The sequence below is a fragment of the Pantherophis guttatus genome, chromosome 6, assembly GCF_059756535.1.
Source record: "Pantherophis guttatus breed Tessera chromosome 6, ASM5975653v1, whole genome shotgun sequence".
Lineage (NCBI taxonomy): Eukaryota > Metazoa > Chordata > Lepidosauria > Squamata > Colubridae > Pantherophis > Pantherophis guttatus.
In genome coordinates this window covers 80,721,934-81,003,739 of record NC_142068.1, presented here as the reverse complement: position 1 = coordinate 81,003,739, position 281,806 = coordinate 80,721,934, and the positions used below count along the sequence as shown (strand labels likewise).

General features: G+C 39.8%; 7 protein-coding genes and 1 long non-coding RNA gene across 30 annotated transcripts; 3 read left to right on the top strand and 5 right to left on the bottom strand.

Moving 5' to 3' along the window:
* The first annotated feature begins 11,948 nt into the window (after positions 1-11,948).
* Positions 11,949-102,257, top strand: MYPN (myopalladin). 3 transcript variants are annotated; one of them, XM_034438668.3, is made up of 22 exons: positions 11,949-12,014; positions 13,801-13,858; positions 46,913-47,776; positions 53,848-54,023; positions 56,077-56,128; positions 60,449-60,599; positions 62,753-62,824; positions 63,501-63,642; positions 65,303-65,326; positions 69,625-69,741; positions 73,964-74,333; positions 76,088-76,699; positions 78,779-78,923; positions 86,719-86,811; positions 91,354-91,575; positions 93,646-93,795; positions 94,090-94,172; positions 94,413-94,539; positions 95,107-95,314; positions 96,395-96,560; positions 97,292-97,425; positions 100,582-102,257. In XM_034438668.3, the coding sequence occupies exons 3-22, from the start codon at positions 46,914-46,916 to the stop codon at positions 100,749-100,751; spliced, it is 4,077 nt and encodes a 1,358-aa protein (XP_034294559.2). In that variant the 5' UTR covers positions 11,949-12,014; positions 13,801-13,858; position 46,913; the 3' UTR covers positions 100,752-102,257. The 3 variants fall into 3 exon arrangements, with proteins under 3 accessions (XP_034294559.2, XP_034294558.2, XP_034294561.2); XM_034438667.3 differs by lacking the exons at positions 11,949-12,014; positions 13,801-13,858 and adding an exon at positions 30,162-30,420; XM_034438670.3 differs by lacking the exons at positions 11,949-12,014; positions 13,801-13,858; positions 86,719-86,811 and adding an exon at positions 30,162-30,420.
* Positions 102,258-110,505: 8,248 nt separating this feature from the next.
* ATOH7 (atonal bHLH transcription factor 7) lies at positions 110,506-112,547 on the bottom strand. Its single transcript, XM_034438690.3, has one exon. The coding sequence runs from the start codon at positions 111,826-111,828 to the stop codon at positions 111,397-111,399; it is 432 nt and encodes a 143-aa protein (XP_034294581.2). The 5' UTR covers positions 111,829-112,547; the 3' UTR covers positions 110,506-111,396.
* A 16,811-nt stretch (positions 112,548-129,358) lies between these two features.
* PBLD (phenazine biosynthesis like protein domain containing) lies at positions 129,359-144,956 on the bottom strand. 2 transcript variants are annotated; one of them, XM_034438688.3, is made up of 9 exons: positions 144,818-144,956; positions 139,977-140,076; positions 136,837-136,932; positions 136,638-136,747; positions 136,515-136,544; positions 135,006-135,094; positions 133,852-134,030; positions 131,172-131,234; positions 129,359-129,502 (listed from the first exon to the last, which is right to left on the bottom strand). In XM_034438688.3, exons 1-9 carry the CDS (start codon positions 144,899-144,901, stop codon positions 129,390-129,392), a joined length of 864 nt encoding a protein of 287 aa, XP_034294579.2. In that variant the 5' UTR covers positions 144,902-144,956; the 3' UTR covers positions 129,359-129,389. The 2 variants fall into 2 exon arrangements, with proteins under 2 accessions (XP_034294579.2, XP_034294580.2); XM_034438689.2 differs by lacking the exon at positions 144,818-144,956 and adding an exon at positions 141,055-141,109.
* A 3,502-nt stretch (positions 144,957-148,458) lies between these two features.
* HNRNPH3 (heterogeneous nuclear ribonucleoprotein H3) lies at positions 148,459-162,390 on the top strand. 16 transcript variants are annotated; one of them, XM_034438662.3, is made up of 10 exons: positions 148,461-148,669; positions 156,936-157,054; positions 157,533-157,671; positions 158,189-158,373; positions 158,713-158,799; positions 159,055-159,170; positions 160,485-160,620; positions 160,727-160,807; positions 160,888-160,977; positions 161,192-162,390. In XM_034438662.3, exons 2-10 carry the CDS (start codon positions 156,940-156,942, stop codon positions 161,266-161,268), a joined length of 1,026 nt encoding a protein of 341 aa, XP_034294553.1. In that variant the 5' UTR covers positions 148,461-148,669; positions 156,936-156,939; the 3' UTR covers positions 161,269-162,390. The 16 variants fall into 16 exon arrangements, with proteins under 16 accessions (XP_087728375.1, XP_034294553.1, XP_034294554.1 ...); XM_034438663.3 differs by having other exon boundaries at positions 148,470-148,669; positions 158,189-158,328; XM_087872248.1 differs by having other exon boundaries at positions 148,474-148,571; positions 158,189-158,328.
* Positions 162,391-163,901: 1,511 nt separating this feature from the next.
* Positions 163,902-202,575, bottom strand: RUFY2 (RUN and FYVE domain containing 2). Of its 2 annotated transcripts, XM_034438660.3 has the most exons (18): positions 202,301-202,575; positions 199,059-199,232; positions 196,584-196,701; positions 194,443-194,544; positions 191,854-191,977; positions 190,996-191,057; positions 188,143-188,208; positions 187,046-187,115; positions 185,575-185,676; positions 183,422-183,538; positions 182,005-182,172; positions 180,218-180,315; positions 174,456-174,575; positions 172,387-172,516; positions 170,925-171,019; positions 168,873-168,921; positions 168,190-168,267; positions 163,902-167,399 (listed from the first exon to the last, which is right to left on the bottom strand). In XM_034438660.3, exons 1-18 carry the CDS (start codon positions 202,401-202,403, stop codon positions 167,256-167,258), a joined length of 1,920 nt encoding a protein of 639 aa, XP_034294551.1. In that variant the 5' UTR covers positions 202,404-202,575; the 3' UTR covers positions 163,902-167,255. The 2 variants fall into 2 exon arrangements, with proteins under 2 accessions (XP_034294551.1, XP_034294552.1); XM_034438661.3 differs by lacking the exons at positions 163,902-167,399; positions 168,190-168,267; positions 168,873-168,921; ... (1 more) ...; positions 172,387-172,516; positions 174,456-174,575 and adding an exon at positions 177,134-177,346.
* LOC117678009 (uncharacterized) lies at positions 202,467-225,029 on the top strand. Its single transcript, XR_004594878.2, has 2 exons — positions 202,467-202,601; positions 224,832-225,029. It is a non-coding gene; the product is annotated as an uncharacterized LOC117678009 (long non-coding RNA).
* Positions 206,108-234,902, bottom strand: DNA2 (DNA replication helicase/nuclease 2). Of its 2 annotated transcripts, XM_087872241.1 has the most exons (21): positions 234,555-234,902; positions 233,378-233,548; positions 232,161-232,344; positions 230,854-230,996; positions 229,624-229,746; positions 228,546-228,759; positions 227,867-227,984; positions 226,317-226,479; positions 225,940-226,131; positions 225,546-225,776; positions 225,026-225,142; positions 224,825-224,934; positions 221,633-221,742; positions 217,441-217,665; positions 215,410-215,603; positions 215,236-215,325; positions 214,959-215,148; positions 213,913-214,002; positions 210,855-211,037; positions 209,259-209,405; positions 206,108-207,024 (listed from the first exon to the last, which is right to left on the bottom strand). In XM_087872241.1, exons 1-21 carry the CDS (start codon positions 234,647-234,649, stop codon positions 206,998-207,000), a joined length of 3,117 nt encoding a protein of 1,038 aa, XP_087728367.1. In that variant the 5' UTR covers positions 234,650-234,902; the 3' UTR covers positions 206,108-206,997. The 2 variants fall into 2 exon arrangements, with proteins under 2 accessions (XP_087728367.1, XP_087728368.1); XM_087872242.1 differs by lacking the exon at positions 210,855-211,037.
* A 5,372-nt stretch (positions 234,903-240,274) lies between these two features.
* On the bottom strand, positions 240,275-263,443 carry SLC25A16 (solute carrier family 25 member 16). Of its 3 annotated transcripts, none has more exons than XM_060682235.2 (9): positions 263,349-263,443; positions 258,522-258,614; positions 256,791-256,924; positions 255,406-255,469; positions 252,595-252,716; positions 249,012-249,078; positions 246,900-247,062; positions 245,069-245,137; positions 240,275-242,444 (listed from the first exon to the last, which is right to left on the bottom strand). In XM_060682235.2, the coding sequence occupies exons 3-9, from the start codon at positions 256,851-256,853 to the stop codon at positions 242,288-242,290; spliced, it is 705 nt and encodes a 234-aa protein (XP_060538218.1). In that variant the 5' UTR covers positions 256,854-256,924; positions 258,522-258,614; positions 263,349-263,443; the 3' UTR covers positions 240,275-242,287. The 3 variants fall into 3 exon arrangements, with proteins under 3 accessions (XP_060538218.1, XP_034294546.2, XP_087728383.1); XM_034438655.3 differs by lacking the exon at positions 263,349-263,443 and adding an exon at positions 261,646-261,955; XM_087872257.1 differs by lacking the exon at positions 263,349-263,443 and adding an exon at positions 261,646-261,907 and having other exon boundaries at positions 256,805-256,924.
* Positions 263,444-281,806: the final 18,363 nt, after the last annotated feature.

The following is a 281,806-nucleotide window of genomic DNA, read 5'->3' as shown; positions in this document are numbered from 1 at the left end:
ATTAGTCATCTTGAGCATTTCTTTATTTACTCAATTGGCCACTTAGGCCCCCTGGCCCTGGAAAGTAGGAGTCTATCCAGATCAACATAAATTAAGACTGAGATAGTACCATGCTCTTAGATGGCACAAGAAAAAAAAACAGGGAGAAGATTAATATGGGTTCAGGTCAAATGGCAGGGACATATGTTTGACAAATACCAGATACATTACAGGCCTAATAACAGAATATGTTTGTTACAGGAGATACAAATATAAAGGCATAATATATGTGATACAAATACAAAGGCATATGTGTATTACAAGAACCTAATGGTTACAGAATCTAGTATACCAGTATATCATATCCTAGCATTATTTATTATATCCTTATTATTGTTTCCCTTCACAAGCAATAAACATCTCTACATAACAAGGTGTTAAAAGTTATTTCTCAAACTTGGCCATCTAAGCTGTGTGGATTTCAACTCCCGGAATTCTCCAGCCAGCCAACTTAATAAGGTGGCCAAGTTTGAGAAAGGTTTGCATTAGATGGAAACGGTATCTTGCAAGTGTGGGGGGAGGGGGGGAATTAAAGGAAAGTTTGGGAGGAAGGGAAGGAGATAGAGGGGGTGCAAGGAAGGATTGGCAGGGGCTTGCCTAGAAAAAAGGGGAAAAAGGCAGGGGAGGGATAGGGGAGGCTTCTTTGTGGCAAGCCTGAGGAAGAAAGGGGGATAGGATAAGGGAGGCTTCTGTGTGGCAAGCTTGAGGAAGAAAGGGGGGATAGCATAGGACAGGCTTCTGTGGGGCAAGCCTGAGGGAGAAAGGGGGATAGGAGAGGCTTCTGGGGGGCAAGCCTGAGGGAGAAAGGGGGATAGGAGAGGAGAGGCTTCTATGGGACAAGCCTGAGGGAGAAAGGGGGATAAGAGAGGAGAGGCTTCTGGGGGGCAAGCCTGAGGGAGAAAGGGGGATAGGAGAGGCTTCTGGGGGGCAAGCCTGAGGGAGAAAGGGGGATAGGAGAGGAGAGGCTTCTATGGGACAAGCCTGAGGGAGAAAGGGGGATAAGAGAGGAGAGGCTTCTGGGGGGCAAGCCTGAGGGAGAAAGGGGGATAGGAGAGGCTTCTGGGGGGCAAGCCTGAGGGAGAAAGGGGGATAGGAGAGGAGAGGCTTCTATGGGACAAGCCTGAGGGAGAAAGGGGGATAAGAGAGGAGAGGCTTCTGGGGGGCAAGCCTGAGGGAGAAAGGGGGATAGGAGAGGCTTCTGGGGGGCAAGCCTGAGGGAGAAAGGGGGATAGGAGAGGAGAGGCTTCTATGGGACAAGCCTGAGGGAGAAAGGGGGAGAGGAGAGGAGAGGCTTCTGGGGGGCAAGCCTGAGGGAGAAAGGGGGAGAGGAGAAGCTTCTGGGGGGCAAGCCTGAGAGAGAAAGGGGGATAGGAGAGGAGAGGCTTCTATGGGACAAGCCTGAGGGAGAAAGGGGGATAAGAGAGGAGAGGCTTCTGGGGGGCAAGCCTGAGGGAGAAAGGGGGAGAGGAGAGGAGAGGCTTCTGTGGGGACAAGCCTGAGGGAGAAAGGGGGACAGGAGAGGAGAGGCTTCTGTGGGGCAAACCTGAGGGAGAAAGGGGGACAGGAGAGGAGAGGCTTCTGTGGGGACAAGCCTGAGGGAGAAAGGGGGACAGGAGAGGAGAGGCTTCTGTGGGGCAAACCTGAGGGAGAAAGGGGGACAGGAGAGGAGAGGCTTCTGTGGGGCAAGCCTGAGGGAGAAAGGGGGATAGGATAGGAGAGGCTTCTGTATGGCAAGCCTGAGGGAGAAAAGGGGACAGGATAGGAGAGGCCTCTGTGGGGCAAGCAGAGGAATCCACAAAGAAGCAGAAGCGGTGGAAGGAGAGCTCAGCAGGCAATTCAAGAGAGGGAGAGAGGACAGAGACGAAGAAGGACTGACCAGCCACATGAATACCATCTCATCACATGACCCGCCGGCTGGGAAAAGACTGACCATCATCCCACCACATGCCTGCTGAGAGAAGGCTGACCACCATGACCCTACATGACCCAGGCCAGTAGAGGTGCCTGAGCGAGGGACCAGTGTGGACTGGTGGCCATACCAAAAAAGGGCTAGGAGAACCCGGACTCCAGTGGCCTTTTTGGGGGAGCGCTACACAAACATAAGTTGTAAGCTAGAAACATTATTTTGAAGAGATGTGCCCTTCCAATAATCAACCTATCTATTGGTAATCCTACTCCTGTGTATTGGATATGGGGGCTCACCACAGGGCATCATAATAGTAAGAACAACTGCTTCTCACTGAAGTATAACTGGAATCTTCAGATGTCTTAAACTGAGTGGGAATCATTTGGACTAGCATAAAGCACCCTAAAGGCTTCTCTTTCTTAAGTGTGCATCAGGGAAACATATTCGGGTAACAGTCAGTGCACTTTATACATTTGCCAATTGAGTTCTTTCCCTGAGTTAATATAGGCTAAGAGAAATCTGCTTACACCCTTGGCACGATAATGTGTTGATAGTCAGTTGTAGAGGTAGACCTCGACTTAACAACTACAATTGAGCCCAAAATTTCTGTTGCTAAGCAAGACATTTTTTAAGTGAATTGTGCCCCATTTTATAACTTTTCTCTCCACAGTTGTTAAGCGAATCACTGCAGTTCTTAAGTTAGTAACATGGTTGTTAAGTGAATCTGACTTCCCCATTGACTTTTCTTGTCAGAAGAAAAATGATCACATGGCTCCAAGACACTGCAACTGTCATAAATATGAATCAGTTGCCAAGGGTCTGAATTTTGTTCATGTGACCATAGGGATGCTACAATGATTTTAAGTGAAAAATGATCATGGCACTTTTTTCAGTGTCATTGTAACTTTGAACCATCACTAAATGAACTGTTGTAAATCAAGGATTACATGTAGTAAAATGTTATATATTCTTATTTTTAAATAAGTTTTGTTGAAGCCCAAATATAGCCAGCATACAGCCCAAATCTGCAAAGATGAAGTCAGGCTCAAAATGAAGTAAGACTTGCAACAAATGGCAAAAAAAAAATTTTTTTAATGATCTTTATTAGTTATTTACAAATTAAAAAACATATAATTATCAAATCAATATAAGTTATATATATATAGACAACACAACACATAAAGACAACTACAAGGAAGGACTAACGGTGAATCATAACGATCCCCCAGATATCTATTCATAGTTACATCCCAGTAAATCTTTTTGTTCAGATAATATTGACTGTTTTAAATACCAAACGCTATCTAATTATAAACAAATATATATTTAATACTGTATTGTTTACTTTATATTTGTCCTTTTCTTTAGCCATATATACCAGGGTTCCCAGTTACTGTAGTATATGGATTCTTTTTTCTCTCTTAGGATATATGTTAGTTTGTCCAATTCGGCACAATTCAATATCTTATTTATTATAAATTGATCTGATTGTGTATTTGCATTTTTCCATTGCTGGGCAAGTGCCATCCTTGCTGCTGTTGTAATATGGATGAATAAGTGCCAATCTTGTTTGCCCACGTCTTTTAGTTTAATTCCAAGTAAGTAAGAATCTGGAATTAGAGGGAAGCTTGCACCTGTTATCTCGTTCAACCATTTTGAATCTTTTCCCAAAACTTCCTAATCTGAGGACAGGTCCACCACTGGTGGAAAAAAGTACCCCTGGCCAAATTACACTTCCAACATTTGTTCGATGCTCCAGGGAACATTTTAGCTATCCTAGCTGGTGGGAGGTACCACCTATAAATCATTTTGTAAAAGTTTTCTTTAAATGCCGCTGATAATGTCAATTTCATTGATCTATTCCATATTCCCTGCCATTCCTCAAGTTGCATCAGTCTTCCTAAGTTTTTCCCCCAGGCAATCATCGTATCTTTCACTATCTCCTCGGCTAAATACCTTGATAGTAAAAGATTATAGGTCTTAGATATGAATTTTGTTTCAACACCCAGAAGAAGTCTATCCAACGGTTGTGTCGTTTGGTAAATACCATATTCTTGTTTGTCTTTACAGAATCTAGCTTGAATTTGAGCGTATGACCACCAGTCTATGTCTATTCCTTTTAATTGAAGTTCCTTTCTTGATATTAAATTCCCTCCTCCATCCATCAGGATATTGTAGGTCCAATTTCTTTTTATATTATAAAGAGTTGGGTAGGTTGCCATCTCCAATGGGACAACCCATTTAGGAACTTGGGTATAAGTTTGTTTCTTCACCTTTTCCCATACTTTTATTAAAATTCTTCTAATATAATGGTTATTAAAATATTTAGATTGTTTCCCTTGTGCCCACAAAGCTGAGTGCCAGCCTTGGTGAAGATCAAATCCTTCAACCGTTAATATGCATTTTCTCGAAAGGGATACCCAGTCTCTTATCCAAAGAAGGGACGAGGCTTGGTAATATAACTCCCAATTTGGGAGCCCCAAGCCCCCCCTCGTTTTGTGCTCCTGTAGCATTTTTCTTTTAATTCGTGTTTTTTTCCCTTGCCAAATAAATTTGCTTATTATCTGATCCAATTTCCTAAAAAAAAAAATTTATCCAAATTTACAGGAGCTGTTTGGAATAGAAAAATCCACCGTGGGAGTATATGGGCTTTAATTGCGGCAACCCTGCCCAAAAGTGAAAGCTGTATATTCTTCCATCTATCTAGGTCCTCTACTGTATCAGCCAATAGTTTAGAGTAATTAGTTTCTTTAATATTAGAGCATTTGTTTGTCAGCCAAATCCCTAGATATTTTACCTTCTTAGTAAATTTAAGTCCCATGACTTCCTGCACCTTATTTTTTTGATCCTCTATTAAGTTTTTGGATATCATTTTAATTTTACCTTCGATAATTTTTAATCCTGCTATTTCTCCATATTCTTCAATTCTCCTTAGCAATATTGGACCTGAGGTTAGGGGGTCTTCCAAGATAAATACAAGATCATCAGCGAAAGCTTGAAGCTTGTATTCTTCTCCCCTAATCCTCAGGCCTCTAATATCCTTGTCTTGCCTGATTATGTTGAGAAGTGGTTCCAAAGTTAAAACGAATAATAACAGTGAGAGAGGGCAACCCTGTCTTAATATCTTTGGATATTTTAATCTCATCAGAGATTGTACCATTGAGTAGCAACCTGGCCGACTGTTTAGTATATATAGCCTGAATTGCATTTATAAATTTAGAGCCAAATTCCATAAATTTTAATTGCTGTATAATGAAATTCCAATTGACCCTATCGAAGGCTTTTGGGGCGTCTATGAATACCGTTGCCATACCTTTGTCTGAATACCTTTCATAGTACTCCATTACATTTAAAATTACTCTTACATTATCTCGAAGTTGTCTATGCGGTAGACAGCCATTTTGATCCTGGTGGATGAAGTGGGAAAGAAATATTTTAAGTCTTTCTGCTAGGACTGTCGTAAAGATCTTGTAATCGACATTTAAGAGTGAAATTGACCTGTAGTTCTGAATTAGTGATCGGTCAGAGTCGGGCTTTGGAATCAACGAAATATAAACTTCCCTCCAAGATTGGGTATCTTGGCATCTGTTAAGGCCTCGTAAAATACATCCTTTAGCTGCGAACTCAGCAGGTCAATCATACCTTTGTATAATTCACTTGGGAGCCCATCAGGCCCAGGGGTCTTTCCCCCCGCTTGCTTCTTAATAGCTCTTTCAATTTCACCCATGGTAATCTCTTTATTTAAAATGTGGTTAAATGAGTCGGGGATCAGTTCCAATTGAAGTCTGGAGATATTCCCCAAGTTATTTTCTTGATATCTTTCTTCTCCGTATAAGGAGCCGTAAAATTCCTGGGCTATTTTTACTTTTTGATCCCTATTAACTGCCAAATTTCCATTTTTATCCTGTAAGTATTCTATTTTTCTTGCTTCTGCCTCTTTCTTTAATCTATAATTTAACCAGCTTTATTCGCATGTTCAAACTGTCTTTATCTGCTTTTCCTAATTTTGTCTGCCAACTCCTTTTGGTCTATTAATGAAATCTTGTGCCTAATTAAATCTATTTTCTCTTTGGATTTAAGATTTCGTGGATCTAATCACAACATCCCTTCCATTTTTCCTAACTCTGACAGGAGCTCCACCCTCTTTGACCTTTCTTCTTTCCACTTGCGGGCTAAGTATTTTATTGCCAATCCTCGCACTACGGCCTTAGCAGTGTCCCAAGTATTTTGTAAAGAAGTGTCCTCTCTTTTATTTTCCATAAAAAAGAATTGTAATTCCATTTTTATCATGTTAGCAAAGTCCTCGTCCTTCATTAATTCAGCTCTCATGGACCATCTCGCTCATTTTTTTTTTTACCTCTGCCCATTTGATTATTATAGGATGGTGGTCCGCCCATACATTCGTACCTATCTCCAATTCTTTAATCATTTCTTTAATCTCTGATGTTGACCAAAACATGTCAATCCGTGACTACGACCGATGCATGGGGGAGAAGTAAGTGTATTGTTTTTCTTTAGGATGTAAATCTCGCCATACATCTGACAGTCCTACTTCAGTTGCCAATTTGTCCCAAGTTTTTGGTAGTGTTTTTCTCTGTCCTTTTGCATATTTTTGGGATCCCTTCTCTGGTTCATAATCCTTACCTACGTCGGAGATTGCATTAAAATCTCCCAAAATACATACATTTTCATAATCAAGATTAGCTATCTGCTTATACAATTTTTTTTAAAAAAAATTTGATCAGTATTGGCATAGATAATTACTAGTAGAGCCAGTTTTAGACCTATTTTAATCTCCAAACACAATATTCTTCCCTCTTCATCTGCGTATAATTGTTGAGTCACTAATCCTTTACGGTCATACACCGCAATACCTCGTTTTTTCTGGTTGGCCAGGGATACATACAATTTCCCAAGTTTGGGACAAAAGAGCAGGAGCGCAAAAATAATTTTTAAAAAAAATTTCTTTCAACCTATAAAAGACAAAAAAGAATCAATTCACTAATGGGAAAAGATGGCAAAGAGGTGACAGGCAGCAGGGAGAAAGCAGAGCTGCTTAATTCTTTCTTTGTATCTGTCTTCACACATATATACGCACACACAAAAATAGCTCAACCTACCAAAAACAGAACTATAGAAGACTAGGAATTCAAATTAAAATAGGCAAGAATATGGTAACAACACCTGTCCACTCTAGACTTCAGATCACCAGGAGTTGATGGATTACATCAGTGGTGAAATTCAAATTTTTTTACTACCGGTTCTTTGGGTGTGGCTTGGTGGGCATGGCAGAGGAAGGATACTGCAAAATCTCCATTCCTACCCCACTCCAGGGGAAGGATACTGGAAAATCCCCATTCCCTTCCCACTCCTGGGGGAAGGATATTGCAAAATATCCATTCCCACCCCACTCTGAGGCCAGCCAGAGGTGGCATTTGCCTGTTCTCCGAACTACTCAAAATTTCCGCTATCAGTTTTCCAGAACCTGTCAGAACCTGCTGAATTTCACACCTGGATTACATCCCAGGGTTCTGAAGGAGGCAGCAGACATGATCGCAGAACTATTGACTCATATCTTTCAAAGATCCTGGAGCATTGGGGAACTACCGTACCAGAGGACTTGAAAAGAGCTGATATGGTTCCCATCTTCAAAAAAAAGGGGGGCGGGGGAGGAAACTGATCCAGGCAACTACTTACCAATCAGTCTGACATCAATACCTAAGAAGTTCCTGGAAAAGAATTAAGCAACAGATCTGCAAATACCTAGAAGCAAGCAAAGTTATAACCAGAAGCTAAATAGATAAAAAATAGATGATGCCAGACAAATCTTATTTCATTCTTTGACAATGGGACTAAATTAGTGGACCAGCAAAATGCAGGAAACACAGTATACTTGGATTTCAGTAAAGCATTTGACAAAGTAGATCACAACCTACTTCTTATTAAGCTAGTAAAATGTGGGATAGACAGCATCACAGCTAGATGGATTTGTAACTGGCTGACAAATCAGCATTCAACATTAGTCCTTAATGTACTATCTACATGGAGGGAAGTAAACAGTGAGGTACCCCAAGGTTCTGTTCTAGGCCCAGTACTCTTCAATATCTTCCTAAACTATTTAGATGAGGGAATAGAATGAGAACTCATCAAATTTGCAGATAACACTAAGTTGGCAGAATTAGTCAATACCCCAGAATATAGGCTCAAGATTCAGATGGATTTTGCCACACTTGAACACTGGGCCCTATCTAATGAGAAAAAAACCCTAAAGTTTTACACATACACAAGAAAATATACAGGTACAGATTAGGTGAAACTTGACTCAATAGTAGTAACTGCGGGAGGGATCTTGGAGTCCTAGTGGACAACCACTTAAATATGAGCCAGCAATATGCTGCAGCTGTCAAAAAAGCCAATGCAATCCTAGGCTGCATTAACAGGGATAGAATCAAAATTACGTGAAGTGTTAATATTGCTTTATGAGGCATTAGTAAGACCACACTTGGAATACAGCATCCAATTTTGGTCACCACAATATAAAAAAGATATTGAGAATCTGGAAACTGCAGAGAAGAGCACCAAAAAAAAATGATTAGGGAAGTAGAGGCTAAAAACATATAAAGAACAGTTGCAGGAATTGGATATGGCTACTCTAGTGAAAAGAAGGATTAGGGATGACAGGAGAGCAGTGTTTCAATATTTGAGAGGCTATCACAAAGACAAGGGTGTCAACTTATTTTCCAAAGCACCAGAAGACAAGACAAGAAGCAATGGATGGAAACTAATCAAGGAGAGAAGCAGCCTAGAACTAAGGAGAAATTTCTTGATCATGAGAACAATAAACCAGTGGAACAGCTTATCTTCAGAAGTTGTGGGTGCTTCATTACTGGAGGCTTATAAGAAGAGATGGCAGCCACTTGTCCAGAATTGTAAAGGATCTCCTGCTTGAGCAGGGATTGGACTAGATCTCCAAGGTCCCTTCCAACTCTGTTTTTCTGATAGCAGATTCCTCTCCTTTTTATATTGTGGTTCTAATATGAGCAATAGATACATGCAGCAAGTGTTCTGTTAGAAGAATGATGTAACCTACTTTCCACCTATGTTTTTGTAAGAGTTTGTTTTAATACTCACTTGCTATTGTTTTTAATTCTGTAACTGATGAAACATATTTAAGGGTTGATTTTATTGCAGCAGTAGCCTAATCTGTAAACAGATAGATAGGTAACTTCCGCTATCACCTCAAGAACCTTTTTCGTAGCCATGCCATACCTCTTTTTGGCAATTTCTGTGACCCTTGCTGAAAATATTCCTTAATAAAGGGTTGCAGTCTATTCACAGAAGGAAGTATCTACAGTATTATTCTTTTATCATAGTTTCTCATACTATGAAGCCAAAGTTTTAGCCCCAGCCTTATTTTTTAGGCATTATAATGTGACATACTGTATTTCAATTATTTAATTACTTAATATAAGTCAAAATATAATACGTGTACATTTCTGTCCACAGATTCATGGCAGTGAACATAGCTTTCCTTCCTCTATTTTTAGCAATAGCAACACTGTGAAATAGGTAGGGCTGCAAAGAAGCAACTTACTACGCAGTAAGTCACCCAGTGAGATTCCTAAGGGTAGATGTGAATACAATTTATTTTTCATTTTTAAGGGCCAATACATTGTGATAACATTCTTTGTAACCGACAAAATTGCTTACCATTTCCTTTCATTTTCAGATTTAATTCTCAAAATCATATTTCAGAAATATTATAAACTTGAGTTAGAGATATAGATATAGTGGTAATCCTCGACTTACAATAATTCATTTAGTGATTGTTTGAAATTATAACCGTACTGAAAAAAGTAACTTATGACTGTTTTTCACACTTACGATCATTGAACTTTTTCTGACACATTTTCTGACATGGAGGAAGTAGATAAATATCTATGGATAAATGTCTATGACTGAGAATCTCCATAGACATTTATTTATTTCCTCCATGTCAGAAAATGTGTCAGAAAAAACTCAACTTGAGTTTGGTTCCTGGGAACTACAGGGACACAAGCAGCAATACACAAAAGCGATTTATTCCTGATTTCTTCAGAAATATTTTTCACCTTCCCAATCTGGTCCACAGTCATGGAATTCCCTAGAGCAGGGCTGTCAAACTCGTGGCCCGCGAGCCAGATGCATCATGCACTGGCCACGCTCACATCCAGTTTAGCGACGGGGGGAGTCGCAATATGTCACGTGATGACGCTGAGTTTGACACCCCTACCCTAGAGCAGTGTCCATCAACCTTGTCAACTATAAGATATGTGAACTTCAACTCCCAGAATTCCATAGCTGACTGGGGAAATCTGGGAGTTGAAGTTAAAAGTTGCTAATGTTGACAAACACTGCCCTAGAGGTCTGTCATCCAAATACTAATTAAGCCCAATTCTGCTTAACTTTGAAAGCCAGGTGAGGTTGCCTAGTGCTGCCACTTGCTGAAAAACCTATAATTATTATAAAAATAATTATATTTTTGAATGCAAGATGCTAAACATGATTTTTATAAGCAAATGTATATGCAATGCATGTATTTCTAAATAAATCATTTGAAGTTGTAAAGATTTTATATGGATTTTCCCCCATGCCTGATATATATGCTTAATTTTGCTGTTGTTTGCTTATTTTGGTCATAGAGGTGCTACTTTTAGTGCACTGGTCCCTGGATCCAGATTCTTCCCCTGCCCTCTTGCCTACCTTCAAAACTTGGTTCTCTCTCCAAGATTTAGCTGAGGTTGTTTGGGCATGTCCCTTTTAGATGGAGTGATGCAATGATAGCTTCTGTTTTTTTGTTTTTTGTTGTTGTTCCCTTCCTATCCTTGTACTTTTATATAATATTTGTTTTATTCATAATGTTGTCTTTTAATCTTGTGAAACCACCCAAATTGATTTGGACAGTTTGGAAATTTGACGAATAAGTACACTTCCTTAAACACACATAAATATAAACACAGAGATATACAGAGTACAGGCATGGCTTATACAGGTGGTCCTTGACTTACCACCACAATTGAGCCCAAAATTTATGTTGCTAAGCAAGGCAGTTGATAAGTGAGTTTTGCCCCATTTTATGGGGCAAAAGTCATTTTATGGACTTTCTTGCCATGGTCATTAAGTGAATCATAGTAGTTGTTAAGTTAGTAACACGGTTGTTAAGTGAATCTGGCTTCCCTATTCACATTGCTTATCAGAAGGTCACAAAAGGAGACCTTGGGATACTGCAACTGTCATAAATTGACGCAGTTGTCAAATGTCCAAATTTTGATCACGTGACCACAGGGATGCTGCAAGTGTGAAAAACAACAAAATCACTTTTTTCAATGCTGTTGTAATTTTGAACGGTCAGTAAACAAATGGTTGTAAGTCAAGGACTTCCTGTAATGCATAAGACCATATCAGGACCATCTGGGAGTTTGATCAAATGTTCAACAATACAGTGGTCACAATCCTAACATTGTGGTCCCCATCTTGAATTTCTGACCATACTGTGAGGACACCCCTGAAGGAGGATCAAACTACCCTGTTTCCCCCAAAATAAGACATCCCCTGATAATAAGCCCAAGCACTTATTTCAGGGTTCAGAAAAATATAAGACAGGGTCTTATTTTGGGGGGAACACGGTATGGCCATCTAGTTAGTATGAAAGTAAAAATATTGAAACTGGGCATGAAGTCTCTACAAAGACCAAAGAAGTCCCCTTATTTCCTGACCATTTCCCTCTAGGGCAGATGACAAGTACTGTATGCTTAGGCGTATTTCTACAAACTATCAAGCGCCGCCCAATGGCAGAGCAAGGTGGGGCCCCAGATCTTCTGAAAAACAGCAGTGCCAATGCTACCGGTTTGGAAAGGACACCTTATCTTTTCACGGCCCTGTGATGAAGTAACCTAAAATTAGCCTCCTTACTAGTTTGTCAAAACTGCATGCCAGGAAGCATGCTGTTTGCCGAGAGGAATTGCAAAGAGGTAGCGTGGAGGAAAGATCTGGAACAGGCTCACGCGCAGGCAGATCCCGCCACTTCACGGTGAGCTCAGCTGACTTCTGTTCAGATTTCCAGAATTTATCATTTAGGTGTAAGGTGGTGTGATCTGGGACGGAGGAAAGGGAAGCTCTTCTAGTGAAAGCAGAAACTGAGGAGAGGGTCTTTTGAGGTGGGAAAGGCAACTAGGCATCCCAGAAAAAGGGGAAATGGAAGTATCAGATTTGCTGTAATGGGCAGACAAGCGAGAGAATGGTCCAAACCCAACGGTGTTGTGCCCATAGTGGGCAAGAACAGGTGATATAAAAAGAAGGAAATAATTTCATCTAAAAACAAAGGCAGAAAAATTAAGTTGGTTTAGGTCAATTAAAGCTACATTAATTTGATAGGCCACTTAATTATTAATTGAGTATCCTCAACTCTAACCTCACATTTCTTTTCTTAGTTTTAATCTTACTTCCCTCAACCTGGTTCCCTTCAAATGAATTGGGTTGGGCAGCAATATGAGTCAATTATTCCCAGGCAATGCTGTCATTGTTTGGAGATGATCCACATAGTAATTCTGCATATCTAGTGGGCATCAGGTTGGCAATCTAAATCTGTGATCTTTTAACAGCGGCGATAGAAAGATGAAATGGATCTTTGTTCTAATGGGCACTGCTTTCATTTGATAGATTTAGATGTAGGTCATGCTTGTTCCCTCTCTCAAGTAGGGTGTCTATGCAGAATTTCAGATAATTTAGAAAACTCTTTGTATGTAATTAGTTTCTTTAAAGACCAGCAACTTCTCAAATGTCACTGTTTGAACAGATGCTTAGTTATGTAAAACCTAGAACTTGCCCTTTCTTTTCTACAGATAATTTTTTATATGCCTCCCCCCCAATCTTCTTTTTTGAAAATTTCTTGAGAATCAAAGTAGGATGGGGGGACTGTTTGGATGACAGTGAAGGTAGATTGTAGAATAATAGGGTTGGAAGAGACCTTGGAAGTCTTGCGGTCCAGCTCCCTACTCAAGAAGGAGACTCTATATTATTCTGGACAAATGGCTTTCTAGTAGATGGTTAGGTTAGGAAATCCCTGATGGAAGGAAGAAATGCTTTTATATGGAGGTGGAGGGAAAAATCAGATGATTTATTAAAAGATGAGAGGATAGTGTAGGGCTACCATCCCTAATTTTACACCTCCAGGCAGGGGTGAAATCCAGCAGATTCAAACAGGTTCTGGAGAACCGGTAGCGGAAATTTTGAATAGTTCAGAGAACCGGCAAATACCACCTCTGGCTGGCCCCAGAAGAGGTTGGGAATGGAGATTTTGCAATATCCTTCCCCTGCCACGCCCACCGAACCAGTAGGAAAAATTTTTGAATTTCACCCCTGCCTCCAGGGTTATTAGACTACAATTCCCATCATCAGTGTGCTGTTGTAGGAGACACCAGTGTCAGGAAAGTTGGACAACAGTTGAACAGCTAGATAATGAAGCAGAGAGTCTAGCCACCTAAATTATTTACTTTTTAAAGCTTTAAAGTTATAATGGAAGAAAGGACATCCTTTAACTCAGAGTCATCAACCAAAGTAATACATCGTGAGTTCTTCCTACATACATTATATTATTTGAGTTCTGTATCATACTATTCTGATGTTCACCGAGAAACCAGCATTTTCCTGCGCAGTTTCTAAATGCTGATTGTATAGAAAATTGTGTTTTTTCATCATGTGACTATAACTAACAGTCTGGGAAGCTCACTTATATATTTGAAGTAATAAAGTTATAACCATTATCAAAATAAACAGGATTCACTTTTTTTGTATGTATTTTGTGTCCTCAAATCCAGGACGGAGTGTTAACCAACCCAACATCTTATTTCTCGGTTGACCAACAGTGGAAAACCGGTGAGTGCTTATAAATTATTTTACCTCTATGGAAGGAAATAGCAGAATAGCAAGCGTCCTTTGAATGTGCCAAAGTACAAAATACCACATTTTCTCAGGGGTTGGGTTAATGTTATCTGAATTGCACAAGATATTAATTTTCTTTGAATATATCTTGCCTAAAAACAAAATCTCAGATCTTTGACTGGCAATTGTTTTGAAACAAATGAACAGAAGACAAGAAAGCACATGTACAGTAGGTCCATTCTCTGCCTCTATGTTTTCAGAATTCCATTTGCCCAAATCTTCCAATTATATTGGAAGCATCATTGTTTTGGTGGGCTTTTGAGAGCCCAATTATGTTGGGGGAACAGATTCTTATGCATCCTTTGTTGACTCAACCACACTTCAAATAGCCTATCAAATAAAGATGTGGTAGCCCATCAAGTTGTTGTTAGTCGCAAAGTCATGTCCAACCCATCGCAACCCTATGGACAATGTTCCTCCAGGTTTTCCTGTCTTCTACATACCCCAGAGTCCATTTAAGCCTATCAAGAGTGTGAGTCTATTAGTGAAGAAAGATGCAGGATCAGGACAATTTGGAAGGGGAGGGTAATAGCATTATAAGAAGAAAGATGCATTACAATTCACTCGTATTGGACCTCATGAGTAGTCCACACCATTAGTTCCTCACCAATATCCATAACCTGAAATCTTGAAATCTCCAGGACACTGAATCACCCATTAGAAAAACATTCATGCATTTTTGATCTGCATACTTTGGAAAGCATGGAAGGGATATCTAATCTGAATTTGTTTCCTGAAATGAGTTTGGATCTTTTCTCATATTTTAAAGCACAGGTCTGTCTTCATGTAATACAAAAATGTGTCAGATGATCTGGCCTAGACACTTCATAGGTATTTATATTCTATGCACAAAGAAATATGTCTTTTGACATTATCAATAAAAAGGTATCATATATGCTCAAACGTGGCAGGCATCCAAATAGAAGATGTTCCTAAACTAGAGTGTATCCTATAATGTTCTGAATAACATAAACATTTCTGTATCACAAACAGCGCTATCAAATGGAGAGCCCGAATTGATCATGAAAAAAAAGATACTTTTGGCAACCATCAAAACACTATCAGTTATAGCATCTACATCTTAAAATGCATTGACATTTCAGAACAGAACAGAATAACAGAGTTGGAAGGGACCATGTAGGTCATCTAGTCCAACCCCCAGCCCAAGCAGGAGACGTACACCATTTCTGACAGATGGCAGTCCAATCTCTTCTTAAAACCCTCCAGTGATGAAGCTCTCACAACTTCTGAAGGCAAACTGTTCCATTGGTTGATTATTCTCACTGTCAGTAAATTTCTCCTTATTTCTAGGTTGAATCTCTCCTTGGTCAGTTTCCATCCATTATTCTTTGTCTGGCCTTTAGGTGCTTTGGAAAATAGCTTGACCTCTTCCTCTCTATGACAGCCCCTCAAGTATTGGAACACTGCTATCATGTCTCCTCTGGTCCTTCTCTTCACTAGACTTAGTCATGCACAGTTCCTGTAACCATTCTTCATATGTTTTAGCCTCCAGTCCCCTAATCATCCTGGTTGCTCTTCTCTGCACTTTTTCTAGAGTCTCAACATCTTTTTTTATAGTGTGGTGACCAAAACTGGATGCAGTATTCTAGGTGTGGTCTTACTAAGGCTTTTTAGAGTGGTATTAGTGTCTCACGTGATCTTGATTGAATCCTTCTGTTAATGCAATTTAGGATTGCATTGGCTTTTTTGGCTGCCATTGCACACTGTTGGCTCATATTTAACTGGTTGTCCACTAAGACTCCAAGATCCCTCTCACACCTATTAAGCCTGGTTTCACCCAAACTATATGTGTATTTTTGGTTTTTCTTGACTAAGTGTAAGACTTTACTTTTCTCTACATTTAATTTCATTTTGTTAGTTAAGGCCCAGTGTTCAAGTCTGTCAAGATCCATCTGGATCTTGAGCTTAACATCTGGGGTGTTGGCTATTCCTGCCAGCTTAGTATCATCTGCAAATTTGATATGTTCCCCTTCTATTCCGTCATCTAAGGCGTTTATGAAGATATTGAACAGTACTGGGCCTAAGACGAAACCTTGTGGTACCCCACTGCTTCCTTCCTTCCATGTAGACGTAGTATCGTTAAGGACTACTCATTGAGTATGGTTTGTCAGCCGTACTGTCACTGCTTACTTCCCTCCATATCAATGTAGTACTGTAAGGGACTACTTATTGAGTACAGTTTGTCAGCTGTATATTAATAAGGAAGACTATTTCACAATACGTGGTGGCAGGGCAATTTCATGCTTTCTTCTCGAAAGCATATTATTTCACAAGAAATTAAACTAGGAGTGGAATGGGGTCCTAAGGCAAAGATCCATGCACAAGAAGAATATGTTTAATTGGGTATCAGTGTTGGAAAAGATGCTAGGCTGTTTCTTAGGCCATAATGTTCAGCAGAAAGCTCACACTGAAAGAATTACGAAAGGGCATATGGCAAAATTATTGACCAACACTGTGAGTCTTGCAGAAGCAAACGACAGAGATTTAAGAGTACTCCTAAGAATTCTAAGTGAATTATAAACAATTTCACAACTTTTCCTAGAACTGAGTCTTTATTTTGGTGGTCTTTTAGGAAAATATGGATTAGGGATGGGGAAGTGGAAATGGAATCTTTTCCCACGATCCTTTGGATTCCTTCAATAACTAATCACACAGGTTCAGTGCTTTTATTTCCATTATAGTTTTAGATGCAAATTGACCTTTTTTTGTATTCTTGTGGGCATCAATATCTATCCCATTAAGCTTAGATGATCATCTGCTGGTGGTCTATTCTTGAAATGAATAAAAAGCTCCTCTTTAAGGTAACTATTTAGCACCATATATTCCAATTGATCCCAAATTATTATTCTCCAGTATCCTGGGATTTATAGTCCCCATGACTGGAGAGCCCAAGATTGGAGAAGGCATATCCTTTGTAAGGATGCATCCCTGTTGAGATAGCTAACAATAATCTCAGGTTCTAGTAATGCACAATAACAGAAGACAATAGCAATGAAGAAAAATTGGAGATTGTCTTTATTAAGTTCATTACTGCGGCATTTGTACCAACAAAGCATACAAAGGGAAACTTCTGCTGTATCTTTCACATGCAGTGCCTTTTCTCTGTAAACTCCTCCCAACAGATTTTAGTGTAAGAAGAAGTAATCTGAACAAAAGAACTATTGGCCACCACCTGGTGCTTTTATAAAAAGAAATCAAAAGAAGTATTCAGCCACATGAAAGATGTGAATGCATGCAAGTGTCACCATGGGTAGCTAACAATAGAAAGACATCGTATGAGCTCAAAACCAGCAGTCTAACAAACTAAAATGCTTCCTATTTTTTTTCTTGTAATACAAATACTACAATTGAAATAGTTGAACGTCTTCCACTTTAAAATAACAAACTCAACAATTCCCCCGCTAAAGAGGAGTGTATAAATGGTACGCTAAATATTTAAAAATAATTTCTCCGAATAGCTTACATTCATAGAATAATGCCCATAATCAACATAGAATAATGATGAATCGGAACCTAATAGTGAGAGGTTTACTGCATATACATTTGTTCAACTAAAAATGATAATAAAAGTTATCTATCTATCTATCTATCTATCTATCTATCTATCTATCTATCTATCTATCTATCGTCTGTCTGTCTATCTTATTCTTCCAACCCAGGTTTTTTTTTCACTTTCCTTCACACAATCTTAGTAGCTTTTGTTCTCTTTTGCACTATTCCCAAATTATTACTACTTTTCATACACACAAAAGAACCCTTGATCAAACAGTGGAATTATATTTTCAAAGCAATATTGTTTCTATTAATGGGAAGTGGTAAATAATATTAAATATGGTAATCTGTATTTACAAAAAAAAAAAAAAAGAATTCTGACAGCATCATAAAAATTGCAAAGACTTACCCAAACATCTATTTGTTTGTTTTCTTGATTCATTCTAAGATTCTGGAGTCCAGTTTGCTCTAATGTTCTTCCTTGTTGGACAAAAGAAATTAGGCACGCCTTAGTGGGAGGAAAGGAACTTTCATAGCTTTACACTTACTCTTTTTTTCCTGCTAACTACCAGTAGTCTTAAAATGTTTGCATTAACACACACTTTATCACAGGAGACTGTATTTTAAATGCTGTGACTTACCTTGTTTTGCCCAATGACTGTGAGTCAGCCGATACTTTAGACATTAGGAAATCAATTTGACTCATGAAGCTAATTAAAAGGCACAAACAGGAATCTTTCTTAACTTCACAAGCTTGTACATATACTTTCCAGTCTTAGTCCATGAAAGAAGTATGCATCTTTTAAAGGGTTAATATAGCGATGGAGCAAGATTCTGTCGCAACATGATCATTTCTTCAAAGAACTTGGGGAAGAGAAGAGGAAGAAAGGAAAAACAAGGAAATGAAAGATACATGAAGGTCTGATTTGGGGGACCACTTTCTGGCTGAGGAACCTTGGACCACCATTGGTGGTCAACCCTAGCAGAATCATCAGTTCAAGCTTGAAGATACTGCTGTGCTGAAAGAGCTTTTCTTCCTTCTGAATTAGTTTTGCTTGCCCTCAGTAACACCAACCAGGAGGTTCTATGGTGTGTGTGTGTGTGTCAAAAAAGCTGAGTCCACAACCATGCCTCTTTTTAACATGCATGCTGCACATAATTAATAAATTATTACTTTAGTAATTTGAGCACACAATTATAGATCCAATCTGGACATGTAGACTCAACCAAGGAACATATCTAGCAATCTTAGTACAGTATGAAGAAAGAGTAGAAGCAACAGCAACAACCAGAACCAGAACAATAGATTCCGGGGGAGGGGGATGGCGTCAACACAAGAATTGATATAGGTTGTGGTATTCATTACAAAGCAAAATGTTGGTAGACTTTTGGGAAATATATTAGGATTCTCAAGAATACAACTTGCAGGCAATGATTTTGCCCTGGATACTCTACAGAAATAAAAATTGGACTTTGAAGAAGCAAGATAAAAAGAATACTGGTGGGTTTGAATGTTGATGTTGGAGAAGATCAGTAAGCGTACCACGGATAGCCAAGGAAACAAAGAAATGGATCAACAAACAAATCAACCCAAAGTTTTCATGTGAGGCACAAATGACAGAAATTACGCTTTGCTTACTTAGATCTAAGCTCTCATCTAAGATGAAAGGAAAACAAAGAAGAAAACCAGTAGTAAGATGGATGGACTTGATTACAGCAGCAATGGGTGAACTATTCAGGAAGAGCTGAAGGGTCAGGTTGTGGACATATCTCTTGAGGAAAGTCTATTCATGTGGTTACTAACAGTCAGCACCAATTTGATGGCACGTAATCACTTACTCAGTCCTAGAAACCCTACTTTTAAGTCACCAATATTTCAATTCTCAGTCTTTTTCTAATATATATCATATCATATTAATATGTTATGTTCTATATACTCTGTGTGTGTGTGTAATTTCCCTTTGGCATCCCTTTTTGAAACTTGTCTTTTTTATTTTCATTTCAATACACTCTTTATTTTAGCCTTGTTTTATTATAACAATACTATGAAATGCAAGTCTGAGAAGCTGATGCTTTTCAAGGACAGCTTTGGTGAGTCTAGGGATTGAAAAGAAATGTATGCATAAGGTAACAATTCTGCTTAACAATTTTAATATATGAACTATATTAACCCATGTTGAGGTCTAAAGAACAAAATAGGATTTGAGACATGTTCATAGAACCCATTGGAAACATCTTCTAGGTTTATCTGGCCTTGCAGCCCCTTTAAGATGTTCTCGTTAGATGCTATACACCTGCCTGCATTTCCCTGAATTTTATTTTGCCCTTCAAATCTCTGCACAGGTCTAATTTTAACTGGCTTTAGGTTGTTTCAAGCATTTCATAGATCTGCCTTGAATTTCCTGGGACTGCTATCTGATTTTTATCATGACACTGTTATGTACATATCAGTGATGAGACAGGTGTAATTTAGATATCAGTGCAGGAAAAAACAAGGCAGGCATTTGGAGCAGCACCTCCCTCTAGCAATAACTTTGTCTGGTCTCTGTCTGAGTTGGTACTGATGGCCATAAACCACATTTATTATTCATTTACCAAGCGTGATGAAACCAACAATTCATGTAGACTTGAGGAAAGTAAAATTCAAAAACTATTTCTGCACAGAAGGGCTCCTCAGCTAACAGTTACAGTAAACTTCAGCAAAAAAAAGGCATAGGCACACTAAATCGGGTTTACCTCAAGCTTTTTATACTTTTTTTACAAAGAAGCCCCACATTGCAATCTCACTCATTGGTTATTTACCACTTCCTCAGTGTGGGATACACACACACACACTCACATATTCTCCAGAACATTCTTAGCACGATCAGCATGAACTGTGAATTGCTTATTTTAATATTTAGGGTTTGGGTTTTTAGTATGCTAATGACCTCCAGACCCTACCTGGATTTATGCCCATAGCTGTAAGCTATATGTCACCTTAGTCTTAGTAATGGGCCCCTTGCAACACTAAAAAATTATTTTCAGACCACATCTTTCCATTAAAGCAATGCCTCCTCTATGTGGTCTCTGCCTTCACTAGTTTCTAGCAAGCATCAAAGGTGATTCTTAACTGTGGTTTAGCTTCTGCTGGCAAGCTTCCATTTATCTAATCTAAGTTATTGCCTTACTGAATCTTTACAAAAAGCTTCTGTTTAAGCCAGGATTGCCCAAGCTTGGCAACTTTAAGACTTGCAGACATCAACTCCCAGAATTCCCCATCCACCCAGCCATTGTCCACAAGTCTTAAAGCTGCCAAAGTTGAATACTCCAGTTTAAGCTTTTATGAAGCATTTTAAAGCATAGTTCAACCTGAGAGTCTTTATTAAATAAATAAATATTAAATATTAAAATAACTGGCCCTCACTAACCAGGCCTTCACCGGACCAAGGTTAACGCACCTGGCCTTCAGTACTAGTTTAACCAGGAAGTCAATAGCATAACTAATAAGCTCTCCTACCTCCAAAACTGGTTAAATTGCTTCTAACCCAACATGAGCTTATGTATGCATATATTGCATGCATGTACTGTATCTATATTGGAAAAATGGCTTAATTTAGCTGCTGAGATTACAGAGGTTAGTCAGTCTGAAATCCCCAACATTTGCAGTAAACCTGCACCAGGAATGTGTCCAACCGTACCTGGCTGCATTTGGCTGCTGCCAGCTGTTCTCAAAATATTAATCAAAGTAGTTGGGAAACCTCAAGAAATCTGAGGCATGTTGATAAAATGGCAGACACAGTAGGTAGGTAGACCAGACCAGGAAATCAACTCCACAAGGATGTTTAAACTACTTTTATTAAAATAGGCTATAATAACAAAAATTTTGCAAGTCTGATGAGTTATATTTCCTCCGCCTCCTTATAATTATGGAGTTAGGGAGTCATCTTCAGGTGCTTCCTAAAGTTATCTTGTTATTCTGGGCATAAATAATGCGTTAGCCCCCTCTTCTTAATGTATTTCTGTCAAGGTCACCTATCTTACTCTTGACAATGGCAATTCTCTTCTATTTTAGTGCCAAGAAAACCTCATGGTCAAATCCATGACGTCACCAGGAGTCAGGGGAGACCTCACTGCTTTTCCTTATCAACAGAAGGAAAGATACAGCTCACACTCTTGGCAAGGGACCAGTAAAGCAGGAGAATGTAACATTTTCCAGTATGACAACTATGCTTGGCTTTGGGGTAATATGCCAGGGGACATTCTTTAGAAAGTAGAGAAGGCCAGGACAAAGTGGGAGGGCTGAGCTGGACAAAAGGAAATGCTCTGCTTGTATTCAACAATTGTATTCTTATATCACATTAGAAGTTACAATTTGGTTGTGACTTCTGGAGGGAGTTGACAGAGGGAATTAAGATTTTTTAGTGGCCCTGAGACTCAGATTAGTTACAGAGTGCTAGATCAGGAGGGATCACCTTGGATTCAAGGTTTTAGCAGGCTATGGTGTTAAGTGACCTGGGCCAGCACTAGGTTTTAGCCTATTCTTCACAAGTCAATCTTAACCAGGGGTGTCAACCTCAATTTCATTGAGGGCCACATCAGGGTTGTGTTTGACCTGAGGGGTGCTGGGGGTGTGGCCAGGGTGGGCATGGCTAGGTCAATGTCACTCATTGAGGTTCCATTTTCAGCAACAACGGCCTCCTGCAGCCCTCTGCCAGTGAAAAAGGAGCTCGGGGAGCCCATGTGTGGCCCGACTAGGTTCCGTTTTTGGCCACAACGGCCTCCTGCAGCCCTCTGCCAGCAAAAACAGAGCTCATGGCCTCCCCGTTTTCGCTGGCAGAAGACTACAGGAGGCTGTTGCAGCTGAAAACGGAATCCGGACTGGCCCCGCATAGCTCTCCCAAGTTCTGTTTTCGCTGGCAGAGGTGCCGCAGGCATTAGCTGTTTCCAGGGCGGGCCCACGGGCCATATCTAAGCAATCTGCGGGCCGGATCTGGTTCCCGGGCCTTGAGTTTGACACCCCTGCTCTAAAGGAAAAAAGAGAATGGATAAATATTTATCTCTATCCAAGTATCCATTTTCTTTTTTCCTGCCTTCTGGTACTATGGACTACAACAATAACATGATACCTACAAATACTGGTGCCTGCCTTGATAGGACTACAAATTGGATACAAATGAGAAGCAACATGTCCCAGGAGATATATGAAACTTCGTTTGACTCATTAGTTGATCTTGGGCAACTCCTCGAAGAACAACCTGCAACCACCAACTAGCAGAGGAGCTTTTGTTTAGAAAGCGGATTAAATATTTCTATAGCATGCTTTTTCAAAGAGGTCACTTTGCATATAAATGACTGCAATGTAAGCTCAGAGCAAAGAAATGATTCACCAACTTGGCAGAAGAATATGAGAATTCCAGATGGATGAGAGGAGAAAGTTGAACTGCTGAGATCATAGAACTTTGAATCAATGAGTTTGAGAAATTCTTAGCAAGATTTCTGGAAGCAGCACCTAAGATGGTCAAAGTTATTTAAATGAAAATACTGTATATGTAATATATCACAGGCTATATTAACTACACATATTATGGATGTTTTGAATTAGGTTATATATTATACAAATATTTCTATATTTTCCTACCTTTTTTCTTAAATACCCCCCCCCCAAATATCTGCTAAGGAAGAAGACAGAAAAAATCTGCCCCATACAGGCACATCAGTAAGGAGAGAGGCTAAAAAAGTCATGATGGTGACTATTGCCGATGTCCCAGCATGGTGACCTTTTAAGTAATAGCTCTATGAGTATTGTATCTAGAAGCATCTTGAAGAATGAATTATATGAGATTTGTGATAGGTAGAGGAGAAAGCTAAATTTTATAATCTTATCTCTCCTAACTTCATACTACTATCCATGAGGGCAATGCAGTGATATTAACTAGCTCTGATGATGTTACCTAATTTGGGTAATAAAACATCTGCAAGGAAACAACCAAGCTCAGAGAGCATCAAGGACCCCTCATTTCAACCTTCAGCTACAAATATTCTCCTTTATCCAATATCAATTTTATAATATTAATCAAAAATGATGCTTGAGTTTCTTCAACAATTGATAAATTGATCCCGTTATATCTTAAACATAGATGTATATTAGCGTGTTATCTAGCCATACATATCATCTTTAGTAGATTAGATTAACAGAGTTGGAAGGGACCTTGTAGGTCATCTAGTCCAACCCCCAGCCCAAGCAGGAGACCCTACACCATTTCTGACAAATGGCAGTCCAATCTCTTCTTGAAAGCCTCCAGTGATGAAGCTCCCACAAGTTCCGAAGGCAACTTCTGTTCCATTGATTGATAGTTCTCACTCAGAAAATTTCTTCTTACTTCTAGGTTGAATCTCTCCTTGATCAGTTTCCATCCATTATTCCTTGTCTGGCCTTCAGGTGCCTTGGAAAATAGTTTGACCCCCTCCTCCTCAAGTATTGAAAGACTGCTATCATGTCTCCTCTGGTCCTTCTCTTCACTAGACTAGCCATGCCCAGTTCCTGTAATCATTCTTCATATGTTTTAGTCTCTTTTAAATCTTTTAAACTTTTCTGTCATATACAGTACATAATTGAGAAAGCTCTACACTGAAACGGGGAAACTAAATTTTAGTGAGCATTAAAATCACGAAAGGCAAAATAGCAATGCTTTTTCTATGAGCTTTGCATTATGAAACTTAAAAGAACTAGGCTTCATCTGTTTAGGATTTTAAATGTCTATGTTCATTGCTTATTAATAAAATTTAATATTTTTTCTCTTAAGATGTGAAAGAGTAATGTTTGTGATATTTACAAGTATGCCTAAAATTGTTTCGATGATTTCATCATTAACAAGTTTTGAATAGACCAGCAGAAAGGTAATATTTAAAGCATCAGACAAGTAATTATCAGTGGTTCAGCTGTCTACAAGGCCTGACAATGATTTACTAACATATGGGTAGATGAAATATATATTCCAAAAAAGGGTTGTAGACATGGTCATTTTGTAAGTTTCTTTGTCCTGTTGAGATGATGAGTTTATAAGTTGGAGGTAAAATTTATCTTTGCAACCCTTCTTCTATCTATCAAACTGAAGTAAGTATCTGGAAAGTAAAAAGAATTAGTCTGAAGTTATTTTCTGTGGTAAGATAATTATAATAGGATTTTTTTTGCATGTTGCAATACATGATTGGGAACAATAGAGGGAGCATAACAAGCAATCAGAATTTTTTTCAAATGTGTTACACTAACAAAAGAGCCATTGCATTTTAATTTAAAAGAAAATAGCAGTAATTAATTACGTAACTACTAGCTTCTTCATCCAAAAGTTATCAGTCTCAGAAAGCCAGAAGGATTTCATTCAAAGCAACAGCAAAGAAATATAAATAATGTATAATAACACAACTATCTGTGTGGCTATTCCTCCCCCCTCCCTTCTCTCTTTTTATCCTAAAGCTAACATCCTGTTGGCTGGGGAATTCTGGGAGTTGAAGTCCACATATCTCAAAGCAACTAAGGCTGAGAAACGATCTAGAGCAGGAGTGTCAAACTCATGTGGTGACAGCGTCGTCACATGACGTATCGGGACTTTTTTCCCCTTCGCTAAACTGGGCATGGGCGTGGCCAGCGTGTGACGCATCCGGCCCATGGGCTGAGAATTTGACAGCCCTGACCTAGAGCATTACATGTTGCCAGAGAAATGAATCAGAATGTTTCTGGGAGAAAAATGGGACATTTAGGGAACCTAAAATATTTAATGGGGAATTTTCAACGTTCTTAATAAATATGCTAGAGCTTTTTCTCCAAAATATGGGAATCCAGACTTTTACTTTTAGAGACCATTTGGCTCATTTGGCTGAGTAGTGTCCCAAATTCCTGCCATTATGTCCCCACTAAATACATGTTCTTATTCATGCATATGGAGACACCAAATAAAATTCACAGGTACTGTCTAAAGATGTTGAAAATAGAAGTGACTTCATTTAACATTACTGGAAAGAATGTTCCACCTAGTTCCAGGAATGGCATATGAGTCAAATGGTATAATTAATAAAATAGAAATTGAAGGTCTCTCCTCTTCCTAAGAAGAGTGCAAGCATGAAGCCTATTTTTTTTCCTTTTCAGAGAAATGCAAATCATAGGTTATCGTGTTAGCCAGTTACATAAAATACAATGCATTTCACAGCATCATAATTTTATTATGCCATCAGCTTTCATGTAACATGTGACTGCTTCATTAGATAAGGAGGTGTCAGTTACATTTCTCAAGAGCCTAAAGACAGATCTGTATTTGCATACAGCTCAAAATATTCATCAGCTTTGTTTTAGCAACCTAGAATCTCAGCCTTTAATATAAAGATAAGTATAAATATTGTTGATGAAGGGAAACAAGCTTAAAAGAGACCATGTTACCCAAAACAAAAAACTTGTATGGACTTAAGATACATTTGTATGATCAGATCCTCTAAAAATACCTAGCTGCTGAAAATTTCGTTTGGATTTCAGGCAAAGTTTGATTAGTGGGCATGTTGACAATCAGAATGCTGGCTCATGCATGAGGCAATCTATGCTATGATTGGTTGCTATGGGTATAAAGGGGGAGTTTCTCCCTTTCCCCCTTTTTTCTTCTGTGTGCCGTTAGATTTACTTCACGATGTTCTTGTGTTCCTAACTATCTTGTATGCTGTAAATCTAAATGTTAGTCGTGAATGCGACTGCTTGAGGGCTTCTGGATTGGAGCTGAAAGGCGAACGGAAGCAGAATGCCCCCTCCCACATGTTGGGGTAATAGATGAGAGCACAGCCATGCTTTTCCAACTAAATTGTAGACATAGGCTTGGCAGGGTCATTTGAAAGAGGGTAGGGGTTTTTCAGAAGTCAAAATGGTAAGCGTACCACACAACAGAATGGTCCAAGAAGAAAGAAGGTTAAAAACTGGCAAATGTCATATGTGTTGTTTTGAGTCCATTTTTGTCTCCTGGGGACTACCTGGACTAGTCCCTGCAGTTTTCTGGGCAAGCTTTTTTCGGAAATGGTTTGCCATTGCCTCCATCCTATGGCTGAGAGAGAGTGACTGGCCAACCACTCAGCTAACTTTGTGCCTAAACAGTCTCCCATCTGATGCCTTAACCTGTTTGTTTGTTTGTTTGTTTGTTTGTTTGTTTGTTTGTTTGTTTGTTGATTGATTGATTGGATTTGTATGCCGCCCTTCTCCCGAAGGACTCAGGGCGGCTCACAACAATAAGAAACAGAAAATTCAAAAGTTAAAAGACAAATTAAAGCAGAATATCCAATAAATAAGGTTAAACGTGGGAATACAAATTCAAATTTAAGATTTAAGAATTTTAAAAGCTACAAAATCAGTTTAGAGTCAACCCAGGCCCGCCCGTTGGAAAGCCAGGTCTTCAAGGTCCGGCGGAAAGTTTGGAGGTCGGGGATTATCTGGAGCTCCAGGGGTAACGTATTCCAGAGGTTAGGGGCTCCCACAGAGAAGGCTCTCCCCCTAGGGGTCACCAGTCAACATTGTCTAGCCGAAGGTACCCTGAGGAGGCCAACTCTGTGGGAGCAAACCGGGCGATGGAAGGCTACTGGTGGCAGGAGGTGGTCTCGCAAGTACTCTGGTCCTAGGCCATGTAGGGCTTTAAATGTGATCACCAGCATCTTGAATTGCACTCAGAAGACAACCGGGAACCAATGCAGACCGCAAAGGAGTGGTGTGACATGGGAGTACCGAGGAACCACTATACCAAATTGGCTGTCCACGTCACAATAACTTTGAATTCAATGTCAATCCCTCTCTAACAAAACATTCACTCCAAGTGTTCTAAGAAGCAACAAGTAAAAAGATCTGCTGCGGATTTTTGATAAAAGGTATTTTTGGATTGCGTCAGTAGAAAATTATCTTCCTGCAATATATGAAGGTGATGTGCTTCTGTCTGTTCACCAAGACACGTCTGGCAAGGCAGTGCTATGTTAAATCCATAATCCCCCAAATGGTAGGACATAGCCCAAGCATATGTCCTGACTTGTCTTCCTCTCTTGACATTGTTTTGATCTGGCCAAATTGATCCAGAAGAGATGTGGTGCCTATACTATTAAATGATGTAGCTTTATTACATTTCTTACATACAGGATAAACAAAATCACTCTCTGAGCCTTTGAAGTAAATGGTTCAGTATCAAATGTACATTCATAAAGGATAAGTGCTAAATAGTCCATGGTGTTTATAGGGCCATTGATTAATAGGGCAATCAGAAACTTCCTCTTTAAGGTCAGCATGGTTAAACATGCAAATTGAGAAGAAGCAAGGAATGAGATTGAAAAATGGCTGCTCAATGTTGAATCACACCCTGAGATGTCCTGAATAGGAAAGAAAAATAATAAAGGCTGTAATGAGAGCAGTGGTGAAATCTGAACCGGTTTGCTATCGGTTCGCTGGCCGCGCATGAGCGTTGTGTGCCAACCCGTGCTGCGTACATGCTCATGAGTGCTGCGTGCCAAACGCACGCTGTGCATACATGCGCAGTGTGCATCAAACATGTGCTGCGTGTGCGTGCATGCACAGTACACACCAAAAGGAGGCTTGGGAAGGTAAGAACAGCAGTGAGAGGGGATCAGCTGTGCCGCGCGATTTAGATTCACTAGAAAGCAAGATTTCCTGTTTCAGCACAGCTGATCGTCAGAAATATTAGTTCGAAGGAACCAGTAGCTTTTTATCACTACCAGATCACCCGAACCGGTAGTTTTATCACTACTGGTTTGCTCGAACCAGTGCAAACCGGTAGCAATTCACCACTGAATGAGAGGTATAACTTTGACGTCAAAGTAGGTATTGTTTTTCTGCCTTGGAAACAGAAGACAAGCAGATTGTCAGATGAATTTTCAAGGGATATATAAGCAACCAAGCCTTCCTCTGAAGATGTGCATCCTTTGGACCACACAAGAAAGAAACTTGGAAGCTTTTCTTACTTGTATATAACCAATACGCCATGGATTTATGTTGGTGTTTTTTCCCCCTCCTCTTGAGACAAGTTGTGCCACATATTCAATTTGTCACAATTCACTAATCATTCTGGGGCTAGAACCAGCCAGCACCTACTGGCCATGTTAGTTTGGTGTTGACATACCTTTTTTCTAGTACAGTCTTCTTTGACCAGTGAGAGGGTCCGGGCCTTTCAGATCCGGGTCTCCCTCTTGTAGCAATAGCAATAGCCTTTATATACCACTTCATAGTGCTTTATGGCACTCTCTAAGCGGTTTTACAGAGTCACCATATTGCCCCCAACGATCTGGGTCCTCATTTTATCAACCTCAGAAGGATGAAAGGCTGAGTCAACCTTGAGCTGGTGAGGATCAAACTCCTGGCAGTGAGCTGAATTAGCCTCCCATACTGCATTCTAATCACTGCGCCACCACAGCTCCTATGTTTCTGAGTTGCTCTCCAGCTTAGAGACTAAATGGGCCTAAAGTGCCAAAGGCATCAGGGATAGGAACAGTACACTGGAACAGGAGAAAAAATGCCAGTTCTTTATATACTACTTCCAGTTCTTTATGTACCCAGTGCAACCCACACCATGCTTGTTGGCTGTTGCTTGGGCTGATTATGGAGACAGCTTTAACGTTCTTGGAGGTTAGTGCTTAATCAGCTTTTAAAACCTTTTCAGTATGAACTCATACCTAAGTGCATAGTTGACCCATCCTCCATTCCATGTTGGGGAGAGTGATTGGTGGATGTTTTCCTAATGGCTTGTGATATTCAGTAGGAAGTGAGAAAGGGAAAGCTAAGGGAATCCACAAATCCCAGCCCTACATGTTGTAAAGAAGGACAGTATCTATGGTCAATATTATTCTGGTGGCAGGTTTGGGATATTTGTTGAGGGCAGTATATATTATGGCAATAGAGTTTTCCGCCACTGGTCAATGTGGATGAAGCGTTAATATTTCAGAATGTTGTGAGCAGCCCAATGCTGTGTAATTTAGGGTTATGAAGCTTAAAAGTCCTAAATTCCTCCAAACTCCACTGGTTATCTTCCAGATGTTTCAGCATACAAAATGCCAGGATTCCAACCAATATGGTGTTTGTGCTAAAGAGAAGCACTGGGTTGGAAAAGGCTAATTGAAACCATCTGAGCTTTGAAAATACTCTTAGAAAGTAATCTGATAGTAAAGTTAGGTTTCACATATAATTTGAGTGAACTAGAGAGGAGGAGGAGGAGAAAAGAAAGAAGAAGAAGAAGGAGGAAGAGGAAGAGGAGGAGGAGGAGGAGGAGGAAGAAGAGGAGGAGGAGGAAGAGGAAGAGGAAGAAGAAGAAGAAGAAGAAGAAGAAGAAGAAGAAGAAGAAGAAGAAGAAGAAGAAGAAGAAGAAGAAGAAGAAGAGGAGGAGGAGGAGGAGGAGGAGGAGGAGGAGGAGGAGGAGGAGGAGGAGGAGGAGGAGGAGGAGGAGGAGCTAAATAAAGGTATTGTCTACTTTTCAAATAAAACCACTTGATTTGACATGACTCTGCATTAAACCATACCAAACTCAGTTTGTATTTTCTCATGAATGAGTCTTGCCAAGAATGCTGAAGCATCAAGGGAAAATATTCCAGGTTGGGGGGCAGGGGGGGAAGAGAGAGAAAATGTTCAAATCTCCCACCGCCACAGCAGTGAAATCCTTTTGCTCGATATTACCCTGTCCAATGAAGAGAAATGTTTCACAGGCACATGGTTTGTACGTCTCAAAATAACTTGGGACCTGCAAAGTGACAAATGCTATTGCTTCAGTCGTGACAGGTTGTCCAGCTTCTTACAGCTATCTTCCCTCAAAAACATAAAGTTAACTTTTATTTTCTGACTGATGGAGTTAATTATTTGAAGTTATTTCAGTGCCAAAGAACCTGAAGAAGCACCATCACTTTGGTTACTTTAATCTCTTACTTAGGAATCATTGTCACTGTGCCAGAGTGCCAGAGTTGGATTTCAACATCTGGAGGAATTAGAAAAGGTAACCTATTTGATTTTCAAAAGTGGACGGTGTTTTGATGAAATGGCGCATGTGCCCAGAGGGTTGGTGGGATCCATAATATGTCATGTTGCTAATAATTGTAGATATATTACCCAGAGTCAAACTAGATTAAAATAGAAACAAGAATCTTCAGAATATGAAAAACTTGTTTCTTCATATGTGTTGAAAGGAGTTGTTCCAAATTCTCCCCCTCAAATTCCCATGTATGCTTGTTTGGTTATTTTGAGCAGAATGCTGATTTGTAGAAATGGCACAGATGTTAAAATCCGTTTCTCCGCCTGTGATTTTTAACATAGTTGAAATTGTTGTTTCATCATCCCTAATTAAGAAACCTCACAGATCATTTATCTTATTTCCACTAAATCCTGATTAATATGACTTCTTATTTAAAATCTAATGTGTGTGAGTTTACATGGGAGTGAAATGGGGGGGGGAGAGAGAGGGAGAGAGAAAGAATGTGTCATGTAAAATGATATGGCTGGCTATATTTAGTGTCTAGAGATCTGCTCTGTGGATTAATGTACACAACAGCTGAAGGAATAGTCTTGCTCGAAGAACATTACTCTCTCAACCCTCACCGTCCCCTCTCTCTTTCTCTCTCTCTGGAAAAAAAAATGTTTTTGACTGTCAGTGGCAAATGTTTGGCATGCAATTTTAAACAGCGAGCAAAGCAGCGTCATGAATTGAGAGAAGATCATATAGGAACTTTATTAGATTAGGTTTCCAGATCTCTTATTGGACACTTAACATAGAAAAATCTTCTTTGTGAAGTTCTTCTTATGTTTAGATAAAATCAATTTTAAAAAATTTAAAATCCTAGATTTATAAAGCAAAACTGAGGAAACGAACTATGTAGATTATGTAAAAGCCTTATACAAACTGAAAAGTGTAGACCAGGAATGGCCAACCTTGGCAACTTGTGGATTTCAACTTTCAGAATTCCCCAGCCAGTTATGGTGTAGATTATGAATGTAACCCTCAACAAAAATATTCATATCTGAAAAGTTCTAAACTGTGATTGTTAAATTGTTGAAGATGCATTTCTGAAACCATATTCTGGTATGTCTTCTTGAAAGATGATGCTGGAATAATTAAAGAATTGCAGTTCAATTTTTTGAGGCATCAATTTTCTATAATAAGTAATATGCCTTTGAAATATTATTTACAGCTTATTTCATCTGAAATATTATACTTAGGCTTCAAACCAATAATGGAAATTAGTAGCAATGACTCAGCTTAAATTGTAGCATTTCACTATAGGTATATTTGTCACTGTGATGATGATGATGATGATGATGATGATGATGATGATGATGATGATGATTTCAATCTTCAATTTGATTCACAGTCTGGAACTCATAAAAACTTAACTTTGTTAAGTTTTTGTTTGTTAACAAAAACTTAACAAAGACCCAAGAGCTATTAAGACAATAGGGTGGTTTTTTGCAAAGTCAGGATATTCAGGTCTAATAAGTTCCAAATTTCCATGTCTCTAGGCAGCCCTTTGGGTATTGCTCCAAGGGCTCCTATTATTTTTGGTACAACCATTGTACCAAATTGATTTCTTCCTCCGTAGTCACTCAACTTCAATTTGCAACAGTTTCACAGAATCTTGACATGCTATTTTTTAAGAACTTTTGTCAATTTGGCGTTCCTGGTAATTTTTGCTGTATTCGAACCCAAACTTTTGGCAAAACTTCCCATGTATGATGATGATGATGACGACGACGATGTAGAATAGAATAGAATAGAATAGAATAGAATAGAATAGAATAGAATAGAATAGAATAGAATAGAATAGAATAGAATAGAATAACAGAGTTGTAAGGGACCTTGGACTTCTAGTCCAACCCCCTGCTTAGGCAGGAAACCCTATACCACTTCAGACAAATGGTTATCTAAAACTTCCAGTGTTAGAGCATTGACAACTTCTGGAAGCAAGTTGTTCCACTGATTAATTGTTCTATCTGTCAGGCAATTTCTCCTTAGTTCTAAATTGCTTCTGTCCTTGATTAGTTTTCACCTATTGCTTCTTGTTCTGTGCTCAGGTGCTTTGGAGAATAGGTTGACCCCCTCTTCTTTCTGGCATCCCCTGAGGTATCAGAACACTGCTATCATGTCACTCCTAGTCCTTCTGTTCATAAGACTAGACATATCCAGTTCCAGCAACCATTTTTTATATGTTTTATCCTCGAGTCCCCTAATCATCTTTGTTGCTCTTCTCTGTACTCTTTCTAGAGTGTAGAATACTACTACTACTACTATTATCTTTATTCATTAAATATGAAACTCAGTCAACTGAATATTCAAAAATGCATCACAAATACCATTGACTGGTGCTAATGGTTGATATGGGTTGCTGCCAGCGTCCTAGGTATCAACCAAGTACCTTCTTAAGATGTACGATGTTGTTGTTGTTGTTATTATTATTATTATTATTATTGGTTAATCTTTAGTGAGATTCACAGCCTTTGAGGCTGATTAATAGCTCAGCAGCTTGAGTCCTAACCAAGGGCCTAGGAACTGTTGTTGTTGTTGTTGTTGTTGTTATTATTATTATTATTATTATTATTATTATTATTATTAAATATCCAAACAGAAGAGATTATGTCTTAATGCCCCCCACCCACTAGGCTATCAATATTTTGTGACATTTAAGCCAGAGATAGTATATTCTAAACTATCTATGGATTTGTGATTATATTATGAAGCACTGTACTTCAAGTAATTATTCAACATATCAAAGTGGTTAATGATTCAATACCAGTAATCCCAGAATTAGTACAAACAGAAGTCACCTTTTGCTTCAGTTTGGAGAACAACTGAAATTCTAGAAATCATCTCTTCCCAAATAATTATATTAAATCAGTAAATTATTTCTTTTACTGTAAAAAACCTCGAACAGAAATTTTCTATGCTTAGAATATATTCAAAACTGCAGCTGAGCTATGAAGGAAAGTCCAATATTTCTTTCAATTACTCTAGCATTTTTGATATCTTCTCATTTCTAGCCAAGGCTTCTTTTTGATTTAAGAATGTCCTTATCAACACGTAAGACAGGAAGGCCACCAGACTTATATTAAATATTGCTTGATATTGCTAGATTCTCTTTTCCACTGTCCAGACATTGGAGTAAATTGTGCCCTTATATCTGTTCCACTATTAATCCTATCTGATATGTGCTGCTACGTGCATGGTTACAACAGAACAGCATGTAGCAGACAGTTTAATAATGCAAAATATGAGACAGAAATTGCCCTGCACTGGATGTAGTAGATCCAACTGTACAGAACTTCCTGAAGCTTCTAAGAAATGCAGCTGCAATGGAATACCCCATGGCTAACATCTGAGGTCAGTGAGAAACTGATTTCAAACCCAGAAGCTGCAAGGTTTTTTTTAGAATTGGTGGCATTATTTGATCTGGATAATTTGGGCTTAGTTCCATACCTGACTTCCAGGGTTATAGGAGTACCCGTAGGGTATGGTTCCATACCTGAATTCCAGGGCAGATCTTTATAGGAGTATCCATAGGGTATGGTTAGAAATGGTCAAGATAACAGCACTGCACCCTTTAAAAACTGGCAGAACTTCAATTGCACCATTGCAGCCACCATCTTGAGTTTGTTTTTACTAAAATCCTGTGGACATTCTTGTACATTCAGCAGGACATTAACTCATTTTCTTTAATTTCTTGAAAATAAAAACATTTATCTACTGTATCACGTCAAAGTCACTTTTTCCACACTTGTGATTTTAATATATGTCAGCCTCTTCTAATGGCAAACCCAGAACCCAATTTATTTGTTTTAAACCACAAGGTCAGCTTTACATATATTTCAATATACAGATCCATAACATAACGTAGTCGTTGATAGAGCTTCATTTTTAATGTTAAGTAGGAACGTTCAGTGCCCAATCTCCAAATTTGTTCTAGAAACCAGTGCAGTCTGAAACTTAACTCTTTACATGCATGCCAGCTGGAAAAAAATAGCAACATTCACCATGTGCAGTATGCTATTCTGTTCCATTCCTATAGTTAGCCATCATGCCTTTGGAGAATTGGACGTAGAACTTGATTCTTTCTCTCTTATTCTGCCTTCCAAAACTTAGGGCACTTCCTCCCACCTCCCCTACATTCTCCTCATCTCTTCCTATGCCAGAACAAACATCTTTAGTTGTTTCAGTCGTGATATTTTCTATTTCCTTCTGATAGAATTTCTGTCATAGCATCCTTTACTAATGGTGTAGTTGCTGAACAGGTCAGAGCTGGGATCCGTCTGGCTTTGCTTTAGGATAAAGTCTACTTGCTCAGTAAGCATTTCAGCTTCAGATGAAGGAGAGACAAGACACCTGCATTCATTTATCCACATAATGCAAGATCAGTCTAATCCAAACTGTTTTCTCAAGCTTTACACAGGTTCTAGATGCTTCTTTGAAGAACTGTTGGACTTTTGTTTTAAAAAACATGACTAATCTTCTCTTGAGAAAGTGCTAGTCCCAGGCTATGGAAGTGGTCAATTTAAAATGGGAAAGAGAGACAACTTCTGTCAGCTATTTCAGCCAATTAGAGGCTTTCTAATTCTTCTGCCCACAAGTAGTTTTACCTACAGTAGCTACAGTTTTATTCTTTTGTTGGGACAGGCAGCATTTTACCTGCTCCAAGAAGTACTTCCAGGTGCTATCAGCTGCAGCCGCATTCACTGCCAGCTCCCTTGTAGCACTAGCTGAGGATGGAGTTTGCTCATTATCTCATTATTCTCTCCTATTTTGCCCTGTTCCTCTTCTGTTCTTCTCACTTCCACGGGCACATCACAAGCTTAGAGAAGGGTGCAGGATGAAATAGAAGGGAGCTCTGTACCACTTTTCTTCCTGCTTTCCTCTTCATCCTTCTGGGCCACTGAACTTTCAGCTCACCTTTTTGTCAACACCAAAAGACCATTGGGCCAGGATTCAGAAATAGTACAACTAACAGATCACAGGCAGGAAGCACCCCTATACCTTTGGCCTGTTAGTTAGACAAGTTGATGGGTGTCTAAACCCATCATCCCAAGGACCCACCTTCACTCACGTATCCCTGCCACACCCTACATTAGAATGATGGGTGTTTTCTTGACACAAGGCGAGGGATGGTATGAGATAAAATGAAACTTAAGAATCCACTGACGACTTCTAGTGTAAGCCATCTTAAAACTGAAAGGATGGCACCACTTACCAGCCTCACTGTTGGGGGCAGAATAGATCTTGGCCAACAAGATAGCAAATGTCATGCCAACATTCATTTTATTTATTTATTAAATTTACATGCTGCCCATAACACTATCGAGAGTGACTATGCTCAACATACTTTTCTGCTGGGATAAGAACTGGGAAATTGTGCTTCAACATGTCTGTCTTTCTTTCTGTGCTTATTCACCTCTGATCCTGTCCCAATTGAGAACTTATTTATTTATTTTATTTTTATTTTATTTATTTTTTCAAACATGTACGAGATAACAGGTATAAGTATAAACATGAATATGAACACAGGAAATGGATACGAATAAATGGGGACAGTAGGACTGGGATGGTAGTCACGTTGATGCGCTTATGCACGCCCCTTACAGACCACTTAGGAATGGGGTGAGGTCAACAGTAGACAGTCTAAGGTTAAAGTTTTGGGGGTTTGGGGAAGAAACCACAGAGTCTGGTAGCGCATTCCAAGCATTGACCACTCTGTTGCTGAAGTTGTATTTTCTGCAATCGAGTTTGGAGCGGTTTACCTTAAGTTTGTATCTATTGTCTGCTCGTGTATTATTGTGGTTGAAGCTGAAGTAGTCATTGACAGGTAGGACGTTGTAGCAGACAATTTTGTGTACTACACTTAGGTCAGACCATAGGTGGCATAGTTCTAAGCAATGGTGGGATTCAGCCAGTTCCCACCACTTCGGGAGAACCGGTTGTTAACTTTCTGAGCAGTTTGATGAACTGGTTGTTAGAAGAAATCATTAGGGCAGAGAACCGGTTGTTAAATTAAATCCCACCACTGGTTCTAAGTTGTCCAAGCCCAAAATTTCAAGCCTGGTGGCATAATGTATTCTGTTGTGAGCAGAGGAATGGAGTATTCTTCTCATGAAATACCTCAATATTCAATACTTTCATATTGTCTCAACTATAGCTCAAAAAGCTAGGGCCTAGCTATCTTTGAGACCGCCTGCTACTACCGACGACCTCCCATCAACCCGTGCACTCCCACAGAGAGGGCCTCCTCGGGGTGCCATCAGCCAAACAGTGCAGGCTGGTGACTCCCAGGGGGAGGGCCTTCTCTGTGGGGGCACCCACCATCTGGAATCAGTTGCCCCCAGAGATAAGGAGAATCCAAGACCTCAGTGCCTTCCGCCGTGCCCTTAAAACCCATTTTTTCCAGCAAGCCGGGCTGGCTTAAGAAGAAATTTTTTAAATGTTTTAATTGGTAGTGTTTTTTAATTGGGACAAATTTATATATCTTTTAATTGTTTTTAATATTTGTACTGCATGTTTTTAATTCTGGCTGTACACCGCCCTGAGTCCTCAGGGAGAAGGGCGGTATAGAAATTGGAAATAAATAAATAAATAAATAAAAAATAAAAACAGGGCATACATTAACTGTGAATTATCATATAATGAATCATTGAGGGACATCGGCATCTCATACCTAAATTGTTTGCAGCCATTTTTAAAGAGAGGAACCATAAGGTTCATTATGCAGACTAAAAAATACATGTGCCTTCTTATATTGTATGGTTTTATTGTTGCTGTGCAGTATCTTAGGGCAATGCCAGTAAGTTTTGTAAGTTTTTTTTAGAGATAGACACATTTCCAAATCTGTATAACACACGGATATTTTTTAAAATAAGAGCAATAAGGGATCTTTTATAATTACATCAGTATTCTGAAAAATATTGAAATCTTCTTTTGTACTTAATCGAAGAGGAAAAATATCTGATAATTTTAGAGCATCACCTAACAGTGCTTTCAAAATCATAGAAAGACTCAATTAGTATATTTTGCTCAGTTGATCAATATAAATAATAATGAAAGCATGTAGATAGAAAGGATTTAAACCATTAGTATGCAATACTTTGATAAGGTCTGTTGAAACTACAACTAAAATTTCAATTACTTCTCCTGTTCCATTAAAGGGAGTATTAAGCCTGTCCTTAATACTATGTCAGTTAATTTTTTAAAATCACAAGTAGTTTGGAAATAAATAGGGAGTCAGTAAGAATTAAGAATAAATCATATCAAGCCAATGTATTGTAATTTAATATACTATTTAGTGATTATATCTAAGAAAGAAATTGACAGCAAACATCTAGGCAACTAAAATGTCAAATTATTTTCAACATGCCAAAATCCATATTACAATAGTTTTATTGGTAAAGCAATGCAATGCAATGCAATGCAATGCAATTAAGCAATGCAATTGTCAAGTGAGATATCACGTGACCATGACGGACATGCTGCCTCTTGTCTACTGCAGTCATTAAGCAGGATATCACATGACCACAACTTATGACTTTACTGCTGGCTTCTGTATTGAATCTGCTTCTTGGAAGCTGGGTATGAAGCTTGCAAATGGTGGTCATGGGATTGTAGGGTGCTTACAGAGTCACTGTAAAAGCCTTCCAGGTGCAAAATCACTAAACAAGGCAGTTGTTAAGCAAGGACTACTTGTAATGGATCAACCACAGAATCTGCAGTTACATATAGTGCACCAATCAATAATGTGTGATCTAAAACTGTTACTGTGGAGAAACAAATTTTGCTTTACCATCCATTTTACAAAATTGTGCTTCTATTGGTAAGCAAAAAGAACAAGATTGTGGTTATGGGGAAAAGAAGAGAGAGAAAACTAGACACTGTATCTTTATATTAACAAGTAGAAATACTTTGAGATAATGTTCGAAATTAAATAAAATCTAAGAGTTGGGAAATCATGTGGCTTTACTTAAGAGCTGGAGATGTGCCCTTAAACAGTGAGACCCCATTTTAAGTCAATATATGCCAAACATGCTTCATTTTGTATTCTCCAAAGCAAGTAACAAAGGATAGGTAGCCATATCTAGAAATTCAAAATATGGCTACCTAGTTTTATCCACCTACAGTATCCAGATTTATGTATCGATTTGAATGGAGTATAGATTTGAATGGAGAAATTACCTGTTATCTGTTATTTTTGTCAGGCATGGAAGATCAAGTCCACATATGAAGGTACAATTAAATTGATTTACTGCTATTCATGCCTATGCACAGGAATAATATCAACTAATGATTAGCACCTGCTAAGAGTTAGATAAGGATCCACAGATTTCAAGAGGGGTGGGACTCAGGGGTGGGTTCTACTTACCTTTATTACCGGTTCACAACGGGGCCGCGCACACACCCTCGCTTTGCTTGCGTGCTCAGAATCTTCCTGATGACATTGGGGTCGGTCGGTGGAACCTCCCACTGGTTTTACTACCAGTTCTATAGAACCAGTTCAAACTGGGGGCAACCCACCACTGGTGGGACTTAGTCCACTTGTGGCTATCTAGAAATGCTATGCAGATCCCTCCTTTAACTCCTACCCCAGATTCTGCCACTCCTTCTCCTACAATTATAGGATATTCTTTAACCAGCCTTTTATAAATTGGGATTATAACTCCAAAAATTCCTAGCTAAAATGGGCAGCATATCTTGAAGACCTTGTGCTGAGAAAAATGCTTTACTTCAAGGATGAATACGCCTTTAATACAAATAAAGCATTTGTAATCTTTGAAGTTCAGTTTGGGCTCTTGTTTCTCTTTTTGTTATCCACTCAAATTGAGCACCCATAATAATTAAGTAGTCTTAAAAGCACAGTTGGCTGGAGAATTCTGGGAACTGAAGTCCACCAGTCTTAAAGCTGCCAAGTTTGGGGACTCCTGGCTAAGAATATTTGATTGATGGAGGAGAGTTAAGAAGAGCTCTTTCTTATATAGTAAACAGGAGGAATTGAATGGCTTAACTTGCATGTTTGTTGCTCATCCTTTATTTATAAAAATGTAATTGGTTAAGAATTGCATAAAATATTAGCATTCAGTTATTAATTGGTCTAGGTCTAGGCAGAGCTTGGGTTATTCTCTGAAAATCAACTGGATGATGTACCTGTATCTTGAAACAGAGTGATTATTTAGAGGATCAGAGTGCTATTAAATAGAATGTTGACTAAAGAGTCAACAAAATATTGCCTAAAATCAAATATATACTATTAGAAAAGGATTAATGCCTGGAGTATAATTCTGGGTAAAGAGATTTAGGAGTTTTAATTGTTCACAAATGAGCCAGAAACATTTTGGTCTCAGTGAGAGACTTGGTTTGGGATGATTAGCAAATTCATCACAAGTAGAAGGTGATACCAGCTAATAATGCCTTACTTTGAAAGGACAGTGTTGCTCGTTCTACTGGTAACTTCAGCCAGAGAATTTATATTGAAGCGCATCTCACTAAAATCCTTTAAATAAAAGCATGGCTTCAAACAAAGCCCTGTAACCTTTCCACCTAGCATCTTCCAGATGCCTTTGATTGCAATCTCATTACTCCACTATGGGGGATAAGAACTATAGCCCATCTACATCTGAAGGTCATTGACTTGGCAAAGGCAGGCAGAAGAATATTCCACAGCAATCCTCAGTATATTCTTCCACTCATGTGAGGTATTGGCAAGTGCTCCTTAGTATTTTGCATGAATTAAATTTCATGCAAATTTGGGAGAGCACAGTCCCCATGCCTACCTTCCAACTGTTATGGCTGGCCTAGAAGTACAGTAAAAGAAAACATAACACAGGCCAAAAATTATTCTGAGATACTAGCTTGTCTCTCCTACCTAAAAATACTTCCAATTAAAATTTTATTTATTTAGTAATTTAATTATTAAAATATATGTGGCCCATCTCCCCTACAAGGTGACTCTTTAAATTATAAATCTATTGTTGCAAATTTTGAAATTTTGACAGATTCTCAATGAGTGTAATCAATTAAGGATATAACATCCTTGTGGGATCATCCCAACAAGAGAATTAGATGAACCTTGCGGATTTTCTAGTTCTAATTTCTCCTTCCATAGTTGCCAAATAGATACTTCTATGAAGCCCACAAGTGAACATAATTAAAATACCATTCTACCTGTTGGCAATCTCAGACTCCTCCTTTTGACTAGAAATGATTTATTATGCAGTGTCAAATTATTTTCGGCTTCAAACTACCACTTTGATAAATTTCCTCCATAATAATCTTTCTTTGATTTTGTCTTCCAATGGAGCACTCACTGCCACTGTAATAGAGTCCATCACCTTTCTGCTGGTCTTATTTCTTTCCTTCCACATTTACTAGCATTTGGGTCTTTTCCAGAGAACTGTGTCTTCAGATAATAGTTGATATTAGGAATCTTCCTACGATTGCACCATCAACTGCACTGATTCTGGTGTTTCAATACAGCCTCCATGCCACAACCAAGAGAGTCACATTTTATTATCTGACTGCTAACTAATTATTTTTTAACTAAAGACACAACAAAACATTACTTTCAGCATCATTTGAAAATAGCAAAGAAATATTTGATAATGTGGTATATGATGCCCCTGAATGGTCCCTATAAAACTGATAGTTTTAGCATTAGAATAAACAAAATTCTTTTCAATATACAAAAATAACATAATTTTCTATTAAAGGAATGTATCACGTGATACATTCCTTTACGTGTATCACCCCAGTTTCTGGATATGCTTTAGTAGTGAAAAGAATAGCTAAAACATCACCCTTTATAGCCGTACTTCTCAAATGCAGGCATTGACTTTGATTCAGATTGATGGTATGATCCACGATCCCAGACAGATCATGGTAGAATAGCTCAGCTGATTTACAATCTGGCTCACTGCCAGCTCTGATGCACAGAGCTTGGAGGGGGGGCGGTTCCCGCTCCTAGGAATTCCCTTCGCTATGTTCCCTGGCTCCTGGGCTTTTCCTCCCTACAGGTGCTAAGCCACGATGACTGCAGAATGTTTGCCCACCAGGCATCCTAAATAGAGGAGAGAACTGGCTTTTATGTTCATGGTGTCCTACTCTTCTGTTTTCGATCACAAATGCTCATGCACCAAAGGGAGGATGGAGACATAAGCTCAGTGTTTGTCAACTTTAGCACACATTAAGATGTGTGGACTTCAACTCCAAGAATTCCCCAGCCAGCCATGCTTGCTGGTCAACTTGAAGGAGAGTTTTTCTAAATCTACATCCACAGTTCGCAGGTGGGGTCAAGTCAAATAAGGGCTGTAGAGAAATGGATGAAAAGAATTAGTAATAATAGGCTGGCTCTATAGAAAAGTCCTTGGAAGGTTCGCAGTTATGGAAGCCCTTATGATTGAATGATTTAAAAGTTCTTGAGATATTTACATTTATCTGCCTAGTCAAACTTTGATTTTAATAACCCAAGCTTTGATTAGTGAGAATGGTTGATTTTTATTTATTACTCAAAGGTAATTGTAATTATTATTATTCTCTTTTCTACTGTATGTAATCAAATTTTACTCGGTATTGGATACATCTATTTAATGTGAAGGATCAATTTCATTCTAGGGATTAAGCCCTGATTAAAGTTATATCAAACGCGAATCATCACTTTGTAAATTCATTTATAATTTTTACATTTTCCAAAGTGTTACTGTTTAAATTCTAGAAGGCCCAAATGTATTCATAATTATTGGTTTCATCATTAGAATGGATGATGGTTAATTAACTAGTTTTTTAAAATGGTGAACAATCCTAGTATTATTTGTCCTAGACTGGTGTTGAATTTTTTGTTTGTTTTTTTTAAAGTCTTTGGATGTGTTTGGGCCAATTATTTCATTGTCCAATCACCCTCACAAAATTTTAAGAAGGCTTAGACTGGAGGAGAGAGCTCCCCCCAGAGATACCGAGGATCCCGGATCTGCGCACTTTCCGCCGTGCTCTTAAGACTCTCCTATTCCAGCAAGCCAGCCTGGCCTAATTTTCTCTCCTGTTTTAAAATTCTTTTAAATTGAAATTTTAATCTGTTTTAAATTATTGGGATTTTTTAATTGTCTTGGGCTAAATTATTTAATCTGGTTTTAATTATGTCTTTTAACTTTTGTATCTATGTATTTTATTTTGTGCCTGTTCACCGCCCTGAGTCCTTCGGGAGTAGGGCGGTATACAAATCTAATAAACAAACAAACAAACAAACAACCGGGAAAGTAATGAGTATACATGCATAGAGTTATCAAGGTTTATTGCATAAGGTCTATTAGCTTTTACAAAAATAATATAGATGAATAATATCAGTAGCTTAGAAGAAAAACAGATTTAGTTCATGTACTTACTTTTAAAAATTTTCTGTATGAAATTAACATTCAGCATGTCTGTAGAAGATCCCAAAGGTGCTTTTTCAAGAGGCAACTGGACTTTCTGGTTTTTCTTTGAAGAGGTTTCACTTCTCATCCAAGAAGCTTATTCAGCTCTGACTGGATGATGGGGAATGAAAGGATGTCTACTCCTTGCAGACAGCTTGTCATTTGCATTCTTTTTGAATGCAATTCTTTGGATGCTTCTCACCCAAGAAGCTTCTTTTGAGAAGCAAAACATCTTCAAAGAAAAATCAGTAAGTCCAGTTGCCTCTTCAAAAACCACCTTCGGGACAACCATGACTTGGATGACTGAGAATCTCCATAAACATCTGTAGAGGATCATAAAAAGTCAAGCTGGCACCCAGGACCACCTGATCAAAGTCCTGCCCATGTAAAAATGCCACTTTGACTTGTTTGGCCATCTCCAGTGATCATTCCTGCATTCATTCTTAACTTTCACTGCACTGTGGGTTTAAATACTGGTCAAAGATTCATTTCCAATCTCAAGAGCTGGCACAGCTAATAATATGTCTTAGAAACTCCAAATTTATAGAGAGAGAGACTGTTTTTTTTTTTCAAAGCCCATGGGACAACATCAGGAAATGGTGGCGCTTGCAGAATACAATAAACGCTCATCAAGGGTACAAGTAGACTATAGGAGTGCACAGATCTAAATCAACTTACAACAATAAATGTTGACAGCCACATTATTTTTTAAAATTGTGGAAAATTCCTTGTGCATTAAGGCTCTGCTCTTGTAAAGTTACAGGTAATCCTTAACTTACAACCATTTGTTTAGCGACTGTTCAAAGCTACCGAAGCACTGAAAAATATGCCCTACAACCAGTCCTCACTCTTAAAACCATCACAGTATCCCAACAGTCAGGTGATCAAAATTTGGTCACTTGCCAACCAGTCCTCACACAGCCATTGAAGCAACCATTGCAGCATTCCTATAGTCATGTGATCAAAATTTGATCACTTGGCAATCCGCATATATTTACAACGGTTACAGCATCCCAGGGTCATGTGATTACCTTTTGGAACCTTCCCAGTCAGCTTCCAAAAAGCAAAGTCATTGGTGAGAGCCTTCATTTAACGACTATACGATTCACTTAATAACTGCAGTGATTTGTTTAACTGTGGCAAAAAAAAGGTTGTAAAATTGGGCACAAATCACTTAACAATCACCTTGGCCAGCAACAGAAATTCTGGTCTCAATTGTATTTATAAGTGAAGACTACCTGTTGTAATGTTGAAAAACAAACTATATTCTGCAGCACTGTAACCTCTATCAAGATATACTGTATGTAAAGAGCTACTAATGCCTCGTCTAACCTCACTTTCATTTTTATGTTCAGTTTTTATTAATGCATAATGACCACAAAGTGACTCTTGAAAACTTTATTTTCGTAGCTTGAATATTGCTGATAACAAGATAGGGCAAGCATGACTGTACAATATATTTTTCATCCTGTAGGCCTCATTTTATTTTTTATGTTCTATTTTATAACTCTATTCTGTAAATTTATTCAATAAGCCTTATTTACCCTGGATCATGGATCTGTAATGAATTACAGATTTGTTTGAGCTTCCATCATTAAAACAGAGCAGATCTTCACCTCTCTTAGGTGAATCCTAACTTTTATTGTTTGCTTTTTTAACAAATATCAAGTCAGCTGTGCTTGCTGTTACTTATGAAAATTTTGCCTATCACACTTGTGACGTTTTTTCCCCCATTTTCCAAGCTTGGCTGATGTAGCACCTGGCTAATGACCTGGACTAGGTTTGCAAGCTAAGCAAGGAGAGACAAGTTACAGATATGACCACGAGAGAGTTGCAGGGCTGGAGCATAGACTGAGAAATTGAAAAACATGCTTCTGAAAAAGAGGCCATCACCATCAGAAGTGGGATTCACATAATTTACATACTGGTTTGCCCAGCACTGAAAATATGAGCATGCACGCCTCCTCCTGGCCTTCTGCGCATGTGCTTTGCCTTCCGCACGTGTGCTTTGCCTCCCGCACATGCGCCCAGCCTCAATAGGACAGCATAGAGCTGGGGCGGGGGCGGGGGGCAGGGGGGCGGGCCCACCCGCAATTTCCGCTACCGGTTCACTTGAACCGGTCCAAACCAGCTAAATACCACCTCTGATCACCATGCATGATGGTATCCTGGCATTCATTTCTAGTTTCACCTGAGGGAAACTTCTTGTTTTTTTATATCCCATGTGTCCAAACTATTTCTTGCTTTCCATAAAAATAAATGGCCTCATCATCCCAGGCCAAAAATATCTAGTAAATGAGGTCAGGTTCTGATAATTGTGGACATGATTTTGCTTGAAGAAATGGCAGAATGCTTTAGGAAGATTTCCAGATTTTGACAGGAAATTGGCAGTGGTATTTTAATGGTGAGTTTTTTGGAAAACGTCAAGGAGTAGCATCAGAGAAAGGGTCAAAAAAGGCAAGATGGTGGCTACTATCGTGTGATCATAGTCCTGTCCTTTTTTACATGTGTTTCTAATCATATGAGTTAGGTCCACCATCTTGCCTTTTTTTCACCCCTCCCCATAGACACCCTTGAAAGCATCGTAGTCTCTGTTCTGTATACATTTGGGCCTCTGTGCACATATTTTGGCTATGCTACATCAGTTTCACCAAAGAATATGGTCATGAGAGCAACAAAGTAAATATTTTTTAAAATGCAGAAAATTAACTATTTAAGACAATTTAACTATTTAAGTTACATATAATAGTTATATCTCCAGCTGCAAATTATGGCAAAAACTCAAATGACACCTGGTCTCTGTTTTAAACAGAGGTATATTTGTTTGCCCAAAATCAGTAACTACGGTAATTTAACTGACTTTGTGACTAAGTTAAGCAGTGTCCTTAAATGTCAGTGTGGAGTGTGGAGTCATCCACTGTTCATCCTAAGATTAGATATGGTGAAGAGGTCACCAGGAACAGCCTGTGTTGATGAGTAGGAGTGAACTCAGCTGTGTGTGCTTCACAGTGTCTCTAGGATCCATTAAGTAGCATAAGATATTATCTCATTTCAATTCTGGTAATAAGACTCAGTGCTAAAATGGATTCATCCAGTCTTGAATGGTCCATATTTATTCTAAATCAGATCTTCCTGACATTTTCTATCCCAACTTCTATCTCAAATATATACAATTTTGAGATTCAGTGAGAGCCAAAATATACTGTAAAGTGAACTACTCACATAGAAAGCAATGAAAGAGATGATAGGGCACAATTCCAAAGAGAAAATTTCTTCAGACATTCTAATGTTCAGGGATTTCCAATCTTTTTATAAAAGCAGGGATGATCAACCAATCAATTCCTGGGTAATTTTGCTAGAATTTCTCATCCCCCTCAAACTGTCATTAGGGCATGGCAAAATACTGAATTCAAGCTACATTTTTTTTAATTATGAGCATCTGTTTATAAAAAGATATTTGTATGACATATATGCATTCAAGTATGACCACTTGCTGCTAGGAATAGTCATATGGTTACTGCAGAATCTTAATTTGGGAGGGCAAAATAGTATTATTATACATATAGTAAATCAAGCCCAGCTCTCAGTTTAAAAGAATATCAGATGTACGGCAAATAAATGCCTCTTTCTGAAGTACAGTAACTCCAAGCAAACAATACAGGACTAGATGGATGAAGGACGGATAAGGTAAATGAATGAATAAACGGGACAAATTCTAATAGAGAATGGTTGAGAATACCATTTTGTGCAGCAAAATTTACTTTAAGCCTTTAAGAAAGTGAGAGTACTTCCAAATAATAGAGATGCTAGCCTTATCAGATCACAATTAAATCTGGAGCAAAAGAGGAATTATATACAATATCTGTTGATCAATTTCAGTAGAACAGTTTCCTTAGCCTGATAGCTCCAGTTTGTTGGATATAACTTAATTCTCGAGGGGGGGGGGGTTGATAAAAGTTGTTGGTTGGGGAAAGCTATAGTAAAAACACCTCTGTCCATTTCTTTAACTCAGTATTAGAAAAATATGTATTTTATGAGGTTATAGTCCTATTTGTACTCTTTGTTAACAGCATGCAAGACAATACTTCTGAATCTTCAACGTCAATAACTCAACTTCTGAGAGAGAGCTATTTAGCTGAAAACAGCCATCAAGGTAATAGTGAAAGGAGTAGATCAGAATCTTCTCTGCATTCTGTCCATTCTGGGAGTACTTCCAGGGCTTCTGATGAGGTAACTGGCCAGGATGAACTTCCAGATCTTTCTGCCTTTTTGAGCCAAGAAGAGCTAGATGAGAGCGTGAATTTGGCCAGACAAGCTATCAATCAAGAACCACCTGAGAACAGCCAAGAAGAAGAGCAGCAGATCCACGTGTTCTTACCCTCCGAGTTGAAAAACTCTGAAAATATTATTTCAAAGAAGAAGCAGTTCCCATCTACGGCTTCACCAACTTCAGGCAACCATCCAAAGAAGCAGCAGCCATTTGGATCAGAGACAGAATCGAAGAAAGAGTTGCTCAACAAGGCTGCCGATTTTATTGAGGAGCTTTCTTCTCTTTTCAAAGCACACAGTTCAAAAAAAATCAGGCCCAGGACATGCAAAAACTACAGGAGCAAACTTGACTCTAAACACAAGGCCAACCAAGACAATTCATCTGAAAACAGGGAAAGGCCTTGTGTTCCAATATCTCAAGAATCAGATCAAATCCAGCCTTCACTGGAAAATCCAGCTTATCCTCAACAGGCAGATGTGGAAGTGGTCCATACATTAGAAAATCCAGAATTAAGCACAGATACATCAGTTGCACCTTTTTATTCTGAGGAGCCAATAGGTCAACCGCCACATTTTACTCAGAAACTGAAAAGCAGAGAAGTCTCTGAAGGAACCAAAGTGCAGTTGGACTGCATTGTAGTAGGAATACCAACACCTGAAATCAGGTAAACATGTCCCTATTTTATTTATGTACTGAAAATAAATCTTCGTGGAATGGGCGACTGTAGTTAAGTACCTTCACTATTTGGTCAGTTCTCTACTAGGACCCACCATTGCTCATAGACAATTTTGTTTCAGTACTTATTCCTTTTAGGATTATTAGAAATGAAGAATCACTTATGAACTACATCTCCCTTAGTGCTGTGTCCACGTTCTGCAAACTTTCAGGCAAAACACTTTCATTCACGTTTGTTTTTAAGGTGGTGGTGGGCAGACCACAGAGTTACATGACTTATATTTCCCCAACATGCTGAGAACATTCTGTGAAAATTCAGTGGCAAAATGGCTATTTTTCAACTTTGTGATGTTCTTTTTCAACCAAAACAGTGCAAAGAAAAGAGAGTGGAAGGCAAATATTAAGCCCTCTCCAAATCCCCCGAATCTGAAATTATACAGCAGAAATTCACCCATTTTGCATCTAAATTTTCTTGGCATATGTAACCCACTTTGAAATCATTTGGGTTGTTTACATTGGAAGTGGAAGCAGTTTGCCTTGCAACAACTTCCCTCTCTCCATTCCCATTTTAAAAACCTTCCAGTAAAAGGGGAAATGCTTGCAAGTGTTCTCCCATCCTTCCAAGGGCACCCATAAGACAAAATTTGATTTTTAAAAAATCAAGATGTTTATTGTGACTACTGTACTTGATCATCAACCCCTTTGTTGGTCATTGTAGATGCAATACATGTAAAAAGGAAATGGGGCTTTAATTGTGTGGCTGCTATCCTGACTTTTAATACACATACACAAAAATACACACACACAAAAATACACACACACACCAACTCTTACACACACAAATTGTAGGAACCCATGAAATCTCTGCATTGTCCATGTCACTGCTGGTCACATCTTTGCTTTCATCTTTGGGACTCAATCTGCAAAAGGCTCAGATCAGCTTAATGATGTATCCCAAGCACAAATTGTTGTATATTATTTACAATTTTCCCATTTTTTGCCATTGCTCCTTCTACTCTTATTTTAAGAGGGAAACACTGGATTTATGGTTTTTAGTAAAGCACCAGGAACACTGCAATTCTTGAAAAGGGATCCTGTGACATTATTATTGAATTTTCACAAATTAAAATTCTCAACAAAAAAAATCAATTACACCATAAATCCTCAAAGGTCATGGTTTTCCTTGTGCATACTGCAATGTATACCCAGTTACTAATATTTAGTAGAAAATATATACCCTGTTAATTATGTTCATTTTTAGTAATTTAGTAAAAAATTAATCCTCTTTTGATGCCTCCTCAAACAAGTTGATGGAGTGACATTCAAGAAAAAAATGACTGTGGTGTTTGATAACAGATACTGTATATTCAGTGGAGTAAAACAATGGATGAGAGAACTGTTTCAAAAATGGACAATATAGGTCTTTAGCTAAATCAAACGACTTTCTAAAAACTATGCTTCTTTTCTGTGGTAAGACTGCATTCTTGCAATGTGTAATGTAACTAGAAACCAAAAAATGATTTCTAACTAAACATTAAAGATCATATACTTCAGACATTAGCACTCTTAGTCATTGCATCATCTTATTGATCTGGCATGCTGGGGAAGGCGTATACTCAGTGGCGGAGAGAGTTTGAAATCTTTGCATTGTATATACTGTATATGGCATTCCAGGTGTAACACTTGTGATACAATGTCATGCTTGAGAACAACTTCTTGACATGTTGGACAGTTGCCATAGTCTTTCCCAACATGGCATTTTCCAGATGTTTTGATTCCCAATAGCAATATTGGTTGAGAATTCTGGTAAAATTAGCATTCCATCTGGAAGATACCAGATTATGGACAGTGCTATAATAAAGTACCGTATGTGGACCAACATTTTGATTATGCGTAAGTTAAATTTATCCATTGATGGAACCTACTATTAGCAGAGTTGTTAGATGCCACAAGCATTTTCTCTGTTAACCACAAATTACCCCAGGTACCTAATCACATTGACTTAATTATTTTCCAAGTCCGACATATGACATCAGTAAGATAAAAGACTAACCAAAACTTTAGCTGCATTTACACAAGGGAGGATACACAGATTAATGCACCCTGTCAAAGTGGCATATTATCATCTCTGATTCATTACGACTATGCGGTTTTTGTTTCATGTGAGAAATGCTTATGTATAGATCAAAAACAAGCACAGCATTCTGATCATAGCAAGTTTCCCACTTCTTGTGAATGGTGCTAATTATGACTGAGCAAAAACATTGTCCATTGTAGATAAGAATATTGGGTAGAGATCCAGGATCCTCTCACCAAGAAAGTCCCCAAAAGAAAATGGGGGAAAGGAATTAACAAATGAATAAAACTTTTTACAGAAATGTTACAGGTGGAGATCCCAAAGAAGTCCGTTGAAAAGAAGGTTAAGGGTAAAACAATAGCTTCATGCCACAGTAGAGAGATACATACCAAAATGGTTGCTGTGATTTTATGATCAAAACTCTACATCTTTTTGTGTTGTTACAGTTGCCGCGCTTTGATCATGGAGTTTTCTTTCTTTGTTTGAATTTGTAAGCTACCCATTTCCAATGGATTTGGGATACCCTCTTGATTTTTTTACTCCCCTTGAAGACCTTTCCAATCTGTGGGGTTTTTTTTTCAAAGCATGGCTCCATGGTTGCCAGCTAATAACAGAAGAAGAAATGAGGTGGGAGAGAGAACAGAAAGAAGGAAGGGAACAAGACCATGTCCATTAATTTATTTAAACAAATAATTCTCTCCTCCGATCAGTATGCCAGAGGGAGGGAGGGAGGGAGGAGGGAAGGAAGGAAGGAAGGAAGGAAGGAAGGAAGGAAGGACAATTCATTTCTAAATGGATGAAGATGGGAAAGCTTAAAAGAGTATTTTTACCGGTCTCTCCTAACCCTAACAACATATCCTATGCTACTCTGCCAAACTGTAAGATTTATTTTTAAATATATTAAGTAGTTGGATAAATAGATTTTGTTGTGCAGGGTTATAGACTGAAATCTATTCTAATATAAAAATGTTCCATTTTGCTCATTAAAATCTATAGTTTATGGATTTATTCTCAAATATGCATACAGCTGTCCTACAGCATTTATCTATCTATATTATAGAGAGGGAAGTAAAATTGCTACTGTCTTTAACTTTATTAAATTTATTTTATCTGAAATTATCTTAAGACAATATCTAAGTTGAACAGAGGGGATAAAGAGGGAAATCAACTAATGCTTAAAAAGTAGGCAATATATGGGTATTTGTTTTATCAGCTAGGTATTTGAAAACGGCTGTATGTTATGCATTCTTGAATAGATGCTTGAGATTTCCTTGCATGAGTGCATCCAAGTGAATACAGTTTTCCCTTGTTTCATTATCCATGAATAAAAGCTTGAAAATGGGGAGCCATGTGAATTTCCCCTTAATTTTACATGGAGCTACTAGCATTCTCCAGTTCACTTACAATAGAAATTGTTGCACAGTCCAGAAAGCACAAAAGAATATAGAAATTGTCTTACCTGTTCAAGTACTCCTCTTATAAAGTATCTTGGTTCCAAAAGGGATTAACCAGATACTTCCAATATGCCCACAAACAGCGCAGGGAGTGAAAAGTACCTTTATTGCATTTTCAACAACTTGTATTTTCTGTCATACAGTACTGCTTCTAAACTCAAAAGTTCCACTGAAGTTGAATAACTGTTGTTAAATCATCCACCATTGCTTTAACCTTAAAGTAGGAACTTAGAGCCTTTCTTATGTTCCAGGCTGCACTTCTCTCGATTAGCTAAAATGGCTGATAGCAATAGGAATTGTAGTTAAAAGTATCTAGATGATATTGTAATGTTTGCATATGGTCCAAGAGTTTTTTTTTTTTTTTAATTTGATTTATATGCCGCCCTTCTCCGGAGACTCAGGGCGGCTTACAATGTGCTAAGCAATAGCCTTCATCCTTTGGTATATTTATACAAAATCAGCTTATTGCCCCCACAATCTGAGTCCTCAATTTACCTACCTTAGAAAGGATGGAAGGCTGAGTCAACCTTGAGCCTGGCGAGATTCGAACCTGCAGTAATTGCAGGCAGCTGGTCTTAATAACAGGGTGCTTTAGACCACTGTACTACCAAGGCTCTTTTTTATTATTAACTTCAATAATAAGTTATTGATATTATTAACTTTAATATTAAGTATTAAGTTATTAATATTAATATTAATATTAAGTTATTAACTTCTCTGAGCTTACTTTCTGGTTTGGAGCCTTCTTAGGGGGGAAGGGAGGGAATTTCTAAATTATTCAGAGCAATAAACAATAGTATATCAACAAGACATGAGCACCATAAGCAAAAGAAAAGAAAAAAAACCCCTAAGAGCAAAAGATCACATCCTCTCATAAAGCTTAGGTAAATTCCCCAGAAATCAGGGGTTTATGTTTCTTTGTTTTATTTAGAAGTGCTTTTAATCTCCTAAGGGTATATTAAATGCCTAAATTCATTCATTGCATTAGATCATAACCTTTTGGTGTCGTTCATAAAAATCATTAAGCTAAAAACCATGATTAACATGCCATAAAAGTGAGATTCACAGATCACCATCATCTAAAAGCAAATATGTTTTTGTATGTTTTCACACCTGAGGGTAAAGCCATTCTTGACCCCCACATGTATGACCATTTAGATTTAATAGATACTGGATTCAAATATTTCCACTCCCATAGAGGCAGTGATGGAACAGGTATACCACTATTTGTTCAACTTCCTAAACATGCAAATAAATCTCAGTTTAAGGCAATTGGAAATAATGATTGCACATTATATCATCTGCTTTTAGCATTTATTGGTTGTTTTATCTTGAAGTGGACAGTTAATGGATCAATGCACAATTAAACTAAAAAAAAAAACCTAATAATTTAGTTTCATCTAAATGTGCAGCAGGGGAATCAAAATCAGTGTCAAATTGGAAAAAACGTTTCCCCCAGTTTTTAAACTTCAGTGTAGAGTTTTTAAAAACTGCATGGATGAATCATTCAACCAGATTTCATGCAGAAGGTATCTCAGATGTTATATTATTTTGACCATAGTTTTCATAAACAGAAAAATTCAGTAAACAATGCTGAAATACTTATATTCTACATAGATCTCAGTGTTACATGCTATTCCAGCATGTGAAATATAGTTGAATTACTCTAATATATTTTACATGTAGGTAATCATAATGAACACGTGCAAAATACAGCCATAGAATATGTATGTGACCATATATATACATATTCTATGGGTATATATGCTCAATGTATATATATATATATATTTGTTTGTTTGTTTATTTATTTATTTATTGGTTCGATTTATATGCCGCCCTTCTCCGGAGACTCAGGGTGGCTTACAGTGCATTAAGCAATAGCCTTCATACGTTTGTATATATCTGCTTAGTAGGGCTTTTGCCCCCTCCCCCTAAGTGGTGTTCTTTTTTATACAAAGTCAGCTTATTGCCCCCACAATCCGGGTCCTCATTTTACCTACCTCGAAAGGATGGAAGGCTGAGTCAACCTTGAGCCTGGTGAGATTTGAACTTGCAGTAATTGCAGGCAGCTGGTGCTACTTAATAGCACTTTAGTCTGCTGTGCCACCAAGGCTCCTTAAGGATAAAGTTTGAATCCATCTTTCTTGGAAGGCTACATAAATGTTTCCCACTCGATCCGCTAATACTAGAACTGTTTCTGAGAAATAGTAATGGATCTACAGTATGATTATTCTCTTGAATTTCATGCCATTTTTGCATCTGTAAACTTGAATCACTAGTTCCAACAAACTAACTACTAGTAGACCCTGGTTCCACCTTGCATTGTTCAACAAATACGTCTGTAATTTGGAACATAGTGCAGCTCAGTTTTTAACTACAGCTAAATCAACAGGTTATTTACCCTTTTGTTTTAGTTTCATTTAAGTGGAAAGTCTGCTTAGGATGATTAGTAAATTGTTGTTATTGTTGTCATATGTCTTCCCATTCATCTGTCAAGGGGTGACAAATGATTGCCTTGTTTTGCAGGTGGTATTGTGAAGGGAAAGAGCTTGAAAATTCACCATATATTCAGATCATCCAATCTGGAGAGCTGCATTCACTAATTATTGTTGAAGCTTTTGAGGAAGACACTGGGCGCTACTCCTGCTTTGCATCCAACATCTATGGGACAGACTCAACATCTGCAGAGATTTATGTAGAAGGTAATAGTAGAAGCTTGAAACTGAACTAGGGAAAGCAGCGTATAGAACCATGATGGCGAACCTATGGCACGGGTGCCACAGGTGGCACGCGGAGCCATATCTGTGGGCACGTGAGAATTGCCCTACTCAGCTCCAGTGCGCATACACACGCCGGCCAGCTAATTTTCGGGCCTTCCTGGCCCACATGAAGTTGGGAAATGGGCTGTTTCCAGCCTCCGGAGGGTCTCCGGGGGGGAGGGAAGGCCGTTTTTGCCCTCCCCAGGCTCCAAGAAAGCCTCTGGAGCCTGGGGAGGGCAAAAAAATGGGCCTACCAGGCCCACCGGGCCATCATGTGCCAAAAGTGGGGGTAGCGTGGGGGAGTGTCACACACGCATGCGTGGGGGGTGGGGCACATTGAATTATGGGTATGGGCACACACGTGCGTGACCCCGCCGCATGATCCCTGTTTTTGGCACGCAATGGCAAAAAGGTTAGCCATCACTGGTATAGAACTTGTGTTATATATATTTTTGCTGCTTTCTTAATTCAAATGAAGTCCTGAGATATGAAAACAGGTTTTCCAAGATTTAAAAAGTAATGCTTACTCTTATTTATAATGCGCATGAAACCACTAATTTTAAAGGATAATGATAATAGTCATCTGCTCTTGAAGAAATCAAAATGTCTTCCTACTGTCTCTCCAACTGCCAATGGCCATATCTCAGTATACAAATAAAGCAACAACTGTATTTTTATTTTTATTTTTATTTATTATTTACATTTTTATACCGCCCTTCTCCCGAGGGACTCAGGGCGGTGTACAACCATACTAAAACATGTATATCTATAAAATTTAAAAAACAATTTAAAACAGATTAAATGATTTGGCCCTATATTAAAAACTAAAACACCCATTAAAATCCAGCCCAGCCTGTTGAAACAGTAGAGTCTTAAGGGCACGGCGAAAGGTACGTAGGTATTACAGACCTCAACAGATCTGAAACTGGTCCTTCGATCCTTAAGATCTTTCTGTCAGGGGCTGTAATAAGACTAATATTATGAATTTTGCAACAACAACAAAAAAGAACCAGAATTCAGACTTGGCTTATTAATGGGCAGAATTTGAATGAAGTAACATGTTTCAGTATCTGGGGACTATATGCATATGTATATATACATACTGTCAGCCAGCTTTGCAGAGTTCTTTGCAGTGTTTTGGGTGGAATTTGGAAGAAATTAAAACTAGTAGCCATTACTTGTGTGATACAACAATCTCTTTATGGAATTGTGCTTTTCATTCATGCCAGAAGCAAACATAAATATTCTATAGGTGTGTGTGTATACACACACACAAACATACATATTTATCTGTAAAGCATATACCTATTACCTAATTTACCTAATTAATCATGGAATATCCAGTTTTGAGGATATTGCCTGATCTTTTTTACGCTCTGTTTTAAGCAACAAACTTCATATCCGAATCTGTTCCCAAATAGTTTTAAAATATTACTCTTAGGAGTCTGAATATCAGGGAAGATGTGATGTCTTTGCATTATGATATATTCATAAAATTATATAATTTATGTAAGTTGCAACATAATCGGTGCAGTTGTATGATGACAACACGATGAACATGATGTTATGTGGCTTCTACTTAACAACTACACCGAGGAGTGAAATTTTCTATTACAACTGATGCTTAGTTTTACTCCAGTTTCCCGGTAGATTTTCCCAGCAGTGACTGAAAAAAGTAGTTATATTTTTCAGTGGAATGAAAAGAATAAGGGTGCCAATTGTCATCCATCCAAAAATACTATAGCAAAACCAGCATCACAGGGCTTTGTATATCCTTATAAGAAATCTGTCTCCCAAAGGGGACACAATTCTTATAGGGACATAATTGCTAAGGAAAGATTCCAAAGATATTAGGATCCAGTCCCATAAATCAAATTTGTTGCACTAAATCATTGTGATATCAACAACAAACATCAAACAGGCAGTCTACATTGCACTCAGATAAGTAAATTAATAAATATGGTGCCCCATGGAAGTAATCTTTGCTTTCCCACAGGGGCCTCGTCTTCAGAATCTGAAAGTGACAACAGCAAAGAAGAAATGGATCGGTAAGTATGGTGTGAATTTGGGTCACTCGTGGACACTTCTATTCTTGGATTAGATTTCCCAACTTGTTACATTTCTTTTAAAAACAATTGCAGGGAATTGGGGTGACCGGGAATTGAATCAGAAGAGTGGGAATAAACTTCTCTCCCATCTCATTTTCCCAATCTATGTCATCTGTTTCAAAATGCTAGTTACATGAATCGGTATGTGTTATTGATCAGGCAAAAAGCAACTAGTGGATCAATTTTATTTGGAAAATGATGCAGCAGGTTCTTTGGAAATCTCTCTGATGACTTAATATATGTTTTTATGTAGGTATTACAGAAAACAATACCAAAGAGATTAGCCATTGTCTTCTTCTGAGATCTCTTTTTAACTTTCCCACCTAATCAGAAGCCCTGTAATTTACTGCTTAGCTTCCAAATAGATAAAAGTTGACTAGATGTCATCACCAGTGAAACAACAAAATCAAAGCCTGTATAGTAACAATTCCCATCTCCCTCACCTCCCTTTGAAACTAACTTGGAAAACTAAGGCTATAGAGTTGTTCAGAGGTAGATGGTATACAAGTTTAATAGATGCTGCTGCTGTTGATGATGATGATGATGATTAACAGAAAATTCTGTACCCAAGGCTCTGTCTTAGGCCCAGTATACTTCAATATCTTTATCAATGATTTAGAGAAGGAGATAGAAGGGGAACTCATCAAATTTGCAGATGATACCAAGCTGGCAGGAATAGCCAATACTCTAGAACAGTGATGGCTAACCTTTTCCAGACCGAGTGCCCAAAGCGCATGCACGTGTGCATGCCCGAACCCCCCAAATGCAATGTGTGTGTGGCCCTGTGCATGCGCTCCACCCCCATGCATGTGCACACTACCCACACACACCCCACCCTCTGCGTATGCACACGGCCCCCCACATGCCCCACCCCCATGTGTACATGTCCCCCACGCACACGACCCACCCCACGCACACGACCTGCCCCCTGCACTTGCGCAGCAGAGACCCGAAGACCACCTGGCTGGCGGGAGGCTTGCGCGCATGCGTGATGGAGCTGAACTGGGAGGGGCGGCTGGCATGTCCACAGAGAGGGTGCTGCGTGCCACCTCTGGCATCCGTGCCATAGGTTCGCCATCATGGCTCTAGAAGATACTCAAGATACAGAAGGATCTTGACAGACTTGAACATTGAGCCCTGTCTAACAAAATATCGTGGCAACGAAAACTGGATGCAATATTCCAAGTGTGGTCTTACCAAGGCACTATAAAATGGTATTAACATTTCACATGATCTTGACTCTATCACTCTATTAATGTAGCCTAGGATTGCATTGGCCTTTTTGGCAGCTGCAGCACATTGCTGGCTCATATTTAAGTGGTTGTCCACTAGAACTCCAAGATTCTCTTGCAGTTACTACTGTTGAGGCAGGTACCACCTATGCTATACCTGTGCATTTGGTTTTTCTTGGCTACATGTAGCCAAGAAAAACCAAATGCACAGGTATAGCATAGGTGGTACCTGCCTCAACAGTAGTAACTGCAAGAGAATCTTGGAGTTCTAGTGGACAACCACTTAAATATGAGCCAGCAATGTGCTGCAGCTGCCAAAAAGGCCAATGCAATCCTAGGCTACATTAATAGAGTGATAGAGTCAAGATCATGTGAAATGTTAATACCATTTTATAGTGCCTTGGTAAGACCACACTTGGAATATTGCATCCAGTTTTCGTTGCCACGATATAGAGACTCTAGAAAGAGTGCAGAGAAGAGCAACAAAGATGGTTAGGGAAGTGAGGATAAACATACAAAGAATGGTTGCAGGAATTGAGTAAGTCTAGTCCAGTGACGGCTAACCTTTTTGCTGTCGCGTGCCAAAAATGGGGGGAGCGCGGGGGGTTTGGTGGGCGGGCGTGCCCACACCCATAATTCAATGCACCCCGCACATGCGCGCGTGACCCCTCCGCTCCCTCAGCTTTTGGCAAGTGATGGAACAGTGGGCCCAGAGGCTTTCTAGGAGCCTGGGGAGGGCAAAAACTGCCTTCCCGACCCCACTGGGAGGTCCTCCGGAGGCTGGAAATAGCCCGTTTCCTGACATTCAGTGGGCCCGAAAGGGCTGAAAATCAGGTGGCCGGCGCACGTATGCGTGTTGGAGCTCAGCTAGGGCAACGCTTGTGTGCCCACAGATAAGGCTCCATGTGCCACCTGTGGCACGCGTGCCATAGGTTCGCCATCACGGGTCTAGTCTAACGAAGTGAACGACTGGGGTGATATGATAGCAGTATTCCAATTTTTAAAGTCACAAACGCTTTAGGATGCCACAAAGAAGAGGGGGGTCAATCTATTCTCCAAAGCACCTAAAGGCAGGAGAAGAAGCAATGGATGGAAACTAATCAAGGAGAGAAGCAACCTAGAACTAAGGAGAAATTTCCTGACAATGAGAACAATTAATCAGTGGAATGACTTGCAGGTGCTCCAATACTGGAGGTTTTTAAGAAGAGATTGGGCAACCAGAGGGTTGGACTAGAAGACCTCCAAGGTCCCTTCAAACTTTGTTATTTTGTTATTTATACAAACTGCAAACTATAATTTCACAGGAAATTCAGTTCAGATTGGTATGTAATTGATATTTGTCTTGAATAGACTCCAATTATGACTTCTCCAATTGCGGTAACTTGAAAATATAAGCAATCATTACATTATTATTTTCAGGTTTATGGAGACGAGGTTTTCCTGGCCCTTCTGTCCAACATTTGAAACAGTTTTTTTTTTTTTTTCATTCCAGCAAATTCATAAGATACAAGCCTTCAAAAGGCCGGCCAAGTAGAAATGTGTCTTTCTCAAACTTCACTGAAGTCACAAGAAGAAACTGAGGTCTCTTGCTTTCCACTAAAGGGAATGTTAATAGACTACTTTTGAGAACTTTTGTTCTCAAACTTTTGTTCTCAAAAGGATAGGATTAGAAAGGATTAGGTCTCAATTAACTAGAGTTTCCCTTTCTTGCTGCTAAAGATCCACCTGTCACTAGATAAACTTCAATATTCTTCATATAACGAAAACGAGTATTATGTTTGCCAAAAATGTGACAAGTCTTGCCAATGAGAAAATCTGATCTCTGCAGCTGTCTGTTCAGTCACTGCTATGTGATATTTCCCCATTCCTATTTCCAGACTGTAAGAATGACTTAGCCAGTGAAGATCCATTCTCATCTCTTGAGCTCCCTCTTTTAATGGGTCTCCTTTTTAATTCTCAATACCTGAACATAGCCATCTCTAAAGGTAAAGGTAAAGGTTCCCCTCGCACATATGTGCTAATCGTTCCCGACTCTAAGGGGTGGTGCTCATCTCCGTTTCAAAGCCAAACAGCCAGCGCTGTCTGAAGATGCCTCCATGGTCATGTGGCCAACATTATTAAACACCAAAGGCGCATGGAACGCTGTTATCTTCCCACCAAAGGTGGTCCCTATTTTTCTACTTGCATTTTTTACGTGCTTTCGAACTCCTAGGTCGGCAGAAGCTGGGACAAGTCACGGGAGCTCACCCCGTTAAGCGGCACTAGGGATTCAAACCACTGAACTCCCGACCTTTCGATCGACAAGCTCAGTGTCTTAACCACTGAGCCACCACGTCCCTTTAGCCATCTCTATATTCACATATATTCTGATCATTGCAAAGAACCACTCATGCAGATTAACAATAATGGAAAATATGGAGGACTTTTATTAGTTTGTGGACCACTAGGAGGCCTAGCACTAGCACCTGCTAGTAATTTCTGAGCATTTGAAGCAACACTCAAAATCTTTGGTCTTTCTAAAATTATTGACGTTCTAGTGTTTAGATTAGTACATTGAGGGGAGTTCCTTAAAATCCCTGGGCCGGACTGGGAAGTTGAGGAAAAAATCCCAGGAAACAGCAACAGCAAACCATTGCCATAATGCTTCTGAGGAGACCTGAATGTCATGACTGGAGCTGAATCCAGTTCAAGGGCATCTTTACATTTAACTCCCTCAGGAGCAGATGGAATATCCCATTTTTTACCTCTGAACTAGAGGAAAAATTGTTCACCATTCCTGTTTCCCACACAGAGCAAGGAATTAAACCACAGAACGTCCTTAGAATATTTAGTAAAGACAAAAGGGAGGAGACACACTTTGGGACAAGGATGCTTTGAGAAGCTTTAAAGTTTGTATGACAGAACTTCCCAATCAATCAAGGTAGTTTTTTAAATCACTCAAAATCAATGGATAAAGGTAGTTTCGGCCTTCACAAATTCATTGTTGTTTTCTTTTTTTGTCAATTAGCCTTTTTAAAATTTTTCCCAGGTACCAAAACCAGACTAAGACCTCACCCGCTGCACCTCCTCCTGCTCCCCTTCCTCCTGCTCCTCTTCTTGCTAATTCTTCTGCAACCCATCAAGAAGCCATTCAACCACAACCTTTGATGAAACATCCTGTCTCAGTTCCTGTGTATGAGGTAAAAAAAAATTATTATGATGCTTCCTCCAAGGGGACAAATTGCTGCTAGCTTTGTATAGTTGTGGTGCTGTCATCCAGTCTGCTCCAAGGTGCTATTTTCTGAATGACATTCAGTCATTTGAGAATGGATTGCAAGATTCAGAATTCCAAACCAGCACATTCCATTGATGGTTTTGACCAAGAATTCTGGGATGGGCAGTCACTGGTACTTGGGGAGTATCCCATGGAGGAAACCAATTGTAGGTTAACATACATAAAAGACACCATGTTACAGAAGCAGCTGTTCTATAGACTGGGATTAATTTGCATTTTATCCTTAATCTTTGGTTTTCAGTTGAAGCAGTAACGCAATTTTATTTTCATCCTGGTATGAAAAATGGGAGAATGTAAATCAAAATAAAGTAACCAGACCAAAATAAATTATTTGGGGAAATAAGAATATAATTTATTATGAAAAGAAAGCTGGTTATTACAAATATAATTCTACTTTATTCAGAAGGGTTAGAGAAGCAATTCTAGACCCTTTGCATTTTTATCTTACTAAAAAACTACGAACTCACAGCTGATGCAGCTTTATGTCGCCCTTAATTGTTCCAGTTATGAAGTAGCATTCTGTCTCTTCTCCAATTGAGTCTTTGCTGTATGGTCCAGTATATTTCACTGACATCCTTCTGGGAGCTTTTAATGACCAAGATTTTCTAAACCAGGGGTGTCAAACTCTAGGTCCTAGGGCTGGATCCGGCCCGCAGGATGCTTAGATCTGGCCTGAGGGGCCACCCTGGAAACAGCAAAGGATTGGCCCACAGTGCCTCTACCAGAGAAAATGGAGCTCGGGGGGGCATGTGCTCTGTTTTCACTGGCAGAGGACTGCAGGAGGCCATCATGGCCAAAAATGGAGCCCGGTGGGGGCATCCATTCCCCTCCTGAGCTCCGTTTTGCTGGCAGAGGGCTAGCAAAACAAACTACTAGCAAAAGTGGCATTTGATCACAAGGCAAAGAAGCATTGAGAAATTCTTCCTCTGGAGACCATGGATCACCCGAGCCCTGCCCAGGCCACCACAGATGCCCCCAACACAAATGACGTCAAGCTGGCCATGCCCACCCTGGCCACGCCCACCCACCGACCCTGCCTCCCCCCCCCCTGAGGTCAAACACAACCCTAATGCATCCCTCAATGAAATTGAGTTTGACACTCCTGTTCTAAAGGATCTTTGGAGAATGAACATGTTTTTTTTTAATTAAAAGCTGCTATGAGTTCTGTTATTGCTTTGGGTTTTAATGTTTCTTTATTCTGTGAATGTCTTCACTTATTTTAGTATATTGTAAATAACTTGAGTCATGGACATTGAGCACCGTGCAATGATGACAAGGAGTCTTTTCATGTATTAGTGCTGCTTTGACAATTTAGTTCTCTCTCTTCACTGCCCATATTTTAGAATTCTTGAAATGGTTTACATTTGAAAACTTATTTTAAAAAATAATAATAGCAGTAACAGTATTTTAAAACTATTTTAGGGAACAGTGTTCCAGATTAGGATTGTTTTAATAAAGAAAGAATGGGATGGAAATAACAATATAAAACAAATATTTTTGTGAATAATAAATGGTTCACACTTCAGCTTTTTTAAAGGTTCCATGTTAAATTGTGGGGCAATGGGTGGCCAAGGGTTTGAGCCAGATGTTGTCAATGTTTATCTAAGGAGAGCCAGTTTGGTTAAGGCACCAAAATAGAAACAGGAGGCTATGAGTTCAAGTCCCTCCTTAGCCATGAAAGCTAGCTGGGTGACTTTGGCTAATCACTCTCTCTTAGCCCAACCTACCTCATGAGGTTGTTGTGGGGAAAATAGGAAGAGGAATGTGTGTTGGATCTGTTCATTGCCTTGAGTTATTTGTAAAAATAATAAAAGCAGCAAACAAACAAATGAACAAACAAATTCATGTTTCCTTCTAACATGTTTGCACATTATAATGGGTTAGGGTCTATATCTGCTAAATTTTAATCTCATGCTTACAGATGTTCTCTTTCAAAGTCTACACAGTTTTAAAAATATTTTTTTCCTATAGTTCTCTCCATTCATCAGCTTTTGAAGAAGCAAAAATGTTGCACCTATATTATATGCCTTAACATTTGTTTCTTTGTTTCACTACTAGAATCAGAGCCCTACTAATTATTTACAAGGACTGGACGGAAGACCCCTAATAGCAGCTCCTGTGTTCACCAAGGTGATTTGCTTGAATGAGCTCTTCTCATAATGGGAAACAAGTACTGTAGATGTGATGAATCCAATCCTCAGGCAATCATTATCCAATCCTAAAATACCTTTCAAAGTTCAGCGATTACAACATCAGCATGAGTGTCCTAAAATTGCTTCTTTTACATCAGTACATTTTAAGCACACCTATCTGAAAATATTAGATACTTTTGCTGTACAAATTAAGGAAGTTTTCCAGATGACAATCTCCAATCTTTTAATAGCAACATTAGTGAAGATAAAATTGATAGTAGATTCCAATTCAATTAGAAAGCACCAGATTAGGAAAAGATGTTGTAGCATATATTGTACTTTAAAACTTCTGTCCTGCTACTTTCCATTGACAGCTTTAACAGGTAAGTAACACACTGCCAATCTGGGTTACTATAGAAAGATAGGCAGGGATTCCTCTGGTCAGTACTTGGGTGGGACTATGTTTGAAATCTTGGGCTGTAAATTAAAGTAGGAAAGTGAGCAATGGGTCCCTATTCCTGCCAAAACCAATGGCAAATCATGACAAGAAAATTGCATAGATGTATCCATTCAGTGACCAGAACCAAGTTCACCCAAAGCTGACTTCCCTTTATTCACACCTGTGTAATAATCTTAAAAATCTTAAAATACCATAATGTCTGTTTTTGTTTTAGATGCTACAAAATATATCCGCCTCTGAGGGTCAGCTGGTCGTGTTTGAATGTCGGGTAAAAGGAGCTCCTTCTCCAAAAGTGGAGTGGTACAGAGAAGGCACATTGATAGAAGATTCTCCAGACTTTAGAATATTACAGAAAAGTACGTTTTTTAGTTTTTATGGACTACAGGTAGTCCTACAGGTCCTCAAGTCCTCACAATTGAGCCCAAAATTTCTGTTGTTAAGTGAGACATTTGTTAAGTGAATCTTGCCCCATTTTACAATCTTTCTGGCCTCAGTTGTTAAGTGAAACATTTCAGTTGTTAAACTAGTAACATGGTCATTAAGTGAATCTGGCTTCCCCATTGACTTTGCAACAAAAAGTGATCACATGACCTTGGGACACAGCAACGGTCATAAATATGAAACGGTTGCCAAGCATCTGAATTTTAATCACATGATCATGGGGATGCTGGAAAGGTCATAACTGTGAAAAATGGTCATGTCACTTTTTTCAGTGCTGTTGTAACTTTGAACAGTTGCTAAATGAACAGTTGTAAGTCAAGGACTACCTGTACTGTAGCATTAAAGAGGTTTTTTTTTGTTGCATGTGACTGACAAGCAAATGTTTGTAAATAAATTCTGTGAAAACAGCATTTTTAAAGTACCATTATCTCATGCACTATAGAAATAATAGTAATAATTGGGACTGCTATTGTTCTCAAAGCACATCAGACACACTCATGTTAATATTGACTCCATGTTACAGAACAAAGTGATAAAGCAGGGAGAAAAATGATTTGAAGAAGCCTCAAACCTTCATATCTGATTGTACCATATGAACAATACAATTGCTTGGATTGTATACAGAAACTGATACAACTGAGAGAATTTAGTTTTTGAAGCTTAGTTCACTTTTCCAAAGCTATACCCAGTCCAGCATAGACTTTCATGGACAATATTCTGTACAGAAGGAGCAAATAACTTTTTGGTGAATTGGCAATTTTCTGGATTGTTACCCTTTTGCCCACCTAGGATAAAACATTTAAACTCTGCCCCTAAATCTTGAAGCAAGTTCAGATTTGGGTTTCACCAATAGAGAAAAAAAAATGAAATTAAAATATTGTGGCTATAACTAACGTATGTATATTTTGGCATATCATAGTAAAGATAGTGAAACAGGAGCTCATAATTAACGATCAGCAATTAACAGCAGCGTATTGTAGAATATAGTGCCTTGTTGTGGAGAATACCACACTACAGTATACAACAAGGCATAATCCTAGACCACTACAAATTCATACAAGCCAATGTTATTAGTAATAACCAACTTCTTCAAAGACCAAAGCATTCTTATGGGGTGGATGGCTTGGAATCTAGGTTGTGACTTGTGAGCGAGGTCTTTGGACAGAGTGAGGAGGAATAGACTAGACTAGACTAGACTAGACTAGACTAGACTAGACTAGAATAGAATAGAATAGAATAGAATAGAATAGAATAGAATAGAATAGAATAGAATAGAATAGAATAGAATACAAATTCCTTGTGTGTCCAGTCACACTTGGCCAATAAAGAATTCTGTTTATTCTATTCTATTCTATTCTATTCTATTCTACTCTACTCTACTCTACTCTACTCTACTCTACTCTACTCTACTCTACTCTACTCTACTCTATTCTATCCATCTATCTGGATTTAAAGAAGCTTCAGCGATACAAATTACTCCAAAAAAATATAATTTTTCGTGAAAAACTTTGAAAGAACACGATGTGTGTTAAAATAAATACAGAATTAAGTAATGTTGTATTTCTTTTTTATTAGAACCTCGCTCCATGGCTGAGCCAGGTAAGTATATTTATCCCAGTGCACCTGCTTACTAAATTACTTCACTCTTACAGAAGTGTTGCTGTGATTAAAAATAAGCAAGCAATGTTTTTTTTTTAAATGTATTATTGTAGTTCCTGCTTCACACACACTGAGCTATCCTAGTCAATATGTCCCATACACATAAAGCAAAGAGATTACATTGTTCAAGGAGGCTATATTAGAAAAGCTGTGTGATTCTGTTCCAAACATATAAAAAGGGACAGGACTTCAGCCACACAGTTGCAGTGGTCACCTTGATTGCTTTGACGATACCTGCAGATATCCATGGACATGAGCATCTTCCATAACATGAGACTAAATTATTTATAAGTATATTGAAATCTGGAAGAAGTCTGCTTCTTAAGTTTGCCATTAGATATAGGAGACAAGGCCACAGCTCTTTTCTCTGACTTAAAATTCTTTACTACAACAAGTAAGTGTTATGAATTGTGAAATATTCCATTCAACTTCATCTGAATACAAAATAGAGAATAACAAGGTTGGAAGGGAACTTGGAGGTCTTCTAGTCCAATCCACAGTTACCCTGAGTCTATTCTGCCCAGAGTTACCCTGTGGTAAGATGGGTGGCCAATAAATGGGTTAAGATGGGTGATAAATAAATAAGCCTCCTGCCCAAGCAGGAGATCCTATATCACCTTGATCACCTGAAAATCAGCTGGCCAGCGGGAGGCGCATGGGCATGCGCGGTAGAGCTAACCTGGACATCGGCTCACGTGCCTGCAGAGATGGCTCCGCGTGCTACCTGTGGCCTGCATGCCATAGGTTCGCCATCACGGCCCTATATCATTCCAGAAAAATGGTTGTCCAATCACTTCTTAAAAACCTCCAGTGATGAAGCACTCGCTGTCAACTTGCAAAGCTTTCAAGTTGCCATGAGCAGGAGGGAGGGAGAACTGAAGTGAATTCCATACATTCTTTCTGACCGCAATCAGAAGGAGGGTGTTAGGTTTCACAGCCAGCCAGAGTGGTTAATTGGAGAATGTGATTTATGACATAGCCAGAGAGGAAGGGAGAGACAGGGTCATAGGGGAACGTAAATCTACATAGGATCAGTCCTGACTGTCTGTCAAGTTTCCGAAAGATGCCCTAATTAATTCATGAGCCATGATCCAAACTTCAAAGGAAATATAGTCATTTATTAGGAGCACCATTCTGGCAATACCGGGATGCAGTCAGGACTGATCCTGCGTAGATTTACGTTCCCCTATGACCCTGTCTCTCCCCTCCTCTCTGGCCATGTCATAAATCACATTCTCCAATTAACCACTTTGGCTGGCTGTGAAACCTAACACCCTCCTTCTGATTGCGGTCAGAAAGAACGTATGGAATTCACTTCAGTTCTCCCTCCCTCCTGCTCAAGGCAACTTGAAAGCTTTGCACGTTGACACTCGCAACTTCAGGATGCAAGTCATTCCACTGGTTAATTGTTCTCACCGTCAGAAAACGTCTCCTTAATTCTAGGTTAGATCTCCTTTTGATAAGTTTCCATTCATTTGTTCTGGTCCTGGTTTGGAGAATATGTTCACACACACACACACACACACATAGACACACATGTACACACTGTGAAAAAAGCAAGAAGTGCCACAAATAACAACAGAATCATCTACATACCTACTCTGAAAAAGTCCCACTGATTTTAATAGGACTCATTTCCAGGTCACTCTAAATAAAATTCTAAGTCAAGAATACAGCATTATGCTTTCATTTGCTAATGAGGCCCACTTAATTAAAAGGAGCCTATTCTCTGTTAGGTCGGAATATCATTAGCACTGAAAGCTTGGAAAAATGACTAACACTGACCCTGAAGATATTCAAGGGATGGAATTATGCTTCCATTCTCCATCTTTACTAGATGGTCCTTATTTCAAAACTGGGACTTCTGCTCTTTTCCAGCCTTGATGTGAATGAAACAGACCTTATCATGTCCCTTACTTTCTTGGAAGTCAAATGTACACCAGATGATGTTGGATTGTACTATATTTATCCAACTTGCCAGTGGAAGTGTATTGTCACACCTCAACCTGTGCCAATTTTTTTTTCTCTTAACCCTCAGTGCTCCACATTGCTCTCACTCGTGAAATATGAGAGAATCGCTTCAGGCATCCCAGCTCCGAAACTGGAGAAGGCCACGTCAGGCATTCTCGCTCCAAAGGGGAACCCTGACTGCGACTATTTTTTCAGTGACTTCAGGACCAAAACAGTGGATCTGAGTCAGTGATGGATGAAAGGGCACAAGAACCTCATCCAGGGACTGTGGAGTAGCGACACTGTGATTAAGGCACACTAAGTGTGTCCTATAAATGGCTTTGGAGGAACAAAAACATATTTGTCTGTACCTTTCATGAGAGAGCTTTTTGTGGCCTGGCATGAACAGCCAGTTCCTCACAAGCTGATGGTCTGCCCACTTGCCAGAATGTTGAGGGGACTCATCCTTAGGGTTACAATTTCCCTTTCCTTCTAAAGTGCATGGGTTGCCCTTTCTCTGAGCAGTTGAGCAGATTTGGTTCTTGTGGAACTCAAAACCCTTAGTGGTGGTGGTGGAGTCTATAGGGCCATTATGGCGAACCTATGGCGCGGGTGCCATAGGTGGCATGCGGAGCCATATCTGTGGCCACACAAGCATTGCCCTAACTCAACTCCAGCGTGTGTGCGCGTGCCAGCCAGCTGATTTTTGGCCTTCTGGGCCCACCGGAAGTCAGGAAATGGGCTGTTTCTGGCCTCTGGAGGGCCTCCGGAGGGGTGGGGGAGGCCGTTTTCACCCTCTCCAGGCACCAAGAAAGCCTCTGGAGCCTGGGGAGGGCGAAAAACGGGCCTTCTGGGCTTACTGGAAGTTGTGAAATGGGCCATTTCCGGCCTCTGGAGGGCCTCGGGGTGGTGGTGGGGGGCAGCAGTTTTCACCCTCTCCAGGCTCCAAGAATGCCTCTGGAACCTGGGAAGGGCAAAAAATGGGCCTACCGGGCCCACCAGCAACCTTTTTGCCGTTGTGTGCCAAAAGCAGGGGGAGCGTGGGTGGGATGTGGGGGGGGGCATTGAGTTATGGGTATGGGCACGCATGCATGTGACCCCCCCGTGCTCCCCCGCTTTTGGCACACAACGGCAAAAAGGTTAGCCATCACTGCTATAGGGTGTGGTCAAAAAAGTCCAGATGATGGCCACAATGGTCCAAATAAAACTCCTCCCGTTTTTATGTGCGTCATCATCAGGGCCACCATCTGAATTGTTTGGCCTCACCCCATGAGTGCCCCTATTTAGCGAGACACAATGTAGTGGTCATCCTCTTTGGCAAATGTGTAAAACTTAGAGTGGTTCTTTTCTCTACAAAATTCTCACCAAGTTAGTCAAATCTACCAAAGGGATAGGGTTACAAAAATTCTAGCAACTAAATTACATTCAGTTTGGAGCCAATATCTCCCAATAAACAGGAGAACAACATAGGTAGGAGAATTTTTTTTTTATTTTACTTTGTTTCTCACAGCTTCTCTATGAACTGGAGAAAAGTTGTTAATGAAGAATATCCCCTGTTGATATGGTGATATCCAGAATCATAATCACTTGGGGAAATAACTCATACAATAATTTTAAATATTTCTACTTGTGGTCACTGCTTGATGATAACAAGGAAAATCCTTAATCTTTGTTCATACTTAAGAGTCACCCAGATATTGCTTTATTTAAACATATTTGTATTTCAGTGATTGCTTGACATCTATATGTCATCTGCAGATGCTATATACTAAATAAATAAAAAACCTAGGTATGTGCTCCTCGGAGCCGATAGCTTTCATAGTATCATACTAAGAAAGAGAGGCGAGATTTGTTGTGCAGGTCTTTAATCCCGCGTGTTTTTTTAACTTCAAATCCTAGTTTATCTTCGAATCAGTTAGAGAAGTTATTCAAGGGGAAAAAATTGGCAATTCTGCCAGTCTGTCAATCTTTTTCAAAACTGTATCCCAGTGAAAGATAGAAATCTCCTGTCTGTTTTCTCTATAATCACGAATGAGTTGCACTGAGCAGGAGTGACTGTCCCAAAGTCATCCAGCTGATTTCATGCCTAAAACAGGACTTGAATTCACAATTTCTGATTTCTAATCCAGCACTAAACTGCATCTTTTTGTCTCAGTTGCTAAATAACGTTAGCAGTTTTGGGTTCTATGCATTTTAGAGAATCATGCAATGTTTTGATGAGATCATGCTATGATATGGTCATTTCATACTTTATGAAAAAGCGCTAACTTTCTTACCATGGTTTCCAGAGGAGATCTGCACTTTGGTCATCGCTGAAGTCTTTTCAGAAGATTCGGGAAGTTTTACATGCACGGCGAGCAATAAATATGGGACCGTCTCCAGCTCAGCTCATCTAATTGTTAAAGGTAAGACTTTAATTTAAGCAACTTAATCAGAGAGACATTAGTTTTATTATGGTTTTTTTATTGTTGCATTGTTTTATTTTAATGGTTTTAAAAGCAGCCTTAGTCTATTATGGCACAGATCCTAGTTACCCGAGAGACAACCTTTCCTTGTTTTCACACATTCTGACATCCCGGGGTCATTTAAGGACCCATCTCTTCAGCAATGCTATCTGATGGACCCAGGAACAACAACATGGGCAGGTTTTCTTTCTCATATCATCTGGCCCCTGGAACAACATCCCCACAGATGTTCAACCATCCCCAATACCCTTTAAACAGGCCTTGAACACCTGGCTTTTCCATCAGATCCTGGGTTGGGATGCATCTCATCCTTATATATGGGATGCATAAGAGTGTCATGGCGCTCCCATGTAACACCTCTCCTGCGTGAGCTGCACTGGCTCTCGGTGGTCCTCCGGGTGCGATTCAAGGTGTTGATGACCACCTTTAGAACGCTCCATGGCTTAGGGCCGGGATATTTACGGGACCACCTTCTGCCACCAAGAGCCTCCCACCGGCCAGTACGCTCCCACAGAGAGGGGTTCCTCCGGGTGCCGTCGGCCAAACAATGCCGACTGGCGGCCCCCAGGGGGAGAGCTTTCTCTGTGGGAGCACCTGCCCTCTGGAACGAGCTCCCCCCGGAGATACGGATGATTCCAGACTTACATACTTTCCGTCGGGCCCTCAAAACCTTTTTATTTCATCAAGTCAGACTGGCATAATCTCTCCAATTGTGTATTTTAATTTGGATTTTTAATGGGGGATTTTAACTGTCAGACCAAATTGTTTAATTCATTTTTAAATTGTTTTTATATTTTGTATTCAATGTTTTTTACTTCTGGCTGTTCACCGCCCTGAGTCCTTCGGGAGAAGGGCGGTATATAAATTTAAATATTAAATTAAATTAAATTAAATTAAATCCTAGGCTCAGCTATTTTGGGTTAGTTTAAGGTATATATGTCTGTTCCCCCTGTTATGATTTTTAAAATGTATTATGGGTTTCTTTTTAAATTTGTGCAGTAGCCAGGATCACCGCTGATTTGGGCAGCTTCTGAAATATAAATAAATATTTAACATCCTTGTTTCATTGTTTTATTATATTTTTTATCATTTTAAATGTAGTTTAAAGGAAGGGAAGGAGGGAGGAAGTTTTAGATTTCAAAAGAACTTTAGTCAACCAGATATGACTTTCTGATTATTTATTTTTGTCATTTTGGTTCATTCTGATTAGAAGTTATTTAGTGGAACTTTTATTACAAATTACCAATTATAGTCCAACAAGAGTTAATTGATTGCAGTAGGCTAAAATAAAGGAAACAGACAGAGAAGAATATTTGTTTCAGTGAAAGTTCAGATTTTAGGCCAGGTGAAATTTACAATTTAGACTCTGTCTAAAAATAAAGACTACAAACTGACTCTTGAGTTCTCCCTTCACGCTAAGTCATTGTTTATCAAATCATGTTTACATGCTGTGCTAAACTACCAAATCATTTTTTAAAATAAATCAAAAAGTCTGGAACTTAAATAACCAAATCAACACCAAACACACCATCCTGTGACTTAGTGTGAATCAAATTACTAAGTCATTAGTATGTGTTGCCAATATCAAATCATCCCTGACATTCTGGGATATAGAAACAGGCCTCTCTCACTGCCTGCCTTCCCATTTGAGAAAAGGGTGATCATAACTCAGATTTCAGTAAACCTTTCCAGAACTGTGGAAACTGGTTTGCAGAAAGAGGTTTGTGCAAATAGGGAAGAAATTGCAGCAGTACGAAACAGCAGTACGAAACAAAAGAAAATAGGTCAACACTAAACCAATTGATTAAAACATTTGTCATTATCCATATTTCCATGGAGTTCCTTTGTCTTTTTTGTCTTTTGGAGAGAGAATAAGGATGCACCTATTTTTCTGTCAATTAGGATAAACAACTTTGATTTATGTTTCACTCTTTTTCCCAGATAGCGTCAACAGGATTAGGGAGCTACAGAGAGATTAACTAACTATAGATGCTCTCCGTCTATTGTTTCCAACAACGATGCCACTTTCTAAGGAGTCAGAGTATTTCAGTTCTCACTGATTATTCAATTTGTATCCATCTTCTGATCTAATTTATATATTTGGGTCACAGATGGCACTGGAGAGAGAAAAAACAAGTGGAGGGGAAAAATGTTCCCCAACCACAATCTGTCAAAACAGTCTCTCCATCAGCAGCAATTAGAGGTACCTGCTAAACTGTTTTCTCCAATTAAAAAATTGCCTCCTCCATTTGGAGAGGGAAAAAAAATGTATGTGAAAAATGCAAATAAACCATAGTTACTTTTAGAAAAAAACTTTTAGAAAATTGCATACAAATGCTTTAAATTTAGGAAAAGTTGCAATCAATCAATGGGTATGCATGATATAATGGATAATTTTTCAAAAAATATTTATTTATTTATTTATTTATTTATTTATTTATTTATTTATTTATTTATTTATTTATTTCAACTTGTATACCACCCTTCTCCCCTAGGGGACTCAGGGCAGTGAACAGCCAAACTTAAAATAATACAAAAGTTAAGAAAAAACTAAAAATAAATTAAATCATCAGCATTTCCAATTTAAAATCCCAGATCTGCAAAATCGAAAAGTTCCCAATTTAAAACCCAGAATCAATAAAATCGAAAGTTTAAAAAACCCCATTAAAACCATTTTAAGCTAGGCCAGCTTGCTGGAATAAGTAAGTCTTCAGGGCCTTTTGGAAAGCGTGGAGGTCCGGGATCAGTCATATTCTAGGAGGTAGCTCATTCCACAGATTGGGTGCCCCCACAGAGAAGGCTCTCCCCTGGGGGCCGCCAGCCGACATTGCTTGGCCGACGGCACCCTGAGGAGGCCCTCTTTGTGCGAGCGTACTGGCCGGTGGGAGGTAGTCGCTAGCAGCAGGCGGTCTCGCAGGTATCCCAGCCCTATGCCATGGAGCGCTTTAAAGGTGAGAACCAACACCTATAAAACGGCCAAATAAAAATTGACAATATCAATACGGGTTTCCTCTATATTGATCTAGGGGCAACAACACATGTTAAAAAAAAAAAGATGGGACTTCAGTCACGCCATCACAGATGTCATCTTGACTTTTTTTCTCCTCTGTGGATTCCCTTGGATCAATTCAATATTCCTAATCTGTGCCCAAAATGTACATTTCTATCACCCAACAATATTTAGTTTCTTCTATTGCTATTGATATATTTAAGCATGATAATATAAGCATAATCAGGCAGTTCTTGGGGCCCCCAGGATAGCCCATGTTACATGCTGTTCTGCAAATTGCACCGGCTGCCAATCTGCTTCTGAGTCCAATTCAAGGTGTTGGTTATCACCTTTAAAGCCCTTCAGGACATAGGTCCAGGCTATCTGAGAAACCGGCTCACCCCAATGGAATCAGACTGCCCCACCTGTGCTGGCAGAAGGGGCATGCTTGCAGACCCTTTCAGCCAAGGAATTTTGGCTGGGGAAGTCCAGAAGAGCCTTTCCTAGCGTGGATCAAAAGGCCTTGAAGACGTGACTGCCAACTAACCTGGGTCCCTAATGGGGATGTGGCATGTTGGAGGTGGCTAATGGAGTAGATAACACCCCACCTCCTCTGTATGTGCACTTTGCTCCTTCCTTCTCCAACCTGCTGTCAAGTTTCGAGGTCGTCTCAAATAAATTGCATTTCAAACAAAGTCTTTGAAGAAAAACTCCTATTTATTAAGCACGACATTTCTACACCCGACTCCATCGAAGCCAACACTGACTTCCAGACCCAAAACCCTCCCTTTCCGTTCCCCACTCCCCTGCATTCATTGGCCATCTTCCAAGTCATTCTACCCCTAATCTACTCCAGCTCAAAGGAATTTCCCCCCTCCCATCCCATCTCCTAGGGGATATTATCTCCAGGGAAAATAAGTAGGTGAAAAGTCAAACGTCCTTTTCCAGACGCCTCCGCTTCTCCTTCTTATGTCAGCACTAGAGTAAATGCTGCTTGAAGTGCTGACACCTGCTTAGTTTTATCTTAATTGAATTTTTTTAATTTAAGATCTTTATTTATTGTTTTAATGTTCTATACTGCATGTTATTCAATGTCTGTAAGCTGCCTAGAATCGCCTTTGGCAAGATGGGCAGCATACAATTTTGATAAATAAATAATAAATTCTGTTGTAGGGCCTGTGGACCAGACAAGTAATGCTGCTCTTCATACCATAAGTTCTCTCAATTTAGTGGCTTCTGAACACCAGCCTTCAGCGTCTACCCCTTCATTTTCATTGGTGGATAACCCTCCAAAACCTAAATTGGAAAGTGTTCTGGTAAATCACAATGAGCCCCGGTCAAGTTCCAAAATTGGCCTTCGTGTGCACTTTAAACTCCCTGAAGATGAGAAGGGAAGTGAAACATCATCAGAAGATGGAAGCGGACTTAAAAATCAAGCCAGACCAAACAGTTTTCCAAATAAAATCAATGGACAGGCTTTTAAGCTTCAGGAGCCCTCTTCACCCTCCAAAGAGCCACCACCTCTCCTGGCTAAACCTAAACTGTAAGTAAGAAAATACTGGTTGGAACATATTCAGTGCTGGAGAACACATCCCACTATAAGTTCAATTTATCTTTTCTTGCTTCATACAATTAATACAGCATTGGACACCTGGGGTGAGGAGGGGTAGATTATTGCTCTTTGTTTCCTAACTTCTTCAATATCTTTGTACATTTGAAGCCAATCAGAACACAGAGTAATAGAGAAGTTACTTGTGAATAAATACTTATGTGAAGTTTCCGAAAGATGCCCTAATTAATTCATGAGCCATGAGCCGAACTTCAAAAGAAATACAGTCATTTATTAGGAGCACCATTTCGGCAATATTCGGATGCAGTTAGAACTAATCCCACGTAGATTTATGTTCCCCTATGACCCTGTCTCTCCCCTCCTCTCTGGCCATGTCATAAATCACATTCTCCAATTAACCACTTTGGCTGGCTGTGAAATCCAACACCCTCCTTCTGATTGCGGTCAGGAAGAATGTATGGAATGCACTTCAGTTAGGGAAATCAATCAGCTCTATCAATTCTCCCTCCCTCCTGCTCGTGGCAACTTGAAAGCTTTGCAAGTTGACAACTTAAGCATCAAGCTTGCAGAAAGTGAAATATGTTGTCAATCTGGAAATATTATTTTGCTATAGAACAACGATGTCCAACCTTGGCAACTTTAAAACCCGTGGACTTCAACTCTCAGAATTTCTCAGAGTTGAAGCCCATGGGTCTTAAAGTTCTCAGGGTTGCACATCCCTGGTATAGAACAATATTAGGTCTCCAGATTCTTTGGTAATACCTGAAGAATAAAGGATATCTACAAAGGATGCTAGCTAGGATGCTTCTGGTGAAGTTTTCTTGTGACTGCCTCTAAGGGGTTTAATGAGATGGGTAAAGGGAAGACAAAAAAAATCAGTTGAGTGGTTGTGGCTGTGTGATCATCCTTTTATTGATGTGTCATTTGCAACACACATAAAGAAGGACAGGCTTTGATAACCTGTCCTTCTTTATGTGTGGGCCTGGTGGCTCAGCAGACTAAAAGCATTGTGATTAACACCAGCTGTCTGCAATTACTGTAAGTTTGAATCTCACCAGGCTCAAGGTTGACTCAGCCTTCCATCCTTTCTAAGGTAGGTAAAATGAGGACCCAGTTTGTGGGGGCAATAAGCTGACTTTGTATAAATATACAAAAGTATGAAGGCTATTGCTTAACGCATTGTAAGCCGCCCTGAGTCTCCAGAGAAGGGCGGCATATAAATCAAATTTTAAAAAAAACAAACACAGTCATGGCTGCCAACTTGACTCTTTTGACACCTCCACCCCCAGTAGATGTCCCTGCTTATCTCACTCACAAAAAAATATTGTGAGATTCAGATTACGATGTTCCCTATGTTCTTCCATTGCCTTTCCCACATTTTTACATTCTTACTATTGAAATTCTATGAAGGGGCAGAAGAAAAGACAAAATAGGTATTCCGTGTCTTTTGATTAATAGAGTTTCTGGCTGGAAAAAAAAAATGAAAAGTATTTCATTAGAAGGAATTGATAAGATCCCTGTAGGTGGAAAAATAACCTGTTTGTAATAAATGGGATTTGGATTTTGGATCGTTTGCTGTGCCTTTTTCCAGTTCTTACTTGCTCTAAAAAAGGCTTTGAAATGCAAGGCAAAATGTATAATTTCGATCTGGTTTAAAAAGTAGAGCCTAAAGCCTGTTCAAGCACCCTGTAATATAAATTGCATCTATTTTTATTTTTTGGATACAGGGATGCCACCCAGTTAAAACAACTACACAATCAGGTGTTGTTTGAGCAACAGCAAATCCATCAACCATCTCACCCAGTTCCACCAGAGTCATTATTCAATACTGGCCCAGGAAAATCTGCTACTTTGCCCATTCAGCATCAGCACCAGAAGCAACCTGCATCAGCTACACACAAGCAGAACAAGGTTCCTTCTACACAGACGTTCACATATACCCGACCTAAACAGTTCCTGGCATCTCAAAACACCTCAGCAGCTAGTAGCCCTTCTAGCTCCTCTGTGTCTTCTTTCAGCAACGTACCTCAAGGAACCCAGAAAACAACGAAGAAGGAAAACCTCTTAGTATCTCCTCCACCCGCCCAATCGAGATCTCCAGGAAGGTTGACAAACCAAATGGAGCAGCTTCTTCCAAGTCCCAGAGAACATGTGTTGCCACCACTTCTGCTCTCTGTGTCTAACATGAATCAGTTCCAGCCCCAAAATGTGCTTCCTACACCTCTGTCTCCTACTGGTCGGATTCAGAATCCCGTAGCTTTCCTGAGTGCTGTTCTACCTGCGCTTCCTTCTACACCCCCAACAAATGCCATGGGTCTGCCTAAATGTGCACCTGCTATGTAAGTAATGCAAACTTTGAATGATCAGTCAGTAAAAATATGCTGATCTGGCTATCTGTTCACTCAGCAAGTTAAAGCAGCCCTCCTCTCCTCCTCCTTCTCTGTCTTCTCCTTCTCCCTTCCATTCTTCTCTCAGATTACTGTTTTACTTATTTTTCTTTTTTTTTAATTGAAAAGTTTTACCCCCAAAAAATACAAAAATTTTCTTCCCCCCATGTTCCCCCCACCCTTTCCCCCCCTCATCCCATCCTCCCCCCCCAGACTTCCCAGAGCAAAATACAAGGTATTTCATTTAATCAATCATAAAATAGATTAATCTACTTATCGTCAAAGTACTAACTCCCCCCATGAAACCTTAACTCCACTATAGATAACCTAATACTTCTAATACTAACATTCATTCATAAGATATTTGATATTTTCTTGTCTGATACTTATTTTGAATATAATCAATCCATCTTCTCCATTCCGATACGTATCTTTCTTGCATGTGATCCTTCAAGTACGCTGAGATTTTCGCCATTTCCGCTAGGTTTGTTACTTTCAATATCCACTCTTCAATAGTAGACAAAGAGTCCTTCTTCCAATATTGAGCTACCAACAGCCTAGCTGCTGATATTAAGTTCAAAATCAATTTAGTCTCTGATACTGTGCAGTCTGTAATTATACCCAATAGAAACAATTGAGGAGTAAATTTCAACCTTCTTTTCAGAATGTTCTGCATCCCCCACCAAATTTTATTTTTCTTAATATCTTAGGATCATCTTTGTTCCCTGAAATTGGTTTGACAAGACAGGATATTATATTTTAAAATGTGTAGTTGCAATAGTGTGATTTCATTATTTATAATTAAAGTCATAGGAGTTCTAGTCCCACAATATTTAGAGCAGGGGTCTCCAACCTTGGCAACTTTAAGACTGGTGGACTTCAACTCCCAGAGCAAAGCTGGCCGAGGAATTCCGGGAGTTGAAGTCCACAAGTCTTAAAGTTGCCAAGATTGGAGACCCCTGATTTAGAGGGTTTAGTCTAATTTAATATATTGAAAGATGGCTTTTAAAAACTGGTCGCCATGATACGAAAAAGATGCTGAGACTTCAGAAAGTGTGTATAGAAGAGAAACAAAGATGACAAGGGGTGTAGAAGCTCAATCATATGATGAACTGTTGAGGGAGTTCAGTATACCTAGCCTAGTGAAGAGAAGGATTGGAGGGACAAGTCTTCTAGTACTTGAGGTGCCGTTAGAGAAAAGGGGGGATTGACTGATTCTCCAAAGCACCAGAGAGGGCAAGACAAGATTTAATGGGTGGAAGCTTGTTAAAGAGAGATCAACCCTGGAAGTAAGGAGAAATTTACTGACAGTGAGAACAATTAATCAGTGGGAAAGCTTGCATTCTGGAGCTGTGGGTACTCCATTGCTGGAGGTTTTCAAAAGTAGCCTGGACAACCATTTGACTGAGATGGTATAAGGTCTTCTGCCTTGAGCAGGAGGTTGAACTAAGTGACCTCTGAGGTTCCTTCCAACGCTATGATTCTGTGTTCTATGTTTTAAAAGTCCATGCTTCAAATCCATGAGGAGGATTCCATGATACATCAACACAACCTCTCTAATAAAGCCATATGGCCTTTTATATAGCCATAAAAAGCAACAAAAAATCAAGTCTGTGTAGCAATAATGATAGCAGACATTTGTTTTAGTATAATATTGTATTGCCTTTGTTCTAGTATAATATTGTATTGTTCTAGGCATTTGTTCTAGTATAATATTGTATTGATAGGTTTTTCTAGTACGCCTAGATTCTGTTTCTATTCTATTTGTATTGCTAGTGTAAATTTCTTCAGCATTTGTAAACTAGATTGTATATGAATTCCAAGCTCCAAATAGTGGAAGCCACTTTTTTTAACAAAAAGCAATATGGAAAAGGAGATCTATAAAGACTCAGATATCACAGGATTCAGAGACCGTCCGAGATAGTGAGTCAGCTTCCAGCACTTTCAAGTCTTCTTGTTTTTGTCCCTCGGAATAGCTGATGGATTAATTCAGTGCTTAAGCAGGTGTTAAACCGAGTCTCAATTTCACAGGGGAAGCCATGGAATGCTGAAGAAAAATCTCAACCCTTTGCAGTCATCAACAGAGGATGCCATGAAAGATCACAAAGCCGCCGTTATGAAAGGTTTAGAGAAACGGCTGCATTTATGGAATGACGAATCTTTCCACAGTCAACAGGTCAGTTTGCCGGCTAAACTGTTAAAATGTGTGTGTCCCTGAAATGTCAAAAACCTGGGGCTGTTACACCTGGAAAAAGGAAGCCTCTCTGGTAGTGTGGCATTCAATGGGCAAAAGGTGTTGATTGCATCAAATGTTGGTTATCACCTTTAAAGCGCTCCATGGCATAGGGCCTAGCTATCTTCGAGACCGCCTGCTGCCACCGACGACCTCCCATTGACCCGTGCGCTCCCACAGAGAGGGCCTCCTCAGGGTGCCATCAGCCAATCAATGTAGGCTGGTGACCCCCAGGGGGAGGGCCTTCTCTGTGGGGGCACCCACCCTCTGAAATCAGTTGCCCCCAGAGATAAGGAGAATCCATGACCTCAGTGCCTTCCACCGTGCCCTTAAAACCTTCTTTTTCCAACAAGCCGGGCTGGCCTAATTCTTTTTAAGTGTTTTTAATTGTTTTGTTTATCGTTTTAATTAATGGGGCCAAATCTATATATATATATTTAACTGTATTTTAATATTTGTATTTGATGTTTTTATTTGGCTGTTCACCGCCCTGAGTCCTCAGGGAGAAGGGCGGTATACAAATTCAAAATAAAATAATAAATAAATAAATAAAATGGACCCACTGGGCAGAAAAAAGAGGTAAAATTCCATCCAAGACATACACTCCCACACCCTGTTCCAAAGTCCCAAACTTGGGGACTGATCCAAGATCAGTCATGTGATCATACAAAGTGTATGTGAATGTTTCTTGCTTATAATCACTATTTATAGGATATCACGATTTGTCTAAAACAGGGATGTCCTATGGACTTCAACTTCCAGAATTCCCCAGCCAGCATGGTCTTAAAATTGCCAAGGTTGGACACCCCTGGTCTAAAGCATACATATTTGTCAATGATTAATAGTTGTTTATACCAGAGCTGTAAATAGCATGGTTTCAATTATATTGGAATCAGCCGTTTCTCCCTCCTGATGGGGAGGGGACTTAGGTTGACTTGGAGGTGAATCTTTAATTCTGAATGATACATACTCAATCACTAAGTACTCCAATGACTTCCAATCGAGAAAATTCTCTCACATTGCAAAGGTGAAGGTCCTGTCTCAGTGCCTGGAGGTTCTTACATTCTGGATGGTGAGCGCTGTAGGATCAGGCTTAATCCCGGCAAGATAGAATGATTATGGGGTCCATTTTGGTTATCTTCTATCTTTGATTGTAGATTAGATTGCATCATCCTGCATGGGTTTAGTTTGTAACTTGCAGGCCCTCATGAGCTCATGGTTCCTTAGCTATGGCTAAGAGGCCCTTTGCACAATTGCATCTGGTGCGACAGTTATGATTTGCCTTTGTTTGGGAGGCCCTGCTCACAGTCACTCCTGTCTTAATCACCTCTTGTCTGGGCATTTGCAATGCACAACTCCAACTGATCCAAAATGCGGCAGCACAAGTAGAGATGGGAACTCCAGCTTTTCCTATATAAGCTTTGAGAGTTGCATAAGTTACCAGTTTTCTTCCGAGTGCCATTCAAGAGGTTGGTTGTCACCTTTAAAATCCTACATAGCTTACAATCTGACTATCTGTGTGTCTACCTTCTCTTGGTGACTTCTCCTCACCCTGTAAAATGAGGAATGGTGGGATCTCTCCAAGTTCCTCCTCTTCAGGAGTGTCATCTTCAGGTACCTTTGTCAGTAGAGCTACCACTTTCTCAGTAGAGTATCACCTGATCAATTTTGCAGAAAGCCATTAAAACTCACAAATTCCAAGAAATATTGGGAAACAGATTTGTTGTGGCTTGTTGTGATTCGTATTAAAAGGAATCCTCCTGATACAGATTTCTGTGTCCTATTGCTGTTCCACTGGGACAAGGTCTGCTGCTGATCCTTGTGGCATTGATTACTACTTCAATTTTCTAATGGAAGAATATAAATATCTCAGAATCCTGTTTGGAGTGACATAAATTGCAGTAAACAAAAAACCATGCTTAATATGGAATGCGTCGACAATATACATCAACAAGAGATCATACTGTACATTATTAAGACAAGATTATATTGATATTTGACTGCTGTTACCAGCACAATCCATTGTACTGAGTCATATATGGCTTGAGTCAGATAGGCTGTGGCCTATCTTGCGAGGTTGTTGAAGACATCACTGTTTCTCCCATTAGTTTTCTTTTTAATTAACAACAAGCAATAGTGCTAAGCTTATTCTTTGGGAGGAAATAAACCACCAGTTTTTCCCAGAATATCTCTAGATCAGGACCCAGAGGCATTCTGGCAAAATGAAAGCAGCAGCTGGGACACCTGTCCTTAGTAAGGGTCTTCTCTGGACGGAGGGCTGCCAGCTGTCCCTGCTGCAACTGCCAAAGAAGAACCAGAGGAAGATTGAAAAGAGTATCAGAAGGTAGAACAGTGCACCTGCTCCAGTCCATCACTGATCTTGTATACAAGATCTTGTTTCTTTATTTCTGTAATTAATATATTTTGTTAGACGAGGAATACAAAACTAGAAGTGGCTTGGAAGCACATTCCTCAGCTCCAAACAGTACTACCAGGTATTTTTTTGGAAACTCTAGTAGAAGGTATCACCAAGGAAAGGAGAATATGGAACCTCAGGGTATCAGCCTCACAAGATAGACCAGAGCAGGAAATCAAATCCCCAGAAAGACTAAAACTATTTTTGTTGAGATGGGCTATAATAATAGAATCTTGCAAGTCTGAGCATCCTATACCTCTTCTTCCTTCTTATAGTCCGGTAAATTATGGCAATACCAGTCTGAGGCACTTATGACATTCTGGTTTAGCTCCTTTCCACCTAGCTCCTACGTATCTTCATCAGAGATGGTATTCAGCCAGTTCGGACTGGTTCACCCGAACTGGTAGCGGAAATCGTGGGTGGGCCCGGCCACCCGCCCTGGCTCTATGCTATCCTATTTAGGCACATTTTTGAGGCCGGGTGCATTCATGGTAGGCACATGCGCCAGCCAAGTGCATGTATGGAAGGCCATGCGCATGCGTAGACGGGCGCGCGCACATTTGCGAACCGGTAGGGAAAGTAAGTGAATACCATCCCTGATCTCCATCAAGGTCATCTTACTTATTCTCTACATTGAAGCCCCCACAGCCATTTCAAGAGCAACTTTGCCCAAGCTTGCTTAAATCTGAAGGCAAATTGCCTCCTCCTTAAGGTGCAAAATATAAGCTACTGTACATTATAGCTAAAGTAGACACATTACTGTATTTTTTTTAAAAAAAAAACCTACTCGATTCAGCCTTGTGATTGTCTGCATCCTCTTGGTGACCTCCTCATCCAAATTTAAAGAGTGACATTGGGCTACCCAAAGTTTGCCTATTTCTGGTCCAACGACGCCGAAGACTAATATATTTCTTCGAACAGGCCAGTGTCGTCGTGTTCATTTAATATCTCAACAATCCTATTGTTTTTTTTTTATTTATTTGACCTTATGTCTTTCATAAAATTCAGAAATGGAAAAGAAAGAACTAGGCTTCCAATGTGCAGAGGGATACTCTTCATTTTGGCAGGCTTGCACAGTGGGCAATTTTGTCTTTCCTAATCGAACTCTAAATTCGGCATGGCAGCCACTTCCTTTACCAAATAATCTACCGGTAGCAAACAGAGGCCAGATCCATAGATGGGTCCAAGGACAGGGTCAAAAATGTCAAGATGACAACACGTATTTTAAAATGGGGCTGCCCTATTTATACAGCCACCATTTTGATTCTTTTAATACACACATGAATACACCAGAGAGCTGGCTGGCAGATTGAGAAATAAATATATAAAAATCCAGACTGGAATCACCCCAAACAGTATAGGTCTTTTCCCCTTCACACCCCCTTTGTGACTTCAATTCAGCTGTGAAAAAGCCAAAAGGAAAAAAAAAGAAATGCTGAGGCTACAGTAGCCTCACTTTCCCATCTCTGTCTGGAAGTAAAACATCTCTGTCTGTCTGGAAGTAAAACTGAAAGTTTTATTCAGGACTTCTCAGCATGTACAGGTAGCAATAAAAGACCTGGCATGGCAAGGCAAAAACTTGTTAATTAGAATAGAATTGAATAGCATCCCAATGGTATAATTCTACTTTAGCATGCTGGGTCAACCTAGCTGGAGACTTAACTTTTTAATGTAATTATAGCTAAGTCACTTTGCAACTGACCAGTATTTTGGCAGAGATGAGATCTCAGACTCTTAGACTTACTATTTTATTGAATCTGGAACTGAGCTGTCTTCCTGCAAATAGATCCCAGGGCCAAGTGGAGTAAAACAAGCCAAATTAAACTGAGTAAATACAACCACATGACAGATTGTGAAATAGTTCCATGAATACCTTTGGTATGATTAAAGAGATGTTTTTCACTTTACTTTATATGTGGAGTCCCACATACCAGTGTTGTCAACATTGTGATACTTGTAGATGGTCTTCAACTCTCCATATCTACCTACATACCAGAATGAAAGGAACCCTATAGAAATGAACATTAGCAACACCACAACTAATAAGTGTTTGAGTCTCTTCCTTTGGATTGAGCTACTTAATCATTTCTAGTTAATCAGAGGCACATGGCATATTTGAACAGATGGCAGAAACAAGGGTGCTAAAGTTCGTACTTGCTGAAGGAAATAGTAAGATAAATTGCTGAAAAGATGATAAAATATCACCCGGTTTTTGCATTAGTGATATGGCTCCTTTAGAAGCCTCCCTCATTCTGCATTCACCAAGCGAGCAGATGAGAGCACAAGCTATTTACATACAGTGGGGCTGGTTGTATAAGTTCACAAGGGTGTATTCCTGTTGGAAGAATTGTCCATCTGGGTTCAGTTCCAAGTGGGGAAAAAGACACTGGATTCATGGAAGTTGCTTGGAAAGAAGGTTTATTGATGAACAGGATCACATGCCTTGGAGATCTTGGGTGAAAAAAAGGGAGGAGATGCTGAGAGTGCCTGGGCTTTGCACCCTCTCTTGGGCTTTGAATTTGAGCTTGTGTTCTGATTGGTTGTCAGACTCCCATGGGGCCACGCAAGGGAAACTTTATAGGTTGTCTTTTGAGTCCCAGGCTTGGTTGACTCTTGCTGGGTGATGATGTAATGAAAGGGCTTTGGGCAATTCCTACTATGGCTCTGCCTCTGCCTGAAGGAGGTAGATCTTTGTTATGCAGAATAGACTGGTCCAGGCCTTAATGGCCCATTGACAAAGGTGGGGGGGGCTGTGTTTCTGCCTCCCTTTTAGGGAAAATATTCTGCCCTTTTAATATTTCCTAAAATATCTCATTTTCCTAGGAGAGGGGTGGGTGCTAACTTCCTGCATGCCTATGCACGCTTACTTGGATTCAGCTCAAGTAATTAAATCCAGTGGGATTGTCTTTAGAGGGCAGAAGCACCAGGTTACAACTTTATCGCCATTCTGATGGACTGATTATTATTCTCATCATAGTTTCAAGCAAACGTTCAAAGGCAATTCCACACTAGTAACTTACTCTGCTATATACAGATAGTTCTCATCTTATGACCGCAATTGGGGTCAGAATTTCCACTGCTAATCAAGGTGATTATTAAATGAGTCATGCCCAATTTTATGACTTTTTTTTTTGCCACAGTTGTTAAATTACTGCAGCTAAGTGAATGATACAATTGGTAAACAAATCTAGGTTTTCCCCATTGAACTTTGTTTGTTGAGCTGGGAAGGTCGCAAATGGCAATCACATTATCCCAGAATGCTGTAACCATCATACAGTCATGCCAGTTGCTGCACGCTTGAATTTTTATCATGTGTCCGTGGGGATGCTGCAGCAGTCATAAGTGTGAGCATCAGTCATATGTCACTTTAATTCTTTAATTTCCCTAGCAGTGACTGAGTGATGCTATAATATAAGATGTCATAAACCATTAATTTGAAAATAGTCTATGTATCTTTCTCACTTCCCCTTTTATTAAAAGAAGCCCATCTAGGCTTGCATCAGAAAATTAACCAGTTTCAGACCTGGGAAATGGGAAACTTTAGAAAATTCCAGGATTGTAGGAAAGACTGGGAAACTTAAAATAATACCAGAAAAGACATCCAGTCCTTCCATGTTGCTGTCAAGGAAACTACATGGACATTCCTAAGCCATTATAAGGAGAGAGCCTGATTTGAAACTTAGTTTTACTTTTTCTTTGCATTGTTGAGTAAGGTAATGGCCACTGAAGCAAATGCGATTCTACCAGGGAAAATTATTTCTTTACAATAGTAAATGCCAAGAGGAAGATGAACGCCTCAGCATGTTGCACATCATAATAGGAATCGTTGACAAAGACATTAAACGATCAGAAGACATTAAATGATCTGGCACATCTGGATATGGAATCCTTGCTAGTCCAAAATTGTTCAGTTAAGAAAATTGAGCGATGATATTTTTGCCCCTATCTGAAGCATTGGTCTATTGAAGGGAATGGATAGATAATAATGAAATTCTGCAATGGTTTTAATATGCTTACTATAAGGGAGTTGTTTTTAAAATACTAGTGGGAAAGAAGATTCTATCCAGACGCTATCTGAGATATTATCTGGGAAACACACAGGTTATGAAAAACCAAACTTTGCAAATCTCAAGCAAGGTGGAACAATGATGGTGGAGAATCTTACTTTTGGCAAAAAGAGAAGGACAATTTGTGAAGGACGGAGGATACAAAGGTTGGGAAAAAGGCAGTAGTGAACAGTTAGGTATAAACTGAAAAAAACATGCAAAATATGCTTTGTCACTCCCGTTATTAATCTACTTTAAAAACACAGATAGCTGGATATTGTTTATATTAGACTGCAATTTTTCTAATATTTTGCAATCTTGATATATTTCCAAATTTTGATTGTGATCCTATAGTTTCCCCCAGAAGAAGTCATTGAACTGGAAAGATCTGGGATCTATTTTCAGTTTTTGGAAAATGTGCAGTCCTATTTTTTAAAGTGTGTGTTTGTATAAAAGTGTATATATAAATACAGGGATTTTACAATTACAAATTGTAATGTGTAATTATAATTGGAAGACCTGTAGGACCACATTAGATATAGATCTTCAGGGAGAAAATTTGTCTATGTGGCTGCTAAGAGTCAGCAACAACTTGATGGTACATAAAAAAAAATTTAAAAAGCAAAATTATATCATATCTTTTATGGGAGCATATGGGAGCAAACAGATCATGTTTATTTATAGTGCATGTATTATTTATTTTCAGTTACAGCTCTTATTTTTAAAATATTTGATAATATCTCATGTTTAATAATACAAATAGCCAAAAAAATAGCAATAGCATTTGGACTTATATACCGCTTCATAGTGCTTTACAGCCCTCTCTAAGCAGTTTATTGAATCACCATATTGCCCCCAACAATCTGGGTTCGTATTTTACCAATCATGGAAGGATGGAAGTCTGAGTCAACCTTGAGCCGATGAGAATTGAACTGCTGGCAGTCAGCAGAATTAGCCTGCAATACTGCATTCTAACCACTGCGCCACCATGGCTCTCATAGCAGCCCACAGTTGCCTACCAAGGATGTGTATCCATGTGTTTGTATGCACATACACGAACATTTGCACATATATAATATGCAACCTGTAAAATATACTATGCTACCTCAGTTAAAACTTAAATAAATTATACTATCTAGTAGCAATTAAATCCTAAATTTGCTTTTACCTCTGAAGCTACCTTCTGTTCTTCATTCTTTCAATAAAATAATGCCCATAAATGTCATCATAACTTTTTCCTCATGCAATTTTCCTCATTCCTCGTTCCCTCCGCCAGAAAACAGCCTATGATGAAAATCTGGCTCACGGGCTACAGGGACCCAGCCCTCATTCCCCAACTTTCAACTTTACCGCTGAGGAAGTATCCCAGGTACAGCCTTCCTTTCCAACACATGTGTGCCTCATATGTACAGTACATATGTTCAGTAGAATGCAAAGCCTGAAATTTAACTTCTGCCATTGAAACGAGGTTGGGTATTTCTTACATTAAAATGAGCTGTGATTATGCTTGATTATTCATGGTAAGTATTTTAACAGCAGCCAAAGGTGTTAATTACAAGAAATCTGGGTTCAAAGCAAAGGTATTCCATAAACTACAAAAAAGGTTCAAATTCTAAAACCCTGTTGGAACATGGTTTAGTGTGTTTGCATTCTGACCAGAGGGCATTCAAGCAGCTGATGAATTAACTGTTGTTTAACTGTTAATGTTGTTAACTCAAGATTTACAATCCATTACATTCTAAAGTTAAGTAACATTTCCATATTTTATTTTGATGCATTTTCAATTTACATATTTTCAGTTTGCAGCCTTCACTGCAATTAAGAATCCCCACCCTGTATCAGTTCTATAGACTATTCTTTTGACATTTTCTACAGAGCAAAAATGTTCTAATTCCTTGACATAAAGTCTATATATTACAGAAATCATTGTATGAGCATTATAACTGCCCGGGTTTCTTGCATTTTGCAAGGTAGCCTTCTGATCTGCTGCCATGTATATCATCTGTTTATATTATTCTCAAGTCCTTACGGTGACGGTACTGAAGCTAAAATATGTCAGGGTCTCTGAAACTAAAAATCAGAGCTGTCTAGCTAGAGGATATGATAAAAAGTAAGGATAGTAGCCACAATGGTGTGATCAAAGTCTACCTGTTTTTATGTGTATTTTATGTATGATATACATAAAAAAGCAGGTAAAGCTTTGATCACACTGCTGTCCCTGCCATGTTGACATTTATGACCGTGCTCTACAGGCAGCCCTGTGTAAAATTATTAGCACCAAAAGGTTGTGGAGACTAGATTTCTGAGAGATGAAAGACAACCCTGGTTTAGGCTGGCATTAAATTTAAGGATAATGGAGGTTTACCTCAGAAGGCAATAATAATGTTTTCAATAGCCGTATTTACTATTTACTGGTTTTGCTCAAAATTGTTACTATGGATAAATGTATTTGATTGCCCGAGACCAGCACTTTTCCTTTCCTAGTTTTAAAGACCTTTCATAACAACAAAGAGAAGTGACTAACTGAGATAAGAATTGGTCCATTTTGTAAAGCAATCTGCTGAGGTATCCTTTGTGAAAGACAAAATTAAACAAGGTGAAATCTTATAAGCCTGGAGTTTGTCTGCCAATTGGGGAGCAGCCATGGAGCAGAGCTAACCCAATAATCTTGAAAGTAATAGGACTCCCACCTAGCAGCTGGACTTCTGGCTGCATTTTTACGGTTGTGTCATCTTATGGTTACAGTTCCTTTTAAAGGGCAATTTAACAGTCAGAACAGGTCAGGGGTGGGCTGCTGGGGGTTTGCAGGGGTTCGGGAGAACCTCTAGCTAAGATTCTGTGCAGTTCAGAGAACCCCCAAATCCCACTCCTGGCTGGCCCCGCCCACCCTGCTCCTCCCCTCCCAGGAGTCCCCACATGGCCTGTTTTGTATGCAGGTAAGTGTAGGACGTGTGCAGAGGCTCAGGGAGGGTGAAAAATGGGCCTACCTGAAGTTCAGGAAGGCCAGAAACAGGCCTGTTTCCGGCCTCCAGAGGGCCTCCGGAACCTGGGGAGGCTGTTTATGCCCTTCTGGAGGCTCAAAGAAAACCTCCGAAGCCCAGGGAGGGCAAAAATGCCCCACCGCCGTGTTGCAGGAGACCGCCCACCATGGCCACGCCCACCCAGCAACCGGGCAGAGAACCCCTTGCTAAAATATTTGAAGCCCACCCCTGGAATAGGTGCAATAAGAAAGATCTGGAAATAGGCTTTTCCTCAGCGAAAGAATATGATTCTTTTTTTCTCCAGGACTTTTTTCCCATCAGTTCTGCCTCACCTCCCATCATAAAGGGTCCTTCTAGATTGGTGAAGTGTACAAAGAATGTCTGACTAACTTTACTAATACCCCTTCTGTGTTCTTGGGCTATTCTCTTCCTTGTCTGAAGAGCAACCAAAAGAAGCAAAAAACAGAAGGCTAAGGATGACAAGCTCATCCCACGTTGTGAGAATGAGGAGGATGGGTATGTGAGGATAAATATGGACTCTGCCAAGATGACTTCAGAAAGGAGTGCTTTAGGGATGAAAATTTTGGTGGGGTGGAAGTGCCTTATGATTTCCCCATCAGACAAACAGCTTTTTGGGAGGGAGGGATTTCAGTTAAGAAAACTTTCATGGACATAGTTGAACGTGAATCTCCTTGTTCTAGGATCCTGATTAAATTGAGAAGTGGGGATGGACAACTCTCATATATCCAGTGGGGAGATTTCCAATTAGTGGAAGAGCTTTTCTTGGACAGTTGGACACTTACATTCGTTCTTGTTCATTTTTATCTTCTTTTCAAAATTCTTAGTTAAAAAAAACAGAAAAAGTAAGAGCTATTGAGACCAGAGATCCATTTAGTACAATCCCTCACTTCCACAAGCTTTAAAAAATTATAATGAATCAGGCATCTTCAGTTCATTTTCTTTTACTGGAACCAAAGGTAGACAGACATTCAACTCCTTATCTCAACATTCAATAGAGCAAAGTTGAAGTCAATCAAGAGTAAGAAAAATAAAAACAAGTCGGTAAAAGTATATTTGAAAATATTTAATTTGCCATCTTAAGTGTCTTGAACATGGAAATGCTGGGAAGTGAAGTCTACATATCTTGAAGTTGCTGAGGTTGAAAAACACCGAATTAATCAAACAGGAAATTATAAAATAATTTATGTTCATGGTAAACATTCAGTTTGCCTATTCTATTTTGAGCAGATTATTGCTTTATTTGTATATGTATTGTTCTTGTTATTATGCTTGAGTGAAGTTGCTTGTTGTTGTTATTTTCCACTTATAGGATCTTTGTGACCTTGGACAAAAAACAACCCTTTTATATGTTTCTAAAAACATCAGTGTTTGCACTGAAATCTGTGTAAATAGTGATGTAATTATTTCATTGTTGCTCACAATTAAATATTCCTTTAAATATATCATCTATTGCTTTGAAAGAAGGACATTATTTTATAAGTCATTTAAGTTCCTTGAATTCCTCTTTTGCAATATTGATGTTTCTTCAGCCTGATAATTCTACTGTGTTTCTTCCTTTAGTGAAAAAAAACAACAAAAATAATGATGTCTATTTTCTTTCAATCAGGATCCTGTTTTGAATTGTTGTTATCAAGTAAACTGATTAAAGGGCAGAACATAATAAATTCACACTTTTTTATACTTCTGATATGAGTTTGTTCTGAAATAAGGAGAATTGCTTTTTGGTCTCGAGAGATGTTCCAAAATGCTGGAGGCTGCAAAAGCCACCTTACACATTCTGTGAGGGGATCATGGGTTTTAAGAAATAAAACTATAGTATAGCCATTTTAGAATTTACATTCCACATTTCATGAGTTTTCATTTTCAAAATGGTGAGAGACTATATTTCCAGCAAATTTAATCCACGGGTGTTTTTTGGATTGCAAAAAGTAGCCACATGTTGCCCGACTGGAGACCTCTTAAATGATGGTGGGTGAGTCCCACAGTCATCTGCAAATCTTTATCTAGGCTACTACTGCAGAAATAGTGTTGCCTATTGGCAAGACCTTTTTTATTGGATGCGGTGGCTCAGTGGGTAAGACACTGAGCTTCTCGATTGAAAGGTTGGCAGTTCAGCGGTTCAAATCCCTAGTGCCGTGTAACAGGGTGAGCTCCCGTTAGTTGTCCCAGCTCCTGCCAACCTAGCAGTTCAAAAGCACATAAAAATGTAAGTAGAAAAACAGAGACCACCTTTGGTAGGAAGGTAACAGCGTTCCATGCACCTTTGGCATTTAGTCATGCTGGCCACATGACTACGGAGACATCTTCAGATAGCGCTGGCTCTTCGGCTTTGAAACAGAGATGAGCACCACTCCCTAGTGTCGGGAACAACTAGCACATATGTGCAAGGGGAACCTTTACCTTTACCTTATTGGCAAGAAAAGAAGGCACAATCTCTTCCTCTCTCTAAAATGAAGTGTCAGTTGATTGTTGGATTATAATCTTGCATCTAGAAGCATCCCTATTTAAAAGCCTAATCTGAAATTATCCCTAGACCAGAGGAAGTAGAGAAGCAGCAGTGTCAGGGAACAGAATTCCTCCTCCTTCCCCCTTCCTAATCCCACCCTTCATACTGTGAGAGATAGAGAGCAGAGCCAAATGTAGTTATGTTTATTCTCTGATGGAATTCTATGACAAACATTTAAGGAGGGGATTCCTCCTATCGTTTGGAGCACAAACAAATAGAGTAAGAGATTTTCCACTTAGCCCCACACTATTTATTTTTATGATTGAATCTCTAATCATTTGAATCTTTTTATGATTGTTTTTGGCCATATAGGAGTCATTACTTGGGGAAAAAAGTATATACTAAGAAATATTTATTAGGCTCCAGTGAGATATATAGACTTGATTCAACTATTATTTTGCAGGAATATAAAATTTCCAATTTTGAGCAGAGATTAATGAATGAAATAGAGTTTCGGCTTGAACGTACTCCCGTGGATGAATCAGATGATGAGATCCAACATGACGAGATCCCTACCGGCAAATGCATTGCTCCAATTTTTGACAAGAGACTCAAGCATTTCCGTGTCCCGGAAGGATATCCAGCTACATTCACTTGCAAAATTGTTGGAATCCCCGTACCCAAGGTAGGGCCTCCGAACAGCAGAACACGAATACTTCTCAGCAATTTCTTATGCCAGTTGCTTTGATCTACTCCTATATAAAGAACTTTGACCCCATGGCATTTTAGATTAGATTAGATTAGATTAGATTAGATTAGATTAGATTAGATTAGATTAGATTAGATTAGATTAGATTAGATTAGATTAACAGAGTTGGAAGGGACCTTGTAGGTTATCTAGTCCAAATTTGAATTTGCGGAAAGCAAGGAAAGGTTGCTGTGAATACGCACACCCCCAATTCCCTATTTTGGAGGGTTGGGGGCCATGTAGATAAGCAGGGGAGATTGAAGAAGACTTAAGAAGCAAAAACTCTTGTTCATTGGTGGATCAGTCATTTCTGTGAACAGAAACAGATTTTGTTTGCAGAAAGCCTATGTCTCTAAATATTCAAAAAGGATACAGTGCTACAGAAGCCATGACAATTTCTAATTCCTATTAAATGGTAAGATCTTGCCTCTTATGTTGAACCATTGTGTTTTAGGAGAGCTAATACAAATTGGCCTCTGTGTTTTACTTCCACTTCACTTTTGTGCTTCATGGAAGAGCAGGAGGCATGTTACCATGTGTAGATCAGAGGTGGGTTTCAGCAGGTTTTGACCAGTTCTGGAGAACCGGTAGCGGAAATTTTGAGTAGTTCAGAGAACCGGTAGTAAAAATTCTGACTGGCCCCGCCCCCATTTATTCTCTGCCTCCCGAGTCCAAGCTGATTGGGGATTATGCAATAATCTTCCCCTGGATTGGGGAGGGAATGGAGATTTTACAGTATCCTTCCCCTGCTACGCCCACCAAGCCACGCCCACCAAGCCATGCCATGCCTACCAAGCCACACCCACAGAACCGGTAGTAAAAAAATTTGAAACCCACCACTGGTGTAGATCCTTTTTAATCGCACACTAGAAGAAATACGATGCTCATCAGCCATTGCCCAGATACGCAGTGGGAAACACTTCCCCAATTCAGTGGCCTTCCAACTCCCATTATCTCTCAACAGGCATGAGTTTTGTCCAGGGGTGGGCTTCAAAAATTTTAGCAAGGGGTTCTCTGCCCGGTTGCTGGGTGAGCATGGCCGTGGTGGCCCCCTGCACCACAGTGGGGTGTGTGTGTGTGTTCTTGCCCTTCCCCAGGCTCCGGAGGTTTCCTCGAGCCTCCAGGAGTGCAAAAACAGCCTCCACAGGCTCCAGAGGCCCTCTGGAGGCTAGAAACGGGCCTTCCCGAACTTCCTGGAGGCCCGTTTTTCATCCTCCCTGAGCCTCCGCATGTGCCCTACACTTACCTGCATCCAAAATGGGCCACATGGGGACTCCTGGGAGGGGAGGGGAGAGGTGGGCAGGGCCAGCCAGGAATGGGATTTGGGGGTTCTCCAAACTGCACAGAATCTTAGCTAGAGGTTCTCCTGAACCCCTGCGAACCCCCAACAGCGAACCCCTGGTTTTGTCTATAATTTCTGTAAGTCATTGAATCTGAAATCAAACAAACTTGGAGGTTACCATGATGGTAAGAGGAGCCTTAGGGATTTTTTCAATCAATAATTACAAGAGGAGGGATTGCCCATTATTCAGTTGCCCAACCTTCCAGAGAGTTGCAAGATCCCACTCAGTGACTGGTGACATCACCTAGATGGGAAACCTTCTGGAAAACTGTGCTTTTTCTACCAGGATTTAGAGATGGGGATGGGAGAAGGTCTCTGAAAGTCCAACTTGTTCCATTTCCCATCCTTAAAGCTACTCTCAAACATGGGACAAGGAGATCAGAGAGTTCTGTGGGTGGCACAAATAAAAGGTCATATATAGCTCTGATTTATGGACTACATTGCCCCTTGGTTTCAGAGAATGGTGTCTCTTATGCAGCTAGTTTATTCCAAAATTTAAACTTGAATTGAGAATCTATTTGCTGCATTATTTCATGCAGTCTTTTTACTCTCAAATAAATCATCACAATGAATTCAATGAGATTTTCTTCCAAGCCGATATACGTACATAGAATTATAGTCATAAATACAAGACTATAATAGATCTTTCTTTAAAAATCCCCCAGGTATACTGGTTTAAGGATGGCAAACAAATTTCGAAGAAGAATGGACATTTCAAAATGATTCGAGATGAGGATGGCACTTGTTCTTTACATATTGAAGCTACTACAAACGATGATGATGGAAACTATACATTCATGGCTGCAAATCCTCAGGTACAAATTCCTATATACACATTGTTTAAACTTAAGAGGATGAAGACAGACACATACATTTTGAAAGTTCATTTTAATGATTGATTGATTGCTATCAGTTGATTTTGAATCTTGGCAACAATGACAATAACTGCAGTACAAGATTTATAGTTCTAAAAGTATAATAAGATTTTTGTCTTATTTCTTTAAAAAAAATCAGCCTTATGTATCACAAATGTGATCTAGCAATGAAGAATGACCAATGCATGGTGAATGAACAAATAACATTTTTTTCTCTCTTGCATGTTCTGGCAGGGAAGAATCAGCTGCTCTGGTCGTTTGATGGTTCAGACTCCTACACTACGGAGTAGATTATCAACACCTATCCAGTCTCACAGGTAAAAAAATAAAATTAAAAAAGGATCTGATGCTAAAATATAGATTATGAGGTAAGCATGAGTTTTACTGATGCTAAAATATAGATTATGAGGTAAGCATGAGTTTTACTTGGCAAATTCCTGTTGTGGGTTTGGAAATCCTTAATTTCTAAACAATGAAATTCAGAAGACTATGTTTTCTTAGCTAAAAGCTCTTTTTTCTGCTCACCTATCCAATATTCTGATGTGTTTGAAATGCAGGGGAAGGTCCCGTGTATCAGAAAGAGATCGGGAACCTCTGCAGGAACGTTTTTTCCGGCCATATTTCCTGCAGGCACCTGGGGACATGGTAGCCCATGAAGGCCGGCTTTGCAGACTCGATTGCAAGGTATTGGGGTCGAGGGGGCTTTCTTTATTCATCAGCATAGGTGGTGCAAGGGATGCACTAGTAATTGTGTGTTATTATTTGCATTACTATTTGCTCATATTCCCTAAGAACACACACACAACCAGGTAGCTTTTATTTGAGACAAATTAAGGAAAGTGATTGGTGGATTAACAACAAATGTCAGACACTGCTATGAAAAACATCCATTGGTAACTGTCATTAACATGGGTTCCAGGTGTTAGATGGTGCATGTGCTTATTTTGATTTTATTGTTTAACATTTAATGTAGGCTTTGAATTGTGTTTTTCTTTGATATCCAGTTTGCACATCACAGGGAGCATGCTTGTTCGGTACATTTGTATCCGAGCCAACAATTGTTTAATAAACCATGATTAATTTAGGCTTATACAACCAATTATGGTTCACCATAATCTTTGATGCAGGCCTGTAACGTGTTTTCTTTTCCCTGGTTTTCTTACATCATTTGTTCTACAAGAACAATGAATTTGGGATAGATGTCAGTAATATGAAACTTTGCTTGCTTATGACTATTTTCTCCTCCGTTAGGTAAGTGGCTTACCACCACCAGAACTGATGTGGCTTCGGAATGGCAAGCCTGTATTACCAGATGTCACTCACAAAATGCTGGTCAGAGAAAATGGAGTACATTCTTTACTTATTGATCCTCTCAGACAAAATGATGCTGGAATCTACACCTGCGTAGCCACCAACAAAACAGGACAAAATTCCTTCAGCTTGGAACTGTCTGTTGTAGGTAAGTCTTTACTAGATGTTCTTCTTCATCCATCCTGAACATTAGACCATTTGTGTACTTCGTTAACTAAAACCCCTGTGGCTGAAAATTGAATCATATGAAAATGTTCATTATCTTAATGAATTGTGTACCATGAATGGTGAGCTTGATTGAATTCAAGAGCCAGAGCTTCTTCGCAGTGGATTGGATGTCATTGGCCAAACCCTGAATCTTTATGTCATTATGTTTACACTGAGTAAACTGGATGTCCTTATTTGAAATTGTTGTGGCCCGCCAGGAGATCTGGCAGCAGATTCGGACAATGAGGAGGTTGGGGAGGAACATGGGCCAGTCCTGGAGACTGGGGAAGACTCTGACGAGTGCTCTGCATCGGAGGCAGAGATGGGGCCAGGGCAATCCAACAGTTGTCAGCTGCCTTTGGAGTCGGACATCAGTGAGGCAGAAGAACAGCTGGAGCCTGTTCCCAGTGTGTGCATGTGCAGAGCTGCCAGGAGAAGGGAACAGCTAAGGAACAAGGGTCGACTCAGGAATAAAGCCACAGGTGGACAGTGAATGGCCCCTCCCATAAGGAATAAAGAGGAGCGAAAGGGGAGGGGAGTTTGCAGGAGACAATTAGTTCAATTCATTAGAGTGAAGATCTGTTCCTGACTTCTTGCCAAGTATTGTCTGCTACAGAGTGACGTATGGAAGATATCGGCCTGGCAGCTTTCCAAGCCTGATAAAGGTTTGTAGTTGTGAAATCTCTTGAAAGACTGTTGGCCGGGACTTTGCTGGAGAGGAATTCCCTTTAAACTAAATAAAATAGGTTTTATTAGGACGAGGAGTCTGCTTCGTACTTTTGGGAAGCCTAGGTCAGAACAGAAATGTTGGGTTTGGTCAATCATGGACAACATATGAAAAAATGGGTGGGGCCTTTATTATATACTTACAGCCATCCTGGGTTTTTTAACACACACACACATTCTCATAGTGCAGACACACAGAAGTTTTTAGAGTCATCCAGAAACCGTTTTGAACAATTTCAATCATTTTAAGGTCAAAATAAATCAATAAATCCGTCTTTTCTTTCTTTTTCTTCAGAAAAGGAAGTTAAAAAAGCCCCAGTGATACTAGAGAGACTACAGAACTGTGGGGTGCCAGAAGGACATCCTGTCCGATTAGAATGTAGAGTAATTGGAATGCCACCCCCAATATTTTTCTGGAAGAAGGACAATGAAACCATACCTCCCCACAGGGAGAGGATGAGGTGAGCATGGGTTTTTGGGAAACTGCTTTTTGATTGTCTAAAAATGTGAGATTTTATTGCCGCAAAGTTTTAATTTATTTTGCACTGAACATGTAGCACCTTTTAGCATGCATAACTCTTGAAAGAGTTCTCAACCAACTTCTGAAACATTTAAATATGGTTCTCTGTAGCCTGTGTCTCTTCCTACAAAGAACAATTAAAATGCTTTCAGGGCATGTACTGCATATAGTAGTAAATATTCCTTTATCTAGGAAAAAATACCTCTGCTGAAATGCAGAATCCCCAAGAGCAGGTAGAACTTTTATGCATTATTACAGACCAACTGTAAAGTCCCACTGGAGACACATTATAGGAGGATAAAAATCAAGTATGCAAGATTTTTTAAACTATGGAGGATTATGAAGTTTTAAATTATATCAATGTTATTTAAAATTACTGCAGTTATTGACTGCACACAATGAACAAACTTGTTTGAAACGAGAATTTGGTCAAATAGTTCAAGAGTCCTTGAGATCTTCTATGGCAGAACTCCAAGGTGATTGATCACGAAGCAAGTCCTTCTCTGCATAAACACACACATGCACACAAAAATTAAGAGGGAGAAAGTGGAAGAGGGAGGGAGGAACAGGGAGGGAGTATAAATATCATGTTTCTGTTGTTTCCTTGAATGATTTCACTAAAATCCTCCAGTATGTCACAAATGACACTGAAATCATTTTATTTCTTCTTAGTATGCACCAAGATGCTACAGGATATGTTTGCCTTTTGATTCAGCCTGCCAAAAAAGTAGATGCTGGTTGGTACACTTTGTCTGCGAAAAATGAAGCCGGTATTGTCTCTTGCACTGCTAGACTTGACATATACGGTAAGTGGCCAAAACTTTAGGGATACAGTAAATGAACAAAATATATGTTATATGTGTGATCAGATTTATTATTTATTTATTTATTAGTTCGATTTATATGACGCCCTTTTCCGGAGACTCAGGGCGGCTTACAATGCATTAAGCAATAGCCTTCATACTTTTGTATATACCTGCTTAGCAGGGCTTTCGGCCCCCCCTAAGCGGTGTTTTTTTTATACAAAGTCAGCTTATTGCCCCCACAATCCGGGTCCTCATTTTACCTACCTTCGAAAAGATGGAAGGCTGAGTCAACCTTGAGCCTGGTGAGATTTGAACTTGCAGTAATTGCAGGCAGCTGGCAATTAAGTGCTACTTTAACAGCACTTAGTCCACTGCGCCACCAGGCTCTTCCAGATCAGTCTCAATTCTGTATTTGTCATCTCTCCTGTCTTCCCATCATGACACGTTTTTTTCTTTTCAATGCTCTCTTTATTGGACTTTACTTTTTCTCACCATTAGGAAATTTCTCCTTAGTTCTAGGTTGCTTCTCTCCTTGACCAGTTTCCATCCATTGTTTCTTGTCTTGCCTTCTGGTGCTTTGGAAAATAGGTTGAACCTCTCATCTTTATGGTAGCTCCTCAAATATTATATCTGCTATCATATCTCCCCTAGTCCTTCTTTTCACTAGATTAGACATACTGAATTCCTACAACCATTTTTCGTAGGTTTTAGCCTCCAGTCCCCTAATCATCCTTGTTGCTCTTCATTAGAATTAAATTAGGTATTGTTAGATATTTAATCTAATCCTTTAGAATTAGATTAGATATTTAGATTAGATATTGTATAACTTACTTGGTTGATTTGCTCAGGAGAGATCATGAATCCCCTTCTAGCTGAGTTGTGATCCTGAGATTTGGGCCAGGTCTCTGGAGATTTGTAAGTGATCGTGGATAACAAAGTGAAGATTTTCAGGCAGCAGAGTCTTAAATAGCTCTAATAAAACCTGACACTCAGTTGAATTCTTATATTAACAGTTCCTTATTTGGAACTACATAGAACTTGCCTAATTTTTTAAAAAAATGTTTGCTCAGTTTTATTGTATTTATTTCAATTTAGAAAGCTCACTGATACGGTAATAACAAAGAAACCAATGCAATCCTACAGCTGCATTCATAAGATTGATGACATTTTGTAAAAGGTACTAAAGTACAACTTTCAGAGTTTTGCCCCACTAACTGCAAGTATTCTGGGACGCATGTCTTGGATTGCAAACTCTTTCATTGGGGCTACATACAAAATAGTTGCCTCTAAATTTCTTGAAACTGCTGAGGCAGCTGGGCCGGTCCTTAGAGAGAAGAGGCAGAAGCTAGTCATAATTCAAGAATAATCAATTTGACTCTGTAGGGAGTTATTTAAAAATAGCAGCAAGGAAGGAAAATGCCAGACCACAAACCAGATGAGATCCATTGCACCTTTGGGTCAGGTCTATCACCAGCCTTCCCTGCCCTTCTTGAACCTTTCCTCTTTCTGGTGGCAGTCAGGCTGGAGAAAGAATTCCATTTGCAAATGGAGGTTCTTCCCCTAAGTACACAAAACATTTATTCCAGAAATTCTCGCTCACTAAAAGTAGCACTTGACCTTTAAAAATGTTCCCCAGTTCCTGAAAAAGGTATATCTTTGACCTACAGTTAATGTTATTCCTTAGCAATAGCAATAGCATTTAGGCTTATGTACCACTAGGTGGTTTACAGTGTCAACATATTTCCCCCAATAATCTATATCTTCATTTTACCAATCTCTAAAGGATGGAAAACTGAGTCAGCAAATACTATGGAAGCATCATACAGTGATTCTGTGTTCGCTTGATTACTACTTTTTTGCTTACTGCTCATCATTCATGATAGCATCATAAAATCATAGGGCTGGAAGAGAACTTGGAGGTCTTCTAGTCTAACCCCCTGCCCAAGGCAGAAGTCCTTATGCCATTCTGGACAAATAGCTGTCCAATCTTTTCTTGAAAATCTCTAGTAATGGAGCACCTACAACTTTGAGAAACAAGCTGTCCCATTGATTAATTGTTCTCACTGTCAGGAAATTCCTCCTTGGTTCATGAAACATGAAATACGACAACAAAACCATTAAAAAATGAATACCATACAGTGAAATTCTTTGTAGCAGTCAGGAGCAAAGGTATTAGGAGGAACCAAAATTCTAGAAGAAGAAGTGTTCTTTAAGAGTTTATGAAATTGAACAGAGAAGATGCAATAATTGAAGGCAAGATGTTCCACACTGTTAGGACCATCAATGGGAGAAACCTTGCTTAGATAATAACCCTGAGGACTCAGCCCTCCATAGGCCAGCTAGTGCGTGCCAAGAGAGATGTTGAAATAAATTTTTAGGCTCAAAAGCATTTAGGGCATTAGAGGTTGATAGTAATAGGACTAGATGACCTACCAGGTTCCTCCCAACTCTGTTAATCTAATCTAATATATTAAAATAGTATTGGAAATTTCACATTATTCCAGCTACCTAAAGTTCTTGGAGCAACTTCAAGGGCATTTAGCACATGGTTCTATAATCTGCCTTAGGCTTCTCACATACAAACTACGGATAAATCTTTTTACAGACTTCATTTTTCTTCTTCTTCTTGTGCCATATCCGTCATCGTACATTGGCGATCAGGTTGGCAATCCTATTTTTGTCAACAGCCACATGAAAAAGTGCTGCTGAGTTTTGTCCAAACCAGTCCCTTAGGTTTTGAAGCCATGATGTTCTTCTTCTGCCTGGACCTCGTTTGCCTTCAATCTTTCCCTGGAGGATTAAGTGAAGGATGCCATATTTTTCTGGGTGTCGCATCACATGTCCAAAATATTCTAACTTTCGCTTTTGATGATTTCCCTTTGCTTTCCCAGGTGGCTTATCACCTCCTCATTAGTGATTTTGTTAACCCAGCTTATACATAACAGCCGTCTACAAATCCACATTTCAAATGCTTCTAGTTTCTTCAAGTGGTTTTCTGTCAGAGACCAACTCTTTACTCTGTAGAGCAGGATAGAAAAGATGTAACATCTGACAAGATTTTCAGTCTTATATATAACAACCTTTATTTAAAACCTAAAAGAGATGCTCAGTAGTCATATCCCACATTCATGCCTTTTTTTTTTTTTTTTGCTCCAGCTCAGTGGCATCACCAGATATCTCAGCCAATCAAGTTTCGCTCAAGCAGCACACGGTATGCACACCTCATGGGACAAGGACTCGACATTTTCTCTGCTTTCTCCACTGTTGAGAATCCAGCACGCTTTTCATCTCCTTCCCAGCCTGTGGTAGAAAGTGAAGAACTGTAAGAAAAAAAGGTTCAAATTCTCCCTGAAAGTAAAGAAATACTAGAACTGTGAAAAGGAACGGAAGGAGACATGCTGAAACGTTGAAGGTTTACAGCTAATATAATTGATAAACGGTAAAGATATTGAGAGCCAAGATTTCGATGTGGCATCATACCATGCAGCTGTTGTGGTATAGAATATACTGCGACAAATTTTGTGCTGTGTTACTTTTGTTCCACGGGTTATGAAGAAAAGTGACCTTGTTTTCAGCTGTTAAAAAAGTAAAAAAAAAGATGTGCCCATTTTCCTGCTAAGATTTTACGGCAGTTAAACAGGCACTTGGTTAAGATTTGGATAGCTGTCTGAAAGGTACCAAGAAGGACATTTACAGTGATGGTAATCATTCTGAGGAAGGAGAAACCAAATACAGGGGCATCTGGAAAGGGAAAGAGGCTCGAAAAAGTCAAGATGGCAGTTTCCACCACTCTTCCATGACACCATCTTACTTTTTGGATCCCCTACATACACCCCTAAGTCCCTGGTTTTGAATACAGTATTGGCTGGTAGTCACAAAACACAGATCCAATACAAAAAAAATAAATAAAACTGTGACTGATCAGTTTGCTAAGAATTCATACAAATGAAATAATTAGCCAACCCAAAACTAGATAAGTGTAACATTTCAGATAGAAACTGCTTCTAAACAATAGAAATTTTTTAAAGTGTGACTCTTATACTCATGAATCTTGCACCCAAAGAGGGCTCTTAATATTAGTGTTAAGGTGCCCTGTTGTTAGGCTGCAGGCATACGCTTACCTTAAAGTAAGTCCACTCAACTATAAGAGCCTTACTTCTGAGGAATATGTATAGGATCATACTGCAATTAGCTATAAAACAGCTTATGTACCACAAAGCCCATATTATAGTCATCCCACAAGCTCCCAATGGTATATACATTTTGAAGCATGCTTATTTTTTTTTCCATATTTAGAAATCAATATTTGAACAAAAACAAAAATGCCTTGCATGTTGTTTTTGTTTCTTTGGTCTTTAGATAGGATTTTTTCCTATCTTCAGAATTCTACATAACTTGCATATATACATACCTATTATCAAAATGGATTAGGATATTCCCTTTAAATTATAGCCTTCTTGCAGACATGGTTGGGTCTAGATAATTGCATTTTTTTCCTTGGAAATAATCCTATTCCTTTACAACAACCTCACCTCTATTTTTCCCCATTTTGAGCATCCAGAGGTCGCTGTACCGAGAATAAAATTCTTCCATAGATGACACTAATTAAACAAAAAGGAATTATCATTTAGTCCAAACTTAACAATCAAACTTCATTCACCTTGGATATTGATTGACCTCCCATATTTAAAACAAATAATTCAAAGAGGCCATAAAGCAAAGAGATTTTGTTAGCACATGATATAAATCAGTACATGCAATTAACCAGTTTTATTGCATTCTGCTTTTAGTCAATATTCTAAATGAAAACCCATTAAAGTTTGAAATGCATATTAGCATTGTTATGCTTAAACTACAACTCAGATATACGATGCTAATTTCACTGTGAAAGAATACATTTATTTCTATCAGACTTGCCAAAGAACTTTATAATACTGGGTATTATTAGCAGTGAATAGTTATTGGCTATATATTTTAAACAAAGTCTCAATTCTCTGAAAAACTACAACTAAATTGAAATCCAGCTCAGGATTAAAATATTTTGAACTTTGCACTAGTACTAGGAATTCACTGGCATTAATTACGGCATTTTATAATCCAATCCTTCCACAATAGCCAAACCTATTTTCTTTTTGGGAGTGTTTCTGGGTGAGACAGAAAAGGAGATTTTCTAGGAAACTGTAGTCACCATACATTCAGAAAGGGGAAACCTGGTTTAAATAGTTTTTCTCACTAGTGTCTTCCATGTGTTTGGGCTACAGCATGCTGAAATTTATAATCCTCAAGTAGCTGGAGAATTCCAGTTTGGAGAAATCATCATATGAGGTATTATGTGCCTTAAAAAGAAATTTGAATTAAGAGCAGTGACCTCATCAAAATAATACAAGTAGACTTCAACAAATGACCACACATGGGACCAGTACATCTGTTGCTAAGTGATGCTGTCATTAAATAAGTCAACCCTGATTTTATGACCTTTTTGCCACAGTTGTTAAGTGAATCACAATTGTCATTAAGCAAATACAGCTTTTCCCATTGACTTTGGTTGTTGGAAGCCCCCTGCGAAGTCACAAATGGCATTTACATGACATCAAGATGCTGCAACTGGCATAAATTCTTGCCGGTTACCAAATGCCCAAACTTTCATTACATGTCCCCAGGAACAACTGTGATGATCGTAAGTGCAAGGGCTGCCATAAGACAATTTTTTCAGCACCATCATAATTTTGAATGGTCATGAAGCACATGGTCATAGGTCGAGGACTACTTGTATGAGATTTCCGATAATTGTTGACCCTGGGAATAATATTTCCGTGACTTCTGTCATTTCTTCCTAATTATCAGAGGTTAGTGTCTTGTTCCTAAGAAGACCTAGTGCCCAGGAAAGCATCTTCTCTGCTTTGTTATAAATGAAGCCGGAATCTAAATCTCTATTACTCAACCTTGGCAATTTGAAGAGGTGTGCATGTCAATTTCCAGAATTCGATAACCAGCATGCTGGCTGGGGAATTCTGGGAGTTGACATCCACCCCTCTTCAAGTTGCCAAGGTTGAGTAATACAGCTCTAAATTAATGTGTGATTGCCATGAGATCAAACTGTTTCATTAAAATCCCAAATACTCTTATAGAGGCAACTGAATCTTCCCAACTGAGCAGAACATGAGAAGGTCCTTCTAAATTTTGATCAAGAGAACAGTACCTTCTTCCAAACAGGGTTGTAAAATCACTTTGGACAGTTCATATTATAAAGAAAAATTGAAGACATCCCTTAAGTATTAAAAGAAATGCTGTTCTTGTATCCAGGTAGCTTAAACAGAAATATGATGGCAGAGGAAATAGAAAGCATTATGTGACAACAATAATGTATCTCAGCAGCATAGGGATTCACTGAAGTCATGCAACTTCCCAAAATTTTGTAAAAAATAGTCTACTTTCATATGGAAAATGTTCCAGGAGAAAAATTGAGTATGCCTGAAGAATCAGATATAAATGAATGAATATCACTGATTAGGTAAATGTAATTGTCATGTATTGATGTACATTTGTGAAAACGTATGTATCAGTGGTGAAATTCAATTTTTTTTACTACCGGTTCTGTGGGCGTGGCTTGGTGGGCTGGTTTGGCTTGGTGGGCGTGGCTTGGTGGGCATGACAGGAGAAGGATACTGCAAAATCTCCATTCCCACCCCACTCCAGGGGAAGGATACTGCAAAATTCCCATTCCCTCCCCACTCCTGGGAGACGGATATTGCAAAATCTCCATTTCCACCCCACTCTGGGACCAGCCAGAGAAGGTATTTGCCAGTTCTCCAAACTACTGAAAATTTCCACTACCAGTTCTCTGAACTACTGAAAATTTCCACTACCGGTTCTCCAGAACCTGTCAGAACCTGCTGGATTTCACCCCTGATATATATCTCCTGTAGTACAGGGAATATGTGTGTGTGCTTTCAGATTAAATGACTGAAACTATTCAGAAAAACATGGACATTTTCCCAATAGCAATTCCTTGCCATTTGATCAGTGCTGGACCCAGTGCAATTTAGCCAAGACAAACTTTAATTCAGTAGCTTATTTGGCATATAGAAAGTAACCCTTCCTTGATATGTGTAACTGATATCAAATCAACTGAGTGGGTAGATTTATGTGAAAAAAAAAGGCCATTGTGGCTATTGAATATTGCTGAAAGACAACATCTTTCAGAATTTCCAGACTTTTCTTCTTGCAGAAGACAGTTTCATTTCTCTTTTTTTATTTATTTCATAAACTAGAACGTAAACTTTGCACTAGAAACAAGTTCTTTCGTTTTATGCAGCCAAAGTCATTCCTACAAATTTCCACAAGGAAAGAAAGCTCACGGAAGCGAAATAAATCTATTTTCTTTTGAAATCCTTGCTGACTTAATAAAGATGCTGAGTGTGCTTCCAAACCAGGGAAGCTAGAATAAATGGGCATCGACCCCTGGAAGAATATTCACTATCATAATCAAATCATCTCTTTCATAAGCCATTCAGTCTGCTTCAAAGAGCTGGAGCACTATAGAACAGGATGAAGGAGAAAGAGGAGGCAGAGACAAGAAATGCATGGGTTGAATGAAAGTGCATTCAGGATTGGATGGCGCCCAATAGCTTCTACAAAACGGTGTTTCTCAACCATGGTAACTTTAAGACAGATGGACTTCAACTCCCAGAGTTCCTCAACCAGTCATGCTGGATGGGGAATTCTAGGAGTTGAAGTCTACACGTCTTAAAGTTGTGAAAACCTGCTGAAGAGCATGTCCACATTTATTTTATTTATTTATTTTATTTATTATTCATATTTCTATGCCGCCCACTCTCCGAGGACTCTGGGCGGCTTACACTAAAGACAGTATACTAAATAGCATATTGCCCCGAACAATCTGGGTCCTCGTTTTACCCACCTCGGAAGGATGGAAGGCTGAGTCAACCTTGAGCCGGTGAGATTTGATCCGCTGATCTGCTGAACTAGCAGTCGGCTGAAGTAGCTGCAGTACTGCACTCTAACCACTGCACCACCTCGGCTCATTCTTCTATTAATATATTTATTGGGATTCTGGTTTCTTTTCTGAACCTGCTAAATTCCAATAAAAGATTAGAGAATCCAAAGGACTCTAAAAACAACTGTTTTGCATAAGAGGATACTACAAAGCAAAGAAAATGCTTTTGTGTTTTGAGATTATTTCACATGCAGTATACCAACCCCAAACTTTAGATATCCTTTTTCAGTGAAACCATGCAGTATCGCTGTGAAAGCACAACTTCAGAAATGTAACAAGGAGGATATTCTGTGGAAATATTAGTGAAAATTTGAAAAATGGATTCACCACAAATAATACTGGGCAGTCACTTGGAATTTTCATGTTTCTCATATAAGTCAGCAAAGCACAAATATAAATGATAGCACCATTGTCTTCCTATTTCTGATGTAAAAATATTTTAAAAAAAAAATAGATCAATTGATCCACTGCTTTGTTGTAAACTCTTGATTTGTGTCATAGAAAGCCACAGTATAATATATATAGGGAACTGTTGTAAAATTCACAGCAAGCACTGTTCTGTGGGGAAAAAATGACTTCACCTACCCACTTTAATCAATATCTGAATTAATATAGCAGGAAAATCAAATGAAACTTCCTACCTGTTAAATGAAGTATGTATTGCACAACTCAATGGCCTTACATTCTACCCATATGACGTTGTTATTTTTCCATTAAAATGGGTTTTTAATCCTCGTAATATATAAGGTACATATCTTTGATGGAAAGAGGGATGGGAATGAACGGTATGTTCTAAAGTATATTTTAAATGCATATAAAGAAAAATGCCAAACTGTTCAGCAAATGTGTTTTTCCTCATCCATTGAATAAATGCTTCAGAGTCGCATTATACAAATATCTCTTTGCCTGTGTCCCTGGGGAACTGTTATCCAAAATATTACAGAGCCAAAGGCTTTTTCCAGGTTGTCTTTAGAGTGCAAGTCATGATAACAGATGACATCTATTGAAGCTGGCACGGAACACCTGTGTCCTCCCTTAATGAGGGTGACTCACACCCCAAAAATAGTTTCCATGTGAAGATCTGAAGACAATCCTGTTGTCCTCAAGGCCACATGCCTGGATTTGCTACAGAATGTGCATTTGGAGAAATTCTGCGAGGAAGTCTCATCATTGCCGCCTTGAAGAAGAAGAGCTGCACCCAAACACAAAAGCATATACCCTATTTTTCTGTGTATAAGATGACATTTTTCCTTAAAAATATTTACCTAAAAATAGAGGAGCGTCTTATATACGGGGGACCGAGAGGAGAACTGCGGTTGCAAAACTGCCAATAACTTATCTCCACAAACTAGTCTCAGGAGCGAAACTTCCAATTGCTTAAAATATTGATTCCTGAATTTTGGGTAAGAAAAATGGGGGAGGGGGTTGTCCTATACATGGGGGCGTCTTATAGATGGAAAAATACAGTGCTCTGTCTGTCTTGTCTGCTGCTGTCCTTAGCAAACCAGTAACTCCGCCTTCCTTTTTCCCAACAACATACAGTATGAGGAATTATCTCTTCATTACCTTGGCTCTGTCCAAGGTACTCTTTTATCTTGTACAGAGCAGCCAAAGCTTAAATCAGTTTCCTGATGTAATTTCATAGTAAATTTAAGCATTCCCTTGAGTCTAGCACAACAACTGGTAACAATATGAATGCACCCCAAATAAGTTTTGGAGCAATAGCACAGAAGTGTTGTGTGATTTCCTACTCCAGAGATGATTTTCTGTTCCTTGCTGTAACCTGTAGCCCTGGAATTTCGTGGTGGCCTCACCCATCCTTGTAGTTACAGGAGCAACTTTTCTGAGCTTCAGAGTCCAAATATAGTCAGTTTAAGTACATCTGCTTTAAATAAACATTTGCCATTAGAGAAATAAATTTGTCTGTTTTTTTCATCAAAGTGCTAAAAGCACCATATCAGAACTTTTCCTGCTCTTTACTTGCAACTCATCTCACTACTGTCGCTGACAAAAATACATGCTATGTTTAAGATGATTAAATGCAGTTGATCTGCTTGCAGTCTGAAATTCTTCCTCTGTTCCTGGCAAATATAAATCACACAAGGAGGTCCATTTCCTGACTTTCATAATCCAGATTCTACAAGCAGCTGAGAGGGCCCAGAAGGGATGAAACTGTTTGCTTTGTGTTTAGTCCTGGCTGGGATGAAGGAGAGGATTAAATATTATTCCTGTAACTTTAAGAACAATTGCATTGTTCTGTCTCTAGCAACAGGAAGCAGTGGATGATCGGTACTTTTGAAGGGGTTTGAGAATTTTCAGGGGGACTGGCATCAATGCAAGTGAGTGAGAAACTCAGGGCAACAGAGCCAAACATCTTCACTGAACTTGGATTTGGGCACAACAGCCAGTTGAAATTAAAGCTGAGTTTTCAGATGAGAAGAAGCATTTGGAAGAACAAGTTGCTAACTTGGATTGCTTCAGACCAGATGTCTAGAGTGGTGGAATAAGTTACCCCTCAAACACACATGAGCTACCAATTGCCTTTGCTACCAATTCTATAATATTTCCCATACATACAATCTATGTGAACTGCCTAAAGCAGGAGTCAGCAAACTGCAGCTCTGGAGCCATATGTGGCTCTTTCACCCCTCTGCTGTGGCTCTTTGTCATTCAAAATATGCATCACAACTGGCAATGTGCAACACCTGCCGGCACGCGATTTATTGAGCTTTTCAACCCCCGGTAGGCCAACCATGGATAAATGCAAGAAAAGAAAAGTTTCAGAAGAAAAACAGAATGTTTAATTCAACTACATATGCTAGTTTTGTGGCCGCTCAAGAAATAGTCAAGCATAGGAAGGGTATTGTGGCTCCCGGTGTTTTCTTTTCTATGGAAAACGGGTCCAAATGGCTCTTTGAGTGTTTAAGGTTGCAGACCCCTGGCCTAAAGTATCCTAAAGTAATAGCAAGTTGGATTGACCTGCGTGGTGACAAGGTAGAAATCAGATAGGAACGTGTGGCCATGAAATCACACTCTTCTATATTCAGTGACCAGATCTCAAAGATATAGCAGTATGCTGACCTTGTGGGAAGAGATAAGAGACAAGAAGGTCACACACATGGGTTTATAAACAACATTCTTATATCTTCTGTAATTTACACTGTGCTCGCCTCTCTTCGTCTTGTCTTTGTAATGGGTATATAAACTGTGGTTCTGCTTTTGTTCATGGCGGCTCAGCAAGCTGCTCGTGGTTTAATGAGAGACCAATATGCACTGTCGTTATTTGCATGTTTATTCAATCTACGTTGTATCTTTAAACTGATTTGGTTGGTTTAGGTAAGGCCCAAGATGGTGGCACGCGTAGACGCTGCGGTTTTGAGCTCCTGGTGTTACAGTGGAGTGAGTATGGATTGCACCAGTAGAGGCTAAACCAATTTCGTTGTGTACATGATGTACAAGGACAATAAAGGCTATTATTATTTAGCTGAGCCTAAATTGAAGTCCTCCTGCATGACAGACTATTCTATAAAGCAGGGGTGGGGAACTATGGCAATTTTACAACCTGTGGACTTCGATTCCCAGAATTCCTGAGCCAGAATGGCTCAGCATGGCTGGCTCAAGAATTCTGGGTGTCGAAGTCCACGGGTCTTAAAGGTGCCACAGTTGCCCACCCCTGCTATAAAGTGATGTGTTGGTCATAATCTGTTATGGCCCGCCAGCGGCCTGCAAGGATCATGGCTGATCCCGACAACAAGGAGGCTGGTGTGGTGTCGCGCCAGCAGCCTGCACAGCCGGCGCTCACGTTGGACAGTGAGGAGGCTGAAGAGGATATGGTTGCAGAGGCAGAGACTCAGCCAGGGCCTTCAGAACCTCCAGAGGCTCCTTCAAGTGGAGAGAGCGAAGTGGAGGAGCCTCTCCTCAATGCTCGAGCACGCAGGGCTGCCAAAAGGCAGGAGTGGCTACTCAGGAGGAGGAGGTCTCCTCGAGAGTAAGGCTTGAGGATAATTGGCCATTCCCTTAGCCTATTTAAATCACAAGCTGTTAGTAAGTTTCTTGCTGGAAACAACTTGTAATTATCATCAGAGCATTTTTGGAAGTCTTATCATATCTTGTTTTCTGGGCTGGTTGCCAACCTTTGCCGGACTTTGGTTTATTCTTGCTACTTAATAAATTTGATAAGGGCCGTTGGTGTGTGTTAATATCCTCGGGAATCCGGAGCTGGGGCAGAATATAACCAGGGCTATGATGCCAAATACGATCGTGCTTCAAGTGAAATGGATTCTCACTGTGGTTTTGAAATGTGTGTGCTCTACCACTTCGCTAGCTTCTTCTCTTAAAATGTTTAAATATTTTTTTAGCCTTTTGGTAATGTCCGTGGATGGCAAGAGAGAACTGTCTTTTTTTCCCCCCATATTCCTTCAGGCAGAAATATACCCAACACACTGCACAAGCTAAAATCCATGAAATCAATTTCTTGCTGGCTCAGATGGCCATGGAAATCCGCCAGGCATGTGGTTATTTGGCTTTAAAGGGACATGGGAAAAGAATCCCCAAGCTGAGCTTGTCTACTAGCAAAAATGCTTATTTTAATCAGCAACAAGACAGAAGTGACTTGTCTGGAAATCCTCAATGGCCACTCCCAATGCTTGTGATTCAATTGACCTGATCATAGAGCTACAGACAGCCAACCAATAAAGCAAAGGAATGATCCACTTTGCAGATATCCCTGACAAGAATTAAATTCAGATTTAAGTCTCTTTTCCTCTGAGAATACAGCAATTTCTACTCCAATATCCATCCACAACAACAGTCCTATCAGTTGGGTTAAGAGTGATTATTTAAAAATCACCTGGTTAATTTCCATGAATGAGGATGGATTTCAGTTTGCGTCACCCAAGTCTTCGTCCACAGCTTTAATCATTTACAACCATAATGCTTCCAAAATAATTAGTGCATTCCTTTTTTATGTATGTTATCCATCTAAAGGAATGGACAGAACTTTTCCTCTGGTAGAGCATACCTAGCTCCCAAGATCGGATGCCCACCACTTTTAATAACAGACGTTTTATATGTGAAAAAATGTGTTTATTTATATTTTACAAAACTTTTTACACTGTAAAAGAAATGAAACAATATAAAAAAAAATCAGCCTTATTATGAATTACAAATTGTAAAATTTTATTTTCACGCAAGCATCTTATATCATCCTGTAACATTGTTTAAACTTCATAGCAGCATACAGAATATTTAAACACGCTAAAGACTATAGCTGAAATTAGTTTCATTCTAGGTTTACACTCTGAGAAATTGCAAGTTGTAAGGTAAGTGAAACTTGCAGAGTTTGGTTTAGAAGAACCTATAAAGACAAACTTACAAAGTTTAAGGAAGTTACTTCTTTGAGGACTAAAGAATATCATTTCTATTTTCCGTTATATAATATACCATTAATGAGGAAACAAAATAAAATACACTGTCAATTTAAGAATTAATGGAGATTTGAATATCTAATCATTCTGATTAAATAGTCAATTACATTCTCCAATAGCCAAATTTGTCCATGCATGCCATATATAAAACTGGATTAATTTTGTTGTTGCTGTTATTGTTACTATTAATCCTGCTTTGTTTTCTTCAACATATCATTGTGAAAACAGAAGGCATGGTAGGTCAGACACATATAACTACCCCCCAAAAAATTGCATAACGTCAAAAGGATGCAACCTGAAGATATTGTACATATTTCACAGGTAACCAATAGGAAGGGGGAAAATTATCTCCTCCAACAGGCAGCCGATGAATTAGATCGATTTGTTCCAAAGATGAAATCAAATGAGATCAAGAGTACCACAACTGGTGATTTACCTGATGCAGCTGTTCAAATTCTCGTTGCCAAGTTTTACAAGAGTGAGAAAACGAGCCTGTCCCAGATCCACGGTCGATCTAGTTGATAAAACTTAGAAGTGATCAGGTTGGAAGTGGAAAAGTCTGGGAGCGTAGGGCTCGGTCTCCACAGCCGTCTTCTGACCCGTGCAAGCATGGAAATGCTCCTCCTGAAAGTTAATCCAGCCTTTCTGTGCGCTGAACCTCTCGGCTTCAGACAGGATCCGTGTCAGGGCCATGATGTAACTGAGCGCCATCTGAAGAGTCTCGTACTTGGAGAGCTTTTTGTCTTGCCCCCACTGGGGGACCACTTTGCGGAGGTGGTCAAAGGCCATGTTGAGCCCCTGCATTCTTCTCCTTTCCCTGGCGTTGGCGGCCAGCCTGCGCTTGGCAGAGTTCTCCAGCCTTTCAGAGCTGCCTTTCTCTGCGCAGCCTGCCTCACTGCTGCAGGGGAAGCCAGCATCTGCATTGGGAGTCTCCTTGGGGTTTGGTTTGCAGGGTTTCATGGGGGAAGCTTTTGCTGAAGCGATTTAAAAAAAAAAAAGCTGCTTGCAATAGGTCTTCAAGAGAAAATACTTTCCTCGACTTCAAGAGGATGGACTTATTGTGAAAAGCACCATCTTCCCCAAATTACATATCATTCAATAGGTATGAAGTGGCCCCTGTTTTGGACAAACCAAGAGCGAAACCTGGCGTTCCCCCCCACATTTGCTTGGATCTTGAATCTCTTTCTTCATTTCCTCTCATTTTGAAAAGAAGCAAGCGGCATCTTCGCCTTCAAAGGTTCCAACTTAAAACGGGAAGAAAATTTACAGCGCGTGCCAAGAGCTCACTGTATGTCAAAGAGTTTTGGTGCACCTCTGTCCCAAAGGGTTACTGCTTATGAAGGCAAGGCCAGGTAGGAGAAAGTTCTACCAGAAATCTTCCAGAGCAATCATCTCAGATCCGTCGTGGTGACCTAAAGCAAAGCTCTGTTGCTTCCTCCTGGGCTCTGAGCCCAAGTCACAAGTCAGGGAAGTCTTTATAGCAGCAGGAGAAGGAGCTGAACAGGTTGTAGCAAGTGGGAGGGTGGCCCTCTGCTCCTCTCCCAGCACCTTGCTACCCTGGGAACAGGATGCACACATGCGCATGTCCAGGAAAATCCTGACATTGCAATCTGGGTCTCCCAAAGCCTGGCCTGTCTGACTTGACAACTTGCCATCTGGAGCAGCGTCTGGCCTGACCCCACAAGAATCGCCACAACTAAGCAAAGGTCTATTTTTTTTCTCCCCCCAACGAATCAGCTTCTGCAGCTCAGCAAAAAGCTTTCCTGACACATCGCTGGGTTGCTCACTTGCCATAAGGTGCTGGGGGAAGGGGGTGGGTGGGTCGGAGAAGGGGCTATTATGTGTGAACCCAAGAGGACATAAGAGAGGCAGAAAACAAAACAAACATTAGAATCTGGAGATTCTCACAACTCACTTGGTACAGCAGAGAGAGAAGATAAGTTGAGTTTTTACTTCCAAAGAATAGCTGAACAGTAGTTTTAAGGAATATACACTGCTCAAAAAAATAAAGGGAACACAAGCAGAAGACATCCAAGATCTGAATGAATGAAATAGCCTTTTTAAATACTTCGTTCGTTACATACAGTAGTTTTGTGTTCCCTTTAGTTGTTTGAGCAGTGTATAAACTACTGTATGTAAAGAACAAAGTATTTAATAAGGCTATTTCATTCATTCAGATCTCGGATGTCTTCTTCTTGTGTTCCCTTTATTTTTTTGAGCAGTATATTTTTGTGGTATTGCGAAAGCATGTAAAAGAGATTTGTCAGCCTGCTTTCCAAATAGTAGACAAATACTATCACAGATAGATATTGACTGCAAAAAGCAGGTGATTTTCTAAATAAGAAACAGAAAATATTACTTTCTTCTTTCACAGCTTATATTGGTCTTCTTAATAAGGCATTTTTTTTCATCTTTTTTTTCTTTCCCACTTGAAAATGTGATGTAAGTTTAAGGTGAAAGAATATAATTTCCAGACTAATTAAATTATTACTGAGTATTTGTTTGCAAGTCATGTTTTCGTTCAGTTTTGTAACACGGCATTTTGATCTAAAACTGTGGGTCAATTGTTCCGGTTATGACTCCAAAACATCACGTGATTGCAAACAGTTGATTAAACCTTCACAATGACAATGAATGGAGTCGAATAACCTGAAAACAATAGGATTCAATTGAACATTAGTGATCTGCAGCATGACAGATGTTGAGCCCAGCCTGTTAGCCGCAGTTATTCCACTCTTTATATTCTGCTTCCTAAATGGGCTTGTTAATGGGAAGAGAAGGCTGAGCATCTCCAAATTTCAGCAGCATTTTTCCCACTTATGAATGGCACTGCCCTTGTTCCCACAAGATAATTCACATGTTCCTTTTTATCTTTATTTGCCTTCCATCCGGTCAAAAAAACTGCTTCTAGGTTCCATATTATTTTCTCAGTGAGATCTGTAGCTGTGGCTGGGCACGTTGGTTATGTGTAAAAGGAAAGACATAAAGCTGTTGATTTTTGTGAAGCTTCAAACTGGTGTTTCAATGCCAGTCAATCTTCCGTGTTTCCATTTGAATCAATATTGTGAACTAATCAAACTGTACTTAACTCTTTCCTTTGTTTGAATCAGTTTTCAAGCCATGCTATTTCTGAAGAAATGCAGAACGCCAGAGTTAGAAGGGACCTTGGAGGTCTTCTAATCCAACCCCTGATCAAACAGGAGACCTTGGCTGTCCAATATCTTCTTAAAAACCTCCAGCGATGGAGCACTCACAATTTCTCGAGGCAAGCCATTCCATTGATTAATTGTTCTGTCAGGAAATTTCTCCTTATTTTTAGGTTGGATTTCTCTCTCTTTTTTTTTAATTTGATTTATATGCCGCCTTCTCCGGAGACTCAGGGCGGCTTACAATGCGTTAAGCAACAGCCTTCATACTTTTGTATATTTTATACAAAGTCAGCTTATTGCCCCCACAAACTGGGTCCTCATTTCACCTACCTTAGAAAGGATGGAAGGCTGAGTCAACCTTGAGCCTTGGAGAGATTCGAACCAGCAGAAATTGCAGGCAGCTGTGTTAATAACAGGGTGCACTAAACCACTGTACTATCAAGGCTCTTTGATAAGCTTCCCTCTGTTATTTCTTATCCTGCCTTCAGGTGCTTTTGAGAATAGGTTAACCCCCTCTTCTTTGTGGCAGTCCTTAGATATTGGAAGACTGTTATCATGGCATCCTTAGCCCCTCTCTTCGTTACACTAAACATACCAATTCCTGCAACCGTTCATCATATGTTTTCGCCTCCGGTCCTGTAATCATCTTTGTTGCTCTTCTCTGAACCCTTTCTAGAGTCTCAACATATTTTTATATTGCAGCAACCAAAACTGGATGCAATATCCTTATAATATTTTCATGGAAACTCTGCACAGGCTGAATTACTGGATCAAATCCTAGCTTATTGGCAATTGGAAGTGTTGAGAAGATAGGCGATGAAGTTATCATTGTGATTATTAACCACAAATAAATGGAACAATCTATTAGTTAACATAGATTTTAATTATCATAGAAAGAGACTTAAGGAAGCCAAGGGAGAAGAGGAGAATTTGTGCTTCAAGGACTGATCAGAATATTGAAATTGAAACACTACTCCAATTTACACTAGCTATAAATGCTGGAATTTGAACTTCAATACGTTTGGCAAGCATCAGGTTGAAAAACATGGTGCCATGGGGGAGTCCACTTGTCCATGTGCCTGGATAACAATCCCACAAAATGCCTGTATTTACTGTCAAGGAAAGTGTTAAGGTACAGGAAGGTTGTAGATCAGAACTCAGTGGGTACTTTGGACTAGTTACTTCGCACACATCTTGTTATTGTTGTATAAACAAAATGAAGGGAAATCTACCTTGATTTTACTGTAATCCTAACAGTGGGGGAGGGGGGAGGATAGAATAAGAGAAGAAGAAGCTACAGAAATTAATTAAATAAGTAAGTAAATAAATAAATAAAATTGCAATTCCCAAGTATTCTGCTAATATACTATAATACACGTTTTAAAGGAGAGAGCTACTCACGTGGGAAAATGAAGATCCTAATCACAATAGCTGGTGAGAAATACAGAATTAAAACATGGTAAATTTAGAATTGGTATGCAAGCAAATATGCGAGAAAGCTTGGCTATTTTAAGTTCCTAAACAATAATTCCAAGGCACACTTAAGGGCTGGGAAATGATGGCATTCTACTATAATTAGAACCAAGTCTTTGCCAAGCATTCAAGGATTCTACAGAATAACCCTCCAGCTGAGCCTGTAACGTTATTCATGTTCACTCCAACTCATTACAGGAGTTAACAAAATTTTATTTATTACAAGATTTATGCCCTACAACAGCACTCCCAAACCTTTCTGGCTCTGTGGACTGGCAGCGGTGACGGCAACAGTGCAGAGGGAGAGAGGGGATGGTATTGTGGCCCGCCAGATTTGGATGATGAAGAAGTTGGGGAAGAACTTGGGCCAGTTTTGGAGCCTGGGGAAGGCTCTGATGGATGCTCACTGTTGGACACAGAGATAGAGCCAGGGCCGTCCGGCATTTCGCAGCCACCAGAGAGGGAATCAGAGATGAGTGAGGAGGAAGAACAGCTGGGGCCTGTTCCAGATGCACGTATGTGCAGAGTAGATAGAAGAGGTGAACAACAGAGGACAAGTAGTCAACTCGGGAAGCAAAACAAACGTGGATGCTGAATGGCTCCTCCCTGGCTGGGGAATAAATAGGAGGAAAGGGGAGTGGTGGTCGTAGCAGACAACCGTTCGCATTTCTGGAGATTTTGCTCATTGTGTTTCATGCAACAAAGTCTGCCTTGCCAGAACTGAGGTTTGTCTATTTAAACTGACTTCATTTGCAGCCTTTCTGCTGGGAGCTCACGGCCTTGCAATTATCGTAACAAGCTGATAAAGGCCTATTGCTTCAGTTAACTCCTTGCAAGGACTCTTGCCTGGACTTTGTGGGTGAATGCAGTTAATTCACAAGGTGTAAATAAAGAGGGGTTTTCTTTGCTGGGAGTCTGTTTCTTTCTTCTGTAAAGGCTGGGTCAGAACAGATGGTTTTATGTGCATAAACCAGTGTTAGGATTCAGCCGATTCTGTCCAGATCGCGCGAACCGGTAGCGGCGACTGTGAGAGACTCCGCCCACCCGCCCAGACATAATGCGTGACTATTGCACGCTCACATTTGTGAACTGGTAGGGAAGGTAAGTTAATCCCACTTCTGGCGTATACCCACCATTTGTGCAAATGGAACTTCTCGCATTGGTGCGCTCACCCACAACTTGTGCGATCCTGTTTCAATGGACTGCAGACCAATACCGAGCCAGAGACTGGAGGTTGGAGACCCCTGCCCTACAGTACATACAGTACAGTGAGAAGTGCCTACAATGGTAAGCCTATTAAGCAACACCCCTTCCACTTTAATAAAGATGGCAAGCACCTGCGAGAAAGGCTAAAACAAAGAAAGCAAGATACAATAAATGCAGATGTGAAACATGCCCAGGTAGACTCGAATGCTGTGTTTGATGGCACAAATGTGCTTATTGATCCCAAAAACAGGCTCTGCACCTGTGGGAAAAAAATGCACGATGACGACGACGATTATGATGATTATATTTTTGTCCCATCTTTATTTTGTACAGTTCAAGGCAATACATCCAATGCTCCATCCTCTACTTTCTGCGTAACATCCCTATAAGGTGAGTTGAGATGAGAGAAAGTAATTGATTTCATTATCATTTCTGTAAATTGCATCCAGGGAATCTCTTACAGTGCAGTATATATTGACTTACTTTGTTCCAAATGTTTCAAATGAGAAGATGGTGCTTTATCAGATTTTTACTTCCAGTTCTCAGTACATCTGCTTGACACACTTTAAAGCAGGGGTCTCCAACCTTGGCAACTTTAAGCCTGGCGGACTTCAACTCCCAGAATTCCCCAGCCTGAGAGTTGAAGTCCGCCAGGCTTAAAGTTGCCAAGGTTGGAGACCCCTGCTATAAAGAATATTTGGTGGTCAACAAAATATAATTGCTCTTCCCTCCCTCCATTTCCTTATTTCATCACCTCCCGCCTGGACTATTGCAATGCTCTCTACATGGGGCTCCCCTTGAGGAGCACTCGGAGGCTCCAACTGGCGCAGAGTGCGGCCGCGCGGGTGGTTATGGGAGCGACGTGGCGTTCCCATGTAACACCTCTCCTGCGTGAGCTGCACTGGCTCCCGGTGGTCTTCCGGGTGTGCTTCAAGGTTTTGGTTATCACCTTTAGAGCGCTCCATGGCTTAGGACCTGGTTATTTACGGGACCGCCTGCTACCACCAATAGCCTCCCACCGGCCGGTACGCTCTCATAGAAAGGGGCTCCTCCGGGTGCCGTCGGCCAAACAATGTCGACTGGCAACCCCCGTGGGGAGAGCCTTCTCTGTGGGGGCACCTACTATCTGGAATGAGCTCCCCCCGGAGATACGGAGGATCCCGGATCTGCGCACCTTCCGTCGCGCTCTCAAGACTTTTTTATTCCATCAAGCTGGCCTGGCCTAAATCTTTCCCCTTTAAAATGTAAATTTTAATTTGTTTTTAAAATTATTGGGTGTTTTAAATTTGTCTCGGCCAAATTGTTTAATTTGGTTTTATTTTGTTTTTAAATTTTGTATTTATGTGTTTTATTCTGTGGCTGTTCACCACCCTGAGTCCTCCGGGAGTAGGGTGGTATATAAATCCAATAAATGAAATAAATGAAATGAAATGAAATTTGCGAGAAACTAGATTTGATTTCTGCATAGTAGCAGCCATGAACTGAAATCCATCACAAGGACCTAGACTGGGCAGGTGTTTTTATCAGCCCCAGTTTTCCCTCCAGTTACTGGACCTCCTGATTCATGTAAAAACTAAAATTCACCTATGAATTAAGAGTTTAGCATTATACGCAATGCCCTGGCCCGATGCCTGGCTTGTCATTCAGGAACACGTGATCATAAAGAGTATTGTGCTGGCATATGACACAGACCTATTATTTTTTAATTCCAATTTATCTCCTTGTGCAAACAGGCATAAAATTACAACCTTCCTCCCAGCATGTCTTATTGATTTCCAATTGGCACAGTATGCCAGATGTTGTTTGGTTGTTGGCTTTGACCTCCACTAGTGACACGGAGAGCTTTCCGGCTTGGTCGCTTAGGGTTTTCTCAGCAGGGAAGCCCCACCTTTGGCTGGAAGCGTCTAAGTGGGTCCCATATGTCGGGTGGTGGGAGGGCCCGGCTGATGGGAATTAACTCTGAAGGGGCTTCCAGTGTTATGGCTTGAGATGGCCCAGAAGGTATTATAAATGCCTCCAATCTAATTAAATATTTTTGCCCTCTTCTGATGAACAAAAGAAAACAAAGACAAGGAAAGAAGGGAGGGAGGGAGGGAGGGAGGGAGGTGCCCCATTTGCAAAAAGTTAGATAAAGATGACCGTGAAGTCAAAAAGGCATGTTTAGTAAACTTCTAATGGACCAAACCAGTTGTCTAAATAATAGATTGCTTTATGAATTACACAATTGGTCCATCTTTGAGCTATTTCATTTGCAGACAAGCTGTATAAGTGGACATGTAATGTTTACTTGACTTTCAGCAGCAGAACAGCAGCAGCAGCAGCAGCAGCAACAACAACAACAACAACAACAACAACAACAACAACAACAACAATAATAATAATAATAATAATAATAATAATAATAATAATAATCCTGAGTATCCTGACTTTGCAAAAAATCACCCTACTTGGAACTGCCTATATACTCAGATGCTATCTGAAAAGCTCTTAGTTCCTTGGTTAGGACTTGAACTGTTAAGTTTTTATCAGTCCCAGACTGTGAATCGAATTGAAAATTAAATCTTAAATAATAATAGAAATAAAGACTTGTCCACTGAATTGAGAGATGCTGGCATTTTGTTGTTGAGAAATTAATGCAGCCTTTCTTAACGCAGCATTATTTTCAATATTTTTCCTTTGCATTCAAACACAATCGCAGCACTTCAGCCCAAGTTAAAAGCTTTAAAGCAGTTCTGGTGAGTGCAGGTGCTTAATTTCCTCCTATGGAAAACACTCAAATTTCTTTATTGTAGTTTCTATAATCTTAGATTAAATTTTGTATGATTGTTTTGTTTTTAATGGTTTTACTTGGTCTGGTTCGGAACAATACAACACTTTCTGCACTGAGCACCTGTTTAATTCTGCCTCGATTAAACATAGTTTCTTTAACATAATTTAAAATTCTGCGTGAAATTGCTATAAGGGAAACAGATAGTTAATTCGATGATTGGAACAATATTCCACTGGACTCTATAAGGACCAACGTAGCTAATTAAGAACAACCTGGTACTACCGGTGAATTCACAAGAACGCATGTAAAACATACAATGACTTGAACTCAGATTAAAACCTTACCGTTAAGATGGCATTACTTTTTTTAAAAAATGAAATTGCGTGGAACTTTATTCAAGCTTTTACTTTCAGATAAAACAGGATCTGCAGCAAATATTGAAATGTATCCAAACCACCAGCCCGAATGCTTTTCTTTAATCAGCTGCCACCCAATTTCTCCACTGACTATTTGGGGGACTCTCTGGTTTTGTCTTTTAACATAACTGGACATACACAGTGGATCTGATTTGGTTAGGGTTAAGGTTAGGGTTAGGGTTAGGGTTAGGGTTAGGGTTAGGGTTAGGGTTAGGGTTAGGGTTAGGGTTAGGGTTAGGGTTAGGGTTAGGGTTAGGGTTAGAGTTAGAGTTAATTTTGGGTTAGGGTTAGGGTTAGGCCTCAATGAATTTGGAAAGAAAGATGGACATTGCCAATCAATTCGGAGCGCTTGTGTATGTTCAGGAGGGCACTTACTTTTCGTGTCTGGCTTTTCTGGATTTCCTGGTAAAGTAGATGGGAAAACCCCATTGGCCGGAAAATCCACTTAGGGTTACGGTTTGGGTTAGGGTTAGGGTTATGCCACCATGAATTTGGACAGAAAAATGGACATTGCCAATGTTCTCAGAGCACATGACTATGTTTAGAAGGGCACTTACTTTTCACATCTGGCTTTTCTGGATTTCCTGGTCAAGTACATGGGAAAATACCATTGGTGGGAAAATCCACTTAGGGTTAGAGTTAGGCCTTCATGAATTCAGACAGAAATATGGACATTGCCAATGAATTCGGAGCACATGCGTATGTTTAGGAGGGCACTTACATTTCTTGTCCGGCCTATCTGCATTTCCTGGTAAAATACATGGGAAAATCCCACTGACGGGAAAATCCACAGTTGATCTCATCTGGTGCTCCTCCCTGGTTTCCTGTTACAGGAAGTGCTCATTCTTGAAATACGTCCCTTCCTTAGCGAAATCTTTTCAATATCTTGAAAAGTTTGGAAGAGTTTAAAAAACTGGAAAGTAAAATCCCTAATTAATTATCTTTCTGGTTTGCAGCCGTATAGGAAGATTGCAGCGCACTTGCACAGAATGCTGGTTGCTTCCTGAAGCATCACTTGATTTAAGATTAATGAAGAGCTGTTGAGGTCAGGCTTACAAATGTAAAACCATCTGCAGCCTCTCCTGGGGTTTAGGACCTGCCGCAGAGTAGTTTTATAAAAAAACAGGTGCTCATTTGAATTTTTTTTATTATTATTTTTTTTGCTGAAAAACTAACTGTCTCAAAAATTATCCTTGGCTAATTATCAGCATTATTGGATGGATCCTTATTGGTATTTTAATTGTGTTATTTTGTTTTAAAAGGACACACGTGAGAGTGTAGGTAGAACTACCTACACAGATACTTATCTTGCTGGCTGTGGATGATGGGAAGTGTAGTCAAACATACCTGAAGTGTGCTACCTTGGAGATGGTTAGGTTAGCCCAGACATGTTTGTTGAGAGAAAGAGAGGGAGACAGACAGAGAGAGCGAGGTGATGGATGAATAGACAGTAGGTAGGTAGGTAGGTAGGTAGGTAGGTTGACTTTTTGATTCTTTTTTGAATGGTATGTACATGTTGTTTATCTCACTGTGCCTGTTGATGGCAGATTTGTCTGAGTGCCAAGCTTCCAGGAATTTGGCAACATTTTTGGAGTTGGCTTGGTCTAGGATGCTCACCATTTCCAGTTGAAATTACAGTTAAGTCTGACCATGTGATGTGAAATTAAGCAGTTTTCATCATGTCTTCTGGTTGATAGTTGGTGTTTATGGATACACTGTCCTAGTCTTCTGCAGAGAGGGGATAGATGGGGAACTCATTTGTAGATGACACCAAGCTGGCAGGAATAGCCAACACTCCAGAAGTTAAGCTCAAGATACAGAAGGATCTTGATAGACTTGAACATTGGGCGCTATCTAACAAAATGAAATTCAATGGTGAAAAAAATAAGGTTCTACATTTAGATAAGAAAAACAAGATGCACAGGTACAGTATATGTGGTACCTTGCTCAATAGTGGTAACTGTGAGAGGGATCTTGGAGTCCTAGTGGACAACCATTTAAATATGAGCCAGCAGTGTGCAGCAGCTGCCAAAAAAGCCAACCCAGTTCTAGGCTGCATAAACAGAAGCAGGGGTGAAATACTACCGGTTCGCTTCAGTTCGGGCAAACCGGTAGTTTAAAAAGCTACCAGTTCAATTGGCTAACTATCGGTTACCTAACTATTGGTTTTACCAAACTGGTAGCTTTTTAAACGCACAGTGCATGCAGCGCACGCTTGAACAATTAATCAGTGGAACAACTTGACACCAGAAGTTGTGGATGCTCCAACACTGGACATTTTTAAGAAGATGTTGGATAGCCATTTGCCTGAAGTGGTGTAGGGCTTCCTGCCTAAGCAGGGGGTTGGGCTAGAAGACTTCCAAGGTCCCTTCTAACTCTGTTATTCTATTCTACTAGAGGAGAAACAGGAATTATCTACAGCATATAGTATAAGGACTGTAATAGCCTTATTAGACTTCTATAAACTGTCCTACATAGTGGCTGTCACACTGTATGTTGTAGATGCACAATCCACAACTCAAAACCTGCACTAGGAACAAAGCCTCATCTTCAAAGATTTGCAGAACCCTTGTAGGGATGTCAATCACTAGGGGGAATGCTGTTTTGGAGGGTAGGCACCCCAACAGAGAAAACACACTTCTGGGATCCCCCTAGGTGACATGATTTAAACAAGGAGATCCAAGTGCCCCCATTCTACCTGATTTCACTGGATAGGCACAGGGTTGGGCTGCTGGGGGTTTTCAGAGGTTCAGGAGAACCCCCAAACCCCACTCTTGGCTGGCCCCACCCACCCCACTCCACCCCTCCCAGGCATTCCCACGCGGCCTGTTTTGGATGCAGGTTAGTGCAGGGCACGCATGGAGGCTCAGGGAGGGTGAAAAACGGGTCTATCGGTGTCACTGTGTTATGTGTTTGTCAGCCGAGCGTCCATTCTGAGCGTTACGGTAGCCTGCCAGAGAACTTTATCACGTATCTATAGCAACAGAGATAACACTAGTCTTGCGAAATTTTGAGCTACTGCGCATGTTCAGGAAGGCCGGAAACAGGGCCTGGGAAGCCGTTTTCACCCTCCCGAAGGCTTGAGGAAGGCCTCCGGAGCCTGGGGAGGGCAAAAATGCCCCCCTGCCATGGTGCAGGAGGCCGACTAGGCCACGCCCACCATGGCCATGCCCACCCAGCAACCAGGCAGATAACCCCTTGCTAAAATTTTTGAAGTCCACCCCTGGATAGGCAGAAATTATTGGAGACAGGCAGTCCTTCAAATAACCAAGTCCTGTGCTGTGCAAGGCTTTTTAGGTGGCAATACTTTAAATGCTGATTTGCTTTGGTAGATTGTTATGATTCTTTTCTTCCTACATGTTTGAAAGACTCTATTCATTATTTTTGTTTTCTTCCATTCAATCATGTCAGATTCTCAAAGACTGCCTGGATAAGTTCCCGCAGTTTTTTCTGGCAAGTTTTTTCAGAAATGATTTGCCGTTGCCTCCTTAGATACAGATGCAGATTAACAGAGTTGGAAGGGACCGTGTAGGTCATCTAGTCCAACCCCCCACCCAAACAGGAGACCCTACACCATTTCTGACAGATGGCAGTCCAGTCTCTTTTTGAAAGCCTCCAGTGATGAAGCTCCCACAACTTCCAAAGGCAACTTCTGGGTTGATTGTTCTCACTGTCAGAAAATTTCTCCTTATTTTCAGGTTGCATCTTTCCTTGTCCTTCCTAGGGCTGAGAGATAGTGACTGGCCCAAGATTATCCAGCTGGCTTTGTGCCTAAATCAGGATTAGAATTCATTATCTCTCAATTTCTATTTAGGAAGTTAGCACCCACCCCTTTCCTGGAAGAGTGAAATATTTTAGGAAATATGAAAAAGGCAGAATATTATATTTCCCTGGATGAGAAATGGATAAGCATGTTTTGAAGCAGCTCCCCTTCCTGCCCACACCCTTTGTCAATGGGCCATTAAGGCCTGGGCTAGTCTATTCTACATAACAAGTTCTACCTCCTTCAGGCAGAGCCATAGTAGGAATTGCCAAAGATCCAACAAAGATAGGATTAGCCTTCTACCCATCTAGCAACAGAAACTCACCACATGGCACCTGGGAAGATTACATCAGCCATCAAGGCTAGCTAAGACCCCCACCCCCTGGGAGTCTGACAACCAATCAGGATACTCTTTCGGGGCCCCAAAAAATGCAAAGCCAGAGAGAGCATAAAAACCCGAGGATTTACTGTATCTGCCCTTTTCTGTTCAGGAACTCAAGCCATGTGATCCTGTCCACCATTAAACCAACTTTCCAAGCAGTCTCCATGTTTCCAGTGTCTGTTTCCCCACTTGGAGCAGAACCCAAAAGGATGTTTCTTCCAACATCTAGCCTGATGCCTTAACCACTACACCAGACTGGTTCCTATTGTTTTCATTATTTAGCATTTTTCTATCCCTATTCCCTTACTTCATATAGAGGTCAAATTGATATCCACAAATTTTATTTATGTGTTTATTAAATTGATAAGTCACCCTTCCCCAATAAAGTAACTCTGGGATTTTCCAAATGCTCTCCCACCTACTCATTAAATGTGACTGCCACTGATACACTGAAACCATAAATATTTCTTAGCTTATCGATCAAGGATGCTGCTATGGTAGCAATTAATAATTTGTAAAAAAAAAAAAAATCAGCTTCCCTGTGCTTTAATGGATGAGAAATGTGTGTGTGTTCAGAATTAAGGGCTGCTGCTGCTTTATAATAAGATTTCCTATAGTTGCATTGACATGTGGAAAAAAAAGAGCTGGCAGATCATCAGTAGATTGAAGTCCAGAGTTGCGATAATTCATCCCTTTAAAACAAGTCTCAGAAATTACTTTGTTTCTCATTTTGGTTTTTCTTATCCAAGCCAAGTAGTGGTATTCAATTTTTTTTTACTACCGGTTCTGTGGGCGGGGCATGGTGGGCGGGGCAGGGCTTGGTGGGTGTGGTGTGGTTTGGTGGGCGTGGCAGGGGAAGGATACTGTAAAATCCTCATTTCCACCCCACTCCAGGGGAAGGATACTGTAAAACCCCCATTCCCTCCCCACCCTGCTAACCTGCTTTTCAGCTCCATTCTCCTGTGCAGGGCAACAAAAGAAGATCCAGCTGACCAGTTGAGACTCCGATCAGCTGTGACTCAGGAGGCAGCCAATAGATGGGGGCGGGGTCAACCAAAGGTGGTATTTACTGGTTCTCCGAACTACTCAAAATTTCTGCTACCGGTTCTCCAGAGAACCGGCTGAATACCACCTCTGATCCAAGCTTTCTAACTTTTGCATCATCAAAATATGGACAAAATATACACCTTGGTTGCAGTTATGTTTTCTCATTGGTGAAAGCTGGCGGTGCGGGGGGGAGGTTCTGGGGAAGAGTTCAAGGCATTGTAAGAACTCTTGGCAAATAACATGCTTGACTTGTTGGGTCAATATATATATTTTTTTTTATTTGATTTATATGCCGCCCTTCTCCGGAGACTCAGGGCGGCTTACAAGGCATTAAGCAATAGCCTTCATTCTTTTGTATATTTTATACAAAGTCAGCTTATTGCCCCCACAAACTGGGTCCTCATTTCACCTACCTTAGAAAGGATGGAAGGCTGAGTCAACCTTGAGCCTTGGAGAGATTCGAACCAGCAGAAATTGCAGGCAGCTGTGTTAATAACAGGGTGCACTAAACCACTGTACTATCAAGGCATATTGTAATATGTTCTGAAGAATAAAGTTTCACAGCTCAGAAAACAAGACTTTTCTATTCTTGCCATTCTCAGCAGCTAAGAACTCATTCTGCGTAGGTTGCATGTTTAATTAGCAGTCCTTCGGTAAGTGTCTGCAATTAGCACCACAATGATTAATAAAAGAACCTCTTTAAAGCTCCATTTAGCCAGCAGAAATGCAAAATCAGGAATAACTAATGCATCATTAATAAATCATGTCAGATTAGCTAATCTGTTGATTACAAACACACTTAGAGCTCAGATTCCCACCTGTGTTGGGCATCCCTTGCCCCCACCCACCCACCCACCCCAGACCTCTGCTGCCTGCAACAGAATTTGAGATAACAAAGAAATAAATTATGCCAAAATAAAAATTTGCACTAGGAAGGTGAGAAAAATCTACATTCAACAGAAAGTAAGTTGGTTTCATGATGAAAATTGTGATGGGAAAGTAATTATGAGGCCTGGGGGATTATTTATTCCCTTAGGAAATAAAATGCTACCACCTATTTGTTAGGTTTGGACAAATGAACACAATAATTGCCTTCTTTAATGCAGCCCCAGGAATCCTACACACTTTTCACATAGGTAAATTATATGCAGAAACACACAGCCTCCAACAGTGATTAATTTTACTAGCCACAAACTCTCGGGGATTCGGTTTTCCCTCTCCAATTCCTCCAAAGCAGATCTGCTCCAGGAGTGCTATTCAGCAGGTTCTGACAGGTTCGGGAGAACTGGTAGCGGAATTTTTGAGTAGTTCGAAGAACTGGCAAAAACCACCTCTGACCATTTTTGAGATATGGCAGTCTTGAAGGATATGGGCTGTTTCCTTGGTGTTGGGTGATAGGCACGGATGAAATCCAGCAGGCTTTGACAGGTTCTGGAGAACTGGCAGCGGAAATTTTGAGCAGTTCGGAGAATCGGTAGTGGAAATTTTGAGTAGTTCGGACAACCAGCAAATACCACCTCTGGCTAGTCCCAGAGTGGGGTGGGGATGGAGATTTTGCAATATCCTTCCCCCAGGAGTGCGGAGGGAATGGGGATTTTGCAATATTCTTCCCCTGGAGTGGGGTGGGAATGGAGATTTTGCAGTATCCTTCCCCTGCCACGCCCACCAAGCCACACCCACAGAACCGGTAGTAAAAAAAAATTGAATTCCACCACTGATCTGCTCCTTGTCTTCACCACCATCAACTAATAAGGACAAGCTGAGACAAGGATATTTTCAGGGTCTGGTCAAGATGGCAGCTACAATGGTTCAACTGAAGCTCCACCTCTTCCATATATAAAAAAAAAACAGGTAACACTTCAGTCAGTCAGGCATCATGGCCATCATTTTTATTTTTTAGACCACATCTTCTGACCTCACCTGAGTTAGACACTCAGAAAGTCAAACAGTGCTCCATCCAGTTGACAAATAGGACGGAAAAAGACACCATTGATTCAGTTCTGTCCTCTAACATCTGCAGGTCCTGCAGTCAAAATAAATAAATAATCCCTTCTTCACTTCCACATCACACAAAAAGGAAATTAAAAAAAACGGGCTAAGATACCATCCTAGTGTTGGAAGAAATATCCATCTGGTTCAGTTCCAAGCCGGGTGGGATTCAGCCGATTCGGATCAGTTCGGGTGAACCGGTTGTTATGATTTTGGGCAGTGTGGAGAACCTGTAAAATTGACAACTGGCTAGCCTGGCCCACCCCACCCCACTATATATTACCTTCCCTTCGCCACATGGTCCAGCTAATCTCCGTGTCTTTCTCTCCTTGTCATACAATAGAAGTCTTAAAAACGTTCCTTTCCACTATTGGTCGATCAGCCAATAGTTCAACATATCTATCACAAGATGGCAGCAACGTGTCAGCATTGTTCACCTTTCTTCATTCAAAACAGCTTCCCACATGCATCAACATGCCTGCACAGCATATCTGGAGATGGGGGAAAAAGGGAAAACACCACTTCCAGAGCAGAAGCCCTAAAGTCTTTCTAAAGTGGGTGGGCTAAGGCAAACAGATGTTTCATGCAATCTTGTCCTCTAAAAACAGTGGTCATTGGATGAGAACGTGTGGGGTTTTTTCCCCCCCAGAAGCAGAGCAGAGAAACACACACAGATACGATAATTGAACTGAAAGCAAGCAAGCAGAGAATTCAAAGACAGAATGAACAAAGTGGAACTATAAAACAAACCCCGTGGAATACTCACAAACCAAGGGAAGAAGTAAGAACGATGACTTCTGTATAATCCAAAAAGTGCAATTTAACCAAATAAGAAATATCAGATTGAAATGCAGTATTCTCAAATCCTAACGAACTCAAAAAAGGCGCACTAATAGCAATGACTGACAGTTTTCTTGAGCCATCAGCAGGTCACGGACAATCCATGGTGGATTTCAAAATTTTTTACTACCGGTTCTGTGGGCGTGGCTTAGTGGGCGTGGCAGGGGAAGGATACTGTAAAATCTCCATTCCCACCCCACTCCAGGGGAAGGGTACTGCAAAATCCCCATTTCCTCCCGATCAGATGGGACTCGGGAGGCAGAGAATAGATGGGGGCGGGGCCAGTCAAAGGTGGCACTTACCGGTTCTCAGAACTACTCAAAATTTCCGCTACCGGTTCTCCAGAACTGGTCAGAACCTGCTGAAACCCACCTCTGAATCCAACCCATACAATGCCCAGGTTGCATTTAATAATCATGGACAAAAATGATAGAGAAGACCTGGACAAAACTAGAACAAACTGAACAACACAACAAAGTATTGTTGTTTTTTTAATGATAAAGATCGGGATATTTTAGAATCTGGAAAAATACCTACTGAAAGAGAATAACTTAATATAGTAGCCTACTAACAAGAACAGAGAAGAAAGAAAAGATGCGTAAAGAAAAGAAGGCTAGAGAAAGTTAGCCCCCATCCTCTCCTAGAAGAATGAAATATTCTAGGAAATATTAAAAAGGCAGAATATTATACCTTCCTGGATGAGAAAAGGAGAAACATGCTCTTGGAAAGCAGCCCCCACCTTTGCTAATAGCCCCAGAAAGGCTGGGCCAGCTTATCTACAACACAAAAGACATTCACCCTCAGGACATAATAGAATCAGCCCTCTACCCATCTCACCACATGGCATCTGGGAAGATTACATCACCCAGCAAGATTCAACCAAGCGTAGGACTCAAGACAACCTACAAAGGTACCCCTACATAGCCCCAAGTGATGGGTTGCTACCGGTTCACAGTGGATCGGTTGAACGGGTAGTGGTGGCAGCAGGAGGCTCTGCCCACTCACCCAGACACCTCTGCACATGTACAGAAGCTTCTGCACATGTGCAGAAGCACTACCCGCACACGAGCAAACAGATAGCGATGGGATTTGGAGTCTTGTGTCTAGTTGTTCTGGTGTGCAGTGCTCTACAGCATCGTTTTGAGGGTAGGAGTTTGAAACAATTTATGTCCAGGATGCGAGGGACCTGTAAATATTTTCACAGTCCTCTTTTTGACTGGTGCAGTATACAGGTCCTCAATGGAAGACAGGTTGGTAGTAAATGGATAACTTTGGACAGGTTGGATCACTTTCTCTTAGCCCTAAGAAGCCAATGGCAACCTACTTCTGAAAATGTGGCCAAGAAAACTTATCCATGTAATTGCCAGAATCAAGACTGATTTGAATGCCCGACAATAATATTCAATGTAAAACACAAATCCATATCAGCAGTGGGTCCAAACAAACAGAAGCATGTAATTATTGAGCGTTTAATTTTAATTATTTTTCAAAGAGCCAAAAAACCCTCTAACACAAAGCATGCTTGTCCACCAATGTCTACTCTTCCATCTTGCCGGAGCAAAATCTTCAACTCTCCTCCACGACTGGAGCACTGAAATGCTAAATGACAGAATTAGTTTAGGTAGACAGGAAATATGCTTCTCTTTCTATCCAAATTAACAATGCAGACTTGCTGATCACTGCTGAAGAGCAGATAGATAAAGAGAATTGAACACAATTACCTACAATACAAACACAAGCCAGACTGGAAAAGATGAAATAGCTAAACAATTTTAACTACCGTATTTTTCAGAGTATAAGACGCACCTTTTCCCCCCCTAAAAGGGGGTGAAAATTTAGGTGCGTCTTTTATACACCAAATGTAGCCCCGCCCACCCACTGGCCCCCACCCTTTGGCCTCTGCCTCCCTGCCTCCTTTGCAAGCAAACAGCAAGAAAAAACAACTCCTTTCAGCTTCAGCACAGGCTAATTAGCACAAGTTGATTGGATGGCCTCCCGTCCAGCTGATTTGATCTCAGTTGTTTTGTGCGGGGCTCTGCTGCTTGCTGCAAAGAGGTAAATTGCTGGAGCAGATTTTTTTTTCCTTGTGCTAATCAAGCTATGCTGAAAACAAAAATGAAAGTAAAACAGGCTGTTTGTTCTTTGCTGCAAGGAGGCAAAATTGCTCAGAGGCAGAGACAGAGGGAGATTTCTTTTTCTTCTTTTCCTCACCAAAAAAGGTAGGTGCGTTTTATACTCCGGTGCTGGTGCGTCTTATACTCCGAAAAATATGGTACGTTTCTCCAAAATAATACAAGAAGTCCTCGGTGTGCGACTCCAACTGAGCCCAAAATTTCTGTTGTTAAATGAGATTTGACACATTTTAGACCTTTCTTGCTACAGTTGTTCAGTGGATCACCGCAGTTGTTAAGTAACACAATTGTAAAGTGAATCTGGCTTTTCCCCTTGAGTTTGCTTCTCAGAAGGTCTCAAAAAGTGATCGCATGACCTTAAGACACTGCAACCGTCATAAATTTGAATCAGTTGCCAAGCATCCAATTTTTGATCACGTGACCATGGGATGCTGCAGTGGTCATACGTGCAAAAAATGGTTGCAAGTCACTTTTTTGTAACTTTGAACAGTCACTAAACAAATGTTTAAGTTGAGGACTACCTGCAGATAGCCACCGATTTAAGTGCCAATGATTTGCCGTAATCCTTAATTTTAGAATTAAAGTTACAGTAATTTCATTGGGTGGGCAAACTAGAAGAAAAGATTGTGCCTGGGGTTGTTGTTTTTTTTTTCATCTTGATTAAATTTGGCAGGGAAGGATGGCTGAATTTGTACCAATTGTACAGCATCAGGGCTACCCAATGAAACAACCAAGGTCCTTGTTTGAGTTCAAGAGTTCAGGAGGACATTGCAAATAAAATTTTGGCAGATTATACTCAGAGACCTAAAAAGAGAAACTGTAAAATCATGACGGCTCTTTAGAAGGCCAGATCCTGAAGAGGAAACTCAAATACTTTGGCCACCTAATGAGAAGGAAGGACTCCCTGGAGAAGAGCCTAATGCTGGGAACGATTGAGGGCAAAAGAAGAATGGGACGACAGAGAACGAGGTGGCTGGATGGAGTCACTGAAGCAGTTGGCGTGAGATTAAATGGACTCCAGAGGATGGTAGAGGACAGGAAGGCCTGGAGGAATGTTGTCCATGGGGTCATGATGGGTTGGACACGACTTCGCAACTAACAACAACAACAACAACAAAAATCACGGGAATTCCTACCGCATAGTTTGTTTTTCCCCAGTTGCTGTGACCAATAGCTGCTTAATACAGCATGAGCAGACCCTGATGGAAAAATAAGATGTAATAGCTGTGATAACAATGTCATAGCAGATCAGTGTTCAAAGCACTTCACCGTATCTTAACTTCAATAGTAATTATTGCAAGAGTGTAAGTTACTGCGATTTCTGAAATAAATTTCCTATCACCTAACAAGCAAAATGTTCTCTCAGTTGTTTGCTGTATTTCTGAAATTGTTAGTCTCCCATTCTGTGTTGTAATCCCACCCATTCTCAATGGATCAAATCTGCTTCAAGGCAGGGGTGAAATTTACTTACTGTACCTTCTCTACTGGTTCGCCAATGTCCAAGCGCCCGTCATCTGCATGCGTAGAGGCTTAAAATGTCGCAAAAAAGTGACATCATGACATCTGCGCAGGTGGGCGGAGCATCCCGCAGCCGCCGCTACCAGTTCGCCCGAGCAGGATTTCACCCCTGCTTCAAGGACGCTTTCCTGAATGTGTGCTGGGTTATAATTGTGTCAGCCCTGACCAGATAGACTTTTAATCTAACACCTTCAGAAGGTACCAGGCTATTAAAGGCTACAATACATAACAGTACTATTTTAAGAATTCCTAGACACCCACTTATTCATAAAAGAAGTACTAGAGTTGGGCAATGCTTCCAACTCTTCCAAAATTATGCTTTGGAACACTCAAGGACATGCCTGCAGCCCTCGTTGCAATTCATTCAAGCTATGATTAGGGGACTGGAGGCTAAAACATATGAAGAACGGTTGCAGGTGCTGGGATGTCTAGTTTAATGAAAAGAAGGACTAGGGGAGACATGATAGCAGTGTTCCGATATCTCAGGGGCTGCCACAAAGAAGAGGGAGTCAAGCTATTCTCCAAAGCACCTGAAGGCAGAAAAAGAAGCAACGGGTGGAAACTAATCAAGGAGAGAAGCAACTTAGAACTAAGGAGAAATTTCCTGACAGTTAGAACAATTAATCAGTGGGACAGCTTACCTCCAGAAGTGGCAAATGCTCCAACAGTGGAAGTTTTTAAGAAGATGTTGGATAACCATTTGTCTGAAGTGGTGTAGGGTGTCCTGCCTAAGCAGAGGGTTGGACTAGAAGACCTCCAAGGTCCCTTCCAACTCTGCCATTCTATTCTATTCTATTCTATTCTATTCTATTCTATTCTATTCTATTCTATTCTATTCTATTCTATTCTCCGGGATCATGTGACTGCTGCACAGGGTCCCATAATCCCATCATAGAAAGCACACAATGGCTTTAAATAGTTGCAGGCAGGGGTTACATTCAAACTTCTGTGCACTCCAAAATGCCCTTTCTGCATTATTTCCAAAATGCTGCACAACCTTGCCATGTACGTAGCAAAGAAAAAAAAAATCATGTTACCTCAAAAATATGTCTTCAAACAGTCCTAAGGCACCTTAACAATAACAGTATAACAGAGTTGGAAAGGACTTTGGAAGTCTTCTAGTCCAACTCAAGGTTGACTCAGCCTTCCATCCTTTCGAGGTAGGTAAAATGAGGACCCGGTTTGTGGGGGCAATAAACTGACTTTTTATAAAAAAGAACTCCACTTAGGGGGGTCCGAAAGCCCTACTAAGCAGGTATATACAAAAGTATGAATGCTATTGCTTAACACATTGTAAGCCACCCTGAGTCTCTGGAGAAGGGCGGCATATAAATTGAACCAATAAATAAATAAATAAATAAATAAATAAATAAATAAATAAACTCCCAATCAAGCAGGAGACCCTGTACCATTCCAGACAAATAGCTGTCCAGTCTCTTCTTTAAAAAAAAAAACTCCAGTGATGGAGCACTCACAACTTCTGGAGGCAAGGCGTTCCACTGATTAATTTTTCTCACTGTCAGGAAATTTCTCCTTAGTTCCAGCTGGATTTTTCCTTGATAAGTTTCCATCTATTACTTTTTGTTCTGCCCTCAGGTGCTTTGGAGAATAGGTTAACCCCCTTCTCTTTTTGACAGCCCCTTAAATATTGGAAGATTGTTATCAGCCACGGTGGCGCAGTGGTTAGAGTGCAGTACTGCAGGCTACTTCTGCTGACTGCCAGCTGCCTGCAATTTGGCAATTCAAATCTCACCAGGCTCAAGGTTGACTCAGCCTTCCATCCTTCCGAGGTAGGTAAAATGAGGACCCAAATTGTTGGGGGCAATAGGCTGACTCTGTAAACTGCTTAGAGAGGGCTGTAAAGCACTGTAAAGCGGTATGTAAGTCTAAATGCTATTGCTATCATCTCACCTTTAGTCCTTCTCTTTAGATTAGACATACCCAGTTCCTATAACCCATTCATTGTATATTTTATTCTCCAGCCTCCTAATCACCTTTGTTGCTCTTCTCTGCCCTCTTTCTACAGTCTCAACATCTTTTGTGTATCCTGATGACCAAAACTGGAGGCAGCATTCCAGTTAGACAAACTAATTTATTGCCGCACTCACTTTTATAGATAAAAGTCTACTTTAGTAGTAGTTGCATACGAAAAGTTATGTTTCCATAAATGTTTTGTTCCTTTTACGGTTGAAATATTATTTTGGGGCTTCTGCTGCTATCGTATTTTACTGTTCTTAAATAAGAATTATTCACCTATATCTAAAAAAAATAGGAAAAGCCCTCCATACACAGACTTACCTGTGACCGGATCTTCAGAAATGCCATTCCATGGTGCAAAATAACGAGAGTAAAAATCATAGCTGTCGGGATTTTTATGATGATCTCCTTTAACTGTGATTATTATGCCTTTTATTTTTCCGGTCTTGTCGGCCAGCAAAAGATGCTGAGAATCCACTTTTAATTTCTCCAGATCATACCTTGGTGACGAACATTCACCGTTAAGGACTCAAAACAGATGTCTATACCCTTGAAAATGCAAAACTAAAAATACCAATGAGAACAATGAACTGAACAATACTGCATTTTTTAATTAAGGGTCTGGTGGCTCAGCAGACTAAAAGCATTGTGATTAACACCAGCTGTCTGCAATTACTGTAAGTTCGAATCTCACCAGGCTCAAGGTTGACTCAGCCTTCCATCCTTTCTAAGGTAGGTAAAATGAGGACCCAGTTTGTGGGGGTAATAAGCTGACTTTGTATAAATATACAAAAGTATGACGGCTATTGCTTAACGCATTGTAAGCCGCCCTGAGTCTCCGGAGAAGGGTGGCATATAAATCAAATTTTAAAAAAAATAATTACTATAATACCAATGGTAATTGTAAGCTTTAGCTCACCGTTGGCATATTTTCCATGCAAAATATAGATTTGAAACCAAAATATTAAGCTTAGTAGAAGGAAAAAAAAGTCCAGTAATAAGAAGATTGTCCAAAATGGGATTCCCCACTGTGGTATCCATTAAATCAGGGGTGTCCAATGACTTCTGGACTTGTGAACTTCCACTCCTTGTGAATTTGAAGACTTGTGAACTTCAACTCCTAGAATTCTCCAGCCAACCATGCTGGCTGGGGAATTCTGGGACTTGAAGTTTACAAATCTTCAAGTTGCCAAGGTTGGGCACCTCTGCCCTAAATGGACTAGGAATTCCCAGAAAGTAGAATTCCCAACCAGCTGAGAAGTGCCAGGTATAGTCCAAATATGTGGAGGGCATCAAGCTGGAGCAAGGTGAGCAAGGCAAAAATTAACAGGGAGAGGTAAAAGGAATGTCTCCTTCCTATAGCTTGTGCAAGATCAAAGAAATGAAGGAAATCAACTAAGGAAGGGAGATGAGACTGCATAAACGTACCGGTACATGCAATCATTTAAAGAAATGTGCAATTGAAATGTATATACCTTTCATACACCTCACTGAGACAGATAAGTAGTTTTTTTGTGTCAGGAGAATAACGGACCTCTTCAACGTTCATATCCCCCACTGCTACCTAGTGATAAAATGGGACAGAATGAGCCAAAGAGAGCTATTGTATTTTTCTCATGTCCACATAGTAGCAAGCTTTTCTTCATTATTTATTTACTATGTAATAATAACACCAGTTTTATCCCTGTTCCATGAAGCCTGGATTTGCCTTAACTCCAGTGTATGATTTAAGCACTCTTTGCCAAACCTCCAACAGACACCAACCAGACAATCCCAAAGCATGTCAGGAGACTTTTTAATGCCAGCAGTAACAGAATAACAGAGTTGGAAGGGACCTTGGAGGTCTTCTAGTCCAACCCCCTGCTCAGGCAGGAAATACCACTTCAGACAAATGGTTGTCCAGTCTCTTCTTAAAGGCCTCCAGTGTTGGAGCACTTACAACTTCGGAAGGCAAGCCATTCCACTGGTTAACTGTTCTCGCTGTCCGGAAATTTCTCCTTAGTTTTAGGTTGGTTCTCTCCTTGATTAGTTTCCGTCCACTGCTTCTTGTTCTGCCTTCAGGTGCCTTGGAGAATAGCTTGACCTCCTCTTGTTTGTGGCAGCCCCTTAAATATTGGAACACTCACAACATGTCAATTTCTGTTGCTACTGGTTTGTTCATGGGCGTGCGCACCCTCACACATGCATGTGACGCTTCTGCGCATGCGCAGAGACTTCCGGGCAGGTGGGCGGAGCCTCCTGTTGCCGCTGCTACCAGTTCGCCCAATCCGATCGAATCGGTAGCAACCCACCACTGGTTGAGTTGGTGTGATCAAGGCTTTACCTTGTTTTTTGTGTGTGTGGCACATGTGTAGAGCTACAATTGCCTTTTGGATATATCCCGCGGACACCCTTGGCTATTGCTAAGGAGAAAGGTTCCATGTAAAATTTTTATTTACTGTTTTCTTAAAAGTGAAGTGCATTATCTGGTATGTTACCCAACGCAAAGAAAAATGGAATGTATATATTGATCCACTCACGGGAAAATTCTAGAGACACATTAAAAAGGGAGATCAATCACAGCCATAATATTTAAATTAACAGTATCATCCGCATGCAATACAAAAGGGGTGGGATTTAGATGCAATGCCTCACCCACCATTTTACTGATTTTGACGCTGAATTAGTGGGGTTTAGATTAGGCTTTTAATATTTAATTCCCCACTTCACTTGTAGCATACTTAGACATTGTTTTCATTTAGTTTGGGGATTAAATTTCACATGTAGGAAGAATTTAACAGTGAGCAAACCTAAGGAAGCCTTTGCAGGGGTGTCAAACTGGCGGCCCGTGGGCCGGATACGTCACATACAGGCCACGCCCACCCCAGCTCAGCAAAGGGAAAAAATGTTGTGATACGTCACATGACGGCAACGTGATGCCGCAAGTTTGACACCTGGGCTTTATGGTGATAAATGCAATGGGGGAAAAAAGCCGTGTAAATTACCTTTACCAACTCTTCTACTTCCTGGAAATCCTAGATTTAAAAAAAAAAATGAAAGCAATATGAAAATCATGCGTGCCTTTCACTTTTCAAGGAAATGTTCAAGAGGTACCACGTAAAGCTAACCTGTGGATAAGTGAAGTAAAGTGGCAAATCCAAGATAATCTCATCTCCTGCTTTCCTGGCTTTTAATTCTCCACTGAGAGTTTTGAAAGTGAGGGTGGGGTTCATATTTTCTGTTTTTAAAATCAGAAATGTATAACCGTCAAGATGGTTAAAAAAACGTGCGTTGTGTCAAACTATGAACGGTTAAAATACCACTTACTCTTATGGAATAATACAGCAGCAGATGCAAGGGTGGCATGGCCACAGAGAGGGACTTCATTTGTAGGTGTAAACCACCTTAATCCAAAACAGGAACCTGAAAGAGGATGCTCACAAATCACTCTTATTGGAAATGATTTTTCAACAGCAGAAAAATTAAACAAGGAAGCAAAAATGGTACGAGGAACAAAAAACTCAATGTTCTTTTTTAAAAAAAAAAAGTAGAAAAACACAATGAAGAAAATGAAAGACTGGCTTCAAGGTCATTTCTTTGGGGAGGACATTCTGAAAGTGCTTCTTATATTTGAAAAATGCCTCTAAAGATGATCTGGTAATCCACAAGGTACACACAGGAAAAGATCACCCCCAAGCGACCTATTCTAAGCTAGTTAGGATACCAAGGGTTAATTTTATAGAATTTGATCGGGCTGCATAAAAAGGCATTCTACACTAATGAAATATCTAATTTTTTTTTATTTATTTATCAAATTTATACACTTTGGGCAGTGTATCAATTTGATAAATAATTTTTTAAAAAATAGATATTTCATTAGTGTAGAATGCCTTTATATGCAGCCCGGTTAAATTAAGTCATTGTTTGATATTTATTACAGCATTGCCCTGAAATCTCCCACTGGATTTTATAATCTGTATAGATTTCCTATGTCATTTAATACCCATATGAATCTGCGGGGGAGGTCATCTGGAGTTTTGTAGTAAGGTGCAGTTGATCTTGTATTCCTACCACTAGTGGTGAAATCCAAATTCTTTTACTACCAGTTCTGTGGGCATGGCTTGGTGAGCATGGCAGGGGAAGGATGCTGCAAAATCTCCATTCCTACCCCACTCCAGGGGAAGGATACTGCAAAATCCCCATTTCCTCCCCACTCCTGGGGGAAAGATATTGCAAAATCTCCATTCCCACCCCACTCTGGGACCAGCCAGAGGTGGTATTTGCCGGTTGTCCGAACTACTAAAAATTTCCACTACCGATTCTCCGAACTGCTCAAAATTTCCGCTGCCGGTTCTCCAGAACCTATCAAAGCTTGCTGGATTTCACCCGTGCCTACCATCCAACACCAAGGAAACAACCCGTATCCTTCAAGACTGCCATATCTCAAAAGTGGGCAGGATGAGGGAGAATAAACTGAAATTAAGCCTAAATAAGGGGGAGGTTCTGGTGACGTGGCGAAAATTAGAAGAATTGTTTGATTAGGGTTCACAGACACCGCGAAAAAGAGCAGATTTGCAGTTTCAGAGGGGCCTTGTTACTGAAACTGCAGGTGTTAGCTGTTGGAAGGAGCATGTTGTACAATATGGTGAATGGGCCAGCTGTTGACCAGACTTGGAGACCATCTGCCTTGATTACCACAGCATTCTCTCCAATGAGTAACTCTTGAAAAATAGGCAGAATTTCCAACCGGTGCAAACCTGGTCTGAGGAACAGGAGTCATGTAATGTCTGGACGGAAAGAACCGCTGCTGATTTACAACTTGGTCATCCAGAGAATCACTTCTCCCCTGAGTGAACTTGCCCAGCTAATTATGTCAATAGGAAAGGCATTTCCAAGAAATGCTCTCCCTGCCAGTAACTTCCCTACATGGTATATGGGAAAAGGCCAGAGGTGGGTTTCAGCAGGTTCTGACCAGTTCTGGAGAACCAGTAGCAGAAATTTTGAGTAGTTCGGAGAACCGGTAGTAAAAATTCTGACTGGCCTCGCCCCCATCTATTCTCTGCCTCCTGAGTCCCAGCTGATTGGTAGGAAATGGGGATTTTGCAGTAACCTTCCCCTGGATTGGGGAGGGAATGGAGATTTTACAGTATCCTTCCCCTGCCATGCCCACCAAGCCACACCCACAGAACCGGTAGTAAAAAAATTTGAAACCCATCACTGGAAAAGGCCCCCTTTTGTGAGTTTCTCCTCCCATGAGACCTGCATTTGATGCCCAAAATTTAAGAAAATAGCAAAAATGCATTTCTTTCACAGCTTTAAACTGTGTGCTGATATCAATAATATTAAATAGACTATTAAATATTTTTTTAAAAAAATATCGATATTTTGCTTTCAATTTTGATTTGTTTTGTTTTGATTTGAATGTATTGATTGTACTCTTTTAAATGCTTGGTTTTAGTTATGGCAAACCACTGTTCATGCCGAAAGAAGCAGAAAAGCTAAGTACAATTTTAATAATACGTTCATTCATTGATTGGCAACCTTCAGTCTCAAAAGACTATGGTATCGTGCTCTGGAAAGAGGTCCTAAAACAGCATCTGGTGTGACTAAAAAAGGCCAATTCGAGAGTGGCAATCCCTTCCACACTGAGGGCAGATACATTCTGTCTCCTGCCCAGCCCCTAAATTTCGCTGGTTCTGGGACTGCCTCTTTGCCTCAGCCTGCCGAACAAGTGTCTCTTCGAATTGGAGAAGGCCATGCTGCGTCTTTAGCCTCCAAGCTGAACGATCGGAGGTCAAGGTTTCCCAGTCATTAATGTCCATTCCCAAGGCCTTTAGTAATAATATGTTAAGAGAGAAAAAAATCAGAATGTTCAAAGGCAGCCATCTGGTAGATGGAACTGCCCCAAGGAATTTTGGAAACCGTAGATTGATTAACTTCTCAGTATTCCAATAAGGAACAATTGTTGCTTTTCAGAACCGAAAGTAAGGCAACTTTTTCTAATTTCAGTAGTTTATGAGTATAACAGCAACATCTACAGGGAAGAGGCATTAAAAAAGAGATGACAGGCTGAACCAGGTCCTTTTTGTGTTTGTTGATAATATTATTCAATATTTTAACCTGCCCTTTTTTTGTTATATATATATTTGGTCAACTTGTGGCAGTGAACGTACCTCATATCCCTATCTCCTATTTTTCCCACAACAACAAACCTGTGAGTATGATGGCATCACATATGAATATAAATTGAAGGGACTTTGATTGATTTGATTTGATTTGATTTGACAGCTGTATCCACCATCTGCAATTTCTTGAACCTCCTACGAACGCCATTCAGCTATAAGTTAGATCTTCACCTTCATTTCATAATCTGTCATAATAACACCCAACTTCTTTATCAAAAGTGCCTCAATTGTCAAATTCATATTTCAGCAAAGCTACATTTAAACACACAAATGATTATTTACTTTTGGTGAAGTCATCTGTGGGGTGCAGTTTTCTGATGAAGGCTGTTTCTGAGAGGTTCATTTCTGCAGCAATTTTTTGATGCCAACCTTCTTCCAGCTCCTAAAATGAACAGCAACCAATTTAAACAGTGATCTACAAATGCATCCCATGTCTTTTGTAGCAAGCATATGATGTTTCACATCTTTTCTATATAAATAAAAATGTAAATGTTCGTTTGTTCAAAATCTTAAATCTCTGAAAGTTCTTCACTGATTGCTTTGAAATTTTGACACAATGTTGGATTCGAATACACGCGTGTTTTTATATACCTATATTATATAGTTGTCACACCTGTGACAGCTAAAAACATTCTTTTTTGAAAAACAGCACCATCTGTTGGACATAAAAGCAACACGCTATACTAAATATTTTACGATTCCATTTCAATGTTCACAGAGGGAAATTATTGGCACTCGGTCAAAAAATATTGTATACCCACAAGACTGAGGCACGGCAACGCGTGGCCAGGTACAGCTAGTTTTTAATAAATATTTTAATAAATATTTTGAGTTAAATGTATCTTGTAAACAACAAGGGGATGCGGTGGTTCAGTGGCTAAGATGCTGAGCATGTCAATCGAAAGGTTGGCAGTTCAGCAGTTCGAATCCCTAGTGCTACATAATGGGGTGAGCTCCCATTACTTGTCCCAGCTTCTGCCAATCTAGCAGTTCGAAAGCATGTAAAAAATGCAAGTAGAAAAATAGAGACCACCTTTGGTGGGAAGGTAACAGCATTCCGTGTGCCTTTGGTGTTTAATCGTGCCGGCCACATGACCATGGAGACATCTTCAGACAGTGCTGGCTCTTAGGCTTTGAAACAGAGATGAGCACCACCCCCTAGAGTTGGGAACGACTAACACATATGTGCGAGGGGAACCTTTACCTTTACTCTTAAACAACTCACTTCTCCTTACACCCAAAAGAGAGGACCATTTCTATCTCCCAATTCCGTATTCAACAAAAAGGTACAGAAGACCCATGAATAACAACATGAAAAAAATCACTCATGTTCCAGTTCCTCTATGAGACGATGGTCTACCCAAAATACTGATTCAAGGTGAGGTGTGTTCTGTACCTACGGTGACCATATCTTCCTGAAATGAAATAAAGGACCAACCTCAAAAAGAGGCAAATCTGAAGGAGGTTCATATGGAGCTTTAAAAATTAATTGTTTCTGTTTTAGCTTTGTTTTAGAAAGGAAAATTCAAGAAGAAACCAAGAAAAAATAAATAAATCTAACAGTCAGCTTCCTGAAATGAAGTATTGCTCTTTATTATCATTATGTAGTGACAATAAATACCACGATATTTGTATTTATATTTATGTGTGCAGCTCTGAGTACAGAAAAATCTATTTTTCCTGCCCTCTGGTAATTGTGCACATTTTTGCAGCCAAACCCTGGTAGCCAAAGGCAAACACAGTGTCTCTCTATAAGTAATTCTTGATTTAGGAACATTTGTTGAGCAATGGCACTGGAAAAAAAAAATGACTTACAACCAGCTTACAACTGTCACAGCATCCTCATGATCACATAGACAAAATTTGGGCGGTTGGCAACTGGTGTGTAATTACGACAGATGCAACATCCTGAGTTCATGTGATTGCCATCGGCGACTTTCTCAGCCAGTGTCTGATAAGCAAGTTCAACGGGAGATGCCGGATTCGTTTAATGACTGCATGATTCCCTTAACAACTGCAGTGATTTGCTTAATTGTGGCCCAAAAAAGGTCTTAAAATCAGGCGTGCCTCAATTAACAACCGCCTTGCTTAGGAATAGAAATTCTGGTACGAACTATGGTTGTAAGTCAAGGATGCTTGTTTAAACCAGGGGTCCCCAACCTTGGTAACTTTAAGCCTTGGCGGACTTCAACTCCCAGAATTCCCCAGCCAGCTAGCTGGCTGGGGAATTCTGGGAGTTGAAGTCCGCCAAGGCTTAAAGTTGCCATGGTTGGAGACCCCTGGTTTAGACAGTTTTAAGTTTTTAGGCTTTTGTGCAAGCCAGAAAGAAGATGCCTGTGAAGGGTCGCCTTCCTTCCTCACCAGCCCAGCTCTATGCCATCCTATTTAGGCATGTTTTTGAAGCTGGGCGCATGCTTGGACAGTGTGTGCGCCAGGAAAGCGCATGCACAGAGGGCCAGGAACATGTATGGATGGGGCACAAGCAAGCGAAGCGAGTGAGCGTGCACGCTCATGCTCACATTTGCGAACCGGTAGGGAAAGTAAGTGAATACCACCCCTGGAGAGAACCCCCAGAATCGAGCATGCATTTATGAGAATAGTTAGCTTTGGCAAACATTTAGCTGATCCAGAAGTAAATCCCAGGATGGGACTACAAGAGTCCCTATAGTTAAAAGTGAGACAGGTGTTAGGAAATGATTTTACCTAACTTGTTGGGTTGGCAATATATAAACCATAAATATAGCTTTAAGACTGCTGTGTTGCTGTATTGCATCATACTGCGTCCTGATTGGTTAGCTCTGTAACCAATGACCTTGAAAGGGAACTAGAAACCTGGTTTGTTTCTCTTTACTGCTCTTTTTTATGCTTTTTGCTGTGTTTGCTCCTGTTTGCAACTGTTTATCCTGTATGACTACAACGACTGGTAAGAAGACTTTGTTATTGGATTATCCCTGGACTATTGTTTTACTATCTACTGCTTTATACGTGCATGACCTGGACTGTTTATTGGACTGTGCCTTATTACTATTTCCTGAAAGTAAACACAACTCAGTGTATCTGTGTGTTGGCTGTGTTATTTCCTAACTACTCTCAATCGCTTTCATGTGCATACCCTTGCTACTCAAGGGTTGCTCTGCGAATTTCTCAACAACAGGTCTAGAACATGTTTCTCAAACTTGTCAACTTTAAGGAGTATGGACTTCAACTCCCAAAATTCTCCAGCCAGCATGCTGGCTGGGGAATTCTGGGAGTTGAAGTCCACATGCCTTAAAGTTGTCAAGGATGAGAAATACTGCAATAGATGCAGTGCATGATTTTGGGGGCCTAGATGCATATGTCATGGTGATTCCCCCTAATTCTCTCCAGCAAGGATTTGCTTGCCACGATCTAAACTGGAAACATACTATGCCAAAATAAGTTTTAGACTATATTTCAGAAGATCTTTAGGTTTGGGATCTGAAATGTTGAGAACACATGGTCTCTCTCTTTTTCACACACTCACAAAATGGCTGCCAAAGTTTAGCTAGGAACAAATGGGCTGCCATGACTAGTGTGATCAAACATGATACACTCGTTATGCCCAACGTTTTCCGTTCTCCAGCTTCTTTTTGCTTTTTGCTTTCTTTTGTTTCTGGGCAGGTGGACAGCTTCAACCAAATTTATTGAACTTACCAAATGTAATAAATTTAAACAAACAAATATTTAAATATAAAACAGTCCCCATCATGTTGCATTGCAAAAAATGGTTGTGCTCAACTCTCATTTTTCTCCCCACCCCTTTTTTTTTTGTACCCCCCCTTTTTTTTTCCATTGTTGGGGTTGGATGTTCATTTTTCTGTTTTTCTGCTTTGTATTTTATTCTTGTTGACAAACAAAAATAAATCAGTTAAAAAAAAAAAAAGAATTCTGAAGAATTCTGAACAGCTGAGGCAGGGACCTTAGAAGTGATACATGGGCATCCCAGCATCATCTTCATGAATTTATCAACCTAATTTTCTATTTTCAAAGCCCAGCAAAACAAAAGGAATATCCTGATAACCATGATATACAGTATGTTTTTAACCATCGCCATCTTGTGGTAACTTTGAAATATAATAACTGTGGTCTTTGTTCTCTCAATTTTGTATAATCAGCTCACTGTTCATACAAAGTTGAGGCAACCTTTTTTGGTTCAAAAGAAGGCAACATGAAACTAACCTGCATAAACTTCTCAAAAAATTCCAGTTTTGAAAGAACTGTGTTCTATCCAGGGGTGAAATCTAAAATTTTTCCCTACCGGTTCTGTGGGCGTGGCTTGGTGGGGGGGTTGTCCTGTGACTGAGTGGGCATGGCCAACTCGATGTCACTCACAGCCACGCCCACTCAGTCCCAAGACCCCCTTCCACCAAGCCACGCCCACAGAACCTGGTAGGAAAACTTTTTAAATTTCTTTCTCCCACGGCTCCGCCTACCTTCCCCATTCCCCAGACTCCGTTTATTTAATTCAGCGGCAGGTTGGATGTGCGCTTGCACAGCTGGCGCGTGGACCAGACTGGCTCATTCAAGAAGGAGAGTGAGCGACTCCGGTACCTTTCGGGCGCTTGCTTCCCTGACAGCCAGCCGCGGGAGAAAGATGAGCAGTAGGAGTCCGGGGAATGGTGCATTCCCCGAGTCCGGGGAATGGGGAGGGTGGGTGGGTGGGCGGAGCCTCCAGCTGCCATTGCTACCGGTTCTCCGAACCACCGGCCATCATCGCTACCTACTCGCCCGAGCCGGTCTGAACCGGGAGCATTTCACCCCTGGTTCTATCTTTGCAAAGCTTGGTTACAGATCATGCAACACTAAATGCAAGGTTGTATCTCAGTTTGAACTGAAAAGGTTCACGGAATACACACAAAATCTTTGGCAATATACAGTGGCTTCATAAAATACTGGCAAAAGATTTTCTTGAGGACAAACCTCCCACCCGTACCTCCACCTGTCACTTAAATAAGCAATGTAGATCCTCTGTTTGTCCAAAGGATCAGTTAATCCTTTGTATCAACAGTCAAGTAAATTCTAGTCAAAGAAAATGGTATCACTCACAAATAGCAGACATTGCTAGTTAATTTTCTTTAAACTAAAGGAATTTGTTAAAAACTTACGTCTTCAAGAAGACAAACAGCAGCAGGATTCCCACTGAAGGGTTGGTTGGTAAACGCATCAATTATGAAAACTGAAATCTGCATTTTCTTCCTTACAGAATTTTACAAGGCTTTTTAAAATGGCCCTTTGGAAATTGCTGAGTCTCTCTTTCTTGTTATTGCAGAAATGTCCAAGTTAATATTTCACTCAGCAAGTAGAAAGAAGGGGGAGTTTTTTATCTAAATTGATTTGTCTTCTTTACCTATTTCAGCAACTACGCAAAGACTAAGCAATTTATGGCATTATTATTTACTATGGGACTTTGAAGAGTTATTTTTGTTTAACTGAGTATGTAGTTGCCAGGACAGTTGTGATTCTGTAAATTTACTCAGAAGTAAAACCTACTACATTGTTTAACTTTTCCATTACTTCAGTAGCTATAGAATGACTTTTTGCCATCCTTTAAGTTCAAAACACAACTGTGTTGGCATCTGGCAGCAGTTTCCACCATTTCAAAGAAAGAAACCTGTAAGGACTCAGCTAACAAAAACTAAAGTAATTCATATTCCATCCCCAAATAACATTAAGAAAGCTACAAAACATTGGGATCAAATATGTGTTTTGAGTCAGAAGATTAATAAACATACAGTTGAAGCTAGAGATTTTCCTTTTGGGGTTAATGGATGGAAAGATCTTATGGAATTTTGTTTTTATATATAACAGTGGCAAGGCCCCTATATGCACAAAGCTAGAAGGGCTTACAGATACCTACAATGGAAGAATGGATGGCTAAGCCAATAGAATTGACAAATGATAAAAACTAAAGAAGTCTTTGACCAATTTTATTTCTACCTAGAAACCACTTTTTGACTTTTTTGCAAGAGACTGGAAGAAATGAAATTGTGATTTTTGGATTTGATGATTAGAAACAAGGGATTATGGAAACGTTAAAAGTCTGAATTTGATGTATTTTTTATTTATTTCCAGACAAAGAAAATTGATTCTTTTTCTATTCTTTTTTTTTGTTCTGCACTTTTATCTTGCTCTTTTCCTAAATTTTCCCTTTTTCAATTGATTTTCCTTCTTGCTCATTTTTTTTCAATTCAAGAAAGTTAAATAAAAAAAAGAAACTAAATTCCATTCTCAAATATAGAAAAATGCAGGCAATTGTGGTTTTGACCATGTGAATGACATAACCCTTCCCTCCTTTCATCATTGCTTTTTCTCCTGCCTTTGCCTCCCTAACATTACATTAGTAGCACACATAATTCACCTTTGAGAGCCATAATATTCCTATCAGAAAGCAAATATGTTGGAAAACGTGGATGAGGAACATAATTGTGGGAGGTAAGGAGCATGGACTACCATTGGCTTCTTGGGTTTTCAGCTTTCCCTTAGATTTGTAATCCCAGTTCACCTACTATGTGAGATTTTATAATAAATTATTTCCCCAATATAGAAAGACATTGACTGTACATCTATAACAGCATTAACAACACCTACACTAATATTGCAATATTTGATTTACAATATTTGCATTGTTTACTTCTACCATGTTGTTGAATATGGTACATATTTTTTAAACTAAGCTTCATTTGTACTATAAGCTACTATAAAAAGTATAATTACACTCTTTCGCTGTGCATACAAGTCAAAATATATGTTTTCAAGTCTCTATGTGTGAGCATGTGTCTTACCTGGAAGACCAGGCATCATAATCTATCTTAATTATGAAATGAAATTTTTGGTTTAAAATTCATGTTCACCACAAAGCTCCCTATGAAATTGTCATATTAAAGAAAGAATCTTTATGTAATCTTAAAAAAGAACTGATAGACTTTGTAATTTAATTCTTGGAATTATCTTCTGATGGTAAACATGAAATAAGGCAGATTTTTAAGCAAACGTGCATGGGGTGGTAAATGCATACTTAGTATTTTTATTCTAAGCTGATCTTGATGGAAAGCAGAGCTCCTAATCATTGAGTTGCATTTCAATAATAAAACGCATACCTTAATAATGAACAGTTAAATCTGCTGTCATATTGATAGTCCTTGACTTACAACTGATTGGTGACCATTTGAAGTTATAACAGACCACTCCAAAGGTACTTACAACCCAGTTCCAAAGTACCAGTGGCTAACCCCCCCCACCCCCGCAGCACCCCCCCCCCAAGACATGAGACCATGTCAGATGCTCAGCAACGGCTCACATTTATGGCCATTTGCAGCATCCTGCTGTCAAATGACGTCTGATTTTTTTTTTTGGCTGAAAATTGGCATTAACTTCCATTTTTCAAGAAAAATGGTCCATAGAAAACAATGGGCTCACTTAATGACCATGGGTGCACTTAACAACCATAGCGTTCACTTTGCAACTATGTTCTCTTAACAACCACTGCAAGAAGGGTCATACAATTAGATCAGTGATATGAGTGCCATCCAGACTCACAATCATAATGGTTGTATGCCAAAGACTACTTGTACTTTGGAACATTGTATGCAAAAGTGATTTGTACACCAAGTAAGTCTTGATTGTTGAAAGAAAAAGACGTAATGAAATGACATGGCTTCTGAATGTATGTGTTATACCATCTGATGATTGATAACTGCCAGAGACAAACAGAATGGTAAATTTGTCCGATCGTATTTTATTAACCCTTTCATACAGCTGATTGTATCATTTTTATTTGTCTTTATTAAAGATTTAGGAACTGTAAACATCAAAATATGTAACTTCTCAGAAGATCAAATTGTAACAAAATTAAAACCAAGCAATTATTACAAAGATTAAGACTAATCATAAAACATACTGAAACCAACAAGAAAAAAAGAAAGCAAATCTGGGTTGTTTTTTGACTCTGTATAATGAAGCCAAATAATTTGCCACTAGTAAAAGTTACTTTTATATTGATATTGATAAATAGGAAAATTCATTCTAGTTCAAAGAATTGATGTGAGAATCAGAATAATACATTGAAGAACTCAAGAACACTACATGAGGTATATTCTATGCATGGCTTTTACCCTGCCTACCGTTTGCCTAAATAGCAGCAAAGAAAGGGAACTTAATCAGGGTCTTGAAAAATATAAGAATTTGGGTCTAATAATTACTTTTTTCAGAAAAACTGGCACATCCTTTGTTCAGGAAATCAAAACAGACTTGCAATCATCTCTGTTGGGAGGATTCACTGAAAACAACACAAAAATAAAATCTAAAGAGCTGGTGCCTTACATGCTGGCAACAACAAGAAAAGATTGGAATTGGCATTTTTTACTCCTAGATCAGCGTTTCTCAACAGCTGCACCTTTAAGACGTATGGACTTCAACTCCCAGAATTCCCCAGGCAGCATGGCTAGCTCGAGAATTCTGGGAGTTGAAGTCTTGAGCATCTTAAAAGTTGCCGGCTTTGAGAAACACTGCGCTAACGGAACGTTTGCTTTTTAACGCGCTTTCTAACGGAACGAAACGGAACGTTTGCTTGATCACCGAGACAAGCATTTTAACGAGCGGTACTGTACTCGTAATTCCAAAGTTGTGCGGAGGCGGCCAACCAAACAGAAAACCGCCCCAAGATATCTCAGACCGCCGCGGTAAGAGCGTTGCGCATGCGTATCCCCGCCTTCCTGGTCGACGGTTTCCTCCCCCGCGCGGCGCGTCCTCTCGTTCGCTAGCCATTCCGCCGCGCATGCGCCATTTCCGCCGCTAGGCGACGGGAGTCCTCGCGATACGCGCGCCTACGACGCCATCCTGTCTGCCTCAGCTGCGTAGCTTGTTAGTCGGCCGTCGGTTAAGCGCTTCCTTGTTCTTTGTGGGGAGTTCCGCGCAGCCGTTTGGGCCGATCGCCTGGGGAAGTGGGTGAGGTGTTGCCGGTGAGTGGGTGGCGGGAAGCGACCGGGCAACTTGTCCCGATATGCCGGGAGAAAAGAGAGCCGAGGTGGGCGGACCCGCCTTTCTCGCTCCTGAGAAACGGGCGAACTCCTTGGGAGGGGAGGGGAGGGGGGAAGAGAGGGAGGGAGGGGGGCGAGGGAGAAAGAAAGGGTTAAACGGCGCCGTGCGCACGCGCGCGGGAACATTCGGAAGGGTTGTTGGGGTTTTTTTTTTTTTTTTTTTGCTCTCAGCCGCCATTTTTAACGAGCCGGCCACAAGCGCGGGTGGGGGTGGCCGCGACGCCTCGGGAGCTGTGCGAAGGCTTCCCTCGGCCTGCTATAACGGTCTCGCGGTGCCTCTTGCTGGCTGCAGCCGCCGCTACTCGAAGGGGCGAGGGCGGCTCTTGGTAGGGCAAGCCCGAGTGGAGGAAAGAAAGGCAGAAGACGGCGAAGCGGGGTCCCTCGGAGCGTGACAAAAGAAGCGTGCGCCTCCGCCATTGATACCCCTCCTCCTCAGCCGAGGACCACCTCTCCGGTGCCACGCCTCCCGGGGGTGCTGGTGCGCCTGCGCGCTGAGGTCGTTCGTAGCGGAAGGTTCAAGACCGGTTGGAAGCGTTGCGCGTTTGGAAGGCGAAGAGTTGGTTTCTCTTGACAACGTCCTGAAGCAGCATCGCAAGCCCAAGTTCAGCTCCTCGGAAGTAAGGTGCCTTGGAAGTCAGTTGGAACTGGCGAAATGGAAACATGCCGTCGGTGGCAGGGGCTGGGCCAGAATACCAGTATAAAAACGTGGAAAAGTTTCCATAGGACCAAAATGGCAGCGATTCGGGCATTGCAAGCAGTTTATTTGTTTGTTGGTTTGATTTAATGCGTTAAGCAATAGCCTTCATACTTTTGTATATACCTGCTTACTAGGGCTTTCGCCCCCCCCCCCCCGCAAGCGGTGTTCTTTTTTATACAAAGTCAGCTTATTGCCCCCACAAACCGGGTCCTCATTTTACCTACCTTAGAAAGGATGGAAGGCTGAGTCAACCTTGAGCCTGGTGAGATTTGAACTTGCAGTAATTGCAGGCAGCTGGTGTTACTTAACAGTGCTTTAGTCTGCTGTGCCACCAAGGCTCTTGAGATTTAAGATTCAAAAGAGCGCAAAGGTCATGGTGCCAGGGTGGCATTGGTGTGCTGACCAGCGACAGGTGGGGATGGGTGAGGGCCTTACCTGCTTTGTGTCTTGTTAATCAGATATAAAGGCCCTGTTGTTGGTTGTAAATGGCCCACTCAACCGAGGTCATTGCTGTGCTGGGTCCACTTTTGAGACCAGGAATAAGGGAAAGAATTAGTAACCGATGTAACCACTGCCAATATTACACGAAGTGCATAAGAGTAGCTGCTTTGGTTGAATTTTGAATGGATTTCAGAAACGGCAGGACTAAAGATACTTGGCTGGGGTTCGTTTCCAGCAAGTCAGGAAAAGGAACTTGGATGGGTCTCTCCCTTTAATCACATTGGTGATGTAAGTGAAGAGACGCTTTCTTGATTTAGGGCCTCTCGCTTAAAAGTGTGGTGGTTTTTAGCAGAGATCTTTGTGTGCGGTAAATGTAAGCTGGAACCCAGCTCAAGCAGAAATATTGTACTGAACACAAAAAGGTAATGCTGAAGCAGGACTGCTGTGTCCGTAGCCTTGTATTAACCAGTAGGGATATTTACCAAAAGTATATGCTGCCTGGCTCTAGGCAATTTACCATATTGAAATTTATTAACAAATTTATACAGCCATGCAGTGTAAAATAACTAAAGAACAGCAAATATATAACATTGTCAATATTGAAAATTAACTAAAGTTATAATTATACATGCCCAAAGCAGAAAGAGAATGTGTAGATCCACCTCAATAGCGGAGCCTTCTAAATGTATCTTGGGCCTCATGACAAAACCAGAACATCAAGAGGAGTGAAGCTAATCTAATTTCCAGTTTAAGTAATTTATTATTTAAAATAATAGCATAATAATTGATCTAACTAAAATATTTGTGCCTTTACTAAGATATTTTTGAGGCAGTCGGTTAAATAGTTAACTGTCTTTTTGAAAGTAATATTGTTTACATTGATTGCACAATGTACTTTCAGTAAAAGGCACACCAAGTTCCTTTAAATCTGAGGCACCTTCTCTGCATACATGTATGGGAAAGTTTGATTTATTTTCATAAATAATTTCTTATTGTATGTATGTTTTAATCTGAAGTACAACTATTGATCAGTATATCAAAAATTTGATCTTAAGTAGTATTTTAGATAATAGTTATAAGTTTGACAGTACAAAAAAGCAGTTTTGTTTTTTAATAAGTACAAGAAGTCTTTACAGGTAGTCCTTAGCTTACAAATGCAATTGGCACCAAAATTTTGGTTGTAAGTTAAGGTACCTATGTGACCAGAGCAGGTTTCTTTTTTTAAAATCTTTTTTTATAGTGTCAAGCAAATTACACAGTCAAAAGCCCAAATCCATTCTCCTGAATGGGTAATTTTTTTACAGGAAATCACAGAAAATGCTGGGAACTGATCAAAAAAGCCACAAGTTCCAGTCATGTGACTACAGGATATTGCAACCAGTCTTAAATGTGAGCCAGTTGCCAAGTGCCCGAAATGTGGTCATTTGATTGTGATGAGATTTTATTACTGCTCAAAATGTTTGACAGGCCATAAAATACATTTTCCAAAGCTGTTGTAACTCTGAACAGTTGTTAAATGACCTATATCGTAAGTTGAGGACTACCTATAAAGTTTGGATGTTTAAAACAGTATTGAACATGGGAATAAACTTAACTGAAGAAACTGGAAATTCTTTTTGGGTAAATATATACAAGATCTTACTAAATTAGTAGATATAAATTAGGAAATCAAAATGGCATTGGTAAGTAAAACTAATTGTATATACCCGTGATGGTGAACGTATGGCACGCCGAGTCATATTGGTGGGCATGCAAGCATTGCCCTAGCTCAGCTCCAGCATGCGCACGCTGGTCAGCTGATTTTCAGGCCTTCTGGGCCCACCGGAAGTCGGCAAACGGGCTGTTTCCGGCCTCTGGGGATGTGGGGAAAGCTGTTTTCGCCCACCCCAGGCTCCTAGAAAGCCTCTGGAGCCTGGGGAGGGTGAAAAACAGGCCTACCAGGTCCACCGTGCCATCATATGCCAAAAGCGGGGGGAGCACCGGGGGTTTGCACGTGCATGCACGGGGGGGCCAGGGCACATAGAATTATGGGTGTGGGCATGTGTGCGCAACCACCTCGCACTCCCCCCGCTTTTGGCACATGATGGCAAAAAGGTTAGCCCTCAGTGGTATATACTGTCTAAATAACAGCTGTAGTGCTCAAGGTTAGATGAAGTAAATAATTACAGGAAAAATACAGTAAAGTGCATTTACAGAAGTGATATCCATTGAGTTCAGTGTTGCTTACTTCCAGCTAAGTGAGCACAGATTTAGTGTAAATGTGGTTTGACAACATCTGTATGTGTTATTTAGTTGAGACTAATTCATTAGTAGCCAAAAAAAGTTCAACTCTTGAGCAAGAGTTATATATATCTTCAATGACTTTGTGCCTTAGGAAAGAAAAGAGGGAGGGTCAGGATGGGTGTCTGGATGTCTATGGAACATTATAACTGATGTGACCTGAACATCTATGCAGGTCATCACAATTGAAGTTTCTTGGATGAGAAATGAAACGGTTTTGTTCTTCCTCCTCAAGGAAAAAACAGTCCAAAAAGCACTTTTGAGATGGGTGTCTAGAGGGTTGGGTTTGTTTTTTTTTTACTCTAGCCCCCACCATTGGCTTGTTCCCAACAGATTGTTCCAAAGGAATTGCAATCTTCAACAGGAAAACAACTGTTCATTCCACATAAATAGAATGTAACTCTGATGTTCTAATTCTCATTTTTTATATTAAGAAAAATATGAACGAATTGGAAATTGTAAATGTATGCCTAAAATTCTTGTGTGTGTTGTGGAGGTAGTAAAAAAATAATAATTCAGTTTTGTTAAGTAGCATGTTCTTGCTAGCCATTTTGATTTCTATTTTGTTCATTATATTTCTAATTTTGTGAAACAATTGGGTTTTGAACATGTTCTAAATGTACATTAATTAAATACAATAAAGGTATTCGCCCCAAAGAGATTAAACCTATACAGCAGGAAAGAGAGAGTGACTTTCTTTGATGCTGCAGTTCTATATTAATTGTGAGAAATGTCTTAATTGGAGTATGAGAGTGTACAGTATATCAATAACTCATGGTTTTATTGAAAAGAACTAGTAAAAACACAATGAAGGAAAATATTATCCCATGCCCAGGACTGGAGTAAAGTGTTCTGCTACCCTCCAGAATGAAACTTCATAGCGATTTCAGATTTTCTTAATTGGTTGGTGGAATAGAGCAGTTTAATTTGGGTGATCTGAAATAGTTTTTAGTTTTTTTTTTAGTTTTTTTTTTTTTTGGTTGTAAAATAATTACAGTTCTTTCAAAGAAGTATGCATATTAAATTCTGTATATAATATATTTTACCATACAATTCAATTTTCTCAAGTGCTTTTAAATACACTGCTCAAAAAAATAAAGGGAACACAAGCAGAAGACATCCAAGATCTGAATGAATGAAATAGCCTTTTTAAATACTTTGTTCGTTACATACAGTAGTTTTGTGTTCCTTTTAGTTGTTTGAGCAGCGTATAAACTACTGTATGTAAAGAACAAAGTATTTAATAAGGCTATTTCATTCATTCAGATCTCAGATGTCTTCTGCTTGTGTTCCCTTTATTTTTTTGAGCAGTATATTTTTCCTTTATTTATTACAGTCTTTTAAAAGAAAGTCTACATCTATGGGTCTTGTAAAAAGAATCTAGGTTCCTTATTCTGATAAATAATGGACATGTTTTTATTAACGAAGATACTATATTGGAAAGCTACAAAGCTGGTCTAAAAACACAGAATACATTGCATTACCCCAAGTTCTATTAAGGCTATGTTCCAGTGAAGGTCTCTTAAGAACCCCTAATAATGTGTTCAACATTCATTTGCAGAGTTAAAGGTTCTGCTAGTGATAAACATTAGGAAAATAAGGAATATTCTGTTATCTTCTACATTATCAACTGGAACCATGTTGATTGTGAAATAATATCAAGCCCCATAGCTCTACCATAGATCCTATTCTATTCTCTAGTTGGTTTAAACCTATTCTCGCTATTCTTTCCAAGCTTTGTATTGTAATGGAAATGGGAGATGGGTATAAGGAAGAGGAAGTCACGTTGCGGTGAAAACACCTGTCTTTGAAAAGAACCTGCGGGAAAATCTGTTGATTCAGCTGAAATTTAAATTTATTTTTGAGTGTGTAAACTGCCTGGAAAAAAGCCCACCCTAAGAATCACTGCATATGTGTTGAAATGTGACTTGTTTTTGTTGAGAAGATGCTCACTTTCAGGAAGAGGAAATGAGACTGCAGCCTCTGGAATACTACATGCATCATAATGTGCATTTTCACAAGTTCTGCACTACTATGCACTGCATAATGACTATGCTTTCAGAAGACGGAGATGGAGATCCACAATTTCCTTCTGGCATTCCCAGTGGCGTTTGCTCCTCCAAGTTTCTCCCTTCTTTGACCATCCCTGGCTGTTGTAATTGGTTCGGCTTATCAAGTTCTTTAGAGATAATGTTTTAGAATGCATTTTGCTCTGATGGTGAAGCTTCCATTCATGCTGAACAAATGAAAAACTCTCAACGCTTTATGACACAGTTTTAGTTGAACTTAAAAGATATTGAAGACAAAAATTGGTGCAGTTGACTTAGGATGTATGGGCTGCTGGGAGAGACTTGTTAATCATGGCCTCCACAGAGCTTTGGTGAAACGGTAAACCAGGTAATGGGTTTATAAATCTGGGTTTGGTAACTTTACTAGCTATGGCTGTCCTTTATTCGGTGTTTTTTTATGTGCTGTGACTATAAAATTAGATTTTTATTTTTTTTAGTTTGCTGCCACCTCAGCTTTGGGCATTTTAGGAGAAATTAAACATGTAAAATAGGAGCTGTTTGCGATAAGGTAAGGTGAGAGACCATTATAGGGAGTCTTAAAGCGGCATGTGTAGTAAAGTCTCTGGTGAAAAGTAATTTTTCCAATGTGAACTTTCTAAGTAGTAGAATGAAAGTAGCACTGTTATCTATTTTGTTCATAAACCATTGCACTAAAGAACAGTAAAGCTGATATGGGTAAGACTGGTATCTTTTGATGCTAATTGCTGTCTTCCTTATTAAACACTGTTCCATTTATAAAATGGGAACAGACAACTCCAATCAGAGAAAATGTATAAAAATTTCCCCAAGAGGTCTCCATTCCTATTTTAATAGAGTTTAAAATTTTCTGGAAATCTGGATTAAAATCAGAGAACATTTCTAAAGAGTCTCCTTTCTAATCTAAAGTTAAACAGTCTTCAGCCCTTATAATCTGGAAAATACCTGATAATATGTGTTACTTTAGTATAACGGCTTTAGAAGGTATGGCCAGTCATGGAGACTTTAGTTTCAAAATGTAAACTGGTGAGATTTGGCATTCCAGTTAAGCATTAACAGTTACCTCAAAGTAAAAACCAATGCTTAAGTCTAGCATTTTGCTTTGTGTGGATGGATGGATGGATATTTTAAATATAAAAATATTTAGATGTGCTGTGGAACTTGGTAGATGCAAAGAGAACCCAGGACATAGAGCTTTACTTGAATACACTGGTCAGATTTTCCTCTTCTCCAAGAACCTGGGGGATTAACATTATGAGTAATATAAATGAATCAGACTTTAGCAGGCTCTGCAAAATCTGCTTTAATTTAGCCAGGTAGCAAGAGTATTATGAACTACTTGTACTGCTGCCTTTTGCTTCTTTCTTACTGTCATTACATCTTAAGCTGTGTACTGCAGTGAGATACTTTTTCTACAAGAAAATTCACTTCAGTGGCAATCTTATGAAATGTTTTTAGTATGTGTACCATATCCATTTTTCCTCATTTTGTGAAATCCCCCTGCCCAATTGTGTGTGCTGAGAATATCATTTTCTTTCTGATATCTCTAGCCCACCTTAGCAAGGTCTAAAGCACAAACTATTTTGAGCATAATACTTTTCCCATTATAATTTTTCTTTAATGTTAGAAAAACCTACTCTTTCCTGTGGTTGTAGGTGGAGCTTCAACTCAAAGTAAATTGTTCTACCCCACCAACCAACACTTCATAAATAAAATTGTAAAGACATTATTTGTAGATATTTTATTCTGGGAACTATAGTCCAAGATATGTGGAGGGACTACTTTGGGTAAGATTAAAGTGGAAGGATGCTAGTCTAATTGTAGCGGAGGAAATGTCTGCAGGTATGTGAATTGTACTTTGAATTTGCTAGCCATTGTATCATTAAATGTACTTCCTGGTTCTCTCAACTTGTGCAGTTTTTACATTGTATGTACACACTATGCATAGACATACTCCCATACAGACAACTGAGTATTATTTTGCATTTGCACCTTACAATTTCAATGAATTAAAAAAACAACATGAACTTTGCTTTTCTATTTTGCTGGTGTTTTATGTTGCTGGGATAACGCAGCCTCTTGTGCACACACCCAAATTCATTTCCCTTCCCCTGTTAGCTTAATGTTATCTTTTCCCTGTCAACCTCTGCCCCCAGAATGAGTTGTTTGACTGTCTTTCCATTTATTTAATTGTGAGAATTCTAGTCCTGAGCCCTGTAGGACTGCTGCCTTGGCCCTTGTAGCTGGCATTGGAATGAACACCCATGAGATTTGTATGCAGGTTGAGAAGCATGCATTTATTTTCATATGTATTTTTGGGAAACAATTTGCTGTGGCTTCACTGGCCTGCAGTAGTATGAATTTAAAAATAGTGCCCTTTGCAGTGATTGAATATGTGTATTGAACTGGCTGGGCAAATGCGAGAGGGAGGAGCTAAGTATTCAGTAGTAGAATTTGTCTTCATAGATAGATGCCTATCAGTCGAGGTCTTGAGAATAGCTATGTGGCAGGTTGCATGAGCAGGTCATGCTAGTTCTGTATGAGTTCAAGACTGGCAGTTGTAAATTATCACAGCATTATACTCTGAGCAGTTGTTGCATTTTTTTAAAAGTTCAAGATGTTTCTAATATATACAGTCCTGCTTAGGAAGGGGTTGGGGGTGAATCGTCATTCTCAAATGCTAAATTTGCTGTTTATGTTTTTTATGGTGTTTGATTTTAAACAGCAAAATGGACTGGGCTGGGAAACATAATGGTCCAAATGATTCATCTAGTGATGGAACAGTACGATTGCGTGGTCTGCCATTTGGCTGCAGCAAGGAGGAGATCGTTCAGTTCTTTCAAGGTAGCTCTAGTGTTAATGTCAAGTGACTTTCAGTGTTTCTATGTCTGCAAGATTGATATTTGAAACAGCTTAAAATTTTATTAGTATTGGGGGAGGGGGAATCAGTCTTTAAAATTTAGATTACTAATGTTGGTATTCTTTGTTAAAACTCTACTAAAAAGTAAAGAGTTTGCATTGGCAGGATAAAAATTTACACATTTAGATAGCCTATTAGGAGTCAGAATTTGGAGTATGTAGTTATGACATCATGTAGTATAGGTGGGTTCTTTGTGATGTAGCTGTTGCTGTGTAATCTGAACAAAGAGACAGTAATACAATGTCTAAATGAAAACTCTTTAGCCTGTGTATTTGGGTTGGGGGGAAGCTAAGCTATTTTCTTGCATTTGTGTAGATTTGCTTTAAGTATTTTCTACAGATGGGAATGTTTCAGACTTTAACACTCTTCCCCTTGATGGGGTTATTTGTCCTTGGGTTAAAGGGTTGGAAATCGTGCCAAATGGGATAACATTGACGCTGGACTACCAGGGGAGAAGCACAGGGGAGGCCTTCGTGCAGTTTGCTTCAAAGGAGATAGCAGAAAAAGCTCTGGGGAAACACAAGGAAAGAATAGGGCACAGGTGGGGATGGAGAGTTTGGGATGGTAAATATTTTGTGGGGGTTGGGGGTCAGAATTGCTTTTGGGGGGCTGGGGTACATAAGTCAACTGGCTATTTTTTTTAAAGAAAAACACCCTAAGTAACTGGGAGTAAAATAGATGTGGTGGGAGGGGGATTGATAATACTACGTAGCTTGCTAAAATTGGGCTAGTTTTGTTTGTTTGTTTGTTTTTTGTGGAGGGTGTTCTATAATAGCCAGAGTTTTTTCAAAGAACTTTTTACTGGGGCAGGGGGGAGTGTGGTTCAGAGAATTGCTGTATTTAATTTGCAGTTAGAATTTTTAGTCAGTAAAGTAAATCACAGAACTGCTTGCTTTTGCATTTAATATCCTAAATGTGACACTGGAAAAAAAGTGTTCACTTGCCTTCAATGCTATATCTAGATTTAAAAATTTTTAAATGTGCAGTTATTGTATTTTTTCCAAGTGTTATATATCTGTATTCTTACATTTGTACATTGTAAATCTTTTTTTACTCAGATATATTGAGATCTTCAAAAGTAGTAGGAGTGAAATCCGAGGATTCTATGATCCACCCCGAAGAATGATGGGACAGCGACCCGGACCATATGATAGACCAATGGGAGGAAGAGGGGGTTATTATGGAGCTGGGCGTGGAAGTATGTATGACAGAATCCATCGAGGAGGTGGTGGATATGACGGTGGTATGTGTATCTAATGACCACAGGCTCTTGTCATTTTCATGTTCCTGACATTTTGTCAAGAAATACAGAAATGACAGTAATTATAATACATACCAAGTCTGAAACCTGGCTATATTTCACTTTGTTTATACCAGCCATATGACTTGAGATTGAAAAGATATGGAGAGGCATTTGAAATGAGATTTTAAATATGACTGAAACTTGGTTTGCATGTCTTTGAGCCTGTTATGTCTACATAGAAATGTTTGTATTTCATTTCAAATCAGTTTGGTTCTAAGCTTACATCCTTTTTGGTGTTTAAAGACTCTTCACAGTCTGTCCCCCTCTTAAATCTCACAGGATATGGTGGCTTTGATGAGTATGGTGGCTATAACAATTATGCCTATGGAAATGATGGCTATGACGACAGAATGAGAGATGGGAGAGGTAAGAAAAAATGTTACCGTGTTGTTCAGCTGTCTATTGTAGACTTGGCTAGAGATAGGGATATTGCTTTGATGTTTTCAGTATCCTGTTTATAAACAGTTGGGTACAAGAAATGGTATCTCTAATTCTGTTGTTAGTACAGGAATTGATTGGCTCACTTAGAATACTGCAATTGTACTTTACTTTTTTAGAGGAGGCAGCGCATATCCTCAGTCAAGAGTCAGTTATGCCTTCATGGACCTGTTTTGCTTTTAGGAATGGGAGGTCATGGCTATGGTGGAGCAGGAGATGCAAGTTCAGGTTTCCATGGTGGTCATTTTGTTCACATGAGAGGTTTGCCTTTTCGAGCCACTGAAAATGATATTGCTAATGTGAGTATTGTTGAAAATATTTCTAGCTGAAACAAGAGATGAAAAGTTTCACATCTGGAATCAGATGCAACTGTTTTAAAGTATCAAGAAGTTTCAGAGTAACCTTCCTTTTTTTTTTCTTTGGAGAATTTAAAAAACACATAAATTACGGTTATTAAATGTGTGTGTTACTTTTAGTAATTGAATGATTAGTGGTGTTTGAAAGTAACTGAAGTGCACATTTCATGTTAGAATTCGCCTTGGGGTGGGGAGATTTTACATAATTAAACAGAAGGAGAAAAAAAAATGCAAAAGAAAAAGAAACCCCAGTATTTGATTTATATCCCCATCTTCTCTGACAAAATTATTCAGAAAGGTTTGTAAATCTGATAATCAAAATTTTAAACAGTTGTTATTACAATTAAATGATACACATATAAATTACAAATACTGTAGTCAAAATTAGAGAATTTCTAATAGGAAATATAAGAACTTATTATAAATACTGTCACTATTATTCAATTTCTTTTAACTAGCCATGCAATCTATATCTGTTTGAAACTTGATGTTGGTATCATCAATCAGTTGTCAGTTAAATGTAATATAGAAATATAGCTATTAGGAGATATCTAAATTGTGTGATTCTTCTATGCTGATGAATTTGTATTTTTCTTGCTAAGGGGGCTGGAAATCTTCAAATGAAGGCAAGCTTATAAAAGGGGTGGCCATAATATAAATTAGTATTTAGGGACTTAGTGGGAAGAATGTTAAATAGTAGCAACAGTATAATAGATAGGTAAATCTGGGAGGGGACGTGCTAATTGTAGCCAGTATACTGATCGGACACAAGTTGCTGAAAAGAAGAATATTTTGATTTGAAAATAACTGCAGGTTAATGCAAAAATGTAAATATTATATGTAAATTTATATCAGCTCAGTTACTTCTCTTGATATTTCAGCGTCATTCCAGTGTATGGTTTACAGATATACGACCCAAAGCAGCAGCACATTTTTTACATTTTTCTGTACACAAAAAGCAACTATGGGAATAATTGCATATGCTGTTGCATATTAAAGAAGTTATATGCTTTATTAAAACTGTCGTGTACTCTAATCAATACTCTCCTAGTCAGTTTGTTTTAATTTATTGGCTACCCAACTCTTAAGAGATTTCATAATAATAACTAATGGATCTGCAGAATCAAGATTTGTACTGTAAAACCTATATGCATGGGAGAAGTGTGATTTATTTTACACAACTATGTGCATCTTGGACATGACAGACTTAAAATAATGGATTAATTTGAGGAGTTTTAACTTACTGCTTTCTTTTAGTTTTTCTCACCACTGACTCCTATAAGGGTTCATATTGACATTGGAGCAGATGGAAGAGCAACTGGAGAGGCTGATGTGGAATTTATGACACATGAAGATGCAGTAGCTGCCATGTCTAAAGATAAAAACCATATGCGTAAGTTACAGTAAATAGGTCTGAAGTTTTGTACATTTCCCCTTGATTTTGTACAGGTAATTGTAACACTTGCATTTATGGGAGTAAGCTTTTTATTCTTTTAAAGAGCATCGATACATCGAGCTATTCCTCAATTCAACTGCTGGAGGTGGTTCTGGAATGGGTGGCTATGGTAGAGATGCCATGGGTAGGTTTAATTTCAGATTTTTAATTCAATTTCAGTCTATACAGGATTTCTAGAGACTAATGGTAGCTGCTCTTTTCCAGAGCAAGGTGGTTATGGTTCCGTTGGAAGAATGGGAATGGGTAGCAGTTACACTGGAGGATATGGTACTCCTGATGGATTGGGTGGCTATGGTAAGATTTTGTTTTGTTTAATATTAAGATATTGGTTTTAAATCTCCACCAGTACTTTGCATTGCATGAAGAACTAAGAATGCAGTATAGCTTCCATGCTTGGAATGCATGAGTGGCATCATAAGGGTGGTAAGATTTCTTTCATTGGTATAGGTGGATATAAAGTTTAAATGATATTAATTACAGGAATAAAAGTGTTGCGGTTATTTTGTAGGTCGTGGCAGCGGAAATAGTGGTGGATATTACGGGCAAGGCAACATGGGAGGAGGTGGCTGGCGTGGAATGTATTGAAGAGTGTCATTGTGTCTCCAAAGCGTGTTGGAAGGAAACAGTACTTGGTCTACTAGGCTTTCTTACAAAACTTAAATTTCTTTTGTATTGAAAACTTTATAATGACTGAAGGAATGTGTTTTCCCATTATTTGGTAAGCATCAGATTGTGATGGGGAAATCTGTTTTCTGTAGGTTTTATTTGTTGCATACTCTGACTTTAAATAAATTTTTTATATTCAAACCACTGATGTTGATAGTTTTTATACTAGCTCCTCCTGAAGATAGTTGCGTATTCTAGGATTTTGTTTAAGAAATTTGGTTCATTAAAAGCACTTGTACTGGAAGATTATATTATTGATTCTACATCTATGAAATGAAATAACCATCAGATTTATGTTACATTTGTTGAGGTTTGGAATGAAAGCAAGTATTAAGTGTTAATAAATTGTTTGTCAATGAAAACTAATTCAATGAAAACTAATGGAAGAATGTCTGAAAATAGTGCAGGACATGAAGGCCATGAATTAAAATTCTGAAATGACCTAAGGCACAACTGCTACACATGCCGTCTGAGCAATGTGTATATCAGAATTTTCATAATATTTAAAATATATTGATAAACATGGCCTGAAACTTCACTTTGTTTTCTTGGCAATTAAAGTTTGAGATAAGTTATTAATAGATACTATATGAGAAAGATATGGGAGAAAAGCAGAGAGCTGTGGACTATAGTAACATTGATAGAGAAGTAACTGTTACAGTTCTTAAAAATAAAACAATTGACTTAAGGATACCAGTTCTATTGCTGAAGATACCGATGTAAGGATTGTGGCCAATCTGACAACCAACAATATATCCACCTAAAAGTCTGATGGATTATATAAGTAGTCCTCTTGCTTTGCATTTTTAATATGTAAGATTGTTTGGATGGAATACTGTTTAGCCACATAAGCATTTTCTGTGTTTTGAAGAAAAGGTACTAATATTCAAGGAGATTTTTTTGTTTTAATTGCTTGTCCTCCAGATTCTTCTGAATAATTTGTCAAATGTGATAAATTGAAAGTTTGTTGCCTGTTTTTGCTAGTAATGTTATGTATGTAATAAATGTCTTGTGGGAGATAGCAAAATAGATTTCATTCTAGGACATGTGTTGTGTCAATTTATCTAATTGAAGGGCAAACAATACAAATCTTAAATCTTTTCTACTTTGTACAAAATTTTGTATAGAGAAACACTTTTTTAGGTTTATACTAAAAATGGAAGTAATTTAGATCCATAAGAAGGGCTCTTTTTTGGTTGAGCATATTTGCATCAAGGCTTGATGCTTAATACTGTAGAGAGTTCAGTATGAGAATTTCATGGGTCATAGAAAAATAAAAAAAGATTCAAATTTATATTCAATACTATGATTCCAAAGCTAAAAATGTTAATTTGTAGATAAGTTTTATTCTCAGTAAAGTTTGTACAGACAGCAGCCACGTATGTCGTACTAGCCATATTTGATTATGAAGATACACTTGTTTGCAAATCTTAGGATCCTAAACGGTTTTACAGAATAAATGAAATAGGAAAAACAAAGGTGAGATCCATGATTTCAGTGTGCTTTACTCAATGCACTGTGTCTTCCAAGAAGAGTACTAGGAGGTGGTTTAGTAAAATTAATTTTAATATTTTAAAATTAATATTAGTTTCAGGGAGGCAATATATTGATGTACTGTAGTCCTTATAAAGTAAACCATCCTTAAAATATTAACATCATTTAGTTTTATCATAAAAACTAAATTATGCCTTTTTTCCACTATAGCAGGGCTGTCAAACTCACATTGTCACATGTTATATTGGGACTTTCCCCCCCTTTACTAAACTGGGTGTGGGGGTGGCCAGTTCATGACGCATCCGGGCTGTGAGTTTGACAGCCCTGCTCTATAGTGTTGGATCAAAAAGAGGGTTAAAACAGCTTTGCTTGAATACAGTGAGCAAATGGGAGCCTTAATAAGGAGCCTCCTTTAATAATAGGTTCTAGTATTGAACACTCAAGTTTTAGAAAAAATCCTAACATTCAAGTGGCATCTGCCTCTGAATTACTAAGCTTGTTAGTAATAGTACAAAGGGTAGTGTGTATTAACAGGATCATACAGTCAGATTCATAAAGATGTGTCCATCAAAGCAAGGACTTCATTATGTAAGCCTCTGATAACCAATATATTGATACTTTGGCTCAAAAGAGGCAAGGGGGATGGATCATTCTAGCATCAGTTTCATTCTTCATTCTAAATAAGGGTGCATTCTAAGATTAATGCAACTGAATCAGGTTCCCACACATTCAGAGTGTCAGTATCTGTATGGAAGACTGTTATTTTCTACTTCAAGATTTCTTATGTAGCATTAGCATGACTCATAACAAAACCTACAAGTCCCTTAATGAGATTACTTTTTGTAAACATTAGTGCTATACACCTTCTGGTCACATGGGACCAATATAGCTGTGATAAATGTTTCGCAAATTTACTGGGAATATATTTTTTTTATTTAATGGAAATATGTGTGTATCAACTGCTATTACACAAGCAGTTACATAACAACAAAGTGAATGATTTGAGCACCAGGACAAGCTGAAAATTGTTGAATATTTTTTCCAATGTTTACAAACACTTGTATTTTAAATTAATCAAATTTTATTTATGGTCATTGACCAAAATTTCATGTAAAATGCCAAACATCAAACGCATAATAAAGTAAAATGCTAAAAGACAAAAACTTTCTGACATGGAACAGTATCAGAATTATTAGATATAATTATATAGTTACCCATTTCACCAATTGTGACCGAACACTACTTTCTTTTGAGATTTCTAAGAATTTAGTAGCTGATAACCGTAGTATAATACATTCCACGATACAATTGGAATAAATTACAAGAAAGGGTGATATTAATTCAGAGCATCATGTATGGCACAATAGTATGTGTGATGGTGAGTGAATGACACCCTCCAAGCAATTCTTTAAGGGAAGAAAAGGTTGCTAGGCCTCCTTTCCAGAAACCTTGATGACTTGGCATTAAGCCTAGAAAGTCTAAAACAACTACCTGTAAAGGACAGTTGAAAATGTGGTATAAATAACATTCTTTTCTAAAGGCTAAGCTTAAACACCAGTAAGAAATTATGTTCCCCTCTGTAAGTCTAGACCCAGAATGCATTTCTTTTTGATGTCTTTTAAGGACTCTTGGAATCTTTAAGGATTTCCAGATATTGGATTGAGAAGCTGTAGTAGTCAACCTTGAAGCTGTGCTTTTTAAAAAAATTTTTTAAAAAACCTTTCAAAATATTACAAAATATGCAGTCAATTTAAAATCTTGGTGTATTTCCACCACAGAAATTAACAGCTTGTTCTTAGACAATGTTTGTACATAAGAAATGGATAATGAAATGGAATTTGATGAAGATTCTAAGCTCATATTTCTTCAAAGGCTGGATGGTTTTGATCAAATGTATCACCTGAAATTGAAGAGGAGCTGATTTTACAGCCAATAAAATTACTCATTTGGAATCAGTTCCCCAAATATTTCAGAGCCTGTCTGCAATTATTAAGTATATATGTGTCTTTTCTCAGAATTGTACCTTTCTTGCAAACCCATGTAAGAACATACTTAAAGAACTGTTAGTGACAAGTGTCATGTCCAAAGCATTATTTGGGAATTGAATCACTTCACAGCCCTGCTGATTAAGCAATAAAGTTCAACCATCCCACAGCTGATATGGGGGGGGGAGAGGGAGAATAATAAACGATCATGTGTTAAAGTTAATAACTCATGAGCTTGTAATTATTAGAACATTTATTTTAAAAATCAGTTGTATGGTAGTTAAGGCTTACTTTGACATTTTGATACAAGAATTTCAGAATTATCAAGTTGGAAACGACCTTTCTCCCTTAAGAGTCGTCCTCACTGAATGCTCCAGTAAAGTAGAATTTCTCAGCTTCAGCAGCTAGGATGTGTGGCCTTCAACTCCCAGAATTCCCCAGCCAGTACTAAGAATCCAGTCTCTCATAACTGAGAACTCATCAATTCATGTGGTTGCCTGGTTCTATCCCAACAGCTTTTTATAGACAGGGAGTTCCCCAGTAATTTCTTGTACTATCTCAAACCTATAAAAAGTTATCTATGTTTTAGATAGTATCCCTTGAATACTGAAAACTAATTAAAATTACAGAACAGCACATCACTGCACCAAATTTTATTGACCTCAGTAGTTATATTTGCCTTTCATGGATCCTGTACTGATCTTATATTGCAACTCCATATTTTTTTAATACATCTGGAAGGCACCTAGTTGTGAAAGAGGAATCAAAAAGAGGAAGATTCAAAAAGGGGTGGTTGGTTTAGAATAGATCAATCCAATGGAAAAACGCATTGTAGCTTTTCAATAGGCAAGGCTTTCACGTTAAAAACTGTTCTCAACATCTATTAGAAACAACCCACCGTTACAACAAGACTACCATTTTTTAAAATTACACCCTCCATTTTTCAAGTAAAATTGTTAATTACATAACAGTGGTTTTCCAAAAAGTTGATTTAAACAAAGAATCTTTTCTTCACTTTCCTACAAGACAAATAAAAGCAACCCTATCTTGGCCTGTTCTGTTAACAATTCATTTGGCAATTGGCTATTTTGTAATTTATATTCCTTATAGATCATTTTGAATAACTTTTTACATTAAAAAGAAGTGCAAATAGTTTGTGCGTAAGTATAAAAGCTCTATCTATACAAAAAATCCAGCTAGGCTTGTCTCTAAAATGAGTTTTTGGAGACAATTTTTAAGATACATTCTTTTCGCAAGTCTACCCCAACCAATCTTATACAATAGATGGAGAACTCATCTAAAGTTGCTACTCTGCCAATCTTTTTATGTGGCATTGCTTGTCTGACAACCATGGTGTAGGAAAGAGACATCTCTCAAGTGTGCCTACTACTCTTCCTTGATATTATTTTGCAACTATTGTAAATGCTGCATGTTAACCAGTTTTGGTTTTTTTTAATTTGATTTATATGCCACCCTTCTCTGGAGACTCAGGGCGGCTTACAATGCGTTAAGCAACAGTTGGGGAAGTTAACCATGGATTTTGATTCCAGAGGTTTAACACGATAAGAGACCCTTCTCTCCCTAACCTTTCTCATCTGAACCTACAAATGGAAATCATTCAGCCCTAAGCAGTCTGTTCTAGATCAGGGATCTCCAACCTTGGCAACTTTAAGACTTGTAGACTTCAACTCCCAGAATTCCTCAGGCAGCTTTGCTGGCTGAAGAATTCTGGGAGTTGAAGTCTACAAGTCTTAAAATTGCCAAGATTGGAGACCCCTTGTTCTAGATGGATCCTCAACATGAATTTCCCCATGAGAAGCATATCCTTCCATCTTGCTAAACTAGATCCTCTAACTCCTACCTACTACATTCACTATAAAGCTGCATAAACCGTTGCCCAGAAGCTGGAATCAGAGGCCAACTTGTGTACAAACACCGGAAAAAATAACCGAGTTCTGCCACCTGAACAAATATATATTTGTTTATAATTTGCCTAATTCAACTTTGCCCACACGTAAGCAACAATGCTTTTTCAGTGGAAGTGTCAGGGAGGACACCAAACTATACAAATAGTGCAGTAGATGTAAACGTTATCCAGCTCCAATTTCAGCTTCTCGGCTTCCCCTGTTCTCAGCATAAAGCTTTCATTACAAGGTCAGTCCTGCACCACATACTAGAATAGCCCTCTGACAACAAAAAATAACAGAAACAGAACTGCAAAGCAGATGCATTTCAATCATTGCCTCAGCACAACTGTACAAAACAAGACTTTGATTCTGGTATTGCAAGAACAATGGCAAAAGACGTAGTTTCCATTATTTTGACATTAAGGGCATTAAGCCGGAATTGCAGTAATATATATATAAGCAGCCAACACGACAGCACTCATCCTCCTAGCGAGAATGTTTTATAACTTCTGCAGAAGACTTAGGGCATATTGGAGGAACATCTTTGTATGAGTAGTGCATGACAGGAGTCACAGACGCGAACCGGCTTTGGTGAAGATGGCAAAGGCAACTCGTTGTCAGAGCAGGCATTGCAGAAAATTTCCCCACAGTTTCTACAATGATGCTAAATAAAATAAAAAAGATTTTTATGCCAATATAATTTGTCTACTAAGCAATAAGTAACCAATGATAACCGGTCTACCAACCTAGATACCTATTTTTGTGAGTTAAAAATAAATGTTCTCTACCAAACCTTAAAAGGTATTTTATTTGGAAAATCATTACAGGAATTATCCCAATTTATTGACTGCTACGTACAGAACTGGTAAAATAGCTACCCTAAAATTTCTACAGCATATTTTCAGAGAAAACTGAGCCAGCCAAATGGCTGATAAAAATGTCCAAGCACAGGGGTGTCAAACTTGATTTCATTGAGGGCAGCATCAGGGTTGTGTTTGGCCTCGGGGGGGGCAGGGGGGGCGTGGCTAGCTCAACATCACTCGTGTCGGGGCACTTGTGGTGGCCCAATGCTCTGCCAGCAAAAACGGGCTCCCAAGCTCCATGTTTGGCTGCGACGGCTTCCTGCAACCCTCTGCCAGCAAAAATGGAGCCCAGGAGGGCCGTGGGCGGCCCTCCCTAGCTCCATTTTTGCTGGCAGAGGCACCACAGGCCAGTCCTTTGCTGTTTCTAGGACAGCCCCTCAGGCCAGATTTAAGCACCCTGCGGGCCAGATCTGGCCCCGGGCTTTGAGTTTGACACCCCTGATCTAGTGAGTGAAAATATGTTTTTATTCATAGCAACTGATAAAATTTACTGCACGTAATGAGCAGTACATCTTCTGGCACTTGATACATTGCCAGGTTTTAATCATTTTTAATTAATAAAAGACAAGACGACTTTTAATATAAACTCACCTTCCTCTTGGAAAGAGAAAATTCTTTTTCACATAATTTGCAGTGAGTAGCTTCTTTGTCCTTCAACCAGACCAGGCCCTAGTGAGGAGAAAAGACGCTGTCTGAACCAAACCACTCAGGTGCAAAACTATTGTTTTGTTACACGCCATTCAGGATTTACCAAAGGGCAACATTTGCAGAGTAAGCCTTTCCTAAGCAGATCAGAAATCTTTCAGTAGAAATTGTATTCTTTAAAACCAGAGTTTAAGTTCAGAGAAAGGGAATGGACTTCACTGCAAAAGTTATGTGTGAATTTGTTGATCCTCATCTGAAATATACTGAAATAGCATTTTAAAAAAATAAAGCTAGGAACAGAATAAAGATATACCAAAACATTTAAAAATTGAAATAGGTGTTCCCATCTTAACTGAAAGTTAAGATATTCTTTTAGAAAATTTGAAACACCAGTGTAAGCCTCCCGGTGCTTCTGGAGTAGCATCTGGTAACATCAGACCAACATATCTCAAATTGAAAATATTTTGTACACGCTGAAATAGAACCCAAATGCACAGTGACAATAGTCATATAACAATTTATGCTCCAATTTACAAAGGAACCTGTAAGTTTAAGGCAGAAAAGCTAATACTTTAAATTAATGAAAGAACCAACTCGGATTATCGGTTACCACCCCAAATATTACTAACCTGAAGTGTTTTGTTTGCTTCTTTTATGTCTTCTATTTTAAGCTTTGATCTAAAGAGAAGACATGATTTAGAAATTACGGGCAATAAAAGTAAGGGGCACATACATCAGTACTTTTAGAGATTCTAGTCTGGAATCAAAAGGTGCAGAAGCTCACCCCTTTTCCTACTCATTGTGTACCTGCGGATAATAAATTCACTAAAACCATTGTCATTTCTGGAATTAACTAAGTTGTGTGTTACTATGGAGATTATCAGGCCCTATGAGTTCCACCCTGATCCCAATTTCCAAGCTAAATTAGCGTGAACTGCGCGCTTTATAAGGAGAAGATGAACAGGTAATTAATTGATAAGACACTTTGGAATAATTTCTCCCAAATAGCCCAGAAAGAGACTTTTTCATAACTAGCCAAAATCATCTCTTTAAGAAGGCCTTCCTTATTTCTGGATAGGTGTCTTCACTGTGAGACTCCTATTTATTTGTATGGTTCTGTTTATATTAAACTACCTCACGTCCACCAGAGGCGGTCTTCAAATATTGAAAATAAAAGGGTAATTTATATACCCCAAAATTTAAACTCTTGGAGGTTTACAATACTCATGGCAATGGGAATGCTGCTGGGAAGAAGGGTCACGCTAATGTTTGAAGAGACAAAGATTCTGAGCCTGTGGATGGTATCAAAGAGAAAAGCTACGACGAGGACACTTCCTATTAACAAATTGGAAACATCATTCTTAGCAACTCGGGAATACAGTGCAAGAAACTGGCTGCACTGAGCAACAACTGCTGTTTTAGACATAAAGTTGGATGCTGCCACGCTGACAGTCCAAATGAAAAATGACTATATTTAAACAATAACATTTCCTAACTAGAAAACTGGCTATGTGAAAATGGTGACTAAAAAAATTTGACTCTTCTGATCAATAAAAAAAAAGCTCAGAATATTTCTGGGGGGTGGGGGGACAAACATGCTTTTCTTTTCTTGGGAAATCTAACAAAGAGATTCTGGATTTTGAAAGTGATGTATTTCTCTTGAGACCATAACACCTAATATAGTTACCGCACATAATTGTTCACTTTTATCCGATGTCCATTACAAGGTACCCTGAAACCCAGAATTCCTTTAAGTGACCTAATTGATTGTTAGTTTGATTTGAAGGGAAATAAAAAACCTGGCTTTGCTTTCAGAATTTGTATATTTGTATTATTCCTATAATATTTGATAAATTTATTTCTTTATCCGTTTTGTTATTTAAATAAGTACTTGTTCATTTTTTGTGATGACAAACTGCTGGAAGCTCTGGTCGCTTTAAATATTTAAATTGTAATTTAGGATTCAGACACACGAAAATTCAAAATGAATGCTCAGTAACATCAAGATATGAAATAAAAATATCTTATTGTCTGTTTTAGAGCCCGATCTTAACTGTGGGACCATTCAGAAGTCAATCCCACTTAGACTAGATATCTTGCAAGTAGAAAAAAAAGCTAAGCGAAGATGGTTTGGTTGTTTTCAAAGTAATTTTTCTTTCAAGCGTCTTATTTTTACTGTTTCTTTATAATATGTATCAATAAACTAATTCATTTCAGTTCTGAAATTCTGAGGCTGAATTCTTTATTACTTGAATACCACACACTAGTATTCTTCTTAGGGTTAGATGGGCTGTATAAACTGTACATTAAAGGCTTATCTTGAATAAAATTCATAGAAGGACCAATAATACCTGGAAAACATACTTCTTTCTCCCACACAAGTAGGTGTATATGTGGCATCTACTGCCCATGGAAGCTTCTGAAGATCTGGATACCTAGCAAGCTGACTTGGCTGTTAATTTTCACAACAGTCTGAATACATGTCATGTGCCAATGGAGCAGGAGTGGGCAACTATGCTGGCTCAGGAATCTGGGAATCCACAGGTCATAAAGTTGCCCACTCCTGCAACAGAATATGAAATGCTTAAATTATAAATGATTCCTAATTAGTCCATTCCACATTGGGATACCTGGATAATTATGCCTCTTCCCTTTAAAAGGAAAAAAAAAAGGAAAATTACTCGCTAAGTTTGCCGGCTAATTCTTGGAGAGCTTCTTCTTGATCATGACAAAGATTTCTCAACTGCTTGTTTTTTCCCTGTAACTTTACGAATTCCTTAAATAGAAACAAACATAATTAATTGATACACAAAGTACAACAATAATTGACATTGAGAAATGTACATCAGGCATTTCTTTGGTTCAAATAGGCGCTCAACGAAAACTGGATTATCACATATTGATACCCACAAACTATTATTCAGAGGCAAGTGAAGGAATAAGGATTCATTTTATGTCAGAACAGGATAGATCATGTTTTTCAACCTTAACAAGTTTAAGATGTGTGGACTTCAACTCCCAGAATTCCTCAGCCAGCATGCTGACTGCAAAATTCTGGGAACGGAAGTTCACACATCTTAAATTTGCCAAGGTTGAAAAGCATTCGGATAGAGGAAAACAGGAAAAGCATCTGAACTGAGGCACAATTGTTTCTAGGGAGTGATGTGAAACAATATATCTTCAGCCAGCACCCTGAGACTTCAAATCCAGGAAAAAAGCAAGTGATTTCTCTTCATTCCAAGACAGAATGATTCTGACTTATCAAATGCTTGGATGGATGGACGGACGGACGGATGGGTGGATGCAGGGGTGAAATGCTACCGGTTCACTGGAACCGTTAGTAAAAAAAATTCTTAAAAAAGTAAAAAAAAAAAAAAATTCCGACAATCAGCTGTGCCATGCGATTTATATTGACTAGAAAGCGGGGAATACTGCTTTCTAGCGAATCTAAATTGCACAGCACAACTGTTCCCCCCTCCTCACTGTTCTACTTTGCCGAGTCAGAAAGGCTTCTTAGCGCCTGTGATGTGCATGTGAGCACATTTGTTTTTAATGGCCCCCTGCATGATGCCAATATATGAAAATTAAGAATCCCACATTAATTCTGTAAAATATCTAAAAGTAAAAGGAAATGCTAGTAAGCACTGATTGTTAATGTGAAGGTTGATAGGCTTAGAAAAGTATACTATGTCTGAATATTCCCATTTGATGAAACCGATTTCATTTCCACCTCTGGGTGAAACAAAGGCCCCGACTTCTAAACAAAGTTTATCAGCTCACCTTACAAATGGCCATTTAGTGAATATTAGGCATTTTTAATATATCTTCGGAGCTACTGATCAGGATCAGGATTCCCCACTTTTCCCCCACCCCCACCCATGTATAAGTGGTTGAAAATAACATTTTTGCTTGCCCCCGCAAAGACCCAGTTTTCCACATTTTCCAGTCTGCAGCCTCTATCAAGGGAAGCTTCAGGCAAAAAAATTCTGCCAGCTCTCACCCTGGAAGTCTCCCACAGCCCACCTGCTTGTAGCCCTTTACCCAGATCCCCTCACAACCACCTCATGAAGCGTGCAAAGGCCCTTTCTGGTCTACCCTGTCCCTGTACTGTTTTTAATCAGGATTCATGTTTTGAGAAATTACTTTTTTAAGCGTAATGATTTGCTGAGTCTCTGTTTGTAGAAAACAAGTCGTTTCTTTTTCCTTTTTAAGGTCCTCTTCCATGGTTTGTCTCCATTCTCTTTCTATTTTCAAATCTGTCTCCAACTGACACCTAAAAATATAGAATATTTTAAAAATTCATTCAAGCTGGAAGAATGTTTTCAAAGCATTAGCTTCATTTTAATTAATGTAATCTTTTAATTAGTTCCAGAAACCACATGATAAATATTTAATCTCCTTTAAATCATAGCATTAATCTAATTATAGGTACTTGATATGCTCAATAGACCTCAGTCTGGTTGAGACGTGACAGCCCTCTCCCAATACTTCTCAGGCTATCCCAGGGAAGAAGCTGTGGATTTAGTCTCTGTAAGGCCCAAAAGTACGACAGGAACCATTGAGTGGGAGTTTTATAGAGCAAGACCCAAACTTGAAATAAGAAGGTCTTTCTTGGCCATGACAGTTATGAAACAGCGGAACATCCTGATTCCTGGAATCATGGTGCTCCATCCCCAGAGGTTTTCAAACCAAGACTAGGCAACAATTTGCCTGGGATGATCCGAAATTCTTGTTCTGAGGAGAGGTTGAACTAGAAGATCCCCAAAAATCCTTTCTGACTTCACCATTTAATCATTCTATGACTATTCAACTCAAGATACATTATCAATGTACTATAGGAGAGCCAGTCTGATGTAGTAATGAAGATGCTGGCCTAGAAACCAGGAGATAGTTAATTCTAGTCCCCTTTAAGCATGAAAGTCAGCCAAGTGACTTTGGGCCACTGTCTTTCCCCCTCAGCCTAACTCACTTCACAGGTTATTGATTAGGAAAATTAGGAAAATTAATAAAGGAGGGACAAAAATGAATAAATAATTCACTTAGAAAACATGGTGTTTCTTGGGGAATTTGTTTGAGAAAGAAAAGTGTTAAAAGGCAATGGTTGAAATACATGTATGGATGTATTTATTTATTTATTAGAGTGGTGCCTCACCTTTATTTTGTTTAATTCAAGACAAGAGGGTATAATTTTTGTCAAGAGTATGAATATTGATGGACTGAAATAGATCAGTCAATTTATTTTATTTTTATTTATTTTATTTTATTTCCAATTTATATACCGCCCTTCTCCCTGAGGACTCAGGGCAGTGTACAGCCAGAATTAAGAACATGAAATACAAATATTAAAAAACAATTAAAATATATATAAATATGGCCCAAAAATTAAAAATCACAAACCAATTAAAACATTTAAAAATTTGTTCTTAAGCCAGCCCGGCTTGCTGGAAAAAATGGGTTTTAAGGGCACGACGGAAGGCACTGAGGTCTTGGATTCTCCTTATCTCTGGGGGCAACTGAGTCAATGGGGACTGAATGGAGACATGGTAACAAGGTCAGCCAATGAAGGCTGTTTGGAAACAGAAACTTAAGCTAGAAGTCTGGGTGTGGCTTAGGCAACTGAGTCTGTGCAGAAGCTTAACTGCCCTGTATAGAGGAGGCTCTCTTTGTATTAAGCTCTGTGTTCAGCTCTGAAGTGAAACAAGCCTGGGCTTGTCTGCTCTGCTGAAATGAAACTAACTGTTCTCTCCTGCCTTGTGTTTTGCTTGTAACTGCTACTACGTTGAAGAAGAATCTATATTGGTATTGTACATTTATCTTCATGTTTTATTATGTATATAAAGAAGTTAATGAATCCTGCTGCATCAGTTTGCCTGTGTGTGCTTTCTGGATTTGATTTCTGCAACAAAATCTTACAATCTTTCCAACAACAGCCCTGAGAGGTGGGCTGGGTGAGAGAGGCCAACCTAGAAACATTCTAAGAGATGATTAGAACTCACCATCTCCTGTTCCTAATCCTGCGCCTTAATAATTTCCATGAAATAATATATTAAAAGTCTACACAAATTTCTGCAAAGAAAAATACTGCGTACCCAGGACAAGGTATTGTTCTAAATGGATAATATAGTAAAAGTATATGCTGACATATACATATTAAAATGTTTATAATAAAATATTAAAAGTACTCCAGTTTCCTCAAAATCAAAGTTACTTACACTTGGTTTTCCTTTTGGGCAATTTCTTTCTGAAGACTTTCAGATTTATTCATATAATCTTGTTTAACTTTCTTGTCCTCACTGTCTGCTTCCATGTGAGCCTTCTCTGCTTGCTGCAATCTGGTGTAATTCAAATCAACTTTGGGTAAAACTGAAGCTAGAATTTGGATGTAAAGGATGAAGACAAATAAAAGGAAAAAAATGGGGAAATAGAACATTTCTAAATGAAAACAAAGTTTGGGGATAAACTCACTAACTCAAATGAGAGACCCAGACAATGCCTACAAATTCAAATTAAGCATCTCACTATCACCACAAAACATCCATAAATTTCTCCATTTTTTTTTATTTGGGATCCTTGATAAACAGGCGCCATCATGGCAGAGTGATACATATTTTAGGTTTCATACATACAGAGTGCTGAGCATTTAAGCTCTTACGGTTATGATTTCTTTTTTGAAAAGGAAAAACCAAACTTCAAATAGCCCAGCCAACTGGCTTCACAAAAGAAAAAAAAGGGCACAGGGACGTCCTCAAAGGCAATGAAAAGAACCATAATGGTGGCCCTGTCTATGTGGTTGCAGCCACCATCTTGACTTTTTTTGACTTTCATCTACTGATTGCAGAACTCTGGATGATTTCACTTAGGACCCAAATAGTATATTTGAGACCCAACACAATACGTGCCGAGAAAAGTCGCTGGCTGTCTAATACAGTATTTCTCAACCGTGGCAAGATAAAGATGAGTGGACTTCAATTCCCAGAATTCCTCAGCCACAATTCCTTGCAGGGGAATTCTGGGAGTTGAAGTCCACACATCTTCGAGATGAGAAACACTGGCCTAATGCGGCTTTTCTGGCATCAGTTCTGTGGTCATTAACACTGGTCTAATGTAATACCTATGGCATTATGTAAATAGTTGGATTCCCACCCAGGGTTGAGAACAGAGAAGAAAACAGATATATACTGCCTGGCAGAGCAATCCACCTAGACTTTTCCTGTCACTTCTCTTCTGATCTCATACATAAGTTGCTCCAAAATTTCTTTCTAAGGAAAAGGGAAGCGGATGATCTCCCCATCTTCCCATGGATCATCTACATTCCAAGGATAATCAAAGTGTGAAGTGACTCTGTGCACTGAGCTTTTTTAGGCATGGCCAGGGGTTGGCTGCCGGGGGTTCACAGGGGTTCGGGAGAACCGCTAGCTAAGATTCTGTGCAGTTTGGAGAACCCCCAAATCCCACTCCTGGCTGGCCCCGCCCACCCCATCCTGCCCCTCCCACACAGCCTGTTTTGGATGCAGGTAAGTGCGGAGGCTCGGGGAGGGCGAAAAACGGGCCTACCGGAAGTTCGGGAAGGCCGGAAACGAGTTCGTTTCTGGCCTCCAGAGGGACTCCGGAGCCTGGGGAGGCTGTTTTCGCCCTCCTGGAGGCTCGAGGAAAGTCTCTGGAGCCCGGGGAGGGCAAAAACACCTTCCCGCCATGGTGCAGGAGGCCAACTAGGCCCACCATGGCCACGCCCACCCAGCAACCATGCAGAGAACCCCTTGCTAAAATTTTTGAAGCCCACCGCATGGCATGGCACTAGCCTCACTTGTGGGGGGGATCTTGCTTTTGAAAACACTGCCTATGCCTAGAGAAGTTTGTAGAAACCATCCAGTAAACCTTTAGTAAAGAAGGTTGAAAGGGGATTTATCTTGAGCTCTAATGCAAGGGTGTCTGTTAGAAGGGGTGGGGGTGGGAGTTAGTTAAAATATCCAAATGCCAGCAGCCATTTGTGCCATCAATGTCCCACCCCCAAACCATGCATTCTGTGTAAAAAGGGGGCAGGGCTTCTGTTGCATGGCTGTGGCTGCCATCTTGACTTTTCTGACCCATCCACCCCAACACTCCTGCTCTATTGCTAATATGTTCCTAAAGCTCCATCTGTAAGGATGATTCCCCCTCAGCTTTAAAGGCAGAGGCGTGGGAGAAAGCCCCTTTCCAAAAAAACTAATTGTAAAAGCCTTTCTACCCAGGCAGACATCCAAGCACAAATGAATAATTTCCATTCCATGATTGAATGCTATCAACTATAAATAAAAAGTATTTCCATAGTCCCCCTTTCTTTTGTACCACAAAGGAGATGCACACATACATTCCACTGAAAGAGGTTTTTATGCTTCACCAATGTCCACCAGTTAATTTTCATTGCACTACTTCTTCGGTTCAAAGCATGGTGGATTTCCAATTTAATTCCTCGTTTTAAAGCAAAATATAATTCTCCCAGCACAATTGTGGGGCACATCTACACATCTTAAAAACAACATTGTGCAAAGATTAATATATTCAAAGATCATCCGGAAGACCATGTTTAATTCTTGTCCTTATCAAAACACCAAGAAAAGATCTATGTAAACAGAGGTTAAATTACAATCTGTAAGATCTTTTCTGAACCTTTTTCCCCCCTACCAGCTTCACTGTCATAAAAATAGTGCTAGCTGAACTTGAAGTCAGTCTCTGTTTATCATTTGCTAGATAAGAACACTGTGATTTTGAAAAGATCAATTCCAACGAGAAAATGTTAAATTAAGATTTCTATGGTCACTTCCTTTCAGAAAAACAAAGCAGGAAATCGGTGTCAGAAACATGGTCTGATGAGAATACTACACTGACATCCGAAGTAAACCAAATACATGGACAATAGACTCAAATCCAAGCGTCATAACTCAAAGCTCATTTTCCTTGTGTAAAGCACTGCTGACTGTTTGCTCCATTATGAATTGCTTTGTAAGAACCGTGGCTTCAAAATGATATATCTTTAACCAGCTTGTACTGGGGCTGCCCTTCACGACTGGAGCATTTCACCAAAGTCATAGCAATAGTCCTAGTCTGCGTTAACAATTCTTTGTCACTTCAGATGTGAAATGGATAAAAATCAAAGGCAAAGGCAATAAAAACATCCAAAAATGTGGGATAAAGGAGAAAAGAAAAAGAAAGAGGAAAAACGATGTCAATAAAAGAATACTCATGCTTACTAACGTTTTAATACAGAATCATGTTTTTGTTCAATAGACTGGATTGAAAAAGAAAACAACGATGAGACTATGGATGTTTACATTTTTAAGCAATTAGAAAATCAACCGTTTTTTTAACATACTTCTAGGATTGTGATTTGACAACTGCACTAGTGTGCAAATTCACAGGCCAGGAATTGAAGAAAAAAAGGAATAAGCGTTTTTGTGTATCCTGTTCTAGACCTCCTCCCCAGGGGTGAAATCCAGCAGGTTCTGACAGGTTCTGGAGAACCGGTAGTGGAAATTTAGAGTAGTTTGGAGAACTGGTAGTGGAAATTTTGTGTAGTTTGGAGAACCGGCAAATATCACCTCTGGCTGGTCCCATAGTGGGGTGGAAATGGAGATTTTGCAATACCCTTCCCCTGGAGTGGGGTGGAAATGGAGATTTTGCAGTATCCTTCCCCTGCCACGCCCACCAAGCCAGGCCCCCAGAACCGGTAGTAAAAATTTTTGAATTTCACCACTGCTCCTCACTTTGCTTCTCCCAGGAATATGAATGGCTAAGCAAACTGGAAAGCTCACTCTGATATGTTTAGCATTACACTTAAATCAGAACACAAGTGTCCTCAAGGATGTGTTGTAATTAAAGCCCTATTCCTTTTTCTGTGCAAGACAGTGAAAAAGATGTAGGGCAGAGGTGTCCAACCTTGGCAACTTTGTGGGCTTCAACTCCATGGCTGGCTGGGGAATTCAGGGAGTTAGACACCCCTGGTGTAAGGGTATTGGTCAAGGCTGATAATTTTTTTTGACACACAAGCCTGCAGACACCTCCAACCAGGATAAATGATTTATTTCACCGTAAGTCTCAAATAAGATTGTCTTAGATTTGAGGCTGAATCAACCATGGCTAGAAACATCATGAGTTCTCTACTAGAAATTTCTGCTAACAAGTGAAACCAAGTCAGAAATAAAGGGTAACGCTCCCTCAGAATACTGCCATGGTAAGTAAAGGTAGAGGTAAAGGTTCCCCTCGCACATATGTGCTAGTCGTTCCTGACTCTAGGGGTGGTGCTCATCTCCATTTCAAAGCCGAAGAGCCAGCGCTGTCCAAAGAAGTCTCCGTGGTCATGTGGTCGGCATGACTCAACGCCAAAGGCGCACGGAACGCTGTTACCTTCCCACCAAAGGTGGTCGCTATTTTTCTAGTTGCATTTTTTACGTGCTTTCGAACTGCTAGGTTGGCAGAAGCTGGGACAAGTAACGGGAGCTCACCCCATTACGCGGCACTAGGGATTCGAACCATGGTACCAATTCTCTAACTTTAATATCTACAGCCTCAACTCTAGGGTTATTTTACAAGCTCTTAAGCTCTTATGTACATCTTGCCTTATATTTAATCTCTTTTCATGGAACTAATATCAACAAAAATATAACCTGCTTCTGAAACGACTCCATTTTACATGCAACCTGCTGCATAGATGAGGAAACCAATTAACTCCCCCGCCCCCCAAAAAAAGTCTTTGAAAATTTGAATTCTATAGCCATCAGCCAATCACAAAATATAGCAGGTCATGTGCAAGCTGAGCCTCCCAGGGTTTTCTGACGGCCTGATAGCTGCTGGTATCGGAAGGCTGTGCAGGCCACATCTAGCCAAAAAAAAAAAGTGGGGGGGAACAGAGCCCCTGCATTGGACTGAAAACATTCCCTGTGGCTTTGCTACCTTTCAACTCATCCTTCAATGCATCATCAGTCTACAATTGCATTTAAAAGGAGATCCAAGTCTTATCCTCTACTGCCTCAGAGTTTGCTGCTCCCAGCACAGTATATATTTAGGTCAAAGGGAGCTTGGAAGAATTGCTAACAATATGGTAAAGTCAAAAGGGAGGAACGCTTTGGAAGAGCTAACTGTAATGAGCTATAATGAGCTTTGGTGGCGCAGTGGTTAGAGTGCAGTACTGCAGGCCACTTCTGCTGACTACCGGCTGCCTGCAATTTGGCAGTTCAAATCTCACTAGGCTCAAGGTTGACTCAGCCTTCCATCCTTCTGAGGCGGGTAAAATGAGGATCCAGATTGTTGGAGACAATATGCTGACTCTGTAAACTGCTTAGAGAGGGATGTAAAGCACTATAAAGCAGTATATAAATCTAAGTGCTATTGCTATAATGTGATTTAGAGCAGAAAGGAAGAGTGGATTCCTGCAACTCGGGGAGGCGTCTTCTCTGTTTCACAGAAGTATGTGAAAGCAGATCAGTTTGAATTATGGCTGTTCTTGCATGAATATGTATTTAAAGTTAAGAGCAAGTTAAATGTGAAAAATTATGTCCTATTCCTTTTGGCTCAATATGCAGGTTACTGGGTTTAAAACCTGCCAAATTAACATGTAGTGCTAAGCCAAGGTCTGTGCCATGTTACTTAACATAAGTTGGATCAAACCCAGTTTCTACTTTCCTTCCATCACCACCATCATCATCATAAGTTAGCCAGACAAACTTTTGAAGTGTTTATTTTGATTTTTTTTTTGCAGATGCTCAGCTCATCAATGCATATGAAGTAGAGATCGTGGTTTTAAAAGAAAGATCTTAATCCATGGATTATGAATCTGGGCATTAAACTGAGCATGAAAAATAAGTGATGATTATATAAAAAATACAATTAAAATTTGCCAAGGTTTGTATCTGAGAGGAAGATATAAGCCCAGGACTTCTCTTGCACTAACATGGGCAAGAGAAAATGAGTAAGAAAAAAACTTTAAAAACTCATGTTGTACCTTTGTTCCAGATGCTTCATAGTTGCGGTAATCTCACTAGTTTTATCCTCCAGGCGACCAATTATTTCATTCTTTTCTTTCATGGCTTCATCTGAAAACTATTATTAGAGATTATTCTATTACAATATGGTAATTGTCATGCAATATAGCTTTTCTTTCTTCTGCTGCTTTCTTCTCTTGGAACCAACTCTGAATGCTGAAATCTCTGCTGAAAGTAGCAGTAGTGTCCAGTGGTGGGATTCAAATAATTTAACAACCGGTTCTCTGCCCTAATGACTGGGGTGGTGGGCGTGGCCAGGGGGTGTAATAGGCAGCACTTGGCCTCCTGCACCCCCCTGGGGGCAAAAACGGGCTGTGGGGGGCTGCGTTGCACCCCCCCAGCACCCTCCATTTTGGGCCTAGTAGGCCTCCCTGCAGCCTCCTGGGAGCAAAAACGGGCCACGGGGGGGGGCACACACACCCCGCATCCTGTTTTGGGCCTAGTAGGCCTCCCCGCACTTACCTGGGAACCAAAATGGGGCGCGTAGGGACTCCTGGAAGGGGTGTGGTAGGGTCAGATATCAATTTAACAACCAATTTGCCCAAAGCGGCTGAATCCCACCACTGATAGTGACCCTGTAGGCCACACAGGGGAAAAAAACAACAACTCCTGCATTTATCAGGACAACTTCAGTCCTGCAAAACTACTGCATGTTTTTCAGTTCCAAAAACACTTCATATACTCAATTGACTTGGAAGGACAAAGAAGAGGAGAAATGGAGCTGATGTCAGAATCATATCTGTATCTGATTAGATAGCAATAATAAAAAATTAACCTTCAAGATGGGCATTATTTTATCAATGTGTATGAATAGGGAGGCCAGCGACCAGTGCTTTTTATTTTCCTTTAGTCTTTCTTGAAGGGAGAGTACAGGGAGTCCTAGTTTAACTAACATATTAAGCAATCTATGGAGATTCTCAGTCATCCAGGTTATGGTTGTCCCAAAGGTGCTTTTTTCAAGAGGCAACTGGACTTTCTGATTTTTCTTTGAAGACATTTCGCTTCTCATCCAAGATTTACAGCTGAAGAAGCTTCTTGGCATGAGAAGCAAGACCAGAGGTGGTATTCAGCTGATTCAGACCAGTTTGCTCGAACCGGTAGCAGAAATCACGGGTGGGCCTGCCCCCCCACCCCGCCTTAGCTCCAAATCGTGCTATTTAGGCACGTTTTTGAGGCCGGGCGCATGTGCGGAAGGCACGCGTGGCAGCAAAGCGCATGTGCGGAAGGCCAGGCGCGTGCGTGGACGGGGCACATGCGGTCACATTTGCGAACTGGTAGGGAAAGTAAGTGAATACCACCCCTGAGCGAGACGTTTTTAAAGAAAAACCAGAAAATCAGTTTGCCTCTTGAAAAAGCACCTTTAGGATATTTGGAATTGGCAACTCCGTTCTAAGCCATGTTGTTGTTAAGTGAACCATCACGTGCCATAAAGGACTTATGATCTCACTATGATCGCACCCGTTTGGTGGACGTGTGAAGCAAACTGGTTGTTACAATCGGTGAACCCCACCACTGGATCGTTCACATGTTTATTGATGGCTGATACTAAACAAGCATGGTTTAGCGTATCATACAACCATTCCATGACTCTGCCTAAATGGCATTGTCACCCCAGATAAATGCTTTGGGATAACAGCCAACAGTTAACCCTGAAATCCTAGGGGAGGAAATCAAACCCCAAAAAACCCCCCGACACCACTGCATTACACTTATATATTTTGGTTTCAAAATATAAATAATGAACTACCTGCAGTTTTTGATACATTTCTGTATTTATCACTTTGACTTCCTCCAGCTGTTGCCGCAGATTCATAAGAGTGTCTTGCTTCTCATGTATATCTTTCTCCAATAACTTCATTGCAAGTTCTATCTCATGCTTCATACCAACCTGGACCATCAATTCATTCTCTATATCCTACAAAAGGTAAAAACAAACAAGCCTACATCTTCCCAAAATACAATGTTTCATTTTAGATTGAACAGTTCTAGCAAAACAGCATGACTGATGATTGACAACTGCACGCAACTACCTAAGTATCGGTCGTTCTTGCAATACAGCTGTAATTGAGCCTACCCATTGCAGTCATATGTCATAACAGTCGTAAAATGGGTCAGTCATGTCACCAGAATAATTTTACAACCTTTCTTGCAATAGTTTGTCATGAGTCAGAGTCTGAATCTAAGACGGAAGATGAACAACTGAGAGAGAGCGGGAGAGTGGCTCCGTTGGCTGTGGAGGAAACTGGGGAAGGGCAAAGTCAGGCTGGGCAGAGCAGGGGAGAGGTAGAACAAGGGAGAGTGGGTTCAGATGAAGACCAAGGCCCATACCCTCCTCATTTTAGGGTGTGCAGAGAAGAAGACAGAAGAGAACAATGGGGGTTGTGTGGCTTACGAGGAAGGAGAGGACCCCCGATTCCCTTCACAAGGCACACCTGGGGATGGAGTTTAAAGGAGAGGCAGGTGGGAGGGGCATTTTTTTGGGAACAAACACTGAATTCATCTAGTGTTGAGAGTTGTGGCCTGCATTCCTGGCATTCTTCCTGACTGTTTGAATTAGTGCCATGCTTCTGTGTGCTTATCTTGTCTTGCTGGAATTATTCTTTGCTTCTGGGACTCATTATCTCGCCTTGCTGGAGTTATTAATTGCAGTCATTCTGCTTACAGTGTTTGGACTGGGGTATCTGCAGCCAGAAGCTGCTGCAGGTTTGTAGGAGAGTTTTTCTCCAGGCCAGAGTAAATGGGACGTTGGGGGCAAAGTTGGTGCCAATAAAGGGACTCATACCAGTTCTCTGGCTGTGTTGCCTTCGTGCCACGCCCCGGGTCATATTTGTTAAGCAAATAGCCATGGTCATTAAGTCGTGAAGTGAACCAGTGATTTGCTATGAGCAGAGTTTTGCTGAAAACTGGAAGTGATAGTTTTTGGCAAACGTGTCATAAAATACAGTCACATTACCGCAGGATACTGCAAACAGCTATATATGCAACTGTGTTGCCAAGCCTCCAAAGTTCAGTCATGTGACCATGGAGGAGGCCCATCTGCCAAATCTTAGTCATAAGTCCCCTTTTTAGGTCAGTAACTCTGAACGGTCACCAAGGACTACCTCTATGTAACTCCAAGGAATATGTAGAACCAACCACTCACAATTTATATAACACCCACTCACTTGTCTTAACTGTGATTCTTCTCGAAGCTGCCTATGTGCTTCATTGTACATTTCATCCAGGCTCTGTCGGGAATGTTTATATGTCTGAAGTTCTGCTTCGGCATCTACTTTATTCATCTACAAAAAAAATAAGGAAAATTATTGTACTTAAAAACTTTGGTATTCAGCAAGAGACTTCTTCCTAGAGCAGGTATGCCCAACCTTGACAACTTAAGATTTGTGGACTTCAGCTACCAGAATTCCCCAGCCAGCCATGCTGACTGAGGATTCTGGGAGTTGAAATCAGGGGTAGGTTGTAAAAATTTTTTACTACCGGTTCTGTGGGCGTGGCTTATTTTGTGGGCGTGGTTTGATGGGGGGTAATGTAACCAACTTTTTTTTTTTTTTACTTTTAAAAGCATTTTTTCTACAACCTTAAGAGGTTGCAGAAAAAAATGCTTTTAGAAGCCTCTACGATCAGGCAACTCAGCTGGGATCACCAGAAGCTTTTAAAGGCATTTTTTTTTTACAACTTCTTCGGCCGAAGAGGTTGCAGAAAAAAATGCTTTTAAAAGCCTCTGACGATCCCAGCTGAGCCGCGCGATCATCAGAGGCTTTTTTTTAAAACTTTTAAAAGCATTTTTTCGGCCGAAGAGATTGTAGAAAAAATGCTTTTAAAAGTAAAAAAAAAAAAGCCTCTGATGAGGTGGGCAGGGTAAGCAAGCGGCGACCAGGCCGGGGACCAGTTCGGGAGCATGGCCAACCAATGTTATTACCGGTTCTACGAACTACTACAAATTTTCACTACCGGTTCTTGGGAACTGGTGTGAACCGGAAGCAACCCATCACTGGTTGAAATCCACAAGTTGCAAAAGATACACACTCTAGGTAGCAAGAACACCTCCTGCATTTTCTTCATGTTTGTGATGAGCTGGGGACAATGAAAGGGTATTATGTGGAGCTATGCATGTGTCAAAAATGATTTAGATCATATATAAGCTACCCATTTTAAAAGTATTGTAATATGTATAAATATTATTTTATACATATTACAGACTGAAATATTAAAGACTGAAAAATGCTCCTTCTATAAAATGCTCCTTCTATGCTCATAAAATGTTCCTTATGGCAATACTGTTATGAAAACTTCATCTTCGATAAGCCAGTGAAGAACACAAGGTGAAAGTTTTAAGTTTTTTTAAAACGGGGGTTGGCAACAGATTCTCCTTCCAAAACCCCAGCCGTAACTTGAGGTATGCAAAATTTAGCCAGGCCTCATTAATTCAGTGTGTAGTAGCCTTATGAATCTGGAACATCATGCTTCCATATCTCCTATGCACCAGTGGAATAGATGAGAGCAAAATTTGGGCCCGTTCTTTGTTGCAGAGAAGTCTGCAAAAATTTAAGAAGTAGAAATGTGTGTCTCGAGCCTTGCAGCACTATAATCCTTTACCAAATGTAGGGCAAAAGTTTCCACCCTGTTTACTTCATTGATGTCATGACATGATAGTTGTTCCACAATTGCCCCTTTTAATTCTTTTACTGACTCCACTTATACATCTTTGAAATGGCCACAGGCTGTCCTTCCTTTGGCCTGCTGTTCTGTTCTTGGAATGGCCCATTTGTTAATTGACCCACTAAAATACCAAGTGATATTCCCACTTCACTGTCTTTTGCCTCAGTTGCATGTCAGTTTTACTTGCCTGTCCTACTTCATAAGGTCTATTTTTATCCCATTTTTCAGCTGCTTCACCATTTTTCAGTTCTTTTCTTCAAACTCAAACCATCCTGCTGACTTCTGCAGTTTTAAAAAGCTCCCTCTCTGAATATTTTGTGGGTGGTTACTTTGTCTTTCTAGACATTTTTCTACCCTGCCTACAAAATCTTTCTAATTTTACAGGTTTAATGTTAGTTCAGATTTAAAAAATGTTCCCCTATTTCCTAACTATCTTGACAAGGGGATGTAAATATATTTTGCAATGAGTTTAGCATGAATTAAATGCCCCTTCGTGGCATGGTATATTTACAAGTGATCTTCCAAAAATATCTCCCTGAAGCTGTTAGCTAGATTCTTGAAGTACATAAAATGATTAAATATTACATTTGTATAGAAAATTACATTAAAAATGGCAAATTGTGACATACAAATCATGAATTATTTTAAAATATCATACCTCCAGATGATGTTGTGTTTTCATTAAAATGAGTGTGTTTTCACTTCTTAAGTGATGGTTTTCTTCTTGTAGTTTAATGATGTTGTTTTTAGCTATTGCCAACTAAAAGAAAGATAAAATGCAAAAATTTTAAAAATCCAAAAGTTTGGATCCAAAAATCCAAGTCCAGACCCAAAATGCTGCATGAAAACATCACAGTCTCCTAATCACATCACTGGACTACTTCAGCCTACTTATCCAGGGCTTATTCATTCAACCTATTCATTCAACTATTGCCAACAAACAAGGACTCATGGCAGTTGACAGGAAGCAGAAATCCAAAATTTGCAACTGAAGATATTAAACTCAATTAAAACCCAACATTAACAACAGCTAAGGAATGTTTCATTTGCAGAGCGCCATGAGTTTGGGCACTCGTAAAAGGCCGTGTACCAGGCAGAGATGCGGTATCATTTAAAAGAGCTTGCCGAAAGGATTCCTGTAGTAAGCTATTTCCACAATTGCAAAGGAATTTATACACACACACACACACAAATCACAGTTATACCAGTGGTAGGTTTCCCCCGGTTCGGACCGGTTCGCAAGAACCGGTAGTAAAGCCAGCAGGAGGCTCCGCCACTGACCCGGACGTCATCAGGAGGCTTCTGTGCATGCGCAGAAGTGTGCAAGTGGCCCTGTTGCAAACTATTAGTAAAGGTAAGCAGAACCCACCCCTGAGTTATACCCCACTGCAGTTCAGGGGTGGGTTCTACTTACCTTTACTACCGATTCGCAATGGGGCCACGTGCACATGCACAGAAGCTTCTGCACATGCACAGAAGCCTCCTGATGACGTCCGGGTCAGTGGGCGGAGCCTCCTGACAGTTTTACTACCGGTTCTTGCGAACCGGTCTGAACCGGGGGCAACCCACCACTGCTGCAGTTGTACACAGACTCTCAGCAGCTAGAGAGAATGTTCTCTCAAGCTGCTGAGAGACTGTTCTATGAGTTGATGGATCTGGACTCTCCTTCCATAATTTAGGTCCACTTCCAGGTTGTCCATGAGGCTGTCCAGCTCTTCCATAATTTAGGTCCAACACTTCCAGGTTGTCCATGGGGTCAAAAAGGTCAAGACGGCTCTGGCAGGGTTTCAGTGGCATGGTCACGGCCATCTTGACATTTTGGGCACCATTGCAGATGCTCCTACTTACTGTATATGGCAAAAAAAGTATGTTTGTACAGATGGACCAGGATTTCATGGCTAACTGCAGCTGGGCAAAAAGGAGAACATCAAAGCAACTAGGCCACCATCCTCATGCTGCTCAGATGTTCTGTAACACGCAAGGCACCTCTTGGCCAAGGGAAACATCTTGGCTGAAACAAACCAAAACAAATCCCAAACTAAAATAAAATAAAAACTCCAAACGGAAGTAAAGACTGCTAATTTCAACATATTAATGAAATTAAAGTATATATTGCTGAAAGACAATACCTCTTCGATTAATTTAGTGTTTGACTTCTCTAGTGAATCAACGCGTGTGTGGAGGCTGCCGACTGTACTACTGAAAAGGATAAAAAAAAAAAAAATCTTCAGAATTATTTCTACAATTATGCAGTAGTACAAACTGATTTACAAAACCTCCTAGCAGCAACTCGGTACCCAGCAACAAATGCATCCTGATACCTGATACCACTCCTCAAAATATACAAAGTGTTTTCTATCAGATTTTTTTTAGACTTCTATCTAGCCTATAGCCCTGATGTAGCCCAAAATCAAAAAGGTCTGATCCAGTATAGCTTTTTGACATCATCCAAAGATGGCTAACTGCTATTATCCAAAAGGATATTATACAGGTAGTTCTCAGTTTATGACAAGTTTAATGATCAGTATTAGTCTTACTCCTAAATCAATAGCAACAGGACTGTGTTGTTAGTTAACCTGATAACAGTAACATATTAAAAGGGAGCTATCATGGCAATATTAATTCCTTGATATAATAGCTAATAAATTCCTTTTAGGATCCCAGATTAAAAACATAACCACATTTTTTATATTAACTATCTTAAGGTATTTCTGACCAAGATGTATCAGGGTGGGGATTAAAAATCAAGAGGATGGTTGTGACTGCAAGGTACCTAGCTGCAAATCAGGAGACCTTGAGTTCTAGTCCTGCTTTAAGCATGAAGCCATCTGGAAGACTTTGGGCCAGCCCCTCTTGAGGGAGGGAGGGAGGGAGGGAGGGAGGGAGGAAGGAAGGAAGGAAGGAAGGAAGGAAGGAAGGAAGGAAGGAAGGAAGGAAGGAAGGAAGGAAGGAAGGGGCAAGGGCAAATCACTTTTGAAAAAAAATGTGATCATGTGTGCAATGAACTTGAAAAAGGGGCAGGTTTTGATCTTGTGGTTGCAGTCACCATCTTGATTTTTAACCCCCTCCCCATTCATGGGTTCAAAAATGCATTTCACGGCCCTTCCCAACTTATCTTTTTTCTACTCATTATTCAATAAATACTAGTAATTTCAATACTTAATAACTATCAAAGTCATTGTTTTTAAAACAGAAGGCACCGTTCCCTACCACAACTTATACTTACTTCAATTGCCGGTTTAATTCTTCAACATAATTCTTCTGATCCAATATTGCAGCAACATGGTCGTTTCTAAAAAAAAAATTAGTTTTAGTTTCGAATATTTAATGTTTAATGAGACATTTGATCTGAGATCTTCAGTGCTGAGAACTGTATGTGAAAAATTTCCATTTACTATTCTGGAAATATGTTGTCTTAATAAATGTTCTCCATAAATTAAAAAAAACCAATATCTGAATTCTTGACTTGGCTTGAAATCTAGAACCTTCTGTGTAATTAGCACTAGTATTAACTGGATAACCATCATCAACAGACTTGGAGTCTGTTAAAAAAAAGGTTTCTTTTGATTTTTTTCAAAAAATTGGAAATTGAACATTGCTCTAAGACTGGGATGGGCAACTATGGTCCCTTTACGACCTGTGGACTTCAATTCCCAGAATTCCTGAGCCAGCATGTCTGCAGGTCATAAAGGGGCCATGGCTACCTCAGGAACTCTCGATGTTGAAGTCCACAGACGATAAAGGGGCCATAGTTGCCCATCTCTCCTTTAAGGATTCACATATGACTTTGACTATCCATTTCCTCAAATTTGTATTCAATATTGATAGGTTGACTGTTCATACATCTGTTCTGCATTTCTGAATTAAACAATCCCCTTTCGTTAAACAAGAGACTGTTGATTTTTTTCTTAGTTGTTCCATGATTTCTGCTTTGTGCCCTTGAAATCTGTGGCCCCAAAATGTACAACTTTTTTCACATAGACTAAATGTTATTATTACTATTATTTTCCACACTTGGAGATTTACATAACAAGAGAATGTAGTAAAAGTAAACACAGATAAAAATACACACACACACACACACACACAGAAAACACTTATATGTACAATCAGTAAAATAAACAAGGGTAAATAAGAGTCACCTTCTAGATGGGGACATAAAGTTTTAATAGATAAATACCGTATTTTTCCAACTATAAGACGCCCTAAATTTAGAAGAGGAAAAGAAAAAGTTTTTGGCCTCCATGCGCCTCATTTTCAGCCCTTTTCCATCCTTTTTTGGCCCATTTTCAAGGCTTTTTTCTACCCGTTTTTGAGGCTTTTTTCTGCCCATTTTCAAGGCTTTCTTTGGCCCGTTTTTGAGGCTTTTTTTGGCCCATTTTTCCCGAAAAAATGGGCTGAAAAAGGCTAAAAAACAGGCCAAAAAAGCCCCCAAAATGGGCAAAAAAAGCCTCGAAAATGGGCCTGAAAAAGGCCTGAAAACAGGGCGTGTGGAGGACAAAAAATGGCTGGCGGATGGACGGGGCTTCGGTAATATTCGGTCTATAAGATGCACAGACATTTTCGCCCCCTTTTGGGAGACAAAAAAGTGCGCTTTATAGTCCGAAAAATACGGTAAATTGCTTCTGGACTTTGTGCTTGAGGTGGAAAAATGAAACTTTGACTTTGGGTTTTGCTGATTAGATAGGTTTGTATAGAAGTGACTAGTTTATATTGCTATTTAAAAACAAAATGTTCAGGCTATATGTTATTAATAGAAAGTCAATGCTTTTCTTTCTTTTCCCCTTTTTCCCCTATGCCTTTTCCTTTTCTCTTTTCCCTTTTCCCCCCTTTATTTTCATTTTTCTATATACATATTTTATATTTTGATAAATACATTTTTAAAAAGTAAAATTTCGCCCTTCGCTAATTTGAAGAGAGTCAGTTCGAGCTCATGGTTATAGTGCTGGACAAGAAGTGTAGAAAACTGAGTTCTACCCCAGCTTTAAGCACAAAGCCAGCTGGCTGACTTTGGGCCAGTCCCTCTCTTTCAGCCCTAGGAAGGAGGCAATGGTAAACCACCTCAAAACATGTCAAGAAAACTGCAAGGACTTGAAGACCACCCAACTTCCAGAAAGCCAGCCCTGAGGGGCCAGATTAACATCTCCATGGCTGGTTCTTGCACAGCATAATCCAGCCATTTCTGGCCTCAGCCCTGTCCCTCCCTCCCCCCCCCCCCCCCGTGAAATCAGGGTAACAAGAGCAATTCATGGATCTGGTTGGAGTAAGTGGTTATATAGGTATGCAATATGTGAGAAGCCTTAGAGGGCTTTGAAGGTTGGAATTAACCCACATTAGGTACAACATGATATAAAATGGATCATGCGTAAAAATTCCCTTCTTCTGAATATTTCCCCTTATATTCCCCAGGAATATTTTCTGTGAGGGGAAGGAAACTTTTGATTTCCTTGCAGGATGGTGGGTTTTTCAACCATTTAGTTCAACATGATAAAAGTTCTACTAAAACTCACCTTTCTTTTTTTTTTAGATATATTTTTATTGTTTACATATGAATATATTGAATACTGTGTAATTGTCCCGGCATTCCAATTACCATAAAACAAAAGTAAAAAACAGAATAACATATACTATTTTAAACAGTGCTAGTGTTGTATAATACCCTGTTTCCCCCCAAATAAGACATCCCCCGATAATAAGCCCAATCGGGCTTTTGAGCACATGGCAATAAGGCCAAGAGCTTACTTCAGGGCTCAAAAAAATATAAAACAGGGTCTTATTTTGGGGGAAACATGGTAATTTCTGAGCATCATATTCTAGTATGTCAACTTATCTATCATTCTAATACTTACATTCCTATATCGATATTAACAATAATATCTCTTTCCATGTCTACCTAACCTGATTCTTTCGCATTCCAATTTCTACCTCGTGTCTCTAACCATTGATAGAATCTATTCCATGCTGAATAGTATTCTGTATCTCCTTTATCTTTTATTTTTAGCATTAGTCTATCCATTTCCGCACCATCTAATATCTTCCTTATAGTCTCATCCTCTGAAGGGGTGTTTTGGTTACTCACCTTTCTTTATCTTCAGTGTCATCTTCATTCTTTAGGTACATGGAGAAATCAATTACGCCAACCTTTTAAAAAAAAATCCAATTTTGCAAAATGAAATAAAGGACCAGCTAAGGGATAAGCTTCATTCTCCTGGAATTCCAGATTTGGTATTGATAACATTAATGGATTGGATTATATTGACCAAGGCCATTTTGCAACAACCCATCTCCCCTGCATCTGCTCCCAGGGGTTAAAAACCTCCAGACCCAAATGTGTCTCCAATGGACCGAACGCATAATGGATCAAGAGCAATGGGCAGGATCCACAAGTGAGCAAAGGTGTGTTAGTTTAATTATAAATATTCTATTGGTCAGGGGTCTCCAACCTTGACAACTTTAAGACTTGTGGACTTCAACTCTCAGAATTCCTCAGCCAGCACAAGTCTTAAAGTTGCCAAGGTTGGAGACCCTTGCTAATACAATACTGATATTTTTTCATTATTCAAATGTTTAAGCCATCTCATTGAATTTACAATATTAAGATCTAAATATAAACCAAAACACAGATTTCATACACATTTTGGAGAAAGGACATAGAACAACTTTTTTTACAAAGGAAAAAACAGCCATGCTATACTTGAAAGATCTTCCAGTCAAAAACCTTTTTATTGTAAAATCTTCCAGTATTCTGCGGAAGCAGAATTACATGGATCTGGAATATATAGATTTTCCTAGTGCTTCAAAGAAAATAAATTGTTTGCATGGGAGATAAACAATTCCTAAACGGATTGACTGAAATGAATTGTTTGAATTATTTTATTCAAGATCTTCAGATTTGCTCGAAGGCTACATATTCTATAATATTGTGGCATCTACTTACTTGTGAATCCAAATCTTCTCCTTTTATGCACAAGTTTGCATCAATGACATTTAACCCAACAAGCAATCCAACAATGACGGCACCTTCTTCTTCCATCATCACTGCATGGTATTCATAAAATTCCCTGTAAAAGCATTTTCATATAATTTAAAGGACATTGTCAAGCTCTGGTGGCTCAGCAGACTAAAGCACTGTTGTTAACATCCACTTACATCTGCTGCCTGCAATTACTGCAAGTTCAAATTTCACCAGGCTCAAGGTTGACTCAGCCTTCCATCCTTTCTAAGGTAGGTAAAATGAGGACCCAGATTATGGGGGCAATAAGCTGACTTTGTATAAATATACAAAAGTATGAAGGCTATTGCTTAACGCATTGTAAACTGCCCTGAGTCTCCGGAGAAGGACGGCATATAAATCAATTTTTTTAAAAAAAAAATTACTGGTCAATTTCATAGCCGACCAATGTCAAAAGGACTCAATGTGACAATTCATTCAAAAACAAGCAGGCTTCCTCATGAAAACTGGTGCCATTGTTATGGAATTTGTTTAAAAGGATGCAAAGTAGCAAAATTGGGAGTTTAAAACCTGTCTAGGTCCATAGATTAGAATTAGCCCTACTGATTGTCAAAGGCCAAAACAAAGTACCGTATATTTCCTTTATGCCCCTTCTCTTCTACAAAAGCTTGTTGAGCTGTAGTTAAATATTTCTTCGACTTTGATAGTATAACAGAATCCTTCACAATTTCTAAAAAAAAACCTGCACGGTCCACAGAGCACTCATCTAACATCTTTCTTCTGCATCTTTCCCCCCTAATTCCAATGATACACGAATACGTATCTCATGATTCTAACCACGTTGACCCTGTCACAGGGGTGAAAGGTAAAATTTGTTACTACCAGTTCTGTGGGCGTGGCTTGGGGGGGTAATGTGACTGGGTGGGCATGGCCAACTTTTTTTTTTTTTAACTTTTCTAATGCTTTGAAAAGTCTCTGCTGATCAGGCAACTCAGCTGGGATCGTCAGAGACTTTTCAAAGCATTTCTTTTACCACCTCTTCGGTCAAGAGGTTGCAAAAAAAAATGCTTTGAAAAGCCTCTGACGATCCCAGCTGAGCCGCACGATCATCAGAGGCTTTTTTTTTTTACTTTTAAAAGCATTTTTTTTTGTCGGAAGAGGTTGTAGAAAAAATGTTTTTAAAAGTAAAAAAAAAAGCCTCTGATGATCGTGCGGCTCAGCTGGGCATTGGGGGGAGGCGGCAGGGATTTTTGCTACCGGTTCTCCGAACCACCCACCATTGCTACCGGATCAGGTGATCCGGTCTGAACCGGGAGCATTTCACCCCTGCTCTGTCACCAAAGATCAAGCAGAGGCAGGTCACTTAAGCTGCATTCAATGTCATCACAAGTAGAAAAAGTAAACCTGATAATGGTTGCATGTCCCACTATGCAACCAATGGCAGGTGCTTGATCAGCTAGTATCGGTAGCACTTTAGGTACCGTATTTTTTGGACTATAAGACGCACCTAAATTTAGAAGAGGAAAACAACAAAAAATGTTTTTGGTCTCCACGCACCCTATTTTTGGCCCTTTTTTCTGCCCTTTTCCAGCCTTTTTTGACCCATTTTCAAGGCTTTTTTTGGCCCGTTTTCAAGGCTTTTTTGGCCCATTCTTGAGGCTTTTTTCCACCCGTTTTTGAGGCTTTTTCAAGGGCTTTTCCAGAAAAAATGGGCCCAAAAAAGCCTTGAAAAACAGGCTGAAAAAAGGCCCAAAAACAGGGCGTGCGGAGGCCCAAAACCGGCCGGCGGGTGGGTGGTGCTTCAGCAATATTTGATCTATAAGACATACAAACATTTTCACCCCCTTTTGGGAGACAAAAAAGTACATCTTATAGTCCGAAAAATATGGTAATAATATGTTGAGAAAGCAGCAAACAGCATCAAATATTGAATTTAATATTTGTACAAGGATGGAGAAGACTCTCTACGCATCAGGGGCTTTGCGCAAGGAGAGTAACATGAATAACATTCCTTGTGTAGACGTTTTTTAAAAAACAGAGAAAACTGCTTTCTTTAAAGAAAAAAATGCCTAGTTCTGCAAGTATGAAATTAAATAGTGTGCAACTGCATTTTGTACACTTTATGCCCTGGGTATGCACCTTTTCCAACAGCTGGCAGCATGATGTAAATTTGCAGATTACATTAAACAGCAAAAAAGAAAGAATACATTATTGCCATTGTTGTGGTAAGTGCTGCCTGGGAACGTCACAGGCATTGCATTGTTGACTTCTGGTTTATACTATACCACTGTCAAAACCTGAATAATCATTAGAACGTCCCCTTTCATTTTTGTTCTACCAAAACTTTTTAAAATAAAGATGTCAGGTCAATCAATGAGAACATTTTATTGAAATTTATAATTCAGAAGTGAAATGCTAGAAGCTGCTAGAAGCAATGTAATGTCACCTGTTTTATTTAGCTAAGAAAATAAATATTTTAGCTAAGTTCAAATTACAATGCAACACGATCGATGTGCACAATTCTGTTCACAATCAAAGCACTGATTTTTAATAAGAATCTGGATAAGGGCTCACCCGAGGAGATCTTTCCGAAGGATGAGACATCGGAGATAGTCAGCCATCTTTTTCTGCATAAGTGCCAAACGTAACCAAGCCCGAGCACGTCCTAAGGAAGTTCTGGTTTAAAAACAGGAACAGTTCAGAGACACATTATTAGGCAGAGCTGTCATTTGACTCATTTCTAACCCTGGTCAACAGGCCTTCCAATAAAGAGACAGGGATTAAGCCATTTTCCATCTTTATTTGGAACAGTGTTCTTAACCATTCTATATTCAACTTTAGCCAATTTATACCTTCAACAAAAAGTTGTTTTTATAAAAAGAACAACCTTCTGATTTAAACATTTACTTGACAAAACTCTTAAGACACAAAATAAATGCCCTCTTCTGTATTTGTCTTGGGCAAATACCATCCCATTTTGGTCTTTTCCGAGGAAGAAGGGATTAATGAATACCCTGAAGTTTCTGCAATAGGCAGTTAGTGTAAGATCAAAGGCCGGGTCATTCCATCTAGGGGTGAATCACTGAGATTTGGAGGGGCACATCCAAAGGAGACTATACTCCATAGGACTCTATTCTACTGAAAGTGTCAACTTGCAAAGCATCCCTGGCCTGCTCTCAAGTTGCCATAGGCAAGGGGGATGGGAAACCCACAAAGCAGCACAGCAGCCATAAACAGCACATTCCAGACATATCTCTCTCAAGGCTGTCTCCCAGGGTTACCCACAGCGGCCAGAGGGGAGTAAGCTCTACAACCTGCGAAATTGCTCCGTTGGCTAATGTATTGATGACACACCCTGGGGGGAGGAGGGAAACAGGGTCATGATTGGGGCGTAAATTACGTGGGGTCAGAGTTGGCTTCACCTGGAATGTGCCGACATGAAGCTCCTAATAAATAACTGGATTTCTTTTGAAGCTTGGCTCGAGGCTTATGATTTAATTAGGGCATCACATTTAATATTCTAGTTATTTTATTAAAATCTTCCCCCGATAAATTTGTGATAAGAACAATTTTTCATGTGTTGTAGACCTACTTTGATAACCAGATATTCCTGTCAGGTCCATATTTCACCCCATTGCTGAACCACTTCAAAGTCACTTTTTCTCAACACAATTTTAGCATAATCCATCACGAGTGTGGTTCTATACGTGATCAGGGCTGAGATCCACCAAAAAAGACAAGTAGACTTGCTGCCAGCATTGTCATTCTCTTGCAGCACTAATCAAAGATGGAGTTCATTGGTTTCCACTTCATCTTGCACCCCTCCTTCGCTCTTACAACCTGTGAGATGACTATTTGGGGCAACTTGAGTGCTAATGGGATCTGCCATTTCAAGCACCTGTCTGGCTTGCCTCGGTGTTAGGGAGTGATGGATGATTGCTTCCCCATCAGGCAATGCCAGATGAAACATGCACCAAAATCCCCCTTTAAAACAGGAATGATCCAGTGTCTGGCCTTAATATCAGAGTAGAATAGGGCTCGGGAATCAGAATAGCAACCCAACTTTTCTGCTGGGTCAAAGATTAATGGATTGTACTTTAACACAAATATTCCCACTGTCAGGTCTCCTTTTGAGTATTGGCAGTTGAAAAGGAATACAGCTCAATGGGAGAATAGACCTCCCATTCTGGATTGGGAGAATCCAAGTTCTAAAACCACGTTGTTCATTCACACAGAATTCTGTTGGGCTTTCTTACTCTCCTGCATGAATGAGTGGGGAAAAAATAATCTAAGGACACAGCTCAGGTTTCTCCGTAGCTGGCTTTTGCCAAGGAACATGGAAAGTTGTGGACAAGCTTATCTTTTACATTACAGGTGGTCCTATATAAGATCCCAGCTTCAATTTTTGGCACTCTATGGTATTAATTGGAAAACCTTGCCTCAGAAACCTGAAAGACCTACTACCAGTTTAGGCAATAAATGGGCAAATAATCTGAATCTGGTAGAATTTCTATCTCACCTTCTTTGCATCAGATAAAACCCCATGTCTTCCTTTGTTACAATTTTGAATAACAACATTATTTCACCTAAAGAATATTCTATAAGGTTAAGGAAAAATTACATACATTTTAACTGTGGAAAATGGATTCTTGCTCACTTCATTCTCATGATTTATGTACGGAAAGCAGAGAAAATATTTCAGTATAACAACTTACTTCAGACCAGGTAAATCTCTAACGCTAGCAGCAATCTCCTCAGCTTCTGGATACAATTTCTCTACAAGTTCCAGAGGGCCCCATATTGTTTTATTATAACTTAGAAAAGATTTCTTTACTAGAAGAGAAAAATAAACACATTTTGACTTTTTACACTCTATTTTATTTTCTTGGAACATTTAATATATTTGTTCCCTAGGCAGAGGGGTGGGTGCTGGGGATTCGCAGGGGTTCAGGAAAACCTCTAGCTAAGATTTTATGCTGTTCGGAGAACCCCCAAATCCTACTCCTGGCTGGCCTTGCCCACCCTGCCCCGCCCCTCCCCTCCCGGGAGACCCCACGTGGCCCATTTTGGATGCAGGTAAGTGCAGAGCACGTGCAGAGGCTCAGGGAGGGCAAAAAACGGGCCTACCGGAAGTTTGGGAAGGGCCTCCGGAGCCTGGGGAGGGCAAAAACGCCCCCCCCCGCCGTGGTGCAGAAGGCCAACTACATCCACCATGGCCACACCCACCCAGAAACCAAACAGAGAACCCCCTGCTAAAATTTTTGAAGCCCACCCCTGCCTAGGCATCTGTGATACTTATTGGATAGACACATACAAATACACGTGGCCCTCAACTGACCTCAAAATTTCTGTTGCTAAGCAAAACCCTTGTTAGGTAAGTTTTGCCCCATTTTTATGACCTTTGTTGCCTCATTAGTCGAGGTAATCACTGCAGCTTTTAAGTTAGAAACACAGTGGTTAAGTGAATTTGGGTTTCCCATTGACTTTGCTTGTCAGAAGGTCGCAAAAGCTGATCACATGATCCCAGGACACTGCAACCGTCATAAATACATGCCAGGTGGCACATGTCTGAAGTTTGACAATGTGACCATGGGATTCTGCAATGGTCATTAAGTGTGAAAAACAGTCATAAGTCACTTTTTTCAGTGCCTTTGTAACTTCAGTCATTAAACAAATGACTGTAAATTGAGGACTACCTGTCTTGGGGATGCTTGTAAACATTAATACTTTCTATTTATAGAGCATCAACAAGTTTAATTTAAGGCCATGTCAGTGATTTTTTTTACAGCCACTGCAGCCAGCCATGAAATTTACAACTGTACCCAATAACAAATGAAGAAAAAGTAAGAAAAAGCGAAGATCACACTTCCAACAAATAATGGGAATTAGCTGGTCAAAACAAATGAACCAAATTCATAAGTCACTCAGAATCCAATGAAGTAAAACTGGCAATGAAGTAAAAATTGCTCTCTCGAATACTGATGAACTCAAAGGAGGAAGTCACAGCTTCCTTCTGAATTGATTTAGAAAAGAAAGTTTGCACTAAGTCTGCAGGACAAATGAAAGTAAATATGGGTAGCATGCAGCAATCTGTATCAGTGATTCTTAACTTCAGTAACTCTTAAGATGTGTGGAATTCTGGGAGTTAAGTCCACACATCTTAAATTTGCTGAGACTGAGAAACACTGATATACTCTGATTTAAAACACTACTTACCGTATTTTTCGGAGTATAAGACACTCCGGAGTGTAAGACGCACATTAATTTTTGTGGAGGAAAACAAGAAAAAAAATTGTGCCTCTGCCTACCAGCACCCATCGGTATTCATCTGGCTAGCGTCCTAGCAGCAAACAGCCTGGTAAGCTTCAGCACTTATTGCAGCCTGATTTAACACGAACAGCTGATTGGTGGTTGGATCGCCAATCAGCTGTTCCAGGCTGCGGGGATTGCCAGAGCCCATCGCCATCTCCGTGTGTCGCGTTTTTGGCATCCGCATGTCGCGTTTTTGGCCTTTGCCCCCTCCATTTTAGATCCATTCCAGGCTGCAGGGATCACCACAGCACATCGCCGCCAATTGCCGCCATCCTCGCCACCTGGAACCAGCCGAAAATGCAATGTGCAGAGGCCAAAAACGGGGCATGTGGAGGCCGAAAACGCAATGTGCAGAGGCTGAAAACGCGACGCACGGAGGCAGTGATCAGCAGCGATGTGCTGTGGCAATCCCCACAGCCTGTAAAGGGTCTAAAACCGGGGCATGTGCAGGCTGAAAACATGACACACGGATGCTGAAAATCACCGAAGGGTGGGAGCCGATGGGTGGACGGGGCTTCGGCAACATTCGGTATATAAGACACACTACAATTTTCACCCACTTTTAGGGGAGGGGAAGTGCGTCTTATACTCCGAAAAGTACGGTATTTCTCAATGCAAATAAAATAGCGGTCAACCCTGGAGCCATTTTCCCCTGGCACCTCCAGGGCTGCCATAGCAGAGATGGGTCAAGCTGTGGGAACATGACATGCCTAATAAATCTATACTTTGAGGAATATGCCTCCCTTGGAGTTTTGATTCTGTTGGGTGTGTTACTTGGAACCCTGACAGTAGCCAGTCAAAGTTGGCCCTCTCAAATGGCCAAAAATAGAACAAAAATGGGATGAAAAGACTCAATCACCCCAAAATACCATCTGTACCTTTCAGGCCGTGTTTGAGGCAGTGTTCCATGACAACAAAAAACTGCTGGAGAGGTGGATAATCAGAATCAAGAGTTCGCCCAAAGCTTAAAGCAGATTCAATGAGTCCCTTTATACTCAGTTTAGCCATGTTCAATAGATTTGTTCTTTCAATTGCCAGGGGGTCTTTCACAGCTTAAAAAGAGAGAGAGAGAGAATTGATTAAGGAACATATTTTATTGATTAAGGCACAACAGTTATGTCCAAATCTAAGAAAGTAAAAGGGGAAAAAACATCAAAGCAACAGAGGGCACTGTGCTAAGAAATATGGGGTATTTCCAGCAAAGCCAGCAGTAAGAAGTTGTATCAGCAATGTTGCAGTATTAGCTAAAACCCTATTCCAATTTAGTTCTGACAGCATTTTAACAATGACACATCATGTGACGCTTGTTATTTCCTAGAATAAATCCATTTCACAGTATGGAGAAGCATGGTTATTTTTTTGTCTTTTTAGTCGGTTTATGAATTTTAAATGTTGACATCTCAAAGAAGAGATTTACACTTAAATTGAGTGTTTTATGTTAAGGCTTTAAACTAAAATCAACTGGTTATAATAAAGTATTTACTTTGTGGTTCACAGCTAACCTAATAATTATATTTGTAATGAAGGAAATAGGGCATGTTTATCCACCTACTGAGTTCTTCCCAAGAACTGGGATAGGCAGATATTGTTTGATGGCACTGAAGATACCATCGCAGGATGTAAGCCTGTTCCAAATGGAGCTGCCTTTCGCAATTGACTGATGGTGAATTTGTCAACAAGGATGATGTTTCGGTAATGCTCCAGGTGTTTTGGGTTTCTTTTGCCACAGCCATTCTGCTTCTATCCGCAGATCTTTTCTATTTTATGATTTTTTTTCCCCTCCGGTTCATTCTTTTCTATTCTCCTGTCTCTGGATACTGAAACGTTCACTTTTTTCAGACTTTCTATTATTACATGCTTGTTTACCATTTGCTGCTATCACCAATATGCTTATCATTGTTGTTGCTGAAAATAACCCAGAACAGGAAACTAGGATGGTGGGAATATTCTTTCCCATCCAGGCAGCATCCCTTGGCACCCAGCAATCCACCAAGTGTGATTTTGGAAGCTCCCGAGGGAAGGATGATTCTTTTGCAACTGGCAATTAAATATGCTGTTTGGGATTTAAGGCAGGGGTCTCCAACCTTGGCAACTTTAAGCCTGGTGGATTTCAACTCCCAGAATTCCCCAGCCAGCTTTGCTCCAACCTTGGCAACTTTAAGCCTGGTGGATTTCAACTCCCAGAATTCCCCAGCCAGCTTTGCTCCAACCTTGGCAACTTTAAGCCTGGTGGACTTCAACTCCCAGAATTCCCCAGCCAGCTTTGCTCCAACCTTGGCAACTTTAAGCCTGGTGGATTTCAACTCCCAGAATTCCCCAGCCAGCTTTGCTCCAACCTTGGCAACTTTAAGCCTGGTGGACTTCAACTCCCAGAATTCCCCAGCCAGCTTTGCTCCAACCTTGGCAACTTTAAGCCTGGTGGATTTCAACTCCCAGAATTCCCCAGCCAGCTTTGCTCCAACCTTGGCAACTTTAAGCCTGGTGGATTTCAACTCCCAGAATTCCCCAGCCAGCTTTGCTCCAACCTTGGCAACTTTAAGCCTGGTGGACTTCAACTCCCAGAATTCCCCAGCCAGCTTTGCTCCAACCTTGGCAACTTTAAGCCTGGTGGACTTCAACTCCCAGAATTCCCCAGCCAGCTTTGCTCCAACCTTGGCAACTTTAAGCCTGGTGGATTTCAACTCCCAGAATTCCCCAGCCAGCTTTGCTCCAACCTTGGCAACTTTAAGCCTGGTGGACTTCAACTCCCAGAATTCCCCAGCCAGCTTTGCTCCAACCTTGGCAACTTTAAGCCTGGTGGATTTCAACTCCCAGAATTCCCCAGCCAGCTTTGCTCCAACCTTGGCAACTTTAAGCCTGGTGGACTTCAACTCCCAGAATTCCCCAGCCAGCTTTGCTCCAACCTTGGCAACTTTAAGCCTGGTGGACTTCAACTCCCAGAATTCCCCAGCCAGCTTTGCTCCAACCTTGGCAACTTTAAGCCTGGTGGATTTCAACTCCCAGAATTCCCCAGCCAGCTTTGCTCCAACCTTGGCAACTTTAAGCCTGGTGGACTTCAACTCCCAGAATTCCCCAGCCAGCTGGCTGGGGAATTCTGGGAGTTGAAGTCCACCAGGCTTAAAGTTGCCAAGGTTGGAGACCCCTGGTTTAAGGGCCAATCACAACCACCTAAAAGCATAGCCAGCAATAAGCAAATCTCCATCAATTGACCCAATGCTCTCTCAACTCTATTGGCCCTCACTTGCATCAGATCAGATCAGAATCATTTTCCGTTGGCAGGACGCGCGTGGCTGATCTTAAAAACACGGGAGATTTGGGCTCCAGAATTTACGGTCGTGGGGACAAAAAAATAATAATAAAAAAAAACAGATCTCCTCCCACCCCCTCTTCAAACCAAAATCCTAACCGCCTCGTTTTTCACGGTGAGTTTTAAGCCGGTAGGAGGGGGCTTCTCGTTCTCCTCCAAGGCGCACCGCTCTTTTGGCAAAGCTTTGGCAACCACACCGCCCAAGCGGCAAAAAGGCGACTTCTGGAGCTGCGGGGGAGCCGCCCTTCTCCCCAGCTCCGGGCGACGCCTCCGGCTGTGCAAAGCCAAAGGTGGACCGCGATCCATCCCTCTTAAATCCCTGCTAATCCGGGGAGAACCCCCACGAGGAAAGTCAAGGCAGAAGGGAAGATCCTCCCACCCACCCCCCGCGCCCCGGCAGCGCCAGATCCTGCGCCACGCGCGCCCGGGGAGAACCCAACTCCATCCACCCGGCCTCTGGAAAAGCCGCGGGTCGGGATAAAAGGGCAGGGCGCGATGCCTGGACGTTCTCCGAGGACTGCGGGCTTCGACCCTTTCCCCCACGCAACCACAGAGTCCCTCAGAGACCCGCGTGGCTTCGAGGAGGTGACGGTGCTGCAGAGCAAATCCGACCGGCTGTTGGCAACCCAGCTGGAAAAGGCGGCCTCGGTTGCAGCCCCTCTCCAGCCATTTTGATGGTGGTGGTAGGGGAGGGGGGGCGCTTCAACAAGCGGAGAAGAGCAGCAGCACCGCCTCGGGCACGCCGGTCGAGCCACCAGGCTCCCTCGGCCTCCTGTCTCCCAGCCCGGTTTGCCGCCCTTGCGCCTTACTTACCCATGGCCAGCGAGGAGGAGGCGCAGCAGCTGCCCGAGCAGTTCAGCGCGGATCCAGCCTTGGCTGCTTTCACGGCCCTTTTCCAGCCCTCTTCATCGCCCATCTCCGCCTCCTCCTCCTCCTCCCGCTTCCCCCCCCAGCCTGGCTGGCTGCGCCTCTCGCGGCCGGAGGACTGAGATGGCGCCGTGCCCAGGACCGACGGCGCTGGAGCCGGGGCGCGAAAAGTCGGGGTCCCGGCCGCACCCGAGTGCCGCTTTAAGGCAGGGCCGCCCTCCGGTTTTGGAATATTAGGACAGGGACGGTAAGCACGCTGGCGCACTTATGCACGCCTCTTACAGACCTCTTGGAAATGGGGTGAGGTCAACAGTAGACAGTTTAAGGTTAAAGTTTTGGGGGTTTGGGGAAGAAACTACAGAGTCAGGTAGTGCATTCCAGGCATTGACCACTCTGTTACTGAAGTCATGTTTTCTGCAGTCGAGTTTGGAGTAGTTTACCTTGAATTTGTATCTATTATTTGCTGTGTATTGTTGTGGTTGAAGCTGAAGTAGTCCTTGACAGGAAGGGCATTGTGGCAGGTAATTTTATGTACTACGCTTAGGTCAGACCGAAGTCGGCGTAGTTCTAAGTTGTCTAAACCCAAGATTTGAAGTCTGGGGGCATAAGGTATTTTATTGCGGTTGGAGGAATGGAGGACTCCTCTCATAAAATATCTCTGGACTCTCTCGATTGTATTTATGTCCGATATGCAGTGCGGGTGCCAGACAGATGAAGCTGTATTCAAGAATTGGTCTAGCGAATGTTTTGTATGCTCTAGTTCAGGGGGCCCCAACCTTTTGGACCTCAGGGACCACTAAATTCATAATTTTATATCCCGCAGACCACTAATATGATCTGCCTAATGACTGGGTGGGCATGGCTAGGTGGTCATGTGACTGGGTGGGCATGGCTAGGTGGTCATGTGACTGGGTGGGTGTGGCCAACTCAATTTCACTCATGCCAGGGGCTTCTTGCCAGGCTCTTCTCGCCCCTCCCCTCCCAGCCCCTCCTCACCCAGGTTCCTAAAAGCCCCAAGAGGAAGCAGTTGTTGGAGATAAGCAGCCACTACGAGAAAGTGTTGGCAAAACAGCTGGTTCAGTTCAAATTGGATCTGACCAAGAAGGAGGCTCCTGACCAGAAGCACCTCACTGAGGACTAGGAGCATAGGCTTTCCAAGTAGAGGGCAGACCTGTGGGAGTACAAGGCCAGGCGCTGGCGCCTGGAGGCTCACCGGGCTGAGATGGTCAGCCAGGTCCAGGCCATGATGCAGTCCCACTGGAACAAGGCCCTCCAGCTCTTTGCTACCAGCGGCACTTCCCTCCAGCCTTTGCCCAAAGCCCTGCACCTGGAGGCCGACCCCAAGTCAGAATTTCTGCCCCCCTCCGACCCACACAAAAAGACCCAGAAAGGGGAGACTCCGCAGCAACACAAGCATTCATTGCACATATCCGGCCCAGGGGCCTTAGTTTGAGAACCCCTGATTTAGTGCAATATAAAAAAATGCAAATAATTGTTCTGCGGACCACCAAAATTTTCTCACGGGTCACCAGTGGTCCACGGACCACCGGTTGGTGACTGCTGCTCTAGTTAGTACTACAACATTACCAGAGAAGAAGCTACGCAAAATTAGGTTAACAACTCTTAATGCCTTTCTGGTAATGTTGTTACAATGGGCTCGGGCACTTAGATCTTTAGATATGAGTACTCCAAGGTCCTTGACAGAGTGGAAGCACGACAGGCAGAAACCAAGCCGCAACTGGTCCTTGTCCTTCTTGCTTTCTTTCAAGGATGCCAAACCAGTATTTTAAAAATAAGTTCCACACGAACCCAATGACACACTTTGTTTAGGAAAAAAAAAATATGCCAAGTGTTTTTGCCAAGACCTAGTCAGGTACACATAGGTCTGTTGAAACCAGTTTGGTCTCTTCAGTATTAATCTCCGACAAAGATTATGCGTCCTTTATTTCAGAAAGATTTTATTTTTCAAAAACTTAACTTTTGTCCTTTATTGGGTTTATTTATTTTTTTTAAATTGCCATACAGAGATGCCACCTTATTCCAATTCTCCTCAGTGGATTCTCAATGGAGTCTACCCACAAAAAGCAATAAAGGAAATGCTCGGGGGGGGGGGGGAAGGGTGTTTGGAAATTGTTCTGGAGTGAAGAGAGTTTGGTTTTGTGAACTGCAACAGTACATGTAGGTACATTAATGTTCTATTGGTGCTTTTCTTATCAATGCAAACAAGACCCCCAAAATACCTGTCAGAATCTCTGCATGATTCCTGCCTACAAAGAACCAGTAACCTGTGCTAGTTCCCGTTTCTCTCTTACTCCAATAAAAATCTTCAGTTTTAGTGTGCTGGGGTGAGGGGGGACATCTTAGATTGAGCAGATGGGTTTCTTTATCTTTATCTTTTATTAGATTTGTATACCGCCCTTCTCCTTTCGGACTCAGGGCGGTGAACAGCCAAAATAAAACATTTGTACACAAAAGTTAAAATAATTTTTAAAAATAATTAAATGAAATGTGGCCCATAATTTAAAACATTTCAATTAAAATCAGTATCAAACATTAAAACCAACATGGAATCAGGCCAGCCCGGCTAACTGAAAAAAGTAAGTTTTTAGGGCCCGACGAAAAGTCCGGAGGTCTGGGATCACTCGTATCTCTGGGGGTAGATCGTTCCAGAGGGTAGGTCCCACCACAGAGAAGGCTCTCCCCCTGGGGGTCGCCAGCCGACATTGTCTGGCTGACAGCACCCTGAGGAGGCCCTCTCTGTGGGAGCGAACCGGCCGGTGGGAGGCAATTGGTGGCAGAAGGCGGTCCCGTAAGTACCCCGGCCCTAAGCCATGGAGCGCTTTAAAGGTGGTCACCAACACCTTGAAGCGCACCCGGAAGTCCACCGGTTTAAAAGGGAAAATAGATTTATATAGACTGAAGTAATAATAAAGTTATTAAATGAAATACAAAGATGGCAGAGAAACCAAACTACGATGGGAACAAAGAAAAGGAAGCTCATCCTCATAAAAAGCCTGGAATCTCAGCAGGGTGGTGGGCATTTGAGTCTCGCATGGCCTCAACCTAGAGGGCAGGTATTGCTAAAGTGAAGAGGTCCTTCCAGGGTCCTGATATGAAACTTGCAGGGCGCCAACCCTGCCAGATCAAACCAGTTGGGCAGACACTATGGGAGACAGGTGATCCCTCAAATCCTATGGAAGGGCTTTATAGGTAGTGACCATCACTTTGAATCAAATCATCTGGAAGCAAACTACGGTAGGAACCAGTGCAGTTCATGCCCATTATTGCTAAATTCTATCAGCTGAACCTTCTGGGTAGTCTTCAAGGGCAGCTCCACATACAGTGCATTGCAGTAATCAAGCCATGAGGTGACCAAGGCATGAATTACTGTCTGCAGAGTCCCCCAGATCTAGGAAACTATGGTCCTGTCACTTTTGGTATTCAGCCTCCCCCACCAACTGGGATGCTGTCCCTGGAAGGACATCAAAGAGAAAATACAATACAGATATATTTATTAAAAAAGGATTTAGAAATCACCCACCAAATAACTTGCCAGTCCAACAACTAATATTTATCTGTTTCAGTCATTTCTTCAACCATTTCAGAGGAGAGGCAAAAAAAATGCATCTAGCTACAAAAAAGATTGTATGTTTTAATTCATTAGGAGTGGCTGTTTTTAACTATGTTTGGAAGGCTGCTACAGTTTAATGGCAGATGAGATTTATAATATAAGATATGCCAATAATGCAAATGTATGTCTATATCATATTAATTTTATTACAGGTATTACAAAAACAGATGAGTATTTAAGAATGTTCCATATATGAGATAAAAAGTATTACAAAAATATACGTAGAAAAGAATTTGATTTTAGTGCAGTTTGAGGCTTAATACAACAATCAATCCAAAGGAAAGTTAAACGTATCATCCAAGAGGTAGCTTTAGTGTAGGATATATTTCCATACACATAAAATTGAATTCGTACACTGCTTCAATAAACGGCATTAGAAATGCAATGAGCTCGAGATGCACAGTTCTATTTCTTCAAAAAATTATGTTAACATTAGAAAAGAGCATTTCAAACATCCTTACTAAAATTGCATCATTGCTGTGCCAAATAAATATTTATCTTAAAATAAATGTTTAACATAGGGGGAAAAAACCATAGTTAAGTGGGGATCAGGCTTTGAAACAATGTCTAGAACGTTTCTTGAATAGTTATGGCATAGAGGAAAACGTACTATAAACAAATCAATTTTAACAGTAGAGGTTTTGGGTCAATTCATGCTTAACTAAAGTGAGAAGTTAAATTTGCATACTTTTAAGATTTCTGTATAAAAAGCTAAAGCTACTCACACTTGTGGGCACAAAATCTTCATCAAAGGAATTCAAAATACTCAATTAGATAGATACTATTTTTCAATGTGGGAAAAATACAAATAGATAACACTGTGATAATCCTTTAAGATCTATTTTTAAAATGCCCAAATAGCTATTTAAGGCATCATTAGTGTGTAAAACAGCAAGCTGGAACAATCCAGTTTAGTACCTTCTGGCAGAATTCAGTGTATCAGCTTCATATTAGTGAAGATTTTCTCCTCAGTGTCTGTTTGTCATAAGAGTTTACAATGTAAAACGTGTTCCTATGCTCCTAAAGGAATATTGAAAATGTAAGAAACAATTAAGGAAAACATGTTTTTAGTTCAAGTACTATGAAAATTGTGTCCGGTTTTAATGCTTAACCTATGTAATATTTAGGTATCTGGCTTACACCATCCTATTTTTTGAATCATTACATATACAGGTAATCCACACTAACTGACCATTCCTTCAGTGATCATTCAAAGTTATGGTGTCCCTGCAGTCATGTAACTGTGATTCAGGCACTTGGAAACCAGTGTGCATTTATGATAGTCACAGCAACCCATCATCATTATTTGCAGCCTTCACAACTGGCTTCTAACAAGCAAAATCAATAGGGAAGCAGGAAGTTGCAAGTCACAGCTACATGATGTCGCACTTAAGAACAGTGGATGATGCACTTAAAGAACACAGCCAGAAGGGACAAAGTGCAATCATAAGCCAGAGGCAGCCACATGTTTCAATTTACAACTATGTCACTTAGCAACAGAGGTGCCAGTCTCAACCGCGGTCAGTAAATGAGGACTACCTATAAAATGAAGCAGAACATGGAGCTAAAGAGGAAGCATCTTCTCAGAACTGTTAAATTCCCATTGAGTTTAAAATGTGTCATTAACTTAAAAAAAGACACATAAGGAACGCAATCTATTGCTGCCAATATGTTTAAGAGACTTAGTCCCATGGAAGAATGCCCTGGCCTGCATACTTTTCAGATAATTATAAACCCCATATTTACTCCTGTTATCAGCAATTGCAGTGTTTCTATCTCTATTAAGGGTTCAACTTCTACCTAAATCCAGTTTCTATAATATTTAACACAGGGGTCCTGCAACCCCCGGGCTGCGGACTGGCATTGGTCCGCGGCCCACCAGGAACTGGGCCATGCAAGCAAATGAAGCCCCATCCACACACACATGGGATGCAGGCAGTGCGCAAAACCACATCGCTGACCCCCTGGTCAGTGGAAAAATCGCCCTCCGTGGAATCAGTCCCCGGTGCCTTAAAAGGTTGGGGTCTCAGATTTAACAGTGAACTTAAGCCTCTGGAAGAATGAGCAGACCATGCTAAATTGCCTCCATAGATGGAAAGGTGGATTTCAGTGCAAATACAATCTTCCCGTATCAAAGTCTTCTCTTACGCATGAGTGAGGAGTGCTCCGCTTCCAAATGGGGTTTCCTCAACCAGGGTTAATGCTTCCTTCAAGCCACGAAAGCAAGGAAATGGTATTAGAAGCAGCAAGCAGTTTTTGCCCCAACTGCCATTCCCTGGAGATAGTTGATGGGACGAGTGGGGGAAGGTGGGATTAAGCATAGATTTGTGACAGTCAAAATTGGTGCTGCATTGAAGACAGAAGCTGACATCGTTGGTAAGCCTGCCAGTTGTCCAACCTTTCATCCCATCTCTTACACTAAGTAATACTGGAAGCTCTCTAGTTAATGAGGCATTGTTGGTTCCTTCCACAGGCATTTTGCAAAAGGAAAGCAAACCATTTCTATGCTAGGTGGATGACTTGGTCAGCAGTAATTCCCCAATAATAATTCCCTATTTGCTCACCAACTGCAGTAATGTCCTAAGAATAGTGTTCTATAGGGCAGGTGATGAGATAGCACCTTATTGCATACATTTGGACCAGGGGTGAAATTTACTTACCTTTCCCTACTGGTTCACAAATGTGAGCATGCGTGCCTCACAGGGACGTGATGACGTCCAGGCGAGTGGGCGGAGCCTCCCACCGCCAGCGCTACTGGATCGCACGATCCAGATGAATTTCACCACTGATTTGGAAACTGATTTGGTAGAACATTTTGTTTTTCTCAAGATCAAATTCTCACCACCATCTCCAGAGAGATGATTTTTAAAAAAAAATTATCCTTTTAGCTAATGTTTGTGTCAGGAGATAGCAGACAATATTCAAAACAGACAAACACTTTATCTACTCTGAGATCAAAAAATAAGGGATCAAGGGATAAAATTCCTATACTTTCCAAAAGCTGAGTTCCATTGTTTCTTTTTTAGAGAAATATTTTTAATTTTGCCTAATCAGAACACAATTCACTTCAAATGTTCTGAGAAAAAATTCCAAAAATCTGGTTTCATTTTCTTTAAATGAAAGTGATAAAGAAGCAACATTGTCCTTTCAGACTAGATTTAACAGTTGATTAACATTTTACATTTTTTCATCTTCATTTAGGAGGCCTGAAAAGTCTCCATCTAAGCAGCCTGGCCAAAAAGACAATATATGTAAATGAAAAAGAAAGGATATCATAGCTTCATTCTTCAGATGATGAAGTAATTTCTTTAGAGGAGGGTAGAGACAAAGGGATGGTACACAGCCCAACATAACTAACTTATGTTTGGCTCTTGTAATGGCAACATTAAGACGTCTCCAGTCCTTCAGAAGTTCTCCAACCTATTATTTTTTAAAAAGGAAAGTACAAAGAATGCTCACAAGTTCTCCATTACTTTCAAATGGTAATCATTCCTTTGCATTGGTTACACACAGATCTCATCAATGATAATCATTAACTAACCCCAGAAGAATGATGACCCTCTGCTTCATTTAAAATCAGTGTGATTTCTTTCATATAATTTAAAACTGTTGTCTTAAGCACAAATGGCACCCCACTCTTTTAATATAACATTAGAAATTGTAATCTTTATAGACCTGATCAAAGGTAAGCATTTTTTTTTACATATTACCAACTTTTGATACTAAAGATGATAAAACTTTCTGGGTGAAAAGAAATCAGGAAAATCAATCAATTTTAGTTGGATTGCTCTTGTTTAAAAATGTAGGCAGTTGTTGAAAAACTGTTAGAAAATATTTTGAAAATCATTTTAATTCAAAATAAATATATTCAAATCTGGTCATTTTCTATAATATATTAACCTTTTTTTCCTATTAATTATTGTTATTTGTACAAATGTTCTTCTGAGTAAAAATACCAAGAATGGATGTTTTAAATGATTGTATTCATCATTTTACCATATACATGTGTGCATAAAGAGAGTACATAATTCACTTCTTTTTTTCAGCTTGCTTTCGGTTTTTTTCTTCCTTAACTCTGTATTTTATTTTTTGATCTATCTTATTGTGCCTATTCTTATTAGTTTTATATCAAACTATTATGTATATCTCTTTTATTTCTAACCTAGAGCGCCACTGCAGACGAAAGTGGCATGCTGAATTTTTGGTTTGGCCACTTACAACTAAAAGAAAGCATCTCTGATGCACAGAGTATTAATACAAAAACAAGACTGCAAGGGCTACACCTAATTGACCCTCTGTCTTATCCGAAGTTTATTCGGCTAGTAGGCAAAACAGCTTTATATACATATGGACCAGGGGTGAAATCCGGCAAATATTACAAATATTACCTCTGGCTGGCCCCAGAGTGGGGTGGAAATGGAGATTTTGTGATATCCTTCCCCCAGGAGTGGGGAGGGAATGGGGATTTTGCAGTATCCTTCCCCTGGAGTGGGGTGGGAGTGGAGATTTTGCAGTATCCTTCCCCTGCCACACCCACCAAGCCATGCCTACCACACAGAACCAGTAGTAAAAAAAATTGGATTTCACCACTGATATGGACTCTTCAAACAAAGAGAGGAAACCTGGGAATCTTAGCTACAAGAAAATATCCAAAATGAAAACCAGTCACTCATATTAAGATCCCATATTAGATTTCTTATAGAAAGAAAAAAAAAAGAATAATCTATACAAATTGCTAGTACATCTTTTCCCTTTATCCTACCTGTTAGCACATGAACCTTATGTTCATAACTTAAGTTAAATGTTGGACAATAAACCTAAAATACTTGGAACTATGAACAGGCATATGATTCTATAGTGTTTACTCACATTTCCATCCACATTGTTTCTTACAAAGGATACTATAATTACACTTTTGTCTCTCCCCTGGTATCTGTCCACGGTATTTACTTCTACATCAGTGAGGTACGAGCCTGCCATCAAATCTGAAATGATCTTCAATTGATGTCTATATGGAGATATGACTCCAATATCTGAAGCCTTACAACCAGCCTAAAAAAATAATCCCAGTGTTAAAACTATGGAATCCCAGATGGCTGTGACAGAATGCATTCCAACACTCATCCTTTCAGGAGATTTAGGAAAATAACATATAGAAATGCCTTAAAAGAATCATATCCAATTTGCAGGGTGGATTTGATTTAAATTGAGTTGATTTAAATCATGATTTAAATCACTAGTAAAAAGGCTTGATTTAAATCAACTCGATTTAAATCATAATTTTTAAAGAGCAACTGACATCTCTGCTACTCCTTTGACCCACTGTTGACTCACCGATAGTCCCAGTGTTGCAGAATATACAGCCTCATGCTACGTAACTAAGCTCCATTTCATGCTAAATTAAACTAAACTATTTTAAACTAAAATTATTTATGTATCTACATTATTTATGTATCTTAAATAGAAAACTATCTTACGATAGATTTTTACTCCAAGTTTTTTAATAAAATAAATTTGATAAAAATCAAAAAAATCCGATTTAAATCAAAAAAATCTGATTTTTTTGATTTTTTTTAAAAAAAATCATTGATTTTTATCCACCCTGCCAATTTGTGCTACCCACTGATGGTATAATAGGCTAAATGAACTTCTCCTTCGCCTCCTTTAATGCCCTCTTAATCCGATGTTAACTACTAATTACTTTTGATTTTAATGCAACTTTATTCTTAGGTATAAAGGTCAGAAGGTCAGTCCACCTTCTGCTTTTATCTTCTCTTAAGCCGGGGTGAGCAATCTGAGGTCCACAAGAAGAACCCACTTCCTTCTCTGATATTGCTCCCTTATTCCTTGCAACTGAAATAAATTAAGGAAATCAAATGTGTTCTCTGGCTGCAAAAACTATGCCCACTCATCCTAATAACATTAATTATTGGCATATTTTTCTCCCGTACACATTTTAGCTTATTCATCACAGAAATGTATTTTTGTGGATAACTATCCCAAGATCTGGGTTATATAGGAACAGATATAAGTTCTTTGGCTATCATGTGGAATGTGTGTTTTGTATCTCAGATAAGAACACAACACCCTACCCTGCCATTCATGCACACTGACCCGCACAGGTTGGAAAAAAACAAGATTCTGCTCCTTTAAAGAATCCAATCATTAAATTAAATGCAACTCCTGAAGCAACAGCACCTTGTCTTATTGTATTTTGCAAAATCTGAAGCTGTTCTTCCAAATCATTTTTGAACTCAGTGCAGTGCTTTCTCTTAAGAGCAAAACGCAGTGGAAGCTTTTGCATTTTGCGAACATTATATCCAGGGGGTGGGCTTCAAAAATTTTAGCAAGGGGTTCTCTGCCCGATTGCTGGGTGGGCATGGCCATGGTGGGTGTGGCCTAGTCAGCCTCCTGCACCACAGCGGAGGTGGGGTATTTTTGCCCTCCCCGGGCAGGGGTGAAATCCAGCAGGTTCTGGAGAACCGGTAGCGGAAATTTTGAGTAATTTTCACATCCTGGTTTGTTTCATTAAACAATCTTTACGTTATGGACGTTACAACTTGAGTATCAAAATTATCATATTCACCCTAGCATTAGATCAAACATTTAAACAAAGGGGCAGTTGCTAATCATTTTTCAAAGTCAGAGGGCCCAGGGGTGCTATTCAGCAGGTTCTGACAGGTTCTGGAGAACCGGTAGCGGAAATTTTGAGTAGTTCGGAGAACCGGGAAATACCACCTCTGGCTGGCCCCAGAGTGGGGTGGGAATGGAGCTTTTGCAATATCCTTCCCCCAGGAGTGGGGTGGGAATGGAGATTTTACAGTATCCTTCCCCTGCCATGCCCACCAAGCCACACCATTTATTTATTTATTTATTTATTTAATTTGATTTATATGCCGCCCTTCTCCGGAGACTCAGGGCGGCTTACAGTGCGTTAAGCAATAAGCAATAGCCTTCATACTTTTGTATATTTATACAAAGTCAGCTTATTGCCCACCAAGCCACGCCCACAGAACCGGTAGCAAAAAAAATTGGATTTCATCACTGTTCCCGGGCTCTGGAGGCTTTCCTTGACCCCCCAGGAAGGCAAAAACGGCCTCCCCAGGCTCCGGAGGCCCTCTGGAAGCTGGAAACAGGCCCGTTTCCAGCCTCCCAAACTTCCAGTAGGCCCGTTTTTCGCCCTCCCTGAGCCTCCGCACGTGCCCTGCACTTACCTTTATCCAAAACGGGTCATGTGGGGACTCCTGGGTGGGGCGGGCAGGGATAGCCAGGAGTGGGATTTGAGGGTTCTCCGAACTGGACAGAGTCTTAGCTAGAGGTTCTCCCGAACCCTTGCAAACCCCCAGCAGCTCACTCTTGACTACACCCCCAGTTACTACAATTACACCGTACAGTGATTTCTGCTTTAATTCTGGACACACGTCAACATTGATGTATTATGCACTAAACCAGAGGTAAGCCCCTTTTCCCACCTGAAGGCTCCTAAAAGAAGGAGCATTTCGGGTGCTTTATCCACATCTACATATAAATCCTGCTGCCTGGCACCCCTACAAACTTCCCATTTTTAATAGGAAGAAAGAGGGAAGACAGATCTGCTTCCCCACAGGAAAAGAAAGGAAACTGCATTCTTCCTCACCCCAGAAAACAATAACGAATTGCCAGCTTTTTTCTGCAAATGAAATGAATTTTCAACAACTTGTGATTAGAGGAAATTTGAAGCTTGGTCTTCAAGTGTCATGAATTCCAAGGGGCAAAACCAACCTGCGGGGCATGAATCACCAATCTCATCACACACCCCAAAACATATTGAGGCCAGGCAATTTGAAGGACTGAATAAGTGTAGACTACTAGTATACCTCTTTATTTATCAAGTATCTCAATATAAATGCACAAATAAAATCTCTAGTGTTAACTACAAGAGAAATACCTTCAAAAACATGGATGTGAGGAAGACCACCAGTCTGGCTTCAGTCATGTTACTTATACAACCTTTTTCTGTCTGTTCTGGGGCTTCAACCTGGATTAAAGACCAACATCGTACATCTGAATCCATAGCAATGCAAATCTGAAGCTGTTTGTTAGTTTAGGAAGACTATATTGAGCTATATCAAAAACTGCTGCAGGGTAGATTATATAATTATGCTGAAGGGGACAAATTTTACACTAATGCCAGTCATATTGGAATTGAACATTTGGACATTTTCCAAAGCAAATTGCTTTTAATTGAACCGTTTTCAAGGAAGAAAAAGAGAATAATATTTAATTACTACATCAAGGGAAATAGAAAAGGAAAGAAAGACAGGATAGAGCAGTGATGGTTAACCTTTTTGATGCTGAGTGCCCAAAGCGAATGTACACATGCGTGCCCGAACTCCCAAAATGCAATGTGAGGGCCCCCCGCGCATGCACCCCCTGCACATACGCCCCAGTCCCCCCCCTTGCAAATACACCTCCCCCACACCCCATTTTGGCTTCCAGGTTGGTGCAGGCTTTCCAGGCCCAAAAATGGGGCATGTTTTGGGCCTGAAAAGCCTCCTGCATCAACCTGCCCCCCCACATGTGCATATGTATCCCCCGTATGCACACCCCACCCCCCGCATGCACAGCAGAGACCCGAAGACCAGCTGGCCGGCGGGAGGCACACACACATGCCATAGGTTCGCCATCACGGGTATAGAGAATAGAAGGAAGAGAACAAAAATAACTGATAAGACTGTTGGGATAAGAGAGAGATTTACACTGGATGAAACAGAGAGGCCATTTTTATTTTGCTCAAGGACGCAATACCACATGGTATCAACCCCGAAGCTGACCTGACACATGGTCCCTGCCACTATTCTCCTGATGGAAGTTAAAGGCAACCGTCAGAGACCTCTTCATTTTAATTCTGCACCTTCAATTTCCTGAGAAACAGAACAAAACCCAACATCAAATTGCCTTGGGGAATGAGAAGAGAGGCCCAATAAAAGTTACCTTCTCTGTGTTAAGGAAACAAACGGGATTATTTGGATCAAGTGTTTCTTTTAGCCATGTTTCTGAAGAAGACTCTTCCAGTTTTAGTTTTTTTAAGTTAGGCAAGTCAATGATAGCTCGGGACACCTTTTCAGAGCCACATTCCAATTTACCATCATACACCAGCTTGTTGCTCAATGACATAATTTTACTAAAGGGATTTAAAATGAAAAAAAAAAAGAGTTAGATTTTACCAGTCTTGTGGTACGGCAAAACAACATGTTTCATGCTTACATACCTGTTCATTCGGTACTGGACAGTTAGACGCACAACAGCATTCTTATTTTGTTCCAGCCTTTTGAATAAACTTTCACTCATGCCAAGTTCTCTGCAATAAAAATTCAGCCAGTGACTTGCACGTAGCATGGCTAACCGTTAAGTATACATTCCTACAACGTGTCACGCTGCCTACCTTGCTTCTGGATTTTGCACAAGTGGGGGCAACTGCTGATGGTCTCCCACCAGCACAAATCGAAATGAATAGAAAAGAGGGCCAAGGCAGATGGGCTGGCTAATCTGAGAAGCCTCGTCCACTATGCAGAAGTCAAAACGTTTACGAGTGAAGATTGGATGGTTTATTCCCATGCATGTCGTTGCAATGACTGGCTGGAAAAAAAAAAAAAGAGAAAGTATGATGATGAAAAGCACCTCTTTTCAACCCTAAATCAGAAATGAATTCAAGTTCAAACAATACTAGACTGTTCCTTGTACAAGTTATTAAATGCAGGGGTTTTTTTGTTTTTTGTTTTAATTTGATTTATATGCCGCCCTTCTCCGGAGACTCAGGGCGGCTTACAATGCGTTAAGCAATAGCCTTCATACTTTTGTATATTTTATACAAAGTCAGCTTATTGCCCCCACAAACTGGGTCCTCATTTTACCTACCTTAGAAAAGATGGAAGGCTGAGTCAACCTTGAGCCTGGTGAGATTTGAACTTGCAGTAATTGCAGACAGCAGATGTAAGTGGATGTTAATTAGTCTGCTGAGCCACCAGAGCTCTTAACTTAATGTCTCTCTGTTGTCAGAATTGTGATGGGGCCGAATATAATTTATTATACCAGCTGCCTATGGGGATTCTCAGTCATCCAGGCAGGGGTGGGCTCCTGGGGGTTCGGCAGGATTCGGGCGATCCTCTAGCTAAGGATCTCCAGGGTTCGGCGAACCCCCAAATGCCACCCCTGGCTGGCCACGCCCACCCTGTCCCTCCCAGGAGTCTCCAGGTGGCCCGTTTATCATTCCAGGTAAGTGTAGGGGCCGCGCGGAGCGTCTGGGAGGGCAAAAAATGGGCCTACCAGAGGTTCCGCAAGTCCAGAAATGGGCCTGTTTCCAGCCTCTGGACCCTGGGGAAGCCATTTTCGCCCTCCCAGAGGCTTGAAGAAAGCCTCTGGAGCCTGGGGAGGGTGAAAAATGCCCCACCCCACCATGGCCACGTCCACCCTGCAACAGGGCAGTGAACCTGTTGCTAAAGGATCTGAAGCCCACCCCTGCATCCAGGTCATGGTTGTCTCAAAGGTGCTTTTTTCAAAAGGCAACTGGACTTTCTGGTTTTTCTTTGAAGACGTTTCGCTTCTTCATCCAAGAAGCTTCTTCAGCTCATTATTCTAGCTGTTTATATACCTACCTATTTTCCCTTCTAACTTTTAATGAAATTGGTGGCAGGGAAGTAAAGTTGATCAAAGGTGAAGTGGAACGGTAAACCTTTCTCTGCAACCATTTATCTGTCACGGATTATTTACAGAAATTTAAATGGTAAGATGTTTGTTAAGTGCATTGGTAATAACATCTGAGAATTCCTTTTTATCTTGTAGAATATATAACAGGCTGGCCAACCTCTGCATTCTTTGGACAACTCATAATTCCCTTAGATTCTTAGGAATATACATTTATTATCTCGCAAACTGATTCTCTCTAAGTGAACAGGTTTCATGTTAAAATTTGCATCATCTAGTGGCAAAGACTCCCAATTACAGAGCCCCAAAGTGGCTTTTGTTATTTGCAGGGATTCCTTTCCACCACAGCAACTGTGGATTACAACATTAGAAATCCTGAGAATTTGAAGGAATGTAGCTTATGAGTGGGCGAATCCATCTTCTTTTGCACAGGTGTAAAGCAAAAAAAAGCAGTCCCCAAACCGCAAATTTATCAAACTCTTGACCATGGATACTGAGATCTATTCTCTTTTTAAGCACTAAAATCATGCAGAATGGAGCTATGGCTAAAAGTCCCTTTGTAAAAATCATGTATATATAATATGAAAAAAAAAATTAAAGATGCAATTATCTTTGTTGTAAATATGAATGAACCTTTCTTATTCATTTGATTAAAACCTAGTATGATCTCTTAATGAAGACGTATGAAATTAAAACAACATATCACCAACATAAACTTCCCAATAGGGACACTTTTTAGGAACACTAGACTCCTGAAAGGCATTTTCCTTACCTGACTTTGGTATAGTTCCTCCAACTGAGCCACAGTTTTAATACACTTTGATCTGCAGATCTCTTCTTCTGTAAACCTCTTTATGTCTGGATGAACCTTCTGAGCTCTTCCTAGCCTCAAAAATCCTACTTTGAACTTGGCTAACTTAAGAAGGATATTGTCAACTGCTGTATGGGTAAAACTAGTTAAGAGAACGCTGAAGCCACAAGCATAAAGAATCCGAACCTAAAACATGGGAAAGACAACCAAGGAAAAAGGAATTTTAACCTGTATTATATTTAGTTCCCCTGTGCTGATTCCTATCCCATCCCACCCGAAGTAATATGAGAGCAGATCAGAAGGCATCAACTCTTACTTTCAAAAAATGTTTTTAAGAAAGTCTACAGAATTATACAGGCCAATCTCACGCAAGTAGTCCACTCTGGACATTTTTCACTAACCACCATGTGCCATGCACATGTTCAAAAGGTATATATATATAATATATTTATTTATTTTAGAGAATTTATATAGCCACCTACTTGCTCACAGCAACTCTAGGCGGCTTACAGACAATAAAAACAAGTAGAAAAAAAAAGATAAAAAAATAATTAAAAACCCCACCCCCACTCGGTAACAACATACACTCAAATCACCCCTTTAATCGGCTCCATCCCATTCTGGGTTCCTCAGGTTTGCTGGCAAAACCACGTCTTCAGGGCCTTATGAAAGAGTGGGAGCCAGTATAATTTCTGGAGGGATGATGTTCCAGAAGGAGGGAGGCACTATGGAGAAGGTCCTTCTTCTAGATCCCTCCAGATGTACCTCCTCAGGGGATGGGATCAGGGGTCAAATGCTCCCGGTTCAGACTGGATCACCCGATCCGGTAGCGATGGCAGTGGGTGATTCAGAGAACCGGTAGCAAAAAACCCTGCGCCCCCCCCATGCCCAGCTGAGCCGCGCGATCATCAGAGGCTGGTTTTTTTTACTTTTAAAAGCATTTTTTCTACAACCCCTTCGAAAAAATGCTTTTAAAAGTCAAAAAAAAAAAAAGCCTCTGATGGTCATGCGGCTCAGCTGGGATCGTCAGAGGCTTCTAAAAGCATTTTTTTCTGCAACCTCTTAAGGTTGTAGAAAAAATGCTTTTAAAAGTAAAAAAAAAAAAAAAAGTTGGCCACGCCCACCCAGTCACATTACCCCACCACCACCACCAAGCCACGCCCACAGAACCGGTAGTAACAAATTTTAGATTTCACCCCTGGACGGGACCCATAATATTCCTTGCATCCCTGCTCTAGTGGATCGGGTAGATGTGACCCGCATGAGACAGTCCCTCAGATAACCTGGTTCCAAGCCATGAAGTGCTTAAAAGGTGATAGCCAGCATTTTGACTTGCATCTGGAAGTAAATTGGCAATGCAGCTCCCTCAGGAGAGATGACACATGTCATGTGACAGGAGTCTGAATCTGACGGAAGACGAACAGCTGACAGAGAGCGAGAGAGTGGCTCCGTTGGCTGTAGAGGAAACTGGGGAAAGGCAAAGCCAGGCTGGGCAGAGCAGGGGAGAGGTAGAACAAGGGAGAGGGGGTTCAGCCACCCTCTCCTCATCCTAGTGCATGCAGGGAAGAACGGAGAAGAGAGCAACACAGGTTGCGCAGCTAACGAGGAAGGAGAGGGACCCGATCTTCTTCACAAGGCACACCTGGGGATGGAGTTTAAAGAAAAGGCAAATGGGAGGGGCAGTTGTCATGAACAAACGCTGAGTTCATCTTGTGTTAACTGCTTTATCTGAGTTCCTAGCATCCTCTCAACTGGTTTGATTTACTGCCATGCTACTTCACTTCTGGAACTCCTTATCTTGCTTGCCCTGCCGGATTAATCACTTTATCTTGCCTTGTTCGATTTATAGTTGGAAGTTTTCTGTTTATAACACTTGGACTGGAGTATTTTCAGCCAGCGGCTGTTACAGTTTTGTGAGAGAATTTTTCTCCAGACCAGAGAGTAAAAGGGACGCTGGGGGCAAAGTTGGAGCTAATAAAGGGACTCATACTTATTCTCTGGCTGTGTTGCCTTTGTGCCATGCCCCGGGTCATCACAACATGTGCACACCGTGGTCTGTACAAAACCACGCAGAGTGTTGCATTTTGAACCAACTGGACCTTCTAGATGTATTTCAAAGGAAGCCCCATGTAGAGCAGGTGGCAATAGTCAAGACAGGAGGTAACTAGGGTATGAGTGACCGTATCAACCATGCAGATTTCCTCCACACTGTAGGAAATCTGAGTGGAAAAATGAGGGAACTCTATTCTCATGTCTCTGGCAAGTAAAGGTCTATGCACTATGTATAAGTTCAAGGGTGAGCAACTTTTTGATAGTCAATGGCAGTGTGAATGCAGTGGGCAGATTACAATGCAAAGCAGATGGCGAGTAGGAGAATGTGATTTAAATACAGGTAATCCTTGTTTAGCAACTGCCTCATTTAGCAACTGTGCACAGTAATAATGAAAAAGTAACTTTAAGAGTTGAGTTGCCCATCCCAGTTGTGGTTACTAAATGAGGACTACCTGTATATTAAACCTATTTCAGGTCATCTTTCTTTCTTTCCATCTTAAAGTGACAAAACAGTGTCATTAGTTTTCAACAACCATAGCTCTGCAGGCCCCAAAAAAAACAATCACCAGGAACTGAAGGCCATCCAATACCCTAAGATTTGACTTCAAGGTTGACTCAGCCTTCCATCCTTCCGAGGTAGGTAAAATGAGGACCCGGATTGTGGGGGCAATAAGCTGACTTCGTATAAAAAAAGAACACCGCTTGGGGGGGCCGAAAGCCCTACTAAGCAGGTATATACAAAAGTATGAAGGCTGTTGCTTAACACATTGTAAGACGCCCTGAGTCTCCGGAGAAGGGCGGCATATAAATCGAACCAATAAGTAAGTAAGTAAGTAAGTAAGTAAGTAAGTAAGTAAGTAAATAAATAAATAAATAAATAAATAAATTTGAGTGTTCCAATATTTGAGGGGCTCCTACAAAGATGAGGTGGTCAAACTATTTTCCAAAGCACCAAAAGGCAAGATAAGAAAAAAACGGATGGAAACTAATCAAGGAGAGAAGCACCCTAGAACTAAGGAGAAATTTCCTACAGGAGAGAGCAATCGACCAATGGAACAGCTTGCCTTCAGACGTTGTGGGTGCGTCATCACGGGAGGCTTTCAAAAAGCAACTGGACAACCATTTTGTCTGAAATGATACAGCGTCTCCTGCTCAGGAGGGGTTGGACTATAAGACCTCTAAGACCCCTTCCAACTCTATTTTTTTTTTTTATTTGATTTATATGCCGCCCTTCTCCGGAGACTCAGGGAGCTACAAAGTCAGCTTATTGCCCCCACAAACTGGGTCCTCAATTTACTTACCTTAGAACGGATGGAAGGCTGAGTCGACCTTGAACCTGGCAAGATTCTATTATTCTATGATTGCCCATTCTGCTGTACATAATGAAGATTACGGAGGGTTGGCACATTTATTCACAATCAGAAGCAACTAGCCTATGAGCTCTGACATATATTTTTTTTGTCATATTGGAGAGGGTTCTGAACTTCCCTACTGGCAAAATGTGAAATAGCTACTGAATTTATACATGCTGCAGGTATACAGATCTGAGATTTTCAATGACTTAACTGTCAAGAATTCATTGGTTCAATAGGTATCATAAATAATGTCCACATTAAGAACATAGTCACATCCTGGTTTGTTTCGTTAAACAATCTTTACATTCTGGAAGTTACAACTTGAGTATCAAAATTATCATATTGACCCTAGCATTAGGTCAAACAAAGGGGCAGTTGCTAATCCTTTTTCAAAGTCAGAGGGCCCAGGGGTGCTATTCAGCAGGTTCTGACAGGTTCTGGAGAACCGGTAGCGGAAATTTTGAGTAGTTCGGAGAACCGGGAAATACCACCTCTGGCTGGCCCCAGAGTGGGGTGGGAATGGAGCTTTTGCAATATCCTTCTCCCAGGAGTGGGGAGGGAATGGGGATTTTGCAGTAGCCTTCCCCTGGAGTGGAGTGGGAATGGAGATTTTGCAGTATCCTTCCCCTGCCACGCCCAAGCCACGCCCACCAAGCCACACCACACGCCCACCAAGCCACGCCCACAGAACCGATAGTAAAAAAAATTGAATTTCACCACTTTCAGAGGCTTATACGAGACCTTACCAAAGCACAAATCGTTGTAGTCTTTCCAGTTCCGGGCATACCAACAATAAGGGTGTAATCCTTTGAAAGGAGAACTTGCTTCATTGCTTGTTTCTGGGGTTTATTCAATCCTAGGATTTACCAAAGAGAAAAATGGTGAGGAAAAGAAGAAAAAGAAATCTCCCTCTGCCTCTGAGCTATTTTGCCTCCTTGCAGCAAACAGCCTGCTTTACTTTCATTTTCGTTTTCAGCATAGCTTGATTAGCACAAGGAAAATTTACCTCTTTGCAGCAAGCAGCAGAGCCTGCACAAAATAGCTGAGAGCAAATCAGCTGAGAGTCGGGAGGCCGATCCAATCAACTTGTGCTAATTAGGCTGTGCTGAAGCTGAAAGGGGCTGTTTTTTCTTGCTGTTTGCTTGCAAGGAGGTAACTGCTGGGAAGCAGAGGTCAAAGGGTGGGGGCCAGTGGGTGGGTGGGGCTATATTCAGTGTATAAGATGCACCTAAATTTTCATCCCTTTTTAGGGGGGGAAAAAGGTGCGTCTTATACTCTGAAAAATACAATACTTCCATCTAATCCTATAATGTTCCAATGAATACAGTACAGGCAGTCCTCAACTTATGATCATAATGGGGACTGGAATTTCTGTTGCTAAGCATGTCAGTTGTAAAGTGAGTCACGCCCAATTTTACAACCTTTTTTTTTGCCATGATTGTTAAGTCAATCACTGCAGCTGTAGCCATTAAGCGAAACCAGCTTTTCCCCCATGGACGTTGTTAGATGGAAACCAGCTGGGAAGGTCACAAATGGCTACTCTAAACCTGATTGTAAGATGAAAGAGCCAGAAATAAAATTAGATAGGGGAAATATTAGAATATAAATCTTTATAGAATGAATAATAATAATAATAATAGATGGAAAGATTAGAAGCTTACACGTTAGGCATTTCTTTATGTATGTTTAAATAATATGAGGATTACTTAAATTTGATAAATGTGATAGAGATTACTAACATTGTTACCGTGAATTCAATTAATATGAATGATACCCAGAAATAACTTTGCATATACATAATAAAGAAATGTTTAGATTGAATAAGAAAGACATAGATGAAAATAAAGAGATAAAAGATGAGGAGTTGGGCATTTTTTGTTCATTTATGTTTAAACAATATAAGCAAGATTGCTTAAATTTGATAAATGTGATAAGAGATTATTAATATTGTTACTACGAATTGGATTAATATGAATGATACCCAGAACCAACTCTGTCCACACACAATATGGATGTATATTTAAAAAATAATAAAAAATATAATTTTAGGAAGAAAAACAAAACAAATGACTACTCTGCGACTCCTGGGACACTGCAACCACCGTAAATACATGCAAATTGCCAAGTCCCAAACTTTTGATCATGTGACTATGGGGATGCTGTGATTGTTGCAAGTGCAAGGACCGGGTTGCAAGTTAGTTTTTCAATGCTGAATCTTCAAACAGTCGCTAAACAAATGGTTGTAAGGTGAGGACTAGCTGTATAGCATTCTCCAAAGAAGCGGACAAAAATGTTCTACTAGAACAGGCATCTCTGTGAGGGAACCAGAGAAAGCCATTTACCTCAAATCGAGCCCCCAATCATTTTTTCTATTAGCCAAGAACTGAACCTGGAACTAATTCACTGTAGTCACTCTCTTGTGGTAGAAGTAACACTTGTTCTATGCAAAGGTAAATTTGTAAATTAAACCTTGCTTCTATTTATTTTTCTGGCAGTTATATTAGCAATAAATGCTCATTTCCCCAAAAAAAAAAAAAGCACATGGGATGTTCCACTAGTAAAAAAGTGCTTGTCAGAGAGAACTAGTTGGAGAAAAACCTGTGGGCTTACTTGTAGTTACTTTATAACCGACTACTGAGTCCTGATATTTGCAAAAAAGGTGGAAATGTGAACCATCCTAAAGAAACCAGGGAATAATTGGCTCTTTAGGAGAAATTGTCAAGACTGAACCGCTTTGCTTCTTTCAAACCTTATCGCTGGTCGACTTGCCAATGAACAGGGGGGAGGGAAGGGTGGAATGGAGTGTTGAGAAGTTGTGTGGGGATCGTGAGAGCCTGGAAACCATCAAAGTCACCACTGCAGGTGCTTGAGAAGGAGATGGACTGTTCCCATAACAACAGGACATCTCATAATTGGACAATGTAATTACCCAGAGGTGGGAAGAAAGGGAAGCCATTCTTTAACTAGACAAAGATTTGCACGGGAAAACCAGAGCTGGTTTTGATTCTTCAGTACCAAAATGGTATAACCCCGTGATGGCAAACCTGTGGCACGCAGAGCCATATCTGTGGGCATGCGAGTGTTGCCCTAGCTCAGCTCCAGCCTGCACACACACAAAGGCCAGCTGATTTTCAGGCCTTTCAGGCCCACCGGAAGTCAGGAAACGGGCCATTTCCAGCCTCCGGAGGGGTGGGGAAGGCCGTTTTCGTCCTCCCCAGGCTCCAAGAAAGCCTCTGGAGCCTGGGAAGGGCGAAAAATGGGCCTACCGGGCCCACTGGTAACCTTTTTGCCATCAGGCGCCAAAAGCGGGGGGAGCGCAGAGAGGTCACGTGCGCATGCGCGGGGCGGCATTGAATTATGGGTGTGGGCACGCTCATGCACAACCTCCCCGTTCTCCCCCTGCTTTTGGCACATGACGGCAAAAAGGTTAGCCATCACTGGTATATCCAATAAAGTTTTACTTTTGGAAATTCAAAACTCCCAAAAGTATTTCCTTATTTTGGATTCAGTCGAACAGTTGGCAGAAATTCAAAATGCTTCTTCAGCCCAGAAAATTCTATATACTAATACACTTAAAAATCCAGTACAAAAAATTACCCTTCTTCATATAGTATCTGTAAGAATTATAAATTACAAACAGATGAACTTGGAATTTCAAATTTTGCTACCAACTCTCTGAATAGATTTTCAATATTGTGGCATTGACAATTCTTTTAAGATATGCCTGCTTATGAATATTACTCAATAAAATTATATTGTGGAATGAGCTTATTGCTGAAGGTATACAGATTCTAATATATTTGTGTCACAAGGATTTGCAGCTGAAAGGTATTAATTTAATACTCTGAAAACTGGACTATTTTTCCCTCTATGAGGGAGATGGGCAGTTTTAAAAAATGATAAATAAATTATAAGTAATAATCTTTTGTCCCCTGTACCTTTCAGAATGTTTGCAACCGTGTCCTTTGCTTCTGGAGGAAGAACGGAACTCAAGTATTGAACAAACTGTGGCTTGTAGAAGTCTATTATTAAGCTACGAAGCTTTTCACTAAAACAGAAGAGAGGGAAAATGAAATAGTCAACTGTGGAAATATTTCTAAGAGTAATGTTACGTGTGGAAATAAAGAACAGAAAAATACCTGGCAGGAGAATTTTCCATTAATTTAGAAAGATTTGCTAAAGGAGCTCCTATCCCAAATTCTCCTTCCTCATGATCTAATCTATATACAGTATCCCCAGGGAGATGAGATAAATTCCTGAAACACATTAAACAGAACCAGTAAAATTCCACAAGAAGTTCAAATACCTCCTGCCCATACAAGATATGCATTTAAATCTGCTGGCCATTGTGATACAGTGGCTTCTATAGAAGTCCCATTTCTCACCAGAAACACACCTCATCCTGACATTCAAACATCTCCAGAGAAAAATATTTTATTAAAACTGCATGAAATCCTAAGTACAAGCAGTATTGATACTAACAAAACAGCTTCAATAATGCAGACATGCAAGAATCTACATACAGATCTGCCAATGTCACAGTAAATATCACTGTTTATTAGCAGGCACATGTAATCTTATTTTGCAATTAGAAAATGATGCTTTTTTTAACTCTCAGCAAGTGAAATATAAATGCAAGCAATACAATGCAACCAATACCTATCCAATAAACAGGAAAGTTTGGTTCTCTCAATCTCCTGAATATAGCCAGTAGATAAGCCAAGCAAACTGCTGTCTTCATCACTTAGAACAACTCTGTCCCCAACCATCAAAGTTGTGATTGGCACACGATCATCTCTACGCTGGAACCAATGTAGATACTGTCCATCCGAAACTTCTACTACATTTTCCATTCTGATCATATTTCCAATGCAGTCCCCATGTTTTTCTCTGCAAACATCAAGAACAAAGAATAGACTGGGTTTGGATTTCTTCCATTAGATAAAAAACTCAGGCTATACCATTTCTTCTGCCTTACTGTAGTGTGTAAAATGAAGTTTACGAATGAGCTTACAAAAATCACTGTTAATACTTGCTTAAGTCTTTGTCTTACCTTTCTGCAGCACGCAGCATCCATATATTTTTACACCCTTTTTTCCCATCTTTATACTGTGACTCCAAAGTTAGCATTAAATACCAGAGGTGGAAATATTCCAAGTGAGAAGGCTTTAAATGACAGATCTCCTTTTCATTAGCAGCCACCGTATCTTGAGGTATTGAGACATCTTTCTGGTGTTCTACGGCCCTGAAACACAACTGAACATGAGTCCACCTCAAAAAAAAATCTAGATTGTATGATTCCTGCTTTCCTGTTCAACCCTCTGTTACATGGTTCCTTATACCAAACCAAGAATGATTCTTGAAATTGTGGTGTCAGACATTCTGGACTAAGGCACACTTTCATATAATCTCTTTATAAAAAAAACTTACCTACTGTAAAGTACACAGTTCTGCTTCTGAGAACAATAGCTACATGCTTGGCTATCATTAATCAAAGGAGGTAGAGGGGCAAGCTGTGTTTGCTTTTTTCCTATAGATTTATATGTGCTGTGAATAGAATAGAAGGCCAACTGATTTCTCAGTTTAATCAGTTCTGCAAAAGAGAAAAAGAGAAAATAACTTTAGACACTCTCAATTGTCAAGGTCATGAAAAAAACATACAGCAAAACTTGGGCATTTAGTATATTTGAGGACTGGCCCTATAAATTTATTCCTCCATTCACCCGAAAATGAACAAATTATTAAATACAGTCAGCCTTTTTATTAAATGTAGTTCTGCGGGCTAACAGGACAACTTTGAGAGTGCAGATAACACACACACACACACCTGAAAGTTTGCTGGACTGGTTAAGGGAAGGCTTCTGGGCCAGTTCAAAGTCCTCATCATTACCTATTAGGCACAGCCCTGTGATATATGAAGATGACTTGCCGTAACTCAGGGGTGTCAAACTCGATTTCATTGAGGGCCACATCAGGGTTGTGTTTGACCTGGGGGAGGGGCAGGGGGCGTGACCAGCTCGATGTCACTCGTGTTGGTGGCGCCTGTGGTGGCCCGAGCGCTGTGCCAGGAAAAACGTGTTCCTGAGCTCTGTTTTTGGCTGCGACGGCCTCCTGAAACCCTTTGCCTGCACAAATGGAGCTCATGAGGCGCCTCCTGAGTTCCATTTTGCTGGCAGAGGGTTGCAGGAGGCCGTCGCAGCCAAAAACGGAGCTCGGCCTCCCAAGCTCCGTTTTCGCTGGCAGAGGCACCACGGGCCGGTCCTCATTTCCTTCTCCAGTGGATCACGTTTTGTCAGAGCTTTCTGCTATGACCTGTCCGTCCTGGGTGGCCCTACACGGCATAGCTCATAACTTCATTGAGCTACACAAGCCCCTTCGCCACGACAAGGCAGTAATCCATGAAGGGGTTACTCTGAAACTCAAATACTTTGGCCACCTAATGAGAAGGAAGGACTCACTGGAGAAGAGCCTAATGCTGGGAAAGACTGAGGGTAAAAGAAGAAGAGGACGGCAGAGAACGAGGTGGCTGGATGGAGTCACTGAAGCAATCGGCATGATCTTAAATGGACTCCAGAGGATAGTAGAGGCCAGGAAGGTCTGGAGGAACGTTGTCCATGGGGTTGCGATGGGTCGGACATGACTTCGCAACTAACAACAACAGGGATAGACAGTGAGAATATAACCCAACTTATTTTCTTAAGTAAGAAAAACTGTAGGTTGTTCTAGAATGCTTTTAGAGCCCCTTCCAATCATACCATTTAAACTTTAAAAAGTATCTACTCCTCCTTCTCTGCTACATTATATGTGTTTCAAAATGTATTTCCTTTTACATCTAGGTTCAGAGGCTGTTTTGGTTTTTTGCCATAAGATCCACAAACACATACACAAAGGCCACGATGAAAACAGTACAATAGAAAGATGGGGGAGAAAACATTGTAACTATACTCCCACGTAGATATTTTTGCTATCACAAAAGTTACCTCTCCTATCCATACGACTTCCTACTACAGGAATCATATTGCCTGTTTTCAGATATATAAGAAATCCACCTTCAGGATCAACTCGCCTTTCTTGACACAGTAAGGAATACAAAATTACCTAAAAAGATATTTAAAAGAAAACCGAAATTAAGCATAGAAACAAAATGAAGATATTTGCAGCATTTTAGTTTAATGAGAAAGATCATTAAAACTACAGTAATTCAATATTCAATATTTTCTGGTACGTGACCATCCTAAGATCATCAATGCAGAGTAAGTGCTATGTAAATTCTAACCCCAGAAACAATCTCATAGAATTGCATCAGATGATGGTTTGCCGTTGCCTAAATGAAAACATTCCGCCCTCAAAGATATTCTAACCATTATATTAAACAGACTCCGGTGGCTGGTGGTTATAGATGACACAGTCTTCTCCTAACTTGCCAGGAATGTCAAACAAGATATTCCTGGCACCTTTCAACTATGAAGACCAAAAAGGCAATGTCAGGGAATCATGGAAATAAAGTGTCATTCAACCCAGCACAGAAGATTATCTACAAAATGCTTTGCAAGTATGTCCATCAGGATGCTCTTATATATATTGTGTGAATGCCTTCAATAATCTTATATTCTTCATGTATTTAAACTGTACATTCCATATATATATTCCAATATGTACCTGACTTCTGTGCTCTACAGAGTTAGACTCTTTTCCACTTTTAAGCTCCAGTGGCATTATTCTGGTCTGAATTTTAGATCTTTCATGAATAGTTACTCCAGCTGTAACATCAATCTTGCCTTTTAAGCCAAACTTGGGGCACCAGATATTCTCCTCAACATCCAGGATTTCTGTAACTTTGACATTATAACAGGACTTACCAGTAGCTCCTAGCCTGTCACAAAACAATTTGTATATGTTAATTTAAACTGTTAACTATGCATTTCCTGAAAGACACAAGGAAGAACAATTAAAATCCTGCATTCCTGTTCAATAGAAGACTGAAATAGTACTCTTAAGAGAATGCTTCTAAACAACTTAGGCTATTATTTGTCTGTGTTTTAGCTCCTGAATTAAAGAACACATCAGCATAAATATTTAGCGCAGCCATGAATAGGACCAGCCTTTTGCGAAGATCACAGCAAAAATTGGATTTTTTCTGGAAAAGATGCAACCAAACTGCTTCTAGCTTTTGATTACTAAATATAGCTCGCCTACATCCGCAAAGCTATGAATAATACAAGCTTGAAGAGGTGTTGTCGCTGGATAGTTCAGATGACACAATAAAATACAATTTGTATTGAGGGGAGAAGCCAAGGAATTGAAGACATGAATACAAATTTGTGCTATGGTGATTTGCTACATAATTTATTGAATAAAGCACAATTGGATGCGTTTATGATACACTAAGCCATAAAATATGCAGGCCACATGATGCCTTGTGATATAAAAGCAGGCTGCAGGATAGCTACTGTATGTGCAGCTTCCACCAAGACCTTCTCAGGAATTTGGAAAATCAAAATTATTTGCCAAATAATGAAGATATTTGCAAATTTTTAAAACACTCATTATTTATTGTTAAAAATGTTTAATGGGAAATATTTGTGTTAATATCTAAGGGTTTAATATTTTTACATGATTCGATAATCCAATTCTATGAATGCATCCATTTTAATTTTAAATGTGGTAAATATTAAGGCTGGGAAACATTGCACTAAAGCGTGTTAAGTTTGTTCGTATTCAATTAACAATTACTTACAGTTTTAACTGCACATTACTTTGGCTGTGTTTGTATGTATAGACTTCTGCCCATTTAATAAAAGATGGTAAGTATTCCTCAATCTCATGCATTATATCCTTTTGCTCCAGATTTAACTGATACCTTCAGAAGTGAAAGAAGAATGTTAGAAACTGGACAAGAAAATTTCTTGGGCTTTTTCATTTAGCAAAAAATCAGCTATAAGAAATTGAAAAGGGGTCAGGATCATAAAATAATTTTATTAATAAAATGGTAACTTAATTCAATGATTGGTTGATTGATTGATTTGTATTCCTCCTTTATTATTTTTATGAATACTTCAAGGCAGAAAACATATCCAAACACACCTTCCTTCCATTTTCCCCACAGTAACCCTCAGTTGCACTGAGAATTACTGGCCCAAAGTCATCCAGCTGGCTTTCATGGCTAAGACAGACTTAAAGTCAGTCTAGACGAGGAGTGTCAAACTCATGTCATCACAGTGGTGTCATGTGACGTATTGGGACTTTTTTCCCCTTCACTAAACCAGGTGTGGGCGTGGCCAGCACGTGACGCATCCATGGGCCGGGAGTTTGACAGCCCTAATCTAGACCAAACTCGATCTGTGAACCAAGTAGAGTTAATAATAATTTCTGAAGGAACTCAAGGATCAGACCCAAGGTTTTGGGCGACTGCATGGAGACCTGGGTATTTTTTTTTCTTTTATGGCCCTGTAATTCCTTGCTCCAAAGTGGGATTGGGGTGACTGAGTGAAGCTGAGAGTTTACTGGCCAGATACTGTTCCTGATGCCTTTCCGGAGTTCATAGCAGATATTTTCTCTTTGCGCCCTGACAGAGAAACATCTATTGTTCCCTAGGTCTTCACCTCTAGGCCACCACGCTGCTCTGGATCCTTCATATAGTCCAGATCAAAAAAGAGGGGAAAATAGGAATGTGAAAATATGAAAAGAATTTTGGTATACATTCTCAATCATGATAACGAGAAGGAAAATGCTTCACTATTGTAAACTGAATTGGTAGCTGAATACTAGAAACCTGGTAACTGAAAACATTTTCACAAAGTGAATCTTTGATTCAGAGAGTTCTACTGGTCAACACATGGTCAACAACAGTAGCGATCCACAACAACACTACACAAACTAGTCTCCACTAAGTATTAAAACTAAGAAAATATAGTTCTTAAAAATTATTTATTGATTATTTATTGATATTTATTGATTTAAGCCTTACAGTTCTTTTAGATACTTTGGTCCATGAACAACTGAGAAAGCAATTTCTTTCAGTTTCTCCTGCGTAAAATTTATTCCCGCTTTCTGGAAAATTTCATGTAGAATTGTGCCTACCAGCATCGCACTTGAAGTATGTTCACATTTCTGTAAAACAAAACAACCACTTTCAAAATATTTGCATAAATGTGGCCTACATATCAATTAATCTGCAAGATTCTGTTCCTCCCTTACTATGCTCATACTATTGTCATAGGCCTGTACAATACATACACTATTAGTATGTCACTGAACACAGTAAGAACTTATTTCTGAGCAAAGATAAGTAAGACTATGCTTGAAATAAGTCGAGAAAACTAAGAATAGAAAAACATACAACCTATAGCAAAAAGAATATTAAAAAGCTAAGGAGTGAATGTGCTATCTTAAATTATAAGATTACAAAGACTGTTTCTTAGTTGAGTATTATCCTTCTAAATTTTTCTATTATTCTAATTATAAATCTTTCTGAACATAAATAACAGATAATTGAAGTCTGAATATACATTTTTACCAGTAAAACTATCTAGTCTCCAAGTGCAATAGTGTTGTTTTTGTTATATTTTCAGAAGATATAAAGAAAAAACTGTAAAGATGTCTATTTTGTTTCCAGGCAAAGATTAAAAATCTCATGGCTGATGATTGGAGCATAAAGGGCTTCTGCTGGCCCAACCATATTAAAAAATAAACTCCCCTATATTATGATCTTTTCAAACAAATAATATTGGGGCAGCCCTATCACAAAGTTTTCAAGATAAAGCAGACTGCCACATGCTTTAATCCAGGAGAGTCAAACAGGCAGCCCGCGGGCCAAATGAGTCACATGCAGGCCACGCCCACCCCAGCTCCGCGAATGGGAAAACCATTGTGAAACGTCATGTGACAGCAACGTGACGCTGCAAGTTTGACATCTGTGCTTTAATCCAACAAAATCACAGCTATCATGGCAGATGAAACTGATAAAACACAGGCAAGCACTGCCTCTATTACTGCATTATAAAAGAATCAGGGTCCATCACCTCCAATATACATATGGAAGTAACAAAAGTGTTCAGAAGACCTCTATCCCTAGAGGTTTACTTGTAAAGTAATAATATATGAAGCAACCATTCAATTAAATGCCATTTGAAACACCAGCAAATGAATACAGCCAATAATCCAGCACCATTTTGGAGCTAAATTAAATTGTGATTTTATTTATGATAAAAATTATTGACATGACAGCTGTTTTAAACATTTAGAAATCCAATATTATTAATTTTTTTTACTAACCCGGAACTTTTCGCTCAGTACAGCTCTTCTCATGCACTGAATGCTCTTTGATACAGTCGTGCCAGAAAGTAGCACATCTGGATACAGAATTAAATATCCTGCATCTGCATTTATTATCCAGGTACCAGAATTGCACTCTCCTTCTAAGTGAATGATATCTCCAGGCTGGACTGGAACAGAAATCCTTTTAAAAAGATAGATCATTAAAGAGGGCAAATATGTTTGGAAATGGGAAATAAAATAAGGAAAATAAACAATGACTTCTGTAATTGATCTACCTCTTCTCTGTGTATGTGCACATACAGATCCACGCATAAACAGGGAAAATTTTTTTGTTTTTTCCCCCATGTAATGGTTATGAGGATTTTTGAAGCCCAAATCCGCTAGCCTAACAAAAACTGGATAGTTCATTGGATAAAAAGCATAAATTTACCTGCATTCAAAATTGCTTAGGTTAGAGCCATTTTAATTATGAATAATTATCATAAATAATACAAATAGTAATGTTTTCTATTGTAACACCTACCATTTGGAATTTCATCCCCTCAGAGATCAAAATGGCCTCAACCCTGTTGATCTTTCATAAAACCTAAAGACACATTTTTATCACTGGTACAAATGTGTGGGTGCAGTCTGTGCAATAGTTATGTTAATTTGTTGGTGGTGGTTCTGTTTTTTACCTCAACTGTGCTTATAACTGTGCACTGTTTTTAAAATTATATATTTTATTATGTTTTTAATTGTGGTTAGCCACCCAGAATCATGAATTGTAGATGGGCAACTACATAAATTGAAATAATAAAACAGGGCACAGGTAAGTGGATATAAGGAAAAAAGTGAGGAAAAATTAAATTAAGTATTATAAATACTAGAAGGGTGGTTGAGAGAACTAAACATCATACTTTTCCCAATTTGTTTACGAGTTATGTTCACAAGATGTACTGAATCACAAAACAGTGCTAATCCAGTATGTGAATCCAGCCCTTGTGCTTAGCTTTGGTGCAACACACCCCAAAAAATATAGTTTATTAGTTAATAGGAGGGTTCACCAAGGGTAAGTATGCAGTAAGAACAAACCATAAGAAAAGTTTCCATAAAATATTTTCCTAACCTCTTCCTATTAATCTTATACATTTATCATAAAATTAATTTTTCATAATAGGAATGTAGTTAGAAATCTGCCAGGCGAATGTCCACTCCGTTTGCCCAAGAATTACCAGTCATCCTGAAGGATGCACAGCTCTCTCTCTGAATCGTCAAGCAGAGAAGAAATGATTGTCAGACGCTTCTCAAGTTCTTCATTATCCTGAACATGTACCACACAGTATCTGTTGTTCAAACCTCTTTGGAGTACCGTATCCGGGAAGCCGATCATTTTCTTTGGAAACCTAAAATAGTTAGACATTTTTAAAAGTGGAAAGTAATCCTGACATCAAAACGTTATAAGAAATACTGGCTTACTGCAATGTGTGAATGAAGCCTTACCAACTATATATATATATACTATATACATATAGTTGGTGACATAGATAGGTAGATAGATAGATAGATAGATAGATAGATAGATAGATAGATAGATAAATAGATAGATAGATACCGACCGACCAAATAAACCACACTGCAGTGCTCTTTCTCTGGCTGTTTTCCCACCACACACTATGGTTAACCAAAGTAGCCAATTATAATAATAATTATTAGGATTATTATGTTTAATATTATTATATTTTTATTAGAAGAGACATTAAGAGGGAAAAATGAATAAGTTTACTATGCTGAATTGTTCAATATATTATAATTGTAAGATTGGAGAATTAATATCAGTATAATGAACGATGTTGTAAATCTTGATGGTTATTGCACAGAGATATTTGTACCCAGGTGACACACTGTTTAAGGGAAGATTTCAGTGCTGTGGCTATGGCTACCCCCTTGCCTTTTTTTTTCCTTCCCTCTCAAAAGGGCTCAGAAGGGATTTCACATAAGGGACCTTGGAGGTCATCTAGTCCAACCCCCTGCTCACGCAGGAGACCTGTACTAAGGATTCGAGCCTCAGATCAAGCCCAGGAGGGAACCATTACATTTCCTATTTTTTCACTTTCAAACATCATCTTTGGCCTTTTTTTAATTATTATTATTTTCACCTGATCGGGAAAAATTGGTAACCGTCTTGATGATCTCATGGGGCCCCCTTCCCTAACTGGAAACAGAAGAACCGAGTTGGCTCTCTGAGCTTACTTATAGGGTACCAATCATGAACTACGGTCCTCTAAACTACGATCAAACCACGTTACATTTAAGGTTTTAAGCCGGGGGTGGGGGTCCCTCGCTTCATCCACCCACCCACCCACCCAGGCGCCCTCAAGCCCCTGCTTCAGCCCCGGCAGAGACGACCACCTTTCCGCCGGAGGCTCTTCCACGAAGCTCCTCTCCATCAGCTCCTCCAGCGTGCCTCCGTCCAGCCCCTCCAGGGCTTCCTCCCCTTCCGCCATGCGGGACTCAGGCCGGGAAAACCCGCCAAACCTGCCGCTCGCCTGGGCCGGCCGGGGAGGAGCGCTTTTCTCCGCCTCCGCGCGCGCCTTTTGGAGAGGAAGAGGCGAGGCTGCTGCGGTTCCCTTTGCACAGGCGCTGACTCGTGGAAGGGACCCCCGCTTGCTCAGAAGGGGCTCCCGCCGGCATCTGAAGGGAAAGTGGCTTTGACCGGCACTCCCGAATTTCTCTTTCCTTCCCGCCGGTTCTTGAACCAGCTGTGACAACTCAGCTGGAAATATTAAAGCCGGGTTGAGGGGCGGGGGGAATAGAAAAGGAAGCCACAAGATGCGGATTTCTGTGTGTTGATGGCCATTGATTGTATTTGTTCAATTTTTAATCCCACTTTTATTGATTTGATTGTTTATTTGTACCCTATGACTATCATTAAGTGTTGTACCTTATGATTCTTGATGAACGTATCTTTTCTTTTATGTACACTGAGAGCCTATGCACCAAGACAAATTCCTTGTGTGTCCAATCACACTTGGCCAATAAAATTCTATTCTACCTTATGATTCTTGATGAACGAATCTTTTCTTTTATGTACACTGAGAGCATATGCACCAAGACAAATTCGTTGTGTGTCCAATCACACTTGGCCAATAAAATTCTATTATTCTACCTTATGATTCTTGATGAACGTATCTTTTCTTTTATGTACACCGAGAGCGTATGCACCAAGACAAATTCCTTGTGTGTCCAATCACACTTGGCCAATAAAATTCTATTCTATTCTACCTTATGATTTTTTGATGAAATATCTTTTCTTTTATGTACACTGAGAGCATATGCACCAAGACAAATTCCTTGTGTGTCCAATCACACTTGGCCAATAAAATTCTATTATTCTACCTTATGATTCTTGATGAACATATCTTTTCTTTTATGTACACCGAGAGCGTATGCACCAAGACAAATTCGTTGTGTGTCCAATCATACTTGGCCAATAAAATTCTATTCTATTCTATTCTACCTTATGATTCTTGATGAAGTATCTTTTCTTTTATGTACACTGAGAGCATATCCACCAAGACAAATTCCTTGTGTGTGCAATCACACTTGGCCAATAAAATTCTATTCTATTCTACCTTACGATTCTTGATGAACATATCTTTTCTTTTATATACACTGAGAGTGTATGCACCAAGACAAATTCCTTGTGTGTCCAATCACACTTGGCCAATAAAAAAATTCTATTCTATTCTATAAAATTGGCTCTTCTATCTCTGTTGAACACCTGAAGCACTGCTCTGTCTTCCTTTCTCGCTTTATAATGTTTTTAACAATCTGTAAGCTGTCCAGAGTTAGCTGGGAGTGGAGTAGCACATTAATGTAATATATTGAATTTCCTTGAACACAGGCTATTGGGCTACTTTTTAAAAAAAGTTTTTATTTTTTAAAAAATATAGACATTCCATCTTCTCTTAAACAGTGTGTCATCTGGGTACAAATATCTCTGTGCAATAACCATCAAGATTTACAACATCGTTCGTTATATTGATATTCTCTAATCTAACAATTATAATATATTGAACAATTGAGCATAGTAAACTTATTCATTTTTCCCTCTTAATGTCTCTTCTAATAAAAATACAATAATATTAAACATAATAATCCTAATAACAATTATAATTGGCTACTTAGGTTATCCATGGTGTATGGTGGGAAAACGTTTTGATTTCAGGATTCATTCCCACTTTTAAAAATTCTGGAGGCCTCCAAAACAGCTTTTGTTCATATGGGTTATATTTACTATATTAAAAATAAAGATTGATGCATTTACAGAATATTTATTGAATCCAACTCAATTCAGTTTATTGTGGTCATAAACCAGTACAGATGATAAAACAAAGTTTAAGACAGGATTAAAATACAGTTGTAAAACTAACATTTATTAAGTGAGGTCCAGGGTACAACCTATATTAAATTATAATGTAAGATTTATTAAATCATGTAAAATAACTACTAAATCAATTAGATATTAATATTTTAATGAAGAAAACATATTTTTTAACAAATTAAAGGCAAGAAAAAAATGAGTTTTAAATGTTAGCAAATATGTTTAACACCTGGCAAATAATTTTTATTTTGATGACCCCCCCCCCCCCGGCCTTCAGCCACACTTTTAAGAAAAGCTGTACAAGCTTTTTATGTTTTTGCTATTATTCTGTTGTAAGTCCCCAGAATCACTCTGATTATGAGATGTACAGGAAATAAATTTCATAAATAAATATAAAAAAATATGGCTTAAGTTTTACAAACCCACTCAGTCGTGCTTTATTCAATAAATTATGTAAGTAAATTGCTGCAATTTCAGCAAAAGGAAGCTAATTCCACAGAACATAAACAGACCAAGCACTTGTTTTCAGGTATCCAGAAAGTCCCAAGCAAGTGGGGACAGTTGAATTTAATTCCTGAGAAACTGTAAATCCATTTTCAAACTACATCAATCAAGATGTAGGGCAGTGTTTCTTGACTGTGGCCATTTGAAGATGTGTGGACCTAAGCTCCCGGTGCTGGCTGGGGAATTGGAAGTCCACACTTTAAGGCCAAGTCTGAGAAACTCTGATGTAAAGAATATCTTGTACTTCTACAAACTTGGCGCTTCCCTAGAATTGCCCCCAAAGGATAGCATGATTTTTCATCCACACCTCTTGATTTTCAAAGGCAAATATATAGATACCAATCTATAAGGTTTGGTCATACAATACTTTTTGGCAAATGGATAGCTAGCTACTTTGTGACTTAGTGGGTTACTACGAACTATAGTACAACAGCTGGATTACCATCATTCATTCATTCAGTGGATACATCTAGAAAGCAATTTCCGTAAGAAGGCAGCTATTAGAAGTATACTACTGCATAGAAACTAGAACTGCATAGAACTACTGTAATTTTTAAAAATAGCTTTGCATTAATGTGTGTATTAGAAGTGTGAAGGTTTGAGGAGAAAATATAAAAGTATGTATTTTTCCTGGATTTTTCTCCCTTCTCCCATATTGAATTTTTTAAAAAATTGTTGGGAATAGTCTGGACAATTTTATTTTAAATTTAAATTTCACAAAGAGGTCAGGATAATTGTATGGTAAATCAAACTTACATATACGGCACTGCATGCTCTTAAAATTGCAAAGTGAACTGAGATCTGTAAAGGGTTCCGTTTTTAACACATACGCACTACTTTTTTCTGTGATTTTAAAACTTCCAAAAATTCCAGAGGCAAGAAGCTAACAAGGATTACAATAAATTCTGCTCCAGAATAGGTCCTCCAAAACAATAGCAAATCAATTCCACACACTTCAAACCAGCAATCAAGCTTGGTTTGAGCATCACTTTTTTTACCTACTCATCCGCATGGCAGAACAAGCTGCAATTAAGCATTTCTAAATGGGCTGGAAAGAAAGGTTCCTCGTTGTTTTTGGTGTGAAAAGGATGCTTCAAATCTGCAGGGATATACTTACAGTACCTCTAATCATATGTGCTCCTAGGACCATGATGGCAAACCTATGGCATGGGTGCCACAGGTGGCACACAGAGCCATGTCAGTGGGCACGCGAGCGTTGCCGTAGCTCAGCTCCAGCGTGTATGCGTGCGCCGGCCAGCTGATTTTTGGGCCTTTAGGTCCCACCGGAAGTTGGGAAATGGGCTGTTTCCGGCCTCTGGAGGGCCTCCGGAGGGGTGGGTGGGGAAGGCCGTTTTTGCCCTCCCCATGCTTCTAGAAAGCCTCTGGAGCCTGGGGAGGGTGAAAAACAGGCCTACCGGGCCCACTGCCACTATGTGCTAAAAGCGGGGGGGGCCGCAGGGGCAGGGTGCATTGAATTATGGGTGTGGGCACACACGTGGGCAACCTCCCCGCGCTCCCCCCACTTTTGGCACATGACAGCAAAAAGGTTAGCCATCACTGTCCTAGGATCATGCTGCAGCTGGCTGAGAAAAGACAATGCTTTAAGGCAGGTGTCAAACTGAAGGCCCGCAGCTGGATCTGGGGTGCTTAGATCTGGCCCTCATGGCCACCCTGGAAACAGCTAAGGACTGGCCCACAGTGCCTCTGCAGCAAAAGTGGAGCTCAGGAGGGCTGCAGGTCATCCAGGCCAAAAATGCGGCCCTGGGGTCAAGCATAGCCCCCTGGGCTGTTTTCCCTGGCAGAGGGCTGCAGGCGGCCATCCAGGCTGAAAACGGGGCCCGGAGGGGTCGCATGCAGTCCTCCCAGCTCAGTTTTCACTGGCAGAGGGTTAGCAAACCAAACTAAAAGCGGAACAAAACAAAAGGAGAAATGTTTCCCCTTTTGCATTTGAGCATCCAAGAAGGGACAGGAAAGGAGAAAGGGAAAGAGGAAAGACAAAAAGAAGGGAAGATGGCAAGAGAGCAAGGAAGGAAAAAGAAGGAAAAGAAAGAAAGAAAGAAAGAAGAGGGAAGGAAAAAGGGGAGGGGAGGGAGGGAAGTCCTGCCTTAGCATTTGGCCACCAGCAGACGGCAAGGCTCCTCTGGAGGACAAGGGCTTGGCGCTTTCCCTGGTCTCGCCTTCCTCTGCTGGACACAATGGATCCCCCCAACCCTGCCTGGGCCACCACAGATGTTCCTGACACAAGTGATGTCGAGCTGGTCACGCCCACCCCGGCCATGGTCACCTGATTGTCCTCCCCCCCCAAACATAACCCTGATGCAGCCCTCAATGAAATTAAGTTTTGACACACCTGCTTTAAGGCATTGCTGAGAGGGACTATTAGTGCCCCAAACCTTTTTTAAATCCAAAATTCTGCAGAGCCTCAAGGGTGAATATATGAACAAGATCAACTTCATGCTCAGAAGACCAACTACAGAGTGGGCAGCAAAAAAAGCTAAATACAATCAGGTTGATAAACAGGAGACCACTAGGTAATGCCAAGCTGTATGCTAGACTGGAAAGTTGTTAGCATCTTGGAAGCAGGCAATAGCATGCCACTTTGCTTGTTGCTAAAAAGGGTGTACAATCCCATGTAGTTCCTAGTCAAATTAAAGGGAGAATTTACCTTTTGTGAGGTAAGGTTGCTACATATATACACTGCAGCAATTTCTTGGAAAAACTTGTATTGGCTAAATGGCAATATAAATAACGAAAAGATACTGCAATTCAATTTCTATTTATAAATCGGCCCCACTGAGTCACTTCTAGGCAATAAAATCATTATTGTATTGTAGGGGTCCCCATCTTTTTGGTTCTACGGGCTGGCGATGGCAGTTTCAGAGGTGGGAGGAATAGTTTCACACGTGCAATCTAAATCGCACACATATGCAAATGAAACTTCATAAATCGCCCACCACTTCGGCAGCCCAGTTCCCAACAGGCCACGGCCCAATAGTGTTGGGGATCCCTTCTGTATTGTATTTTGATTGCTACTTTCAAAGAGCTATCCTTCCAAATTGCAGCAAAGTACAGAACCAACATTCAGAAGTTACAGAAGTGTATATCAGCATCTAAAAATTGCCCAGGAAGACCAACATTTAATTGCAGTTCCATTTATCATTCATCAGTATCTTAAATCTGCACAAAGGGAAACCTGTAATTCTGAAGACATATATTTATATGCTTGCGATATTCAGTCATATTGTTATTCAAGTCATTTTATTAAAAAAAATAGTACATGTTTCTGCCCAGTAATATATCAAATTACATATTTAAAGATATATGCCTTCAATTATCATTCAAGTCAAACCACAGAATTTAAGATTATATGTCCTAGGTATAGGCCATGAGCAATATACCCAGTTCACAGCTACTTTTTGGTAACATAGCCATTTTCAGTTCATAATCAATATATACTATTTACAATAAATAAATAAAATTGTTTTATATTAAAATTTTGAGAAGGGTGTAATTTTATAATTTTAAGGATGATCATCAGACTTCTACTTATATAAAGTTCATGTATCAAATAAATTCTTAAAAGACATTCTCAATTCACTATGGGCAAGAGGAAAATAAAATTGGAGGAATGAAGAGTCTGATGAAGAAGGCTAGTTCAGGAAAACAATTTATCCATGACGTCATCCAGGCAAAAAGGGTAGGATTGATTACTAATATAAGCAAGTTCCCCTGAAAATGAAACATCACCATCCAGATGTGGGCTGTCAACTTGCAATTCATCATCACAGTATAATTTGAAAAGAATGTGACTGAAATGCTCGAGTTACATTCTTGTGGCAGGCTCATTTAAAAAGGAAGGAATAAGGTTTAATAACACAGCCCCCAATCAGAGTTGTAAAGTCACACATAAATCACTCAAGGGTAACAGAATAAGCTATCTACTTACAAACTGCATCTATGCAGATACTGAAAACAGGCTGCAAAGCAGATGAATTTTAATTCCTGTTTGAAAACTGTTTTAGGACAGTAGACTTTTAGCATTATTTTTGTTTCAATTGTCTTCTCTCTTGTAGATGGATGTGCATCTTGATCCATGTGCAATTCACATACATTATTTTATCTGGCCAAACTAAAGACCCCAAAAGACATATACCCTAATTTATTTATATAAGTATTTTATCTAATGCTATAAAGTTGCAAAAACTTTCAGCAGTATCCCACATGCTCACAGCACAGGGAGCAGTGTCTTCTCATCTTTATTTTTAAATTTCAATTGAACTCTCTAATGAAATCCAAACAGTAGCTTCATAAAGTCAAAAAAATTTCCTTTTGAAAGGAGTTTCTTAATAACTTCATTTATAAAATATGGAAGGTTAAATACTTTAGGCTAAAGACGTGCACAATATTCATTTTAGTGTTACTGAAAACCTCAAGTCCTAATACCCAAGGATCATTTAATTCTTTTTGTACTGTTTTTTTCAAATGTAGGGACAAACTAAAAATGGATTGAAAGCATTATCAGATTCTATCAAAAGGATTGCACTTAATTTCAGAATGTTATATGTTTGAAAGTTTGTGTGTTTGTGTTATAAAACCACCCAATCACCCACCTACTACAACTTTGAGAGAAGTTCAAAAGCTATTTATAATACAGCATGATTCAGAGGAAAAACATCCAATAGTTAACAGGGCTAAACTAAAATATATAAGAACCTAAGCACCACTTTTGATTCTAGTTAAGGAACAGTGTATCATAAAGTATGAGCCATTTTCTAATTATTACAAAAACCTGAAAGTAATGTTACCCAATACACTAATTCATGAATGGGCTCTCAAAAGCAGGCTCTGAATTGAGTTTCTATAGCATTAAATGATACATCATCCCTAACCACATTAGCAAATAAGCATTTTCAATTCAATTACATGGAATGTAATTTGAAGTGTGTCTACAACTTATATTTTAGCTAAGGCATACGGACATCTAAAACAAAATTTCCTAAATTTAAAAAAGTGATCAAATTCTTAAAGTTGGACACAAACATACAATATTTTGGAACCACATAGATTTCAGTTAAGTAAACCGTATATCCATTCTTGCAAAATACATACATAGTAAACTTTGCCAAGTTTTGTTGAGCTCCTTCAATTGTTTACTGTGTTTTCATATATTAAAGAAAGCACTTTAAATACTAGTGATTTCTCAAATATATTCTAAAACTTTCAATACATTATAAACTGGGAAAAAAAACAGTCTTTAATTGAGGTGTAAAAACTGCCTCATAAATTCATAAGTGGTGAAGGCAACAGCTTGAGAAGGAATACAACGGATGTAATTCAATGATAATCCACGGTACAATCCCCTTCGTATTCCATGGTTTCCATAAACATACTTCAATGTTTGGATCATTGTACTAGAAAGAGAACAGAGTAAGTCTTTGTAAAACAAGAGATTTTCCAACACTTTACTTCAAACAACATTTTAAAAAGCGGGAACTTTTGCAGTACCTAATGGGAAAATATAGAGGTCCCCCTACACTTATTCAGATAGAGGGCAGAAGCAATTTATTATATAATCATGCTAAATTATTGCTAATGAGACTTAATTATTTTGCAAGATGTTTCTTTACATATAAAGAAAATACAACCGGCTATCAAGATTTTTTATTCTTTTATCTGAAAATCCAAATTCCACACTAATGAATATGAAGCTCAGTTTACAAGAAAATCTTCTACACAAGCTCACTGATATGACTAGGAACAGTTTTAAGGTGAGAGACTGCAGTCTGTTGCAATTCTAATTGTAAATTATACCCATGTTTCCCCGAAAATAAGACCCTGTCTTATATTTTTTTGAACCCTGAAATAAGCGCTTGGCCTTATTGCCATGCGTTCAAAAGCCCAATTGGGCTTATTATCAGGGGATGTCTTATTTTGGGGGAAACAGGGTAGTAGGTAGACTTCCAAGAGATGTACAGTCTTGAGGCAAGACATTTAAATTAACATGGTGCCAAAATATAGAATAAATGCCACATTTTGGAATCTTATCCGTTGCCACTTTGGAAAAGAATTTCAAGAAAATTTGTTTATAGTTTAGCTTTCTCCATATGGCATAGATGCTATGAACTAATGGCTTATTTTCTTTTACACTGTGTTGTTTCTATTGATTTTAGGATACATGTTATAGATGTCTGACCAGAAGGATTTAATTCCTTCAAATGTTTTGTTTCCTTGCCTACAGAGCTTGGAAAAAATAGACTATTTTGCCCTATTTCTTTTTTGTAGTTCTGCTCTTGTTATTATTATTTTTTTTAGATGAAACTTTATTATAAATATAAGGTCACTTTACATGGGTCAAGTAGTTTACAAAAATAGTATAACTACAAAAAACTGAAATACCAAAACAAATTAAATGACATATTTTTAAAAATCTTAAAGGAGTAGTTTTCAGTAGTTCATTTTTCATTTCCCTTCCATTATTCTTAGCCATTAATCATTACTTAAATACTGCGCCTTTTATTGAAACATTGATCGTTTTTGCTTATATTTGTTTAAATCGTTTCAGAGTTTCAGTTAATTTCCAATTTGTCTATCTTGTTGATAACTGACAGAATTATATACCATTCGTAAAATATTTTATATCAATCTTCTCTCAAATTGTACCTTGGAATAAATTGCACGTTTTCATAACAATTCCCATTGTTCCACTGTAATTATTTAAAGTTTTGCATGCATGTTAAGTTTATGTTCTCATTGTTTTTACTGTTGTATTACTTGCTCAACTGAGATTATGTAATCACTGACCATTAAAACATTCCTCTCCTAATAAAATAAATCATTTGAGGCAATTAGCCTACAATTAGGCTGCCCATGGAACGGCTAAATTTTAACTCTACATAAAATGTGAAATTAGAACTGCCCAGTATTAATATGGTGTGGTTTGCTGACACCACATACTGAAATAATATCCCTTTATCAGGGATAAGTAGCCTGATGGCGTGAGTACCAATGCTCACAGCCTCATGTGTTTTTTTTCTTGATTGACCCTCCTTTTTTTTAAGCAGCTGGCTTGCTGCAAAGCACAGCATCTGTCTGTTTGTGCTTTGAGCTCATATTTATTTGCATCAGTGGTGGGTTGCTACCAGTTCGCCCCAGATCAGGCAAACTGGTAGCGGCGGCGGCTCTGCCCACCTGCCCGGATGCTTCTGTGCATGCACGTCCACGAGCGAACCGGTAGCGATGGGTTTTGAAACTCGTCCCTCCCTGATTTGCATCCATGCTTTTAGGCTCAGAAGAGACCCATAGGGTCCACAGAGATTTTGGGGGAAAGGAGCTGCAATTCAACTTCTGATAGAAAAGATTATTGCGGTTGACAATGTTATTGTGACAGCCACTTTATGAGTGTAGACACCAGGGGTGAAATCCAGCAGGTTCTGGAGAACTGGTAGCGGAAATTTTGAGTAGTTCGGAGAACTGGCCAATACCACCTCTGGCTGGTCCCAGAGTGGGGTGGGAGATTTTGCAATATCCTTCCCCCAGAAGTGGGGAGGGAATGGGGATTTTTCACTATTCTTTCCCTGGAGTGGGGTGGGAATGGAGATTTTGCAGTATCCTTCCCCCCTGCCACGCCCACCAAGCCACACACCCCAAGCCACACCACACCCACCAAGCCACGCCCACAGAACCGGTAGTAAAAAAAATTGAATTTCACCACTGGTAGACACCACACAATCTCAACATTCCCAATCTAATTTCCCTCCAAAGATGTCTGATGCCAGTGCCAGCTTAATATTGCAACTTCTGTCAGATAAAATCCTCTACCTGTACTTCAAAAAAAACAAACTAAAAGGAATCTGACCTACTAGACACAGATTTTTAACTTAAATGCATTCCTCTTACTTGGAAGCTTACTATACAACTATATAATAATACACATGAACCAAAGAACAAAAAGACATTGTTAATATTTTAGAGCCAATATGATACAGTGGGTAAATTTTACTTCAGGCATATGTTTAGTCCAAGAGATGAAACCTACCAACATTTTTCAGAATCGGGAAGTACGGCTCCCAACTGCATTCGTCTACGCGTGACATCTAGAGGGTATCTGGGGAAGCGAAAAAGCATTTTCTTTTATTGCAGTTACAAATAAAACAAGTGCAACTATTCGTACTACAAAATAACAAAAGATATTTACACAAGGAACATGCAGAAAATACAAAGCTGCCTTATATTGTGTCAAGTTAGGAGCTAAATTATCTTCTCTGTCTGGCAGCAGAAATTCTCTGCCAAAGCCTACTATCTAACACTTGTTTTTACTTCTTTTTTTTTTTATAGCCGTGCTGACATATTTGGGACTGTATCTTTCTGCATATTAAGAATATAACTCGCTGGAGAACAATGGAACAATGCTTTATGAGAAAAATGAGAGCAGTCCCAATTATTTCATTTTTATTAAGCATATATCTCACATTTCTATCAAAAGCAGTGCTAAAGTAATGGACAGAACACTAAACCGCAATTAAAAACGAATTAGGAGAATCCATGAAATAAGGTGTAAGGTGTAAGATCTTAGAAAAGGATATGTTCACTGTATTCAAAATAAATCATATGCTTTGGCACATGTCTTATTTTGTGGCAGTTTCAGAATACATGTTTACATGTTTAACACTGGAAAATCAGGGACCAGGCTCCGTATTTGAATTGCCAGGAATAATTTCTTCAGGCAGTATCACATGTTTTCATATCAAACTTTACATTTTAAAAAATGGTAAAGACGATGAAAAACTTTAGCCCTCCAGAAAATTTTTTTTTTAGTAAAATTTGGCTATCACATAAGAACAACATAGTAGTAATATTAATTCTGGATGGATGCCACCAACCCCCCAAAATTGTATGAATTGGTTGAAGTAAACCCCAAAAGATCTCAATTCAGAAACCAGAAAGCATTTCCTTTCCTTTGATTTCAATAACAGTTAAAAAGACATGTTTTTTTCACTGATATCAGCAGAATACTAAAGTTAGATATTTGAAAGAATTATAAACATTTAGCCCACAGCTACTGTGCAAATTGAATTGTTTAAATTTGAAAACCAAGAAAAAATGGAGGTTACATGCTAAAGCTGTATGAAAGAGACGTAACTTGTTTTCAGCTGTGTGTGATCTTTTTTCTTAAATGTTTAATCCTAATCTATTTCTGCTCAATCATGCGCCTCAATAGGTGGTCAGAGCCTCTCATAAATTTCATTTTTAAATTTATCTGTGTGTTGTCTTACAAAATGAGAAGTAGCCATGGCCAGCTTCAGCAGAGAAGAACCAAGGTATAACTTGAGTTGGCACAATATGCACTATATATCTTCCTCCAGTACTTTTATGTAAACCAAACCACGTTAAATTATAATTATGATAAATATGTATTTTTACCATAGCTTTCTACTGTAACCATTGGCGTTCTGGTGGCATTCAAGTGTTCGCTGCCAATTTACTAGTTTGACAAATGCAACCCTATCCTGCGTTGTAGCTGTAGTAAGGCTACAATTTTTCAAACTGAATCTGGAATAATAGTTTATTTACACACAAACCTCATATAAACTGACAAGGAAAACAGCAGATTGGGGGCTTTGTTACACATAAGCAAACTTATCCCTTCCACTGATTTTAGAGAAAAGGCCTCCGGGGCAGAACCTAAGAGCAACAGCTCTTCTACTGAGGATATTGAATTTGGAGTTCTGCTAGTGTAAGCTTTCTTTGCAGACGGAAAGTTAAATGATGTATTTCATGATTTCTAAAGGTGGAAGAAAATAAAATTCCTAATGCAAGCTAGCCTAACATTTCTTCATTAAGTGCAGTAAAATACTAGAATAACTTACGATATTGTTTGTGCTATGGCTCCAGCTATGCCACCACACAGCAAATTTACATGAGTTTTCAAAACTAAGACATCAGGATTATCTAAGCAAGGCCTCCCGAGCAGGGTAGGCGCTTGAGCAAGTCCCACACTCTTTAAGGTACCAAAGGTAAAAAATGAGAAACCTGAAAGGAAAAAATTTATCTTTAATTGAAACATTACCTCAACAACAAACTGCATAGATGCTATAGGCACAATTCAGTCAAAGAATGAGCTCATTTAAATCTACTAACAGTAGTGCATGTGCCAAGCTCTGTTCCATTATATATCGATTAATTTTAAGCCCTAAATTTTAGTTTGATCATCAAATATACCATGACATTGTCTCCATTTTTTCAAACATTTTTATTGATCACTTACAGCTGACAGTCTTGATATATACCTGACATATTCTGGTATATGGACATTAAGTTCTTACAATAAAGGAACTTTTGATCTACAGAATAGTAAAATATGGCTGCAATAAAAATGATTTTTTTAAAAAAACAAAAACAATTTGAAATAGCATTTATGATTAAAACCAAAGAAACAGAATAGTCTAAGCAACAGTAAACCAAGAGGATTTAAGATGCTTACAGAAATACTGAAAGCATTAACAACTTAGTGCTGAGCTAAACCTCTGGGATTTAATTAGTGTAGATTACTAGCAAAGTTGAAAAAAGAACATATATACACCCCTCAATCATAGGGGATTCAAAGTGCAATCCCAAACCAGAATTTCAACATTTAAACTAATTAAAACATATACAGAGGTAGAACCTAATTGAAAATTAAAATTTTGTTTATTAGATTTGGGTTGTGACTTCTACTGCAACTGACAAAAAATCCAACTAAGAACCCAAGCCATATGCCGAGAAAACTATATTGTATTGTGGAAATTCTGAAGACTGAGTGCACAGGCATTAAAAAAAGGAATATGAAGTCCTTTAAGAAAAAAGAAAAGAAAAGAAAAAGAAAAAATGATATAGTTCCCAGCCAACAGTTTTCAGTCTATCTTTTAGATTAGACAGAATCTTCCCCATTAGTGGAGGGAGAAAGGAGTGAAGGAAATATTTAGAAATCATAGTCAGGATTAAATAATTTTTGACCAAATATAGACACCATATATCAGAATAGCATTACTGAGGCAGACAAAGAGATTAGCCCTATAAATATCTAGAATCATGGATCTCAAAAAGCAAATAACATGTGTCACAACTTTATCATCCGCCAGACAATGTCGGCTGGCGACCCCCAGGGGGAGAGCCTTCTCTGTGGCGGCGCCCGCCCTCTGGAACAACCTCCCCCCAGAGATACGCACAATACCAGACCTCCGGACTTTTCGTCGGGCCCTGAAAACTTATTTATTTCACTTAGCCGGACTGGCTTGATCCCACTGTTTCGGTTAAATTGAATTGATTTTAATTGGGTTGTTTTAAATTGTGGCCAAAAATATTTAATTATTTTTAAACTGTTTTTAAATTTTGTATGTTCTGTTTTTATTCTGGCTGTTCATCGCCCTGAGTGCCGCTGAAGAAGGGCGGTATACAAATTAAAACAAATAAATAAATAAATAAATATCACATAAATGCTGTGATTTACTTATTTATGCAGATGTTGGGACATAAATATATAATGGGAGGCAACTGCAATGATGACACCACAGAGATCATCATTGTAACATCATCCCAGTATGCTGCAGAAACTACTGTCTTCAGTAAGGATAAATAATATGTTAAGAGTATTGCTAAAAATCAAATATAAGCATGCAGTTATTTTAAATGTCATTTTTATTTTTAAAAATACAGACATCTGCAATTAGTCAACAGTAGAAAATATTTTAGTATAGGTGACTTTCAATTTATGGAACTGCCTGAATTGAGAGCACATCCAACAAATTTAAAAATATTGGAAAAGACAATGAAAAGGCAAATAAATCATCATGCACTATGACCAAACTTCATTTCTAGCAGTTCATTACTTTAATTGTTCATGTGCAAAAAGTATTTTAAAGGAAGCAAAGAAAAGAGTTTTCAAATCAAAATTAAACCTAAAGGGGTTCAGCAAAAAAAAGTCATGTTCAAGTTGTACTCACCCGCGTATGGAGCCATTCCGACTATTGTTGGCATAAGTCCACGATAAAATCCTTGCATACCACCTTCCTTTGGCAAAAGCCAATAACAGCAACAAAACACAAAAATATATAAATTTAGGAGAATTATACATATGAACCACAGGAAAGTTTTGAGAAGAAAGCTCGAATTTCCATTTTTTCATATACTATATTCCAAGGCTATGCATATTTTTTGAAAGAGATGTCCTACAATGCAGCTTGAATCACTAAAACAGTCACAACTTTTTTTCACAACTGCCTTGGGCTGTCTGCACATGTATGTGTATGAACAGCCACTTCAAAGTAGCTGTGAAGGCACATGCAAGCACAAAAATGCCACTGAAATCAGAACCTGACCTGACCACCGAAGCAATAATAAACTGGCTACTCAATTGCTGAATTTCTCAATTCACATGGCATTCATTGATTCTATCCTGTATCTTTCAACTCAACTTATTAAGCTACCATATCAATCCTACCATATCAGTACAAGGTTGCAAGATCTTGCTAAAATGAGAAAAGTATTGCTTGACTCTCAAATCTAATTGTATCTATAGTACATATCAAGTTGGATAAATACAGTCTATCCTTCCCTCTCCACCCTGACATGTATGCATACATATCCTCATTTTCACCCATCATGGCCAATGTGTGCTGGAAGCTATGGACATCCAAGGAATCTGTTGGGCAGACCTGGTTAAAAGTAGCCAATTCATATACTTTCACCAGAACATTTTTGACTCAAAACATCTTTCACCCCTCACTATACCAGAACTGATTTAATTCAGGTATCAGGTATTTGTCTACTCACAATCTGACAATAAAATAATAACACTATAATTTGTCTTCTCCTTTCCATTTTTCCTCTTTTCTAATATCTAGAGCACATGGTGTCCAAATTAGATATACACTACAAGTAGTCGATCTATAAACTGGTTGGTCAGCAACTATTGCTGCCATCTTTCACACCCTCCCCAACTCATGTAGGCCTCTCACATACCTCCTTATATGAGGGGGAGGTGAGGGGGAGTGCAAGAGAGATACCATGGGTGGTGGTGATAGCCAACCGCCATGATCTCTCTCTTGCGCCGCCCCCCCACATGGTGCCTCTTATGCATCCTGACTCTTCCTTAGATCCTCCCTGCACCACATCTGTCTCTCCTGCACTCTCCCCACCCAACCCTGGCATCCCCATGTATCCCCTTCGCTCCCTCCCCGCCCAGCAACAGCCATTTACCTAACTTCAAGCCCGAGATTTGCAACTTCCTGCAAGCTTCCTTTCTTTCTGGGAAGCTGGCAGGAAGTTGCCTTGCCTAGCAAGTTTTGGAATTCCGTTAACAATGGCAATCAGAACTGCAGGGATCCCCCTCACTAAGTGATGTGGTCATGCTTTACGGCCAAATCACTTAGCAACAGGCATTCCAGTCCCAATTGCTGCTATAAATTGAGGATTATCTGTACTATTACTGTTAACTACAATTCAAATAGGGACTGTAAAGTACTAGGTATAGCAGACAGATGGTGTAGATGCAGAGATTCTTAAAATTTTGTGAGCCCTTTTGAATTTTCAACATTTCTACATAGAAACAACCTAAAATACAATTTATTCTCCTAAAGCTAGATAAAGAGAACCCAATTAACAGATGAGACAGAATCATTATACTTGTTCATTGATTTATTGAGGAAAATTATCCAGAGCTATGTAAGCAGAGATCTAATTTTTAAAAATAAACATTAAGCAAAGTTTGGATCCCATAGATTGTGTAAGTAGAACATGTTTTTGGAAGAAAAAAAAAATCAAGCAATTCTTAATAATGAATCCCAGTGATGGTTCGTCATTCATAATTTTAAGACATACTAACTGCTACAGCATAAAAGATTTGGGGAGAAAAAAAACAATGGTTTTATTTCATTGCTAGTACCACAAATTGTTTTGGCTGAAAAAAAAATCCTATAATGAAGGACACGTTTATTCAAATCTGGTCAGCATTTTCACAAGGCATTACTTTTTCTAAGGGGTTATCACTATTTAAACAAATGGATACTAATTTGTCAAAAGAGTCCTTGGTCTACTTTTCTTTATAATTACCCTTTTTAATTAAAATGACTTAGCAATGCTGTTGTAATTCCAATTTATGAGAGTTGTGTGCCTATTCCATATACAGTATATGAAAATAACAGCGCAGGGGAAGAAGAATTCCTTTCCAATCAAGCTTAAGTGGTTTGCAGCTCTTTCTTCTCATCTTCCAAAGGGACCTAGGCTTGTGCTAAAGAAGGGATTTTGAGGCAACTCTTTGCCTTCATGACCAACCTGGGCAGTTGTATTTATTAGCCCAGGCTTTGATTTGGAGTCAGTCCCACCCTGAGTTGCCCAACTACTCTGCTACTATTCACCAGAGAAATGCATGCTCAGATTCCGAGTTGAAGAAAAAGTTAAGCTGGTTCTCTTTCAGAATAATGGACTTTTTTTCACAATTGCATTCTTTTTACTTGTTTTGATTTGCCATTTGCTGTTTTTCCAACGGATTTCTTTATATTAGGTATTACTGCTTTATTTTGTAAATTCTGCAAATATCACAGGTAATTGTAAGGACTCCTTTGATTTAGTTTAGTCCAGGGTGGATAAAAATCAATGATTTTTTTTAAAAAACATCAAAAAAATCAGATTTTTTTGATTTTTATCACATTTATTTTAATAAAAAACTTTTGGGGTAAAAATCTATCGTAAGATAGCTTTCTATTTAAGATACATAAATAATTTAGTTTATTCAGCATGAAATGGAGCTTAGTTATGTAGCATGAGGCTGTATATTCTGCAACACTGGGACTATCGGGGAGTCAACAGTGGGTCAAAGGAGTAGCAGAGATGACAGTTGCTCTTTAAAAATTATGATTTAAATCGAGTTGATTTAAATCAAGCCTTTTTACTAGTGATTTAAATCATGATTTAAATCAAGCCTTTTTACTAGTGATTTAAATCATGATAAATCATGAAGAGCCTTGATAGTACAGGGGTTTAGTGCACCCTGTAATTAACACAGCTGCCTGCAATTTCTGCTGGTTCGAATCTCTCCAAGGCTCAAGGTTGACTCAGCCTTCCATCCTTTCTAAGGTAGGTGAAATGAGGACCCAGTTTGTGGGGGCAATAAGCTGACTTTGTATAAAACATACAAAAGAATGAAGGCTATTGCTTAACGCATTGTAAGCCGCCCTGAGTCGCCGGAGAAGGGCGGCATATAAATCAAATTAAAAAAAAAAAAAAGATTTAAATCGTGATTTAAATCAACTTGATTCAAATCAAATCCACCCTGGTTTAGTCAGTCACTGTTCTCCTTTCATTAAAAATATACACATTTCATCAAGTGCTCATAAATCATCAACTGGGCGGGAGAAACATTAAACAGAGGAGCGACTTTATTATTCTTATTTGCTACCCTTATAAACATACACTGAGCTTGCAATTTCATTTTTCTTGCTCAGTTTTCAATTTTCTGCTGAGAACTATTACAGAACATTAACAGGTATTTGTAAAGCCATAACGATGAAGAAAAACAAAGACAATTACCTTGCTGTAAATGGTCTTGAATGCATGAATAATTCCCCTGTACGTGTGATCCCCTTTTACTTGGAATGCCAGCCGTGCTCTCACCATATCAAGGGGGTACGTACATATTACTGCTGTTATACCTTCCAAAAATTAATAATAATTAAAAAATCAGCATACACCCAATTCTAAAAAGGCTTTAGAAATTTGATTTTTATTTCTATTTATTGTAGACATAAGAATGATGGAAGCAGTACATTAAAATTAAGATAGTCCACATGGATAGTATGCAGAACCTTGAAGGATTAGTTGATTTAGATTGCTCGCAAAATTACACTCCATGTTGCTCAAATCAGGCGACCTACAAAAGCATGGTAATTTTAAAAGTTTTCTTTCTTAAACATAGTTTTTAAAAAAAGCTAGCATAAGGAAGCGGGGTGAGGGGGAAATAAGTGTTCAGTACTTTTTTTTCTGTTTTGCATTTGGAAAGCTTAAATTCTTCTTAAAATGCCTTTAGAAAGTGATGGGGGATAAGGAACATGTTTTAAATCATTGAAATTAAGCTTTCCCCCCTCTGCTTCAACCTTTTTATTTCCTAAAAGGAAACTGAAAGGCAATTATCTACCAATGCAGCGTTACTACTCAGATTTGAATTACACAAGGCACAGGAAATCCAAAGTTGAAAGTTCACACCATAAAGTTTTACCTTTGCCATTCCCAAAGGCCGCATTACAATAGACTTTTCAAGGCATTTTTCTCAGATAATTCTTAAACTCAGTGCCTTCCATTCCCTATGTCTGGTCTTGCAAGCACTAATTTCCAACATTTCTCAACTCCTTTAAAGTGCAAAATTACGCTAGCACCACAAATCAAATTCATCACAGAAGGTAGAAAGGTATTTCAATGGATTTTTCATTCTCCATAAAACACTTGGTGCTCATTGGTTCTTACACTGTATTTACAAATATGGAGACATCCCACAAATTTATTATGTGGCATGATATTTACCATTTGTTCTAGATATATTTTGTCATCACTTTATTAGATCAATCGCTGCGGTATTGGCAATTAAACTTTCTTTTGCAATAGCTTTCATTTCTTTCCCCCCTCTTGCTTTTTTTCTTATTTCTTTTCCAATCCAGTCCATCCACTTCAATAAGGATAAGCACTGTAACTTTTCATAAAACTATTCTTTTGTATTAGATCTTCACATGCTGTAAAACAGTTACTATCAGATAATTTCCATCCAAAGTTATGGAAGTATATTCACAACGTATGTGGTTCATCTGAAAAATGTTCATACCAATATCTATGAGTAGTGTAGACATTTCTCACTTTTAATACAAGAATTTGTGTACTGGACTGAATAATCACTTGATAGACAAGCTTAGAATAAAAAAGGTATTTCTTCATGCAATACATTAACAATGTGGCAATGAGATATAGGCATGCATCGTGAGCACTATACTTTTAAACAATCAAACCGGGAATCTACGGTAGTTTGATCACTTTAGTAATTATACTAATCATAGGTGAAATCTGCTTAAGGGATAATCTTAACTCAGTTCTGTTTTGTTCTTTGAGCTTCCAAAACCGTGCAAGTAGCCACTAATGAAAACAATTTCATTTTTTATAAACTACAGGTAGTTCTGGAGTTACGACAACAATTGGGACCAGAATTATTAGGAGCCTTGGTGGTGCAGTGGACTAAAGTGCTGTTAAGTAGCACTTAGCTGCCAGCTGCCTGCAATTACTGTGAGTTCAAATCTCACCAGGCTCAAGGTTGACTCAGCCTTCCATCCTTCCGAGGTAGGTAAAATGAGGATCCGGATTATGGGGGCAATAAGCTGATTTTGTATAAAAAAGAACACTGCTTAGGGGGGGCTGAAAGCCCTACTAAGCAGGTAGATACAAAAGTATGAAGGCTATTGCTTAATGCATTGTAAGCCGCCCTGAGTCTCCGGAGAAGGGTGGCATATAAATCGAACCAATAAATAAATAAATAATTCCCACTGTTAAGCAATGCAGTTGTACAGCGGAACATCAAGTGATTGCATCGCTTATCAATGGCAATCTGAACTGCCCCATCTGCAGTCATAATCACAGGGTTGCTAAGCAGGAACAGGTGGATTTACCAGACAAGAAGTGCTGGTGTCCTGGGCAGGCGCTACAGAGACCTGGAGGGCAGAGAGGTACAGTGGGGCACATTCCCTATGGAGCATGGGCAGTTGAGAAGTGCTACAGAGCATTAGATCCCTGGATCTTGTGCTCCAAAGCAAAGCTCCTCGAGAGTAAAGCAGTGGGAGCAATTTGCAGGAGTGGCAGGAAACTGCCCCTAACAGCTTCCCAATGAATTTGCATGTGGGAAGCTGACAGGGAAGGTTTGGTGTTCAGGTGATCAAGGGACATCACAACCATCCTAAGCACCAGGTGGTTAATTGCAATTACATGACCACAGGGATGTGCGACAGCCAGAATTTTTGAGGACCGGTCATAAGTTCCACTCATTCTATAGCATCCTAAGTTTGAAAGGTCAATGAATTAGTCGTAACTTGAAAAATACGTCCCCCTCCTAGCTGTAGCAAATGGAAAAAAACCAGAAACTCTCAAGCCCTAGTATCAGTCTTCAAAACCTTTTACAAAACTCCTTTACCTGTATTTTGGATGTTTCTGGAAACCTTTTTTTTTTTTTTTTTTTACTTTTTATCTGATTAAAACAAACTTTAAGGCTGGGTTTTAATTAATTAAAAAAAAACCTACAATTTTAGAAATTATAGAAAAGGATACATATACACTGAGAGAAAAAGAGAATGAAGAAAAGAAGAGGAATACCTGCTAAGGATCCAGCCATTAACCGGTGAATATGACTAGAAATGCCAAGCCTGTTCTTTATCACCTACAAAATGATTACATTTGAAGTGTGGAAAAAAACTCTTAATATACCAAAGATAAAGTTCATTATTCCTCACCATATTTCATAACAATTTTTTAAATACAGTAATCACACTACACCCAATGATCTTTGTGTTAGCTGCTCTAAGGCATGATTTTACTGAAAAGTAAGTGAAGGTCCTGTATACAATATTAAGCAATAAATCATGATTACACACTAACAAATCAATAACAAACCAATCATATTATGGCTTAGTCTTATCAACATCTGGAAAATATTATGAAATTGTAAGTTTCAATATGAGTGGCTATTAAATGCATGACACATAAATACATGACTGGAAATGAAATCATATTAACTTCATTTAATGTCAATGAAAATTAAAAGCAGATGAAATAAAATATAATATAGTATAACCTTTATTGTCATTGTACATCATGTATACAACGAAATTGGTTTTAGCCTCACTGGTGCAATCCATGACAAAAAATACAAACAACATAAATAGTATAAAGAATAATCCCTATGCAAGTAATTGGGGGGGGGGGAGAAAAAGAAAGAAAAAACTAGTCATACGTTTCCGTGTGTGCGTGGAGTGATTGTGGTTGTGTTTAAGAGTATGACAGCCCAAGGATAGAAACTATTTTTAAACCTATTTGTACGGCTAGCTATGCTTCGATGTCTTCTGCCTGATGGTAGAAGTGCGAATATGATTGTGTGCTGCACTTCCTGCTGATTTCTGGAATAATGCCAATTATTCTGTGACCCCACCAAAAGATTGTTCTCCTTTGGTTCATAAATACAAGTCAAGAAATCATGATTTATTTCAAGACAGTAAAGGAGTTTGCTCTTGGGTTTACTTCTTAAAACAAAGGTTCTATGGAAAGGATTCGTCTTCTGTCCCTCCCCACTAAAAGTTGTGATGCTGGGCTAGGATGTCAGCTGAAAACAAGGAGTTCTGAAATATCCTCCCACAGAATTAATGAAACAGAGTTGGCCCACTGCCTGAGGACATCATTTTCTGTGGAAGAATGTTCCTATCTAAATAAACCCATAATCATTGCTCTGCTATTCTTCCTTTGTTTTAATAGAGTTCAGCAAGGTGGAACTCTTGGTAAACTACACAGAATATACAAATACAAAAATATGTATTTACGAGTATTTAGATTAATAATACAGGGTTTTAAAATCTTTTTTAGCAGCAAAAGCAATGGCATTTTCCTTCCCATGTACATAAAGTATCTGGCTGCTTAATTCTGTCAAAAAAAGGTTATAATGATAGATGATACCACATAGATGAAGTAACAAGATACAGGTTATTTACCTTTTTATACTGACCAAATGCTGTAAACTGAATTGCACCGTATGGAAAGATTCGAATCATCATTGCTCCATTTCCTTTATAGTATCCTAAGAAGCCTTCTTTTTTCGGTACAGCGCAAAGTGTAGAAATCACACCTGTCAGCGTTACAGAGCAAATTAGCATGTTACCATTTTCACCTCAGCATTTTAAATTGTTCACTTATGAAAACTATTCCGCCAAATCCTGTCTTATATAACTTGAAAAGAAAAGTAATTTCTATATGGGCTACTGAAATACTTCCTCTTCAATCAATAAGTTTGCACTAAACCCCTTGATGTATTGTTATTTTTAATTAAAGACCAACTTGGCATTCAACAGAAGTTTCATCAAAATTTTGATTATGCAGATAATCTAATTAAAAAGGTAGAATAGCAGGGGCAAAATAAATCTCTCATATCCATATTTTAGGAATATTTTGATTTACGGTATTTTTCGGACTATAAGACACACTTCCCCCCCCAAAAAAGTGGATGGAAATGTCTGTGTATTATAGAGCGAATGTTGTCAAAGCCCCGCCCATCCACCAGCCCCCACCCTTTTGCTTCTGCCTCCCAGCAATTTGCCTCCTTGCAGCAAACAGCCTGGTCAGCTTCAGCACAGCCTGATGTAGCACGAGCAGCTGATTGGCGGTTGGATTGGCCTCCGGAATACCGACAATCAGCTGTTCCAGGCTGCGGGGATCACTGCCACCTACGCGCACCCCATTTTTCGGCCTCTGCACACCCCAAGTGTCCTGTTTTCAGCCTCCAGGCACCCCGTTTTTGGCCTCCGCCCATCCCGTTTTCAGCCTGTTCTCAGTGGCAGGGATCTCTGCTGCTGCTGACTGCTGCCAATCCCCACCGCCTGGAACAGGCCAAAAACGGGACGCATGGAGGCCAAAAATGGGGGGGCACAGAAGCAGTGATAGGCAGTGGTGGTGATGGGCGGCAGCAATCCCCGCAGCCTGGCATAGCTGATCATCAGTATTCTGGGAAGCCAATCCTACCGCCAATCGCTGCTCGTGCTAAATCAGGCTGTGCTGAAGCTGACCAGGCTGTTTGCTGTTTGCTGCAGGAGGCAAATTGCTGGAAGACAGAGGCAGATTTTTTTTTCCTTGTTCTCCTCCCCAAAAGCTAGGTGCGTCTTATAGTCCGGAGTGTCTTATAGTCCGAAAAATACAGTAATCTTAATTTTAGAATGAATATCTGTTGTGATTTTAATGGCTTATATTTACTGTTATTCCTGAGCTATAGTGAACAATAGCAGCTCTATAATAAAGTACAGGTGGAAAAATGGATGTAAAAGATTACAAAGTACACCCACAAATCATAACTGAACTAAAACAGATCCAAAGCATTAAAAAGACTGAACACTATTATGTATTTCTATTTTATGTGTTTGTTTCACTATTTTCTATCATTTCAAAACTATTGTGTATTCAAAGTTCTAACCAACAATATTTAAAAAATAATTTGTACTTATTCAAAAACCAGAGAAAGAATAATTTTTGTTCCAATATAGCTTTCAATTTAGAATTTAGCTTTAAAATCTTAAAGGTCTAAACACATTAATAACCAGGCAGTCAACACTCTGGCTTGAAGGGACCAATTGATATACTTGGTTATTGCAATTGAAAAAAATCTATTTTCTTTACCAATTATAAAAATCACACATTATAAGCAATATTAGATCCCATAATATGAATTTTCTTACCTAGATGTTTATAATGATGATTGTGAGCTTGCAATAAAATCTTTACTCGATCTAATGGTGCAATGGTTGACTTGGCACAACATCCAGCAACACCTTTCCAACAAGCAAAAATAGCACTATTTACTAACTGCCAGTTAGTTATTTAGCAAGAGTTATTTTTAAACTTTTATCTTTTCAAGGTTCATCCTGCAACAGGTAAGCACTGCTTTCTCAGTCAACAGTTATAATCTCTGCTAAAAAAATACTCATGTTATTTCTCAATTTCTGATGAAATAGAAGCTACACTGGGAAAAGTATGAAATTGTTAAGAACGCATTTAGTGTATCTAAAATCTAAACGGATCTTTCATAGATGGTCATAGTTTTCTAAAGATGTCTATGGAGATTCTCATTCATCCAGGCTATGGTTCTGGCAAGAACTGATGAAGCTTCTTGGATGAGAAGTGAAACATTTACAGGGAAAAAACCAAGGAAGTCCAGTTGCCGTTTGAAAAGCACCTTTGGGGAAGTTTTCTAAAGAAATATTAGAGGTTGACTCAGAGTTGTTAAAGAGTTGGGCAGCATACAAATTTAATAAATTATGACTACCAGAAAATATGAGAATTTAACAGCTATCATCTTGTATTTAACATTTAAGAGTTTCATTCAGGAAATTCCTAATTCAGGTCTCACCTCAATCTAGTAAATTAGTCATCATCTTTCACATGTTTTTAACAATGTATTTAATCTATAGAAAGTAAATCTGCAGTGCTATTTAAAAAATCATAGACAAGTTTTGCTAACAAAGCTGTTAGAAGTGAAGAAACAAAGGAAGAGGGGGGACCTTTAACAAACCTATCTATAGCCTTTACTACAGGTAGCTTTATAGTAAAAAAAAATCCTCTATTTACCATCCTGCATTTGTAAAGCAAGTACACAAGTAACCTGCCTAATAGGAGTGTTATTACATGCACAGTTCTTTGGGAACACAGCCACACAGCATTGCTAAACATAGTAAATACTAAAACAGCTATTAGCTGAATCTGCCAGCTGTGTAGAAACTCTTGAGAATCAGTTCCTTAAAGCCATAAAATCCTATAATTCATGAACTTGTATGACCTGACAGTCCTCCCTGAATTACAGTACTCAGGATTTCTACTCATTTTCTTTTGAAAAAAAAAATGTACAAAGATGAATCATCTGTATTTTTGCTGATTTAGACAGAAAGCAACTACCGGAGCTGGAATGTTTTCTAGGATTTCATGTCTGCCCTCATTTTTGTAATGAGATTTTTGAACTTCCTGTGCATCCCTCCAAAGAAAAAAAAATAAAATATTGTGGACATATAAGAACCAATTCAGTATAGTGGTTAAGATGCTGGGTAAAAACCAGGGAATTGTAAATTCTAGGCCTCCATTAGGCATGAAAGACAGCTGGGTGTCTATGGGCCAGATTTTCTCTGTTGGCCAGGACTACCAGACAGGGTTGTTGTTGCAGGAAAATAGAAGACAGGAGTATGTTCGCCACCTTGAGTCATATATGAAAAAGGATAAGATATAAATATATAAAGTAATATGAGAAAGCAAGCTTTTATGGAACTCCTGTGTTTCAAACCACCATATAATACAGCAACAACATTTTCTTTCTTGCAACATAGAATTATTTCTGGCTAAATGACAGTGCTGTACATTTTTTTTTCAAAAATCAATGTTTTGTCTTTTTTACTTTATCCATTACAGGTTCCCCCTCAAACTCAGTACAAATTATGTAAGAGTGCTAGTTTTATGTTTTCTAAGGCACTAGGCTGAAAAACTGCGAGATGGTGAATTCTAGTCCCCACTTTGAGCACCAACCCAGCTGGGTGACCTTGACCAGGTCTCTTTCGCTCTCTCTCTCAACCCAAGGGAGGACGCCATGACAAGCCACTTATGAACAACCTTGCCAAGAAAACTGCAGACTTGCCCAGGCAGGGAAGGGACCAAAAAGAGAAAAGAAACAAAACCTATAATCTATAAACCCATAATCTTTGTAGGATGCTTTTCAGCTTTAATAACTCCCCAGTACGCATCATATTGATATATTTGTTAGCCATTACTAAACCAGCAGAATGGACACCCAACTTGAGTCCCTTGGGAGTTGGGCGGCATAGAAATATGATTAATTAAATTAAATTAAATTAAATTAAATTGTCCAAGAACTATCTGAAACCGTTTAGGAGGCAATGCAGCTTTTTCCTTAGGGATTCTTTCTTTCCCTGCCAACTTTTCCCCAACTGACATTCCTTCCCCATTTTTCGACCTTAGGAAGGAAGGAAGGAAGGAAGGAGAGGAGAGGAGAAAGAAGAAAGGGGAAAGAGCAAGTAGTAAAGTGGACTAAAAGCACTGTTATTAACATCTGCTGCTTGCAATTACTGCAAGTTCGAATCTCACCAGGCTCAAGGTTGACTCAGCCTTCCATCCTTTCAAAGGTAGGTGAAATGAGAACCCAGATTGTGGGGGCAATAAGCTGACTTTGTATAAATATACAAAAGTATGAAGGCTATTGCTTAACGCATTGTAGTCTAAATATAAATTAAGTATAAATTAAAGCAAAAAAAAAAAGGGAAGGGAAAGAGGAGGAGGTTAGAAGGGGGGAAGAGAAAGGGAAGTAGGAAAGAGAAGGAAAGGAAAAACGAAGGAAGGAGGAGGAGAAAGAGGAAGGAAGAGAAGGGGAGGAGAAGAAGAAAGGTTGGAGTAAAGGGTAAAAGAGCAGTCCCGAAAAAGTAAAAATGAAAGTTAAAAGAAAAGATGAATGAAAAATGATGGAAATGACTGTACAGGTAAATGTGTTTATGAGAAATAAAAATAAAAAACCTTTTTTTTAAAAAAGGAAGGAAGGAGGAAGGCGGGAACAGATAACTTAATGTGGGGTTTTTATTCCAAGATACCAATTCCAAACCCCCATTTAGACGAGGCAGATTCTACAGAGCAGCCCTTCCTAAAAAAATAAAGGGGGAAAAATATATATTTTTTTTAAAGTTTTAAGAGTCCGAAGCCATTTCCGAGCAGGAGACTTTAACGAGGCCATATCCCCGGTTCGGCCGCGAAGAGGAAGCGCCCTCCGAGCCCGCACCAGGCTCCCTCCGCCGGCTTCCCCTCCGGACTCACCTCCGGCCACGAAAGAGCGCAGCCAGTAGAAATCTCGCTGGGTCGGCGACGAAGGCAACCGGGCGCCGGGTCCCGCGGCGGCAGCGGCGGTGGCTTCCGTGGCCATGAAGCCGATAATTGGCTGGCTTTTCCGCACACCAAGACTAAGAGGTGGAGGTGGAGGCGGAGGCGGCGGCAGCAGAGCAGCTTCAGCCCATGCTAGAGCCTCCAGCAGCACATGAGGCCGGACGGGCTGGCCGGACCTCTCCGCCCAGCGAGCCCTGGAGGCGGAGCCATTGGCGCCGCCGCCGCCAAGCTTCCTCGGCCCGTGGCGCCCGCTGATGACGTCATGGGCTCCCTGGGTCAACAGCCAACCTTAACAAAGCGGAGTTTCTCAACCGCGGCACCTGGAAGATGGATGGATGGATCCGATGTTAGTTTGAGATTCAAATTCAAGCTGGCGATCATGGGCACGCTGTAGCTTTTTCAGCGCCTATTACAGAAAGTGGTTGGTTGCTGACTTTCCTCTAAGGTAGTGTTTCTCAACCTTGGTCGCTTGAAGATGGGTGGACTTCAACTCCCAGAATCCCCCAGCCAGCAGAGCTGGCTGGGGGATTCTGGGAGTTGAAGTCCACCCATCTTCAAGCGACCAAGGTTGAGAAACACTGCTCTAAGGATTGCTCAACCTCCCAGCTGACCTGGGACTTCCTTGTGGTCTCCCCTCCAAGCGAGTCTGTCATCTGCACCTCTATATCTGCCAGGTTTGGTTCTGCAACCCAACAAGACAGACACAGACTTCAGAGGATAATTAGAACTGCAGAAAAAAACAATGGCTACCAACCTGCCTTCCATTGAGGACCTGTATACTGCACGAGTCAAAAAGAAGGCTGTGAAAGTATTTACAGACCCCTCGCATCCTGGACATAAACTGTTTCAACTCCTACCCTCAAAAGGACGCTATAGAGCACTGCACACCAGAGCAACTAGACACAAGAACAGTTTTTTCCCGAACGCCTGCTAAACAAATAATTCCCTCAACACTGTCAAACTATTCAGTAAGGCTGCATTACTATTAGTTTTCTCATCGTTCCTATCACCCATCTCCTCCCACTTATGACAGCATGACTAAATTTGTTGCTTGTCTCCTTACGATTTACATTGATAGTTTCCTGATTGCTTATTTGTACTCTATGACTATCATTAAGTATTGTACCTTATGATCCTTGATGAATGTATCTTGTCTTTTATGTACACTGAGAGCATATGCACCAAAGACAAATTCCAATCACACTTGGATGTGTGTCCAATCACATTTGGCCAATAAAGAATTCTATCGATCCTATCCTAAGCTGGGATTTCCTTGTGGTCTCCCATCCAAGCATCAGACTGCTAAGACTTTTCAGTTCTTGAACCCAGACAGAGGCTGCCCCAACTGGATGCCCTGGATGGATGGATGATTTCACTCTCTACAGCTGCCCACTCAGACCCAACTCCAAGCGGGGTCATCAGAGTTAAAGACGGTCTGACAGTTAAAACAGGAATAAAACAATTGTGCTGGGGAAAGGAAACTCTTCATCGTTTAGGCAAAACCCAATTTTAATGAATGCTGATCATCCTATCCCAGGTCTTCAAGATGCTCTGACAATCAGGCTGATTCAGGGTTGTGTGGTTCTCTGGGGTGGACAGTTGTTCCAGATCTAACTGGGAAGGGAAGGATGGGTTACCTGGTTCTGTTGAGTGGGCTTCAAGAGCATTGCGTGGGCAAAAGGATTCACCCTTTTAAACAGCATCAGTAGAGCAGAGTCCCATTTATCATACTGAAAACAGCCTCAAGCTTTCCTCTTACAAGCGCCACCCCTTTTATTGTGACATCACAACTTCTCCAAAGGAAGCAGTTTTGGTTGTGTTCATCACTTTGACAAAACCAGCAGCAGCTGAAAACACCTCAGTTGACCCCTCAGTAGGAATAATTCCAAGAGGTTGACAGTAGGGCAACAGTTTTTTTTGACTCAAGTGGGCTAATTTACAGAATATCCCCAAATCCAAGACCCAGGACTCCCGAGAGAAGGGAATAAGATTTGGGAAAGTTGTGATTGCTTCAGTGCTCCTGGCTGTTGCTGAATTGCTACTGTGGTCATTCTCCTGATACAGTCCTTTCCCAGCAGGTCTCCCAATCTCTTGCCCCCTCCCCCACCACTTACCTGCCTGCTGGGGAGGGGAAGGGAGGGAAGGAAGAAAGGTTTCCGATTCTCCCTGCCAGATTCCCATAAGGAAACTCAGTACAGAAGCTCTTGGGAAATTTATTGGTTCGATTTATATGCCGCCCTTCTCCGGAGACTCAGGGCGGCTTACAATGCGTTAAGCAATAGCCTTCATAATTTTGTTACTACCTGCTTAGTAGGGCTTTCGGCCCCCCCTAAGCGGTGTTCTTTTTTATACAAAGTCAGTTTATTGCCCCCACAATCCGGGTCCTCATTTTACCTACCTCGGAAGGATGGAAGGCTGAGTCAACCTTGAGCCTGGTGAGATTTGAACTTGCAGTAATTGCAGGCAGCTGGCAGCTAAGTGCTACTTAACAGCACTTTAGTCCGCTACTTAACAGCACTTTAGTCTGCTGCACCACCACGGCTCCTTACATAGTAAATTGTACATTGTTCCTGCTCCCACTGCTTTTTCCCCACCCTTGGTCACAGAGGTGGGTTTCAGCAGGTTCTGACCAGTTCTGGAGAACCAGTAGCAGAAATTTTGATAGTTCGAAGAACTTGTAGTAAACATTCTACTGACCCCGCCCCCATCTATTCTCTGCCTCCCAAGTCCCAGCTAATCAGGAGGGAATGGGGATTTTGCAGTAATCTTCCCCTGGACTGGGGTGGGAATGGAGATTTTATAGTATCCTCCCCTGCCACGCTCACCAAGCCACACCCACCAAGCCATGCCACGCCCACAGAACCAGTAGTAAAAAAAATTGAAATCCACCACTACTTGGTCATTCTGTTTGTCTGTTTAGATAAGGAAATATCTCTGAAATGACCAATGAGACACAGGTTGTCTAATGCTCTTCTAAATGTATTAGCTTCTTGATAGTTTCCAGTGAAATGAAAATCCCTGAAAAATTTATGTCTCTGGCCTGTGGAAATATCCATTAGTTTCCCTCTAATTTTAACAAGAATAATTCCTATTTATGCTTCTTTGTGTATTTTGCTTATGGATTTTTATGATGGTTTGAGCGGATCTCTTCTTCACATTCCAAATGGAGACGAAGGGCTTGCTTTTTAGAAGGAGCCTCTAACTAATTTTTGTCACTTCTGACATCTTCATTTTCTTGGCTCTCTTGGCATTTCCATTCTCAGCTATAATGGTTGATAACTCTTGATAAACTTTGTATTGATAGCTGGGATCAGACGGACTAGATCAGTGGTGGGTTTCAAATTTTTTTACTACCGGTTCTGTGGGTGTGGCTTGGTGGGCGTGGCTTGGTGGGTGTGGCAGGGGAAGGATACTATAAAATCTCCATTCCCACCCCACTCCAGGGGAAGGATACTGCAAAATCTCCATTTCCTCCCAATCAGCTGGGACTTGGGAGGCAGAGAACAGATGGGGGCGGGGCCAGTCAGAATTTTTACTACCGGTTCTCCAAACTACTCAAAATTTCCGCTACCGGTTCTCCAGAACTGGTCAGAACCTGCTGAAACCCATCTCTGGACTAGATAGAAGATATTAGAGTAGACCAAGAACTGTGAATCAGGTACTCACTGAATACAAGAAGACTTTGTAAAGATTGGGAAAGGGCTCTTGAGTGATGACATCAAATATATTGTAAAGAGGAGTTGATATAGGTGTGTCAAAGAACTGAGGAAGATGAAGGAAAGACGTGAGGATGAAGGCAGAGAAGAGTCAAAAAGGTGATAACACTGAAAGCCGAGTCACTGAGTTAAGCAGTCAGCAGCATAGCACAGTTTTTAACCATGTGTGGGATGCTTCCGAAACCAGGGCAGCAGAGAGTGGGGAGCCTGCCAGAGTTCCTCCTGCTGCTGCAGTCACAGGAGACTTCATAGCAAAAACAGCCTGAGTCTGATGTGGCAGAAGCTGAGCTATCACACAAGGTTTCTCCCAGCAGAAGCTGATGGAGGATCTGATACTTGCTGTCAAAGCACAATTGTACTAGATGAGGTGATGCCAGGAATGCTTCTGTAAGCGGGTGTGGCATAAAGGGATCGCGTCTTCCTCATTAGTCAGCAGTTGTCTGTTAGAATAGAATGAATCATAGAACGATAGAGTTGGAAGGGGCGGACCTCAGAGGTCATCTAGTCCAACCCCCTGCTCAAGCAGGGAACCCTTAAAAAACAGTTGGAAGGGACCTTGGAGGTCATCTAATCCAGGGGTGGGTTCTACTTATCTTTACTACCGGTTCACACTGCGCCCGCACGCGCGCATGCGCAGATTACTTCTGATGACATCCGGGCCAGTGGGCGGAGCCTCCTGCTGATTTTACTACCGGTTCTTGCGAACCGGTCCAAACTGGGGGCAACCCACCACTGATCTAATCCAACCTCCTGCTCAGAGAGGAGACCCTAGACCAGTGATGGCTAACCTTTTTGCTGTTGAGTGCCAAAAGTGGGGATCATGTGGGGGGGAGGGGTGGGTCGTGCATGCATGTGCCCATACCCATAATTCAATGTGCCCCCACCTCCCGCACATGCGTGCGTGGCCCCCCCACGCTACCCCCACTTTTGGCATGTGATGGCACGGTGGGCCCGGTAGGCCCGTTTTCCCCCCTCCCCAGGTTCCAGAGGCTTTCTTGGAGGCTGGGGAGGGCAAAAACGGCCTTCCCTCCCCTACCCGGGAGACCCTCCGGAGGCCAGAAACAGCTCATTTCCCAACTTCAGGTGGGCCCGGAAGTCCCGAAAATTAGCTAGCCGGCACGCATATGCACGCTGGAGCTGAGTAGGGCAACGCTTGCGTGCCCACAGATAAAGCTCCGCGTGCCACCTGTGGCACCCGTGCTATAGATTCGCCATCACGGCCCTAGACCATTTCAGACAAATGGCTATCCAGTCTTTTTTTATCTTTTACCCTTATTAGCAACTCAAGGTGCCCAATATCCCTAACCCTCCTCTGGCCTCCTCCCATTCCCCCCCACAAACAACAATCCTGCAAGGTGGGCAGGGCTGAGAGGGAGGGGCTGGTCCAGACTCCCCCAGTCCCCCCAGCCTAAAGCAGGACTCAAACTCACAACCTCCCAGCCCTTTTTCCTCACTCACTACACCGAGACACACAGCAGTGTTGGAAATCTCAGGCAGTGATGGTCGCAGTTGCAGAGCAGCAACGCTGCCTGGGTGTAACTAGCAAAACACCCCTAATTGCCCCACTTGCAGCTCTCAGCCAGTCTCCCACAAGTGGGGCAGGATCTATCACACTTTGTGGGATGCTACAGATTGCTGTTTTTATCTGTACTGGCTGTTCCTGTTGTGTTGCCTTCCTACGAAGATAAGGATTTGAGACTCAATTGCAGACCTTGAATTTAAGCTAGAGCCTGGGATGCTGCTGATGCTCCATAGAATCAGAGTTCAGCAAACCTTAAACTCATTTCCAATTGTCAGATGCTGGCAACAGTAGGAAACTGTTAATCTAAATGGCTTCAGGCATTTCAATTGTATTTGATTGCTGGTAGCTCTGAGCAGGAAAAAAATAAAAATAAAATATCTTCAGTGTATGTTTCCTTTTGGCCATGTGCTAAAGACAATTTACAACCCCTTTCAGTTTATAGAAAAGGCAGAGCCACAAAACCTGCAAATAATAGTAGAAAAGTACAATGCATATTTTATACTTTTGCAAAACATTACTCTTTAGAGATCTATGATTTTTCACTAGCAATCATGGAGTTGCCATGGAGTGTTGATTCCTAGGTAAGGGAATTAAAAAGACTCTTATTAATATGTAAATTTGGATAAGTGCAGGGACAGCATGACTTCATCCTGGATAAAGCAGTAGAAACAGCCAGACCAGAAGAAACCTTCATGCGAATTTGGGGGGCCTCCAGGAACAAAATCCATGCATTGTAAGTCGATGAAGATTCTCAGTCATCCAGGAAGAGTTTGTCTGGAAGGTGTATGCTTTGTAAATTAGTTCAGCTTTAGGATTGACCCCTTATCTACAGCCTTTGGGCTATAGAAACCCACTGATGTTCTGGCTAAGTCAATAGCTGATAAGTTTCCAGCAGGAGTGACAGGTAGTAAGGTCGCCTATAAATGGTTTAGAAAAACTCAGAAGTAGGAAAATTTATTTATTTATTTATTAGTTCGATTTATATGCCGCCCTTCTCCAGAGACTCAGGGCAGCTTACAATGCATTAAGCAATAGCCTTCATACTTTTGTATATACCTGCTTAGTAGGGCTTTTTTTGGGGGCCCCTGAACGGTGTTCTATTTTATACAAAGCCATCTTATTGCCCCTACAAACCGGGTCCTCATTTTACCTACCTCGGAAGGATGGAAGGCTGAGTCAACCTTGAGCCTGGTGAGATTTGAACTCGCAGTAATTGCAGGCAGCTGGCAACTAAGTGCTACTTTAACAGCAGTTTAGTCCGCTGCACCACCAAGGCTCATATTAAAATTGCCCAGTGCTGGTGTGTATTTTAAAGGCCCTTGCACATAACAGCTAGCAAAAATGTGTGGAACAAAGCAACTCTCAGCAGATAAAAAGAAATTAATATCCTATATGTGGGGGGTTTATATATTCAGAATGTCAATATGCCAGTAAACAGGAACAATCCATGACATATACCAGTGTTTCTCAACCATGGCTGCTTTAAAGTGTGTGGACTTCAACTCCCAGAATTCCCCAGCATTTCTGCCTGGGGAATTCTGGGAGTAAAAGTTCACACACTTTAAAGCAGCCATGGTTGAGAAACACTGATATAAATGATAGCAGCGTCTAGAATACCAGTGCTGTTAGTGGAACCTAGTGTTCTTCCTCAGCAGATAACAAAACTACTAAGTTGGTAGCAGGAGGCATTTCTAGGTGAAAATGGTCATGCTTTAAATTGGAAAATGTGCTTCAACTCATTGCAAAACAGCCATGGAAGAGCCTGATTTAGATGTTTCGGTATGAGGAAGAAAAGGTTGCAGTTTCTCCACCTGGTATTTCAAGGGATTCAGTAGCCAAAGGTACATGTTATATCTGTGAAGTATTGGCTTTATACGATCAAGCAATTCATAGTACATTTTTGCATAGAAGAGAATATAGCTCAGGTACAATCCTTGGTGTTCTCCAAGCTTGGTTGCTTGCCTGTAGACATTTTACTACCCAACTACTAAGTAACATCATCATTGCTAGCGGTGTAAGGTTCGTTCCCTGTTTTTATATAGTAACTTGGTCTCCTAGTGTTTTGTAATGTAGTTTTCTCCTTGGTAGTTCCATGATTAGGCTATTGTTTTCTGCTTGATTGTTTGTCTGGTATTAATCCCTGTTTACATGGTTTGGAGAAGATATGTTCTGCTCTTTTTGTTTCCTTCTTACCTTTTTTTTGGTCTCTTGTATGATGTCTAAATGTGGTTTATTTACCGGTATATGTCGTTATTGGTGGCCAATTTGTTGGTGAAACTTCTAGGAATCCCCCCCTCCTTTTTTTTTATTTATCTTAGTCTAGGATCCTCATAGTTTCCTATTTTAACTGGCTGAGTGTGTCCTTGTGCTCTGAGATTAAGGGATTTGCATTTATGTCTTCTGACTACTACCTGGTGCTCAGCTAGTCTTCTGTTTAGGTCTCCTACATAATGGCTGCTACAGCCCTTACAATGTGTGTTGCAGATGACTCGTGGTTTTTTTTCCTTCTTGGGCTACTGGATGTTTAGCTATAGCAAGTTGTATCAGCTGCTTCAGCATAGCAATATATATATATATAGCATTTATAACCTAGAATCTAGGCTTCCTCTTGAGAATCCTGGGTTACCTTGGACAAAACCAGTTGCAGATATCTTTGAGATAAGATAAGAGAATGTTTGCTTCTACTTGTGGTATTCCAAATGGCCAGAAATATCAGACTCTGCTTGAGACTATTGCCAAGATAAAATCTTTATTTGCACACATGGGACTCCCAAGTGAGTTTCTTGATGACCTTTGCAAGTCACTCTATGCAAGAATTTTGCACATAAGTGGGACATAAAGGTCATTTATTTTAACCCTTACAAAACAAGTCTGCTCCTGGTGGTCAAGTTGGCATCCACTTTCAAAAAGTTGCTAAAATGAAGGGGTACCTATTTGCCCCATTGTTGAACTAGTACTGCTAAATGTGTGCTATGACTGTTGTTTTTAAACGTTATTTCTACGGTGGCTGCATGGGAACTATATTGAGGTTTTTCTTGCGTTGTTTTCATGTTTTGATGAAAGTAAACTGCTGTGAGATATCTGAATTTGAGTGGTAATGCAATGAAAAGTTAAGTTGGTCAATTGGCCTTTTAGCAATTATAGAAACCCAACTGCCTGCAATTCAGTGAAGCAGCCTAAGTTTTATCAGGCCTCCACTGGAGCCTATAAATGATGGCACTGCTTGAAGGAATCAACTCACTAAGGATCTCTTAAAGCAACAATCCTTTTTTAAAGTTGCACAGAAGAAAGTTGGGCATAAATGTATAGTAGTGAATTGCTGTCATATAGGATCTAATGTGCATTTGAGGGTTTGTTTGTTTTTTTAAGTGCAAGCTGTTCTGTTGGGCAGTCTGCATATTTGGAAGCAAATCCGAAGGATGTCAAGAAGTGGCTATGGGATCATATAGCCTTAGTTGAAGATTTTGCTTAGATATAGGGTTTCTGATTAAATTAGTTTTTCCACAATAACCAAAGTAGGGTTTACCCAGAATTGTATCCTCCTTATACAACTCTTTAAAATCTCAGGCCCAGGAATGGGGGAGACTTAATGAATAGAATAGAACTATAATTCCCCAGAATTCTCAGCCAAACCTGTTCGGTTTGCAGTCTCACAATATCTGGAGGGCTTCTGTTTGGGAAAGATTGGCCTGAAGTATAGGTAGTTCTCTACTTACAACAGTTTATTTAGTGACTGTTACATGGACGCCACTAAAAAAAGGGACTTCTGACCGTTTTTCACACTTACACTTGCATAGTCACATGATAAAAATTCAGATGCTTGACAACTGACTCATATATATGACCATTGCTGCGTCCTAGGGTGAGCTCTGCCACACATTATTCAGCCATTGGTTTGAGGGCTACTCTTGGATGGGCCCTTGCGAGAATGAATTCTCCCATGCATACTTCCATACAGAGGATGTCTGTGCTTGGGAAAGCCACTTATCCAACTATCTTTAACCATTGTCTGTGTGAACATAACTTTATGCAAAGGCCTAATTCCTGATTGGGCCTGTACCAGAGGATCATGTGCAACACCCCCACAATCATCCAACTGCAGGGGTGAAATCCAGCAGGTTCTGACAGGTTCTGGAGAACTGGTAGAGGAAATTTTGAGCAGTTCAGAGAACCGGTAGCGGAAATTTTGAGTAGTTTGGAGAACCGGCAAATATCACCTTTGGCTGGTCCCATAGTGGGGTGGGAATGGAGATTTTGCAATATCCTTCCCCTGGAGTGGGGTGGGAATGGAGATTATGCAGTATCCTTCCCCTGCCACGCCCACCAAGCCAGGCCCACAGAACCGGCAAATACAACCTCTGGCTGGCCCCAGAGTGGGGTGGGAATGGAGATTTTGTAATAACCTTCCCCCAGGAGTGGGGAGGGAATGGGGATTTTGCAGTAGCCTTCCCCTGCCACGCTCACAAGCCACACCCACAGAATCGGTAGTAAAAAAATTTGAATTTCACCACTGTCCAACTGGGTTTGTTTTTCAGGTTTTTTATTTTAAAAATTTTATTTTGCTAAAAATAAAAACATTCAACAACTTTAAGCATTACCCTCAAAATGGGTAAGTAGGCATAGCAATTAAAGTTGTGGGGAAAGGGTAAGGCAATGAGGTTTAAACAATCCTCAGAAATGTTGACTATTATTCAAAAATTGTGTACACACACACACACACACACACACACGTGTGTATGTGTGAGTTTTCTTTTGGTCTCATATTGTTACAAAAAGACTAATTCAAGGGTTGACAAAGTATAACAACCACTTACTGCTGCAATATTGCATAGATTCGTTCCATCCATCCATCCTCAGAGTTGACAAATATTCAGTTCTTGATATTTGATATTTTTATTTGTATCTGACCTTTATTATATTTTTACAAATAAAAATAAAGCGCTCCATGGCTTAGGGCCAGGGTACTTATGGGACCGTCTTCTGCCACCAATTGCCTCCCACCGGCCAGTTCGCTCCCACAGAGGGGGCCTTCTCAGGGTGCCGTCGGCCAGACAATGTTGGCTGGCGACACCCAGGGGGAGAGCCTTCTCTGTGGTGGCACCTACCCTCTGGAACAATCTACCCCCAGAGATACGAGTCTACCTCCAGAGACCTCCGGACTTTTCGTCGGGCTCTTAAAACCTATTTCTTTCAGTTAGCCGGGCTGTCCTGATTTTATGGTAGGTTTTTAAAATTTGAAATTGGTTTTAAATTGAAATATTTTAAATTATGGGCCAAACTTATTTAATTATTTTAAATCTATTTTAACTTTCGTGTACAAATGTTTTATTTTGGCTGTTCACCGCCCTGAGTCCAAAAGGAGAAGGGCGGTATAGAAATCTGATAAAATAAAAATAAATAAATAAAATAAATAACTCCAGTCAGCTAACATATCCAACACTTCTTCCTTCTCCTATTTTCCCCGTAACAACAACCCTGTAAAGCGGATTGAGCTAAGAGAGAATGACTGGCCCAAAGCCACCCAGCTGGCTTTCATGGCTAAGGTGGGACTTGAACTCACAGCCTCCTATTTTCTAGCCTAGTGCTTTAACAATAGAACCAAGAAGAACATGATTTTTATGTACAGAAATTAATCCCAAATCACATTAATCTTTATTCATTTATTTATTAAAATTATATGCTTCCCATATCACCCAAAGGTGACTCTAGGTGTCCTACAATCATTAAAACACCAATATTATATAAAACATTTGATGTTAAACCAATAATTATATTACATTTGATTAAAATTGACAAAGATGGGGGAGGAGAATTGTAAGATGTACATGGAGGGGGGAGATGGGGTCTTATTTGTTTGTACCCCACCTTTATTATTATATTTAAAAATAATTCAAAATGGTGAACATATCCAACACACCTTCTGCCTCCTGTTTTCCCTCAACATCAACGCTATGAGGTGGGTTGGCTCTGAGAGAGTGGCTGACCCAGGGTCACCCAACTGGCTTTCCTGCCTAAGGCGGGAACAGAACTCACTTAAGAGATTAAGGCGCCAGGCTATATTCCTAGCCTGGTGCCTTAACCATTAGACCAAATTTGCTCTCCTTATCTCGGTCTATTAACCACTTCCAGAATGACACTTCCCCAGGGGTGGGCTTCAAAAATTTCAGCAACGGGTTCTCTGCCCGGTTGCTGGGTGGGCGTGGCCATGGTAGGCGTGGTCTAGTCAGCCTCCTGCACCATGGTGGGGGGGGCAGTTTTCGCCTTCCCCAGGCTCCGGAGGCTTTCCTCAAACCTCTGGGAGGGCAAAAACTGCCTCCCCTGGGCTCTGGAGGCCCTCCGGAGCTTCCAGAAGGCCCGTTTTTCCCCCTCTCTGAGCCTCCGCACGGGCCCTGCACTTACCTCGCATCCAAAACGGGCCACGTGGAGACTCTGGGGCAGGGCGGGGTGGGAGGGGCCAGCCAGGTGTGGGATTTGGAGGTTCTCTGAACCGGCCATAATGTTAGCTACAGGTTCTACCAAACCTGGGCGAACCTGTAGCAGCCCACCTCTGCACTCCCCCTAACTGAGGCTACAGGCCAGAGCCAGATCTTCAGGGCATTTTGGGATGCCAAAAGGGTAGGTACAGATCTCACCTTGTGGGGCATGATGTTCCAGAGGGCAGGAGCCACAGCAGAAAAAGGCTTTTCTCCTGGATCCTCCAGCCAGAATTCCTTGATGGACAGGGTCTGCTGGACCCATGCCATGAAGAGCTCTAAAGGTGATAACTAACACCTTGAGTTGGACCCGGAAGTAAACTAGCAACCAGTGCATCTTGCAGAACAGCATGGCCCACCCTAGGGCTCCAAGAACTGTCCATTTGGCATGTCAGTTGTGGCTTCTGAACAATCTTCAAGGATAGCCTCAATCGTATTGATGTCAGCCCCAAACACAATGATAATAGGACCATGTGGATCAACTTGTCAATTCCTGAGCTCCATCTCCATCTGCAGGATAACCCTAACCAATTCTTACTGAATGTTCTCTGATGTGTCTAGTACTGCAGATGCATGACCAATTTTATATTTATTTTGATGTTTGTATTAATCCCATTTAAGAAAGGAAACTACAAATTTTAAAGGAAATCATTGGTTTACTAAAAAACACATAAATGATATAAATTTCTTCATTTTCCAATAAAGAAGGGTAATTTGCTTAGGAGCCACATATAATTCTTCCATAACCTATAACAGTGATGGCTAACCTCTTTGCCATCGCGTGCCAAAAGCGGGGGGAGCATGGGAGGGTCATGTGCGTGTGTGCCCATACCCATAATTCAATGCGCCCCGCGCATGCGCATGCTCCCCCCACTTTTGGCACGTGATGGCACATTGGATCCGGTGGGCCCGTTTTTCACCCTCCCCAGGCTCCAGAGGCTTTCTTGGAGCCTGGGAAGGGCGAAAACAGGCTTCCCCACCCCTCTGGAGGCCCTCTGCAGGCCAGAAAAGGCCCGTTTGCCTACTTCCAGTGGGCCCGGAAGGCCGGAAAATCAGATGCGCGCACTGAAGCTGAGCTGGGCAACGCTCGCGTGCCCACCGATATGGCTCCGCGTGCCACCTGTGGCACGCGTGCCATAGGTTCGCCATCACAGACCTATAACAATGATGGTGAACCTTTTCGGCACCAAGTGCCCATGTCATAAGTAAATGCCTTATTCTATAACAAGAGATATGTATATATGTACAGGATATTAAGAGTTAATTTATTCCTCCTCCTTTAATGTATTCATATGTAATCACCCCCACCCTTGACTCCTCCCCTTTGATATAAATAGAGAATGCTTTTACCTCATGCCTGCTTCTCACTGTAAAAATCTGACAGAACAAGTAGAATGCCTGTTATGAATAAACTCTTCTTTAACTGAAGAAAAATACTTCTGAATTTATTATTGAGTCTGATCCTCAAAATATTGTAACAAACTGGTAGCAGTCGATGGTTGAACTGACTCAATAAAATCCAACATGCCTAAGAAAGAAAACCTCAAGAACAAAAAAGAAAGACCCAACACCAGGGCAAATGATAAAGAAACAAAAACAGATCACAAAATGATCGACGAACCAATAAATATAACAATCAAAGAATCTGAAGATAACACCACAGACATCGAAGAAACAGCAGATGAAACCGACAACCAAGAAGAGAACGAAATAAAAGACAAAGACCTCAGATCGGAGATACTGAGGCTAATAAAAAGTCAAAAAGATGACCACAAACTCATCGCGGAACTCCGAGGCTTCTTGGAAGAAAACGGAGCAGCGAGAGAAAAAGACATTGAAAAAGCCAAACCCGAAAATACAAAAATGGTGAGCGAACCTACAACGAAAGAAAAAATGACCAGAAGCAAGACCAGAGGTCCCGCTCAAAATTTTGAAAGGCAGCCATCTTTTCTTCAACCGGCCACAGAAATGAACACGGCTGAACCAATCAGAATGCAACATTCAAAAACTCTGGCGCGAAAAAACACAAAAAATAACAAAAAATATATTTATTCTTCTGAAGAGTCAGAAACAGATACAGACGAATCATCAGAAGGAGAGCACTACGAGGGAGCTACAGCAAAGAGAACCTCTCCCAGCGGCTTCAGCAGAGAAATGACCAACGCGCATGCGCAGATGAACACAGAGAACTACAATGAACTTTATGAAGAAGGAGAACCTCTCAAGCTCATCAGCAGAATACCCACACCATTCTGCAATTTTCAACATCTACAGGACCATGGACTACCCACAGTTGTAAGTAGTGGGAATAATAATATTGGGAATCTACCCAGTGATTTCCCAAAACTTAGAATTGATGGCATCAACTTACAGGAATGGTGTCAACAAATTCAGGTTGTCTTTATGAAAGAAAATTTATTATTTTTTATAACCAATCCTCCCAAAAGACCTTGGACTCTAAAAATGGACTGCCTGCATCACAGAGCATTCTATTTAATAATTTCTAGCATATCACCTGCCATGTACTACAGTATTAAGCATAATCTTACTGTTTCAGAAATAATTCAATGCATGTTTAAATTGTTTCACAGTGAAAGTGTAGCAACAACCACTAGGATGTCTAAAGATTTCTTTTCAGCCAAATTAAGATCTGGAACCACCATAAGTGAACATTTAATATCCTTAAACAAAATCAGAGCAGAATTACATCTAAGAGGAGAAATAATATCAGAACAGACAATGAAAAGCGTTATCCTTAACTCATTAGATTCATCATGGGATAACTACATATCACACTTAGACTCAATCAATCTAGGATACTTATCCATAGAAAGTCTGTCAAACAAGTTAATAGCTGAAGATAATTTGAGGAAAAGTAGATACAATGCATACACAGAACACAGACAGGCAAAAAGAATAGCCTTCCAAGAGAATCACCAAAAAACAATTGAATGTTACAATTGTGGATCCAGAAAACACTCTAAGGGAGATTGCCCCATGTTTCATAGGGAAAGACAAAACCGTGACTATAGGGGTAGATATCAAGACAGGCAATCATCTATTGATAGATACAGATATAGGGACTCCCCAGACTACAGAGAACACAGAAAGGATAGAGATAATTCAAGGGATAGGAAATCAGGATCATTAAATGGATTAGATAAACATAACGATGTCATCACACAAAAATCAAAAAATAATGCTTGGCTCATAGATTCAGGGGCGACTAATCATACAACAAATAACAAGAAAATACTGTCTTCATTCACAAATGATAAATTTGTGATAAGAGTAGCCAATCAAGAAAATGTTCAAGTCATAGGGAAAGGAAATGTAAATACACCTGGTTTGGGTAAAATAGAGGGGGTATTGTTGATACCAGAAATATCACATAGCATACTTAGTGCAGTGAAATTAAGCCAAGATTTCAACATAAATATAATCTTCTCTGGAGGAAAAGCAATACTAGAAAAGAATGGGACTAAATTGAATAGTGTAATTATCGAAGGGGGTCTACCCTTTCTTGTAACAGAAGATAAATGGTTGCATAACATTAATGCAAACACTGATGACGAAATTAACATAGACAGTGAACATAATAACAACAATGACAATGAAGAACCCAAAACACACTATAATCACAAAGACACACCCACTAGTGATACACACAATAACAAAAGGCCCAATATAGGCAAACCAATTCATGATGAATGTGCACACATGTTGCATAGAAAATTGGGACATGCAAGTTTCCCTGTAATACAAAAAATGATTGAACATGCTGATGGCGTTAAAATAAAGGATTGTAAAAACTATTTAGAATGCTCAGTATGTAAATCATCAAAACTCAGAACTAACCCAAAACCAAAAAGGGCAACAAGAACCTCTAACCAAATTTTTGATCTGGTACATATGGATCTGGTTGGTCCATTAACACCATCCATCACATACAAAAAAAGATATTTCCTAACTATTGTAGACGACTATAGCCGTTATGGATTTGTTTATACTTTAAAACACAAAGATGAAACTTTCCAAAAATTCAAAGAATTTTACAAACGTGTAGAAACACAACACAATATCAAAATAAAACGAATCATGACAGATAGGGGATCCGAATTCATGTCTAAAGAATTCTCACAATGGATAAAAGACAAAGGAATGCTACACTTCACGACTAGCCCATTTTCTGCGTTTCAAAATGGTACAGCAGAACGAAAAAACTCGACACTGCAAACCATGATTAGATGTACATTAGAAGATGCTGGTTTAGGAAAACAATTCTGGTCAGAAGCATTACTATATTCAAACTATACCCAAAATAGGACCTGGTCTAGCATACTAAATAAAACACCATACGAAGTGATGTACAATAGGAAACCTAAAATTTCACACATGCACATATTTGGGGTTACAGCAGACGTACACATACCAAAACAATTAAGGCGTAAGGGAGATAACGTATCCAGAAGGCTTAGATTCATGGGATACGAAACAGGCACAAAAGGATATAGATTCATTGACAGTAATAACAAATTCATAGTCTCAAGAACAGCAGTGTTTCATGAACAGGCCAACTGGTCTAAGATACATCTTAACGAGATAATCCAAAATACTAAACCAAACATTAAACAACAAGACAGAATAGAAAGAGAGAAACATGAACATAACACACATGATGACAAAAACAAAACATGGACAGGTAACCACACCAGGATAAAAACAGATTCATTAACCAAAAAGGAAGCAAGATATCTACACGATAATGAGAGCATACCAATAAGAACAATCAGGTGCAACAGAAACCAATTACCTAATAAGTATAAGGATTATATAATGTGTGTGAATGACGAGATACCAACACCTAACACATATGAGGAAGTGTTAAAACTTCCCATGGAAGAAAAAGAAAAATGGGAATTAGCCATAACAAAAGAAATGAACAGCTTGCGTGAATTAGGTGTATTTACACCAGTCCCTGCACCTAAGAACAAGACAATTATAGGCACCAGATGGATATTCAAAATCAAAGATTTAGAAGAGGGTAATAAATTATATAAAGCTAGATTAGTCGCACAAGGTTACGCTCAAAAATATCCTGAGGATTACACTGACACATACTCTCCCACTGTAAGAACTGAAAGTGTTAAGACAGCTTTAGTCATAGCGGCTATACTCAATCTTGATGTCTTTCAATATGATGTGCAGACTGCATACTTACATGCAAAACTCGACAAAGAGATATATGTAAGGGCACCTCATAGCCAATGTACAAACAGAGATGAGATCTGGTTACTTAACAAAAGCTTGTACGGATTAAAACAATCCGGCAAGCGTTGGTATGAATGTCTTGTCAGCGTGCTTAAAAATATGGATTTCAAAGCCACAACTGCAGACAATTGCTTTTTTGTTAGAAAGGAAGGTGAATCATTAGAATTTGTGTTAATCTATGTGGATGATATTTTGTATATAGGCAAACATAAAGAAAAGAAAGACTTATTTGTATCCAGACTAAGTGAACATTTCTCTTTAAAGTCGCTAGGAAGGGTAAACAAATACCTTGGAGTTCAAATCAATAAGACAAGAAAGGGATTCAAATTATCTCAGAGAGATAAAATTATAGAACTTCTGGAGAAATGCAATTTAAGAGATGCCAAACCTTGCGATACTCCTATGCAGACTGATTTTTTAAGGAATATGGATGAATTTTCGCCTGAATTCGAGAACAATACATTGTATAGATCAATTATTGGTTCTCTCTTGTATATATCTAATTGGACCAGGCCTGATATAGCTCTGCCACTTAATTTATTATCTAGACATGTAAGTAAGCCACTTATGTATCATTGGGAAGCAGTCAAACGAATACTAAGATATCTAAAGCACAGCATAGATTTCTGCCTACTCTTAGAACCCAATAATATTAAAGAACCTATTATCACCAGTTACGCTGATGCAGACTGGGCAGGTGACATCAAATGTAGAAAGAGCACCTCAGGTTATGTATTATTTTTAAATGGTTGCCCAATATTCTGGTACACTGGGAAACAAGATTTAGTAGCGACTTCCACTACAGAGGCAGAATACGTCTGTTTATCTAAAGCCTCAAATAATTTAGTATGGTTTAATGATTTATTATCTGATATTTGGAAAAATCCAATACTACCATTTGTCATACATGAAGATAATAAGGCAGCTATAGAAATATCAAGATCTGACGCCATTGGTCAAAGATCCAGACATATAGATATCAAATTTAAACACGTCAGACATTTATCTCAGGATGGATTCATTAAAGCAATCCACTGCGAAACCTCAGAACAAATAGCTGATATATTAACTAAACCTTTACCTTCTAAACAACACAAATACTTGACATCAAAATTACAAGTACTATATAGCTCTGAATCCGAATGCAATCATTGTTATATATCGAATCGGCATTTAGAGGGGGATTTGTCATAAGTAAATGCCTTATTCTATAACAAGAGATATGTATATATGTACAGGATATTAAGAGTTAATTTATTCCTCCTCCTTTAATGTATTCATATGTAATCACCCCCACCCTTGACTCCTCCCCTTTGATATAAATAGAGAATGCTTTTACCTCATGCCTGCTTCTCACTGTAAAAATCTGACAGAACAAGTAGAATGCCTGTTATGAATAAACTCTTCTTTAACTGAAGAAAAATACTTCTGAATTTATTATTGAGTCTGATCCTCAAAATATTGTAACAGCCCAAACCTAAACATGTGTGTGTCCGTGCACCTCAGCCCCGGAAACTCAAAGGCCACCTGGTTGTCTGGTTTCCAGCACATGCATGGACGCTGGCCAACTGGTCTTCACACGCGCCAGAGCCCTGGAAATTAGAAGACCAGCTGGTGACGGTGCGCATGCCCACAGAGAAGGCTCTGCTTGCCATCTCTGGCACGCATGCCATAGGTTCGCCATCACAGACCTATACCACTGGGGAACTTCAGAAGCAGTAATTAATATGGACCAAAAGAAGGAAATAACATAGTTAAATTGAATAAACTATCAAGAAACACTCTGAAGTAAATCAAGCTACCGGTATGTTTTTTATCCTGTAAAGCCATTTTCTCCAAAGTAGATTTGATTCTAAGTAATAATATTGTGAAAGGCGCCCCATTTTGCTCCCCCAAAAAATGTTATTTTCAAACTGTGACTAGTTTTGTTTGTAACTTGGGTTTGTGTGAGTATTATTTTGTTACTAGTATTTTCCTTCCTTATCCAAGATGTGCGGAATATAAGCAACTAATTTCCTTTTCCAAATGAAAAAGCTACTGAGGAATATTCATCGCTTAAGGCATAATTTGATCAAGGCACGCTCAGCCCTGCAGGTTGTAGTCTTTTTTCTAGCCTACTTATGATATTGTCTTCTCAGTGACAAACACAATTCTTGATTTAAACATAATCCAGATGCAATGATTGTCTTTATATCTGAATGTAACAAAGTTCTAGCCAGAAACTTGTGGCAATCTACTTGATATTTTTTCAGTATGATAATGAATGACTGAATCTCTCCAGACTGATAATGAAGGACTAATGAACATAATTACTATAATGCCTAAGATACTTAAGTGGTTATTTAATTATTATGACACTACACCCATATCATACTGGCTTGCTAATCAGAACATCTTGAGGTGCAATGGAAGTTACCCTATAAAAATGTGCTACAGTTGGTCTGGCAAGACTTATTCTTGACAAATTAAGATAATTTGTTAATTTGATAACTAAACACACTGATTTCAAAAGTATTTATAAATCAGTGACATAACAATTTGTTCTAGATTCGAATCTACCCAACTACTGTCTTAGGCTAACCTTTCCCAGGGGGGTGTCAAAATGGCGGCCCACGGGCTGGATGTGTCACATGCAGGCCACGCTGACCTCATCCCTGCGAAGGGGGAAAAGTCACGAAAAGTCACATGACGGCAATGGAACGCCAGGAGTTTGACATCTGTGCCTTAAGAGTTCCCCTCTTAAGATTTGTTGAAAATAGGGGTATGTGTTCATTAGCATATTAAGAGAAAGGTAAAAAATGGAAGAAACCACCTTATTGATTTAAAACATTCTTGTGGACGCTGTTGCATGTACCCTCTTATCTGGCATTTCATTTATTCCCCAGGATGTCATGTAAATCAGTGTGTCTCAACCTTGGCAAATTAAAGATGTGCGCACTTCAACTCTCAGAACTTTGGGAGTTGAAGTCCACAAACCTTAACATTGCTAAGGTTGAGAAGCATTGACATAAATGTTTAGCGAGACTTCCAGATGCTTAGAATTATTAGGTCCTGCAGAATGAAATTCATTAAAGGGAATAGTCACCATCAGGGGTGGGTTCTACTTACCTTTA

Coding starts and splice junctions, on each gene's coding strand:
- HNRNPH3 (XM_034438662.3), top strand. CDS start 156,940: ATGGACTGGGCTGGGAAACATAATGGTCCAAATGATTCATCTAGTGAT. Junction 158,374..158,712: donor AGGTGGTGGATATGACGGTG/GTATGTGTATCT, acceptor TAAATCTCACAG/GATATGGTGGCTTTGATGAG. Junction 160,808..160,887: donor CTATGGTAGAGATGCCATGG/GTAGGTTTAATT, acceptor GCTCTTTTCCAG/AGCAAGGTGGTTATGGTTCC.
- SLC25A16 (XM_034438655.3), bottom strand. CDS start 261,751: ATGGCCACGGAAGCCACCGCCGCTGCCGCCGCGGGACCCGGCGCCCGG. Junction 256,925..258,521: donor TCATCATTATAAACATCTAG/GTAAGAAAATTC, acceptor TAACGCTGACAG/GTGTGATTTCTACACTTTGC. Junction 247,063..249,011: donor CGGAATGGCTCCATACGCGG/GTGAGTACAACT, acceptor TTTTCCTTTCAG/GTTTCTCATTTTTTACCTTT.
- ATOH7 (XM_034438690.3), bottom strand. CDS start 111,828: ATGAAACCCTGCAAACCAAACCCCAAGGAGACTCCCAATGCAGATGCT.
- PBLD (XM_034438688.3), bottom strand. CDS start 144,901: ATGCAGATTTCAGTTTTCATAATTGATGCGTTTACCAACCAACCCTTC. Junction 140,077..144,817: donor CTGTTTGTCTTCTTGAAGAC/GTAAGTTTTTAA, acceptor TGTTCATTTTAG/GAGCTGGAAGAAGGTTGGCA. Junction 136,545..136,637: donor TTTACTTCACTTATCCACAG/GTTAGCTTTACG, acceptor TTTTAAATCTAG/GATTTCCAGGAAGTAGAAGA.
- DNA2 (XM_087872241.1), bottom strand. CDS start 234,649: ATGGCGGAAGGGGAGGAAGCCCTGGAGGGGCTGGACGGAGGCACGCTG. Junction 233,549..234,554: donor GAAGAGCCTCCGGCGGAAAG/GTGGTCGTCTCT, acceptor TAACTATTTTAG/GTTTCCAAAGAAAATGATCG. Junction 227,985..228,545: donor CTGTAGAGCACAGAAGTCAG/GTACATATTGGA, acceptor ATATCTTTTTAG/GTAATTTTGTATTCCTTACT.
- MYPN (XM_034438668.3), top strand. CDS start 46,914: ATGCAAGACAATACTTCTGAATCTTCAACGTCAATAACTCAACTTCTG. Junction 54,024..56,076: donor TGCAGAGATTTATGTAGAAG/GTAATAGTAGAA, acceptor GCTTTCCCACAG/GGGCCTCGTCTTCAGAATCT. Junction 65,327..69,624: donor TCGCTCCATGGCTGAGCCAG/GTAAGTATATTT, acceptor CATGGTTTCCAG/AGGAGATCTGCACTTTGGTC.
- RUFY2 (XM_034438660.3), bottom strand. CDS start 202,403: ATGGGCGATGAAGAGGGCTGGAAAAGGGCCGTGAAAGCAGCCAAGGCT. Junction 196,702..199,058: donor CCTCAAACACGGCCTGAAAG/GTACAGATGGTA, acceptor TTTCTCTTCTAG/TAAAGAAATCTTTTCTAAGT. Junction 172,517..174,455: donor GCCCAAAAGGAAAACCAAGT/GTAAGTAACTTT, acceptor CTATATTTTTAG/GTGTCAGTTGGAGACAGATT.